General features: G+C 42.4%; 12 protein-coding genes across 18 annotated transcripts in view; 7 read left to right on the top strand and 5 right to left on the bottom strand.

The window, feature by feature from the left end:
* Positions 1 to 4,800, top strand: part of KCNMB1 (potassium calcium-activated channel subfamily M regulatory beta subunit 1) — a 6,464-nt gene extending 1,664 nt beyond the window's left edge. Inside the window, exons 2-4 of the mRNA XM_072348403.1 lie at positions 2,403 to 2,575; positions 3,631 to 3,826; positions 4,451 to 4,800. Of these exons, the coding sequence (XP_072204504.1) occupies positions 2,439 to 2,575; positions 3,631 to 3,826; positions 4,451 to 4,720 (603 nt within the window). The 5' untranslated portion in view covers positions 2,403 to 2,438 and the 3' untranslated portion in view covers positions 4,721 to 4,800. The remainder of the gene's footprint in view (positions 1 to 2,402; positions 2,576 to 3,630; positions 3,827 to 4,450) is intronic.
* A 38,400-nt stretch (positions 4,801 to 43,200) lies between these two features.
* On the top strand, positions 43,201 to 65,189 carry LCP2 (lymphocyte cytosolic protein 2). Its single transcript, XM_072348313.1, has 21 exons — positions 43,201 to 43,475; positions 45,424 to 45,486; positions 47,550 to 47,596; positions 52,512 to 52,577; positions 53,557 to 53,588; positions 54,417 to 54,451; positions 54,944 to 55,151; positions 55,879 to 55,979; positions 56,617 to 56,674; positions 56,874 to 56,957; positions 57,332 to 57,357; positions 57,441 to 57,460; positions 57,572 to 57,676; positions 58,577 to 58,607; positions 58,986 to 58,998; positions 59,933 to 60,053; positions 60,965 to 61,014; positions 61,561 to 61,664; positions 62,603 to 62,680; positions 63,059 to 63,214; positions 63,891 to 65,189. Exons 1-21 carry the CDS (start codon positions 43,398 to 43,400, stop codon positions 64,014 to 64,016), a joined length of 1,602 nt encoding a protein of 533 aa, XP_072204414.1. The 5' UTR covers positions 43,201 to 43,397; the 3' UTR covers positions 64,017 to 65,189.
* Positions 65,190 to 65,786: 597 nt separating this feature from the next.
* C13H5orf58 (chromosome 13 C5orf58 homolog) lies at positions 65,787 to 78,398 on the bottom strand. Of its 3 annotated transcripts, XM_072348203.1 has the most exons (7): positions 78,234 to 78,398; positions 70,317 to 70,399; positions 69,549 to 69,635; positions 68,366 to 68,476; positions 67,800 to 67,882; positions 67,023 to 67,116; positions 65,787 to 66,543 (listed from the first exon to the last, which is right to left on the bottom strand). In XM_072348203.1, exons 4-7 carry the CDS (start codon positions 68,418 to 68,420, stop codon positions 66,437 to 66,439), a joined length of 339 nt encoding a protein of 112 aa, XP_072204304.1. In that variant the 5' UTR covers positions 68,421 to 68,476; positions 69,549 to 69,635; positions 70,317 to 70,399; positions 78,234 to 78,398; the 3' UTR covers positions 65,787 to 66,436. The 3 variants fall into 3 exon arrangements, with proteins under 3 accessions (XP_072204304.1, XP_072204302.1, XP_072204303.1); XM_072348201.1 differs by lacking the exon at positions 69,549 to 69,635 and having other exon boundaries at positions 70,317 to 70,484; XM_072348202.1 differs by lacking the exon at positions 69,549 to 69,635.
* Positions 74,390 to 97,310, top strand: ITK (IL2 inducible T cell kinase). The gene is made up of 17 exons (XM_072348200.1): positions 74,390 to 74,560; positions 83,331 to 83,435; positions 84,972 to 85,053; positions 86,237 to 86,365; positions 86,969 to 87,009; positions 87,788 to 87,939; positions 88,478 to 88,543; positions 88,728 to 88,782; positions 90,798 to 90,877; positions 91,520 to 91,656; positions 92,354 to 92,428; positions 92,881 to 93,052; positions 93,644 to 93,860; positions 94,543 to 94,607; positions 94,688 to 94,806; positions 96,553 to 96,710; positions 97,239 to 97,310. The coding sequence occupies exons 1-17, from the start codon at positions 74,390 to 74,392 to the stop codon at positions 97,308 to 97,310; spliced, it is 1,896 nt and encodes a 631-aa protein (XP_072204301.1).
* A 2,921-nt stretch (positions 97,311 to 100,231) lies between these two features.
* On the top strand, positions 100,232 to 149,062 carry CYFIP2 (cytoplasmic FMR1 interacting protein 2). Of its 4 annotated transcripts, none has more exons than XM_072348681.1 (31): positions 100,232 to 100,463; positions 106,109 to 106,255; positions 108,411 to 108,500; positions 108,578 to 108,655; positions 110,343 to 110,444; positions 110,986 to 111,167; positions 111,474 to 111,570; positions 112,234 to 112,362; positions 112,854 to 112,958; positions 115,504 to 115,595; positions 118,346 to 118,463; positions 119,327 to 119,446; positions 119,983 to 120,108; positions 120,297 to 120,463; positions 120,755 to 120,902; positions 121,237 to 121,390; positions 121,692 to 121,848; positions 122,558 to 122,654; positions 123,132 to 123,208; positions 124,043 to 124,151; positions 124,421 to 124,540; positions 125,217 to 125,416; positions 125,782 to 125,869; positions 133,838 to 133,981; positions 135,250 to 135,340; positions 135,972 to 136,102; positions 139,063 to 139,135; positions 139,641 to 139,735; positions 143,583 to 143,821; positions 144,288 to 144,435; positions 144,997 to 149,062. In XM_072348681.1, the coding sequence occupies exons 2-31, from the start codon at positions 106,139 to 106,141 to the stop codon at positions 145,162 to 145,164; spliced, it is 3,762 nt and encodes a 1,253-aa protein (XP_072204782.1). In that variant the 5' UTR covers positions 100,232 to 100,463; positions 106,109 to 106,138; the 3' UTR covers positions 145,165 to 149,062. The 4 variants fall into 4 exon arrangements, with proteins under 4 accessions (XP_072204782.1, XP_072204785.1, XP_072204781.1 ...); XM_072348684.1 differs by lacking the exon at positions 100,232 to 100,463 and adding an exon at positions 100,744 to 100,898 and having other exon boundaries at positions 115,507 to 115,595; XM_072348680.1 differs by lacking the exon at positions 100,232 to 100,463 and adding an exon at positions 100,757 to 100,898.
* FNDC9 (fibronectin type III domain containing 9) lies at positions 125,903 to 129,056 on the bottom strand. The gene is made up of 2 exons (XM_072348656.1): positions 128,814 to 129,056; positions 125,903 to 127,357 (listed from the first exon to the last, which is right to left on the bottom strand). Exon 2 carries the CDS (start codon positions 127,348 to 127,350, stop codon positions 126,688 to 126,690), a length of 663 nt encoding a protein of 220 aa, XP_072204757.1. The 5' UTR covers positions 127,351 to 127,357; positions 128,814 to 129,056; the 3' UTR covers positions 125,903 to 126,687.
* A 2,986-nt stretch (positions 149,063 to 152,048) lies between the features above and the next one.
* NIPAL4 (NIPA like domain containing 4) lies at positions 152,049 to 159,221 on the top strand. Its single transcript, XM_072348274.1, has 6 exons — positions 152,049 to 152,161; positions 153,903 to 154,151; positions 156,336 to 156,392; positions 157,236 to 157,326; positions 158,350 to 158,510; positions 158,617 to 159,221. Exons 1-6 carry the CDS (start codon positions 152,119 to 152,121, stop codon positions 159,219 to 159,221), a joined length of 1,206 nt encoding a protein of 401 aa, XP_072204375.1. The 5' UTR covers positions 152,049 to 152,118.
* A 1,603-nt stretch (positions 159,222 to 160,824) lies between these two features.
* ADAM19 (ADAM metallopeptidase domain 19) lies at positions 160,825 to 188,527 on the bottom strand. Its single transcript, XM_072348111.1, has 23 exons — positions 188,371 to 188,527; positions 188,091 to 188,173; positions 185,288 to 185,358; positions 177,952 to 178,030; positions 177,083 to 177,159; positions 174,939 to 175,131; positions 174,712 to 174,777; positions 173,810 to 173,881; positions 172,802 to 172,968; positions 172,376 to 172,460; positions 171,978 to 172,117; positions 171,050 to 171,227; positions 170,280 to 170,369; positions 169,232 to 169,427; positions 168,843 to 168,951; positions 168,158 to 168,362; positions 167,860 to 167,940; positions 167,162 to 167,270; positions 166,926 to 167,061; positions 166,647 to 166,713; positions 165,876 to 166,088; positions 164,058 to 164,204; positions 160,825 to 163,246 (listed from the first exon to the last, which is right to left on the bottom strand). The coding sequence occupies exons 1-23, from the start codon at positions 188,429 to 188,431 to the stop codon at positions 163,172 to 163,174; spliced, it is 2,700 nt and encodes an 899-aa protein (XP_072204212.1). The 5' UTR covers positions 188,432 to 188,527; the 3' UTR covers positions 160,825 to 163,171.
* Positions 188,528 to 192,553: 4,026 nt separating this feature from the next.
* On the bottom strand, positions 192,554 to 198,325 carry SOX30 (SRY-box transcription factor 30). Its single transcript, XM_072348175.1, has 5 exons — positions 197,683 to 198,325; positions 196,296 to 196,535; positions 195,025 to 195,204; positions 193,813 to 194,302; positions 192,554 to 192,926 (listed from the first exon to the last, which is right to left on the bottom strand). Exons 1-5 carry the CDS (start codon positions 198,323 to 198,325, stop codon positions 192,554 to 192,556), a joined length of 1,926 nt encoding a protein of 641 aa, XP_072204276.1.
* An 87-nt stretch (positions 198,326 to 198,412) lies between these two features.
* On the top strand, positions 198,413 to 202,712 carry THG1L (tRNA-histidine guanylyltransferase 1 like). Of its 2 annotated transcripts, XM_072348176.1 has the most exons (6): positions 198,413 to 198,738; positions 199,079 to 199,255; positions 199,697 to 199,866; positions 200,539 to 200,627; positions 201,260 to 201,367; positions 201,957 to 202,712. In XM_072348176.1, the coding sequence occupies exons 1-6, from the start codon at positions 198,560 to 198,562 to the stop codon at positions 202,116 to 202,118; spliced, it is 885 nt and encodes a 294-aa protein (XP_072204277.1). In that variant the 5' UTR covers positions 198,413 to 198,559; the 3' UTR covers positions 202,119 to 202,712. The 2 variants fall into 2 exon arrangements, with proteins under 2 accessions (XP_072204277.1, XP_072204278.1); XM_072348177.1 differs by lacking the exon at positions 198,413 to 198,738 and having other exon boundaries at positions 199,128 to 199,255; positions 199,701 to 199,866.
* Positions 202,713 to 203,023: 311 nt separating this feature from the next.
* Positions 203,024 to 208,064, top strand: LSM11 (LSM11, U7 small nuclear RNA associated). Its single transcript, XM_072348562.1, has 4 exons — positions 203,024 to 203,453; positions 203,966 to 204,105; positions 204,820 to 204,903; positions 205,704 to 208,064. The coding sequence occupies exons 1-4, from the start codon at positions 203,045 to 203,047 to the stop codon at positions 206,106 to 206,108; spliced, it is 1,038 nt and encodes a 345-aa protein (XP_072204663.1). The 5' UTR covers positions 203,024 to 203,044; the 3' UTR covers positions 206,109 to 208,064.
* A 10,915-nt stretch (positions 208,065 to 218,979) lies between these two features.
* CLINT1 (clathrin interactor 1) lies at positions 218,980 to 260,222 on the bottom strand. The gene is made up of 12 exons (XM_072348541.1): positions 260,049 to 260,222; positions 239,990 to 240,094; positions 239,238 to 239,334; positions 237,679 to 237,787; positions 236,617 to 236,781; positions 233,293 to 233,467; positions 228,289 to 228,532; positions 227,756 to 227,828; positions 224,828 to 224,905; positions 222,183 to 222,478; positions 221,240 to 221,441; positions 218,980 to 220,753 (listed from the first exon to the last, which is right to left on the bottom strand). The coding sequence occupies exons 1-12, from the start codon at positions 260,087 to 260,089 to the stop codon at positions 220,392 to 220,394; spliced, it is 1,947 nt and encodes a 648-aa protein (XP_072204642.1). The 5' UTR covers positions 260,090 to 260,222; the 3' UTR covers positions 218,980 to 220,391.
* Positions 260,223 to 285,692: the final 25,470 nt, after the last annotated feature.

Raw genomic sequence — 285,692 nt, 5'->3', positions numbered from 1 at the left:
CATTATGAAAAGATTTGAAGCTTGTATTTCCCTAATAATTATGGAGGCACCCTGCAATCTTCAGTGCAGAAGACACATTTAGATTTGCTCTTGAAGGACAGACTAAAATCCCCATTATATACTCCAAACATCTTCCAATCCAAAGATGCTCAGAGACTTCCTGGGCCAATTGAGTCCTCAGCAGAGCTTCATTTTTCAGAGACTTAATGATTTTGTCAGAGGAAACACTTAACGAGCTCTTTCAACATTCCTCCTAACATGCATTGGTGGGGCTAGAAGATGGAAGAGAAGAACTTTTCAATCTGAAATATTAACCTTTTGAGCACTGTTGAAACTCCAAATGAAGTTTTTCTATATATATACACAAAGGAGTCTTAATAACAACAACAAAAAAGCCACAACCAAAACCAACTGAGCTTACAGCACAACATATGAATACCTATATACAAAGAGGTAAAAAAATTACTTATCCTACTGAGGTAGTCTGGCAGTTTAAAGCAATAAGGAAGGATAAAGCTTAATGGTACACCAGCCTGACATGCAAGCAGACCAGTGGGGTAATTAAGGGTCTTATTTCTTCTTTGGTTGATAGCCTTATATTTCTTATTGTCCATGTTAGGACGGGCAGACGATCCCACAACTTCCCAGTGTAACTGGGACAGCTTTGTAAATGCTGTAGCTCAAGTAAAACTTGGAGTATCATCACTAGAGACAGAGTTATCCTCAAGTCACACCGAGGGTACCAATTTTTCCACTCATTCAGTTTCCCACAGAACTCATTAAAGATTAATCATTCTTACTGCACGTAAGAATTGCTAACAAGGCAGCTCTCCAGTTGGCTGTCACCAGCTTCCCACTATGTTGGCATCTTGCTCCCAGACCAAGCAGCGCAACCTAACTTAAGAGTATTAGCTCACATGGCTGCATGGACTTCTTGTGTTAGAGTCCAGCTCCACTAGGCAGGTAACATGCATTTCCAAGTGAAGATTTCTCCCTCCTAGAACACCAGTGAGTTATACAGAATCATCAGAAAGAAAATGCCCTTAAAAATGCTGTAAGCCAAATCCTGAGCGGTCCTTGATGTTTTATTTAAAGGCAGGATTAACCACAACCCTGGACAAAATTCACTACTCCAACAATAATGACTCTTTTTCTTCCTAGTGACCCCTCAAAACATTTAGATATTATGCACTAATAACTCTAAAAATATACACTTAAATAAACATTAAGATCTCGAACTAGCTTTTAATGCTTTCATCAATGAAAGACACAATCAGAAGAGAGCAACACTCAAATTATACCCACACTCTTCCTGTTAAGAGCTGATGGTGCCTTTCTCTTGCCTTTCCCCAACTGTGCTGACCCAATCCCATGCCTGTCCCAGCCCAGCACTGCTGCAGTTTGCCTGCTCACAGGTAACACGAGCAGCCACTCACCAACTTGTGTCTGCCTTACACTTTATCTGAACTCACATCTTCTATTTGCTCCACAGATTAGCTGAGCACAGGTGGAATTAGGCGGGTACTGTGCCACACTGAACATCAGCTTGCAAATAAACACCAAATAGCTGCACACACCTAAAGCCAAAACCCTAAGAATGACTCAGCTACTGCATGAAGCTGTGTTTAAAAAAGCAAATACTCAAACCCTCTGTCAGTGGGACACAGATCCTGGAGATGGGTTGAACTCTTTGTGATTGTCATGGCTCACTTTGCTAGCAATAGCATCAATATTGCAATAACAATAGCTTAGCTCCCACTATGACACCAACATTGCAGGCTCATTCCTATCTACAAGCAGCAGCTACAGCCCTGTGCGTGTGGCAGAGCAGCTGCAGCCCTCCTTGCTGCCTTCTCCAATCCCATCCAATTGGGTTTGATGGCATCACACTCCTTGAGCCATGAAAATGCAGCTTTTCTGCCCCGTGTAGCTGGATAGCAGGCTTTAAATATCTTCAAATGGACAAGGTCATAAAACACATATTGGGAAATCAAAACCATATAACTCAAGTTTTACATTTAAAACTATTTCAGCTCTTCTGAAATAAAGACACATTTCAGAGTAAACCTGAAGGCAGAATATATATATATGGAAAAAGGACTCTTACTTCAGAAGGATTTTCCCTTCATGCAGCCTTTACCAATAGACAAAACAGAGCACCTCTTACTTCAGGCAAAAAGTAACATCAAATAGACCAAATTAAAGCTAAAGACAATCAAGCTGTTCAAACTCCCTCAGATCATAAAGACGGTTTCCAACCCCCACCCCCAGGCTTCCCTCCCTGCTTTCTTCACCCATCACTTTATTAAGCAGTACATGGTTTGTGCAACAAGATATTCCAGAAATCATTCAACTGCAGCACTGACAGCTAATTCTAATCATGACTGTCTGTCACAAAACAGGATTGCAGAGATTCCAGACCTCCGAACACCTGAATCATGTTGGCAAAAAAGCTGGTGACTGCGCAGAAGAGAGGAGAGACAAGGGCCCTGTGTCTGGGACTGGGGATGGTCGCATGCTCCATGATGATGTACTTCTTCATTGGCATTACAATTGTGCCATTCTACACTAAAAGGTAGTAGAATGTTTGGTTATGAATACAAAGCTTTTTCTTTGTTGCCATCCTCAAACACAATTATTAAGACAGAGTCAAAATATATGTTAGTACACTGAATAATGAATAAATACTATGTTCTTAAAGAGCTCATAAGAATGGAAGATAAAAGAGCAAGAAAAGAGTGAGCAACTAGTTGAGGCATTTACAGGTTAGCACACGAAAGAGGGCTCTGGCCATCCTCAGGGCTAGAACCAGAGCAGGCCAAAACATTTACTGCAGAAACTGTATAAAATAAAAACCAGTCATGCTTACCAAATCTTGAAAATGGAAAGTTAAGTCTTCAGTAAATATAGCAACAACAAAAAAGCAACCCCATACTTTTCAGTGGTAGAGGCTTATTAGAAAAGTAATGGCAAATTTGTTCGGTCAATCAGACGTATCTCGCCTCCAGGATCAACCATCATGAGGAACAGCTTCAGCAGCCCAATCTACCACAACAAATGCTGCAGAATATATTGAATGCTAATAAGGTTACAATTACTCACATTTTTATTTCATTTTGCAAGTTCTGCTTCTATATACAAAATCAATTTGGAGAAAACAAAGTGTACGAAACCCAAGAGGGCTCTGGCACTTTAGCACTCATTTTTCCATGATCGAATATTTTGACAGAAATACATCCACTATTTCATTCTTTGTAGCAGCACCTTCACACTCAGAAATCTCAAGGCTTACATATGGGTATATATCAGTGTTGTTTTTCATACCACAAAAACATAACAGCCAGAATTCAACACTACCTTACAACGACATCATAGCTGACAACATTCCATAATGGACTGAGAAAAGCTGTTTAAAGCCAAGCTCTGAGATTTGAGATACATTAGCAAAGGACACGTATTATTAGTTCCATAAGAGTGGGGCAGAGCTTGCTCCATTGGTGATGAGCAGCCCTGAGCTCTGCTTGTGCTATCCCACCACTGGCACCCAGAGATGCACCTCCAACACATAACACCTCATAACTGATGCCACAAAAACAATTAAAAGCAATACCTCTTGTTTTGATTTTGCAGTGTTTGGACAACAGAAACCATATGCAAGGTCCTCAAAGCCAACATCAAGGACAAAGCCCACTGCACAAACAACGAAGGCTCAGAGGATGAAGATATTTTTCACTACCCTTGCCTACAGGTGTGGGTTAATCTGACAGCCTCAGGACAAGAGGTCATGTTGTATCACACTGAAGATACTCTGGAAAGAAACCCAAAGGTATTTGGAGCATATTCCGTTCTCTCTGCTGCTATCCAACACCTCTGATTCAATGGGAGCAGTAAGAACAGGGGACACAGCTTTGCAGCCAAGCAACAGAGCACAAGTAAGAGTTGTTCAGCTCTTACATACCGATGCCCATGCTTAGACCAAGGAACACTTAAAATGTTTCAGGAGATACAAGGAGTTTTTAATATACTTTTTTAAACTTTACATTAAACATTAAGTTAATACTTACTAAGCAGTTGTACCAACTGATCATGAATATTTAACATATATGAATATTTAAACATACGCAAGTCTCCGAGTTGAAGACAAATGGTACTGCAATATAAAAGAAACAGTCCCAATAGCTGGAGTTTCATTCTGAGCATGTCAGTGGTTTCCAGCAACGTTACACCAACCTGTAAGTCTGCAAATTTGGGGCATACATGGGCCGGCAAACAGCAGGGAAACAGGGCAAGCATCTCATGGACAAAGGCAGACCAAACCAGTCTCAAGATGATAGCCAAACCACAGCAGCTCCTGTCAGCACTACCATGTTTGTTTTACTCAGTGCAAATTTACTACAAATCTTGCATTAGAACATCTGTTATAACAAGTCATTTCAATTTCTCCTTCCAGTGCTCATATGTCCCCGGCAACTCTGAGAACTCCAAAGAAGTGAAAGCACGAATAGAAACGATTGCAAACAATTTCCAAAAATATCAGACTTTCCCATGCTACTACGACCCAGGAGGAATGCAGACCAACGTCATTTTAAGCAGACTTTATCCCCCCAAAGGTCTCCTCTTCACTTTCCTTTGGCCCACACTCATGTTTACCGGTGGATGTCTGATTATCGTCCTGGTAAAGATCAGCCAGTATTTTTCTGTTCTTTCTGCTCGGCAGTAGGAAGTAAATATCTTGCAAAGACTGTTGCTACGTAATAAAGTGCCTTTGTTCTGTCTTGGCATCTTGTGACTTTTCAATACACCAGGAGTCAGTGTAAAGGCAAGGCTTCCTAGGCAAACTGGATGGTGCTCATAGCAGATGCACGCCTAACAAAGATGTTTTTATGTTGACGATATGTTTGTTTCTAGCATCAAGACTCCTAGTAACATTCTAAGGCATATACACGTAGATACATTGTCTGTTCTCTGAAAATAACCCTGAACCCATTTTCATGTTGCTACCAAACACAGGAAGACCATAAGTTGCATCCTGCAAGCTGTATTTGACTGGCACCTGGGACACAACTAACCCAAGTTTGTGCATCAGCAGACTGCTTTATGAACCACTCAGAAGTTGGCATTCACAAGAAAATTTCAGGGCACAGATAGAAATCTAAATTCATGGAACTGTAGCTGTGAAAAATTAATGTTGTACAATTCTCGGTTGTTATATATATATATATACACACACACACATATATAAAGGCTGATATGTTAAACCTTTATAGGCATTTTCCAGTATTACTAATGGAACGGCAACAGAGTTTGCTTTTCATTACCATCAGAAAATTGAAATCAGACCAGAGTAGTAAAAATTAGTTATTAACATCAGCAATGCTCATTTAACATGTAGAATCTTGATGGTTATCACAAACACCTACAGGGAAGGAAGTGAGAGAAGTGGAGGGGCTGTAAGAACATCTATTGTAAGAGGAAAAAATACTTCCACAAGAAGGACAGCATTTACATCTTCATACAGCACTTTGGTAAGATGCACCTGAAGCAGAGTGTGTTCAGTTCTGATCTTTCTCATTCAGGAAAGAGTAAGTGCAGCTGACACAGGTAGGGGGAACTGGATGACCCAAAGCATTTGTTGATGAGATGGGAAGGGATGAGAGCCTGACTTTTTGGTTTATTCAAAGCTAAGGCAAGAGTACAGTAACCACTTAAAAATATACAGCTATCTAAACAGGGATATACCTGCTGAAGAGAAGAACTGGGTACTAAAGAACTTAAAAGCTGTAACACAGCTGTGTTACAAGTGAAAATCATAGCCTACTATTTCTGAGATTCTTCCCACACCGACTGCTCTCTGGGCTGGCTATCACCACGTCTCAGGATGCATAAGACCATCTGCAGAGAACTCCTCAGCTCAAATCCTGTCTGTCTTCTTCTCCACGTGAACTTTATTACTGTACAATTATAGAATTCCATCAACAAGAAATATGAACACAGCTGAATAGACAAAAATAACAGCAGGGCATCTGTAATTCTTCACAGGGCAAAGAAGAGAAGCATCAGCTTGATGAACCATAGTTTAAGATAACATGCTCTTTTTAAAAGCATCTATGCAACTTGAATGTCCTTTAAAAATTTCATATTCACCCTTTTGTTTCTGGAGATGATCACAATGTCACACCTCTGGGACACAAGGTAAAACAGCAACTAGGTAGGAAAGTCCTGCTTCAAAATACAAGGAGATGCAGGGACACCAGACTGTCTATAGATGAGTCAAAACAGTAGGCATGTATTTTAGTTCATTAATAAAGTGCAGACACATACGTTTGTGCATGTATTTTTAACAGCGCTGTAACAATTTACTTAGCCTGTCATATATTTGTATATTTATACACACACATAAGCACAAGTTTAATTCTCCTTCTCTGGGAGTAATGCCCATTATCCTTTAAAGCCAAAGGAAGCAAAGGTTTTCATACCAAAAACAGCAACTATTTCCATAAGGAATATTATAGTTAAAAATCAAATACCAAAACCCAAGCTTTTCAATTACTCTTGGTGGACTGTCAGATCTAAGACAAATAAAGGAGTGTAAACAAATGAATGCTTCCCTACACCTCAAGAAGATCATTCACATTTCTTTATGGATAAGAAGAAAAATTGCTGATTGTTTGACACTTGCCCAAAGAATCCCATGCAAACAAATTAGACCAGAAGAATCAAGTCATCCTGGCAGAAATGAGTTCATGGATGTATACTGTTGTGCCATTGCCTTCGTACACAAAGTATTCTCAGCTTCCCAATATTGTAGCAGTGTACTTACAGGCTGATTACTTAACCATCCACCAGAGATGAGGAAAGGAAAGTAAGACTGTGATGTGAGCCATGTATGTTAGTGACCCAAGGCTGTGTTTCTGCATGCAGCTTTATGGGGTACCAGTTTAGGAAATGCCATCCTTCTCTCCCACAGCTCTCACAGTCCCCACTTATTAGAAGTAAAACCCTGACAATTAAGGAGCTCTTTCTAGGATATCTGATGCCCAACTGTTTTGGAACAAGATTAACAACAGACTTGTTCCATTAGTTTGCAATCTGAAAATCAGCACTCCTTAGGTCCCCAGAATTGACCTATATGGAAATGCAGCAAATCATCCATCTAGCTGATGTTCAAATGCTCTCTTACAGTGTCGAGACCCTGGATATTATACAGCCTTAAAATACAAAGACTTGATGCAAAGATTGCATTGAAAAAAAAAAACAAATTTATGACTCTCGTATCAATTCTGCAGTTGAAAGAAATGAAATTGTTTACAGGGTACCAGCAGCACCAGTGCTCTGTTCTGTGTATTTCCATGTAGCTGGAGATGCGATCAAAGCTGGCGCTCATTCAAGCTGCTACTGCAAAGCCACTGTGCTTCCTTCCAAGTCAAACCCATGGGTAACTCTGCCTTCACACCCCTTAGCAGAAAACATTAAACACAGTAGCTTCAAAACAAAAGCTCATTAATCAAGACACGCTGCAATTACTGTTCCCAGTATCCCTACCAGAGAAGTTTTGCTAACAAAAGCACAAGGGGTTTTTAGTTTTCAAGTTCTCTTCCCTCTGCACCATGTTATAAATACAAGAATTGCTTTCCCTCCATTTCCCTCATTCTCTGCCCATTCTCAAAAATACATTCTAATATATACACTCCTTCACAGTGGTTTTCTGCAGGCAATAAAACTCAGTCAAGCTTGATATATTTTTTTAAGCCATTGTTCCTATCTTGCTTCTCGTGCCAGCCCACTGTGTGAAGCAGTCACAATTAACTGGTTTCTGAAGGCTGAAGGAAGCCTTCCTTTAGCCATTACTTCAGCCCTGAGCTGCTCAGTGTTTATCATCCTTGTCTGCTGCTTCTCTCATCTCCAGCATATTTTTAGAATCTTTTATTGCCATCTCTTATTCCCTTGCTAGTTGTAATAACTCGTTTTGCACCTTGGCCTTTCCGATTTTATCCCTACACGCTTCCACTATTTCATCTGTATTAGACTCTCACAGCGCTTATCTTCCCGTACCATCAGGATCACTGCCTGCCCTTTCCAGCAGCAATCAGCTTTCTTCTATCTTCTTCCCAGGAGACTCTATAGATCAGCTTCCCAGACCTGCTAAAATCTCTTTCTGAAGCCCTCTGTTCCATCATGCTACTGCTCTCCTTTCTCCACGCACAGCTGTGATCCCTGTCACTTCACAAGTGCCATCAACTCAAACCTTTATTCCTCAGTTCACCCTGAAATTACGCAGTTCTGAACAAAGAAAAGACAATTATTTCAGTTTATCAATAAACCTTGAACTTTTCCTGTACCTGGGGCTATCCATCATGCCATAATACTTAATCTTCTACATAACTGACTGATATAACTATAAACAAGCTATTTACTGCCCTTAACCTTACAAACACCTACCGACATTTAATAACAGCTAAACAGGAGGGATTTTTTTTTTAGTAAAACAAACAAACACCTCATTTTTCCAGGAGATCAAAGGAGTCACAAATACTGAAACCCAGCAAAAGGAAGTCTGAGGGGTGAACAACACAACATTTAGCAATCTATTCTCATACTAAGAAAGAAATGAGCAGCCTGCTCAGCTGATGACACAGGACTGCTCTGCAGTCTAATCCAAGAACCTCAAGATTCAGCCAGTGCATAGCTGAGACTAGTTTTTGACTCTCTTGCATCTAAGTGTAGCAATAAATACAAGAAGTCTGTGTTTGAATATGGTAGAATAGTGTTTGAATATTGCCGATAGCAACTCTCCATCATAAAAACATATTTCCACAGATTACACACACCCACCTCCAAAACACCTCTGCATTTCTCATCATGAAGCTACAAGCAAGACAAACAGTGTTTGTACTGGAAGTCACAGAACTGCTGTAGCACAGATCTGATTTAAATACTAATTCACTCTCTAATACCATTAAAACTATAAAGATGGCCGAAACGATTACAAGAAGGAAGGCCAAGTTTTCATTAGAGACTGGAGAGCCTTGCCTGTATATCAATACTTCTTTTTAATCATGAAAGTGGGGGGATTTCTCTTTTCTGTTTGTTTGCTGCTTTAGCAGACAAATGAGAGTCTGGTCTTTCCTAGGCAGGGATGTAGCACTGGGGCTATCTATTTCTCAGCACTTATTTTCTTCTTTCTGCTCCAATTAATCTTTCTCTTCTGCAGGTTTCACTTTCGCAGTGATTTCTTGTTCCATTTTTCACTTACTGGAGACTTTTCTCATTGCAATGACTTCACTCCTGCATAACTTCTTTCATAAAGAAATCCCGCATTATAAACTCCACAGGAAAATATCTATAATGCCATTTAATAGCAGGCTGAAAGAAATACTTTAACAAAGCACATAGGCAGAAAAGAATGAAGATGTTTGTATTTCACATGGCCATTCTTTGCAAAACTTTACGGATACTTATCACTTACCAAGTCTACTCCAGTTTTGCCTCGTAAATCCATTATTTTTAATTAGAAACCATTCTTCATTACTTTGTTCAAAGAGACAGCGGTCTGAAGTCTAACTTGGAAAATATTATTTCAAAATCAAGTAACAAAGTAGTCCCTATGGCGTTGAATTCAGAGAATGAGAAATAAGAGACTGTTTTAATAGCTGCTAACCGCACAGCACTGCTTTAAGAAGACCTCCCATCCTTCAGGCACTTTTGAATACAGCCCCTATCAGCTTCCAGCGAAGAACTCCTCCCCTGGTGTGCTCAATAGGAAGAGGAGCCAACCCTGCACCAGACAACCAACACACCCTGCTGTCACACTATTCAAATCACTTCTTTGCAGCCCTGGTCATTTCCCTTGCTCCCTCCCCCCACAAAAGAATAAACACTGAACTACTGTACCTGCTCCACTGACATTAACCAACCCACCCAATTAAAACACACTTTCAGTTTAAGTAAGTCGTAATACTCATCATTAATCATAATCATTTCCACACTAAACCTCAACTTCCATCTCTAATTATTGTATTATTGCTGCAGTGTCATTTGAAACATGATATATGGATGGATTTACATCTTTAATGCAACTTATCTTCTGACAAACATTTACAGATCAAGATCACTGAAACCAAGAAAAATTCTACACAACACCATTAGGACAAAGAGGTAACATGCAACATAAAAAACCAGAAACTTCTACACCAACTCTGCTTTTCCACACAAATAGTTGATATACTTCATGTCTGGGTAAAAAGAAATATATAAATATTTTAAAAAATGATAAACCTCCTCCTCTGCAATAGAAACCATCAAATTTCTATTGTCTATTTTTACACCCCATTAAACTCTCAGATATCCTACCGGTACTCCACTCGAAAAATCAAAGCTGCTCTGAGAACAATCAACTGCTTCAACACTTGGCAACTTGTACCACTTAAACGCTGCTGATAGCTGCTGTTTGATTACATGCTACTGGGTGACCAACTGGGCTTGACCTGAGAGTCAGTTCTTACCTAACCCAAAGATGGGATTCAGTGCATGCACTAAAACCCCAGCAGGCTGCTGAGGACCTCAAGTGCTGAAACAATCCTGGGAAAGCTCAAGTATCTCAACAGCTTCAGAGTTACCTGCTGCAAAATACCTGCAGGATGGATCACTGGGGGGCTCTGATGGATGTGCTGGCATTGCAGCTAACCCAGCCTTTCCCTGAGCAGACAGATCTGTGTGTCACTGCTCCTCCTCTGTGAGCAACGTTCCCATAGATCCAGATGAGGCTCTCAGCTCGGCACTGGGAGCAGGCTCACAAAACAGCACTCTTTTCCTTACGGAGTGGATAAGGAAATGAATGGCTTGCTTTCAGCACAGATATTAAACATCTATTGCCCCTGAAAACCAGGTTCCTATTTTCCACAGTAGTCTGGGACTTCCTGCTTTCGGATGGAACACCACCTCTCATTCTTCTAAGGCAGGACAATTAGGGAAGCGAGGACCTGTTCATCCCTCCTTCCCAACACGCATACATTGCCAAAAGTTCTATTAGTTAAAATGAGCAGAAAACATAATTTATTATTAATTAACAGATTACTGGGGGGGGGGAAAGGTAATTTAATTGATCAAGCCCTGTAGAAGACTGGAGCAAAGGTTTCATTCAGCTGCGTTCACCAAAGGCTGCACTGAAGCAGAACTGTTATCTGTTAGATAAACACACTGAGCATTACAAAGCCCAGTAATAACAAGGCAGCCACCGGCCTCCATTTGTCAGACCAGCTCCTGCTGGCTGGCATCTTGCACAGTTTACTATTTAATTCATTCTGAAAAGCAGCATGTAATAAGCTATCCTGACATATATTTATTGGGTGCTCTTCACAGCACAAGTGCTGTTAAATTGTCTCCTGCACATCAAATTTGCACCATCAGTATTTTCAGATCGCACAGACTTGAGTGTTTTCAGCTCTAAAAGTGAATATCTGAGCCCTGGAGCTGCCAGGCTGTTAGAAAAGCAGGATCTTTGAATAAAACACACTGACAATATTCAGTTGGCCAGTAATGCTGCTTTCCCATACCCCCAGCAGGCATGATTATAGAAGCAGTAGATAGGTTTTCATTAGAATGGCTGAGGATATTAGGGTGTTTACAGAAGGCTTGCATTTACGACCTTTCATTTTGGATGAGTGAAGATGGTCTAAAAGATTATTTCCAAGTTAAATGAATTTGATAAAAACATCATTAACTCTTTTTTCCTTGATTTCATTAGTTGTTCAAATCTTCCTGCTGCAACAGAACCCCATGCAGAGACCAAGAGGTCCCCTATAGGAAAGATTAGCATAATATGCTTTAAAAAACAACAACAACAAAAAGTGAAACAAGAAAACAACCAACCAACAACCTACACTGAGCAAGGGATGTGTCACACTTAGCACAAACATTGGAAGTTCTGAACCCTCAATCTTCTCAGAATTATGACTCTGTTCAGTAACTACACAGACAGGTCTCAGGTCACAAAGACCAGCATGCTGCTCTACTCTTCTGCAGCCTCTAGAGAAGCATGCAGTGCTGCAGGTGGAAACCTCCAGTGCAGCAATCTGAAATGGCATTATTAACATTCTAAAGGCACTCTATTACATTGCTTTGGTCTTTCGGACTAAAAGTTACTTTGATCTGAAAAAGATAATAGGGTTATTATTATTAATAATAATAATGATACTGCATGCATTAATGGGAGAACCACAGAAGAATAAAACAAAACTGTAAAGTAGTTTGTGGAATGTAATTGTGAAAGCAGAACTCTAAAAGGTCTGACTCCGAAACTAGCTGACAGAGAGCACGGAGTCTTCCTTCAGTGCCAAGTCAGTTTGTCTCCTCATCTTATACTACAGCTTGGTGGGAGAAGGCTCCCACTGGGTGATCTGGGTAAATATGCTGCAGTCGGACATCCTGATCAAACCCATCTCTTCTTAGCTAAACTTCCTTCCATGAGCCATTCTGTGCTCCCCTACTTTGCGTGGCTCCAATGAGGGCAGCCTCAGATAGAGGGGGAGCAGGGTCAGAACTTGCACATCTCTTCCTTGGCAGATTTAAGATAAAGTCATTTACTGAACATTAAGAACCAAATTAAACCCAACTGATGCTCATTACAATTAAGCATTGTCTTCCCTGCCAAGATGCATGAGACAGGTTTTTCTGTACAGAATTCATTTAGTAAGAAGGCTTTATAGGAGTACAGTGGCACTAATACAAAACCATTAAAACGAATGTCTCCAGCAGACAGTTTTCTTGGCTTCCTCACATTATATTGAAATTCAACAAGAAGAGTAAAAAAATGAACAAACTAAGAAACTTAGGAAGAAAAAGAAAAAAGTACACAGGTTGATACAAAGTTTAAGTTCCAAATAAAAGATGAGGCTTTGCCATTTTATGCCCAAGCATGGAGAATAGCAAGCAAGTTCTTGTTCATGCTTTACCTAGCAAGGAGATGGCAACCAAGGCAATTCTGCATATTGGGAACTTGAAACAAAACATAAATTGCAGCCATTCTGGGTCATCTCCATTCAAGTGTAGACATCAGCACCTAAATTATCCATTTCCCTTCCCTCCTTCTTCAATATCTCCAAATCAAACTATCTGTTTTATGGTTTTAAGAAGATGAGCATCTCACACAACCATAACATTAGGAAAGAAAATGAAAAAAGTATACTTTGCAAGCTGAACAGAAATGCATTATTTCTAGCATGCTAACGCACTGCAGCAAACAAGGCAGCAAAAAAAGGCCAACAAAAAGTACCCTCTGCTTCTTGATTCCATCCCACCTTTTCAATGGGCTGGTATTGCTCTCCTTAGAAAAAAAGCCAACTTTAAATTCTGCACAGAAAACAGAAGCTGTCAGTCCAGGGCTTTCATGCAGAAAAGGAAGTCGGCTTAAGCTAAGAAACAGTTTTTACACAAATGAATTCAAAATTGGAAAGTAAAGGTAGCTTATGTTGATAGCTGTACAGTTCACTAGGGCTCCGAAATCAGCTGGAAGTAATTCTGATGGTTGTTGGCCTATAGTAACTGCATTCATCCCCTGAACGTGCATTGAACTTGTTTCCAGTAGATAAAAACCCTACTTAGAAGCTGCTGGCTTGAGCAGGTTTTTTATCACCTTTCTCCCTTCTCCTTCCAAGAAGTACCTAACGGTGATCTCTGTAATGCATTGCTTAATACTGGTGAAGCTATCTAGCAGAGAAACGATGCATATTAGTAAAGGTGCACCATGACAGCTGCTCACAAAGAATATTTCCTTGGCTTCTCTGTGCCTTTTCAAGCTCATGGACCTTCTTCCTTCTGTGTCACTTACACAACTTAATTCTTTAACTTCTGACCTTGAAGTCATTAAAGCATCCCCCATCAGTTATAGCACATCTGACTTAGACACTATATAGCCAGTTCTGATAGCTTTGTTCAAGCTACTGTTTTAAAGCACACCTAAGTAGGCTCAGAGTATGACATCTTCCCAACTTGTTTAACTGCTTAGATACGTCAATGAGACTTGCTCTAAGAAGTCTAAAGCTGATGACATAAGTCAATATTTGCAAAGAAGGGAGCATTATTTTACTGGGCTCCATTATGTTATTGCGGTAGAGGAATTCAATTTAGCTTAATTCTCTGAATTTAGAGCTCTGCATTAATGCCAACCGCTGTGAAAGAAAAGGGTTTTTAATGTCAGTTCACTTCTGAAAGGATGTTTTAGAGCCACATAAAGTTTTCCAATTCTTAAAATGTTTCATCCAGCAGTCAAATGAGCCACAAAGCCATGTATTTGTTCAGTTCTTTGTGCTTGTGATATCACTTTTGGAATTCAGGGCCAGAACCTGAAGGCGCAGACCACTGCTTTCTTTCATCCTCTTACACCAAACACTACTTCAAGTGAAATCTGATTTTGCTTCTTGGTTTAAACAACAAGGCATTCCTATGGCAACATTAACAAATTGAATTCCATCTAGAAAGTTTAACTCCTAAAGAGGAATGGATCAGCTTCCTAGCACATATTTGTGTACATGCACTCCTAGTTCTATTTGCTTAGAATTTATCTAACTGCCAACTACTCAGTACTTTATATATGCACTAATTCTATACTCAGGTATTTGCTGTCAAGAGGTTACTATCAACATTTGTCAGAGAAAGCATGCTAATGTAATATTTAACTTTCCTGAAGCATCTTTTTAGTAAGCAGGACTTTCTTAGTCAGTCAGATGTCCTGTATAGATGTGGGATGAAAGTAGAAACTACATCACAGCACTGCTGTGGCTTTGCAAAATGACCTCAGTGGGCTCTGCTAGGATTGCCACTGCAAGCGTGTATACAGCTAATAGTAAGAAAACTCACAGGTAACTTAATTTACACAGCACCAATGAAGGTATGTCAAAGTTGCAGATGTTGAAGTAGAGTTACAGTCCAATTTGACAGAAAAAAAAACCCTGAAGAACCAAGCTTAAAGACAGAACTAAACCAAACCTTTAACAGAACCAACTATAACAATGTCACACAGCCTCCTGAAATTCACTTCAACTCATCTTTCACTTCCCCGGTGCTCAGACTTTATGGGGCAAACAACAGTTTGACTCAAGAGGGGAGCTGAAGCTCCCCAGCAGTTCAGTCCACACATCATGCTTTATCCAGCTGTTCATAGCAAACAACTTGTGATGGAGAAATGCAGGAAGCACAGGAGACACTAAATTGTCTAAGAACAAGAGAAGTTCTGCCTTTTAAAGGGTGTTAGAAGTGAACTGGTTCTGGGTACTTGGTCCAGATGCTACTTGAAGTGCAACAGTTACTTTTCCCCTTCCCCTCCCCCCCAGAAAACAAAGGCTTTATTAAAAACCAACAAAACCCCACATATGAATTAACAAATATCTCACCCAGCAGGAATGCTGCTCTCTGCAGCTCCTCACTGGGCTTCTGGGACTATTTTTAGCTACTTTGTAACGTCTGAACTAATCCAAATGGTCACAAATTTACCACAAGAAAATCCCAGGAGTTTTATTATTATGAAGTGCAATAATTCAGCAGTTCATTTCATCTTAGGAAACACTGTACTTCAGACAGCAAAGCTCAACAACTGCAGTCAACATGTTTTATTGAAGAAAATAAACTCAAACTTAGCATGGTTTCAGTGATTACACTTCACCAGATTCATCGGGGGGTGTTAAGTACACAAATGATTTCCATATTACCATGCAAACAGTTGTTTTGCTTTTGGGTGTGTTGGTGCACACACTAGGAATTACTTTATCAACATACAAAAGGACAGAAGTTTCAGTCAAACAGAAGTTAGGCTACACCAGAGTCAGATTCATGGCAACCCTAGAAACTCAGAAGTGAGCACAAAGCAAGTACTTCTGGGTATTGGAAGAAGATAGCTTTCCACAAAACTGACTTTCTTCTGTTTTCAATTCCTTTCAAAGGGATGTACAATCCAGTGGGATATAGGCAGTCAATGTCAAAATATACAGCTCCTGAAATGGATGCTCTCAATTCATCTTTACTTTGTACGATGAGTGCATCAATTATTAACAAATGGAAAGCAGAAGAATAACATTTACTTAAAATTTTGCTCAATAGCAGCTGGTTCAGAGCATCACCTTTGCAAGTAAAGATTACTAGAAAAACCACAGGGTATTTCTTCATTTGCAGGTCTGATAAGCCCAGCTATCTGATGTGCTGTGGAAAAACAAAGCTTTGTCAGAAGACAAGCAGTTCATGCTGCCCCTGCTACATTGCAGATATCACATCTATAGTGGAATGCCTATAATAGCAATACTTGCTTGTGTACCAAAATGCTCTATAAGACCAGAGGCCCTGAATTTCTCTGACAAAAACAAACCAAAAAGCCCCACAAGACAGATAAAAGCTCAGCACCTCATACATCATCACTTTGCTATGCAGAATGACTCTCTCCACAACTACATCACATCCATGTCACCCTTTATGGTTTGCTTTGCTGCACTCCATCTCGAGTGACTCTTGGCTTCAATAACAGTTCCTTGCTCATGAACTTCACAACAGTTAGACAATAATATTTAGTAAGTATTTAAGCCTTAATTCTCCTCTTCCCCAACTTCCCAAAAATAGTGATGGATAGAAGTAATCTTTGCTATGTGTTTCCTTCTTTTGGCATTCATAAAGTTTATCTAACAACCTATAGTGTACACATAAGTCTCCCTCTTAGTGCCAGCTCTCTCTCAAAAAAGAATGCACATCCTGTCTATCAGAGCTGCCTTCACAAGACAGCCTCTGGCCTTCGTGCTTTTTCTTCCTATGAAATACTGCAGATGTGTTAGGCTTGTAATGGTGACACTGCAGAGGTAGTGTTCAGCCAGCAAATGTTTCTCGTTTTCCTATATTTATGAACAGATAGAAAACTCAAAATAAGTAGAATTGTATCCAGGATGAGCACAGGAGGCAGCATGAGTTATTAACCCATCAATTCAAATACCAGCCCTTGAAGCAAACCGCACATCTTTCTGCTTCTCAAGGAGCGATTAGCTTCCTGATGACTGCGTAAGTGAGGCTTTTTGCAGACTGAAAGGACTCTGGTTATCACAGCTCACCATGCCGCCAACAGCAATCACCGCAGCACCCGGAGTTAACACATCTGCAGTATGGATTACATTTACACAATGCTTTTATTTATTGAACCTCAAATTGCTTCGCACAAAACTGGATATAATATCCCTTTCAGAGCAACGTAAACGCACAGTTCATCCATCAGGGAGCTTGCAAACATTTTCAGAGCCAGGACCAAAACTCGCTGACAGTTATGAGTTTCCCCAAGAAACACAACCTAAGGAACTGCTGCTAACTGCGTACATAAGATGTTGTGGGTAGCAGACAAAAATCAATATATCACAGCAAACAGACTTTGAGCAGGAATTCAATAAGTCTATTTCGCTTTCCTTTTGTTAGCTTAAAGCTCACTTTAGTTTCCCCCAGTTTTATGTTTGGAAATGAGGATTTTTGTGCATTAGCCTCCCCTTAGGCTGAATGCAGATGGCTCTCACTCAGTTTTAACATCTCTAGCTGCCTTTTTACTGTTTAAGGATGATAAGAGAAAAGATATATTTTAGTGTGTTACACTAAGCATTTGGATGTAGAACACCTCAATATTAAATTCCACTAAAGCAACGTTGGTCTTCTCCTAAATGTAAATACTAAGATTGCTCGTGCTTTTTTATTATTATTATTATTTTAATTTTAAGAGCTCCATGCAATTGTTGGAATGCTGACGGGCCATCAGAAGCAGATGATGGAAACCATCGCTGGCTTTATCATGCAGCACTTCCACGCTTTTCCTTGGGTAGCCACCAGGAGCTTTGCCTTTCACATTTACAAAGCACAGACTGTGCTTTTCTAAGCGCTGCAATTTATCGTTTCACTCCTCTTTAGAAGACAGATTTATCACAGCTTATTATCACTAAATAAGATACCGAATATTTCACAAACACCAGTTAGCACCTTAAAGTGAGCATACTTCAACAGACAACCTATCCAAATGTCAAGATTTTAATCTTCTTTCTCCTACAGATCACCAAATTGGGATTAACAAACTTACGAGGTTCTCCCTACAACACCTGATACTACAAGCAGCATCACACAGCCCTCTGATCTGAGCCCCATTGGCAACACATATACACCATGAAAACTGCTCCCTACTTGTGAAATAGTGGGAAGCACAAAAACATTAAGAGCACTTACACTTGTTTGAGATTACCACCATCGTCCTCCGCCATTATTATCCTTCCATGAATTGGATTTATTTAAATTAATAACAAGGACTCAATTTTAAACTCTTTTAACTCTATCTTAGCCTCACAAGATGTGAGCAGAAGTCAAATGTTGTGAAAGAGTCATCACAAGGAATTAAATTAGAGGTTCTAACCAGCTGAGAAGCAAAAGTCAAATTATATATGCAAGCTACTGGTTTTTAGCGAAGCTGCACAAGTGTGGAAGAAGCTGGCCATGAATATTCATTCCCATTACCTCATGAGCTTAAATGCTGCCATAGTTAAAACATCTCCCTGCCCACTTTCAATTACATTACCATTCATGAGCTTTACTAATCACACCGAAGCAGCAAAAAACAAAGTTAGAAGAACAGGAACCCAACAAATACTGTAATAGAGAAAAGTCAGGAAAGAATTTTGTTTGCATCCCTAATAGTAGGACTCCTGCTCAGGTCCCATCGGTTTTACCAGGCACCCAGAACCGCCTAGAAATACCACTCGTGTCGGAACATCATCCAAAACAAAGAACTGAGTTGCAATTCATGGTTGGTTGGGAGCATAGAAAAGACTGGCAAGCTTTATTTTCACCATTCAGCACTGTAGTATTAGAGATTAGAACTTAAAGCGATAAAAGAGAATTTGTACTTAACATTAGCAATTAGCACATGCATTCAAAAGTCAGGATAACTTAACACATGTAGAGCAGGGGCACAAATTCCTTAGCCCTAGGTCATAAGAAAAGCCACCACCACCACAAACACACACACATTTGGATACCAAATTTCTGTAAATCATCTAAATGTTACAGAAATTAATTGCTTTCTTATCCCTAATTATATATACACACACAGACACATATATATATATATATATATGGAATCTGCAGGTCAAGTCATTAGTAACACATACAAAAAGAAAAGAAAAAAAGTACCCTAATTATAATGACATTGATGATAATGTTAGATGCCAAAACACACTCTAGTTTCCCTACACAGAGGATATTTAACTAGTCACAAGATTTAACAATATTCCTGGCTATCAAACACCGCAGATACATGCTTACTGCAAAGTACCATTACAAAACCTCCCTGGATGGTTTCCCAGAAGAAAAGAGCACGTTTTCTTGTTTTCTTAGTAAAAATAAAATAAAAATCAGATTTTTGGGGCTACTCTCTTGCAAATAATTTAGTTCTTATACTTCCAGCATATGTGCAGACATCAGTCACTACAGCCACAGGTTTGTATAAGTTTCCACTGTCTCTGGTTCTTAAAATCAGGCTTGGTTCAGGTGAGAGACAAATGGGAAAGGACTTAACAAAGCTCTGACAGTTTTATAAAGAAAGAATATGCATAAGAGCCTTCACAAGCAGAATTCAAGGGGTGAAGGCAGGGTAGGTTGGCTACACCGCAGCATGAGAATCAAGATGTCTTTTCACACGGGACACAGGTGCAGGATCCAGGATCACTGGCATCACTTGATGCAGTGAACTTTCCTATGCCTTTAGGGATCTAGCATCCTTGCCTCTGAAAGGCTGGAGTCACAAAGCCAAATGTAACGTCGCATCAGTATTATACTCCAAAGGAACCAGACTGAGCTCCACTGAGAGGAGACAGAGTCTACATATAACTGAGAGGGACTGTGCATATCCCTTACCATCTCGCAAAACATCTCTGAAGAACAGCTGTAATTTGGGTTCACAAAGAAATAGCAAAACAGACCACAGTGCAGTAAAACACTCTGAGTACTTTTCTTTCATGCTGGAGAAGGCTGTGGGGAGAGCAAGATGTTTGAAGACTTTATCATTGCACTGGAACAGATAATTAGGCAATTAAAACTATGTGAAGTGAACAAATTACCAGTTCCAGATGAATTGCTTTGCTGAACAGAAATAGGAGAAGCAAGAAAACAGAAAGGAGAGCCGCTGGCAAGCATTTTAATAGCACAAGTAAAAGAGGGGCAGCTCAGGAGCAAAGGTGAAAGGGTAGTTAATTCGCAGAAGCTGATTTGCTCCTCCAAAGGAACATCTTGAAGGGCCTGGCCCCTAAAATAATCCTATTTTTCACATGCTGATAATCAGAACACATTAACACAAACCCAAGAGGTCTCATTCCAGCTTCATTTTTTGGTCACCCCACAAGGCTCTCCTGCAGAGTGTTCTTAATGCCATCAGTATCTCCACACACACACAAGATGTGTTTAACCATTCTGCCCCATCAGAAACCTCAAGGAACTCATTCTGAGCACTTAGGTTTCTTGATCCCATGGCATTTACGATGAACCACCATTTCACATTCCACAGTAAGGACAGAAGAAGAGAACATATGAACCTCACAAGAAACCAGTTAATTGAGATAACTGCTGGTGCAGAGACATGAGGAGCCCACAGAGAGCAGCTAAGGATTGCCTCTTGTTGAACTGCAGAACAGAGAATTTCCCACTTCAAAATGCCTCAAGAAGGCGCAAGTATAAAAATGAATCCCGTGCTTTGCAAAGGATCTTCCCCATGAAATGTGTTTAAAAATAATCATATTAAACAATTAGACAGTATTCAGACAATGAAGCAGAAATGGGATGAAGAACATAGAACTTGTTAAAAAAAAAACAAAAACACAGAATACACAACAGTTTCTACTTCACTGCTTTACATCTCGAAGTTTAATACAGAACAATAACCACTAGGACTAAATATAAGCAAACATCAACTTAACCAACCTCCTGGTGGAGATTTCTGATTGTTTTCTTTCTAGGTAAAAGTTTTGTATCTAAAGGTATCAACATGTTCATCTTAATTAAAGGGCTCTAATACCTCTGATACAAACCCATTCACGTGAGTGAATCTACTCTTCCAGTACAAATAACAAACTGATCAGTATGAGGGGAAAAAAAAGTCTATGAGTTTTAAATCCTTTGAACCCAAGAAAACCACCCTTATCTAATCCAAACAGCTTGAAATGAGACATTACCATAGGAAAGACGTATGTTAAACTCTATGATTGCTTCGGCTGCCAAGGAGAAAGGCAATGACAGCACAATTCTGGCATCTTTCAGAATGGGGGAAATCCACATATGTTTACTTTGTGCTGTAATTTCTAGCTCACTCTTCAGTGCTATTCTGCTGTCAGACTCAAATGTTCACGTGTCCCATTGCCAAAGCATGACAAGCAGTAAAGAAACGAGGGCTGCTTGAGAATTCCTCATTAAGTGAACTGCACCATAAGCACACGTAGGGAAAAACAGATCCCCCCACCCTTTCCTGAAGGGGAGCTCAAGAAAACAGCACAGTTTTTATTGCCCATCATAGAGCAGGATACAACTTACATTCCACCCTCTCCTGAGAAAAGCACTAATGAAAATCAAGTACAACAAACACACCTCACTGACATACAAATGTCAATGGAAAGGATGAGGTCTCACAGGCTGCACTGCACCTCAACTCTCTTCTTCAGCCATAGCGATAAGATATTTATGAATCTCTCCCTTAAATATTCTGGCGTTAATCAGGAATTATCACCAACACCTGACAAGCTCCTTTTCTTTGACAGTCTTTTACAAGTTTCTAATCTTTAATCTGCTGGTGTTTGGCAAGCTGCAGATGACAAGAAAAAACGCGGAAAAGGAATAAGAAGATTAAATTTTAAACTGATGGAGGGCTCTCAAGAGCCAACCTGTCTGGTAGCCTTGATACCTTCCTGCTTTTACGTCATGACTGTGAAAGCATTATGAAAAAGAAATCAACATTTGTAACTAATTATGCACATGAGCAACTCTTCAGTCTTACACAAATCTCTTGGCCAAGTTCCTAAACACTGTCCGCACGTGAACAGGTCAGCAGCAATCAGACACAGCGCAGCTCTGCTATCGGGGATACCCAGCAGATCACCTCTGCTCATTTACCCACCTGCTGTAGGCGCTGCTCAGAAGCATCGCTGCAAAAGAAGGGAGCAACAAAAGGAGTGTGGTAACTTAGCGCACCGTGACCGGAATGCCTCGAATTACAAAGAAAAACAGACCATTTCTTTTGCTTATTGTTTGCGTTTAAGTAAGAAGACGGTGTGACCAAGCTTGGTGCTGCTCCACCTGCACATGATAAAGGTGCACGGGGTGTGGGTGAGCGGCAAACGGAGTTAAACCAGAGATACCCACACGCGCTGAGCAGTGACCTACATTTGCAAGCAAGGAATACACGCGCTTCAAGCAGCTCACAGAAACGCTGAAGCACGAACGAGACGCTGCAGAAGCACCGACCTGTCGGCAACCCTGAACTCTAACCTGCAGCTGCCCATCTCCTCCCTCCAGAAACACCTCCAGCAAGCTGCAACTGCCGGGTACAGACACACGGTACAACGAGCAGGCGACTACAGGTTACAAACCACAGCCATTGCAAGCAGTTACCAAAAGCCTTTACGGTACAGCTACAGTCCGCGCACAGGAACTTCTCCAGAGCAACCAACTCCCCCAGGTAACCTCTGAAGAGACAACAATGAACTCCACCACGAGCATCCTCAGCGCCTGCAAAACTCCTCCCGCGGAGCCCGGACCGAAGCGCTCTCTCTTACCTTTGCTGAGAGTGCCCGTGATAAGCTTGAAAATCGTCTGAGCAAATTTGACAATCCCGTGCTTGCATCTCTTAGAACAGCCGCTCATGGCTCAAACGCAGAGGAAGGTCTTCTCCTCGCACGGTCCAGAAATATCAAGACGGAGTTCTTTGCAAAGTTCAGTTTGTGCAACGCTCTGAACTCAGCTCTCACCCGCCGAGCCTCAGCACTGCAGCTTCTCTTCCCTCAAACGCACCAGGAAAGGTCTCAGAGCAGAGTCGTGCACCCGCTGGCCGTTACAGGTGCAGCTCTGCGCCTCAGCCCACAACGCTGCCCGGCTGCAAGTTGCAGAGCGCGGGGCGGGGAGGAGGAGGAGCCGCCTGCACGCTCCGTATCGCGCGGGGGGACCGCTGCAAACAGGAGCTGCTGCCCGAAGGCTCTTTGCTTGGCGTCCTTTCCCGGCTCACTTCAGCTGGATTGTCAGTGCTGCTCTCAACAGGCACATGGGAACCAGTAAATACTATCTGTCCTACTCCACCGGTGCTGTACTCACTCTTTGTACGTAGAAGACCGCTGAGTATTCCTTTACAAAACCCCGATAAAAACAGTCAAGCAGTACTGAGTCCTTTTCCACCTGGAAGCTCCGGGTTACCGGCTCAGCCTCGCTCACACACCAGCCACTTTCAGCGCGATGGTTGCCCGGTGCTCGCTGGCTCCGCTGGCTGCTGTTTGTCCCCTAGCAACAGCCGCATCTCGGGCTCCTCCGCTTCAGCCCATTGTTTCTGCGTGCCCGGAATACTTTCAATATAAAGAACTGATGTGTCCGTCAGCAAAGCGGAGATATCTCGGAACTCCTGCCCCCACCTGTCGTTAGGCGTCTTTACTTTACTAACACGGTCCTCCACCTCGGGGAGCAAACGATTTCCTTAGCTCAGGGCACGAGGCATTGCCTATCGGTGATGCCGGGAGGAGCCTCCAGGTCCCTCATCCTTGCTGCCCCTCCGCTGGCAGCAGCAGTCCGTACGGTTCGTGCCACCATCACTTGGCACCACCCAGAGACTTCATTTATACGTAGCAGCACCTCCTCTCCATATCACATCTGAGTGGGTCCCCATCCCCAGGCTGTGCATGGGGGGGACATAGGGGAAAATAGATTCCTTGAATGCTGTTAGAAACACGTGGCTGAATAGGGAGTACGGTGTAATCTTCTGCTGTAAAATAATATCTCTGTCTTCTACACTGCAGATTTCCAAACAGAAAGGTAAGCAGTACACAGGGACACGAGGGTGGCTATGGAGAAGAATTAAAAGTCAGCAGCAGGAAGGCCTCGGTGGAAAATGCTGAGAGATGCTTCTCTGGGCAAGTCACGGCTCAGCAACCTTGGCTGACTGCACAGAATGATGGGTGGAAAGGCAGGGCTAAGCCACTCCTTCACAGAGCTGGTCCTCGGGCTGCCCTTAATTCCCAAGGAACCATCTCAAAGCTGAAAATGCGATTCTCTGAAAGAAACAAGAAGGCAGTAAAGTGTCAGTTGGGAAAAATCAAGGAATCAGCAGGTTAATTATCTGTATCAGAAGGTTTGCATCGTGTTTAATTGCATATGAATATATATTGATATAAACTGGGAGAGGGAAATATATGACAATGAACACATTAGATGAAGGTATGGAAACTGAGTTGCATAGTGGGAGAGGCAACAGTACTGTAACCCAGACACCACCTTATGCCTCTCCAGCCCTCCCAGTTTCCCACTGACTTCATCTGTTAGTCTCTTCTGGCCCATACTATGCATGAAGATGGGCCAAAAGAAAAGAAGATGTGCAACAATAGGAGTGGGTTATCTTACCAACAGAGCATCATGAAAACTGAAGCAGGTTCAGTACAGTGGTAGAGCTTTGCAGCTCAGTAAAGCTGAGGCAGAGCTGGAGTAAACCAGGCAGGAATTTCAGTACCCAAAAGGCCCTCTCAAAGCGGTCCCAAGAGCTGATAATCCTAAGAACTACCCAAAGATATACTGGACACACTACTCAATACCACAGACAGAATGTGTGAATGGGAGTTCAGAGGCACAATTATGATCTGTTCAATGGTTAGTCCTTTTTGCTAAAGGAATCCAGTACTTTTAATAGCGATTCCTGAAGCCCCAGCATCCTACTGTGCTAAGTGCAGCACAAAGCTGAAATAAGGAGAGTTCTTATTCAAAAATATTAAAGATAAATGAGAAGGGAACAAGGACACAGACAGATAAACTACTCCTCATTGCCGCGGTTAGCACTGTCAGGAATACTGTAGGTAGAGTATTTTGGAATTCAACTGTCTAATTCACATACCAGCTTAATTTTCTGTACATAAAATCTGAGAGCAGTATATAATAAGTGAATTGTCATCCCAAAGGGATATAAAAATACATGCATTGTAGGACATTGTTCTTTCTTAATTTACCATTCAAAATCACCATGTGAGTGAGGGGTGAAAGTATTCCCTGAATATCTAAGGCTCCTAAGTTCAACCACGGGTTCAGTCAGTACAGTTCCCACTAAGATCAAAGGCAGTTAAACCTATTTACATAAGGAGAGAGTTAAACACATTAACTTGAAACCACACAGCAAATGCTTGAGAATAATCTCCAGGACAGGCATGAACAAACTGTGAACTCGGATGCACAGATTTTCTCTCCCACAGAAGAAACATCCCCATTTTTCTGTGGGTGCATTAGATTTGGAAAGAGCTATTCCACAGCTACCTGCTGCCAAGGGTGTCAGAGCATTCCATTCACATCACTCAGTTCATCCCACAGATACCCATCACACTGCAGAGCCTAAAAACACAGGAGGAATAATGGGTGGGATCCATCATAGATTCTCAGTAATGTCGGATCACTGTTACTTGTTTTTACACTCTTTCCCCAGGTTTCTGCTACTTGGCAGTATGGGAAACAGTTGCCAGCTGCTGGGGTATTTGGTCTGGCCCATATTTACAATGGCTCCCACTCTGAAAAAGCAAATCCATGTCTTTTGTCCTCTGGTTTATGGAAAGAGTTTAATTGCAGAAACAACCTCATTTCAAACTTCTCATGGTTTCTCTTCTCAAGGTTTTCCACATTGCTATGATGCACTATTACAATAATCTGGTATGAAAAATGTAGTACAATCTTTCATCCTGCACTGTTTGGTTCCAATGTGCAAATCAAAGCCAGAGGCTTGGCTGCGATATGTCCACGAACTCCTGCCCAGCCTGTGCAGCCTTCCAAGAAAAGAGGTACAAGAGCAGAATGTATGTACCAAGACTTGGATATATATATGGCTGGGTCTGCTCTATATCCAGAAACACTGATGCAGGCGTACACTACATCTCCTTCATTGCACTCCCAAAGGCACAGCTGTCTCAGGATAGACCATAAATAAGATTTTATTGATCTGTTTGGAAGCAAACAGGCAATTGTTGCTACTAGCTATATCCTCGATTACTTGAAATCTGGAGGTATTAGCAAAACAAGAATGGGAGTTTTACCAGCTCCTCTGACAAGATGTGTATCTTCAAGAAGCAGCTTTGAAAACTGTTCTACTTAAAATGAAGAAATGATGCTACTCATATGTGTGTAAGCCTGTGTGGGTACAGCTCTGAGCATGCCATACCCCATGTGTCATTGTTACTGGCTACGATACTAACAGTGAGTTTTCACATATAGAAATACAAATACACTGGATGCTCAAGAAGTTTGTACTAATATCTGTTTCTAGAATGTGGTAAACTGACATAAAACCAAATGAACTCACTTCCCCACCATTACCAAGAACAAAGTGGCAGCAAGATTAGAATCAACATCTCCTTTGTGTCAGTCTAACACTACATTAGCAACAGGCCAGCCCTTATATTAGTTTCTCCACCGTTCTCTATCATTGCTGCCAAGCAGATAATGGCCACACTACATTTTCATTCACTCTGTAATTCCAGTTAGTATTATCAATCAGGGCTTCAGGAACACTGCAGGGAGATTTCCTCATCATTACAGAACTTTATTTTTATGGCACAGCAGTTACAGCTCAACTCAAGCAGCTTTCTTCACTGGAGGGGGGTGTATAGATAGCTGTGCACCATTATTTTACACAAACTGTTCATTCAGTTGCATCATCTGTTTATTTAGCATCGCATTTGTCAAGACCGATTATATTTAAAACATTATGCATATTATATCAATATTTCTGCAGTCCTTAGATAAGTCTGTTTTGGCAAAGAAGGCAAAAAAAAAAACTCTAACAAAGCCATGCTTCCCTTCACTTCAGTGGCAATAGTTTGTCAAAGGTGTCTCCCAACCTGTAGACTGGGAGAATTTGTGCTTAATCAATAATTAGCATTATGGCTCGCAGCTCCAATGACGTGGAAGCATGCACACATTTTTAATTTATATCAAGAGAACGTGCATGGCAGCTTGAGCTGTCCCAGAGAGGAGGAGGAAGAAGGCAAACCTGTTAGCTGTGCTTCAGTGACTCAGCAGAATAGGTCAGAAAAAATGGAAGAAAGAACCTGAACTGTCAGTGCAAGTGCTGTAAGGAGAGCATGGCGCCCTCCTGAAAGACTGTCACAGCATTTCCAAATGGAATTTCCTCAACATTTCAATTTCAGCCCAAAATAAGAAATATACCCACATCCCACCCACCTCGTTCCTCACACACAACACATTCACTCAGCCTTGAGTTATATCACTGATGCATTCACTGGCCCAGCCCATTGCAGTAAATATCAGAGACAATTGATTGCAAATATGCTTTCCATTTCTTTTATCTCGTTATTAAACGGATCTAATAACATATATCTACCTCATACGTATCTTTGGCACGCCAAGAATCCATTTATCTCAAAATAAGCTTTAATGACTTGGCAAATGGTTATTTTATGACAAGCTGCCTCTAGCTTGGTGCAGACATTATGATGAAGCAAAGGCACCTCCAGTCAATCATCTGCTCTCTAAAGGCATTAGCCTCATTCTACTGTTTGCATCCTCTACATTCTTGAGGTGTAGGTAAATTAATTTATGCAGCTGAGCTTCTCAAAAAGCAGCAGGAGAGATTATGTACTTATTCCTTTTGAAAAGCTGTAATAAGTTGTTCTAATTCAGAGAGAAATCAGGTGAATGCAATAAGATGTACAGGAATGAAATCAGCTGGGACACGGAAGCACAGGTCATACTTCCTGACAGATCTTCTTTTGCTTTCAGTAGTTCTCTTTCCTTTGGGCACAAAATACGAGCTGAAACATTTGAACAAACGCTTGCAAAAGTTCACGCGTAAATCCAGAACCAACCTGAACACAGCTGTTGTAACTTAAGCTTTTGTTACTGCAGAACAAGTTGAATCTATCCTGTCAATTTTAGGAAATCATTTCCAAGTAAAAAACTGAAATGTTTCATTTCAGCTTCAAAAAATCCTGTATTTTATTTGAAAGCTGCAGTATCAGCCTGCTTTGTGAATAGGTTCACACCCACTTTCAGTTACGTTCTCAGCAGACAGCGGCATGCACATGCACAGTCATGTCTGTAAACAGCTTGATTCCGATAGAAACTAAATGATAAATGTAATAGATGGAAAGTCACAAGTGACTCTCCTGAAACTTAATATTAACAGACTGCCGTTTGAAGAAGCATCATAAAAGTTCTGCAAAGAGTTCGAGACTTAAGATACAGAGAACAAATTGATTATAACGTTGAGTTTTCACACACTCATGAGGTTTGTTTTTGCTGTTGGTTTTGTTGTTTGTTTTATAATTTGTCATGGTTAGATGAAATTTCCACTTAAAAGCATTCATATTTAAGATCAGTCAGCAGATCACAGCATTCTGGAATCAGCAGATTAACCGCGTGTGCAGCTGCAGTGCAACCAAAGCCTATAAAGTATCCCCAGGTGAAAGCTGCTCATTCAGGCAAAGCAGCAATGTTTACAAACATGGATCATAGAATCACAAGGTTGGAAAGGACCTATAAGATCATCTAGTCCAACCATCCTCCCTTTATCATACCTACAGAAAACTACTAAACCGTATCTCCTAGCTCCCTATCCTAAATCATTCTGAGAAAAGAACCAGTAACTAAAAGGGTAGATTCACCATAAAGATTATTTAAACTGCTTTATCCATGATCCTTTTGAAGTACATGCTCTTCTTAACCACACTCCTCTAGAACAACACATCAAGGAAAGAAAGCCTGTCTCAGCTAACTAAACTACAATGTGCTGCCTTGAATGAAGCTAGGGTTTTCTTTTTGATATTGAAACACTAAAATAGCAACTCTGCTGTTTTTCCACTTGATTGTTTTTTTTTTCTTTTTCTCCATACATGATACCAAAGGCACTACTTCAACCACTAAAAGCTTTCATTTATTGAAGAACCCCTTACTCTTTTGATTCAATTCATGGTAAATCCTTGCTAATATGTTTAAGCAATCTATTAACTTTTACTTTTCAAACACAAAGTCTGACCACTGAATTTCAGATTACCTTGGAAATGGTAAGGGCAAGTGCCAAAAGAAAATAGTGTTCTTTGCTATCTGACAGACACACAGTGTTGGTGCCATCAGGCTGCCTGAAATATCATTTTTTGCAGTAGCAAGTGACAGAATATACATCAGTGTGCTGCTCTATCTGCTAGATCTGGAAAGTGAAAAACAGCTGGTCAGGCACAAGGTACAGATGGCTGAGAAACCAGCACCCATTTCCACACAGCCCATTCAAGTCTTACACCAGTTGGATCATGGACTGATGATAGTTTTCCCCCACTTTTCTCTTTTACTTTGCCTTTCACGTGCACTTTCAGGTACTCCACAACAAAAAGGTACTTGGTGGGAGTTCAGAAGTCACCTGTTTGATCAGAAGGTTCATTTCCATGATCTGTGAAACAGTTCTCCACCTGTTCCAGCTTGCCCAGTTATAGCGGCCAGAGTTACGACCTTTGTTCCTTATCAACACCACAGACATCATATTAGGATATGGATAGGATATTCTGCCTCATAAAGCCAGAACATTTAACAGGCTAGATTCACTATGGGGCAAAAACAGAGTATAAATAAGGAACAAATGACTAGCAAGAAATACCAAGGGACACATCCAGCAGAACCAGAAATTTTATACACAGGGCAGCTACAGCAGTTGGCTCCCTCAGCTACCAGTCCAGTATTCTCTGCAAAAGGCCATCCTATCTTATGCACAGTAACATCTTTTCCAGCTCCACATTTATCTTGTTTGCAAGACTTTCTGAGGCTGGTAAATTTAATCTAAGCTCTAATGATTCTCCCAGTTAATCATCAGCCGAGAGGAAGTGATGGTCCCAGGTTACTCCTTAGCATGCCCAGAGCAGCTATTAGTGGAGCAATAAAGCATATCCTCTTGTGTCTCAGTGTTTTATTAAGAAGTACTGTGATTTACCTATACAATTAAAAGTTACATGACCAGCTTTCTTCTTGAGAGCTCCCCTCCCATTTAGACAAATGCACTCTTTCAGATGTGCTATTATCTGCTTCTCCCATTGCTTTATGCCATCAAATCCAATGTCCTGATGTGCCACTTCTTACTACGTGTGTACCATCCAGATGGTCCACACTAGAAAAAGGCAGCTGAAGCTCTGTACAATCAGAAACACCCTTCATTCAAGAAGTAAATTCTACTCAAATTGTAATTAACAACTTTAAATGTACTTCCTGAAAAACAAAAGCAAAGAATGCAGCCCCTTGCTAATTTCAGACCCACTTTGAAACATCTCCCTCTCGTTCTTCACCTACAAGTTTTTGTTTGTTTCCCCCCTCCACACACACACCCTTATAAAACTTCCATCTTGATACTGTGAGATGGAAATTAAGATAGATCAAGCCAAACAACAGCCCATCTAACAGCAAAAAGATCTGACCATACTCAACCATGGTTCTGCACCACCTCTGGTGAGGGACCCCCAGAATCTAGAAGGTTACGTGCCCTGATTTTTACAGACTAGAGTCACTCCAGCTGTTAAAGGAAAAAGAAATTATTTTTTTCTTCCAGACTTTACTAATTTTACCATATTTTACCACCAAGTCACACTTTATGGTTGAGTCACAAAATCTCTCACCCCTCAGTAAACTGCTCATGTTGCATAAGTGGGCTCCAACATAGAACTTACTGCTGGAACTACTTCTATCATCAGTTGTGCTGGCTGTTCTGGAAGTCAATTACAATATGCCATTCAGGAACAGCCATGGGTAATATGTTTGTCTTTATGCTATTTTTGTCACTTCTATTTTTAAAAATCAATTAAAGCTGTTGAGACTCAGAAGCAATAAAATGACACTGTCTAGCAGAAGGAGAAGACTGATAGAAAACCTATCGCTAGTGCAGCTGTGCAGTCAGCTCGAACATAGGCTAAAAGAACAGCCACAGAACAGATGAGCTAGGCAGAATGTCACTCATGCAATATGAAAAGAGCTCAGGAAGTTTTAGATGCTGATGAAATGGACAGGTTGAAGATAGAAAGCATGATTTTCTTGTTCTGCCATTGTTCCAAAACAAGCCTCAGCTGGCCACCTCCTTCCACTGCTATGCACAGATGCATTTCCAGAGAAGACCAATAGAAATAACCACAATATGCTCAAAAGATTTGCCCTTGGTCTTAGTAACTACACTAACCCTGAGGCATCACACTGTCAGGAGCATATCAAAACAATGCGTACACTTACTATAAATTATATATCAACTTTACTCTGATCTATGTTGAGTCAGACAGATGTCTGCTGTCCTTTTCTTAGGAGATATAGGAAATACATTAAGATGTCAATATTTCCTCTACAAAACCAAATTAGCTTGTAACCACAGAAATTTGCATTCATGGTCATCTTAATTCAATAAGAAAGCTTTCAAATCAGTTGAATTTCAGACTGAATTTCCACATAAGGTTACAGGTTGTCCAAGAGAGAGTTGGGAGAAGCCTGGTGTTCAGTTATAGCAAAGCAGTTGGCTGTTAACATAAAAACCGATGTCTGCACATTTGAGAAGTGCTTCTGGTAGACATCAGGCCATAAAAATATCCAGCAAGAGAAAGGGTAAGAAAGAGTGAAAACAGAGAAACTGCTTTTGTGTGATCCTGGCATATTTTAGAACAAGAGAGCTGGTCACAGAATGCTATTTCAATCTGACATGGAACAACCTTGTCCCCAAAATGAATGATTCTAAGCAGGCCTGCCACAAGACATGGTACAAATACTTGTAAGAAAGAATTATAAACCCTCCTCTGGCAAGTCACTCAGTAAGATATATATTTTTTCTTCATCAGTAAGTGTATTATTTGCCCAAATCCTAGTGTTAATAGCACTAGGAGCCAGGGAATGCTTTTTGTTTTAATCTTAGTGTTGAACACTGTTTCAATAACACCCAAACACAACATCCACTCTTCTATACAGGTGCATATTGAAACCCAGCAATACTTATCAGTTTCTGCCTCCACATCCTGGAGACCCCCCCTCTGTGTATCAACCCAAGGGCTGCAATTAACTGTAGCTGCCATAACTTCCAATTGGAAAACTCAAGTCAAGTGATTAAAAAAGTAAAATTGTTTTCAATAGAATCAAAAGCAAATTTCCAATTAACTTTAAGTGTTTAAGTCCTTAACTTCAGTTTTTCTACTTCAGTTACAACAATAATTACAGTGGCCTGGTCTGCTTGAGTTAAAACATTCTATCCCAAGAAAGCTGAGTATAGGTAAAGAAATTATTCCAATTATCACTCTTTGTTAAATAAGAATGTCATTACAAACTGGGTCGTTGCCACAGCCTCAACTTAATCTGGAACAAAAGTTTAGCAGCACAGCACAAAATAATTACGAATACATAAATATCAGCACAATTCTGCTCAGGGTATAACAGAAAAACACCGTCGTAGCCTTCTGCTTTAGGCAAGAAATGGGAAGAGAGAAAACACCAATACAGAAACACCGCTGTCACGCTAGTGAAAGCTGTGCTATTTCTTCAAAAATACCTATTGATTTCTAAAGTTCAGATTAAAAGGTTCCATCCAACATTAATCTCACAGGGAAGCCAAGAACAGTACGTTTTCTTGCAAGAGATCTTATCAAGATTTATTTTTAGAAGCTTTTGTCATTGCTAGACACTCCATTTGTGGCAACAGGCAGTTTTGTGTTTGAGGTCTCATTTCAGGGGCTGTGTTCTCCCTATGCTTTCTAACCACGATGAGGGGCTGCCTGAACCGTTCCAGTGCCTCTGCCTTCACCAACAATAAACAGTGGGAGATGCTGGCATCAAATCTAAAGGCCAAAGAAAAGAAAAAGCAGTGGCAATGGGAGAGTTAAAGAACCTTATTTTGGTTACTACTGCAGACCAAGAGTCCTTTAAAAAGGTGCAAAAACTATCAAATATCTTGGTCTGATTCATTCTTAGAGTCTATCTCAATAACCAGAAGTTTAAGTCTACCCACATTCTTTTGAATTTCAGAAGACCACTGGAAAATAGTGTTTACGAATGCACAGTATCACATAGGGATGCTGTATAAGAATCAGGATTCTTGTGTCTGATTCACTATAAAAGAATGCAGTAAATCTATGCTTCTCAGTCTTGCCGCAGACTTTCAAATATGGCATTCATAAGTACATGGGGATCTGCATAGAAAACAAAACTGTCCCTGCAACAAGGAGCCAAGAAGTTTAAATAGTACAGGCTGCAACAGGATGTTAGAAAAAGTATGAAAAGTCATCTGTTGTGAAAGGAATATATATTTCTTCCTATCTATTTCCTGATAACTGAGACCAGAAGCTCTAAATCCAGGTCTAACTGTGAGTTATGTTAAAACTATGACCATGTAGGTTAAACTTCAGAGGACAACAAATGATGCTCTTCTAGCAGGCATGCAGAAGTATTTAGAAAATTATTGAAAGCATCAGATTATTTTCATACTCATTAAGTGTTTCATAAACCTGACAGGAATGGCTGCTAGGACTCTGCTCTGTAAAATGACAAGGGCAGCTCCAAAACTAACACTTCCTATTATGTTGGCTCACACACCCACTGACATGCATCAACCCTTGCTGAATGCATATGGAGGTTGAATAGTGAATGGTAGCACAGTGAAACCTGGACTACATGGGCTGTGTAGGATCATAGCGGCTGTGGAACAGTGGGTCACCTCCACTGAAGCAGATTACTACAGGGGATGTATGCGGCTAAAAATGTACAGCTAATGGTGGTGACTATCTTGACAAATAGCGTTTTGTAGCTGTGAATTTGATTTATCAAAGAGTGTTACTCTGCTCTGATGTTTCCACAGAAACAAATAGGAAGCATTACTTTCAGAGCAACCAATATCATTGCAGATTTTCAACTGGCTTGAAAATAGAATCATACCTCCAATTAGAAGCAATTAAAATACTCACCTGTGATAACTGGCATCACTGCAGGCAATAGAAAACATTACACTGCATAGCACACATTTAGTAAAGCTAAGTAATTCCTGGAAAAAGAGCTGTGTTACATTTCAGCCTTACTTTTATTAAATGCAAGCAATGGCTTGGTTTCTTGACCTTTTCCTATTTCAACACCAGTACGATTTGGACAAACTTGCCCACCATTTCCAAGTGCCAAAATACACTTAATTTTGTCAGCAGTATTTGAATGAGCAAAAGGCTTATGCAGTTTACCATATGTTCTAAATAATATAAAGGATAAAAATCAGGTTACTAATAAAGGAGTAATGTATACAGGCTCAGTCCAACTCTGAATTAAATGTTCTAAGGATTTCCTACTGATTTTTGTAATGGCCAAGATGAGGACAGCATTGCCCATTATACAAAGTCATGCTGTACGACAGAGATTGATATTTTAATCAGCATTTTCAGTTTCAAAATAGCTGAAACTGAATTGAACATAGCGATAAGAAATGCTTGGAACACATACATTAGCAGTGTCACTAGCAGTAATCATGAAGCGCTCACAATCTGGCTATTGCAAGAGAATAATGGTGAGGAAAAAGAAAATGAACATGGTATGATTGCTTTAATCTCCATTCAGAATACTGGGAGCCCTTTTAACTAGATTCATTACAAGATAATTTTTCTCCTATTAATAGTTCCCGGAACCTCTTAATAACAAGAGGTCCTGAAGTTACAAAGCAGATGGAAGAAAGGGTGAAGAAAGATACTGTATATCCCATTGGTACATGCTTATTTGCATCTTCTTTTCAAGGAAATTCAGTATTCCAATCCAGGAAAACATATTGAAACATGAGGCAATGATTGTAAAGCCTTTAAACTGGGAGAGATACAAAGATAGATGCAAAATGGGGGAAGAAAAAACAGACAGGTGTGAAGACAGTCTCAACACGGGGAAATAGACTGTACCAGGTGACTCACGTCCATAAGACTGCCAAACAACTGAGGCACTACTGGCTTTACATTCTAGGAGGCAGAGGTAGAACTCCATTAAAGCTTCTGAAGAAAGTAAATTCTTTCCACTCCTCTCCTTTCCCAGAAATATAGAATGGTGATTTCCATTAGCTAAAACATACCTGCTGAGTCTAGCTTGTTATCGTCTTGCTGGGAATATGATTAGAAATGAGTCCATTTGACAAGGAAAGGCTTATTGCTTCTTATGCAAATTCATTTGAATTCATTATTTCACTTAAAAGTTTCCAGTGCGTTATTTTGTCTTGGTGACAACGGGCTGTAATAACAGAACGTATCCCATATCCATCACATCAGAATTTGATAAAGAACTCTTCAGTCTTTCAGAAACCTCAGGCTCCTAAAAGCAGGAAATAACATCCATTTTTCTTCTAATGGGGAAAGAATGTTGTTGTCAGGGCGGTCCTCCTTAGAGAATACCTACAGCAGGTCTGCTTGCAGTCTGCCATCATTATAAATACAACCTTGGTTGCAAGACATTTTCGGCTACCTACTGTTATCTTGCAAAAATATTAAGAAGATCACAGAAGGTCTTACTGTGTTGATGTATGTATGTGTAGAAATGAGCAAAGCCTCCAAGGAAGGCTGATTCTTTTACCACTGGCATCTCAAACCACAAGAAAACCAATTTCAAAACACCTCGTTGACAGATTCCTTTTTACATGTTTACAGTTTGGTAGCTGCAGTAATCAAACAGGTTCTCTGGCAGCAATCTTCAGGCTTTGTCTGAGATTATATTTGCTACAGTACACAATATAAGCCTAGAGAGGTTATTTCCTTTCCTACAAAAAGGTCAATATGCAAATAAAGTCAGCTATTAGCTACTCAACATGTTTTCCTCAGGCTACACAGGTAACAGACATTGTAATTACCTCCACTATTGACATAAAACGCATTAGTGATCTGAAGGATCAGCATATAAATCAAAAACCACTGTGAAATCACGCAGTCCCACTGAGTCCTAAAACACAATAAGCAGGACAGGCTTGGATAAATGCTTTGCCCATCTTTATTCGGAAAGCCAAAAGCTGCAAAGCTTCAGTTGCTTCCATTGGGAGAGATCTCTAAAAGCTGGCAGAAAATATATACCTTAGAAGTCAAGACTGGCTGGCACATTCACCTTTTCAGACTATACACTTGAAGGAGTAGCTGATTTTTTTTTTATGATATTGTTACTGCTGATAAATGTTTTAAATTCCTTTCGTGCTATCTGGCATTTGTAACAAAATATGGACCTTGCTTCACAGTTCAAGTGAAATTTGGCATTATCTCCTATTGTAAATCAAAAGCCCAAGAATTATTAGTCATCTCCCTATTGCCTTTCATCACTTTTTAGCTCACTTTCAATTGCATTGCATTTCGGATGACATGATAAACATCAGTTGTTCAATTCTACCAGTGGAATAACAGCAGAATTAGACTGAGCCTAGAAAAATGCCTAGAAAGACATGCCAACTATTAACAGTACACAGCCTCCAAGCTTCACAACTAGAGATACCTGATTTCAGATGAGGAGGAAATGTAGCTCACCACAATAGTTTTGTGAGTAGCTACAGATGGGGTAAATACATATTTGCATAACTTTGAGTGACATAATGCAGGGTTCACTCTGCAGAAAACTTTCAGTATTGTTCATAATTTGTTTCCACTGTTCTGAACATCTCCATTGAAGTTATTGCTATAATATGTTCCACAGCTCCTAATGGCTTCAGTTGAGATCCATCAATAAGAACGATACCTTAACTGAGAAATACACTGAACAGTTACATAGCATTTCCAGTGTTCTAAGCCTGAGGTTTTACACCTCAGAAGCAAAAGACTTTACTGTTCTAGACATGAAGCACTCTGTACTTGCATGCCAAATATAGATCATACACACCAGGACACACTTTTAGCTTTAAGTCTTAAGTCTACAACACAGTGGATCAGCATCATAAGATTCTAGTCCATCAAAAATACAAAAACTCATTTAACTTGCTGTAAGTAAATTCTAAGTGTGCGTTCAAGTTCTGTTCATAAGGAAGTCTCTAAAGGTGGCTAATGCAAAGCATTAACACTGCCTTCTTTTGAATATTCTAAAAAGCATAGTATCTAGTGGCATGAAACCAGTATCTAGAACTCAAACATGCTCCCTTACAAAGGGAATTGCATCCCAAAATGGATAGTAAACTAGCTTATTTGACTACACTTCCAAGGAGACTTAACCTTTACACAGAACAACTGGATGATGAACAACATTATTATGCTCATCGCAAAACTGACCATGTGTTATGCTAATAAGAAAAATGTTCAGCTGCATGAAAATAACCTCCTCCCTGAGATTATTCCATTAAAATTTAATGGTTGCTCTATGCCTTCTTTTGAATACAGATCATTTGTTTGCAACACCAGCAGCCTCAGAATCATCTGTTTTTCCCCTTTAATGTCAAGGCCTTGCTAACATTGCACTCCATCCTCATTACCAAGCTTACTGCATTAGGCTGCTGTTCATAAGCTTTCAACAGCAGAAAACCTAATTCAGTTTCTTCCTATCTTTTCCTTTTCAGGATAGTTATTTTGTGAAGGGTAAAGAGGAATTTAGATGAACTACGTGTCATTTGCAGCTCCTTTCAGACATGATCATCAGATGCTACTTATGAACAGGTTCGAAGTACTTCTGAAGGGGGTTTATTTTACTGCATTCAGCCTAACAAAAGGAGTTGGCTCAGAATCGTGTCAACTGACATTGAATTCACGCCCAAACAAGCAAACTCTCATTCACTAATCCCCCCAAAAAAAGACTAAAGCAGAAGGACTTGACTAGAGGAAAAGAGTCATATAATCATGGAATCATTAACGTAGAATAGACCAATAACATCACCCAGCCCAACCACCAGCCCATGCCTGTGACTATCCCAGGCCACTCAGCACAATGTTTTGGAGAAACCTCCAGGGGTGGAAACTCCACCAAGAATCATTCTGTCAAAGACAAACCTGTGCTCAGACCTGATTTAAGATTTATGAATAATTCTGGTACAATAAACACAGGGAAATGAAAGTACTGTGGCTAAGAACACAATTATAACTACTTGACTCAGAGAGCACTCTGCTTAAAGCATGAATTGAATTCTTTCCCAGCCCTACTCACAGCTTTAACTGGTTCATTGTTTCTCCATAAATAAAAATATACCTTAAAACACACGGTAACCAGGGTAAAGTAGCTCCCATAGGCCAAATTACAGGATTAACAACTGCCTGTTGGGATTCCTTTCCAGAAAAATTACAGATATCAATCTCATCATAAACAATCTACTCACCTAAAGCCTGCATACATTTCAAAGTTCCTTTGTACCTCTTTCAGCAAGTATTGCAGTGCAATGAATCACAGAAGCATAGATTGGCTTGAAAGAAACCTCAAGAATCATCAGGTCCTAATGCCTCTGCTACAAACAGGGTTGCCAGCTCTAGATCAAGTACTAGACCAGATTGCCCAGGGCCCTCCCCAACCTGGCCTTAAATACCTCCAAGGAACCAAATTCATACAGCTTCTTACCTATGCCCCCCCCCCTTCTTACCCCCAAAATGGCTCATTCAGCTCTCCAACACCATTAAACAGAGCAAATACTGGGAAAAGGAAAACATCTAATAATTCTACACAAATTTAATAATGGCATCATTGTAATGGTGGATAATATGAAAGATGGTAAATATTCAAAAGATAGAGGGGAAACTCACCGATATCGATGTCTTGGCTGGAAAAGCTGGGGCAATCTCCACCAGGGATCACTCTCCAAGAGATACTGCCTCAGTGGGAGTCAGCCCTTAAATGAGGTCTTAGAGCTACATTACTCTCACCTGTGCTCCCACAGCTGACCCAACACTTGCCTCAGCTGATTAATCAGAGGTTCAGGCTGTGATTACCAGTTTCCCATACAATCATGTAACTAACCTTCAATCTCAACATCTGGAGGCTATCATTACTGAGAAGAATCATCAGTTTTCAGGATCATTCTAAAGTTTTATAGCAACCTAAATAAGAACACCAAACAACTTATGCATTTAAATTAATATAATTAGAGCAATCCATATATTAATCAATACCACGTAAGCACTGCGTCAAGCCTCTGACCAGGTGCAATGCTGAATGATGAAATTTCAGCATGAAAACTGAAAGTTCTGAAAATCAAAAATTGCCTTACCTGAAGAGACCTCTCCATGCTCTTTGGACTCTTCAGTAACAAAACCTTCACAGAAGCCTGAGCTGAGTTTCAATACAGCCCCAAGGCACAGGCAGGGAATGTGTAGAGGTGCCAGGCGAAGCTGGTCAGTCCCATGAGGGGCTATTGGTTCTCTCAGAACAGGAGTGTAGGATATGGGCAAACATTCTTAAGTGATACAAGGATAAGCCTTTTGTATTGGCTACAAAGCTACTTCTGCAGACATAACAGGTTTTGTAGTCTCCTTTATATATATATATATATATATATATATATATATATATATATGTATATATATACACAAACACATAAACACTCTGCATACAATAGTATTATTACTGCAATAAATCAAGTTACTTTTGTTTGCTTGAACTTTCACAGCACTTCAGTACGTATTTGACTATTTCTGTTCCCTGAATAGAGTACAGCTGCACTCTAGTGGCCATGTTCCAGGATTTCAGGCATTTCTGAATTGCCTTAACTCTGTATTTCCACCTCCTCAAAGTAACACAACTCACAAGTAACGCTTCTTTATGTACATCACTGCTAAAGATTGAGTTCAGTAAAAGTCTATGTATCATTCTTGTGAAACTGGATTTGACACCAGTATCTCAGACATGGTTTTACTCAAACCATACAACCGAGATGCGAGCAAGTGGGTTAACACTCACCTTAAGGCTTCTCCATTAAGTGTCACATAAATAACCCAAGTATCAAATCTGTGCAGTGTCACCATTCGCTGTGCCAACTCTGCGCTGCTGAATCTGTTGCTACTCACTCTCATTTTGTGTTGGACTGTGATTTCGCCGCTAGGTGGAGAGGAAGCCTCGTAGCTCCAACCCTACAAATGAGCCTTTTTTAAGTCGGAAAGACTCATAGTGGATGTCAACACAGACACAGCAAGTTCCAGGTTAACACTTGACTCTAAGAATTAAGGAAATAATATATGAGGAGGTTTGAGGAGAAGCTGTGGCTCAGCGGTTCTTATAGGAAGCAAGCAGTGTATAACATTATGCTGGTGATTTTTGGGGGGTGTAAAAATGGAAGTGTTTTGCCAGTGTGTCGATAGACGGTTGTACAGCTTGTGAATATTGTTATGCAATGTAAAAAGAGCAAGTTTAGGCTTTAGAGGAAGAAAGTATCTGTGTCTTCTAAATATCAAGTTGGGCAGGACAAAAAAGAAATGTCAAAAAGGTCCACTTTGATCTGAGGTAAAAACATGAAGACTAAATTCATTGCAAATTGGAACTTTTTCTTTGCTTGGCACTAGAAGATTTGACAAGTGAACTGTTCTAGAAAAGGAAACCATTCTGAAAGCTGTTCAAAATAAGTCCCTGACTCCACTTAAAGGCTGTGGGACAAAATAACACCAGAAAGGGGTGAGAGAAAATGGAAAACATTGAGGCTCTTTGAAGGCAGCAGAATGTGGGCAGTGTGAATTTCCCCCCTGCACTGTCTGCAGTGATCAGACTCACACATTTTCAGATGTAAGTTACCAGACCACTGGGACATCTGAGAAGCTGAGAAAATGTTCCATTGGCAGCTCTTACGTGAAGAGACACATTTTTTAGTGCAGGTTGTGTCACTGAAGGCATCGAGTATTAAAGATACGCTTCTTTAAAAAGAAGGGAAAGAGGTCAAAACTGAAGGTAGCAGTTATAAGATCAGATATGCTCAGCATTTGAAAATCTAAGAGCTTAAAATCCATTTCATGTAATACTGCCATCTGAAGCATGTCATAAACTATATTATGGAACCAACATGTCTTGTGCTGCCCACTTACTGTGTCTTCATTTCTGTCCTCTCTTGCAATAAAAGGTTGAACAACTGTGAGCAGGCAGTGAGGACCACCACCTCTGAAACGGAGCTGTCAACCAAACTTCATTTCATACCCTGTAATACATTACATATTTCCCTGGGACCTCTTTTGCTGCTTTAGCTGTTGGTTGTAGTTCATTCAGCCACCCTTATGCTATCTCTGCAGTCATTCTGTCTTCCTCTGTACAAATGAGATGTGGTTGATTTCCTGACACCCTTGCTTACACTCCCACCCAAATGTGACTGAAGATTCTGGCATGTGTGCTTTTACAACTGTGAACATTCAAGTTTTTCATTCTTTTTCCTTGGCAGCCATCAGAGTTGCAACTGCCTCTCTCTGTGCAGAGAACACAGGAGGCAGTAGGGGCACTGGAGGAAGGTCCCAATTCTGGAGGTAACAAGAGTGACTGAAGAGAAAAAGAGCAATAAACGAACAAGTGAATAAATACTAAAAGTGCAAATACGGAAAGAAATGAGAAAACGAAGTGTTTATTTTTCCAGAATCGTGACTTCACTTTGTGAAATACAAGATTTGCCACGTTGCATTTTTGGGCCACTGAGAAAAACATTTAAAGGTATCATTTAAAATCAAAACTCTCAGGTAGTTTGGTTGGGATTGGGAACCATGACTCACCCATGTTTTTTTATGAATTGAGCCATGTTTTCCATTGAAATGCTCAAGCACCTTCCTGGGCTAAAAATGCAATCTGGCAACATGTCTGAAAATTCAAAATAGAGAAAATCCAAAGTTATGTTTCCTCAGCAAGGCTGATGTGGCCACCAAATCCTGCCTTTTTATCACATTGCAAAAGAAGCTAAAGACAAAGAGAAAGCTCAGTTATGTGTGCAGCTGGGTTATGCACCGGTAATGCACTTACAGTGAGATACAAGTGAGTCAAGCAGATAACAATGTTGAGATGGACGTGACTCTCTAAACTAGGAGTTTGACCTTAAAGGTGATTGATTTTCTCTTCCTTAGCATCAGAATAAATGATGTTGTGATTCTCCCGTAACAGAATCAATTAATAGTACATTAGTACAATTAGTACAAGTAAGAAATAATGCAATTGAAATTACGGCTGTTACACTGGATTTGGGATGGAAATTAGATTCCAGAAGCACATGGAGGGTAATGAATATCTGCAATGGAACAGTTAGGAATTACAGCATAATCTTCTTCCTGTCTCTGAGCTGGTAGAAACTTGTTTCTCTGTTAAAAGACATGCTGTGTGATGGGGAGTCAGATGTACATTGTTTAGTCTTACCTTTACCACTGCTAAGGATATAGCATCAGAACTGCTTCTCCTTTGGAGATCTGTTGTCACACATTAATTGAGTCCTATTTCTTCCTCAATTCTAGATCTAAGATGAAGGTGAACTTATTCTTTCTAACACAGAAAGTTCACAAAATACCATCTCTTGTCTACTTACTGGAGCAGATGGTAAAAATGACCACAAGTATTCATGTCTGCAAGGAAGCTCTGCATCCAGAAAAGAGTGAATGGGCAGGCTGGGCAACAAAAAACAGGCACAGTGGGAAATAATGAATGTAGTCTTACCAAAGGAACTTACTAAAGAGACAGTACATTAATTGGGTAAACAGGATTGATGCAGTACATCACATTTCTCCGTTGATGTTGTGGTTGTGTGGATTCTTTTCCAGATATAAATTCCTCATTGGAGCTACCTGAAATACAGAGCTGGAGAGAGAAATAATGACTAAATAACAAGTTTTCATCTTAGTTTGTCCATGCTTTACTTTCATCCTAAATTTAAGAGACTGAAAAAATGCTGACTGTGTGTTAATATGGAGATATTTATATGTGCAATTACAAACAAATAGGGTGTATGGGAGTTTATGACATGTAGCAGGCAAAACATTTTCAACACTTTGCTGCGCTTCCTGAATTACTTATTTATATTCACACAGAGGAAGTGGTAAGGCTGTCTAGCTGACAGTTTTTTTCTGAGAAGAGACCATTTTGTATTAGAGGAAGCAGTGTCTCTCTTGGATGCGCTGACAGCGTAGCTCTGAAATTGAAAGGAGTTAGAAAGATCTGGGTAAATTAGGCAAGGAGCTACTAGACTTGCTGAAGGAGGTCACAAACAGACAATATATGGCTGCTTCATCGATAGCATTGGAATGAACGTTCTCTAACTGCACAGGGGAGAAAAAATGGATTTGAGAAACATTCCCTATCGTTCAGAGGTGATTACGTGGAATCCAGATGACTTAGCAGAATATTTCAAGACGGTAAGTTTAACTGTGTTTCATCTTCATATAATGAAGGAACAAATTACTGTGACTTTGTGTTAAACTGACATATTTTTGGGTGGTTGTGTGTGGAGCCAGGAGATCATTGGACTCAATGATCCTTGAGAGTTGCGTCCAACTCTGGATATTCTATGACTCTATGATTCTGAGAATTGCTGTTATAACATCCATTAGGAGCAGTAGAAGGTATTAACAAGTGAAATTTACAAGTTTTCCAGCCAGGTCTTCAGTGATTTTCAGAAGTGAGATTTTTTTTCAAATTGCTCAGTGTTGGCAAATGAAACATGGAACATCTTTGCTTGTTAAAACTTCCATGAGAACCCATCCAGGAATATAACAGTTGCAGATACATGTACTCCTTATTTTTTCATGCTTTTGCCTTCTCTGCTCTAAAACTTCCCAGACAAAGCTCATGGCTCAAGATAAGTAGCCATGTCTTTTTTCCTCTCACTATGACTTTTCCTTAAGTTACTTTGTGTGACTGGCTAGAAACTACTGTTTCTCTTGATGTTTCTTTCACTGGTGACCATCTACAAACTTCATTTTACATTGTGAAGGACTTTCCACACCGAAGAAATAGTTTGAAAGACAACACACCATTTCACATATATCCTCTGCACAGCAATGCCGACACATCTGTGATTGAGCAAGAGTGTGTAACTGAGTCATTTTTACTGAAATTTCCATCTATTCTCTTTAAATTCCTCCTTTTTTCAGCTCATGAAAGACAGTGCCTGCTCCATCCATCAATTAACTATGTTCCTCCAAAAGACCAAAGCTGTCAGCCTAGAATCTCACATTCAGGTCATTCAAAGGGAACAATTTCAAGCAATTGGAAATAATGTTTGAAAAAATTCAGCAGAGGGAACATTTTCCAGCAATGCCAGCATAGCTGGTTCATTCAGCGAGTTGTCAGATTTCTTTTGTAAAACCAAACAGTCCGTGGCTTGCTTGTCAAATCATGCAAAATTAAATGTTTGTTTCAACAGCTTTCATTGAGTTTTCTTGGGGGATCTGAGGCACAGTTGAAACTAGAGTGCAAAAACAAATGAAAATGAACAGACCAGATGCAAAGTCTACAAAATCTCCAGAGAGCTGCCAGCTACCCGCAGATCTCCAATGCAGGGGTCAGCAGCACAGTAAAATGAAACAAAGAATTAGAGATGGAGCAGATGACATCGTTATCAACAGTCAGCTTCAGAAAATAAGAAAAATAAAAATGATGGCACTCCCTTGTGGTGGTTTGGAGAACCATATCCAAGAGCATGACAAAGGAAAAGGCTTCCTGAAAGAGCTGAGAATCATATCCCGACAGTGCTGAAAGGATTAGTTACAAGTTTTGCAGAGGGGTTGGATCTAGATGATCTTTAAAAGTCCCTTCCAACCCATGTCATTCTGTGATTCTAATTGTACCTGAATGGCCTTGGTAGATCAATTTTCGACTGTCTTCTCTCTACTGATCCAGATACTCCTTGCTTTTGTAGAGGTGAGTTAGGCAAAGGAAAGCTGCAGGAAGGAAAATTGTCTGGCAAGTCTGTATCAGATGATGATGTCTGCCCAGGTTCAACAGTTCTGGGCTACTGCCATAAGTGACCAGATTCTTCTCCGCAAACAACTCGCACAACTTCTCAATCACTGAAGGGCTATGCCTTAGGAGTGCTTTATTTTCAAATGACTAATATATACTGCATGTTGAAAATCCATGTTCAAGTCCAAGAGGAACAAGCACTTCCTCTGACTAATTGAGATAATTGAGAATTCATTGAGGATTCCTAGGACGGATCAGGTAATAGGTTTTAACATGCAATAGCGTAACTTGAAGCACCTACTCATAGCTAGCTGCAAGTATTTTAAGTATTTTTAAGTATTTTTGTTTCTTATAATTACAATGTAATAATAATCTTAATAATATTCTTTTTATTGACAGTTAAGGTATAAGGACTGTGAGAAAGTTGTGAGAAAGCACAGTATAAATGGACAGAGGTTTTTGGTAAGTAGAGTTGTAAAATTCCCTGAACCCAATGATTGTTTTGATTCTTCCTTTCTTTGAACTGACAGTCAGCTCATAGATTGTTACTTAAGTATGAGAAGTCTTAAAACTGCTCAGGTTAGAAAGATCATCAAGTCCAACCTCAACCTAACCATACTACCCTAACCCTAACAACCCACCACTAAATCATGTCCCTGAGCACCATAATCTCCTACTACTCAAAAAGGCATGGACACGATCAGAACAACTGGCTTTCTGCTGCTGTCACTATTTCGTGCCTCTATAGTCAAAATCAGGTTTCTTGTGTTGCAAAACATATATTCAGTGATCAATAATAACATAGAAACTAATATGGAACGTGTCATTGGTTATAAATCGGCATTAGCACAAGCTGTATCCAGAACTAGGCCTAATTTGACAAAAGTTGACAAATGCTATTTACACAACTATTATTTTCAGGTCTGCATGAAGATACATAAAAGCTTTTATCATTATTTCATTTTAGCTCTAGTTTGTTCCTACATATTGTTGGGTTTTTTTCCAAGAGTAGGCACTCTGATCACCGGTATTATTAGCCATAGTGAAGAAATCGAGGATCATCTTTTTTAATACCTTCTTGTTTTTTATTTACTTATCCAAATGTGTGAAAATTTCAAGTATTTCTTGAAAATACAATGTATGAGTTTTCAAACACCTGTTATAGGAACAGGATATAACACCTCCCTCCTAACTGTGTAGAGTCAGAATTATTCAGATGCATGGCATAGAGTTTATCCTGCTGCCCGCTAAGCGATCCTGCTTAGCACAGGCACTGAGGATTTGTGCCTGGAGGGAAACATTCTGAAATACTGTCATTTTGAGGGATAAATAACAAGAGCAATAACTGCAGTTTCTAAAGTGCTGGGCTTTATTATTATGATTATTATGTATTATTTCCAAAGCACTTCTGTAAACAAATGGTGTGGAGTGCAGAATGTTTTCAGAAACAAGCAGCTCCTCAGCTCTTCTAGGACGAATGTTTTTAAGCTTTTGACCTACTTGTTATATTTACAGCATAAAAAAGATTCATTTGTTAAAAACAAGTGGAATATTCTAGGCTGCAATGCTGTCATGTTGTTGTTTTTTCTCTCTCTATGGATGGCTTTTCTAAGAAACATCTTTTCATGTCTGAATTATTGGAAACTGCCAAATTACATTTCAACACAAGAAACTATTAATACTGAGGCTTTGGATCTACTGTCAGAGCTACTTGGTAAAACTGACTGCAGAAATAAGGCTATCTTATCCACTAGAATAACCTGCTAGATTCAAAGTCATGTTTCTGTATCTACTGGCTACTACAAAAACGTTCCAGTTGAGATGTAGTAGAAATAAAACCAGAGGGATTCCAAATAACTTCAATAAAATTCCCCAAGATTTAAAAGGGCAAAATTGCCATTTATGAGAGTTCTACCCCGTAACATTTGTCAGGTTTATTGCCACAATAGAGTTCCAGTGAGAAGCTTAAAAGGTCTTAAGAAAAAAATCAAGATGCTTCAGTAAATCCTGCAGGACGTTTCCATAAAAGGAATATATTTTTGCTGTACTTTACTCCTACGAATGTACTCAGAAGCACAACAGTGCTGGAAAACACGGCTAAGATTTGTTGTGTCTTTAAAAACATTGATGCCATTTTTAAAGCAATATGTGATTAGAAACTAATTACTGCTGGCAGTTAAGAAAGACAGACAGAACACAACTATCATCCAAGTTCCAAAGCAATGCTTTTAATTGACTAAACAAAACAATTCCTAAAAACTGTTAGCCCAGTGTATTTATCCATCTCATATCTGGAGTGGCACAACAGGGTGGAAGTACAGAGAGGCCATTGTTCTTTGCAGGAGCATCAGTAAAGCTGCCAGTGCTTAGCACATCTCAACTCAGATTGCACTCAACCTGCAATCAAATTGCTTTGCTTCAGTAGCACAGGGAACATTCTACTCTACCCCTAAGTTTTTAGAAATATATCTATGTTTTAACAAAAAGCATGTGTTTGTGATCTATACCGTATGTTTCCTTTGCAGAACATGTCTGAAAATGATATCCAGAAATTTCCCAAACTCCGAGTGCCGTAAGTAAATCCACACCACTTTACATTAAAAGTTATTTTAACTCATCGTCAGTGAGTTGAGGAGTTAAAGTATTTTTCATTGTGTGCTTTTTCACCAAGATAAAGATAAATCAGATCAGAAGGTTTGGATCAGCGTTAAATTGATTTTCTTTGCTCCTAATGATGAGAGACTTGGAGCTCTTCATGGTCTTCTAAACAAAGCAAGGGAAGAGGAGCTCAAGTCACTAAAAAAAGGCTATTTCTGTTTTGTTCACTTCCCAGTTCCAGGCTCTCTCCTTCTATGCATATCTCGATCTTGCTAAGAGACATAGTCTTCTTTAGTTTTTCTGATGCATCAGAGCATGTGTGTAAGATGTTTTGGTGATGCTAAAAATACTGCAGAAGTTTGAAAAGCTGTCTGGTCTGTCAAATCCATGTGATCACAGCTAAACTGGTTGCTAGATCTGAGGGCAGGAAGATACCTCTGTTCAGATCAGATATACAAATACTTGAACTTGAAAGTCTCCAACACGATGTGTTTTTTATGATCATATCTGTATTTTCACAGAAAAAGTTTCCCGATAGGAGGCTGTAGTGGTGTGTGAAGTGCTAGTAAGTGAGCCCAGATGTTATGGAAAAGAAGCCCAGGTGTCTTGGCATTTCTGAAGTTAGAGTCAACTAATAGCACCATTTAACCATAGTTATTGAGACTCTGAGGGGATCAGAGACTTCTTCACTTACCAACAGGGAAGCAATTCACTGGAATATTTTGATTGTAGATGGAAAAGGGATGGTAGGATGGGAAATCCTCCAGGAATGCCACTGTTTAAAACAAGAATTTAGAGCTTTAGTAGGAAAAAGAACTGATTGTCATTTAAGGAAAAAAACAACAACAAACAACAGCACAATAAATAAAACAGATTTTCTCTCTTACTTCCCTTAGCACCTGTGGAAATCTGCAGTAACAAAACTGCATCCCTGCACCAAAGCATGTAATTACATCTGACAGTTCAAACATGGCAGGTGTGCAGAGTTCTGAATGGGACCCATTCAGAACCTACAGATGTGGCACAGCCTGAAATTCATGCTGCTTTCTGCAGAGTAAAAGCTGCAGTCTTAAACAGTAAGAAATTTACATAATGTTCTTCTCTTTCAAAAAAGCAGAGGTGAATGTCAGCTTCTGACAGTGTTTCCCACAACATCCTCATAGGTAAGCTTAGCAAGCATGGGTCAGATGAGTGCACAATAAGGCAGATTGAAATCCATCTGCCTGACAGAGCTCAAAGGGTTGTGATTAGTGGCACAGTCTAGTTGGAGGCTTGTAACTAGAGGTGTTCTCCAGGACTTGGTACTAGCTCTGGTCTTTAACATGTTTATCAATGATCTGGATGAAGGCATAGAATCCACACTGAAAAAGCTGTTGATGATATGAAACTGGGAGGAGTGGCTGACACACCAGAAGACTGTGCTGTCATTCAGAGAGACCTGGACAGGATGTAGAGCTAAGTGGGGAAGAACCTTAAGAGGTTCAATGAGGGCAAATGTCAAGACCTACATCTGGGGAAGAATAAATGCACACATCAGTACAGGTTAGGGGCTGACCTGCTATAAAGGAGCTCTGCACAGAAGGACATATGTGTCCTGGTGGACAACAGGTTGAACACAAGCCAGCAATGTGCCCTTGTGGCCAAGAAGGTCAGCGTTATCCTGGAGTACATTAAAAGGAATATGACCAGCCAGTCAAAGCAGGTTCTCTTCCCCCTCTACTCTGCCCTAGCGAGGCCACATCTGGAGTATTCTATGCAGCTCTGGGCTCCTCAGTTCAAGAAAGACAGAGAACTTGTAGAGAGAGTCCAGCAGAAAGCTACAAAGAAGATCAGGGACTTGGAGCTTCTCTTATGAGGAAAGGCTGAGAAATTCGGGACTGTTCAGCTTGGAGAAAACCGAGAAGGGGTCTTATCAATATATATGAATATTTAAAGGCAAGAGTCAAGAGGATGGGGCCAGGTTTTTGGGCTTTTTTTCAGTGCTGTCCAGTGTCAGGGCAAGAAGAAACAGGCACAAACTGGATCCCAGAAAGTTCCATCTGAACATAAAGAAAATCTTTAATTTGAGGGTGACAGAGCACTGGAACAGGCTGCCCAGAAAGGTTATGGAGTTTAAAACTTAATTGATACTCAGTCTGTTTTGAAGGCAACATAATAATGTTACATCTACCCAACAGACATTATTCAAAGGCCACAACAAAGCCTCCATCACAAACCATGTCCTTGGCAGCATTCAAGCTATGTGACTTTCTGGTCTTAGAGCACTTCACCCTCTTTCTCTTTCACCTGTCCTAAGTTCTTTTTCCTAATACACGCAGAAAGGATTCTATTCATGACAGCAATATCTGTACTAACCAAACAAAAGTCATTTTAGGAGTACTGGTGTTTTTGTAGTTGTGTGGGTTTGTTTTTTTTTTAACTTCCTGCCAGTTTTAAGCTAAGTGCCTGGTGAAGGGGGCAGAAAGAGAAAGAGAAGTCTGAGTAACATTTTCTGCAAGAGCTGTTGCCTTATCCTGTCCTATCACACACTCCCACAACTCAGAAAGCAGTGTGGTTTTGGTACTTCCTTCCTCACATGGCTACAGACTCAGCTGCTCTTTGCACGTACCTTCTGTAATGAAGTTGCTTGTAAAGTTACCATTCTAAACCTGGCTTTCTTTTCTAAGCCATTGGTTTGAACCATTTAAAATAAACTCAAATACTGCACGCTAGGTTTTAAGCAGAAAATGATTAATTTGCAGAGTGAATTCAATGAACTACTTTTCTCTTTCAGTTTTCCCTCAAAACTGGCTGATGTAAATTGTCACAACAGCCAGCCCACATTCAGTCCAGAAAGCATGCAGACACTCAGATCACATTCACACCCGTGGGACTCTAAACTAACACAACTATTAACTTTAAAGCCTGTGGCCTTTTCTTTACTCCTTTAGCAGAAATTGAGCTCAATATTTTGAAAGACACTTCCTCAGCCTCTCCTGTGATGCTGAACCAGCCAAACACAAGTTTTGTAATCCACTTCTCTACAAAAGCACGTGTCTAAGCAGGGCACAGTTCTCACCAGAACATTTCCTGATGTTCCACTGGAGTCTTACTATTGACATAGCAACTTACGGATCACCTGCAGCACTAGATTTATTGTGCATGCAAGCATCAAATCCATAGGAAAAAAAAGAGAAGCTTGTAATCAGAAATTTTCTTCCCTCATAGAGTTTGCTTGGGTGTCAACATCAGATTGAGACAGCTGTAATTCTGTAATCATTCTTAGGTTGTTAACATTTGTGCACGTACTTATTTCAAAAGGGGCAAGTATAACATTTGCTTCAACTTGGAAAATTGCAAAGTAGTCCTAAAAAAGAATCCCCCCAGAACATTCTTCCTCTATTTTCATACTCTTCCTTGAGTCCACACCACTAACATAAAACCACCCATTTTATCACTTTTAGATATTTGTTATGAAATTACTTGTTATCTGATACTTGCTGGCAGCTCAATCTGCCTCTGTAGCACTTCCATAATCTAAATTGCAGTGAGGTACGTGCTGGGGAAGTAGCAAGGGCAAAACAGCAGGCATTTACTTGGCTTGGGATTACAAAAATAGTGATTTTTGATTGGCTTTTTGTTAAATGCTAGAGCTCTTGAAATCTTGCCTTACTGAGGTTCAGCCCAGAAAAGCAGTTAGACATGAAAGAGATGCCCAAATTAGATGATTAGGGGATCAGGGTTGGTAAGTAGCAGAAAAAAGATACAAAACAGGAAGGAAAACAAGAGACTGGTAACAGGCTGGCAATTCCTGGGCACATACAAGGATTTTATAATACAGATATAAAGTTTATTGCCAGATCTAAGATCTATGGAAAATAAATCTGCTCTTACAAACAAGAAAGCTTTTGCAGACTTTAGAATCTGACATAAGCAGACACGTTTGGTTCCTGATTTTTCTCCATAATACTTTTACTTCCACATTCTGCTAGACTTACCTAATATCAGCAAGAAGTCAATTTGGGTATTTTCAACCATATGTGTGTAACCCATTCGCTTTGGCTGCCACAGGACTTTCTGAGTGGACTTCCTATTAAAAGAAATGAGATTTAAGAATCAGAGTATGACTCAGAACATGTTTTCTTTGAAACAGAAGCTTTCTTTGAAATAACATCATTGTCGAGGTATGGATGTCAGCAATAAGTGCAGCTTAACTGCATGCTCCTGGCCTAAAGATCTTTGAGGACTGTATTTTACTGGTTGTTATTCACCCTAACACTGTACACAAACTATGCATGAGTGATGGCAAATCTCTCTAGACATAAAGCTCCACTCTTCTTACGTTTCATTAGTATTTCTGCTCTGCCCTAAATAAGTGTTATGACATAGAACTGATGGGAGGGACTCCTAATTGTGCATATAGTGACTGTGGAGAGAGGGGGACAAAAAGAAAAGTAGTCACAAGATGCATTTAATTTCAACTCTGTGACCATAGGCTTGAAAGAGGCTGCCTCCTGAAATAGCATCTGCTTTTCCCATGCAAAGTCATACAAACGCAAGATGATTATTTAAAGCACTGCTCTAGTGCCTGATGTCTACCACACCCTAAATTTCTAAGGCTTGCTGAGCTTAACATTGATATTTAAATTTGATCCAACAATACGGGTTCTTCTCCATGTAAAAAAAGTCCAACATTCAACTGCCAAGTTACAAGCCCTTCCTTTTTCTTTGTGCTATAGTGCAGCTTTGCAGTAAGAAGAGAAATTAGGTATTCTTACCACACAGCAAATGATAAATCCAAATAATAACATTTCATTTAATGGTGGTAAAATGGGATGAAAGCAGCTAAGAAAGTGACTGCCAGGTTTCAAGGAGTATTTTTAAAACACTTCTGTGGTTCTTTTGAACAGCATTCTGAGTAAACTAAGTCAAGATATAAACCGAAATGAAGGGAGGATCTCTTTCTTCTCAAAATGGTAAGTGAAAAACTCTGATTTCTTTTCCAAAGTTTTCAGCCAAATCTTTCCTGGACTGTTGTTGGTTTGATCCATAACACGTGTGTGTCAGAGGGATCACCTGTGGAGTATATAAGATAAAACTGTGTTGTTAATGCTGTCTGTTAAGAATAGGAGGGCTTGAGCTCATGAACAACCTGGATACTTCTGTCATGTCTGAAACCAATGAAGATATAAATTTCATGCAATTTTCCAACTGAGTAAATTACTCTTTTGGAATGCTATAAAATTTGGACACATATCATTACATTAACGAGTCAAAATTAATGCAATTTACAGACTTGTATGTCATTACACTTTAAAATGCATCACAATTTACTGACAAATATATTCTTGCAATAGGAAAAGAGCAAAAAAAAATGCAACTATGTTGACTTTCAGGGTGGAGAAGTCATGAGAAAACAGTTTAAATTCACATACTGTGAAAATTAAAGCATAGTCTACGTGACATGGTTTTAGACCACCTGAGGATGTGATTTCCTACCTTTGCATCAGCTAGAGTCCAAAACTAGAATTGAAAGCCATATAGATATTTATCATGTCCCACAAACATTTTGAACTTGACTTTCAGCAGCCCCAGTAGAATCATTTAAGTTTCTATTTTACGTTAATTTCTATTCCAAGAACTGATGTTCCTGGTAAATTTACTCACTCAGTTCCACATGATTTCAGACACTCCACCTCACTGACTTGACCTTGTTTTCAAGACAGTTGAGCTGACATTTGGTCTCCGTATGTGAAATACAACGTAGCATGTTTATGGCATTTTGTGTAAAGTGGAACTAATTAAGACAGATTTCATTTTACTTTACAATCTAAACATTAGCTTTGTTAGCAATTTAGTGTCCTAGGTTTAGTGCATTACATTTTAGTGTACATAAAACATTTAAAGATTGTTAAGATTGCAATTGGAAGGAATTTGTTTATATCTTTGTTACAGGGGCCAAACACAAAAGTGTCCTGAAAACTCAGGTAAGTGTGTACTGACAGTCTCTAAGCACAAACAGTGTGTAAAAACATTAAACCAGTAGGATCTTCTTAGTAGAGTACGATAAGTGAGACGAGGCAAAGCAAAAAAAGGCATAAAAGAAAAAGTGCAAGAAGTAGCAAAAAGTTGCACAGTGCAGCAACAATTGTAGTAATGAGAGAACAAGAAAGAAAATAGTTTTTTAATAGACAAACAATTGAAAGGAAAGGCAAGAGTAGAAAAATTTATATGACCATTCCTAAACTGCCCTTTGTTAGCCCCATATGCAGTATCAGTGTGTATACATATGTATTTTTGTTCCAACACTTCTGCTCTATGCTCCCACTCCTAGCAGCACCCTACAGCAGAAACACAAGCTTCCAGATGTCTGCCAGGCTCTAAATTTTTAACTGGTTTCCTAATAGGCAAAGAGCACTTAAACCTTTTGCATCAACCATGCTCCCCCAGTTCTACTGACATTAAAATAACTTTAGATTTGAATGCTATAGTTAAGTTTTAAGAGATAAAAAGGCTGTGCTCATTCTGAGAGCATTCTACTTCAAATGATATTTAAAGCATGAAGAACAGGACAAACTAGATGAGACAGTGTATAATCTCATATAAGGAAAGCTTTACACAAGAATGTTATTTGCAGTACCTTGCATGAGCTGCTTGCAGATGCCAGTCTGCCTGCCTTTGACAGGCCTACATTGTTCTTGCTATGGTAGGAACTGTGGTATTGTGGTTCAGAATGGATTTGGGATGGTTTTTTGTCCTTTTATTTCAAGTGATGTCATTTTCAAATTTTACTGTGCTTAAACTTCTTTATGCAGGATACAGTCAAGAAGATGATGGCTGGTCTTCATTTGTGAGTATGAGGATTAATATATCACACTGATTCAACAATAGACTGACTCAACTTTTCTGTAATCTCTATTATTTCTTGCATGACCTACTTTAGACAGTATGGATGGATCAGTCAGTAGCATGGAGTGTCAGGCTAAGGGAAAAGAGAAGCGTGAATGATTGGAGTAGCTGCATGCAAATTTCACTGCAGAATGGGCTTTTGCACAGTATTACCAGGCAGAGCTTTGCAGCAGCAGATTTGTACCACGGGTTCAAGTACAAGCTCACAAACTATGACCAGATAAAGTTCATATTCCTATTTCAAGCTCCTGAAAGCAATGGTTAGTAAAGAGAAGGTTGCTGTGTTATTCAAAGGCAAAATCCTGCTATTTTGTTCTCTATAAATCTTACTTTTTGAAAAATCCAATCAATTTCTCAAAGCCAGACAGACAGACTGCAAAGGATGCAAAAAAGTGACCCGTTGTAGCACTCATCTTTTATAAATGTTGGTCAGGATGATCAGGATGAAGATGACGACTATGAAAGCCCTGATGATGACCAGGAAAAGGAAGACGAGGCTGACTATGAATCACCAACGGAAGAAACTGAGGAAGCAGAACATGACAGTGACGGCTATGAGCCACCTCCATCCAATAATGATGAAGCACACCACAATGTCATATTTCCTGCCAAGTCACTTGCAAACAACACAGACTATATAGGTAATTACTAGGAAAAAATATCATAAGTAATGGTTTCACATTATTATCATTTACGTGGCTGCTAATGGGATATAGAAGGCTTTATCTCAGAGAGGCACAGACACTGCAAGTTGGTATCTTTGTACCTTTTAAAGCTAAATTTTCTACTTCAGACAAGCTCTGTTGGATTAAAGATAAGTTTCACATGACACGTGCACAATCTGGCTCGTGGTTTGGAGCCTGCATAAAGTTTAAGAAAAAATTACATACTACTTTAGCTTTAGCAGTTGTTCCTTGATCAGAATGAATCATCATAATAGCAGCAAAACATTAGTGAAAATTGGGAAGAGATCAGCTTTCTCAGCTTGTCATTTCTTTGTGTGTCTGATTTTTCAGTAGCCTGCGGTTTTGGGTCAAGCATGGGAGTACAAAACACTGCCAGTTAGACTGGCTGGTACTTCACACAAGCACTGTGCTGCAAGGAACAAAAAGAAACGTGAGAGCCAATAGACAGGAAGGTGCAATCCCACCATCAAGGGGACAGATGAGCCTCAAGCTCCCAAAGGGACACTAAACCATATACTAAGCATAAAGCAACAGGCCATTATGCAATAACAATGTCTGTATGACAGATCAGATTAGGTATGCAACATATTGCAAGGGCTCTTTTTTTCATCAAGATCTAATGAGAATAAAATAACAAAACTGTTTTCATACTTGCTGAGCTTGGGATTTTCCTTTTCTTTAGACAGGCCTCCAACAGCCAGATCATCACACCAGCCTCCAGTACCACCCCAGCGGCCTGGCCCAAACCCAGCACCAGCCTCATTTGGGGGAAGAAGTGCTTCTGTATGTTTCTCTCTTGATATTTCAGAGCAAATGAAATACTTCATCTATTTACTTTGCCGGTACCTAAGAGGAAATCCAAATGCAATAATACTGCTATACAATCAGTACATGTAGAGGAATAAGAAAGTTCTTTAGGTGTCAAAACAGTTGAATTTTTACAGGGTGGGTTTTTTTCCCCACGGAACAATTTGATGGGTCAGATATTAAACTCTTTCATGGTCCTTGTCTGTTTCTTATAAGTTCTCATAAGTGGTGTCCTAGATCGCTGCACTATTTGTTGGAGCAAGAAAGAACTCAAAGACATTTGTCTGAAGAAATCTCAATTTAGATGTCAAAACAGTCCCACCCTTTTTTTTTTGCTGCTTCTGATAACCCATTGTTTGACCCATCTCTCACAACAAGAAAGGACAGTCCTTCAGAACATCCCTGTAAAATATTCCCTATGAGGCAGATGGTTCTATGAGACAAAGAACCACACATGTAGGTCATTCTTCAGGAGGGTTAATGACTCCTACCCATCCTATAGCGAGCACAGACCAATTCTTTGTGCTTAACAAGACTGTCAGATATAGAGATGTGTACATTAAAATAAAAAGGTGAGGGCAGATTTTAACCACGTGTACAATGTTTGTTTTAGCTGCCAGCCTTCCCCCCTCTGCCAAGCAACAATGACAGAAACGTTAAGCCTTTGAAACGTAAGTCCAGTTGTTGTTTTCTTTGTCAATGGGCTACACAGCACTTCAATTTCACCTGTAACTCTTCAGCTTCATTTTCTGACTTTTTAGTCAGAAGACCTCTTTGTTATTCTCAGAAGCAAAACCAGTTAATGGCTTTGCAAAATAAAGTTATGTCAACCTGTACCAGCACAATGTCTTACATAGTTACTGTGTTTAGCCCCAGCTCCTTCCATAGACAGAAGCACAAAACCCCCACTGGATCGCCTTGCTCCACCATTTGAAAGAGAAAGCCCAGTATCAGGTCAGTATTTGCTCATCAGTAGCTTGAATATTAATACAAATGGCAATAATCAAAATTGTCAGGTCTAATAGAATTCATGCAAAAGATCAAGGCTCAACAAAATGAACATAACTGAATTAAAGTACAAGGTGATATGTTTTGGAATAAATAACGTGAGTAGTACTTACGTAGCAGATCAGGGCTGGTTGATCAGAAAGACATTAGGAGAATCTGTCACAAAGATGGAATAAAATAAGCTAAGTGAATGATCATAGGAAAAGTTAGCAGGTTAGAAGAAGGAACAACTTCACATACAAGGCTAATAAAAACCTCTATGTAGTATTATATGTAGTTTGTTACCCAGACTGAAAAAAAAATGCTTTTATTATTTTCAGGGAGGAAGCCAAGCCATCCTGAAAAGGTGAGGTCTTTAAGTTTGGTACCTATATGCTTTTAACCTGTTTTGATATCCTTAGCTCTTAACTATTCCTTGTTGTTTCACAGCTTCTGGCCCCACAGCTAAGGTAAGGAGTTTTGTTTCGCCTCTTGACATGAGACTCTTGATGCCAATATTAGTCACTTTTTTCACATTAATAAATTTTTGCCTTTATTTCATCATCTTGCTCCTGCTTTAGAGCCCTGGGAGAACAACTAGCAATGATGCCAAAACCTCCTGTACCACCAAGTGATAGATACGAAAGAGGAAATCCATCTCCTCTAAGGAAGCAAATCCCTGCGAAGTAAGAGCTCATTTAATTAAAATTTAATGAAAACACAAATGAAATTCAACACGGATGTGGATAAGAAATGTAGGATGATATAATTAAATGCTACTGAATTCCAGTACTATCTGCACACAAAGTTTTGTTTTAACAAGAATTATGTTCTATATTAACATTTATGGAACATGCTATTTGCTGTAGAAAAGAGAATGCGATAAGAGCTGCCTGTCAAGCCCTACCTCAAGTAGCCATTACACATCAGGGCTCCCCTCCTACTGGCATAAAGAAACATAGGATCCATATTTTAACCACCAGATCAAGGTCTTGCTCTAAGAAGCATTGTTTCATGAATTCCAAAGATATTTTGTATAGAATATTAGGAAGAAAAATGCTTGCTCTCCTATTATGAGCCTGCAAAACCCAGAGCAAATAGCATCCTATAGCAAAACACTGATGATTGTCTAGATAACATAGGCTGAATAGCATGATTGATTTTAAAACAAAATAAAGAAGTAACTGAGATCTGCTAAACAGAAAAGAATATCTGTCAAAGAAATGAAGGCTTGAAGGTTCATTGTGTGTTTCAGCCATCACTGAATCACAGAACAGCATGGGTTGGAAGGGATGTAAAAGAACATTTAATTCCACCTTCTCCGAGATGAGCAGTATTGCCACCCACTAGACCAGGCTGCCCAGGAGCCCATCCAGCCTGGCCTGGAACACCTTCCAATGGGGCATCCATAACTTCCCTGGGCAGCCTGAGCCAGTGCCTCAGCACCCAAATGTTGTGGAGTTCTATGGAACTATATAATTTAGTAGAAGTTTGTGTATTCATTGAAAATATAGCCTAATGCACATCAAGTGAATGGGGAATATTCCATCTTCAATTCATATTTTGTCTTCTCTGTTTCATTTCAGGCAGGGCTGGGCACAACAGAAAAGACCTGAAGTAAGTATAGTCCCAAAGCAAATGTGTAAAGATATTGGAACTACAATAAAATAAATTACCTGTAAAAACTAATAGTTCTGGAAAAAGTAAATATTTCTGTTTGATGGATCTTTCACAGCACTTTGTTTCTGGAATGAGGAAAGTTCACACTACACTGGGTCAACATCTTGTATGGTACTTGTACTTCACTGCTTATTTGTAAACAATAGCTGCACCTTAACAAAAGAACTTTTAAAGTTACTTGGCATTGTATGAAGACAGAAACTCCAGCATTTTAGATAGCTTAGATAACAATCAAAATGTATCAACTTACTGGTCTTTGCTTTGTAAAACAGCATGCTATGAGTTGCTAACATTTGTTTTCTCTTGGTTCCTCAGGAAGAAGACGACCGTAAGTATTTCTTCTCTAACTTCAAAGTTTCTACATTTCTTTCTTTAGAGCCATTTCAAAAAGTCAGTTGGTATCTTGACAGGTTGTAAAATGCTTACCTTGTACCTTGTGCAGATTTATATAGCAAAGCCACAGAACACAGAGGATCAATAGTTAATAGCTTCCTCTGGTCAGTCAGTTATGAGACAGCAGGATTTCTTACTTTGAAACACACCATATTTTAGAGACTTGTAATCTCCACACAGCATGAAACAGTGAAGCATGTTTTCAGCATTCATCAGAACGTTTGGTCAGACCCAGGTGGCACTGTGCTCTGTGTAATGGTACTTAGTCCAAAGAACAGAAGCAGAACCTGTTTCATGTAATTAGCATTCCATGCAAGTAGTAATTTCTTTGTAAGTTCCCATTACTCAGTTTGTAAAGCGGCTTCATAACAGAAGGAGAATATTCAGCCATATCTTTATAACTTACCCTTGTCTCTAAGACTCCATCAAGGACAGGGCCATAGGAGCTACAGTTGAGGCCTGAGGACGCTGCAAGAAAAATATCATTTTAGTATTATGTTCTTTATGATTATTTGGGAGAGATCTCACAAATGAAGTTCAAACATGCAACCTCAGATTCACCTTTCAGAAGCAGCGCAACAGAGAGAACACATTACCTGCAGCTGTACTGCAGTTGAAGTGTCCAAAAATGTAACTTACATAAATGTTCCAGTCTGCTCCATTTTATTTTTAATCTAATTTTTATCTCAGTTTCCTTAATATTGAGCTCCTAGTTGACCATATGAGGTTACAGTCCATAGCTAAAATATCAAGGACTTTTATGAAAAAAAATATCTATTAAGTTTATCTAACTAAACAGCAGAAACATGGTGGGATTTCTTCATTCTAACTAAGGCAAGTTTTACATTTTCTTCTCCTCTTCTCTACAGATACACCCCAAAGAGCAGTGCCACAGATATCTTTGCCCCCACACAGCTCCAATACATTCCCATCAAAATCTATCAAGCCTCTACCTAAGCCAGGATCCAACTGCATGCCTGGTGCTGAAAGGTTTGTTTCACCCATTGCCATCTCATTCCTTTTGAATTCTAATCTTTTATATACATGTATGTATGTATGTATATATATATATATATATATGCATATTTGTTTTTCAAGCTACACCCTTTCCTCTTATGTATGCCCATTTCTGTTCCTACCAAGGAGAATCTTTGATACAATTGAAGCTCTATACTCAGCTAAACAGTGTACATTAGGCAGAGAAGGTAAAATGCACATTCTCAATGCTGCGTCAAGAAATAGTCTAGGGCCTACGTGGTAAAATGCTCCCATTTGCAAGACATTATTCTTGCCGCCTGCATTACCCATAAACATGAGTTTTGAGAAGGAACCACCTTATTCTACAAAACTATGCAGCCTGTAGGTTATTCAGGTCCTGATAGTTTAACAGTTAATTCTGCTTTGAAATTGTGAACCTTGCTTGCTTGAAATATGACTTTTTCTAGCTTCAGATCCAGAGTTAACATTAACAAGAAGCTGAATTTTCCTCAGAACTGGTAAAATAAAAAACACAATGCATGTAGAACAACACCAATGGTAGAACCCTAAAGAAAGAGCTAGAAAGCTGTTACCTGTCCTTCCTGCTTTAGAGGAGTAATGTACACAGTGCCCCTGAGCTCTTAACAAGCTGAAATCGTTTCCTGCATCGACACTTAAGCATTACTGAATCCTTTATACCTGACACCCAGGTACTGAGCTCCAATTTATTGGTGGATCTACTTACATCAAAGGAAAGAATGAAAAATGAAGAGAAGACTGTTCTCAATCCTTCATAGGACTCGGGGAGATGCCATGTTCTGTAAAACAAGCTTACAGTCCAGATCAGTATTTAAAAGCATAGCAATGTTGCACAGCAATGACACAATGTACTGAGTAGCTTATTTTGTTTTGTTTTAAAACAGTGCTAGAAGCCTGTCTGCAAGTGGCTCACTACCACCTCGCTTTCCCCTAGGTTTGTATCCTATACTTCTGGATTTCATGCACAAACAGTGGCTCAAGGCTGCAAGGCAGTTTCAGTGCATTATTCTGAATCTAAGAAGATTTTCTTCTACACAAAGTCTGGACTTACAGACTTGTTAAACCTTGTTAAACTGCCAAAATTTCATACAAGTAATTTTTCCAATCACAGCACTGAAGGCTGAGCAATACTACCTGCAAATCACTGTGGCATGTGAATAGTCTCAACAAAGGAAAAAAGCACTTTTTCATGTGAAATATGTTGCATTTATTAATATTAATGCCACTTTTAGAGAAACTGGAGATACTTTCAGTGGATAAAAATTACCTGTGCATTAAGAATGAATTTATGCAATGAATGTCGTTTCTATACATTAGCCTAAATCTGATTTCAAATCAATTTGAAACGTATCAGCAGAGTGATACAAATTCATCATGCCTTGCAAAGTCAAGATTCATTACCATATATGAATGCACTCCCCAGATGAAATTACTTCCTGATTTAAACATTGTTTTCTATTCTTATGTTGCAATCCTAAAGGCAACAACAGCAGATCTCCTTCAAGAGGCACGGCTGATTTGAGACCTCCGCTGCCCATTCCTAGCAGGCAGACTGCTCACCAGCCAAACACAGATGAAGATGAGGTACAAAAGCATCACAAGTGTTAACTTCAATAACTAAACGCAGCAAATACGCTGATTTTGAGAGAACTGTTTTCAGAGCTTTTCTTTTTCTCAGTAGCAGACATTGTCAGGATGGTAGTTGGTACTTTCAGTTTCCTTTTCTGCATCAAGATTTAGTGCCTTATTTTGTCTCCACTGAGATAAAAAAGAAAACGAACAACAGAAAAAACAGCAGCAAAAAAAAAAAAACTTGTAGAACAAAGTGAGAGAATGACCTGCCTGCTGGATAACGTTTTGCACGATTGCTTTAAATTAGCACTACGTATTAATTACTTTCCACAAAACCACAGTGAGTAGAGAATTCATACCCATTAGGCGCATTTTGTTTCACACACTTTTAAATATGTCAAGGTTAGAGAAAACCATGAGAACGTGTATAGTTGCACTGTTATAAGCACAGGAAGTCTGTACAAGTATCTCAGATGATCGTTAAAAAGAGAGAGAAACAAAAGCAAAGGATGTTGCTGTCCCAGGCAGACAAAAGAGAAAATGCCATTTCTAGTGGAAGGTGACTCTGACCAGGGCTGGAGAGTTGGGATCTTTAAGGTTCCTTGCAACAATAAACATTCTAAGATTTAAAACTGAATTGTTATTGAAAATATCTCCGAATATTACTTTTCCTCCATTAGAAGGAAAACCTGAAGATGCAATAGAGTTAGGTCTGTAACACTTCCATATTTTTCAGAGTGATAAAACTAGTTTAAAATCTTTTGAAACCACTTACAATACACTAATATATGTTAGTATGATCACCAGAACTTATACTTCCAGATATCCAGCACATAAATCCAAATGATCCTCATTTTCAAGTTTCCCTCTACTTACGAGTATGTTGTCAACTTCATAAGCTAATTCACTGACAGACGTCTTCTCCTCTGTCCTCTCCCACACAAACACAGGATTCACTAAATGATGAATGGTACGTCGCTTATATTAGCCGGCCTGAAGCAGAGGCAGCTCTTCGAAAAATAAACAAGGTATTCTTTAAATTGTTGAGGATTCTCAGCATCTCTTTAATAGCCTACCTGTACATCCTTGGAGTCACATGGAAGAGGGAAGGTAAATTACATGATAAGGTAAGAGCTCCAATAAAGATAATGACAGTAGGGGGCTTCATCTTGCATATCTTTACCCAGACAAGAAATGGTTGAAATAGCAGATTAAAAGATGCAACATTTAAGAAATGATCTAAACGTTTTTCCTTATTAATAGTGCAGTCACTCTTATGGAAGAGAAAGAAAAAAAGCAGATTAAAAAGAAAAACTCAGTAGATCATGAGTGCTCTACTTAAGGTTGTTGCGCAGCTCAAAACCAGAAGTGGCATTTATGTCATCTTTCACTTTTTCATCTTTCAGGATGGAACTTTCTTAGTAAGAGACAGCTCAAGAAAAACTACCACTCATCCATACGTACTGATGGTGTTGTACAAGGATAAAGTGTACAATATCCAGATTCGTTACCAGGAGCATGATCAGACATATTTGTTAGGAACTGGCTTAAAAGGAAAAGAGGTACTATGTGTTGGTTTTTTATATGGCTTCCCTTCATCTTGAAGCACCTCCTGCTTTTTTTTTCTAACTGTCCAGCTATTTAACCTACCAGCTGTTTTACTCCTGGAATTCTGCTTATTGTCTTAGTGTTATTCCTACAGTTATGTTACAGCTGTAAGGAAAATCTGATTCTTCTGTTTGCACTCAAGGAGCAAATTGGTTAGGGAATGATTGCTCACAACTAAAATAACAGATAAAGGATATACACCCCTGAGAGCAAATCCATATCTGACAACTTCACTGCCTTGCTTTCAGACTGCTAGCTTATTCAATTCCAGCAATACTGCATTGGATTTGCTGGCATCAGACAGTCACTGCATGTACTGAATGAGTCCAAGCTGTCTGAACTTATGAGTCAAGTTACTGAACTTTCATCATGTCAGGCAGAATAACAACATTGTGTATTAAACACATAAAATCTGCACATAGTAGTTATAGGACGCATCTTTATACACACACACTACACAAACAGCTGCAGAGTTGCAAATTAGGGCAGGAGGAAAAACAGCTGTTCTGGTGATATCTACTGCACCTTATTAGACAGCAAAATATTTAGAGTGTAAATTAATAATTAGCTTTACTGATTACTAAGAATTCTGACACATTTCCATTGCCTTCTCATTTTTCCATCCCACAGGATTTTTCTTCTGTAGCACATATCATCGATTACTTCCAAAGAACGCCTCTTCTTCTGATTGATGGAAAAGACAGGGGTTCAAGAAACCAGTGCATGTTAAAATATGCTGCAGGAAATATTAAATGAGACCCAAATGAAGATGACATACTGGATTATAGTCCACCGAAATCTATAAACCTCAGGATACTTCATTTTTCAGTGAACTAAAATCATGAAGAAGTCATTAAAAATACTTTCAATTTTAACGAAAAAGGACCGTGCTTTCATTTTTAAGTCACGCCTGGAATGAAGTACTCGATAAATTGGGTTTTCCTACAGTGTATTTATTACTGTACACTAATCATAGAGTACCATGAGTATTCTTTATGTGAGGAATACTATCTTCTAACAAACACACATTATCCTAAAATGATTCCTGCACAATATCAGAGGACCCATGAAAGATATACCAATGCAGCTCACTACTTTCATAGGAGAAAAGAAAAAAGCAACCTATTTTTCAGATCAGAACTGCAGCAGTAAAAGGATTACACCTAAAGTGGCACACAAAAGAATCAAAACAAAGTTGAGCAGCAGACATTCTTTTTTCTGTTTCTGCAATCCACTTCCTAACACATTTAACTACGGAGATTTCTGAGCAAATATCAGGACCCCAACAAAGATCCTAAAGACATCACCTTTCAGCAACGCAAAAATATCCCCTGGATATTTAACTGCCTGTCAAGGTCTGTCTGTGTGACTCAGCTCTGAAGCTGCCTTTGTGCACAGTTCTCTAGATGAATAAAATAGCTACAGATATGATCTTTAACCTGCCATGCCACTGATGAGTCACTGATGGCACATTTTCACCCACTAATTGTAAGTGTGTATTCCCCAAGGCCTTCTAGCTTCACTCAGGAACGAGAACATCTTTGCCCACAAATGTGAAGCGCCTTCTATGTGATCCTCTAACCTCACACAGGAACAAGCTTTCCTCTGTTAGCACCAACTCCTCTTCATCTGCATCTCTAAGTCCAAAATAAGCCACCACTCTTCTATAGAAGACACATCAACAAGACAATCATCTCATGATTCTTAGTTGGAAGATCTCACCCAAATCTCTTAGAAAGCAGGAGGAGAAACTTGGTTCCTCTTATACAACTACTCACTGGGTTTCTTTTTTGTGCTTTTTTTCAAGAAGAAATAATCATCACTTTCTCAGTTCTCAAAGAAAAGCTGCAACTGAGGACTACTGAAGAACACTGTAGGAAAAGTTTTTTCCCCATCCCTTTGTAAAGCTGAATTCATCCAATTATTTTTGCCCAAGTTTTCTAGGAACTTAAGCCTTCTGACAAGGTCTTGGTTTAAGAATTGCCTTGGACTGGGTTACACATTTTCCCTATTGAAGTCAATTGTGTGTTGAACAACAACTCAAAGGAGGATACAGTCTTCCATGCAGTTTATATAAATTCTCAGAAGAAAACAACCAGCTTTCATATGGAGTTACAGTGTTAAGTATACATGCTTTGTAAACGTCATCTGCATTTCCAGTATATTTGGGAATTCAAAGTTAGAGAATTTCATTTCTGTGCAACTATGAGTAAAATATATATACACACATACACAAAAAACATCTCTTGTCTGGTCTTCTGAGAGAAAAGTCAGCCAAAAATGCTAAAGTTATCATCAGTTCCTCAGTATTGCCAATGACTGTATGAGCTGGAAGTTGTAGTTCTATTACATTGCCTTGAGAATTCTGATAACCCAGAAAGGCCTCCTATGGAATTGTTTCATTTGTTTTAAATCATCTCATTAGAGAAAGAGCTTTAAAAATTAAACCAACATAACAAATTGTAGTTCTGAATACTTTCCCCCTCCCCCCCCCCCCCCCCCCCCCCCATCAAAGTCAGTCTGGATTTGATTATTCAAATAAGCATGTTTTGTATGACCAAATACATACCTCAAAATTCAAACCTTTTCTCAAGTATAAGTTCTAATGAAATATATAAACATCCTGGCTATTCAAACTTTGGGCCAAGAAGAATTCAGGGTATTTAGTCTATCAATCTCTGCTTTCTTTTATAGCCACGTGCATTAGAGAGTCACTACAGAAACCTGGATCCAGGTTTTCCCACAGGTTTATGGCCTCTTTCCTCAGCAACATGTTTAGAATAAGGAAGGCAGATCAAACCAGGAGTTGCAGTTTCTTTTACAGATCGTTTCTTACCCCCTTTCACTGAGCACAACTGAGATAAGAGCAATGACTTGACTTGAAGTAATTTAAAATCTTTTAATACTCTTCCAGTAATTAAAAGGAGCGAACCACGTGTGAAAATCACCAGCTCAAGTTTCCTGACATTTTAAGTTAATTATGCCACTCTTTCCACACGTATTATGCTTAGTTTGAGAAAACTGGGTTTAACAATATGCTACATAGAACATTTTTCTATCCGAAGTTGCCAGATTAAAACAAAAGTATTCCGAGTGCAATAAACTGTGTTGTCATTTTACAGTTTAAACTGAATAACTATGAATAGAAGACAATGTGTGAAAACAAAGGGTGTCACTTAATCCATCAAACTCCAGGCTTTTTCTTCAGCCTCTCTTAAATCTTTGGCCTTCATGGGGTGGTTGAAATTCAGAATAAGGTCACAAAGCAGTAGCTGGCTTTCCACTGAAAGACAAAGGGAAATGTAGTATCACAGCACTGATTGGGGTTTCTAGCCCAAGAAAGATGTAGAGCTGTTGGAGAGGGTCCACAAAGATCAGAGGGCTGGAGCACTTCTCTGAAGAAAGGCTTAAGGAGCAAGGCTCATTCAGCCTGGAAAAGGCTCCACAGAGACTTCCTTGCAGCCTTCTAGATCCTGAAAGGAGCTTATAAACAGGAAGGAGACCAACTTTTTTATATGGTCTCATAGTGACAGGACAAAAGGGAATGGTTTTAGACTAGAAGAGGGGAGATTTAGATTAGATGACTGGAGGAAATTCTTTACTAAGAGAGTGGTGAGGTGCTGGCACTGCTGCCCAGTGAGGCTGTGAATGCCCCATCCCTGGAGCCAAATCCAATTGTATGATAGAGAAATCACAAGCCATTCTCAACCATGCTAAAAGAACGCTTTCAACCATACATCCAGATGATGAACTCAGAATTACCATTTAGTTTCTTCAGCTCGTTGGACATTTTGTCAACATTTTTAATTGCAGCTTCCAGGTTAAACTGCTGATCAGCTGCATCAGTTTTGAACATCTGTATGAAGAAGAAACATAACAGTGTGTATGTGATATGGTTCACACTCTTAAGCTAATAATAACTAGCCATCTAGATAGGGAAGGCGGTAAATAATACAAATATTAAACACTCAGGCATTATTTTTTCTTTCAAACAGCTTTTTAATTATTTTTTTTTAATGGCAACAAAAACGTGACATAAATTAATCATATCCAAAATTTCCTCTCCTGATCAATACTTGTTTTTCTTACAGTACTGAAATTCATCCTCAGGTGATATTTAGTCAACCACGAGATGGAGCTGTCGTGTAGTTAACATGCATGAAAGAAATTAGCACTGAATTAACACTGAAACTACTGAATATATTAATATGTGCATAGGAACATTTACATCTGTATGTGCAAATGCGTTATAATCAATATCTCAGTGCTTATTTTGGAGACCATGTTGCCTTTCTTCAACAATAATAAATAATAAATCAAAAGTCTAGAGAGTATAATTTCAGTTTTGAAATTTATACCATATTCTACAAATAGTTACATTCTTTTCTGGGATTTTTTAAGGAAAAATACTAAAGAAAATTTGATACTTTTTCCCCCCAGTTATCAGCTCTTTATAACTGGAAAACCTCTGGGTAATAAAGCTTGCTAAATAGAACATATCAACATATTAAGGAGTATGACAAAAAAAATGGAACATACGTTTGACACAGATTCTTTGTCCAAGTCTCTCTTCCCTTGCAACAGCGGCTTTGCATTGAGGTCATCAGCCTGTGCCAAGGATCCTAGAAAGACAAAACTCAAATTGTTATGGAGTTACATTCATATTATATAATATATAGTATATAGTAGTCTGTGTATAATATATGTCAAATATTAACAACTGACAACAATAAATGACTAGACTTTGTTTTCATTATTGTCATTTGAAAGTAGAGCCTAATTGGCCAAACAGACTTATTTCTTAATGAGGGAATCATCTTTTTAAGCTTGGATTTTACAAAGCTATGTTACTTTCAAGAATGATGCTTCAGATATTCGGAACCTAAGCACAGAGGTACAAGTAGTGAATGAGCGTATTCATAATAGTAATGAAGACTCCCACAAATGAAGTTCTATAATAATGTGATTGAAAACTTCATGAAAAGTCCAGCAGGACATTGCACCCAGCTTTCATTATGGATTTAAGGAAGATGACTCTAAGACACAAACACAAAAAGTTAGATGCTGAATATCTGCTTGTCAGTAACAGAGCTGAGATTAAATACCAGATCCCTGGGTGGATTCTTCCTCCATTCTCCCTGCTCTTCTCTTGTCAGACATTAGGAAACCCTCAGGCAAGCTGCAGTATATTACACCACAGGAAACCTGTTGGAACACTGATGGGGAAATAAAGAAGAAAAGAGTTTATTTCACCCTAGTACTGTGCGTGTTCAGAAAGTGTGATGAAAAGCACCCCCATCTTAGCTCAAATGGCAACAAGAACAATGCATCCCTTTTCTATGCAGTTGGGCCTTGAAGGTAAGCGGGGCAGCCCCTGAGGAAACCAGGCTGGCTGAGCCCAGGCACTGTGCAGGCAGATACCTGAAGGCAACTGGGTGCTGTGGTGTGCCCTGGGAGGTTGTGCTGCCTTGGGTGCTGCCAGAAGCTCCCGGCCTCAGCTAAGGCCCACACAGAAGGGAGCGCACAGCCCTGCCTACAGACAGCCCTCCTGCTTCCCCACTCAGCAAAAGCCCTGTGTCATCTTTCAACCAGCTCAGTGCTGATAGGTTGCCCTGTAGGAGTTGTGATTTTAGGAGCTGGAGGTAAAAGATGACCACAAGTGGTGCAAGAGCTGAAGAAACATGGAAGAAAGGACGAAGGTAGCGCTGTGGTAGTGGTGAACAGCAACCATCTCCTCTTGCCCTTTGCAGCCTATGGCTGAATGCTCCTACACGTTGCAGCAAAACATTGATCAGCAGTTTCTTTTTGTTAATTTTAATTCTGATGGACTAAGAATAATTTATGGTGAGTAAAGTTCAGATAATGAACCTAACTTTGTGGAAGACAAGAAAGACGCTCTGCTATAGCAAAAAAAACCTATCCTTCAAATAAAGCATTCAAAATACGTTTTTTAATGACTGCAGGTGCAGCTAAAATGAAATTCAGAAGCACTTTGTACTACAGAACAACTAAACTATGATTCAAAGGGAAATCATGATATGCTGCTTAGACTGTGGGGCTTTCTGCAGATGAGAAATACAGAGCAGGAAACACTTTGCACCTGTGCTAATTCCTGTATTGCAGTCTTTCAGCTTACAGCTTTTTACAGAGAACCCAATGCAAATAAGCTATACATCTCGCTATGTAAAAGTATGTATTTAAATATGTATACAAATAAATCGGGTGCCTAGCAAGTTCCTGGAAATATTTATGTTAGTATCAACAGCAGTTATTTTCTTCATAACCTACCAAGGATGATGCTTAAATAGCTGCCAGGAACAGATTAGCAGGTATAGATGTAATGAAGGTAAATAGGTGCTTGCTTCACTGTAGAAACTGCCAGGAAAAACCAGGATTATCAGAATAATAGCAAAAAACTCCCAGCAGAGGGCACTAAAGAAAATGATATTGTACAACTCATTCGTTTATGAAGAAACATGTAATCACAGGTATGTAGATGTGCAAAGGAGGAATTGTATAAAGGATGGACTAACAAGAAATTTGATGGAAACATTGGCAGGTGTACCTTATATTGAATCTCGTTTCCAAACAATTGCAATATGAAAGGAAGTAACAAATCCTTTGCATGTTGAACAAAAATTAGGATACATTATTTAGATGCTGATTGAGGTGTCTAAAAACAAGAGTAAGCACAAATACAAACCAGTCTGCTGCCAAGAAAACTATTGCTTTGGGGACTTTGACCCTTTCCAGCACTGAGAGTGGAAAAAGAAACTCTGGTCATTAAAATGACTGATTTTCCAAGGAAATAGTTACTAAAATGAGAAAGCAAGACATATTTCAAAGCAATCAATTCCAAAGTATCTGTACTACATTTGATATGTCTTAAAAATACATGACTACAGAAACTTCGCAAACACATAGGCATTCTTTCCAAATGAGATATGCTTCAATACAATTGAATTCAACAAACTCTTACCCAGACGAAGGTAACCAACAGAACCAAACAATGAAAATGCAATTAGGAGCTGAACTCTCACATCGGGCTTTTCTTACCTTATACTGAGGTTAGTACAGTCAGATCCAGCCTTCACAGCAGTGTTTGTTTCCAGATAAACATCCTCCAGATGACTTGAAGTCTATGGAAAATATAGTTGTCCTATTTTTATGGTACAATTTTTTTCCTCTCCTTATGATTTTTCACAGCTGCTTTTCATACAGTTCCTGTGCAGGTATTTGAAAGAAAGGACTGTATAATGGCTTAATTCTCTATGGGACTTATTTAATGAATTTGAGATTTGGGGGTTTACTCTGCAGAAGAATTAATGAGTATGTTAAACAAATCAAAGTGCTTCTCCAGTAGTTAAACACAACAGACACCAGAGGTACTGGCCCAGGGACATGAGCTCTGATCTTACTGAAGAGTTTAAGCTATTTTAATCTTTCTAAGCATTTTAGCTTTTGAATCAAGAGGGTGTAAGTAAAGTCAGTTAACCAGAAGTTAACCAGGATCCTGCAGACTCTTTTATTCTTGTAGACAAATAAATGATGGAGTCATGTAATCCTTGGCAAAGACACAATGCAGAAGCAATATTAGGCATTTTCTTTGCTCATTACTTTTAATCTACCTCACAGCTTGTTCCAGAGTACTCCCTTCTATACTTCACTTTTAGAATCACAGAAGGTTGGAAAAGACCTAGAAGATCACCCAGTCCCACCATCTACCTATCACCAATAGCTCCCACTAAACCATGTCTCTCAACACAACATCCAGTCATTCCTTGAACACCCCCAGGGTCAGCCCCTACATTATTAAACATGCCATCAGTGAAGAGTTACTTCTTGATAAAGTCCATCGAATCATTTAGGTTGGAAAAACCACCAAGCTCATGCAGTCCAACCATCAGCCTGTTACCACTCCAGACAGTGTTGCTCAATGTGACATCTAATCTTTTCTTGGACACCTCCAGGGACGGTAACTCCTCCACCTCCATAGGCAGCCTGTACCAGAACCTCACCACTCTTTCAGAGAAATTTCTTCTAATATCCAACCTGAACCTCCCCCTGGTGCAACTTAAGGCCATTACACTTGCAAAACAAACAGCAGCTCTCAGCAGGATCAACTTCAGCGACATTCAAATCTGTTTGTGTTTACTTGTTTCCTTCCTTTATTCCCTAACATCTTAGCTGACCCATCGTCAGCTGGAATTCACCATGGCTAATCTCACCTCCTGAATCCTGCAAATTCTAACAAATCTACCTGATCCTCTACCTCTCCCAGCCAAAGTTTATGACTTTATTTTTTTCTCTCCTCATGGCAATCTGTTTCTTTCTTCCTATATATCTGTATCAAATCCACAGCTTCTCTTCCACAGCTCAGCCTGTCCAGTTGTTCTGCATAGAGCCAATCCTCATCTGGGCCTCAACTCTCACTCAGTCCAATCCGCAGCATCGGGTGCCAGTTTCCCATCAAACCAATACATTGCATCACCCCACACCATATGAAATGCAATTGCCAAATCCTTCTATCTGAACATTTGATCAAATCACTCCCCCCTTTATAACCCCTCTGTGATCTCATTTCTTATCTCATGAAGAAATCAAGTTGCCACCAATGCATTCAAAGAATTACTCCCTCCACTACTTGCCAGCCCCACAGAATCTCTTCTCCCTCCACATCCTCCTGCCCTCATCCTGTTGCTCCCCTGAGGCCACCTTGTTGACTTCTCCACCTCTTTGGTATCCTGGAGGCCTCACTTGTGCAGAGCTGCAGAGTCACAGCCTTGACTCTGATTTGGACCCTGATTTATATCCACTGTTCTGAAAATACATGTAAATCTCCAACTGCAAACCCCTGAGGCACAAACTCTGAAGACTTCTCAGAAAGTCCTTGCCACATAGAAGTCATCACGACTAGCAAGAATGAAGCCCTACAGCATGTGAGGGCACCCTACAGACCATGTTCTTGTTCATTAGTTATGAGAACAGATCTCTGAGCATAGTTCCAACAAGCAAATTCTCATGGATAAGGAAATGGATGTGCACACAAAAATAGCCCCATACTTCAGATGTGCAAGCATCTAAACAAGATCTGCATGGCTGCTGTTTATATAGAGCGCAATTGTAGAAAACTCACAGCAGGCTGTTTTTTTTAATATATATATATTTGCATTATTTCCTAGAAGAGCTGGGAAATTGGGCCCTGGTATTAAACCTACTCTACAAATAGCTACAAAATCCCCTTTGGCAGCAGTGACATTTTTTTTGGGGAGATCACAGACTTGTGTCATCTTCCTTGTTCAACCAAAAGACTTCCTTGTAACTCAGTCACTGCCGGGAAACAAAACCGCTTCACTAGTTTTGTATGCAGTGTTTCAACCCATGCTGTGAGACCACCAGGGAATACGTATATGTAGGTGTGAGCCATGCAATAGCTACAGTTCCTCCCCCTTTCTATTCCATGGTGCAGCACGGCCAGGAGCAAGTCAGATCAGTGCATCAGATGCTATGTTTAATTGTATTTTTATGGTAAATAACATTTCTCAACTAGCATTTAAAAATACTTAAAAATACAAGGAACTTCGAGGATCTCTGGAACAATCTGCCTGAAGAAAGGCTCAATATAACATAAAATAGCAAGGAAGCAATAGGTTACCTGCTTGTTTTGGGGTCTGGCTGTTTCAGTTTGGTTTTTGAGAGGAATAACCAGAACATCGTATTCAGAAATACAGTTTCATGAGCTGCTTTATAAAATCTTAATTTAAACGGAGCCTGCAATCTGGATATTTAGTCAGTTTGTTGTTACTTTATTCCTCCACGAGCTACATGTTAAATAATGGAGTATCATCTCTGAATTTTGCAAAGAGCTCTACAAATACATCAGAGTTAGGAAGGTCTCTACTTATGCCCCAGTACTACACTAATGTCAAAAGTCAGCACAAGTAAATGATTTAGACCAGAAGGGTTTTCAAAAATACATAATTGATGAAAATACTTCCCTTGTAGATTCTTCACATCCCACCCAACCCCGCTGCTCCAGTCCTCAGTGGAATCAACATCACAATTATGCACCATTAACAAAAATATACAGAAGATATTAAATATGGAAGGGCCAAAGAAAATGAATTGCATTTCTTATAAAACGTATCAGTGTGGTTGTAGTGAGTACATCAGGTGCACATTATTATTAACTATTTGGTTTTTTTGTTTTTAAAGCAATTCTATATTTAGTTTGGTGTAGAGTGGCCTGAATGATGCCCTGAAGTCTTGAGGAAATCAGTTGTGTTGGCTTTGATGCTCGTGCTCTCTGCACTGCTGATTACAGTGATCTCAAAGCATTCACAGAGGGAACATTACACCTGTGCTTCCTGGAATACCCAGCCACCAGATAGAGCACCTGAAGCAGTCAACAAGCAGTGAATGGCAACCAACAATGATAAATTATTTTTCAGTTATTTTAACCATTTGTTTAAATGTCTGTTAACTGCAAATATTAAGCAATCCTTGTACAAGTAAATCCTGGTTATCATTTTTCACTTAGCTCGTATGTTCACCTGCTGCCTTTTGTCATTGCTTGTACAATATGAAGCTTCACTTCACATGGAAAATTTACTTAAAACACTTCTTATGACATCTCTCAGACACAATATAATGATTACACAGCCTAAATGGGGAGGCACTATTCCTTCAAAGAAGTAGTATGGATGCATGACCTACTTCTAAAAGGACCAGAGAGACATTCATCCTATATATCCATGCTCAGTGTGTGCATTTGTAACTGTATTTACTAAAAGGGACAGCTGCATCATCACATCACACCCTTCTAATACATCCCTAATCATTGCTTCACATTTATCGAATGTCCCTCAAGTGTTGTTTTTTCCATAACATTCACCCCAGAGTTTGCTTCAGCATGTGCTATTCGTTTTATGACTTCAGAGAGGATGTGGTTATGGTTTGGCAGAAAGGAAGCTTTGCTGTAGATGGAAAGATAAAGCTTAAAGCACCTACGCTGCCTCTTGAATGCTTTTTTTTTTTTTTTTTTCAGAAAAAAAGCAAAACTCTCAACTGTCTTCCTCCTTGTGTCTCTTTCTTGGACGGATGCTCAGCGTGTATAGGGCAGGCATCCCATGTCCTGGGAGAGGACCGTTCTTTGCCCAGTCATGAATAACTGTGTGCTCCTGGAAGAGCAGCTGATCAAAAAATCCCAGCAGAAGAGAAGGACTTCACCCTCCAACTTTAAAGTGCGCTTCTTTGTCTTAACCAAATCTAAGCTGGCTTACTATGAACATCGCCATGGGGTATGTCAGCCATTTTTTCCTCTAATAATAGAGTAATTAAGGGAAGGATGATTTCTCCCTTATATTTTAGTAACATTTCTGGTTTCTGTTACAGCACCACTTGCTGAAAATTGCAGAGTGGTCAGATGGGTTCTTCAGAACTTCTGGTCAGTGAGCATTTGGTGCAAGTGGAGGAATAAGAAAGACTATGCTGTGACTATAGAAGTGTCTAATTCTGTTGTATGTTGCTATTTTGAGACATTTTCATACCTAGTTTTCAGTGGTCTTGTCTTGATGGATTTGAGAAGGACTCAACATATATTCTGTGGAGATAACTTTGTAAACTCACACCAGCTGAGTGTTTGCATCTTTTGACATGTAGATCAGTTGGAAAATCTGATTCAAAAACTTTCAGCTGGGCATAGGTTTCATATGCTACAATTGCCTTGGGAAATTTTATCCCCTAGTTTTCCTAAAGGCCAATGAGGCAACTCAAGAACATCTTAAAATGCTGATGAAATAAACATATAATTGACTTTAAAAGGCATGTTGTTACATGACAAATGCAAAATCCGATTGTGTACCAAATTACAGCCAACATACTTCTGTGTATACATGTGTGTCTGTATACAGGCTGGGGAAAACGGTTTTAAACTAAGAGAATGAAGACTTAGGTTAGATATTAAGAAGAAAAATCTTTCCTCAGAGGGCAGAGAGGCCTCGCACTGCTGCCCAAAGAAGCTGTGGGTTCCCCATTCCTGAAATTGTTCATGGCCAGGTTGAACAGGGACCTGGGCAGCCTGAGTTGGTGGGAGTTGTCTACGCTCAAGGGAGGGAGGTTAGAACTGGATGGCCTTTAAGGTTCCTTCCAACTTAAACCATCCTGTGATACTACGATTCTGTGAATGACCATATGCATGTATGTAACTACAGAAATTATTTTCCATAAAACACTGCCTTTTTGCTGAAACAAATTGTCAAAAATCGGGTAATTACGTGAATAGAAGGACTTTGTATCAAATGCATAGAAATGACTTTGCCCTGAGAAGCAATCCTCAGCCTTTTCACCCAGAAATTACATCATCCTGGTCAGGCTTCCATATGGCGACGTCATGGCTGTTTGGGAGGCAAAGCTTAGGGCAGACTCTCCCAGCACCCTCTTGTCCCATGCTAAGAACAGACAAAGCTCCAGAGAGGATTTCATAGCCCATGAAGGGACAATTACAGTAACTGCCTGACACACGTATAACATCCATCCTGGTGGGTCAACCAGAACCAAGGAGCACACAAGAAAATGAATTGTCTGTAGTGCTAAATCCCTAGCGCAGGTTTGACTGTGCTCCACATGGACTCTCCAATAACTGGTGGGGATAAGACAGGCTGTGGACTATTGGAAAAGGGCAGTTTGCTTGTGGTCCCTTTGCTCTGGATGTTCAGATGGCAAAGCTTTATGGGTGCTAGCTTCTCTCTGCCTGCTTGCCATAGAGATTGAGAGCATCCTCAGACATGCAAGCTGCAATGGACAGATGGGACCAGCTTCTGCCTGGGCTTTTCAAGTACATATTTTTCCAGGGAAATCTCAGTGTATGTTTGCTGCCAGAGATCTCAAAGAGTTTCTTTAAGAACACTTTACTGTACTCAGAGTTCAGTACTACACTGTATCCACCTGTCCAGCCCCTGCTCCATCAGTGACAGCAGCCTATATATAAATTCAGGTCAAACAATTAGCAAGTTACTAAACAACTTGAGAAGTCCCAATGCTTTCAATGATGTGACTTAGAGTAAGGCATATCCTTACACATTAAGCATGTTTACACATTTTGTCTGTATTTAAAGGGCTTAACACCCTGTGCCTTTCTCTGGGTTCAGACATTGTGAATATAAAAAGATGTATAACTTACTGTAGCAGTCCAAAGAAAAGAAATAACCAGGTCAGGTTAAGAGGTACATAGATTTAGTAAATGATACCAAAAGCTGCCAAGACAACCAGCATAATGAAGGCAAATTTTTGCAATAGATGTAATGGCATTTTCTGTCACAGCAGCACACAGCTAAACAGAAGGCACTGTTTTCCTCAGAGCCACACATACAATCACTGTTAATGTTAATGAAAGATATTTACATGTCTCATTAGGAGAATGAGCCCCCAATAACTGACAACAATAAGAAGCTGTGTTTTCTGGAATTCGTTATCCAGAGCACAATGCAGGGCTGTCTTAACATAAAGCTAAGCCCTGATAACAGGCACATGTATTCAGCCCCCGTCTGCTAAAATACATCAGAAGTGCCTTTATTACAACATGCAAATCACTTACATGGGCAAAAATTATTCATTTCTGGGGACTGCTTTTACATCTACTGAGCATGCAAGTGAATGAGCACATAGGAGTTATGATTTTAACCATTTCAGTGGGTTTGATTCTCACCAGAGTAAATTATAACATATATGCAATGCTCTCAGGATCCCAGCAATACAGTGTATGGATTGGAGCTGCTTCTCTTGGGTTGGCTTGCTCATGTGGAGCGTGCCAACTAAACAGAATCTGCCCCTGTGCCACAGTTTTCCCTTGTTCCCTTTTTGTTGTTGCAATGCCTTCCTATTGCTGTACACTCTTTCGCCCTTCCTGACCAAATTTTATCCTTTAAGAATTACACATTTTTAATGAAAAACTGATGACTTTTAGTAGATATAATTTAGCTTCCTTCCACTACTGAACCCTTCATTCACTGCCATCCACTCTTCCCTTCTTCGCTAATCAAGATTAGCTTTGACAAAATCCATGCAATATTTAGCAATTAATCCATATGGTTTTCTATAACATAAAGGGCCTATTTCTGTTATACCAAAAAGCTGGTTTGAAAACCAATAATCTTTTTTTTTTTTCCCCTTCTCCATTTCCTTGACAGTAATATTGATTTTGTTGTCGATCTGTTTGCAACAATAGTAAGGACACATGCCTTGGTAATCATCTCAGACAGGACAGCAATACGACTGCTGCAAGTGGCTTTGGCTGGTACTGGAATTAAGTTTAGCGAAAACACTCGGACCTTCCAAATGGGGACCCAAAGAAAAATGATCTAACGTCTAAGCATGCTTTTCCATCCAACCATTGTATTTGAACCTTAAATCCACATAGCCCATGAAAAAGAGCACTTGTAGAAAAACTGTAGTTTTAATTTCCCCTCTGTGTTTCTTCTAGATTTAGGCTCATATAATTCCAGAAGACAGGCACCTTAGGAAGCCCAGACCATGGGACAGCAAAACACCAAGCTCCTAGCTGTGCATAATGCCTACAGGCCAGCCCTTCTGAGCTCTACTGACTTTTCTGCCTGTCATAAGAGGTTTTAAGATTTCTGTTTAAAATGATTTTATTGGAAATACCAATACCACATTTATCCTATAGGACTTAAAAAGAATGGGAAGAGTAATTTATCTGCAACTGTTAATCCAAGGGAAACTGAGAATTTATCCAAGTAACATGAAAACAAACTGAGATTGTCTGAGTGAAGCAGACTTTGGCTGTAAAGAGTTCTACTAGCTCTGTAAAAAAGATTTGATGCTGAAATTAGTTCTTGTGAGTGACAATGAGTGATGAGTGAGCTGATAGCATATAGCATACAAACAATGTGTACTAACAGCACAATCATTGAGCAGCACCATATCATCTCACTAGCAGATGAAATATTTACTTACTGATTTAAGAGCCAGCTTCCTCAGCAAGGTCTGTGCCCAAGTCCTGCACTCTAGGTGAGGCTGCAAACAAGTTGATCTTTGCAGGTTCCTGGAAGAGCAGCAAAACAGAAAGAAATTCCTAACAACAGCTGCTAAAGCTACATATAATAGCAATCAGGGAATACAAACAAGCAAAGCAAACACAGCCCTCTTATTCACTCTGCTTAAATACATGGAGGCATCTTAGGCAGCAGATGCAGTTAATTTCGTCATTAACATGATTTGATGCAGTCTGTACCCATGTTAAACCCTACATTAGAAGACCTTCCTATTCTTTAGATCTAAAAACAGCTGTGAAACAAAATGTGTTTATTTACTTATTGAAGTAGCAGGACAGAATAATTGTGATAGATACATGTGTTAAGCAGATACATTCAGGAACTGAAATGTTAAGTATAACAGAGTATCTTGAATTATTACAGCACAACACAACAGTCAGAGATCTACAGAAAATCCCAGTACTACCAATTGCCACCTCCTTCTGCTTTTCCTTTGAAGTACTTTCTATTGGCAGGCATTGTGAATTCCTTTACAACTTTCTTTTATCATCCAAATTGCCCGAATAAGTTTTCAAAATTCATTTTAAAATGGTTTAACTTCCCATAAAACTTCAGTCCAGTGGTGATCCTTTTAAGGATGAGAACTCAAAACATTGAACGGTGCCAGTGTTCAGGCAAGATTTCTATCAATCCAGCAATCAACAGTTCTTTATATCCTAGTTGTTAGTGATAAAAAGAACACACGCCCCAGTGTATAGATAAGAGATATGATAAGATAAAGGACAGAAATTAATTGTATCAGCACAGGTTTCAAGGAAGTTCAAGTTCAAGCACAAATCTTTTGGTCAGTGGAAAAATACAAGAGGAATACATTTATGAATCCATCTATTTTCATGGTATCTCATAAGTTCCCAGTTACTATTTTCTATGTTCTTCTCCACTGCCAACATGTGCCTATGAGAGAACTATTAGTTACTGAATAAGCTCGATACTCTGCAACAGCATAGGCATAAACAAAATCTGAGCATCTCAGCAAATCAAGAAATTACACTGTAAAAACTCAACAAGGCCTGAAGAGAATTAGAGCTGGAAAGCAGTAATTTGTCACTACTTAGAGAAGGAGATGTTCACCGGTCTTCAACAAACTGAGTTCTCCATCCCTAGGAGAGAAATCTTTCTCTATGGTTCTGCTTCACTTTGATGTAAATCTGCCTGCAAATAGAGGGCCAGGTTCAGTGAAGTGATCTGTACACTGACCCACTTATTTCCTACCAGTGGTTGAATTGTAATGGTGCATCTTGCCCTAAAAACCATGTGCTCGTATCTTCTATATAATGTGTGGCTATGGTGAATATTTTCTTGCAGTTAAGAGCAGAGAAAACAGAGCAAGCAAGGCATATATATGTTCCTGTATTATTCCTAGAGCTTACTTTAAGAACATGAGAATGTAAATGTGTGATCTTCTATCACAAGAGACCCATGAACCAAGAAGTCTCCAAGAGTGGTCAGTATCAGCTGCTCTGGGTAGAGCTATGAAGGCCTCGAATGTCTTACTGGAAGCTAAGAGAGCATATCTGGAAGGATCTGACCATGCAAACTCAGACATTATTTTGCCTTTTTGAGGTGAATCAGTCGTGTGAGAGAAAGACTCTTCAACTTTAAATAAGGCTTTTCAATCATTTTGAAATTTAAAAACAACAAAAAAAAAGTGCAAGTCATTGGCGGCCAAAGGAGAGCAACACAGATGCAATCTGAGCATTGTATTTCCACCTTTTGGAAGGTAAATTGATTGCCATGAAAAACCCGTACAGAAAAGGTACACACGAAGTTCTACCTTCATTCAGGTCCTGACCCAGCGCAGCTGCATTGCCTCCGCTCCCAGCAAACAGCCATGTTCTTTCGACTCATTTTGACCTATCCATCTTCTGAGGTTTTTTATCTTGCCTGTGTTTGGGGGACGGCATGTGCCATTCTAAAAAATTAATAATAATAAATATTGTTTTGTTTCACCACCACGTTCTCACAAAGTAAGAGATTACTCTTAGTCCTGCCTCTGTCCAGGCTACTCACTGAGCAGAGAGACTGGGGAGCTAGTGATATGGCACAAGTGGACATCACCAAGATGGTTAATTAACAATGGTTCGTTCTATTCAAGCTGACAAATGAAAGAAGGGAATATAAGTCAGCCCAGAGCCTCGCAAAGCTGGCACTGCAAAAAAGGCCATTAAATGCTTTTTCTGATGGAAATGTTTCTGCGGTTTTGCTTGCAGAGGACTGGAATTTCCTACCTCTCTCTTCTGCAGCTATGAGCTTCCTTCCCCTTTCCACCTACTGAGGGAAAGTGTCCAGCTGCAGCTGGGCCTTCAGTGGGGAGCAGTGGGTGAGCTCAGGTCCGTGGGCTGAGCTTGTGGTAGGGGAAGGTCTCATGTACATAGGGGCCCAGAGGTGCTGCAGGGAAACCTGCTCCTTTCAGAGGTTCCTGGACAGGCAGGGGGACCAGCAGGCATAGCTGAGGAAGGGATATTGCAGGCAATGGGGATGAAGTAGAGTGAGATGGGGAAAGGGGACAGCAAACACTAGAGCTGTGGGAAGTGAGCACTGATCAGGAGTTTGGGGTCAAATGAACCCTAATTCCTTGCTTCTTTTCCTTACACAAAGAAACATATTCTTACACGACTTGTGAACTCTGTCAGCTTTGTGAAACGTAGCATACTGCCTTTCTGCCTGCTCAAGGTTCTGCCCCCTCTCTCCTGAGCTCCTGGAGGTGAAGCTTTGCCCACCCCATCTCTCCCTACCATTTGACTCCATCCAGTCTTTCTGGTCTTGTGCTGTTGACAGCTCTTGCTGCCAATGCCTTTTGATAAATAAGGTGGGATTTAGCAAAAACTTTTAGCACCCACCAAGATTTGTGATTCTTTGGTTCCGCACATGTAATGAATCAGGACCACAAATAGCAACAGCAAAGCGTTAACCAGAAAGCAGCATTCTTCAGACTGTACGGCCCCATATCTCACAAAATCTGAGACATTTGTGATGCAACGAGTACAGAACCACAGTCAGGAAGCACACCCATGGAACAGCACTGGGTTCATTGCTGGCTCATTGCCCTCCAGTGGCCCAGCCTGTGGCCCTGCTTCTTCCTACGCTTGTCTGATGAAGGGCTGGCTGGAACCAGCAGGACATGAGCTGATGGGAAGGGATTAGTGGGCCACCCAGCCAAACTGTCATGGCTGGTTGAATTGCAGTTCTGGGGGCTGTGTAGGCTGAGGACGTGGTAAACACAAGGTGGCTCTTCCCCTAAGTGAGCACAGTGAGAGTCCTCCTTTGTGCTGCAGGGTTAGGGCTGTGCAGGTAGAAATTACTACAGAATAGTTCTAGTAGGGAAATTCCCACCTATTTCTTCCAAAGTTAGTACTACCAGTATCTAAGACAAATAGAAACCATTGCAGTCATTTCTAAAACTGCTGGAGCTGTGAGGCAAGAGGAGGTGAAATACCAGAGTTGAACACCATAACACACTGAGTTTGTGATACACTCATCTCCATTCTGTGCTGTTAGCTTCCCCTTCCCATATTGCAAATAATGGCTTGAAAGCAATAAAGCAAGACGTACTGATCTGCACACACTGTGCTTTTCCTCATGGGACAGCAGTGTGCCTTGGTTATCTTTCCACACACATTACACAGCAAGACAACTGATGTTTTTTCTGACCAACCAACTAAGCCATCTATTTAATTATACTCTGGGCAGACTGAAAACTACAAACGGAGATCGCTCAGCATGTTTAGTCTAGCCTTCTTAGAAACAAATCTCTGAGGTTTTGGAGACTGTTTTTAAGAGGCCTTTTCTCTTCCCTCCCTTCCAAATGTCTCAGTTGCTTTTGTTAGATTAAAGCAGTCAGGCATCACAAAAATAGGGGGATGGTTATTCCTTGGCTTGCTGCTGGGTAACGCCTGGTTTGTGAATGGTAATTCCTATAGTTTGTGCTGCTTCAGGACTATAATTGCTTTCTGTCAGCAAAGTCCCATCTGTGGAGGACCTGCTAAGCAATACAGCAACTGTTGCTCACAGCCTGATGCTGTGCTTTAACTTGAGGTGATGGGGGCTTTTTGCTGAAATTACGCAATTAGAAGGAGCTCAAGGAGGTGAAGAGAGTTGCAGGACAACTGCATAAAGCTCCTCAAGAAGGCTGGGCTCTGTCTTTCAAAATCCACTCTGCGGTGAAGGAGTAGAGACTGGGACTGGGACAGGCAGCATCAGCTCCAAAAGCCTCATGTGTGGTTAAGCACTGGGTCTTCACAGTAATCAGCTGAAAGAGAGCTCAGCGTTAACAAAATTGAAGGTTTCTGTAGGAAATAAATGGCTTCGTGTCTCATGGCAGAATGGCATTTCCAGGGGTAGAACAAATGATAGAGGAGGCTGTAGAGAAGAGACAGAGGAAGCCAAATTTGGAAGAAAGAACTGAACAGACAAGAATGAAAAACAAAATGAGGTGCAGGGAGGCTTGCTAAGATTTGGCACTACTCTTGCTAGCCGATTGATTCTTAAATTTAGAGCTGTCTTGCAGCCTGGGGTTCATTGATTAAGAAAATCCCATTCCTCCACACAGAGCTATATAGGCAAATGACAAATACAAGAGATGGACTTGGCAGCACACCCAGAGGTGCTGGCTGAACTGCCAGCACACATAAGAGACATATATAACAACAAAGTCCTGCAAGAGCTATGTGAGACTACGCTGTAGTAACTTTCCTCTCTTTCCAGGTATATTAGGGCAAAGTACGAAGCCCTTGCAAAAATAGTTTTGCAATGTTCTTTGGGTTGCAAAAAATATAAACCTGAATTTCAATCCAAAGTTTTGACTGGTTCTCTAAGAATCCATGTGCTGAGCTGAAATATATCTGTGTGCAGGTGTGTAAGTGCCACATACATAGAGGCGACATATATGAGAATAATTCCTTGTACTTTAGAAATCTCCAGTGGACATCTCAGTCTTGTCTCACTGTGTAGATAATCCACGATCACTAACTTTAACCAAGTGCTTCTATCTGTCTTTTAGAAGAAAAGGACTTTGAAGGGTTCTGTGGAACTTTCCAGGATTAAATGTGTGGAGATTGTGAAAAGCGACATCATCATCCCCTGTCAATATAAATATCCCTTCCAGGTAAGTCTGTCTGTTGGATATACTGATAAGCAATAGTACTTCTTTCTGTCTTTCACTAAAATTCTCCTGCACACTGAAATCCTTAATGAACCCAGAACTGAGATGAATATTATCAAACAAAGACAAAGCAGAGGGAAGTTTGAAATGAACTAGGGACTCAAAGACTGAGTAATCAGAATTTTATCACGTTGGAAACACTATTTTTCGTGATAATTATGGTGTATGAATTTCCATGAATACAGGACAATCTGTTCACAGATGACTTGAAACAATCTGAGTGTTACAGCCTCGTCTCTGGGCCTTTAGGAGCAACAGAAGATGCTGTCGTATGCTGCAAACAGCTGTCAATGAGCAGCCCAACAGGACAGCTCTTAGCCAGGGCTAAGTGGGATCTGCCTGGCTGGGGAAAGCTTGGTGGGGGAAGAAAAAAGAGTGGAATTATTTTTATTATTATTATTATTTTATTATTATTATTTATTTATTTATTTATTTTAAACAGAGGTTATAATTTATCTCTCTGTAGCCTACAAAGCAACTGAGTCACATAGCTGTCTGTGTGTGCCTGCAGGGGCATCAGGCCCAGAGATAGCAAATACTTCCTGTCATTTGAACGGTTATTAACATTGCCTCATCTACACTGCTTTAAGCTTTGAAAAAGCAGATCCTGTCTTTAAACAGAAAACTCTGTTTAAAGAAATTGGTTGAAGCTTTTTCAAAGTGATTGTGCATCAAAGAGATCAGGTCTCATTTGGGTTTAAGTTCTTGGATAAATATTGGAAAAGAAACATAGATTATGTGTTACATCACATTTTAGGCCCAAACATAGTCATCTGATTAAGTTTCTGAGTCATTTTTGTTCTTGTGATGATTTCACTCCCGAGTCTGAAACTTCACGAATGTTCTGTATTTCTCTTCCGTCATTTGTTCATCACTAAGGGCAAGTTTATGAAACCAGCATCCTGGCTGCTCACTGCTCATCTGCTCTAGTTTCTTATTTCCCCACCATAACCCTAGTGAAAGCTATCAAAAACTCTAGAGTGATAGTAGTACAGCAAATCCCCAGGGCATTTCTTGGGATTCATATTGACCAGAAAAGATAAATTTGGCTCCTATATTTTAAGTGAAGGTGATTTAAGAGAAAGTGCTGAGAAACTTAAGTAATTTCCCCATAGGTGCTTCAGAAGAACAGGCTATAGCCAGCATGCAGTGGGCTGGCTTCTGTGCAGACTGAAGTTGTAATGTTTCCATTGGTTTAACTGGCATTTCAACAAAAAATTGATTAAAGAAAAAAATATTTATATTCATCTAGAATTCTTCCTTTATCAGTTTTTTTACTCAGTTTTAGATAAGTAAAAGGCACTGAGGTTATGGGATAGCTCTGAACAGGCTCTATGTAACTTGTTCACAGCATCGTTTTGCATGGATTTACGTAGTTGACACGGGAGTTGCTGCCTGTTTCTTTCCAATGTTCCACCATGCTCAGTACACCCAGCACTGTTTCTAATGGCTGGCTCCCATCTTTATTCCCCTCTTCAGATTGTTCATGATAACTACATCCTCTACGTGTTCGCACCCAATCGTGAGAGCCGGCAGAGATGGGTCTTTACACTGAAGGAAGGTAACAGAACCCCTAAGCCTACTTAATTGTTGAAATTACTTATCCCAAGTCGTTTTTCTCCACAGCTAAAATGCCAAGAAAACATACAAGAGAAGTTGTTTTCTTACATCTAACCATGCAAAGTGGTCATTGAGAATGCAGCTATGGAGTCAAATACATTTGCAAATGTTGTGGGTGTGTTTTCAAAAGCTTTGGAAAACTTGGACATATAACGCTTAATATTTTCTGGGTAGAAGATTTCTCAGCACTGATTAATAGCTACTTTGTTTAGATGACAACCTTCTTAGAGAATCATGATTATTAAGAAACATTTCTGTGGGTAGCTTTCATTTCCTGTTCGCTTCTTGAATTGTTCTGTGGTTCATTACAATGATTCTGAAGTGAAGGTACAATAACTAACCGCTGCATGCAGGAGGAAAAGGTTGTTTAGTTACATGAAAATTGCACCCCTGATTCCCTCATAGCTTTCTCCTGCTTTGTAGCATGAGCTGCTGTTTAGTTCATTTTGAAAACATTGAGCCTGTTTGAGTTATTATTAAGCTCAGTCTTACAGTCAGTTATTCCCCTTCGAGGGTGCACCTGTTACAAGTTTCTGCTTTATCGCCTCCTCTCGTTCAGCATGTTGAGACAATCTGAGTGATCAACAACAATTTTATTTGATTTGATCGAGTAGAAACAGGCCAGGATCATTCTTTAATTTTTATTTATTTTTGTATTCTTTTCAAGAGAATTATTATGGCAAATAGTTTCAAACAGAAGGACCTTCGATTGCTCATACAGAGATTCACAGCTGGCATCTACATGTGCAAAAATATTTAGAGCTGGTGAATCCCAACTGGTCCATCTCCTTCTGATCACTGAGCCAAAGCAGCAGAGCCTGTGTCCTACGTTTATACATACTGCAGAGATGCAGTTTGCTATGAGAATCATCAGTACCTGGTGTACCTGGTTTTCTTTCTGTTTTTGAAACCTTCTTTCTGTGGTTTTGGTGTTTAACAGTTTGAAGAGAGAAATAGAGGAGGCTGATAATATTCACAAAGAATAATGGTTCAAAAAAAAAACCCAATGTAATAATAAGATCCTTTAGCGTAGATCATTTCTGTTCAGTTCTATGTGTCTTTCAGAGATTATGTCAGTACAAACAAATCCACTTTTTCCTCCTTTTTTCTCTAACACTTTCCAGAAACCAGAAGCAACAACAGTTTGGTCTCAAAGTACCATCCAGATTTCTGGATAGATGGCAAGTGGAGATGCTGTGCTCAGACAGAGAAGATGGCAGTTGGCTGTTTAGAGTATGACCCCACCAAAACTGGTATGAGATTTCGTTAAGAGAATCTTGACCCTGAAAGTATTTATTCCTAGAAAAAGTAAAAGATTAAATCTATCTTGAATGAAACATGAAAGTATACCTCGTCTCATTTTGATCAGGAGACATGCTGCTTCTATGGACATTCCTTGTTTTGGTTTATTTTTCACTACTCACGTCACTCTTTGTTTTGAATTATTTTCCTCTGTGGAATGCTTTGTTCCATCTAAGGAGTAAGACTGAAGCCTAAGAACTTGATCAGCTGTGGTCCTTCAACAAGCCATAGCAGCAACTTATTAAGATATTTGCATTCCTTCCCATGTGTCCTATTTTGTCCTTCCCGTATTTCCTCTGTAGTATAAACAGCAATGTAAGTGCTGGCAGATAGGGAAGTCAATCATTTTACACTGAAGACTTTTTCCCCCCTTGTATTTCTGCAATTCCTTATACAATCTGCACATCAGTTTTAAACCCGTGTTACGTTGCTGAGAGTCACCGTGCAGGTGCAGCTGTTGGCGCATCTTACTCTAAACAACCAAGGCTTGTTGTTCTCTTTCTGTAGGGTTTGTCTATATCTGATTCAAATTAGCATTCTTGATTTCATTTCAGCCTCAAAGAAGCCTCTTCCTCCCACTCCCGAAGATAACTGGGTGAGTGCAACAAGGCATGCAACGCTGTCCTTAGTGTCCTGTATGTTTAACTAGCAGAAGTGGAAATATGTTCAGTAATGTTCATCATGGAGCAGTGAGTGTCAACTGTGATAATATTCCCTGGGCTTTTATCTTCTCTTCCTTCCCTCCCCCCATATGTTGTAAATCAGCAGCAATCCACTGCACTGGGTTCAGTCCTTCAAAGATGGCTTGGTGTTACAAATAACTTTCCAATGGTGAGGGAAGCTTCAAAGGTGGTGTTTTGTTTTTTTTCATTCTTTAGAAAGGGAAACTGGGAAAAGGGGTGGATATGAGAAAAGCTTTCATGTTTGCAAAAGCTGCTGTGAAGAGGAGCAGAATAAGCAGCTTTCCAAACTCACTTGTGGGTGGAAAAAGTCACAATAAGAAGTGAGGAGCTGTGAGGTTGTTACGTCCATCTAAGAAGAGCAAGGAGATTTTATCACTGGCATCTTTTAATGGGAGTTTAGGAAACATCTGTGAATAAAGGTTAATTCTGCCCTATGCCTAAAAGAAGAACTAGACAACTGTGTTCTGTGCATGTGGAATTATGTATGAAAACCATTGCTTGATATTGCTAAAAATGCCACATTACCAGTGTACCTTCACAAGCTCCTGTGGTGCACTCCTTGCCTTGAGGTATTGAGCCCAGCAGGCTGTACAGAGCACACCAGTGTTGTCAGGGGAATATCATTTCAGAGAGAATGCCATTGATATGTATAAACATGAATATGATGAGCCTTTTTCCTAATTGGTATAGAAATCATTGCTAAACTCAAAGGAAACCTTAGTCATGGCCATATATGACTATGAAGCCCAGAATCCGCAGGAGCTGACATTACAATACAATGAGGAATATCATGTGATTGACAGCTCTGAGGAACATTGGTGGCTGATTCAAGATAAGAATGGGTAAGTGCTTTTTCAACATCAAATGAACAAATCCTTTCTAAGTCCAATTTGCTCATCTACTAGCATTTATTCTGCTCTCTAGTACAACTTTTGTGCAGTATCTTCTGATACGTACAAGAAAGAGAAACAGAAGGCTCCTTCACTTGGATGCTGCAAAAGAAAAAGGACCCCAAAGTTGAATTTTTGAAGAGCAATCCTTAGCTCAAACTGATACTTGCTGTCAAACTTTTGGGGATAAATTTGTGGAAACTGGAATGCGCTTCGTGGGGAAAACTAACACAAAAATTAAACTATAGGATCCTCAATATGAACAATGATGGAAGCCATGCATTATTTCTCCTCAGTTCTCCTTGTTTATCTGGGCTGGGGAGGATTTCAGTTGTTTCCATCACCCATGAACCCTACAAAACACGTAAAACCCAGCATTTCTATCATGCAAAGAACAAGGTTTCTGGCCAACAAATCTTTCAGGGCTGACTCCTATGGATGCAGAGAAATCCTGTCTCTAGCTCACACGTGCTGTGTCACATTTTCACAGGCATGAAGGCTATGTGCCAAGTAGCTACCTGGCTGAAAAGTCACCCGAGAACCTGCAAATATATGAGTAAGTTGTGCCTGTGTTTTTGTTATAACTCTACATGCTGGATTTGTTACAGAAGCTGCAAACCTCAAAGGTCCCCACCCCACACTGTGTTGTCACTTTTGCTGGAGACTCTCAGCGCAGAGGCTTTTCAGCAGGAACTTCAGTAACCCAGAAATGCTGACATGCAGTCTTTTGCTGTTTTCAGATGGTACAATAAGAACATCAGCAGAAGCAAAGCAGAAATGCTCCTCAGGGATGAGGTAAGCCAGTGTTTACGTACAGGTCAGATGGGCGATAATCATTAATTAATGAGAACAGAGGAGCAGCCCATGAGTGCTGCTTTGTGCAAGGGTGAACTGAGAGCCAGGTCCCTGCTGTGCTTCCATCCCTGAGCCATGCATGGCATGAGGCTGGTGGGGATCCAAGCACCAGCAGTCCCCAACATCATAGCAGCTGGAGGCGGGCAGCAAGCTGTGCCGCCCTCACCCAGGGCAATGAGATGATGGAAAATGCCTTTTCAGAGCAGTGTTGGCTGAAAACTCAGATTGGAGCTCATCACAGCTCTGCTGGAGGCCAGAGAATGCCGGTAGTTCTCTGAAAACTGAACTAATCTTGTGCTGTGGTATTTTGGGTGAAAGCCAAATGTATGGGTTGGGGTCATGCTTAGCTCTGTGTATGTGCATACACACATCTCTCATCTTTCAGCAGAGACTGGGTTTTCCAGTGAAGATTGTCATGCAAATAAAGAGAGTACACTTCTTGTTCACATTTTCCACACAAACACAATGTTAATTTTTACAGTGTCAGCTCTTACACTAACAGGAGACCCAAATAAAATGCTGAATGACAGGACTTAATGAAAATAGGAGCTTATTTTTGTGCGGTTTAAAATAATCTCTTATCTCCTACGAACTCCCACAGGATGTAACCATGCAGGATTGAGTGAACTTATTTTTCCTCCTGATCCTTCCATCGCAGCTTTTCTGTGGCTGTTACCCCTGTTTGGCTGCAGACACTTCTGGTTCAAAACCTCCCATACCTCACAGCTCCCACCAAGCATGCAGCCAAGCACTTGAATGGTCTCTGGCCAGTCTTGTTCCCACATGAGAGCGAAGGAAAGAATGGTACTGAAAGGAGCTCAGCAGGATGCTACCCCCAGCTCTCTTCTACCTGTGCCAGCAAGAGGCTGAGGCAGGCTGTGCTTGGTGGCTTAGCCTTGTGCCATGTGCTGCGGGTGGGATTTGTCTGGTAAAGCTGATAAAGCTCCTTCCAGCTTTGTCAGAGAAAAGACAGTCACAGGTTGCTGCATGTCAGCTGTCAACATTAGCAGTGTTGAAATGAAGGAAGCCTATTTTTTGTTTTTATATATAGAAAAGGAGAGAGAGTACATGTATGTGGAGGGATTCCATCAGGTAAAGCAAAGCAAAAATAATCAAGCATTTGAAGTGCCAAATATAAAAACATCTTTCTCTGCAAACATAAAAAAAATTACGTTTTTTACTATCAGTGTATAGTCAGCACAGCACATTGACTCCTAATTGTCGTGATAAATCTTCTCCTCTGCTATCTGATTCGTCAGGGTTTGGCCCTGCAGGCCTATGGAATGTTTTAGCATTCAGATGAGTAGAAAACAATTACAGTGAAAAATTGGAAAGGAAAATAGTTCTGTGAGTGCCTGAGAAGAGATAGCCTGCTTTCCTAAGCAGTTATATTTAGATATTGGTTGGCTGGTGTACTTGTGAGCACAAAGGATCTTGTCCAAGTTTTTCCTATTTCTGGTGCACTAGTGAATTATCTCTAACATGCTCTCATATGGATTCTTCGGTGTTGAATAAGTAACACCTTCATTCTGTAGCTGCTCTCTGTGGTGCCCATTTTTGTTGAACTTGTCTGAAACTAAGATCACCAGTGTTCTCTCAGATAAGGTTGAAAGCAGTCAACATTTCTTGAGGAGAAGCTTGGAGGAACAGAGACCTGCATTCATGTGTGCCTACACCCACACGCACTCAACATGATTGCATAAGTCCCATTTCCTCAGGAAATCAAGCTAAAAATACATGGCAGACAAAAGAGACCTGCTGGGTGTACCTGCAGTTCCTGAGCATACAGCAGGGCAGAGCATGGAGTGGCTGAGAGCTCCTTTTTGTCTGCCATCTTTAGCAAAACCTCGTGTCCGAGCTGTAGACAGGGCTGAAACGAGCAGAGCTTTGCCTCTGGCCTGCTTCTTTTTCTGTGATGTCTCTAACCAGTTTTCTCTCCTCTGATCTTATTACAGGGTAGAGAAGGTGCCTTCATGGTGAGAGATTCGAGGCAGCCTGGCATGTACACTGTCTCTGTTTTCACCAAAGCATTGAGGTACAGCTGAGCTCAGCAGCTTTTCACATCAATTACATCAATGAAATGGCTCCTATGAGAGAGTAATCTCTGTAGTTGATTTGGCATCATGAAGATATAGCAGAAGGCTCATTAAAACGATAGAGAAAAATGCTTCCAAAAAAGGCAGAAGAGTTAGCTGCCATTTGCGAAGCAAAGCATATTAAAGGCTTCACTTCACTCTGCATCAAAATAAGTGCCTATAAATAGTCCCTAAGACATCACCAGGCTTGTAATTTTGTTGAAATTTCCTTCCCAACTGAAGTGCCTGTAGGATCAACACAGGCTATGTGCTGGATTCATCTGAAGCGGATAATACAAGACCAGTAAAAGGGTTTCTGTCATGGGGCTATAAGTTTTGTTTCAGAACGAGGCAGAGGAATATAGAACTCAACCTGTTCTTATTGAGAAACCTCAGCCTTTCTAGAGTTGAGACTATTTATCAGTGAGAGGGAGAACATAGAAGTACAGTTTTCACTACCGATAGCAGCTCACTCCTCGCTCTTCACCCATTTATTATAAGGAAGGTTGTCCTGTTTCTTTGCCCTCTTCCATCTATACCCCAAATTCCTATCTTTGTTGCTGTAACCTAATTTTTCTCAAAGAAAACTTCATCTTTTTCAGCACGGATAACAATCCTGTTATAAAACATTACCACATCAATGAGACAACTGACTTTCCCAAGAGATATTATTTGGCAGAGAAACACGTCTTCGACTGCATCCCCGACCTCATCAACTACCACCAGCACAATGCAGGAGGTAAATGAATGCTAATGCCAGCTAGGGAAGTTGTTGTTTCACCATTAGCCAGGTGACTGTCCTCAAGGGAGGAAGGCTCTCAATCACTCCACTCTTACATTGAAATATTACCCTGGCACTGGAACATCTGTAAAACAGCCATCTTGGCTAAGCTTCCAACTTCTTCATTCTGGTGATCCTTCTGAATATGACTAATGCAAACGTCATACAGACAAACAATAGAGAGTCCTTTCATTCTCAAGGAGTGTGTCAGCAACTGCTGGACAAGCTGCTTGCTTGAGATAAACTGCAGTGCCTTCTTGACTTTGAGGTGGCATATCCCTGGGCCTTGATTTGGCACAAGTTTAGGGGCATGGCCAAGATCCACAGCCAAACATGGGAGTCATCAAAGGCTACAGCTCAGAGTACCAAGGGAAACCATTGGCTTCAAAAATATAAATGTATACTTTGGAATTTCATCAGTTAATACGGACTCATACTTGCTGACAGAGCAAGAGTGAAAAATAAGCTGAAAGTGATCAGAACTGGCTTCCTTTGAGCAGGCAGGAAATTACACTGAGCAGAGATTCAGCTGCCCTCAAGTGGAGCTGAGAACTCAGTACAGTAAAACCTGCTGACTCCCTTCTGGGGAGAAGAACAGCCACACTTCCCATAACTGTGACAATAACTGGAACCCATCTTTCCTTCTGTTATTCAGGTCTTGTTACTCGTTTGCGGTATGCAGTGTCTTCTTGGAAGAAAAAGGCCCCAATCACTGCAGGGCTGAGCTATGGTATGGAGTTATTCTTTTCACCATATGGGAATTACACACCTCCTTGGTTATCTGGGTGAAGCTGAACATCCCCACAGAGAATGAAGAATTCTCATGTGACCATCAGTATAATTGTTTTCTTCAGATCTTTACACTGCACCATTCCAAACATTCTTGGAAGCATCAAGAGAACTGAGAAACATGATGTGCATAGTAGTATACACATACACTAGAAACAATCTTCCCTGAAGAACTGGATAGACAAAAGAAATAGAGGAAAAAATGGGAATGCTGTTATTCTGGTACATGAACTGCAGCCTGGACTAGTGAAATGAGCCACCAAAAGTCACACAGATGATTTAAGTCAGAGTCAGAAACTCTCACTCAGAGTCCTGTCTTAATATTTAACCCACAAAAGCTTTTTCTTTGACATTTTGCTGCTAGATCCTTACTCTTTCTTTTGCAATCAACAGGAAAATTGGTCATTAATCCCTCTGAGCTCACCCGTGTGCAGGAAATAGGCAGTGGTCAGTTTGGGGTGGTTTACCTTGGCTACTGGCTGGAGAAGACAAAAGTTGCCATAAAGACCATTCGAGAAGGAGCGATGTCTGAAGAGGATTTCATCGAGGAGGCTAAGGTCTTGATGTAAGCAGTAGGTTCACCACAAAAATCAGACCCTGTATTCAGTAAAGTGAGCCACAGAGTTATGATAATCTTCAGGAATATGAATGGGGGATTTAATTTTGCATTATCTACTTTCCAGCTAAATAGTATAGAGAGATAGTATAGAGAGACATCGTTTTTATTAGAAATAATTAGATTACGATATCTCAAAATTTGAGGGAATTTGTATTTAAAAAGCTTGCCTGCTTTTTTGTTTGTTTCTATTAGCACAGCTGACAATATTTGCATCTGATGTTATTGCCTTTATTTCTACTTTTTACATCTCTCTCTCTTCAAAGAAACAATTTTTTTTTGTTATTTGATCTGATGATTAAGAATGCAGAAATGTCTTCTGGTGATCACTACCATTGAAATGAGATATACTTAATGCTAAGCAGCTTGAAGTTAGAGCTGGTCCACATATTTTCTCTTCTCTGTGTTCATAGTTGCTCTTTGCAGAGAGAAGAACACAGCAGGGTGACAAAACATTTTCTCTAAGCACAATGTCTGTAAGGACAGAAAGGACTGAGCAGACTTCAGCCTCTTTTTCCACCTCCTCTCCCTGTCCCACAGGAAGCTGTCTCACCCCAAACTAGTCCAGCTTTACGGAGTGTGCTTTGAGAACACTCCCATTTGCCTGGTGTTTGAGTTCATGGAGCACGGCTGCTTGTCTGACTACCTCAGGAGCCAGCGGGGCAGTTTTTCCAAAGAAACCCTCCTGGGAATGTGCCTGGATGTGTGTGAAGGAATGGCTTATCTGGAACAAAATTCTGTCATCCACAGAGACCTGGTACGTTGCCTCCATACAGACATCTCCACTCTGACTTGGCTTTCTCTCTTCATTAATTTCAGCTTTCACACTCCTCCTGCCCATCCACTGGCACAGGAACAATATCTCTTCTTTTTGCAGAAGCAGCACCAAAGCTTTAGAAAGAAAAAGCATCCTCTGGAACGCTGATAAATCTGTTTCTCTTTGTTGTTGAGAAGAAACAAGAACATAAATTTCATCTCTTTGTCTCAGTGGACTCTTTTACTTCCCACAGCTCACAGAATCTCATCGCCTTTCATCTCTAAAACAGCAAAGATACCAAAAAAAGCTATTCTTACATAGGCGTAAACAACATGCATTGATGATAAACTAGTTTTAATTGCAGTGGTCAGTAAGCTGCCTCATTTACTTCTGCCATTTTGCTGCAGGACTGTGGGCAGCTGTGGATATTTCAGTCTTTCTCTGCCCTTTCTGGGTAGCAAAGGCATGCATCAGACTGATGGCTGAATGGCTTTGCTGGCAAAAGAAGCACACTGGCTGTAAAATGTGCAGAAAGCATTAGGTTGAAGTTCTCACCTTCTGTGTATAGTAGGATACCATTCTGATTCTCCTATTTTGAAGCACTGTGTAAAACAGGATAAGAGCAACGAAGTGGCAGTGATGGTCTTTCGGGACTGACCTTCTGCCTTTTCTGTTTTTGTAGGCTGCTAGGAACTGCCTGGTGGGGGAATCTCACGTGGTCAAAGTGTCTGACTTCGGGATGTCAAGGTAATACCACAGTGGCTGCACATGGGGCTGTAGTGAGGTACCGGGGTTGCTCAGCATGCTCCCTTCTTCTCCTTTTCCAGGATTGTTCTTGATGATCAGTATACCAGCTCTACAGGGACCAAGTTTCCAGTTAAATGGTCTGCCCCAGAGGTTTTCTCCTACAGTAACTACAGCACCAAATCAGACGTGTGGTCATTTGGTAAGAAACTCTTATCAGAATGAAAGAAAAAAAAAGGAACAAAAAAAAAGAAGAAATATCAGCTAAATATCAGCTCAGAAGGATGTGGAGGCTTAGTGCTAAAGTAAAATGTTCTAAACACTACATCTTCGGGGTTCCAATGGTGTTTTGCTTGAATAATAGCTTGGAAAATCAAGCCTAAATCATCCAGGTGAAAGGAAGAAAGGAACAGTAAACTACCTACACGCACTGAAGCACTCCAGATATTGCCAATATAATAATGTACTGTACCCATACAATGCTATTTTATGATGCTACTGAATGAGTAACCAAGAAAATGTAGGAGAGTCAGAAGGTTCCTAAGAAAAAGGAAATAGGGACATTTAGGCATTTCATCTCTCTGACCACCACTCCAAAGCACTGAAGCTTCATTCAAAACCTCTGCCTGTGGGTTTGTTTTTGCTGACTCTGTTGGCTTTTTGTTGATCTGAAAAATATTATTTCAGTGCTGACCTTTTCTCACCTAATTTCTCACTCCCCAATGCATTGTTCTATGATTTGCATCTGTTCTTTGGTATCCTTTCTGGATCCTCATAGATAAGAAAGCTGCTGTATGTTTTTTTTCCCCACAGCCATTGCCACTGGCACACTGATATGCCTGGCCTACCTCCAGCTAACATGCAAATAGTGGCAGTGCAGAGTGAATCGGTACAGTGTGTAGAGCACAGCACACAGTCAATGGGGTGCCACTCAGCTCCGTGCCTCGCAGTAAATAATGCAGGGTTATACCCTTGGCTAGTCTGTGCTTGTGAGTTCTGTGCTTCCCTCTGCCCTTCCTAGGAGCTGTGTGTGGTTGATGCTGGGTGAAGTGATTCATCCCCGGGATGGGTTATAAGCAGCATCAGTCAGCCCTCCATAAGATCTGCAGGCACCAATGCAGTACATCTGTCAGACTCATTATCTGCCCCTCCAGTGGGGTTTGCATAAGAAGATTCTTCTGTCATCTCATGGTCTCATGGCTGTGAGAAGCTTTCTGCTCCTCTACTCTGCAGTGCATTCATCCCTTCTGCCAGGCCTGAAGTCCTGCTGTGACCATGAGAACAAAATGGGTGGAAGAAATTCCCAGTGCTGGGAATCTGCACATTAGGGCAGTACAACTGCTTGGTGTTCAGCAGAGCCAATATCAGCGGTGATGGGATGAAATCTCATTGCACATCCCTGTTTGAAGAATTAGAAGCCAGAAAGCAAGTATTCTTTAGTAAAGCTGACTGCAGTGTTACATAATTCTGTGTCAGATTAGTCTGTCTGTCTCTTCTTTCTTTACATTGTGAACAGTTTAACATCAGATGACCAAAGAAAGCAAGCCTAGTAGTAACACCAGAACTTGCATTCACTTTATCTGCAGTCCTTTTCTGATCTGATGGCCAACTCTGACCAATGTCCACCGTCGTTTTGTCTTTGCCTATCATTTACTACACTGGATAAGCACAAGTTTCTGTACTGCTCTGATCAGTAATCATAGGAAATTATATGAATGTTTAGGAAAAGCAAAAATACATGCTGCAATCCTTTGAAATTCCACCATGATTGCACTGTACAGCTGTGTTAGGCCCTGATTTTTCTGATGTGTGCTTCAAATCTGAGCAAGAATGCTTTTCCAAGTAACAGACACCAACACTGCGCTTCAAAGATGAGTGGGAAAGAAGCTGTGGGCCTGCTGAGAACGTGATTTGTGTCTTTGTAATTGTTCCCATTTGTTTGCTTTAGGAGTGCTGATGTGGGAGGTCTTCAGTGAAGGCAAAATGCCCTATGAGAATCGCACCAATGGAGAAGTGGTAGAAGAAATCAATGCAGGGTTTCGGCTCTACAAGCCCAAGTTGGCCTCCAAGGCTATTTATGAGGTGATGAGCCACTGCTGGAGCATGGTTAGTATTTCACTGGGAAAGCACTGCTTCCCAACAAGAGCTGTCTCCCCTTCGGCATTTAGGAGAGTTTGCACCTCACATGCTAATACAAGATACAGTGCTGGAGATGAGGCACTCTGTAGCTATCACTGTGTTAGTAAGATGAGTTAAACATTCAGGTCTTTGCCTTTTATTTAAGCTGCTGTCTCTATAGAATGCATTGACATCACCGAGAAGTCTATACAGTGCACAGAACTCAAGTTAGTTCAGCATTTTGCTTCCTAAGGTAGCTACAAATCAGTGGTGCTCAGTTTTAATGTGGATGGCAAAAAATGACAGCCTGCCCCTTACAAAGTACTCTGGGGAAAATTCACATTACTAGAGAAGAAACACGGTGCAGAAGGAACGTCATTCTTCCATTGGCATTCTCTCTATAAGAATGGATTTTGTTTCTGTTAAAACTCACCTTTCTCCACAAGGTTTTCCTTTCTAACCTCACCATACCTCCCACACTGACATTAATATTCTCTCTCTCTCTCCTTCACTCAGAGGAAAGAAGACCGTCCGTCCTTTTCTCTTCTGCTTTATCAGCTGAGTGAAATCTCTGAGTTTGATCTGTAATTATGGCACTGGCTGCTACATGAAGCTAAGAGAGTCCTGAGAGGGCAGATGGCTGGATTTTCCCCACACAAAGCAATAACATGAATCCTTCCACCACAGAAACTTAGTGCGTGCCTGAGGAGAAGCAAAGGGCAGAGGCCTGTACTTCCAGAAAGACGAGATATTCCCAGGTCTTCCAAAGCACAAGCAGACATGGGGTTTGGCTTGGCCAAGAATGTTGTTTGCATCTTCCAAGCAGAACCTGCAAATGAGCAGAGGTTCCTGCAGTATGTAACACAGCAAGTGTACTTCTCGTGAAGATGCAGCCTCAAAACTACGAGATTTGGCATTGATGTTCCAGTTCTTCAAACTCCCAAAGGTCTCCCCTGGGGAAAAACCCTGTCTTTGACTAAGGAGGAACACTTAGACATTTCCATGGCTCTCTAATTCAGAGTGGGCTGGACCTGAGAGCTCTGAACAGAAATAAGTCTGGGATACAGAGGAACAGACTGGATTTAGTGACTGCATTTCTGATGCTGACATTTTAAGGTGGTTTTGTTCTCCCTTTACACAACTTCCTATGAAAGTGTGGCTTAACAGACACAGGATTCTGATCCCCCAAAAGAGGTGTCTGCAGTTCGTGAGTAGGAAACAGGAAAAGCAAAGTGTTAAAGAGTCTTGAAATTCTCTCAAATTTCTACAGTGAGTGGGAAAATGGGGCTCTGATGCACATCTGGATGTTCTGGGGGTGGGAAGGGGGGGAAACATTCAGAGCGTGTGATCAGTGCACCAGTGCTAATGAGAAGTTTTACTTCAAACAGTAACTGAATCATCACAAGCAAAGACTCTTCCATCTCTTCTGCGAACAAACTGGTCAATCTTCTAGGGAATGATCAAAGAAAGAAAGTCTTATGCAAATAGACTGCCTCGGTGCTCCAGGAGCTCCAAATCCAGGAGCATGTGGTGAGAGCACAAGAAGGTATAAGCAATATCCATCTGTTGGTATTTCAGTTAATATCCACTTCTCCACTGCAGGACAGACACTGATTTGACATAACTGACCTCCAAACCAGAAATGTGGGTGTTAGTGTCCTGCAGCATTTGTAAATGGGATCAGGACTTTCTGCTAAGCATTAAGAAGGACTCGAGAAGTAAAAAAGGACTCACAGATGATATGTGCATATATACAAAATGTGTTTTTGATGTTTCTGTGTTTGGGCAAGCTAGGACACGGGTAAGCTTTGTGTGACAGCAGTTTACAGAAACTTTGAGGTTGAAACTTCTAGCAGCAATTCCTCGTGTTGTTACAGAAGTCATATTTGCCAACAAAAATGGAACAAGGAAATACTGTAATGCCATGATCTCATATATCCTGTGTCAAACTATTTCTTCATAGAAGGAGGTTGAATTTCTGGTGTTTTTCAGATCTGTGGCTCTAGAATACCTTTTAGGAGTCAGAATCCTTTCAGGTTTATAGATACAAGCAAGTCATAGTTCCTGCCATATACACCTTCCAACTTTGCTTTATTTCCACATTATTTACTGTATTTACTCCAACCAATACCATCCAGAGTGACTCTCCCAAGCAAGGTGAATCCTAACATTCAGACCAGAGAATGTCAATCCAAAGCACAGGGTCAGAGTGCCACCTTCAAGGACTTCCATTGAAATCTCTTAGCAGTCTGAACCAATATGTGGAAAATGAGCATCTATAAAACACCTTTGAATTCTTGCCGATGGTGAAACTAAGCTAAGTTTCTCTTTCTCGTCCTTTCAGTCCAAGTCAGCCTGTTGTCACATCCCCGTGGTGCTAAATTTGGCATTTGGGCAGTGAAGTTTCCAGCAGCCCTACACATGTTGAACTGCACGCTTACAGCTAAGTGTGAGGCCAGCTGGCTCTAACCCCATTCTCTCCCCTGCTCCACTCAGACAATCTGAACCCCCGCAGGGCACTCTGGAATGGCTTTTCCCTGAGCAGAGGCGCTCAGCCTGGGGCAGGGCTATCTGCATGCTCACAAAGCCAAGCTTCTGGCTCGTTGGGAGCAACCAGAGATCTGATGAGACTGAGGAAGCTGCTATTGGGCAGCAGCACTATTGCTCTTCTAGGAAACATTTATGGGATTATATTTATGTTTGATAAGATAAATGTAATATTTATTCGCTCAGGAGCACTGCACAAAATAACAATGTAATGTCATATGTTTGGTCTTCTTTAGCTGTATCTCTATGTACATAAAAATATGTATTTTTACAGACAATAAAATTACTTTGTCCCACCTGTGGTTTTCACTCTACATTAGCAGCAATACAAAAACCACTCGTGTGCTTTTATAATTGAACAGCCTGACCCTTCTCATCCTTCCCACCAAGAAGCAAGCCTGCTTTCTGAGGTACCTTCATTCCCCAGAGCTCTGGGGTTACATGACATGCTGGGTTCATGGGGTTAGGAAGTATTCATAATCACAACAAAATGCTGTTAACAGAATTTTCCAGGTGTGGGTCTGTCTATTAACACAAAAACTGTTTCTTTCTCCTTCTGCAGCTTGCAGACCCAGTACCCTCAGTCCGCTGCATCCATTCAGCTGACAGGGCAGACCTGGTGTCCAAGCTTCCCTGCAGAGCCAGTGAACACCCATTGGGAGCCTGAGTCCAGAGCAAACTCAGCCCCAGGAGGTGTTCCTGTGATCCAGGGGACAAGTGGCAGCCCACTGTGAGCAGAGAATGGTGCCCAAGAAAGGCACACTGCCAGGGGAGCTAAGGAAATTTATCTAGATATCGTATATTTACATTTCAAGACCTTTAATGGTCCTTGGGTACCCATCGATGTCTTTCTAGAGTCAGCAGCAGGAGCTGGGAGAGCTGCTGGAAAATGACCAACGACCTGCACAGGGCTTGCATCAATGACCACATGGAGCTGCTGCTCTGGAGGCTGTAAGAGATCCAGTTTGGATTTCACGCTGGATCTGAAGAGCTTTAGAGAGCAGAATGAGCAGAAGGTCAGGAAACTTGTCCGTGAAGAAATGCCAGATGCCCAAAATGCCGAAAGGAAGATATTTTGGATTCAGAGCTGACTCAGACAAGGCTCGAAGCTCCAAGCCAAGACACTGATTGCCTCCTGCTTTAGGTCCCTTCCACGCTCAGGTTTCTGCTACGCAGCAAGCTGTCAGGAACACGGTAGGTAAAATCTAACGGCGGTACAGCTCGGCGAGGGGCGGAGAGGCTGCAACCCGAACCCCCGCAGCAGCGCGAAGGCGAATCCCGGCCGGGCTCTGCCTTCCCGTGGCTCCCACCTCACTCCACGAGCACCGGGGCTCACGGGGGGGGCTGCGGTACCCTCCTGCCCCCTCTCTGGGCCATCCCCGGCGGAGGGGCGGAGATGCGGACCCACGCATCCCCCGGAGGAGGAGCGCACGGCTCCAGCCCTTCCCGCGGCGGGGGCCGGGGCTCTCCCCCCGCCGCCGCCGCCGCTGCCACCACCACCGCCGCCGCCGCGCGGAGGGGCCGGCGGAGAGCCGCGGAAGTGCACTTGCTGCAGCCATTTCCTGCTCTTTGTGCGGGCGGCGCGGAGCATCCGAGCATCGCCGCCCCGAACCCCGAACCCAGCGCCAGGTGAGCGGCGCGGGGGTGGGCGCTGCTGCGCGGGGGCTGCGCGAACTCAGCCCTTCGCGGCCCGGGGTTGCGCTCCCCGGTACAACCCCGGGGGAACAGCGGGGCCGGGGTGCCCTTATCGGGGCAGGTGCTGCCTCCCCGGGTAGGGCAGGGCGGGCGGCCCGGCGGGGCCGGGATGTGCTGGATGTATCCCATAATGCTCAGGGCTACCTGCAGCGTTTATTGCAAGGCTGTGGAGGAGGAGGGGATGGGAGGAAGGGGAGAATTGCAAAATAGCAAAAAATAAGAAAATAGCAAAAATAGGAAAATAGCGCAAATATCCTTCCCTCCTCTCTACCCCCCGCCCCCCATGCACCGCGGGAGGGGCATGAAGCCAAACCCCGGGCCCGGCGGGCGCTGCAGGCCCCGCTGCGAGCGGCAATGGCAGCCGGGGGGCGGCGATGCTCCGCGTGAGCAATGCGGCCGGAGGGATGGGGATGAGGGGGGGAGGGCAGACGGTCTCGGGGTGCGGGCTGAGGGGTCAGCGCCGGGCGTGGAGCGATGGCAGAATGGTGAGCAAAGCGGCCCTTCCCGTGCGCGGGGCCGCCTGCGAGCGAGATGCATCTCTTTCTATTGAACTTCGCGGCCGAGGATGCTGCTGGAAACACTGTGCCGATGCCATCCGCATCCTACCTGACAGGGAACGCGGCAGGAAATCTCCATGGGTTGCAGGGCTTGGAGGGGCATAGGGAGGAAAAGGGGCACGTGCTGGAACCCCACTGCTGCCTGATTTGGCGAGGGGGGTGGTTTGTGTGCCGTTAGGGACGCTGCCAGCAGCAGAGCTTGGCCTCTTCGCCATCTGCTGCTTTCGGTGGGGGTTCTGGCCTTGGCCTCAGATCACAGCCATTTCCTGCAATTAGGATGGGCTGCACCCCAGCATCCCTCCTGCCCCACAGCCCTCCTGCCCCACAGCCCTCCTGCCCCACAGCCCTCCTGCCCCTCAGCCATGCTTTGCACGATGGTAGTTGTTGTCAGAGGCTGGTCACTGCCAGCAGAGCCTGCCTGCTGTGATGGTGTCTGTCACTGCGTGTAATTCTGGGGCAGTTCCCTACAAAGGATAACTCCTCTCTCCTTTTCTCTGTACAGCTAATTGCTATTAATGAAGCACGAGGAATATGGAAAAGCCTTCCATTTTCTGACTCGGGTCTCGAGCAAAGCTCAATATCCTGATATCACAGTACTAATTTTATTAACAAACAATTATTGTCTTTGCACAGAAAGAGGAAGATCACTTTGGGGACATTACTGATTATCACACTACTAACAACACTGTTCTGTATGAGATTATCTCCCAAGAAGTGCTTTGACTGTCAGCAAAGGATCTCGCTCACAAACTTGCTCTGAATTTCTCAGCTATATTGGAAATGCAGTTTCCTATAGCAGCCTTCTTCCTTGGCCAGAAATAAATGAAGTTCTACAAGAAATAAATTCCAAATTAACGATGTTGCTGAGACAGAGATACACAGATGTCTGGAGCTCAGCCTTAGTGGGATGGCAGCAGATTTAGAGTGCAAATGCAGACAGCTTCAGGAGTGGTGCAGTTTGGCTTCCTATTTTTTTTGTCAGGAAGGGTAATTTCATGGTTATTAATGGCTGTGGCTGCGGAGGGCAGCAGCCCAGCTCTGTTCATCCTGGCTGTGTTGATTTGCTCATGCAAACAACCTCCTGACTGTGGTGGTTGCAATTCCAATGCAATCTTACAGTATGTGAGGAGGGTGTTGATGACATGCATTCTACAACAACAGCGCATGTTAATCCCGTGCTTCTGGGGCAAGAGTATAACAATCCTTTTGCACCCTGGAATTGCTCTACTTTACCCAAATCCATGGCTGGCCAGCAGCATGCACCCTTCTCTTGCCACAAGGCAATGGGCACCAGAAATGTTCTGCTATGTACCCAAGATGTCAGCCTGCTGGGATGCTTGCTGGGCCAGGATGGTTTCTGACCATGAGTAAAATGATTTTGTGGAGTAAGAGGGTGAAGCATTATCACAGGGCCCAATAAGTTAACATGGCTTTCCCAGGTTGTGCAGCTGAAGCAGAACACCAGATCCCTGAGAGGTGACCAGAATTTTTCCTCCTTTTCTTCCATGTTACCATCTCTCCACCAAAAGTCAATTTGCAGCAACCCACCCCAGGCTTGCAGGGCTTGGACCTCAAGTTACTTCCAAACTGCAGGGTAATTCCTGGTGCCTCTCCTGTGCTTGGCAGCTCCTGCAGCTCCAGCATGGACATCTGCTGTGGGAGTAGGAGTGCTGAGCACCTAAAGCATCCCACTTCCTCACAGCTCTCAGCTGTGCAGCTGCAAAGCCAAGCGCACATGAATGCAACATACTCATTATGGCCCCACTTTCAAAAGTCTTCCTTTGTTCCCCCAAGCTGCCCTAACAATGAAGTCTCCTTTGTTCCTCTTGCTGTGAAGATGATGATATTGCACAGATAGGGAAGTCAGGACCTAGCTGCAATGGAAGCTCAGCCATCTGGGATGTCCATGGTTGCCCCTTCCCAAAGTCTTCCTCCAGACTTAAATCCAGCCATCTGTTCTCACAACAGATTTACCTTCATTTCAGCTTTGGGATGGTGAACCTGGGATTGCAGTCCTTTGGGCAGGTGGGATGGGGAACACTGAACATCACAATGGCAGTGGGAGGTGGTTTCTGCAGAGGACAGGCAGAGTGTGGGCAGCAGAGTGCTCATCAGCATCAATGGCATCATCCTCGTGGCCCCAGGGTTTCCCCAGGATGAGGTTGGCTCTTGCAGGGTGTAGTTCTAACAAAATGCATCGAGTTGTCAGAGCTCCATTGGCAGGATATGCAGAACAAAATACTTTAGAGAGGCAGCTTCTAGCAGCCTGGGTGGTGGTGCTTCACTCCACTCAGGCAGGATATGTTTCCTGTGCAAGGAGGGAAGCCTCACCCCTCTGCACACATGCATGGGTAGTGAAAAAGCCCCATGTGGGGCACACTGTGCTCCACCCCGAGCAGTGATGTGTGCCTGCACAGGAAACTGCTGATACACCGCAGGCACCGCTCACAGCCTGCACCGTGCCCCTTTATCTGCTTTGGCTCTGCCATTCTGCTGAAGAAAGCATACCATTGAAATCGGGTTCCTGGGGATGTTGCAGTGAAGATTCATCTGTTAAACCCAGAACGTTTGTGCAGTTTTGTCACCTGGATCCTGTTTCTTGCATGGCCAAGCACGGGGAGGGCTTTGCTCATGGCTGTTTGCTCACTTTGCTCGATGCTTCCTTTTCTGTTCATTATTTCCACACTGCTGCCTCCTCCCTTCCGGGGTTTGAGTGCAAAACCTTTATGGCAGGGGTTGTTGTCTTCCTGCAGGTTTGTGCAGTACTCTGCACTGTGGGTCTGAGATGCTGAGCTGGGAACCAGATCTCCTGCTACAGCCCAAAAAGCTGCCCACTGCCTTGGGGAGGCATTTGTGGAGGTGACGTGTTTTACCAGACCCCTCCGTGCTCTCAGAGCTCCTGCTGCAGACAGCAGCAATGAGAGGCACAGCTTATCACTGCCCTCACCCAGCATGAAGCCACTCAGGTCTGCATGCATCCATCCCCTTGGGACATGTTCCTTACTGGGTGTGTGTATGCGCGTCTATCTATGGACATCCCAAAGCCATTGTCTTTCCATGCTCCCAGTGCTGGAAATGAAAAGCAGAGTTATAGTCTGGGAAGCAGTGACTCAATTAAAAAAACAAACAGCAAAAAGAAAAATGGACCTAAGGGAATTTGAGGCAGATAATCAGCTGAGCAAGAGCGCCTGTAGGACTGCTGCTGTGACCAAAGGACATGATGTGTTGGTGCACGAGAAGGGACTCTGTGCTGCTTTTGTGCCTGGTGTTTGTGCAGGCAGTGCTGGAGCACCGTGTCCTGCTATGTTGTCTGAACCTCACCAAAAAAAGCTGCAGAATTGGAAAATGGGATCAAGCTTAGGGAAAAGCCAAAGAGATGATTAAAGGATTGGGAGGTGAGCTCTGTAACAAGGCATTGAAGAGCTCAGGCCACTTGCCTGAGCTAACTCAAAGGTTGCAGGGTGTTCCTATTGAAACCCAGGAGTATCTTCATGAAAACTTTGTTAACAGAGCTCTACTGCCTTGCAGATTAAAGTGATAAATTCAGTTCACATTTGAAACTAATTGGGCCCAAATGGAAACAAACAAACAAACAAACAAAGAACAAAGAACAAAAAACACCACACTTTTTTGAAAGGGGAGTGATCTGCTAGTTGAGCAACATGTCAATATTTAAAGCCATTTCTTTCCCTGCAAATGTTTAAATGCAACTGAGTGTTTTCTAGGAGACACACTCCAGGTCAGCACAGCCATTGCACAGGGATTAGGCATTAACCAAGGAGAGCCTGGTGGCTGTGGTTATACAAGTGCTCAGCCTGGAGGACAGCAGGGTCTGTCCATGGTGAGGCATTCACTGCAAAGGTGAAGTGCAAAAGAGATCCGGGACATAGAGGTTTGTCCTGTGTTTCCTGCTGGCTTGGCCGAGTGCGGAGGTAAGCAGCAGCGAGCTCTTTCAGAAACATTTTCCTCTGGTTTTTGTGTCATGTGCAGCTGGCACCATCTCAGGACACAGCTGATGGCAGCTCCAGGGCAAGCAGGGTCTGAGCAGGGGAAGCACTGCACAGTAAAACCAAATAAATACAATTTTTAACAACCCCCTCTTTTTTTCACTACCTAAGCTGTCCAGAGCCTGATCCTTTCTGGTTCACCTGCAGAAACATGCTTTGTTGTTTACAGTTTCCAGTGCTTCCTCATGCAGGGAGGGTGCCATGTGAGTGTCAGCGCTGCTCATGCTTTTCTCATTGCACTGCTTTGAGAGATATTTTTGAAAGCACTGCTTTGCATCTCCCGCTTTCACTTCAGGCTGTTCGGGCTGCACCGCAGCACCCAGCTGTTGTGCACAGAGCTGAGCACAGAAGGAGCTGGGCGGGTGGTTGTGTTCCTCTGATTCTGCATTCCTGTTCTGTTATTGAATTGTGGAAAGGGAGATGACACAGAGATATAGGTTAAATACACAAGAAAAGGAAAACAAGATAAACTGGGATCGTGTCCCCTGCAGTGCAAGGCAGGCCTGGTTCCAGTTTTGTCCTTTGGTGCTTTTTCACTCGGTCTTCTGGCTGCTGTTTATCACCCTCTCTTTTCCTTTAGATCTAGCGTGGAAACAGAACAGCTGGCACCATGACGACCCACGTCACGCTGGAGGATGCCCTGTCCAATGTGGACCTGCTGGAGGAGCTGCCGCTGCCAGACCAGCAGCCATGCATCGAGCCACCTCCCTCCTCCATCATGTACCAGGTACTCACAGCTCCCAGCCCCACAGGGCACAGGGGCTGTTCTGCATAGCACAGGGGTACGTGGTGCTGGGAGAAGGAGCAGAAAGTGCTCCCGGTCAGCATGTTGGAGGAAATGTTCAGAACAGATCGAGCCACAGCTCTGCTGCCAGAGATTGGGAAAAGGGTTCTCTAATGCTGAGCAAGACATAGGGAAGTTAAAAATGAGGACCAGAGTGCATGAGCGAATAAGAAGCCAGAGATGAGATTTGTGATAACAACAGAAGGTTCTCAGCAGTGTTTTGTTCTGTATTTCTGTGTTCCCTTTAAATGCTAAGTGCATGTGTCTAAGTAGGTCAGAATCAGAGTTCAGCCTGAATTTGTGCATCCTGTGCTGTGCACACAGCTGGAACTGCAGGTTGGGGGAGGGCAGGCAGTGGGGTGGTGAGGCACTGGCACAGGTTGCCCTGAGAGGTGGGGGTTCCTCCTCCCTAGAGATACCCACAGTCAGGCTCTGAGCACTTGATGGAGTCTGTTTATTGCAGAGGATTTGGACCAGATGGGCTCTAACGGTCCCTTCTACCTCAAATAAGTCTATGATTCTTTGATAACCACTGCTCTGCCTCATGTGACCACAGATTCATCTGCAGCGGCACTGCCCGAGCCTGGCATAATCCCAAGTGAAGGCTCAAAGTGCTGCTTTTGGACCCACAGCGGGATGCCATGACTGTTTGGCCACCACGCCCTGTCCTATAGCACACTCCCAGGGTTAAATATAACATGGGGTTTACTTTCTCCATCCTGCCACTCCTGTCTGCGCGCCTTACCGTGGTCATGCATAAATGCAACCCAACCGTGATTGCTGTGCTGTGTGCGCAGGGTGCTGGAGTTACAGTATCTCTTTCAGATAGGTCAGGCTGCGGGCTTGTTTAGTAGCATTGGTATCACATTGGGTTATCAGACCCAAGGGCATTTCTGGGCTGTTCAGGTGTCAGCTCTCCCTGGAAAATCTTAGTAACATTTTAACATCTATCTTCACAAAGTAATTTTTACTCTTTGCTGGCCTGTGGCCCATGGGAGGCTCAGGGTCCTGCCCAGTGGCACAGCTTCACTTGTGCTTCATGGCCACAAGTGTGTGCTCTCAGCTTGGCCTGTAAACCTCATTGAAACAATGACAAAACTGGATCTGGAGGTATTGCCCAAACCTGGTTCCTCATCACACCTGCTTTGGGGTTAGCACTCTTCCTGCTACTCGAAAATACATTTGCAGCCTCAGGTTTGCTGCACATTAGGGTCATAGAGGCACAGAGAAAAGCAGCTCTATGGCTACAGCTCTGTGCTCCCGGCTCAGCTGCTCAGGAAGTCAGTTATTGAGGTGAACACAGTCACTGCAATGCTGATGACATTGCTCTGTGCACTTGGGACTTATGTGCGCTCTGCCGTGCAGCAGATAGCATCAATGTGCCTGCACAGAGGAAACTGCCCAGGCCTAAAGCATGTGAATGAGGCGGAGGAGCTGTGCTTTCACCCCCTGCCTTGCTTTGCGCTTTCTTACTGCCACGTCTACATGCAAAGCAGTAGCTCAGGTTTCACAACAACCGTTTCCCCCAAAGCATCAGCTTGCAATAGCAGCACTAGCACTAAGCACCAAGTGCTGACTCTCACATTTATGTTTCCCAGACATTTTTTTCCCTGCTCTTTCTATGTTTATCCTTTGCAATTCCTGCTGACAGGATGTGGCCTTCCCCAAGCAGCCAGGGCACAAATGGAAATTAATGAGGTTAAAAGACTAAAGTTCTTCGTATACTTGCTACAGTTTTGCTCACTGGTGTTGTTACAGTTCTGTATAACTGATCCCCATTGGCTTGGCTTGATTTTAGAAAGCTTTGTCACTCTCAATGGCCACATCTTCACATCCATCATCTGCAGGGTTCCCTCTAATGAACACGAGGGATTCCGATGCACTGCAGTATTAATCTACTTTATCCCTAGAGATGCAGTGATTTTCAGCACCTCCAATTCATTATGACCCCTGTGTCCCAAGATCCCTCCTGCTTCTCCCTGTGCCTGCTGGGGGTTTTCTTGCCTGTACTTCTGAAACAACTTGACAGCTCACAGCATTAGGTGAGTAAACATCTAGCTTGTGCGTATTTTAATCCTCATCTCCATTTCACCCATAGGCTAATTTTGACACAAACTTTGAAGACAGAAATGCCTTTGTGACCGGCATTGCCAGGTACATCGAGCAGGCAACGGTGCACTCCAGCATGGTGAGTCCCTGGGCACTGCCCAGCAATGCCACACTGCAGTGCGCGCCTTGCCCCAGCAACACCTCTCTGTGTTTCAGAATGAAATGTTGGAAGAAGGCCATGAGTATGCTGTCATGCTGTACACGTGGAGGAGCTGCTCAAGAGCCATCCCCCAGGTACGTTTGGTTTTGTCTTCAGTGGGTCACTCTGGGGTGGAGGCAGAAAAAAAGCAAAGACTGAAAAGGGCAGAGTGGATAGAATGGTTGAAAACAGAAACCATAGACTTAAAATTCCCTTCCTCTCCCCATCAAACTTTCAACCACTAATCCCTGCAGCAGGTAGCCACTCCAGAAGAAGCACATTCCTACTGCTGCCCTAGCAAAGGATTCTTCTCTGCACCCTCGTGCAGAGTAGCACCACCCCTGACATCTCTTAACAGCACCTCTCAGCTACCTTGCACGAAGCAGTGGACAGCTGGGACAGGTTTCCACATCCCCATCTGGTGCCTGGATGTGGGGGCCCTCTCTGCTCCAAAGGAAAACCCAGAAGGATTGATGTTGTGTGTGGGTGCATGAAGGAGCTCTTTGCCATATCGGAAGCATTTTTGGAGTGAATATCTGCTTCCTTGTCAGGTCTCAACCAAATGTTTTGCTGTTGGTGTACCTGAAGGTCCCAGGCTTAATCATTCTGCCCTTCTACTGCTAGTTCTGTTTCAAATGTTTTTCAGTCCTTCTCCAACCTGAATTTTGGTGGTTCTGTCCTTCAGACACCTACAGGCATGACTAAGGTTGCCCACATGGTCCATTGAGCTGTGATTCAGACTCCAACACAAAGCTTGTCTTCTGCCACATGAGAGCTCACTTCATCACTTCAGAAGTGCAGGCTGACAGCACTGCAGGCAGATGCAGCACACTTGCATTAACCCTACTGATAAAACAGTTTGCAGGGCTTCCATGGAGCTTGGATAAAATATTTCTGCATGGCTGGCACTGCCTGTGTTAGCAGTTCCCCAGGAAAGGTCAAATCTTAGTTCCCGCAGGTTATATTCTGCTGATGAGACGGGGAGACTGCTGATGCTGATTAGATTTTTGTTTATCTCCCTTTTCTATTTGCTGCTGTGCTGCTCTTGTCTATGCTGGTCGTGCTAGCAGAAGGCAGGCCATGGCTGAGCTGGTGGCAAAACAAGATGTGGGTTGTGCTCTTGGGCAGGGTTTGAGTACTATGGATCATCTTCTGTTTTGGAGTTTTAGTGTCCTCCCATCCCTAATTGCTCCCATGATATTCATGCCACAAGAAACACAACTTGTGGGGTCCCTACTCTCCTCAGTCCTTCGTTGCTGAACAGAGGCTAAGGGCAGTTTTGTAGCAACTTTGGCAGCTTCCCACATATAAAGCTCGCTGATTTGTTCCCCTCACACACTGTAGATCAACTGCTGGGCTGCTAATTTGTGCCAGAGCTGTGAGCCCCATCACAACCTTGTGTCAGCAACAACTATAAACAAAACACACCCTAGGAAGGCCCTTGGCATCCATCCCCTGACAAAGAATAACAGCAGAGGAATGCGTTTTGTTGGGCAGCTGGGGATTTTCCTGCAAGTTTGGTGATGACTCCAAGTCATCATTTAGAAATGAGGTGGGTGACAAGTGGATATGTCTTTCCTTAAATGTAGCTTCCTAGGACTGATAAAGGCAACTCACTTCATTGCTGCTAGCCACATCCAAGCCCAGGGATTTTTAATGGTCCTTCCATTGTCCTCAAATGGGGACAGCGTTCAGTGTGAAACAAACGGAACACAGTGGCTGTTGCAAGTCCACAGCTGTGTCAGAAGTATTAATGCTGACAATCGTTGCTTGTCTTTGCAGGTGAAATGTAATGAACAGCCAAACCGAGTGGAGATTTATGAGAAGACAGTAGAAGTTCTGGAGCCAGAAGTGACCAAGCTTATGAAGTTCATGTATTTTCAGGTATGTGGTCAAAGAAGATGACAAAAATAATGTCTTTGGTTTGAGATTCTTTAGCAGGGCCAGCATAGCTCACTTTGCTATGTCGCAGTGTCAAACACCAAAGCTAACAGATGCTATGTATGAGACACTTGAGAAAATAACATACTCAGATCCCAGCAGAGGAATGACCACATAGAAAAACAGAGCTGCTGTAGGCTCAAGGGAGCTCCCGACGTCACTGCTTGCATTTACAACTGGATGCAACTGGGTTTTACTACTGCCTTTGGGTTTCATGTCCCATGAGAACATAATGCTCCACCTAAAGAGCCAAAGCGTTATTTGGCAGACCACACTGCTATCCAGGCAGGCCGGGCAGAGGATTTAAGTGTTCTCCTCTCCTCCAGCATGGAGGACATTTGTTGCAGGGGTCTGTAATGCTGCCTTATTTCATGGCAATAACAGAGTGAGACCCTGGAGCTGCCATCCCACCAGAAGAAGGAAGGGGATGGTGGCTGTAGGGGTGGTGGTGTGCACATGCTGACCCTATCCCACTGCCTTCCAGCGCAAGGCTATTGAGAGGTTCTGCAGCGAGGTGAAGCGCCTGTGCCATGCAGAGCGGAGGAAGGACTTTGTCTCTGAGGCCTATCTCCTCACCCTGGGCAAGTTCATCAACATGTTTGCTGTCTTGGATGAGCTGAAGAACATGAAGTGCAGTGTCAAAAATGACCACTCGGCTTACAAAAGGTGAGGGGCAAGAAGCAGGGCTGAGCCTGCACCTGGTCTGGCAGAAGGCATTGCCTGCAATGGGATCTGGAAGATATAGGGAGGCTGGAGGGTGGTTATCTGTGCTCTTGTGGTCTCTTTGTGAGAAAAAGACTGAGATCCTGTGCGTTTCAGTTCCCTGTTTGTAAAATGAGGAAAGGAGAAAGCTCTGCTGCAGGCGAGCTCTGTGGCTGCTGCTCTGCAGCTGCAGGTGAAGTGAGGAGGATGGGTGGTGAGAGCCTGGCATTGGGTAACAGGTCACATTGATGGTGGATTTTTCCCATTCAGAGCTGCCCAGTTTCTGCGGAAGATGGCAGACCCACAGTCCATCCAGGAGTCCCAGAACCTCTCTATGTTCCTGGCAAATCACAACCGCATCACACAGGCAAGTCCATCTCTCTGAACCAGTTGACCCTTCCATGCTTCAGGGAGCTTCAGGCTGGACTGCAGCAACATCTGCCTTTTTTTGTTGGGTCATTTCTGATGATTGTTGGTGTCTGGGTCGGGCTGCATAACTCTCTCCATTGGGTTATCCTGGGTAGCTTTGGAGGTCTCTTTATGTCAAGACAAGGATAAAGCTCTAAAAGATGTAAGAAGAGCTCTCAGGAGGCTTTCTCCCATAAACCTTGCCCTTATTTTTTTCCAGAAATCCATCCAGTCTGTCTCTGTAGCTGCATAGGGACTGCAGATCAGACACAAGGGACCTCCACAATCTACGGGCTCTACAGATTCTGCTAATTAGATAAAATATTGCACAGAGACAGGAGACAGTCAGAAGATCTGCTTCTCTGCAGACAATTTTTCATCTCAATGTCTGACGCTTGGCTGCTGTCATCAATCTGAAAAGGAGAGCTCTCCTACAGAAGGTTCCTCTTTATAGGTGGTACCACGAGGTCAACCTTCTGTCTGTAACTCAAGAAAAGAGCAGACAGGGTTTTAGGAAACCTCATTATCTTCTTAATCTTTCAAGTATGTTTCCACCTCTGGAAAATATATTCCTGCTCTTCCTCTGCCCATGTGAATAAAGTGTCCCGTGTTGCTGTTTCAGTGTCTGCACCAACAACTAGAGGTTATCCCTGGCTACGAGGAATTGCTGGCTGATATTGTCAACATCTGTGTGGATTACTATGAAAACAAGATGTATCTCACACCCAGTGAGAAGCATATGCTTTTAAAGGTGAGGTTTGGCTGTACTTACAGAGATGGGCATTTTAGGTAGTTCCACTTTAGATTTAATGAAGTGAAATTCCTTTCCAAGACAATGTTTCTCTTCATATTCTTTGTTTTTTTCTCCTTTGGGTTTACATGCATACTTTCTCTGAAGAGCCGGTATCCTAATTGGCACACAGCTTGCTTAGTTAGTATGTTTGTCCTTATTGTAAGTCAGTTATTACAGTGATTACAGCCACTATTACCCTAAGAATGTCATTACCATGGTATGAGTCAGTTTAGATTCTTTGAAGGATAATGTGGGTAGGTTTAATATCTATAATGATTTGCACTGAATTAAAGGGAAAAAATCAATTCAAGAGAATATTTTAGATGTTTTCAATTTTCTGGGAGCAAATGCTCGCCTAGAATATGAGTGGAAAAGAATTTTGGATTGTCTTTGTGAGAGAGAGGAAACAATTGAGAGTTAATGAGACTTTCCCTTTCTGTCTTCTTCAGGTGATGGGGTTTGGCCTATATCTTATGGACGGCAATGTCAGCAACATCTACAAACTGGATGCCAAGAAGAGAATCAACCTTAGCAAAATAGACAAGTTCTTCAAGGTCAGTGACCTGTCTGGGCAAGACTGGAGACCAGTGAATTATCAACCTGTATCACTGCACATGCTGCCAACAAAAAGACACGGGAGTCATTTGAGGTTCCACAAAAACCCTAAAGGATCAAGGAATCATCTAGATAGAAGGATGATGAGTGGGATTGTCATGAATGTGCATAGGCACAGAGGCACAGCATGGGTGAGATGTGAGATGATGGCCCTCCTTCCAAGGGCTGAAGGATGGGAATGGCACATGGAATGTCTGTTATGTGGACAAGGGAAAAGTATACCAGGCTGACATCTAGCTTGGCACAGTTTTCAGGCTGGGCTGCAGTCTCCTGAAGAGCACCATGATTTTTGGGTGGGTTTGCCCTGTCTCAGCTCACTCCTGAGCTGGCATGTTGAGGGACAGGGGACAAAGCTGGCCAGCCAACATACCATTGGCAGTCTAACCTGGCGTATAAGCTGTTCCCTGTAAGAGACAAAAAAAAACTTCTTGGGGAGCTTGTACTGGTTGGAATTTGCAGGTGTTCAGGGGGTTCCTCAGGGGGCTGAGGTTTGATGATGGTTTGATGAATCCTTTTCGTTTTATCTGGTTTTGGGGAAAGGTCTGCAAGAGCTGTGTGCTTCCAGTGGCATGCTGGGAAGCAGCTGTGCAGCCTCCCTCTGCCCCTTTTCCATGTGCAGCTGGATTCAGCCCTGGGCTGCTCCCTGGGCTGTATGGAAGAAAGCATTGCCACCGGGCTGCTCAGCACAAGAAGTGTTTGGGATAACCCTGTCTGCTTCCTCCCCAAATGTGTGTATGCAAGCTGTCAGTGGCATATGGAGAGGAGGTCTGACTTTGCATTGTCTTTGTCTGATTACACATCTTGCTTGAGCTCAGCACAATACAAGCATCTCCTGAGCACTGGCAGGGTGAAATGATTCCTCCTGCCCTTTGGTTCTGTGCATGGCTTGAGTCTTGAAGACTTTCCAGGTTTGGAGCAGGTCGGCTCATGTTGGGGTCTGGCAAGGGACAAATGTGTTGGTGAGCTTGGATAGCTGGTTTCATGGAAGGCTGATGTACCTGCTGCATCCTCACCTCAAATGAGGACCTGTTTACCCATATTTGTGTCATCTCCCAGAAACAGCAAGGCTCAAAAAATTCCATAGGGAACTACAGACACTATAACCTCACAGATGGGGGAGATAATGAGGTGGCTGAATACTTCCCAGCCACCAGGTTGCTGGCTGAGGACTGCAGCTTTGTGAAAGAGATTTCTCATGCCATCTCTTGGAGTTTTCTGAGTTTTTTTTTCTGAGTTCACCTTTGCTAATTTGACTGAATCTTTGCCCCAGTTTAAACCAAATCTTCAGCGTAATTTGTAGTGGTTGGTCATCTTGCTGCACTCGAGCACATCTGTGGTTCATTGAAAAAGGTTGTGGTCCATCAGAGAATTGGACTGGTACAGTATCATCCACTGCATGGAATAACTTCTTCCTTTCCAGCTTTTTTCTGTGAGCACTTCTCCAACATCTGCTGTGGTCTCACCCAATCAGTTAAGTACCATTCCAGACTATCAGATCTCAATAAGAAAAGCCAACTGCTCCTCTTACTACATCTGCTTGCTGCCTTCTGATTAATTTTTTAATGGATTGACCGGGAATTTGAGTAGCGAAAAAGAACTACCCTTTCATTTAAACTGCTTAGGAAAGTGCTACTGGGAATTCCTGATGATAGCATTGTGCATCCTCCATGCAAGCTAGCCTCAGAAGAGAAGTGTGTGATATAATAGGACAGCGAATTTGCCACCATATTCCTTGAACTTTGGGGCGAAGCTTTTGTGGTCAGGTGAAGTTTTAGCATCATTTTTTATTGAAGAACCGCAAGAAGCTATTGGTTGAATTTTGCTTGCAGCTGAAACCTTAGTCCAGTGGAGGCCTCTGTGAGCTTGAGACATGTTCAGTGCACTTAGAATTTATTTCCCATCAAAATCTTCCTGAGATGTACAGAGAGAGCAGAGCCTTGTTGTAGTGCATGCAAAGACTGACTGGTCTTTTTCTTGTGGAGAAACTGTAGGATACATCACTAGCAACCACAGTGCCAAAGTAAAATCTGAGCTCCCTGGGGAAAGAGGCCACATCTCTGGCAATGCAACAGAGCAGCCTACACCTCCCCTCCCTGCTGTGCTGCCAGGATACCAACGTGCTGGGTTTTATCCCTCTGTTCTTCCTATGTATTATGGTGGGAGTCAGTAAGCCCCAGTGAGGAATATGCTTCTCTTTTTGGTGTAAAAAGACCCTTCTCTCTTACAGCTGATACTACTTACAGCATTCTGACAATAACCAAACCAGTACTGGCAAGCCCGCAGCTCCAAAGCACTTGCAGTGGGGGATCTTTCTTGCCCCTAAACCCTTTGTGATAGTTTTCAGCTGGTTCCTAAGTGTGAAAAGATCCCACATCCAGGTTTGAACAGCCTGTAGCTTCAGAGCTGCAGGATGCCACTTCCTCGTCCTTTGCATCAACTTAGGGACATTGCTGCTTTTCAACCATCTTTTGTTTTCTTTTCCAGCAGCTGCAGGTGGTTCCTTTATTCGGCGATATGCAGATAGAACTGGCCAGATACATTAAGACCAGTGCTCACTATGAGGAGAACAAATCCAAGTGAGTGCCTGCCATAATGTCTCTTGGCTTTTGTGTGTGTCCTGAAAGCTGTGGGAACTGCATCTCCCTCCTCGGCATGCATGAGGTCTGTGCACAGGTACCTGTGTGTGTCCTCGGGGGCTGCACACCCAACGTGCCTGACTCTGTGTGCAGGTGTGTACCTGTGTGTCCCTGCATGGGAAGACGTCTCCTCGCCAGCTCCATGGAGCCATTCCCGTGTGTGCAGGCGGGTGAGCAGCCATGGTGCACAGTTCTGGGATGGCTGCTGAGTGCTTGGGACGTGTGAGCCCGAAGCTGTGTGAGTGTGAGCAGCGTGTCCCTGCTCTGGAGAGATTTTAATCCACGTTTTTCATCCCAAGGACAAAATCCTTCAGAGCATGAACACTGCTGGGTCTATCTGTGCAGTAGCCAGGGCGTGTCTTCTAGCTCAGGCACTGCAAAAAGGCAGCAGGAATGAGGTCAAAAGTGTGGGTCAGATGCATTATAAATGAATGAATATTGCTGGGAAAAAAAGACAGAAATTGAGTCTTTCCAGGAGTACTCGGTCACTGTGGTGTGGGATCTGCAGCACTGCGTCACAGCACAGGTTCAGAGCCATCAGGAGGATTTCGGGTGTTGTTTCAATCTTGTGTCCAAGCCCCAGCTGAGTATGTAGCTTTGCACAGTGCTCAGTTATTGTTAGAAGAATCACCAGTGGGTTTGGACATCCTAAGAATAGCATTTACCACTGTACATAAGCAAAGCCCATCTGAGCTGTGTTTGCTGTAATCACTAATTGCAGACTGGCTTTCACCAAAGAGTGACCATTTACCCATGGGACCAGGTCATGACCAAGTCAGATTTCTCCACGGTCACTGAGCAGCAGTCTAGCTGAACAGCTGCTGGGACAGGATCTAGCCTGTTGTCTCATCTCTGCCTGTTCACTTTCCCCTCCTCTGCAAAGGGTCCTGCTTTCTGCCCACTGCCTGGCTGCCCCAGCAGCAACCTCCCTGCCCTTCTGAAGGCTGGTTGAAAAGTGCCAATCAACTTTGCACGAGAAAGATGAGAAGAATTTCTCAAGCAAAATGGCAATTGGAAATAAACAAACAAATAAATAAATAAATAAGAATGGCAATTGGAAAAAATAAATAAATAAATAAACAAACAAATAAGAAAATTCTATAAAATATGGATTTAAAAAACATTTTCAAAAACTTAAATTTGAAAAGGAACGACATCTAAAAATATACACCTTTTTATCTCAAACCGTTCAGCAAGCACATTTCAACACTGCGTGTCAGCTGCATTTCATTTTCTCATCTTAAAACTGAAGGAGCTCGTGGGCTGTTTACCTGTGCACAACTTGATGTTTGTCTCAAAATCTGTTTACCAGGTCTCTGTGCTGCACATTACTAACCAATGTTTCTTCACTCACTTCCTTTCTCAGCAATTTGCATGGGGCTTCCAGCATTAACTGCCAAGTTGATTCCATATATTCCCCATTTCTTACTAATATTGTTTTTGTCACTTTCTTTCCCTCCCTGTCTCCATGAAAATGGATTTAATTGGTGTTTTTCCTGCATGGCATTTTGTTTCTGCACTGTGGACTAAATTGTATGTAGCAGGAAGGGCTGGGGCAGCCCTGGCAATTCCTGCTAGCCTGCCAATTGTCCGGTGGGGAACACAGGACATTGAAAAGGGTAAGAATGGAGTGATGGGACTGTGGGAGGCTGGATTCACAAGGGGAGGCATAGTTCAGCACTTCCAGCACCTTCTAGCACCACGAAGATTGGCAGCAGGCTCCTCACAGTTAACTGTGGGAATATGTTTTTGTGTGTATGTCCATGTCAGAAACAGGTTTCTCACTTCCCTTTAGTATGGCCAGTCTATAATGGAGAAGAAGACTATCTATCTTAAGATAACCAGTTATTTATTGGGGGAAAAAAGCACCTTAAACCATTGTGATGATGGAAACAGATATTTGTTTGCACAAATCAGTTTAGTGGAGCCATTCTGTTTCTATGTCTGTAGCCAATAAAGATCTGGGAAAAATTAGATGTTAAATTAGACTTGATTCATGATTATTATAACCACTTCTTCATATGACTGTGCCACTGGAAGGGGAGAGCTGTCTTCCTTTTAAGAGCGCATTGCACTGTTACACAGCACATGTGGCTCAATGCAAATGAAAATCTCGTTCATTTGATCATATCCTGCTCATTGTTTACACTCAGGGTTGTTCAGTGAGCTGGCAATATGAGCCAGAATCAAATAGAGCAGAAGGGATATTTTGCTGCCGGTCCCTTGCAGGGTATTTCCTTGCAGCAGAGCCATGACCCAGCCTCAGACTTAGAAAGATGTCCTCTAAATGAATGATTATCCTTATATTTAGCAGAAAGGATGTAAATGATGATGGAGCTCTGCAGTTTGTCCTTCCCTGAGAGCTCACCTGATAGCAGCCAAGGAAGTAGTCTCCTCTGAGTGTGGGGGTTAGGGTAACCCATAATAGACAGCAACCTTCAGGGTGGATGAAGCAGAGATGTTCTAGCAGAAATGTGGAGCAAGCATCCCTATCATACCCCTGAGACCACCTCTGGAAGACATCACATGTCCTAAGGGTGAGAGAGAGGACACCAGCTGACATTTGCCCTGAAGGTGGTATGTCTTGGGCACGCTGAGGTGAAGAGAGCAGCTGAGTGCAAAGCTTTGTCCCTGGGGTGTCTGAGCTGAGCCCCATGTCCTGTTCTTGAAGCCATTGCTTTCTTGCTCAGGTGGACGTGCACTCAGAGCAGCATAAGTCCGCAGTACAACATCTGTGAGCAGATGGTCCAGATCCGAGACGACCACATTCGCTTCATCTCTGAGCTCGCTCGCTACAGCAACAGCGAGGTAAGCTCAGGGGCAGTCACTTTAATTGAGTTCATTAGACAGACAAGGCTGAGAGAGGACAAATATGGCATTATGATGGTCTGCCAAGACATACAGTAAGATGGGTAAAAGGACACAAGTGGAACAAACCGCTGCTCGATCCAACAATAAAAGAGAATGAGTTACGAAAGGTCTCTGTGGGTGCAAAATTGTGCACTGGGAGGCCTAGTCCAAAAGCTACTACTTTTTGCCCAGGGCTCAGTTGAAATAAGGAGCAGAAATATTCTTTGCAACTAATTGTTTATCATCAGCTGTGGGTGGCAGAACACCCATGTCTTGCAGATGGGTCTTTTTTTGTTGCACAGAACCTTCAGAGCTCCGAGAGAAATTCACTAGAGCATCTGTGTTCATTACTGAATGTCAGAGCCTTTTCTGATGCAATTCTGACTGTTTTTTTTGCAATTGCGTGATCCTCATTGATCTTTGAATTGTTAGCATTCTCAGCCCTTTTGTTTTGGCATTTGTATATGCTTATTTGAACTTTAAGTCAGTAAAGGCTTCTAGAGGAGTTCAGTGGCATCAGACTACCACAGAGAAATGGGAAAGTGGAATGAAAAGGTCAGTAATTTGCTTTGAGGTTACGGGTCAAACTCATTTTTTCTGTAGGAAATACAATGACCGCCTGGGTAGTAAAGAGTCCTGCCAAGTTACACTCCTTTTCTCAAGGGAGAATACATGCACAGCCCAGTTTTATCTTGATCATAAGGTCATGGGGAATTCATTTCAGCTGGGATTTGAGAGGGAGATCTGCTGCTGCTGTTTGGCTCAGCCGAAGCTGCAGCAAGTTGCTGACTCCAGCTTTGAAATGATGTGATCTCCTCCAGGTGGTCACTGGCTCAGGGCTGGACAGCCAGAAGTCTGATGAAGAGTACCGGGAGCTCTTTGATCTTGCTTTACGGGGACTGCAACTGCTGTCCAAGTGGAGTGCCCATGTCATGGAAGTGGTGAGTGCATCAGTGTGCAATGTCCTCCTCTTCTTAAGTGAGTGCCAACTTGTTAGCAGGCTGTGCGGTACACATGGTGAGGCTGTTTGCATGCCACCTTACTTTAAGCCTTTAACAGACATACTAAAATCAGGCAGCTGATCACCCTGAACTGCCTCTGTACCAAATAGAGAAAGAGAACTTGCTCATATCTCCCAAGAGCTGCACTGCCCTTCACAGGTTCTTGGGTGCCCACATTAAGTATTGAAGGGCACACAACAAGTCTGGGTCTTGGGCAAGTAAAACCAATTCAAGTGATGATGGAAAGCCCATAGATATCAAAAGCCCAATATAACTGGCAAAACATCAAATAAACAAAAACAATATTTAATACAGTAATGTTACAGCCAGGAAAAAGTGCACATTCTGGACGCAAAATTGTGTCAAGCAAGTGTACTGATGTCCAGGGAGTGTTTCCCTGGCATAGAGCTCTCTTTAGATTCCAGCCTTACTTCTCAGTCACTGCAATGTTGACAGTATCTGTTTCCATCTTCCAGTACTCGTGGAAGCTGGTTCATCCCACAGATAAGTTCTGCAACAAGGACTGTCCAGGAACAGCAGAAGAGTATGAACGAGCCACCCGGTACAACTACACCAGTGAAGAGAAGTTTGCCTTTGTGGAGGTAGGTGCCATCTACTGCCTTGCTCCTTAGTGCCATGGCAGAGAGTGGCCTGGAGATCAAGCCACCTATTTACTGTAACCTAATTTACTTGAATAGAATTTATTATCAGATTATCTTAACGTTGGATTTACGACCTCTCCACACAAAGGAAAAATAGGAAGTACATCTGTTTCTAATTTTTGTTTCAGGTAATTGCCATGATCAAAGGTCTACAAGTGCTGATGGGCCGGATGGAGAGTGTCTTTAACCAAGCCATCCGCAACACAATCTATGCAGCTCTGCAGGACTTTGCCCAGGTGACACTGCGAGAGCCACTCAGGCAGGCAGTAAGGAAGAAGAAGAACGTCTTGATCAGGTTGGTCTTTCTTGAATGTAATACAAAGCCAAAGCATTTATTTGTGTAGTATGTAGTACAGGTGTACTATGTAAACATGTAGTCCTCTACACAGCTTACTATTATACAGCCAGCCAACATACCGTGGCCTACAACTCTTTCCATAGTGACTTTTGGATGTGACTCCCCTACAAGCAGCAGTGTATATCCCCACTCCATATACTTCCCCTGCTGATGTTCATAGGTGTGAGTGTTTTTGCCTTACAGTAAAATCAAGTTAAGCACTAATTTCCCACTCCCTACCCATTCCAGTGTTCTTCAAGCAATCCGAAAGACAATCTGTGACTGGGAGGGAGGTCGAGAGCCACCAAATGATCCTTGCCTGAGAGGTGAAAAGGACCCCAAGGGTGGATTTGATATTAAAGTCCCACGACGAGCAGTAGGACCATCAAGTACACAGGTATGTAAATCTCTATTTCTATGGAATTAATGGCCTTACAGCCTTACAGAGTCTTCTGTCCTGTGGATTGGCAGCTCTTTCCATGGGCTCTCCAATAATGTCTTTACCCTCATGTTATGTCTTAAACACTGCTTTGATGCCTAGCTTGTTGCATAGTTCCCTGAGTCTCACTTGCTATGGGTGTGATTATTTCTAGCCCAGAATGATGGTGGCCCAAGGGGTGCAGAAAGTAGCGTAGAAGCCCACCAGAAGTGTTACTTCTTGCTGCAGAGCATCATGTTTGCGTGCAGTGGTATCTCACAGGAGAATAGTGACTGTTACCTTCCTTCCTAAGCTCTACATGGTGCGGACCATGCTGGAGTCCCTCATAGCAGACAAGAGTGGCTCCAAGAAGACGCTGAGGAGCAGTTTGGATGGACCAATAGTCTTGGCCATTGAGGAGTTCCACAAGCAGTCCTTCTTCTTCACCCACCTTCTCAACATCAGTGGTGAGTGAAACTATGGCAGGGGGAGGCTTGAATCTAACTCTCATATGCTTAGACAGGCAAAGGTATATATATAGTTTTACTCCTCATTGACGTGCACAGGAGATTTTCCTTGTTTTTTCTCAAATGTTCTACTTCTGGCTAACACAGGCGTGCTTCTGGGTAGTAATCATTATGAGAATAGAAATGAGTCAGCAATAGCAAAAGAGCCATTAGTGGTAGTTTGGTTTCTAGGAGTGGAGTTTTCTTTCCATCCTGGGATGACTTCTAAGTCCTCCCACTGGGGGATCTCTCTGTGTTGCAGAAGCGCTGCAGCAGTGCTGTGACCTGTCCCAGCTCTGGTTCCGGGAGTTCTTCCTGGAGCTGACCATGGGCCGCCGCATCCAGTTCCCCATTGAAATGTCCATGCCCTGGATCCTCACAGACCATATTCTGGAAACCAAAGAACCCTCCATGATGGAGTAAGAGATGATGGGCTGTGGTGGGCTGTGCTTTCAGAGGGGCTTGAAGTGGGTTGGGGATGAACTGTCTCTTTGACAAGGGTGAAGAAAACAACCGTGTTTTTTGACTTGCTGCGGCATGAGTGTGTAATGTATGAATAACTCATTAGCAGATACACGCTGGCTGCTTCCTGACACTGGAGCTTGCTCATCCATCATAAACCAGCAATTGGGAATTGCTGCATTGGGATATCCACTCAGCTTGGTGGTAGTGGTCTGCACACAGCAGTCAGACAGCATGTGCAACCAAAGGGACATGAACCCTGGATAAAGCACTTTAAGCACTTTTTTTGTATGTCTGATAAATGATCAGAGAAATTGCTGTAATGCAAGTGTAATTATATTTGTAATATCTTCCTCATTAAGGAAGCTTTGTTTTCCATTTTCTAACCATTGGCAAGGCACTCTGGAGGGAGGGCAAGATAAAACTTTTTATGAGGGCAGAGAAGGAGATGGCATTGATTGAATAAGACACAGCACACATCCAGATCTGTTCTTACTGCTTCCAGCAAATCAGACAGGGAGTGAGATGGGGGAACTTGAAGGTCTGGAGTGAGTGGAGGTGAAAGGAGTGAAAGACATAAAAAAGCCAGTTCTTGCACTGAGTTGCTCCTCTTTATGCTGATATGCTCCAAGGTTAATGGAAGATATGTTGTCTTCTTGCCCTCAGATACGTACTATACCCTTTGGACCTGTATAATGACAGTGCGTACTATGCCTTGACCAAGTTCAAAAAGCAGTTCCTGTACGATGAAATTGAAGCTGAAGTAAGTTCTCCTTTATTGTATGGAAAGAGCTCATGGGGGTCACACTGTTCTGTTTGACAGCCCAGCCCAGCAGTTCAGTGAATCAATAGTAGCTGTCCCCTGAAAAATATACTCCATCAGACTGAGAAACTTTCAGTAGATCAAAATATTCAGACAGCTTACACGCTCTGCTGATTAAGGGCTTCAGTTTAGCACTGCTGCCAGACCAGTGGAAGCCAAATGCTGTCAGACACTGTGAGCCTGGAAGAGTCTGTCTGATAGGCAGAGGGTTATGAGACATCAGAGGAAAAGGACAACCTGGAGATCTCTGAAAGCAAGGGATGACTGGGGTTGGGGTGACTGGGATCTGTCAGAACACGCAGAAACTGTAAGCTCTGTATTGAGTTATACCAATCTTGCAAGAGTAGGAAGGAGCTACTTTGCACTGGTGACACTTTTGTGATTTCTTTTTGTTGTTTTTTTTTTTCCGTCCCCCAGGTGAATTTATGCTTTGATCAGTTTGTGTACAAGCTGGCAGATCAGATCTTTGCCTACTATAAAGCAATGGCTGGCAGGTAGGAGAAACTGACTGCTGCTGCTGAGTGATGATATTGCTGTTAACCAAAAGGTGCCCCTCAGGGAGTAGCCACCTGCTGGTAGACAAAACAAGAGATTATCCTTGTCCCACCAAGCTTAGTATCCATGTCAGACCAGTGTAGATAGGGAAAATAAATAAATGGTGGCAAGTGGACATGGTGTACAGTGAAATACAAATAATTGATATCTTGTGTAGCTGTCTGAGTACCATTTGCTGGAGCAGCAGAATAGCAGATCAATCCTATTGAAGACATGTCCTTGCTTGACTTTTGATTGTGTACCAGGCAGATGATATTCACTTGTTCTCACTTTAGTAGAGCATCAAGACTTAAAATGGCCAAATTGATACACAGTCGTAGGTCATACCTCAGACTGTAGGACTTCTGCAGTTACTTGCTCCCTGTTGAGGAGATAAGCCCTTTGTGACACTTCCTTTTAACAATTTAAAGAGCACAGATAAACTCTTATCTTGTCTCATGTCTCCAAATGTGCACAAGCCTTTAGTCTAAGTCTGCAAGGTGTTTTGTTTCTAGATCACAGTTGGTCTTAGAAAAGGAGACCACCCCACTACTTGGTACAAGTGGTATCTTTCAGCACAGTCTTTTTAGCCATAAAAGCCAAGAATGGTAGCAGCATGGAAGTCACCAGGTGACAACTTCTGCTTTGTGACTTAGAAGTGAAAGCAAAACATTTGGACATTTGTTGGCATTCAGACCAAGATGTAGAAAAGGATGAAAAAAGCTCTGGAAGAGATCCAGAGAGAAGATGATTGTACGTGTTTCCTTTCTCCTGATGTTACTTGCCTTTTTCAGTGTTTTGCTGGACAAACGTTTCCGGGCTGAATGTAAGAATTATGGGGTGATCATTCCATACCCACCATCCAACCGCTATGAGACACTGCTCAAGCAAAGGCATGTCCAGGTACACTGCAAGCAAGTAGTATTCATAGCTCTTATTCTATTATCCTTTAGTTGGCAGCTGATATCCTAGTGCTGAGCTCAATTGAGACCACTGCTGGAATGGGAAGAGTTGAACCTCACTGCACTCAGGACATCGGGTTGAAGGGGATTAATGAGTTACACTCCATATTTCCAACCTTATCCCCACGTAGTGATAAACCCAATAGAGGGTTTACAACCAACTTTTCCCTATCTGAATGTAACATACACCTATCTATCTTCTTTTCACAGTTGCTGGGCAGGTCAATTGACCTCAACAGGCTCATAACCCAGCGTATCTCAGCAGCAATGTACAAATCATTAGACCAGGCCATTAGCCGCTTTGAGAGTGAGGACCTGACATCCATAGTGGTAAGAACTATTACCCAGAGTATGAACTGAAAGAATTATACACTGCTACTCATACAGAATCAGCTATCTTCTGCTAGTTGTCCCACCTACAGGAGGGTTCAGCCATCCATGTATTTTCCTTTATGACATTGTATCTCTACTGTTTCTATTTATGAAGCCTTAATTGCATTATTAGACTAATAACTATCTGTGTAAATCGTAAGATGACAGTCAGTCTTAAGATTTTGTGGAGCTCACAGAACAGAGTCCAGTGATCTTGGAGTGGGAAATCTTGACTGTAATTCCCTCTGTTGAATACAGGTAGCTGAGATCTTTTATGACTGTGCAGGATTTTCTGCCTTTGATACTTTACAGGAGTATCAGAGTCAAGTAGTGTAAAATTACCAGTTTCCACCTCTGAAGGTTTCTGATGTGAAAGCCAGCCAGCACTCAGTGGGGAACAAATTAATTTTGCTGCCTGCAGGTTTAGGAGACAGTGGACTGGGACCCCCTTGAGTAGAAGTGCAGTTGGCCTCAGTCACTGAGTGAAATAGTTGTCTTTAGCATTTGTTACATCCTCACCTGGGAAGTTCTCTGTGTGGGTGTGGATATAGTAGCATCCCTTGGCAATTGAACCAACAGTTTCTACTGTCATCTTGGTAACACATGTCATCTGTTGCTGCTTTGTGTGCTGCAGGAGCTGGAGTGGCTCTTGGAAATAAATCGCCTGACTCACAGGTTGCTGTGCAAGCACATGACTTTGGATAGCTTTGATGCCATGTTCCGGGAAGCCAACCACAATGTCTCCGCACCCTATGGGCGCATCACCCTCCATGTCTTTTGGGAGCTCAACTTTGACTTTCTACCCAACTACTGCTACAATGGATCCACCAACAGGTGAGGAGAAAAACCAGAGCACCCGGAGACCTTACGTTTCTTTCCAGAATTTCAAGCCTGCCACATAAAATTCACTTGCATTACAGGGAGGTTTTTATTCCCTATGATGTGCAGCACTGAGAGTTAAAATGAAGTTAAAGTCCACCAGCTCCCCTTGGTCTTGGAAGCTCTAGTAACACATTCAAAGTTGGACAGAGATTATGAACAACTGAGGTAGTTCAGTCTAGAGTGTTGTGACTTGTCAGCTGAGCTGTGGTCATTGCTCAGATGTGGGTTTCTTGCCTGCCTCCTAAAAAACCAAAACCCTTGTAATATGTTAAATTGATATTGACCAGTTCCCTTCCTATCTCCTGTGCCTGCTGCAGGTTTGTGAGGACAGCAATCCCCTTCACGCAGGAACCCCAACGAGACAAACCAGCCAATGTTCAGCCATATTACCTCTACGGGTCCAAGGTCAGTAAATAAGCCATAGCAGCCAGCAGGGGTGGATCTTGGAATCCTTTATTTGGGAAGAAACAAATGCAATATCTAGTTCAATAGCAGTGTGGTGAGTGTGAATCTAGAGCATCACATTGCCATGTGAAACAAAAAAGCCATGCAAGAAGCAGCTTCAGTGTGCTTTTTGCTATTGCTTTCCCATATTATTATCCATAACATGCCTGTGTGAGGGGGTGTCGACCTTTGCTTGCTGGTGGTGCTGAGACCAAGTCACATCCATCTAACCAAAGAGAGAGCAGAGCTAACTGGAGCTCCAATACGGTGCTGCTCCCCAAGGTAGGTGCTACTGCAGGAATCCCATTTGTAGTTCAAAATAGGAGCTACTAAAATGCTGGAGTGCAAATGTAAACTAGTTAACACTGACAAAAAGCTCTTTTGTCAGGCCATGATGACTGTTTATACAAGTGTTATGAGGGCTTGGGGTGTGATGCTAGTGGAGGATCACTCAGGCATGAAACTACTGGAGCAGAGTTTATTTCTTGTGCATGCTGGTTGATGACTGATATGAATCTACAGCACTGATGCAGATTAGATAGTAACACTACAGTCAGCCTAGCATGGCCATTCCCAGAAAGCTTACTTCGTTTCCATTTAAAAACCCCTCAGTAAATGAGAATATTTTTGTCACTTGAGAAAGATTTTCTCCCTGCAGCTAATGTTCCTACTTCATGTTCTATCCTGGGACAGACAGCCCCTGTGCATACACAAACTGGGAAGAGCTGGGAAAGAGCAGCATGAACCAGACTTCTAAGCAGGGCATCTTTATTTTTCTCTCACTGAAGGCTGTGCTGCGGCAAGATGGCGGTCTTATCATCGCTGTTCTTATAGGGGAAGAAGCAGCGTGGGGAACTATATGGACTCTCCCTCATGAAACTGGAGCTCCTCACGAGCACAGTGGTCATGGGCACTTCCAGAAGCTCTTCTTTCAGTCCATCGCTCAGAGGAGCATCCAGTGAGCTGCTGCTTTCACCCACATCTTTGGGACTGGCATCGGGTTGCTTTGGCCTGGAAGGCCCACAGCAATGTGCAGCCCAGAACTGCAGGCAGCCGTAGACCAAGAGAGCTATAAAGCAGAGCAGCAAGAGGCTGCTCACCATCCACATGGAGGTGGTGGTCTCGTGCTTAGAGCCGCTGAAAAGCAGGGGGCTTTGGTCCAGAGTGTGAAACGTGGTGCAGTGGTTGCTGGAGGGGTAGGTGTTCTTGCACGTGATGCAGAGGATGTAGATGGTGGAGGGCGTGAGGCGATGGAGGATGATGGAGCTGAGGGAGTGGGGAACTCGCTCCTCACGGTGGAAGTTTTGGCGCAAATAGCCAGCAAAGACACTGTTCCAGTTGGGGCGGTACATGACGTGGTAGTAGTTCTCCGGACAGGGGTTGGTGGTGGTCCAGGACACCGTGGCACTGGTGTAGGTGATGTTGTGCACTTCGATGTTCATCGTGTCCCTGAAACCAGAACCAGCGAGAGGCTGAGTTCCCCAATGCATGTGCAGTCCAAAAGGCCACTGACATCAGTGAAGGCTTTCCACTGGTATTACTGGCCCTTAGACTGGGCCTGTGTAAGCTTCAGGTGAACTCACTTTGCATTTTGGATAAGTCATGACTGTCCCTGCAATCTTTTTTAAGTGTTTGACAGTAAAAAATATTGCATTTTTCGAACTGCTAAGCACTCCAAGTGCTCTCTAGCAGACAGAAAACTCCATCACAACTGTCTTTAGGCTCTTCAGTAAACTTTCAGAAGCTGAGTAACTCAGCTTACTGCTTCAAAACCTGCCCATCTCACCATAGACTTCTAAGCTTAGGGGAGATTGTGGAAATGAAACTCAGCCTGTTGAGGCACCTGCTGCATTCAGTAGTTTCATTTTTAATATTGCTGCTTCCATGATTTCCACACTCATAGTTGTTACCATCTTTTCCCTCAGTCACCACAGCTTCACTTCCTTGAATGCAGAAAATGTCATATTCCCCTTTGCAGAGGCAAAAAGAAAGCAACTGTGGGAACTGAGTGGTGGCCCACAGCCTAGGAGGGAGCTCTTTCCACTGGCTGCAGAAAGGCTATGCCTGATGAGCTTAGATTAGATGCTCGACTTTAGGTGGTTAAAATTACCAAAGATGAAACCTGCCTGGTGCCCAGACTACTGTTTTCAGCCTGCTTCTTGAAAGAAAAAACAACCAAACATGTAGGGCATAGGCTGTACTTTACAGTCTAGTTAGATTCTGAAAAATCTCTTCTTTGTAACTGGTTGTCTATATAAGAAGCTTTTTTAGCTCTTGTACTTGACATTCCCATTGAAGGGAAAGGATACTGCAAGTCTGATTAACGTAAACAGATAATTAGACTTGCCTTGTAGAGTTTCCTATTGATTAATTTTTATACATAAACATCAAATGGAAAAGCTGCATAATGATTCAGTAGTTGTTTAAGCTGTTGCTGCATTTTCCATATCCAACATGTTGCTTAATAAAGTATTTATTTTACTACAGCGTATCACACCGTAATATTAGGATACTAACGGTGAGATCTGAAAACTGCTGAAATATAGTATTCGAGTTTTTATGGAATTACAAGTGTATGAATAACAAAGCTCTCCCCCTAATAAAAGACTTTACTCAGTAACACATCTCTGTTTAACAACAGCCACAAACTGGGATATCACTCTCTGAGCCTTGCTGCAGGGTTCTCTGCCCCCAACCACCTGAGCACTCCAAGCAAAAGCTGCATGCAATCGATCTCATTTCTTTTTTTTCCTTCTTTTCCTCCCCTCTCCCTTAACAGAACTAACTTTCCCCTAATTCTCTCAAGAAACAGCTCATCTTAACAACCATTGCAACCATTCCTACAGAGCAAAAAAGCACTTGGACGCATCACTAAGCCCTCCCAGAGCCACAGGATGCGGCTTACCTCCCCAGCAGCTCTGCAGCAGCCCCTCAGTGCAGGAGAGCAGCGCAGCTCCTTCCCCTCTTCTCACTGCTGTGTCCCTCCTGCTCTGCTAAATCCCTTCTCCGCGCGTTGCCTCGTATTATACCCATCTTGGGCTCCGTCATCTCTCACCATAGCAACCAGTAGGAAAGGATGGGCAGGCATCTTCAAATGATTTGGGAATGTTGTCCCTAAAAGCTTTCTGCCTGGGAGAAGTTTGTCTCCGAGGCAGAAAGAACAAGCTAGTTTTGTTTTGTTTCTGAGTTTGCTTTTGGGTTGTTGTTTTTTTCATCTCTATCTGCAGCCCTGCAGCAACACAGCTACCCTGCTCCAGAGCCAATGCCTCCAGCAGAGTCTGGAGTTAGAGCCATATTGGCACACGGTGTGAAATCCAGCATCCCGGCCTATTGATAGCTTAGCACTCTGGGGCTTTGTCTTTGTTGCTATGATTTCTTGCACATTTAAACTCCTGTTTAAAGCCAGTAAGCAGTAGATTTTCATCCCTGATACTGAGTCAATGTCCATTTGCTTTTTAATTTATCTCTAAGCTGTGTGATAGGAGCAGGAACTGGGTTTTCTCTGAATACCCAGGGCAGGAAGGAGAGGCAAAGCCGTTGAGAGAGCAGCCTGAGCTTGTAGCCAGGAGGTGACAAGAGGGGACAGATGTGGCAGTAGGACTTGTAAGGAGGAGCTCTGAAGAAGTGACTTGCTGCTCTCTGAAGCCAAAATGTATTCAAGAGAGGAACTTTCACAAAATAAATTTCAGTTCTGACTATGAAGTTATTAGTTCCACATTCTTGCTGGGAAGGTGCCTGCAGTGTTTCACAGGTCTTCAAAATGTCATTAATGAGGAGATGATGCAAACCAGATTAGGAGAGGCTGTTACAAGCCCAGGCAGTACGTGTGACTGTTGCTTTTGATCGACACTTTGCAGTTCTGTGTGTGTTTATCTTCCAAGTCCTGCTGTATTTCCTTCAGTTTCTGAGTGGGCTGCAGCTGCCAGGGAGCTGAAAATGGGGAGCAAAGATGAAAATAATGATAGGTAAAGGTGGAAATGAAAGCGCTCCCAGGCGGCCTCCAGCCTTTTACATCGCTCAGTCCTCCTTGCAGGAGCAGAGGAATGGAGAGCTCTTAGCTGCTCCCATGCTGTGAAGAAAGTACATCCTTGCCTGCAGGGAGGGAGCTGAAGTTACAAATCTGTGCTCATAAAGGTGGCATACACCACATCATATGATAATACTTCATGGGAGCACTGCTTTCCTTCTGCAGATGGGTTGTTGAGTTTATTGGTGTTCATAGTTGTTTCAAAATTAAATCTCAGTTGTTCGCACATAATGTGTTAACAGGAACAGAGGAAACCACAGAAAATAGGAATGGCTGGGTTAGGCCAGCAAAGGGTCCTGCTAACTCTTCTCCATACAGAGATCAATGCCACAAGCTCTAAAGGAACTGTACCAAAGTTTTCAGTGGTGTTGGCATTACCAAAGTCAAGTCAGCACCAGTTTATGCTGGTGATGAGCTAGAAATTCTCATGTTTGTGGACAGGAAACACCAAAACTGTGTCAGTGCTGGGCTGCTCCAGCACCTTTGTTCCCTTCTACCCAAATAACATCTGCCAGTGGCCCTGGCTGTCCCTGCCTGCCACTGTGCCCTCTGTGATGCAAACCATGAATGTGTTTGAGTGGTCAGCAGAAATTGAGCAATTCTGTCACTCAGCCACTTAGAAAATGCAGCAGGTTGCCAAGTTTCCTACAAAGGAGCTGTAAATCAACAACAACCCACTTCTTACTTCTTGCTAACCACTTCTTAGCTCTGCGAATGCTTTAGATTTGGTTTCATTTATGTACTTTCAAGAGTGTTTCTGTTTTCTCTTGGCACTGCTGGACCCAGGGTCACACCAGACTCACTGAAAATCACAGCTTCCCTCTCACAGCTGACTTTACCCACCCATTTTTAGCAAGCATGCAAGCAGATGTAACCTGGAGGGCAAGGCATGCTGCTGGCAGCCGTATAAATAGCCATGCCGTGTGAGTGGGATGGAGCCACTCTATTTTCTGCTACCACGTCTGCAGCAGCAGCATTGAGGTGTGAAGGGGCTGTGGATGCTGCAGGTGGTGTTGGCAGTGGGGGTTGTTGATCCATTGCAACAGGCTGTGGGGGCTGTGCTACCTCTCCTGCCACGGCTTATTATGCATTATAGCAGTGTATGTAGGTCTGTACGTATATGTGTGTGTGGGTATAAAACTACAGTCAGTATAGCAAGGCATTATGCAAAGGCATGGAACAAGCACAGATACGGTTTATATACAGTATATAAAAGCACCTATTGCTTGTATGATTTGTCACAGCTAGGGCATATGTATTTTAGTGAGGAACTGGAACAGATTGCCCCATCGTTGGAGATATGCAAGGTCAGGCTGATCTGGGCTCTGAGCACCTGACTGAGCTGTAGATGTTCCTGTTCAATGCAGCAGAATTGGACTACATAGCATTTAACAGACCCTTCCAACTCAAGTGACTCTTTGATTCTGTTTACTTTGCATGAAAGTCTTAGAGTTGTTCTGTACTTTCTTAGACACCATCTCAACTGTGGCACTGAAGTCAGGCTGGCTGACAGTCAGGACTAATCTTTGGCTGTGTCAGCACCACAGATCCCAACCTGCTTGCACACCCAGCCTCCAGGCCCCAAAACCTGCCCATCTGGCACCAAACCAAAGGCAGGGAAAACCTCTGCTATGTCTTCAGTGGCTGTTGCTCCTGTGAACACCAAAGTCTCCTGAGGATCTGCATGAGAGGGGCTTTGCTCCTGCTCCTGAGGGGTGGCAGCAGCCGTGCAGAGTGGGGGAGTGAGCGTGCCACACAGCCAGCTTGTGTGTTCAGCTGGTTTGTCTTAAAATACACCCTGGTGTCATTTTTTACATCCTACAGTCTTTAAACCAAGTTGTGTATCTCACCCTTAAATGGAGGTATATTTTAATTGCTCACAGGGTATTATTATTAGACGCAAGCCTGCTGCTAATGTGCTGTGCAGAAAGCTTGATGAGCCTACCTTATCTTGCAGACAGGCGAGGATGAATCACCCTCCTCATCTGCAGCCCATGCACAACCTAAAATGTATCTTCTCCTAATCAGGCTTATTGCTGGGACCCCCACTCCAAGGAAAAGATGGCTTCAAAGCTGCAGTCCATGCAGCAAAACGTCAGCCTGGTTCCAGGGAAAATACGACCAATTCTATCTCCCCAAAATTATTTTGCTCAGGCCTTTACTGTTCAGGGACCATTGCTTAGTTCTGATGGGAGGAGAAAGTTCATGCACGTTGTGAATGAATGCACTACAGTGACTACAAGGTTGGCTTTGTGTACATAACAGCATTGATGCATAGAAGAGTGGTGAAGGGTCTCTCTGTCTAACAGGAGCAAAAGCTGAAGTTTTAAGAGAAGCAGGGGAGTCTCCAACTTTTTTTCTGCCTGCTCTTTAGAGGAGTACCTAGCAATCATAGGAGGTAATACATTGCTGGACCAGGGCACTAGGCCTCTAGCAAAACAATTAATTCACTGATTAAAGCAACTGTCAAGTCCATGAGAGCTATCAGTACAGAAATTCTGTATCCGAGAGCAAAAGAAAACAACACTATTCTGGTTATTAGCAAATGACTTCACATCCTAACTTGTTAGGCTTGTGGAAGTAAGTCAGAAGGAGAGGATGAGTGAAGCCTTCGAACACAACTGGCTGCATTGCAACTGCTAGGAGCAGCAGGGGCTGAGGATCGATCCACCATTTTGTCCTCATCTGCCACTTCAGTGCTTGCTGCTTTTCATCTTAAGCTCTCCAGTGTGGTGGTCTCTCAGGTGCCTTGGCTAGAGTCTGTCCCTGGTGCTGGCATGGAAGGGAATCCCTGCAGAGCCGGGTCTGTGGTTGCTGTGGAAGGATGCAGCACACCTTGCACAGCACATTTAGACGTAACTTGTTTCATTAATCTTGTTTAAAATCTTTTAGCAACTCTGAGCCAGGGTTTTCATCTGTGTTTTGCTGGAAGAGGCACTAATGTGCCAAAGTCTTTCTAAGACTCAGTGCTGTGTACTAGAGCTGTGGTTGTCACAGATCTCCTGGGGGAGGCTGCAGCCCTTCTATGCTGGGGCTGAGTCATGGTGCCAACACTTTGCTTATAGATGCCAAGCTGAGCATATGGTGCCTCAGCTAAAATCAGTTTTCTTTTTGATTTTTGGTTTCTTTTGCCAGTCACACAAGTGAATTAATTCCCCTTCTTCTCTTCTTCTTACACCAAATGAATAAAAAAAAAAGTTCTAGTGCCAAAAAATTGCAGTAATTACCATATTTCCAACATTATATTGACAAAATATGTTCCTGGAAGTCGCCTTCTGTTTTCTGCTGCTAACAATTTCCTAATGGCTAGAGCCCCAGGTATGCTCCCTAGGCAAGGGTCAGGTTCTTTCCCTTGGACTCTGTCACATGTAAATATCTCAAGCACCTGCAGGGCTTTACAGGATGCAGAAAAGATCATTTCTGTGTCTCTTCCAACCAGTCTTAGGCTCAGATGCTTTAGTTCCTACTTTTCTTACTGTTCCTCTTTTGAAGCAGGTAGCAATAGGAAAAGTTCTACCCTGTTACTCATGTATAAAGCTTTCAGTTTTGGTGGAGAAGAACTCGGATTTGAAGAGGCTAAGGGCCAGTGAACTGAAATCCTTGACTGAGAATATGTAGGAGAGCAAATTATCTTGGAAATGAAAGTGGTGTTGGCTGTGGAGCAGGGTAATAAACCTTGTGACATGACAATTTTTTCAGAGTAGAATGCATTTGACTGCTCAGAAAGAAGAGCAATCTTTTTGTACCTCAAGAAGTATTATAAGAGATTTCTTACAGGAATTATTATTTTTCCTGCTTACCTTCAAAATGATTTCGAGTGATGGAACACAGTAGTACGATAAGAGAATTACTTACAAGTTCTGTAAATGTGCCTAACTGTCACTGTGCTTCTATTGCCTCAGCCTCTCAACATTGCCTACAGTCACATCTATAGCTCCTACCGCAATTTTGTGGGGCCGCCTCATTTCAAGACAATCTGCAGGCTGCTTGGCTATCAGGGGATCGCTGTGGTCATGGAAGAGCTGCTGAAGATCGTCAAGAGCCTGGTAATTCTGAGCCAGTAATGCTGATACTGGCAAATCTCGATGCTTTGAGAGGCATGAATTGGAGGGTCAGCCTGGCCTTCAGGTTTTGGTTTGGGTTGTTGAAATGTAGGCACCTCTGTGCTCCTTTATCCACACTGCAACACTCATATTCAGAGTCTAGTTTCGCTGTTACTAAGGTGGAAGACACAAAACTGATGAAGAAGTGTTTGCAAGGAAATTTCTGTCAGATGTGAGCTCTTAAGAATTCAAGCCATACGTCCCTTTCCATCACAGTGAAGCCAGTAGCTCCATCTGCTTTGTATTGCTCTCAAAAGAGAGATGTGATATCCACAGGGAAGTGCTCCCTAAGGGCACCAACAATACAGAACATTAACAAGGCAGGAGGGAGAGTGCAAAAATTTATCATTTTTCAGGTCACAATTTTCTACCCAAAACTGTTTTACCAAAGAGAAGACTTCAATTCATTATAAATATTTAAATTCTGTTTTGGCTGCAGTCATTTAACTTTGAACTTATCTAGCAAAGCAGTGCAGACCTGAATCTTAAGCACATAACCAGCTTCTCTGCTGTAAAGCACGGTAGCTATTGAAGATGTAATTTGTGTCACTCAGTTGAAAGCACTGTAGCTGTTGTGTGAGATCAGACAGCATTCAGTGAGAAGACAGAGAGATCTTGCATTTGGCTAAATTATGTTTATCACATAATCCCATGTAATATGTCGACAAGATGTATTTATATAACTCCAAATGACAGCGAGCATTTTTAACTAAGAAACACACTTTTCTCCATATTAATTCAAAACATCCAGTGTGCAGGAACTTGTTCCATGTGTATATGTTTTAAATTGTTTTAAACTCTCAGTGTCTAGAATCATTCCTCAGGTGGGAAGACCATTTCCTGTGCTGTGGAATGGCTCTTTTAGCAGCTCCAATCAAATGCTTTTTGGGTTAGGAACACAAGTCCAGCTGGATCTACGATGAAGCCTTGTTTGGATTTCAGTTGCAAATAATGCAAACACAATGAGCCATATTTTGAAGTAGAAAATCCATGCAACCATGATTTATTATTCAGCAGGAAGCTGCAAAACTCCTTGCACTTGGGCTGGACTTTATGTTTGGGTGAAATCCAAAGGAAGCAAGTTCTTCTTATACTCCAAATAAAGTTTCACCCTTTGTTGTCAGACAGGAGCCCGTCCACAGTCTGTTCTATTTAAAACCAAGGCCAGAAGAAGCCATCCTTCCAGTTTAATCCCTCTTTGTCTCTGACAGCTGCAAGGCACCATCCTGCAGTATGTGAAGACTCTGATAGAAGTCATGCCCAAGATATGCCGATTGCCAAGACACGAATATGGCTCTCCAGGTGGGTGCTACAGTGAGATGTGTCATGGTTTGAGTAAGAGTTCATCCAAATCTCCGCACAGCATTTACTCAATTAAACAAGGACAGGTACCCGCTGTGCTGGTGCACCATGCAGACTGGCCTCCCTGTGATACAACTTTCCTGCTACAAATTTCACTTTGAACACACAGATGATGGGTAAGGGTATGTCTGCTGGTTGTTTAGGTTTTGTTTTCAGGATTTTTAAGCTTTTGTTACAGTAGCTTCACTAGTACTTTTGAAAAAGCTCTACTTCTTTGATGGAAAGATTTTATTTTACCTTATGACTGCAGTCTGCAACTCAGCTGGATGTGAAAACTGACTGTTACAAATGGACCAGCACAAAGGCATCCATAGCAGCCTTGAATCTCTTTTTTCCTCTGATGGAGAAATCCAAAGACTTCACAGGAATTACACCCTATTTCTCACGGGTCAGTGAAGGCAGAATGACACACTGCCTGCTGGTTCTGCCCAGTGCCCATCCCTGTCTATCCACTCAGCAGTCCTTGCAGTTCATGATAAAGGAAACACCAGGCCCTGACTGCCTTTTAATCCACACTACTGAAGGATGCTTTTGCTCTCGCTTTTCTGACTGCCCTCCCTTGTCTTTTAAGGAATCCTGGAGTTTTTCCACCACCAACTGAAGGACATCATCGAGTATGCAGAGCTGAAGACTGATGTGTTCCAGAGCCTCAGAGAAGTGGGCAATGCGATTCTCTTCTGCCTCCTTATTGAGCAGGCTTTGGTAAGGCAACATACCCTGCACCAGCAGATTCCACTTAACACTGCCAGCTCAAGAGTATGAGAGGAAAAGGGTTCTCCAGCAGAAGAGCTGGGGAAATTTTCCAGCTTATCATGTACCCAGGGTCTCTCCAGGGCTCTGCTGTTGTGGTCTGTGGGGATGGTATACATTGGTGCTGGGTCACTGACATCTGGCATTGCTCAAGGAGAATCTGAATACTGGAAGATCCAGATTTAATTCTTGGACCCAAAGCTATCCCATGTTTGTCCATCTCAGAAATAAAAATCAGCTGGAGCTTATTTGTAGATTGTAAGCTCTTTGGGGCAGGGATTGTTACTTTTTCTAATACTCATACTGTAAGGAGTATATTCGAGCCCTTGGCTCTCTTTGGAGTGGTAGTGCAACGGAAAAACTGGTTGGTTCTAATGACAGTGAAGATAAAGCAATACGAAAGGAAGGAAATCTCAGAAGAGATTATATTTCCTATGACTTAATCTTCACCAAAAAATTAGCTGGAGTGATGACATGATATTAGCCCTTGCACAAGCATCTTGTGCATGCACAAGTCTCGCAGCCTCTTAGCTCATGTGATGCCAGTTCTAACCTGAGTGGGCTGGTATGGGGCAAAGGCTACCTATGGCTGAATGCAACATGTTACAGCCAACTGAGGAGTTGCAACAACAATCCAGTTTTGCATTAAGATGCATGTTTCATGTCATCATAGTTTTGACAGAGTCGTGTCAGATCTTTCGGAAGTTTTTTCATAAAACCTTCTTGAGCACACGTGGGATTTCCAAGCAAAGCCATAAAATTTTGTTCAGAGTAAAAACCAGAAGAAAGTTCAAAGATTCCAAGTTTACTAAACTACAGAACACAGGGAAAAATGAAAATCTCTGCAAATAACCCCAGTAGAGAGGCTTCTAGTTCCTAATGTGGTATATCAAACATATTTGGTGAGCAGTAGGTGCACAAGATTTAACAGAGATATATATCACCTAGCAGCTTGGCTTTATCTAACAGAATGACCAGACAGTATCCTGGCAGTTTATGTTTCTTTTGTGGCTTTGTCACTGCTCTCTGCTGTTCTGTGCTGAATTTTATGCTAGATGTACTGCATTTGCCTTTTATGTCCCATCTTTTAAATGGATGCATAAGGGACACATGGTGGTTTCTGTTAGAAATCCCCATTTGACTGCAAAAATGTTCCTCCTGTCTCTAGAGCTGTACGTTGGCAATATAATAACAACCTAGAATAGCAGAAAATAAAGGAGACAGTGAGACATCAGGGTTCTTTCTAGAAAGACTGCCTGTCCAAGTCCACATCTGCCCACCTTCCATGCTAACCAAAGTTCTCAGTTTTTCTACACAGAAACTGATTCAGAATATAAAGCAGTTTTGCATGTAGCAGCCACTGGTTCTTGCTTTCTGGAAGGCTGTCATATACTTAAAGCCATTGCATAACAAGATTTTCCCTCTCTGTGCAGAAGGAGCAATTACTTTTATGGCACAGTTATCTTCATAGCTGTCAGCCTAATCTAAGGCCAGTGGTATTAGTTGGCAGAGGCTGCTCTAGTGAAGATTAGAAGTCTGCTCTAGTCTGCCCCCCTTTTTATTGTTTAAATTTGAGGAATGAAGTGTTGCTTGGGACTAAATTTCTAAGAGTTCTTACTCTCGGGTAATGGGCCTTGGGGAGAAAGAAATTTTGAAAGAGATACCAGGTGTATGCAGCCTGCAAATGCAGAAAGTACTCTCTTTATCAGAGGGAAAGGGTGGTGAAACAATATTGATCCAGGAAGAGTCCTTTGCAAACAGAATAACAAAGATGACATGCACACTCTGGTAGCATCAGCATTATGCCCGTGGAGGGGCATGGGCTGTTCCTGTCCCTTCAGCACTGTGTCACAAACTGCACTCCTACAAACTCGCTCTCATGCCAGCATCCATGGCACCAGTGCAGCCTCCTGCAGCTCCATGCTACTCCGTCCTCTGCCTTGGGGCTGGGAGGAGGGGTACCCAACCATGCACCCCAACCAGACCCAGCTGAGTCATTCCATCTGGCCCTGAAAATCTTTTGCTGCTCTGTCATGACCTCCTCTCAAGTTTGTCTAAATCTCTCTGGTAAGCTCACAACTTCAAGCATGTCCTACAACAAGAGTTTTGCAGGAGCAAACTACTGCCGTGTTGTTACGCAATGCCTCTGTGTTGAACAGCTTTAGTTTTCCTCGCTGCTGTTTCCCATTGCAGACTCGTATATGATGTATTGTCAGCCATCGCTCCTCAGTCTCCACCTTCCTATTTCTAGGTTTCTCCTTGTGCATCTATGTTTGGGATTATTTTTTCTCTAGTGCATTGGCATGCATCCTCTCAGGTGGCATCTCATGATGTTATTACTCTCGGCACTTCTGTATTATTCTCCCTGGTGACTGCACCACTGGGATTCTGGTCTGATAGCACTGGCCGTGAGCACCATACAGACAACCAAATGATTCAGGCCAACGTATTACGTATCTAGTTACAACAGTATATTTAACATGTATACATCCCAGAAAAACTAAGCCAAAGGGTAACTTCCACCTGGGCACACTCAGTGAAAACAAACAGCAGGAAGTCATCAGGGTAAGACAGAACTGAAATTTCCGTGGCCTTTATCCCCTTTTACTCACAGCATTAATAAGTGGGCGAGGAAGAAAAAAAACAAAAAACATATGAAGCTCTGGCCTTGTGTAGGCATGAGGTAAATTATTTGGGTTATAGAAACTTCCTGGCTTAAGCTGAGAGCTGTTTCTTCCAGTTCTAGTCCATTTAGATACAAACTATTGGATTTATTACTGAGCTGGGTTAGGTTTGACCAGGTGCTGTAGATGTGATTGGGTTGTCGTAGGGTCGCACAGACCCCTGAGCCAAACAGTCACGCCCTATAGATATTTTTTAACTTACTTTATCTTTCTTTCTTCCTGCCTCAGTCCCAGGAAGAAGTTTGTGATTTGCTGCATGCTGCTCCTTTCCAAAATATTTTGCCCAGGGTCTACATCAAAGGTAAGAAGCTCAGAGGGCAGCAGTGAACAGACTCAGAGGTCACTTCCAAGAGCCGTTTCTCTCCCATTTCAAATGAGGATTAGTTCTGGCCCTGATTCCCCCTCTAAATAGATAAGTGCATACAGCCAAAAGTAAGGTGAAAACAGATGCCAGCAGAGTGTCTTTTGTAGCCTAGTTGGCTGGAGCCTTAGCCTGGGGGTTCCCTTAAGTCTTTAAAGGCATTTTGCAACCTCTTTGGAGAATGACAGCATGAAATGTCCATCTCAACAGGAGTGATCAGGAACAGGGACATGCTTCTGGACATGTGTGGTTAAGCTGCTGCTGAGACTGCAATTGCACATCCCACCCTTCTCCGCATCACCGGTCCCCTCATTTGCTGTCGGTTTGGCTCTCTGATCCAAAGGCTCATTGGATGGTTGCTGGGGGGCAGCTCTGAGCAAACTCAGCGGAAATTGCGGGTCTCCACTTCCTCCTCTCATTTCACTGTTTGCTGCTCGCTTGACAGAAGGAGAACGCTTGGAGGTGCGCATGAAGCGTCTCGAAGCCAAGTATGCCCCACTTCACCTGGTTCCCCTAATAGAGAGGCTGGGCACTCCGCAGGTAAGGATTTCATTGAAAGGGATGGCTGTTGAAAATTCATAGCAGTCCCCAGTTGCCCTGTTCGGCCCTGGGAAGGTGATCCTTTATTTTTTATTTATTTTTTTCTAAAATGCCAATCAGACAAAAAGAAAAAGAAGTCAGAATCCTTGCCTTAGCGGACACATCGAAAGGAAATTTATGAGTGGGTCCAGAGCGTGTTGCTGCCTCCAGTCTGGAGAGCTGGCAGGGAGCTGTAGCATAAGCCAGCTCTGAACACAAACAGCCTTGAAAATCTCTTTCCTGTCCATTAAAATAAATAAATAAATAAACAAAATGGAGAATTGTCGGGGTGGTTCCAGGGGAAACATTGTAGGGCTGTCCCTGGCTTATTCCATTGCTATCAGTTTTGGGGATCCCATTTTAGGACTGCCTGGTGGTATATTTTTTAAGCTCATCCCTGTCAAGGAATACATCTGAGAATGGTTTCCCTCCTAGCACACGCTTAGAGCTTCAGCACATGCTTAAGATTACAGCTCCATTTAAGTGTCTTATTGAGGTGGGGTCTCAGCTTGAAAAAATATATATTCTATTTTCTGCAGAAATTGAGTACTGCTAAAAATATATCTCAGATTTAATCATTGTAATTGGCAGAAGTGAGTTCTATTGAAACCAGTAGCCAAATGTCTGCTATCTGTTTAGTGGAGTTAATAGGATAAAAAATCATTGAAAGTGTTAAAGAAATCAACACCCTTTTTTCTGTAACCTACTGCTGAGGGAATGGAACAAATACTCAGTTGTATGAGGTGACAGATCTATGGCAGGCAGAAAGTTATACATCTTTTTTCCATGTTTTTTTTGATGGATCAAGGATTTGGAACTTTGCTTCACTGGAAATCATATGAAACAAAGAAACTGGCTTGAAAACTGAGAGCTTTGTCTGACTTTATAGACACTTCTCTCACTTCCCATTGGCTTCCTTTCAAAGGAGACACTCGAGAAAAAGAATTCACCTCTGTGTTTTTGTGTCTTTGTGTTGGTCTTTCTATCTCTCCTTCTTTCCATGCAAAACCATCATTGAAATCTGCTATAAGAGTCCACTTGTTGCTTATCCTTGCTGTAGTTACAAAGATGAAAACAAAAGTTATTTTATGTCTGAATTATCTTTACTGTAAACTGTTCCCACATTCACCACCCAGGTACAGTTGAGTGCCAGATCTTTTTTGAGCTCAGGTATAAATGAACACAAAAACGACTTGCAATAAATGCCTCCATAGCTTCTAGCTTGCTCCTGGAAATGCAGTTTTGGACACAGGCCATGTTGGGTTTTTCCTGCAGAACACAGAAGTACCTTAGAGCAATTGTCCAGAATTGGAGCAGAAGTTGGCTGCTGGTTGCCTCTCCCAAAAGGTGGCCCTATGCAGTTCCTATAACCACTTGCTGTAAAGGGTCTGAGCCACAGCTGCTGAAGTTAGTGGGAATTACTTCCCAGCAGTCTTCAGGTGTGGTTCTTGCAAGTTCTCTCATTAATAGACTGTGAAAGAGGTTTGGCATAACTGAGTGCAGTGACAGGAAAACTGTCAGGGAGGGCATATTGTACATTGGAAATCCACAGACAGCTTTTTGACGGGTGATTGATGCAGAACCAGGGAGTCACAGCAGATTGTTAAAGGAATCTTCCTGCTTTTAATGCCGAGTAGATATTTAGGAAAGGACTTTCAAACGTCCTTTGAGAATGCTTTTCTTTTTTTTCCTTTGAAAATAATAGGAGCTTTTTTCTTTTGAGGACAGAGGGAATAGTTGAGGGAGCACAGTGCCTTCCCTTGGCAATCTATCCTCAGTCACCCATCCTCTCATCATAGAAGTCAGTAGGACCTCAGACTGTTAGGCAGCTTTGGCCATAGGACTAATAGCTGTGCAGCTGCCTTCGCCATGTTAAATACCAGCCAAGTGGTAGTCATGCTCTGTCTTACGGGGATGAATTTTAAAACCAACTTCTGTCTGTGAAGGTGAGTGGAAAACAGATGCATCCCTTTCTAGATTAGGATTTCTTCACACTAAGATCAGGGAATTAGTTTTGTCAAAAATACCTGTTCTATCGCTACTTCTTAGCAAACAGTAACGCTAACACTTAATTTACACATGAAGAAGCTTTACTCTTGCTGTGTCTCTATTTTGCCATCATAAGACTTCTGTGTGCAGACACTAATCTTTACCCATAAAAGTCTGATGCAGATGAAGAGACAGAAGTTGTACCCACTGCCTTTAGCTATAAAAAAACACACTGGATAAATTAAACCCTGACTTGCTAAGCAAATATGTGCAAGTGTGCGCTGTGATACTTGGGTGACATCATTCCTGAACTTAACAAATCTAGGGATCCCAGCCCTGATCTGGCCTCTGGGCAGCAATACACTGTTCCATTGATATTTGCTGTTAGTTGAACATTAATTGCTCTGATGTTCCCAAACTGTCCTTGGAATTGTGTTGAAAGCAGGAGTTGTAATGTTTCCATTTCAGTAGCTCCCAAACTAAAAAGGCTTTTAAAAGGCCAGTGCCGATGTAAACCAGTAGTCAGGAAAGGGGATGTATATGTGCATTCAGATTTGTATTTTTTTAGTGCAGAATAAAGAATACCCAAATGAACTGAGTGAAATTCATGTCCTTAAAGTCTGGCCAGGACATATGCAGGTGCTTTGTAGCAGAGGCTCTGAGCCTCTGTTGTTATTCTGGTCAGGATGACATTTTTTCTCATAGGCATTATGTGGACAGCTGGAAATGGAGCAAATACTTTAAAATGACCAAGAGTTCCAGGAAGTCCTCTAGGAAAGGCAGAAGGTTGGTAAGTGCCACTGCTGAAGTGGTGAGGTGGTAAAAGGCTCTGCCTGTGGGGACAGCAGGATGTGGCCATCACCCACATAATGGGGTGAGCCTTCTATCTCCATGGCCTCCAGCACAACTCTGACAGCAGTTGGCCCCTGTTATTTTTGGCAGCACTTCAAGAAGGCAGTAATACTGCTGGAAATGGCAAGGAGTGGGGCAGACAGGATCCATGCCAGCTCAGAGGGTGCAGGCAGGAAGCTCACTGGAGTCTCTGTGCAGGGGGAAGGACCCATTTGCTTAAGTTCCCTTGTTGGTTTTTTTCCTCTGGAGCAGCAGTGGAGCTGAAATTAAGTCAGTTCTCTCTTCAACTTCCTCTGGTGTAAAAACCAAATCAATTCCATCCAGTGGAGCCACTCCCTCCCGATTTGTTCATGTAAATTTGAGAGGGGATGTCATAGAAATTCTCTGCACGTGGAAAGTTTCTCAGCTGGAAAATGTATTACTTGACTTTCTTAGAAACCACAGATTTTCCAGTATTAAGGTTCCAATGGCTTCTCATCTATCTCAGAGCTTTTTAACCACTACACAGGAAATGAAGAAGTTCGTAGCCCATCTATGTTTTAAAGAGATGATGGTAATGCCCTGGGAAGCAAAATGCCTGTTTTCTCTCCTGTTTCATTTTCATAATCTGCCCAAATGATGAAATTAAGCCTGGCAATGCTTAGTAGTGCTCGTGTAACAGAATAGCATGCTAGCAGAATTAAGGATCAGTATTTCTGGTCAGAACTTTTGCCTTCAGCTTTCGTTTTCTGACGCATATAGTTATTTCAAAAGGTACTCAGTTTGGTGAAATGTAATTGAGCACAATATTAAGTCTTCTGCTTGAGGGTTGAGCATTCTCTGGTGGGGAGTGCCATGGGAGCAGCCATCAGAGGTAAGGTTGGACCTTTCACAGGATATGCCAGGGAGACCAGGAATTGTGAAGTCCAACCAGAGGGTACGTCTGTATTACATTGTCACTTGTTTCTTTGGTTCTCCTCCTCTTCAGCAAATAGCCATTGCCCGAGAAGGTGACTTGCTAACCAAGGAGCGGCTGTGCTGCGGCTTGTCCATGTTTGAGGTCATCCTGACACGAATTCGGAGCTACCTGCAGGACCCAATCTGGCGTGGACCACCCCCAACAAATGGGGTGATGCACGTGGACGAGTGTGTGGAGTTCCACCGGCTCTGGAGTGCCATGCAGTTTGTGTACTGCATCCCTGTGGGCACCAACGAGTTCACTGCAGAGTGAGTGTCCAGTAGCCAGCTGTGCCATTAACTCACAAGCCCTTAGCTGCAGCAATAGCCACAGCCAGCACAGAGGTAGAGAGAGAACACGGGTACCTGAGGACAGGACTTTGTTGGATGTAGACCTAAAGAGATGCCCCCAGAGCTTTCCATCTGAACAACTGGGAAAAGGGGAGAAGGGAAAGAGGAATACAAAGACATATCCAAGAAGCTCTGCAGAAAGAAATGAGTAGATGAGCCTAGAGTCCAAGCTGGATGCAAAGTCCTCATCCATCATTCCCTGTGGTGCACCATGCATAGCCTGGTCCCATTCTAAGCTCATTTTTTTTCCTCTAACTACATACCCACTTGTCATCAATAGGACCAATTTCCCCCACCAAGGAAAGTTTCTGGTGTCATGATAGGACAGCATTTATCTAACTCCATCCTGTTATCTCTCCATCCCATCAACCTGTCCCCATCCTAGGCAGTGCTTTGGAGACGGTCTGAATTGGGCAGGTTGTTCTATCATTGTTCTCCTTGGACAACAACGACGCTTTGACCTATTTGACTTCTGCTACCACCTGCTGAAGGTGCAGAGGCAGGACGGGAAGGATGAAATCATTAAAAACGTGGTAAGTTGAAGGGTAAGGCTCTGAAAGACCTAAACTAGCACACGTCTCTGTTTTTGGACTTGCCTTGTTCAAACTCATAACTCACAAACTTTCCAGGCATTGACCTTATTCAAGCTGGATATGCTTGCTGAGAGATTTCCACCTGCAGTCTCAGCAGAGAGGCCAGGATTTTAATTGGCTTGACAATTAAATCTTTCTTGTCCCAAAGCTTTTCCTTTCTTCCTGGGGTTGGGAAGCTGGAGCAGAGAAGCTGGTATTTCCATCAACCATTATCTGGTCTCTGTGGCTTTATCAATAAGCAGCTGGGAGTCCAGACTCTAGATCGATTAACATAGAACCACACACTGACCTTGTTAATTCTGTCCTGAGTCATCAAACCCTATAACGAAGTGAGTCACCAGTCTCATGGTAGCTGCTAAGTGGAACTATAACACGTGCTATAGCTGCTTTGTATTAGTAGAGGTTTCTCAGCAGCAGGGCAGATGTACTGATGCTTTCTGGCTGGTCAAATGACATAAGACTCTCTTCACCTACTGTTTTTCCTTCTCACCATCCCTCCAGCCCTTGAAAAAGATGGCTGACAGGATAAGGAAGTATCAGATCCTGAACAATGAGATTTTTGCCATCCTGAACAAGTACATGAAGTCGGTGGAAACAGACAGTTCCACAGTGGAGCACGTGCGCTGCTTCCAGCCTCCCATCCACCAGTCACTGGCCACCACCTGCTAGTGTGACACTAACCCTGTGTGCTTTGGGAAGGGAGAAGAGACTGAGCCCAGGATGACTGGTTGGATTAACTTGATGGCGTGAGACCTGGCAACAAAGTAAGACTGGGTATGCTCACTACAAGGACTTATCTTCCCATCTGGCCCTGTTGAGTGCATGTTCTTCTGTTCCATCCCTGTGACCAATTTTACTTGTAACTTTTGGACTTGGGAGTGGGTGGGGGTGGGAGGTTGAAATGTGCTTTTCTTCCGTGAAATCTGGTTTTCCCTGTGATTCATCCAGCCAAACACAAAAATCTGAAGCCATACTGCAGCCCCATAGGTGGGGGATCCTTTCAGAAAAGTTGCGTGTTTCTACTGTGCTGGGAGCCCAATATCACTGCAGAAGCAATGGGGAGAAATCAACCCCACTCATGACACGTGCCACCAGGGCTGAAGACAGACCCTGACTTCTTTTTGGGAAGGGGTGGATGAAGGCAGGACTCCACCTACGGCAGCAGCCTCAGGAAGGAGCAGTGCAGACGAGCCATGCCAGACTGGTTGTGGATGTCTTCCTGCTCTCTGCCAAGTCATCGGCCTTCCTAGCATCTGGCACCTGGGTTTCAGAATAGCAATGATGTAGCTGCCAAATAACTCTTCAGCACTTCAGAGAGCTGGAGGAATCAAAAAAGGCCTGTTTTGGTTTTTTTTTTTTCCCCTGCTATAGGGATGTCCACTTATTTTATTTCAAAGGGTTCTCCCTCGAAGATGCATCTTCCATGAAGTAAATGAAATTTCTTATGGACCATAGAAGAGGTTGCATTGGATTCGTGTGAATATGCTTTTGCACATACTAACTTGGGTGGAAACAGACACCAATCCTGACAGGAGGCAGTTGTATTTACCTTGACCATATGTGATCTTTGAAATTCGGCCAAGGATGAGAGCTGGGATGTGCAATTTTTGTATGTTCTGGCATGCTGTTTTCCCTTGTTTTAAACAAATTTCTAGTCACAGCAACTACTTTTTAAGAGAATGGTGTCTATCAGGAAGGCTTAGTAAACTTCCTAGCACACAGAAATGATGTGATTCTTTAGAAAAGGTAAATCATAGGATAAGCATAATGAAAACAGCATTTTCCAGGCTCAAAAGCATTGTGAGGGAATGCTGGAGTCCGCTTCCTGTTCCTACTCAGCTCATCTAATACATCTGGATATATTAGATACTGAGAACAAACTCAGTAGGGACTTGAAGGAGATATTAAAAACTTGTGGTTTTCCCTGCTTCCCCTTGGTGCTGGCACTGCAGTGACACAAAACCTTATGCCTGAATCTAAAGAAGATCAAACCACATGCTCCAAACTATGCTAATGTCACCACTGGTGATATTTTTATTTCTCAGCTTTAGCCAGGATACAGCAGATAATCACCATTCAAATAGACAGATTTGGTAATATGTGTTCTTTTCATGCATTCCATCATGCCTTGTAACCTGCATGCTACTACAGATGTTGAAATGGCAGAGCCTGAGTCCTTATTCTCTCAAAGAAAATACATAATTAGCAGAAACGTCCCAGGTGGAATGCACTGTCTTAGAAAACAACAGCCAGCACTGTACTAGTGCTAAAGGAGATCTTGCTGTGTGGGATGCATTTGTTCTCCCAAACATGCACTCCCTCATAATCAACAAAGAACCCACACATGCAAGTGCTAGATATCTTTACACCTCAAATCTCCATTAATTGCTGAGACAAATGCTTGAATCCCTGGGAGGAAACAGTGCAGCACAGTAATGTCATAGTCAAATGGTATCTCAGGAGATCAGGCTGAACCCCTTGGGTGCCAGGGAAGGATCCAACCTCTGGAGGCAAGTTGTTTTCCTCACATTGTGAAGAAGAGCACCAGAAGACTGCCCAAGACCCAACAGTACCAAAGGACTCCTGCTCTCTATTTACTTTCTCCACTATGGATGCCAGTTCTGGTTTTCCATCACGTTCCAACACTTCACACTGCTGAAACTACTGGAATGAGGGAGCTTACAGATATATATTTTTAAAAGGAAGAGGAGAATTGAGCACTTTATTTTTTGTGGAAAACAAGATATGAGGAATATAGATCCAACCAAGATCCTATTTTCCTGACCTAAATAGCAAGTGCTTGTTATTTTGGTATGAAAGTGTTGCTGATGAAGCAGCACAGATCCCTGACTGGCTCTCAGAGCCGTCTCTGAGCACAGCACAAATTGAATGTTCTATGATGTCTTGATACGTTATAGGATGTTGGAGCCTTGGCAGAAACCAGCAGGAGCAAGAACACAAAAGGATGAGCTATGCCACACAGCCCAGTCACAGCTAGCGGGACAGAACAGGATATCCTAAGCTGAATATAAGTGTCTGTTTAGGTTTGCAGTGAGACAGGAGATTTTTACCTAAACATGACCCTGACTGTATTCTTTTGCTGTAGCTTTGGCTTAATTCTCTAAAACAACCACAAACCCTGCAAAACGCAGTTGGGTGTATTTGAATGAAAAGGTAGAGGAAATCTCCCTTTTTTTTGTCCTCAGATTTGCTGTCAGAAACAAACTCCTTCTGAGTCTGAGGGATGAAACATTATGAGCAAAACGTCCAAAGTGCATGAACAAAATGTAAAGTGTTTTTGACTGTAGATGTTTTTGCCTTGTTGCTCAAGTAGTATGAGATGAGCTAGGAATAACCGTATGGTCTTCACTTCTGAGATTTGGTGTTATTGTCCTTACGTTATCGACTTGATTCAAATAGTCTTTAGCTTTGGTTTTCTAACCCCTCCCCTTGACTCTATAAAAGAAAAGTTCAGGCTTATGTCTTCATACAACTCAGTGAAGCAAAGTTTCTTCTATCCTTTTCTTTTTAATGTCATAATTATTAGTGAAAATAGGGAGCAAATTTGTAACAGTAGAGCTAAACAACAGATTGCCAAGGGGTCGGGCATATCCTCCACACTTGAAACCTTTCTGCCAATTTTGGATGTCTTCCTTGCAGATATGCTCTAATTCAATCTGCAGAGTCTGTATCATTTTTTCTTAGGGAAACACGAACCCCTGTATGGATAATTTAAATCAACTAACTATGGGCTTACCTTTTTTTTAACCTACATTTTCCTAATTACTCTGAAGTAGCTGCAACTCCTCGGGGATTACCAACCACCGCTTGGAATGCCTACTTCATAGACAAATTGCTGACTTGAAACAGAAGTTAGAGGGAAAAGGATGGTCTGTGTAACGAGTGAAGTCAGACTAGATGATTGTAATGTTCCCTCCAGCTTTAATATTGTGAAATGTGACTATTAGCAGTGCAGATGCCTTTCTTGGATGACGCTACTCTTGATTCTCGGTAGAAAGGGGAAGCAAGCTTGTTCAAACTTAGCACTTGTGCGGTTTTCCTTTTAAACTCCAGCAGCACTTATTAGCACTGAACAACATTAGCCTTTTTTTTCTCCTGCATTACTCCAGTCCAATAAGTTCATGTGTGTTTGAGAACAAAAGAAAGAACTAAAGGTGTAGAAAAAAAAGTATTCTTAAAAGCTCTTGTCAGATGTACCATATTTGTATGAAAAGCTGCTTGAGTTATTTTGTACGATGAGTTTTATTTATGGTGAGGTATATTTACGCTCGTGGTCTGATAACAGTGTTAAATTTTTGATCCATATTTGCTATGCAGCTGAAGATGATATTTTGGTTTTGTATTATTATTTTTTGCTGTTGTTCTAAAATTCAGCTAACAGAAGCTTCCATCTCCATTAGAAAATGCTTCTGCAAGAGTAAAGCATCTGGTACATGGTGATATGTCCCGTAACACAGCAACCAACAGTGTGTGCAACAAATGTGGGATGACTTTTGTGATGAAGTAAAATAAAAATTGGGCTCATTCACAAGATGGGCAAACTTTATCTCTTGGTTTCATTGTCATTTTTGGTAACTGTTGTTTGAGAAGAGACTCTGGTCACACCTGGCAAAAGGAGAGCACCTAATAGGGATGACGGCAGCATTTTGTTGCTAAATGAGGAGCTCATCTCTCACTACCACAGCCCTACCGGCTCCACAGGGACTTTTTATCCCAGGGGACAGCCCTTGCTATTTTCTTTCAGATTGCCATTTGCAGCCCCACCTGGAACCACCCCTTGTACTGAGCATCCAGCTCCAAGAGTCTGAATGTTGGATAACCAACCCTAAGGATCATTTCCAAAACCACAGACTTACATCTTCCTTCTTTCTCATGTACGTATCTTTATGTCCTCAGATTAATGGCCTTCTGCCACTGAGAAGAACAGTTTATGAATGATTGCTTCATGATTTCAGCTGTAGCAGAGACCCTTGCTGTAATTCCTGCAAGCCAGCAGCACCTTTTGAGTCTAGTTTTGCTTCATATAAAGCTCTGATGCAAACATCTAGCAGTTAAAAACTCTATAAATAAACACTGATGCCTGCACATCACCTCACAGCACGTGCTGCTGATCTGAAGCTTTAGGGCTTCCATTGCCCACAGAACATCCACCTATCCATCACCAACCCACCTCTCCTGTTCTGCCATTATCTGTAGTTTGTGGGGCCTCAGGGACCCAGATCATTATACTGATCTGGACAGAGAAAATAACCCAGGTGAAGCAACGTGTGCTTACTTTTGCCTTATGAACCCACACAGCTCATCTACTCTACTGCAGAACCACAGATATTCACTCAGGCACAGGGAGGGAAGCACAAGCGTGGGAACCCATTCTGGCTATGACAGACTGGGAACTTCAAGCTGGTGTCATCTGAACTCCTGCAGCATGTAATGACAGCCCCAGCCACTGCAGGCAGGGTTACCTGGAGGGATAACTTGAACTAAAAGCTGTCCGCTCAGCCACATCCAGTTCTACAAGCTTTTATGTCGCTGCGCTGCCATCACCTGAACACCAGGCATTTCCTTTTGCCCCTACACCACCAGGTCACTATCAGAAAGAGGATTTATCTCTCTTCAAAGCAGTAGATCTCAAACTACACAGAGCCACGGCTGAATATTGCAGTCCTGTTCTCAAAGTTCCCCTCAAGAACCATTCCTAGCAGACACCCAAGGGCAGAAGCATCCATCAGCTGCCAACAGGATGCTTCCACCATTATAACAATACACAGAATGGGCAACAACTATTTTTCCACCATTTTTTTCTAGTCCAATAAAGGAGAAGAGGAGAGGAAAGAAAAGCCTTTTGATGTTGTTAAAGATATCATTTGCATGCAAAGCTGTCTTGCTTTATCCTCTGGATTCCAGTCAAGCTTTTTGGTTTGGGGAACCAGTATTTCAGGAGGAACCACATTGATACAAGATGAGCCACTATGGCAGACTCCCTGATTTCTAATGAGCTTGACCTTATTTTTAAGGAAGCACTTGATGTATCAACCACTGAGCTCACAGCTTGGAGCCGAATTCCCCTAATTACAGCCTTACTATTAAAACAAGGATATGAACCAATAACAGAGGCACTGGTTGCACCCCTGCTTTATCTTTATCAGTCTGAACTTGCCCTTGACTAAGTGTTGCAGGCAATTCTCTGCCAAGCCTTCCTGGCTTTTAACTCTCATATTGCCATGTGCAGAGCCTTGCTAAATCCATCAGATGCAGCACCAATGACTTAGTGATTTTGTATACAACACCCCCACAGCCCCTACACCAGAAAGATGTGACACGCACACACCGCAGCCGATTGCAACATCTAAGTGAAACTTCTCCGACGATGGTGACAACTCCACGTGCTCCCTCCTCATGTCTAACACTGAGTTTGCAGTGCCACATTCTCTCCTTCTGGGACCTCACCCCCTCCACATCTCTCCCTGGAATTCAGGAGAGCTTCTCTTGGAGATCTTGCCCCTTCCCAAACCTGGCAAAATTGGCCCAAGGAGATAAATACATTTGGGAGCAAAGATGCCAAATGCGGTCATTCTTCATTTAGGGAGTCAGACTGCCAAAGGAAGGTAAAGCTGTGACCCAAAGTACCTTTTGCTTTCCACCATGCCATCACCTCTGCTTTGGCAGCAGTTATCACTGATAAATCACCATCCTTTTCATTTCCTACACCAGAAACCACTGCCACACCATTTGGATGCTATCAGACGTTCCTGCAAAGGAGGGCAGGACGTGATCCAGCCAGTACAGCCTTTCCCAGCCACTGAGTGCAGCTAATGAACTGACCCAATTAAAGTCAAGATGACTCACAAAACACTCAAACATGACTTTTGCTGGAGAGCAGGGCTGCACAGAGATATGATCAGGTGCTGACTGAAAGATAGCACTGCTGCAGCTTGATGGCATAAGGGCAAATTCTGAAGCAGTGTACCGACAGAGTATTTCATGGTGAAAGAAATAAAAAAGCAAAATTTCAAGCATTAAATCCTGCAGATCTTACATTTTAGTTATTTTATTTACTGTCTGGAGGCAGCAAAGTCTTAAACTGCAGCTGCAGGTGAAATCATGCCCTGCACCTCTGTAGCACAGCACATGTCCTCTGGTCACCCATCCTCGTCCTCTGCAGGTATTTGCTTTCTGCTTGTGCTGGAGCCCAGCCTCTCTCTCTTTGGCTCAAAGACCAGAAGACCGATTAGGGAATTCTGTCCTGACCTTCTACAAGGAACGTGCCTCTGTGCAACAAGTAGACGAAGAGGAAGTCCCTGCTCCCACCCGAAATACCCGGCGAGATATATCAACCTTCCTTATGCTACAACGCATTCCTCAACCCCACGATTTGCCCTCTACATCTGCACACAGCCTAAGCAAGGAACAACAGACACCAACGCTCACTTTTGAGGGGGACTCCTTCTGAACCACTTCCATGTTACACCACAGGGAGCAGCCTCAACCCCCAAGGCAGAGCGAGGTGTGCAGCGCTGCGACGGAGGAGGAGGAGCAGCCGTCCGGGCAGGTGTGCCCGCAGCCGGCACCGGGACACTGAGAGCCCCGCGGAGGACAGAAACGATGATGATGGAGCCGCTGGCGGCCAACGGCAGCTGCAGCAACGGTGGGTGCAGCCCGGGCTGGGGGGAGTGGGGCTCCCAGCAGTGGGGGGAGGGGGTGCCCTAAAACTGGGGCTGCTCTCTGTCACTGGTTGGTTTCACAGGTGGTTGTTACACGGTAGGTAACTGCCTCACCCCGCTGCCTTCTGCTTGCTCCCTGGAGAGCTGGAGATGCCCACCTTGCCTAGGTAAAAGAGCTCAGCCTTTCAGTGTGGGGCTGTAAGAAGGAAGGGGACAGACTCGAGCAGGGTCTGAAGACAAATGGAAATGGCTTCAAACTAAAAGAGAGGAGATATAGATTGCATTTAAGGAAGAAGTTCTTTTACAATAAGGGTGAGGCACTGGCACAGATTGCCCAAAGAGGTGGTGGGTAATCTGTCCCTGCAGATAGCCAAGGTCAGGCTGGGGGGGCTCTGAGCACCTGGTGGAGCTGTGGGTGTCCCTGTTCAGTGCAGTGAAACCAGAACAGATGGCCTTTAAAGGTTCCTTATTACTCAAACAATTTTATGACTATGAAAACATCCCCCAGTACCCTGGAAAACAGTTCCACAATGAAGGTTATTTTTCCATTAGAGGGAAAAAAAAAATCTCTTATGGAATCTTTAGAAAAGTCATTGGATTTTTGTTTTCCTCCATTAGAAAAAGTAAAAGATGGATCTAATTTGGATCCAAACCTTCAGCTGCATGTGCAGGGGATGGGCAGAGGCTGCAGAAGATTTAAGACAGTTTTCCTGGAGGAAAAATAAGGTGTGACCCAACTCTTGGAGAGCCATAAGCCAAAGCACATCTGCCTGCAGACGGACACTTGTTCCTTCCATATTTCCAACATGATTTGGGCAGAAAGTTTGTCATTTACTGGAGATATTTTTACATGACACTCCTGCTGGGTGCTTTATTCCAGCAGAGCACAGTCACACTGTCCATGCTACACTCCCAGCTCTGATTGCAATAGGGAGATGTGCTGGGTGGGGTAGCTCAGCAATTTTCCCACCCACACAACTACACACCCCAAGCGGGAGACTCCAGGGTTCAATGCTTTTTGTGTGGGCAGCAGAGAGACAGGCCTGTGTTCAGCCCTTCCACACCAGCAGGATTTGATGCCAGCACTCTCAGATATACAGTCTGATTTTTAGGTGGTCCTCTGCAAAGCCAGGAGTTGGACATGATCTTTCTGGGTGCCTTCCAGCTTGGGATATTCTGTGACTCATGAGCACACAACTGTCCATAAATAGGGGGAATAAAACCAGTACAGAGAGGGAATTTTAATCTGGGATGAACCTGTTGTCCTCTTACAAGCAATCACATGGCCTCACTCAGTACACAGAGCTGGGACAGATTCACAGTCACAAAACACTGGCACTGCTCCACATTAAACTCAAAGCAGAGAGCTGCAGGCAACAGGCAGATGCCAGGATTAGGTGGCTGCAAAGCACCAAAGCCTTTGGCACTGGCCAGGTATAGCTCAACCTCCCAATACTGGAGTTTGGTGCAGAGACTGTAGAATAGATATTCTGAAATTCAGATTAATTATAGTGGTCCTTGTGGTCTTCCAGTTCACAGCAAAGGACTCCGCAGGCACAGCATGTCAACAAGCTGCTTGAGCTGCATCCCGTAAACTAGTCACCAAACATCCTCCTGCTTCTTTGAGAGTGCAGATATGTCCTGAGTTATGAGAGACTGATTACAGCACTGAATGGCACTCTTGATAGCCACATCAGTAATTGTTGTATCTCCATGTTCTCACAGGGTCTCTGCTCTCCATTTCATGCCTTTCCCATCAGGTTGTGTGCCAGGTGGTCAGAAGTGCTGATCTGGCTGACCCTGGCCATGACAATGGGACTGAGGATACCTCCTGGATAACACGGCTGGAAAGTAACTATGGATTCTACATCGGTCTGGGCTTGGCTGTCTTCTCCAGCTTCCTCATCGGCAGCAGCGTCATCCTCAAGAAGAAGGGGCTGCTCCGGCTGGTGGAGAAGGGAGGCACCAGGGCAGGTAAGGTTTTGTGAGGGGCAGGAACCACACCACTACCCAAAGCCCAGCAATTGCAGGGCAACAGCTCGGTGTACACGTGCCAGCCTTTTATCAGCAGGGAAAGTAAGACCTTTTGTGAAACGGTGAAATGGGCCCCATTGCATAAAGGAGAAATTCATTCCATGTCACAGCCTGGAGCGAGATAACACAATTTCATGCCTTCCCCCCTGCTCTCATTGGTACATCAGGCAGTTTTGCCACCAAGTCACTGAAACACAGATGCATCCCCACATGCTTTAATTGCATTAGCAAAAGCCATTTATTCATGCATACCTGCACCCCTGCAATTTATATGAACCCTGCTGCAGTTTTCAGAAGCCACACATCCAAAGCATGTTGCTCAACAACATGTTGGCTGATAACTGTCTTCTAGCACTGAGGTGTGTGTTTATGGATGGGGATGGTGGAGGAATGTGCCTGAGCTAAGTTGCATCGTGCAATTGGGCACAGCCCATCAACACTGCAAATATTTGCTCCAGCAGCAGCCTAAGTCCTACCTGGCGGGTGACCTACTTACATAACTTCTGACAGAATGATGATGATTAAAACACTACTGCTTCCTAGATCTGGTCTAGGAAGTGTTCTTAAGTCATTTTACAAAGGAATTCAATATCCCCATCTCCATGCAGGGACACAAAGGCATGAAAAGGCAAGGTGACTGTTAAACAGCAGGTGAGCAAAGCCGACGATATGTCTCCCACCCCTAGCCCATATATTAAGCTGTCCCCTTTGCAAGGGTGAACTCACATAGGCATGATCTTCAGCATTGCATTTGCACCATGAAATATCAGTGTCATTTCAGTTGTGGAACTCCCAACATCATCTTACATTTCAGAGCCAATCTAGTTAAACAAGAGCAAACTCCTTCCTACTTGAGGATACTTTACTGGGAACTGATGACAAAAACTCACAGCTAACAAGAAAAGTTCTCCAGGAAAAAAACCACAGCCAAACAAACCAGCAATTTCACAATTTCCAAAGAACACCAAAGCATAACATTTAAACTTCATCACTTGTTAAGGAACCAGAAGTTGGATTATAGCAGAAAAAAATTCTGTACCTCCTAAACTCTTCTTGTTCACATCTTCATTGCTTCTCTTCTCCTGCCTCTCCCCTTACTCTCACTCCCCATATTTCAGCCTTGCTATGCGTACACATCAACTTTCTCCAACATAGCTCTAGCAGTGCATAGACTGTTACCATCAGCTCCTGCCATCAGTCTCTCCAATCCAATACCCTCACAAAGTCACCAGGCCAGAGCTTCTGCCATAGAACAGCTTGTGGTTAAAGACCAGAGCTTAGTTAGCACCTGGCACAATGCAACCATGCTTCCTTGTTTTTATTCACACTTTCCTTTATTGAGCTTCAATACCAGGAATCATTTGTCATCAGAAACAGCCACTAAATAACAACTTTACACATAAAGGCAACATTAGGATTTATAGAGGTTCAGGCTGTGACCCTAAGGCACAGAGCAACACGCAAAGCAGCAGATAACATATGGATAACTCCAGGACACCTAAGGGTCTTCACCACAATACAGCAACACCAACTAATAAACCACAGGATCATACAATGCAACCAACCAGTCCTCTTCCTCCATAGCCATAAAAAAAACCATTGTCCTACCTTAGTGCCGACACGTGGCTCTCCATAGCAATCCAATGGGGTATGCAAGGTCCAGCACAGCAGCTCCATGGAAACAGTCTTTGGGTGAGGGCATCCAAGAAGGCACAGCCTGCAGCATCCTCAGACCCAGAGTCACCTGGGGAGGGACATCCAAGCCAAAACACATCCAGCCCCCAGGACTTCAGCACAAGCATCCACTGATGGCTTTGGAGGCACAATCACCACGATGAACCAGTGAGGATCACCACTATAGTCACTGCAGCCCATCCCAATAATCTGCTGCTTTGGGGCAGTGGGTGCCATTGCCATGTTAGATTAAGCAGCTGTTTTTGTTGCATTTACTTTGTCGACCATTAGCTGTCACTTTCTGTTCATGCCTTGGCCCAACACAACTGATACATCTGCACTTTCTGTCCTTCCAAGGCATTTTCTTTGCCACGCTCTTCCCGTTGTGGCCTACTCCTCACCGGAGGGCTGTTTGACTCTTGTTAACTCCTGCCTGCTTTGCTTTCCTAGGAGACGGAGGCCATGGCTACCTGAAGGACTGGCTCTGGTGGGCTGGCTTGTTAACGAGTAAGTAGAAGTTATCCCCTGGGTTTGCAGCATTCCCAGGGTCTGCCCACTTGAAGCAGGTATGAACAAATCCAGCATCAGTAGCTCAAAACCTCGTTTAGTTCCCTGCTCCTCTCAAGGCCTGAGGAGGCAGCAAGCTGTACACCTCCCCCACCACCCTGCTGCAGCTCTCCTGCAGGGCTGGTAGTACTCAGCAGCTCCATTTTGCTTGAACAAAAAGCACACAAAGACAAAATCAAATAGGGCAATCACCTGCACCAGGCACAGGGCAAACAGCCTCCCGTGTGTGCCTCAGGAGATCAGGAAAGGTCACTGCTGCTGCAAGGGAGATAACAAGGTGTTGGTAGTAGCTCCTTTGTTAAAGGAAATGTTTCTTTCCCCTTAGAACAAGCCTCCAAACCTTCTTCATAAGCTCCAACAGTACAGCACCTTCCCAAACCAGAGTTTGAGCAGAAAGATGCAGATTCCACAAGCAAGACCTCCAGAGATGTCCTTCCCAACTCTCCCCACAGCACTGGGGACTGAGGCAATTTATAGCTGAGGAGCAGCCCATGCCCTCCCAGCACTCCGGGGCTCCAACCACACAGTAATGACCCAGGTGCACTGCAGCTGTGTGCCTGGACTGGTGATTAAATGAGCTGATTGGAGTCAGCTGTGGCCTAGCCTGGGCACCTTCAGCTTCTTAGCCTGCCTAAGTTTGCACTATGGGGACATTTTCCCATTTTCAGAAGCAGCATGAAGCTCCTTTAGTATAAACCCAATCTCTAGTTTGTAAGCCTGCAATAGAAAGCACAAAAAGCATATTGTAATTCACCAGTGTTTGTTTTTCCTGTGTTTATTCAGTGGGTGGAGGGGAAGCTGCCAACTTTGCGGCCTATGCCTTTGCTCCTGCGACCATTGTCACACCTCTGGGGGCCCTCAGCGTGCTCATAAGGTGATGTACCATGCCTGGGGTTTGCAGCGGGGCTGTTCTGTTCACCTGTTTGTCCCTGAGGCAGGAATACTTGGAGTAATGCGAATGTGAGGAAAGAATATCTTCTGAAAACACCCAAACTGTTGCTGTATTTTGGGGAGATCACTCAGAAAACATTGAATTAAGTGCCATGCCCTTTGAAATGCTGCACGTGGATGTGAATGGCAGCTGCATACAATTGATGTTAAATCACTGCCATTAGCAGTGTGACTTCTTCCATTGCCTTCAGTCTTCAGCCAGTAAAAGGATATTTTTTCTTTTATTAGTAAAACAGCACTAAAAAAAATCTAAAATTATCAGAAATACTACATTTGTTTTTTAACTTTATCTCTGTGTTTGCATTGTGTTTACTGAGCTTTCAGGGTGTTCTCATGCACTGTTTCCAGGGGTGCTAAAAAGGCTCCAGGCTCTGAAGGTTCCATGGAAGTCCTGTTCCTAGGAAATGCATAAGCAAATGGAGATCGCTGTGCTGTCTTGGGTTGTTTCAGTGTCATGGAAAACAACTCTTATGTTTTTTTACAGCCCCATTTTTACATCCCCATTATGTTCAGATTCCTCTGGGGCTTCATATTTCTGATAATTAAGTTAAAACTAATGCAGTAGTTTTATGTTTGGTTGTTGGGCTGGCATTTTTGTCCTCTCTATTGCAATGGCCCTTGAATTCAATTCTTCGGGCACTGAAGGTTTCGTAATGCCCAACAGCTCACATGTGAATTAGAAAACCTTGGAAATGTCTCCCAGGACATGCTGACACATTCAGCATGTTTTGACCCTGCTGATACATGAGCTGTGGTTTTCAGGGCTGCAACTCTGCAAGTTCAGCTGTCAGCAAAAGCAACGTGAATGTGTAATAACATGCAGGAATCCTACAAAGATATTCCAAATTGGTGTCCTGGTATCATGTGTTATACATCATTTTAGATGCTGTTTCATCTTTAAAGGAATTTAAAGTACCAGCAGCTGTTGTTTTTCTGTCTCGTGCAGTGCCATCCTGTCTTCATACTTACTGGGAGAGCGGCTCAACCTGTTGGGAAAGCTGGGCTGCTTGCTGAGCCTCGTGGGTAGCACGGTGATGGTGATACATGCCCCAGAGGAAGAGGAGGTCACCACTCTGGATGAAATGTTGTTTAAGCTGAAAGAGCCAGGTACACAGGAGGTCTTGTTTCCTCCCTTGGGGTTGGGCGGTTGTACTGCTCTGGTCGCTGTGCCAGCTTATGTTTGAATTGTTTCTTTGTTTCTTTCCCCTTCCAGGTTTTCTTGCTTATGCTGCAGTTCTTTTGGCTGTCTGCTTCCTCCTCATCTTGTACTTTGCACCTCGCTATGGCCGGAGCAACATCCTCATCTACCTCACCATCTGCTCTGTTATCGGGGCCTTCTCCGTGTCCTCAGTCAAGGGTCTGGGTATTGCCATCAAGGGCTTCTTTGCTGGCCAGCCTGTGCTGCAGCACCCACTGACATGGATCCTGGTCATCACGCTGGTGGCATCCATCACTACACAAATTAACTACCTCAATAAGTCTCTAGACATTTTTAACACCTCTTTGGTGTTTCCCATCTACTACGTGCTGTTCACCACCATCGTCATCACAACTTCCATCATTCTCTTTAAAGAATGGGTGGCTATGACTGTAGTGGACATCATTGGGACAGTTTGCGGCTTCCTCACCATCATTTTGGGAGTGTTTTTACTGCACGCCTTCAAAGACATGGATGTCAATTTAGGGAATCTGCCACAGGTTCTCCAGAGTGAACAGGAGGCACCGGTCCCCCGAGATGACAAGAACATCCTGATAGAAGTGGACAACTCCAGCATTGCTCCGGAGGATAAACCCAAAGTATTCATGATCTATACTTAGCATGTTACGTTTGAGGGTTTGTAGGTGGGGCATAAAACTAATCTGAGTAGGTTGTTGCCAGAATTCCAAATGCTGTTGAGCAAGTTAAAGAAAGACAAAAAATTTAAACCAACAGTGTCTTATTCAAATCTTGGCAGAGTTAAGTCAGGTCTTTCACTGGGCTTGCACTGGATCTTTGGCATAGGGTGGCAGCAAGGAGCGTGTCAAATTGTCACTGGGCTTTAATGTATCATGTCTCTGAAAATCCTCTTGAAATGAGATACTCCTGGGACAAAGCCCCTTTGATGCCCCTTGCCATAATGTTGGCAGGGCTAGTGTTTACTCTGTACTCCTTCTCCTGGGTAGAGATATCACTGATGTTTTTATTTCTAAACCTTGACTGATTCATTGATCACTGGTTTTATGTTTCCTTTCTAGGCACTTGCATGAACTCTAAAATACACAACAGTATCTCAAACGAAGACAAAAAATGAGGACTGAATGGTGTGCTCCTGCTCTTCACATTCTGCTTCTCCACGTTTAGTTGTTCTCCAAGTTTGGATGAAGAATATTGGTAAAATACAGTCAATTTTGGAATAAGTGTCAGGACCCGAGCCATAAAGTGTTTATATGGGACTGTGGCAGATAAATCATTTTACACTTTTGTTTGTGAGGTACAGGAGCTTCCCAGCAGATCCGTGTTAATTAGTTTTGTGCAGCTTTTTTTTTCTCTCTCCATTAGAAACTGCAGTACCCAGGCTGCAGCGTTGTTGTTAGTGAAGCCACTGTGCCTGATCCAGACCTCACCCAAGCAAGCAAAGGGCAGCCCCTACTCAGGCTGGAAAGCTTTAGCAGGGTAAACCCCCATCAGGAGAACTAACAACTTCTCTAACACTTCTTGGTGATTGATGAAAAATGCTCTCAGCCTGAAGGACCAAGCAGGTGAATGTTTTAAAGATGTTTTTCTTAGCAGGTATTGTGACCTCGCAGCTCACCTTCAAAATTCCCTTGTATTTGGATCACGGGTGGGGATACAAGGATGGGAGCCCATATGGGCACAGCAAAGTCTGACCCAGCTGTGCAAAGCTTACTCAGTCCAAAGTTACTTACCCTGGACCATGGAACGTAACCTCTTTGGTTACCCTGGACCATGGAACGTAACGTAACCCAGTTTTAGATTGTTGGGATATCATTGAATAAACGTGGCTTGAGGTTGGGGCAGGGAAGATGATGCAGTCTCTTATTTTAATAACATTTCAGTACCTTTTGTTTTGTTTTGTTTTTTAAATGTGGAACAGGAAATAAAGGCATTTTCTAAAAACCCTTGAAGGTGGAGCTGGAAGATTTTAATGACTTTACTGATTTTGCAGAAGAAAATGAGCGCCCTCGTTTGGTTTTGCAGGAAATAATCCCAGTAATTCACTCGCTTTAATTTTGGCATCCATCCTAGTTGGGATAAGGCTTTACACATTTCATTCAATAAATAGATTGCAAATAGGTCTCATCCTTCCCCGAGCCTCAGACTACATTGATTCCTCCAGAAATCCTGCCCTCTCTGCACAAAAGGCACATTCAGAAAGACTGACCTGATGTAGTGAAATATCACAGCGACAGGACATTTGTTAACGACAAACCTGGCCAATTTATTAAAAACTAGGCAAAAGGCACAACGAGTGGCATTCTTCAAGTATTTGCATAGATGCACAGAGATGCTGTAAACCTTTAGTACATGGACACAGAAGAAAGTGAGATGTATTTTTGTATGTGTTCTTCCAAGTAAATTGCCTTTTAAAAAATACCATATTTTAGCAGCTTTTACTCCTCCTGCAGTTCCCAATATCATGCTCTCATCTTGTATACACGTGAAAATTTAGAAGGATTTAAACATACCTTATGGAGATTTTATGATATTCCAGTAACAAAGGATTGATTCCATTAGGACTTCCATTAACTCTGTGGGTCTGGGGAGATTTAGTAAAGCTTGAACCCACATGAAGTGCACTGAAAACATTCCTTTTGGTGGTCATTTGATAAAGACCATGGGCTGCTTATGCAGACATAAGACAGAATTCTTGTGTTTGAACCTGTACTACAGAAAGAATCATATGTACCCAGGTTACTGCAAATCAGGTGTCCTGTGAGCAGGAAAATAACACATTTGAAGGGTTGTTTATATGCAAAATACCCCATCTATAGAAAAAGAATATGCATATATTGACATTAGAAAGGCAATGTCTTACGCTCGCCATCCCTTATTTCAGAGAGGAGTAATTTAGTTTGTTTTGTTTTCCAGGCATACAGAAGGTAAGAAAAGGACCAAAATGATCAAGATAATGAATAATTAACCAGTAATTCAAGGCAGACCCTGTATACTTCTTCCTTGTGAAGAAAGAGGTAGTAAAGTTGCAAAAACTGATGTGTTTTCAATCATCCTATAGCTACACTGCTGTGTATAGCTTAATGAGCGCTCAGGCTTTGGCTGCTGTTGGTTTTGTTTTTCCTAAATGGAAGTACTTAGGGAAAACACAACCAGCAGAACAAGAATGGTTTTCTTTAAGCCAATGGTACAATTCTTTTCACACGTGCAGCACCAATTACACTGCTTGAGGAGCTGACCATGAAATATCAGACACAACACAGTGTTATTGTGACCGTAGCTCCAGAATTCCCTGTGTTCTCCCAGGAGGAAATAATCAAAGGAAATAATAATTATTATTTAAAAAAATTAAAAAAAAAAAAAAAAAAGTCTTATTTTAAGTAAAAAGATATATATATATATATATATGTATATATATATATATATGTAAGAAAGTCAAACCATTAGGAGAAAAAAAAAAGCAACAAATTCACAAGGGAGGGTCCTGAGGGTCAGAGCTATCAATCAGCTGCTTAAAGTGCACACAGACAGCTCCCTCCATCCAAGTCCTTGAGGGAAAAAAACAAAACCTGGAGTAAGCAAAGCTGCCCTACAAAAGCACCGTGTGTCATTATTATTTCTGCTGTATTACCACCTGGTCAACATTAGAACAGGTTTCTTACTGGTGTGAGGAGTAGTCGGCTTGTGTTGAATTACTGTTCAACACAGACCAAAAGCCTGAGGGGATGCACACAAAAGTGCCTGTTGATTTCCTATGGTACCATGTGGTTTGGAGGAGTTTTCAGCACTGGCTGTTGCTAAGTTTCCTTCTGGCCATTGGCTCCATTTCTTGGGGGGACAGTGTCCCTGTCGTACCTTGGCTGTGTCCCAGTGACACAGGTGAGAACACACAGACAGTGCTGGGGATGCTGTCAGGATCTACAGCACAAAGACAAGTAGTGCTGTAGATCCTGACAGGTTGCAGAGCACTTGCTGCAGAATGTTTTATGGAGAAAATAATTAACATGTTCTATTAAAATTAACCAAAATCCAGAGTGACTTTAACCAGGAATATTTCCATGGTTTGCTCTCTGTTGTGGCCCATCTTGCTGGCCGCTGTAAACTGTGATTGAGGAAAATTATCAGCAGCTGCCTCCTGGTCTCCCAAGAGACAGCTGTTTCTCTATAGCACCACTGATTGCTCCTGCAGCTGCCTGGATGGGCTGAGGAAGCCAATAGGGCTAGTTCATTGATGAAAGCCTATCAAGGCCATCACCTGCACTGCCTGGAGACACTTAAATAACTTCTAAAAAAACACATGAAGCCCACATTTCCCCATCCCTGCACTGAATATTGCACAATAATATATAAATACCACATAAACAAATTGTCCCTAGAAGGAAAAGGCTATTAGCAGAGAGAGGAGGTTTCAGCGTGGTATGTACCGGCTTGCTTCCTGGGTGCACTCCTACCAAGCCTGCCTGCAGCCTCTTGAGTCACATAGGAAACAAATAAGGCTAAGGAGAAAACAACCCATGGCTGATGAAAGTTTTTCTGAGTGACGAAGACCATCCAGTCCCTCATGAGGGTCAGAGCCAGAAGGGTATAGAACAACTCATGGGTGTGCACTGGAACTGGGCTGTCCTCTTCTCAATGTGTTTGCTGCTCCAGCTGTCCTAACACCAGTGTTCTGAATGAGATGGAAAACAGGGAAGAGAGAAAGGAGTGAGCATAGATGAAAGAGAAAATCCTGCTCAGTACCTTTTCTAATGCTACAGCAGGCCAGGGGAAGGCTGTTCTCACTCACTGCACATTCCACCCTGAAGGGTCACAGAGGAAAGTGCTACCATCTGCCCATAACATGATGATGGTCATGCAGGATTTGCACTTATACATCTAGCTTCAAGTATGTTCCAGGCTGCAGGCAACACCTGTGGTGTGTGGAGGTACTTTTTGCTAATGAGTTCAGTTTGCAGGGAGCTGAACTCAGCTGCTCAAAGTCGCTTATTTGTTGTCCTTATTTTGGGAAATGTTCCACAGGGAAAGCATATCAGAAAGGTTGGAGAAGGTTCCTGATCCTCTCTGGGGTCCTCAAGCCTTGTCTGGACCTTCCTGGGTTGCTGCTCTTCACTCACCTTTCTGTGTCACTTTCTCTGCCCCACTCACACAAACACTTAATCTAAGGAAGTGCCCAGGGACGTGGAGAAGTGAGTTGGTTGCTCCAGAACATGGCATGGCTGTTTACAGCAGCTGCACTGAGCAGCCTGATTCCATTGAGGGTTAGTCAGTTTTGCTGCAGAATTAGGACCAAGTGTACTGTTTGACACAGTAAAGAGAGAACAGGTGAAAACAGAGCCCTCTGCAGCAAAGCCCACCAACCCAACAGCCCTTCCATTGCCATCCACCACAGCTGCACAGGATTACTCCCCAAATAGCTTCACTACTCCCCAAATAGCTTCACTGCTCCCCAAATAGCTTCACTGCTCCCCATCAGTGCCCACCTCTGCTGCAGGCTGGACTTGTCCTGGGATCCTGGGCCGAGCAGGAGGCAATGGGATGGCAGGGCTGGCCCCAGGCTGTGCTCTGGACCTGCTTGGGACTGGATTGGCTGGCAAAGCTCTTTGGGGTGGCCGGGGCCTTGAAATGTCCTGCACAAGAAAAAATAAAACAAAATAGTTTTGAGTTGTCAGACTGGGAGACACTGTCATACAGTGACTGTAAACCATATGTGCATGCACATGTGTGCCCATACACAAACATGCAGCCGCCTACATTGTTATTATTTTGTTTGTGCACACAGCTGTCCCTAATAGGATACTCTAAGCATTATATTTTCCATTTGTCTAATGAATTTCAGCATAAAGTATGCCCTGGGGAGAAGTTACCCACATAAGAGCTGTCTGCCTGTTTTTGCATAGTTTCTATGCTAAGTCCCTGGCTTACAGGTGTTGATTTAATAAACACAGCTGCACTCACAACTTGGAGGGCACCCAACAACCTTGCATTCTCCTCAGACAGTGTATAAACATGATGCTCGATGGCTGGGGATCCACTGCTCTCCAAGGACTGCAGGAGGGATGAGGCAGGCCAAAACTCCACAGAGCACAAGATCCAAAGAGCTTTTATAGGGGTGGTAAGTGAGTGAGCCTGGTAGACACTGTAAATGTCCAGCAAGAGCACTGACACCAGCAAACAGTGAAATTAATGACATCCTGTCTACCTTTTGGATCTCTTGGCTCTTCTCCAACCTAAGAATGACAAGGTTGCTTTTCAAAACCCTAAAAGAAGTGTCCCATTGAGTAGTTCTGATAGCAAGAGACTGGATGCTTTGGAGAAGGAACACAATGGAGACGGTGAGGAACTTGTCAACAAACAGCTGGGAAGGATATCTATTCCTTATTGATTAGAGTCAGCTTCCTGCTTTTGTTTTAGTTTTCTTTCCTCTCAAAGTGCTGGCTGCTCATAGGAACAATGGAGCTAGAAACAAATCTCATTCACTAAAATAATTTTGGCTTTATTTTCTTCTGTATCCTTTAGAGAGGCTGCCTGGGAAACTGAAGCCCTTCTCTGCAGGCCCTGACCTAATAAAACTAGCAGGGCAATCTTTTGTTAAGATGGGTTTAAGTCAGTCTGTGTGATTTGCAATTTTTTAGACAATATTGTGGAACCTTTATTAATATTAGAATAAAACTTCCACCAAGAAAATAAATCAATACCCTGTTGCCTTAGAAACCTCAGTGTAACCTTGTGGCTGGGATACTCACATAAGACAGGGTCAGACCACAACAACCCTAAATTTGTTCCATGCCACAGAGTTTATGCTGACTTGAGATGGAACATCTTCTATCAGCCCAAAGCTCCCAAGGCTTTAGTCCAGGAGTGGCCAAATGCAATATACCCTGGGGGTTATCCAAAGGAAGAGAGAGATCCTGTACTGGGTACTGAGCCTCAGAGTTATCACTGTTTGGTCATCTCCACAGGGCTTCTTTTCCAGGCAATAAAATGCATGCAAATGGTAAACGGAGCTATGCTATGCTAGCTTAATGAAAAACCTGCACAGCTCTTTTGCTTTCTGACCTGGTAAGATGAATACCACCTTATGATGCAAACTACCTGACTCCAGGTGTGGGTCCGAAAGAGAAATGAACAACAAGCAATTGTGTGTGCTAAGCATCCAGTGCAGTCACGGTTAGCTCCACGACAAAGCAAGAAGAACCACTGATAACCACGTCCCACCAACACCATCTGGTTAAAAACACTTCACTCAGTCCAAGCCTTCCACCAAACCACACCTGCAGAACAGCAGCACAACTTCATACCTGAGAGCCGGGGGACTTGGGAGCTGGAGGTGCTGGCCTGCTTGGGGGTGTCCGCCGGGGCACATCCTTTGCCAGTGCTGGATGCACCGGTCCTGCGGGACTCCCCGTACCATAGCTGTAGCTGGTGAAGGCAGACTGCTGCTGGATGTTAATTCGGAGGCAGGGAGCTGGCTGGGGAGGAGGTTTTGATGGGATGTCAGGGAAGCTGATCACCTGTGCAGAAGACCCACAAATCCCAGGAATTAGGTCATGTCTGCTTCAAACAACCCCTTCGCTCTCTGCTATGCTTTTCAGGGCCTGCATTAGATCTTCGAGCCTCAGAGCAAAAAATCCTGACTGCAACAGCTGTATGTTATGTATGTCCTGTAGGTGCTGATTACACGTACTGGGGCAACTTAGGGTTGTGAAGCAGAAAGAGGAATCAAGAGAATAGAGTAACAGAGGCATTAGCACTGTAGGTAATGCTTGCAAATCACTCCACGGCTTGCAATTTGTGCAGTTTTGAAAGAGGGGATGTGACAGGAAAAGATCCACCAGGACAGACATGCAGCCACAGGGCTGGCTGGGTCCCACCTCTCTCCCTATAGGAAATGGTTGGAAATACGTGCTATGCTCAGCTCCCTCTGACTTTCAGCTGTGGTGCACATCTGTCTGATTTCCTCATCCTTTGGAAAAAACCACCCCTCAAACTGCAGTGTGAGAGGGAACCACATCCCACATTGCAGGGCAGCTGCAACTCTCCTGGGAAGCTGGAAGTGACATTGCCACTACCTTCCTCTGCTGTTGGGGGGTTCTCATCTTGAAGGCAGGGTTTGCGTGGCCGTTTCCAGAGGCGTCACTGAAAATGAGATAATGCAAAGAATAGAGTTATTTACTGGATGTGTTTTCTCCTTTTTTCTTCACTGTATTTAACTATGTTTTAATCAAAGTTAAAAGATAAGGAACAAATACTGGCTACACCAAAATGACACAGTTATATTCTTCGCTACCACTGTGATTCCTACTCTGTGGGTGGGTAAAAGCAGACAAGGCACAGCACTGGCTATTTACCTGATCTGCGGAGCCTTCTTTAGAGAACAGATGACAAATTTGTTCCAGCACTTCAGATAATAGAACAAAAGTATGATTCCAATGAGAAGAAGAATGGAAGCCAGGATGGCCAGAGTTATCACTACTGCTGAAGAGCCTGAAGGGCAAGAACATACAGTTAATTAAATGGGAAATCCTCTGCTCCCAGTCTATCCCAAGTCTTTCTGAATTGCCACCACAGTGTTAGTCCCACTCACCTTCTGGTGATGGAGGACCACTGTCCAAGCTTCCTCCCTTCCCCTGCTTGTTGCAAAATGGGGGGGCCCATCCCGGATTGCAATGGCAGTTCTTGTTGTTGTTGCAGACCTGGAGCAGGAACACTCAGAGACTTAGTGCAATGTTTAAACTGATTCTGTACAACAACTGCTGTTTGCTTCCTATAACCTTGAGGACCATATAAGAGGGAGCAGACTGGGTGTGGTGGTGGGGTGAGTCCCGCTCTTTGTCAGGCACATCCTGGGGCCTCCTGAGCTACTCGAGGCACACACTGCTGTATCCTTATTGCTCCCTTGCCTAAATGGACCAATGGGATGGAGATGTGATGATGTTTTGTTCTGTAAACACTAGCAAAAGCTCTAAAATATTCTCATTAGCCTTTTCTTTCTTGGAGGAATAGCAGAGCAAAGTTTATTCCAAACTGTTCCAAATAAGACTTTTGACTGTGCTTTTTCCTAAGCCTAAATTTATTATTATTTTTTTAATTAAATCTAAACGGAACCCTGAAGATTAGACCAGAAAATGCAATCATGAACTGTAGGTATGAACTAATAATTGAGGAGCAAAAGGCCAGATGGAACCTAGGGATGATACCAGAACTAAGCCAAACAACCATTCATGGATGAATGGCAGCCCATCCTACTCGAGGCTGGAACAGAGACAAAAAGGAGGCACCTACCCCATTGCCATTGCACTTCTCACTACAGCTTTCAGCCTCAAAGATGATGGATGTGTTCTGACAGCGTCCGTCAAAGCAAACCTGCAGAGAAAGAGTCCCCAAACCCAATATAAGCTCATCAAGTTACATACCAAATGACTGCCTAAGCACACTTTTAACCACTACACCATAACCCAGCTAACACATATCAGAGAGAGCTGTAGGAGCTCAGAAGCCAATAGAATCAAAAAGCACTTTCCACACAGGAAATTGACACCGTGAAATGCCCCAAACCATTACAAGCAGGAACTGTACCTACATGATGGCTCCCACATTTTGTTCCTGTCAACACCAAGGCAGGATCCAGCATCTCCTTTTCTTCATTCTCAAATCTGTACACGTGGGTCCCTCGGCATTTCACCTGCGTCCTCTGCAGGGAGATAGTTGTGTCTATGGGCACGGCATTGGGCAGCACAGGTTTGGAAGCAGAGCTCTGGCACTGGATCTTCCCACATTTAGCATCTCTGATTTCAAAGGAAAGGCTAAGTGATTATTTCTGGCTAGATGAATGTTTTGCAGGCTTCAGCTTTGGATGTGAATTAAAGCATCAGTGTGAGGGATTGCTCAGTGGCAAAAAAAGCAAGCGCTTCCCAAAAGCCAGCCCAAGCACTATTGTTTGATGGGTGATGATGGGATCTGCCTGCTGCCTCTGGAGGTAGGCCAGCCTCAGCAAAATCACAGAGCATGCTAGAATGCTACATTTCAGCTTAAAGAATTGAAAATCCCATCTTCCTGTGTCTTGAAGAAGCATCAGCTAGCTTTTTTTAAATGCAAAAAGTAGGGAAAAATGCTCAAGTTAACGCCTCCAGTCCATCCCACTAGGAAGCAGCTGGTTTCCCAGGTGTGAGAGGGGGATGAAAACCAAAGTATGGCTCATTTCAGTCTACTGTCTCATAATTCTGTAACACATACAAACATCTTCTCCAGACAGCCATGCTTTCTACCTTTTCTCACACTTCCTGTAGTTGCCGTAGACGTCCTTCCCACAGTTCCCGTAGACATCTCCAGCTGCATTGACTTTCTCAAAGCAAGTGTCTGGTGCTGGCCGTGCTCCTGCATGAGAGAGACTCATGTGGCTGATTCCTGTGGGACCTGGCAGTCACATCATCCTATGCCAGCCTCTCACTTGTCATTAATCTGGCACGGTTTGAGCACAGGAAATTTGTGCTTCCTCCTCCAAGTGAGTAAGGCAAGAGAAAAAGCTCCTCATGCTTTGTCACTGGGAATACACATGTAAAGTACTATTGCCATACACAGAGTGAATAACAGCAGGATATCGTATATTATTGTATGTTCCAAGAACAATACAATACACTGCAAATCTTGTCCTTACCTGGACCCCACAGCTGCGAGCACTGGTCTTTGTATGTGAGACACATGCCATTATAGCAATATGCCTTTCCTCCTTCGCAGGAAGCCCCATCAATTTGGTAGGAGTTAGAGGGGCAGAATGGTGACTGCCCAGTGCAGTACTCTGGGAGGTCACACAGTCCTGACTTTTCCCTGCAGAGAGTTCCTGGAGACATCAGCTGAAATGATACAAAGGGAAAAAAAAACAATGGAATTATGGCTTGGCTTATTGATGGTTCCATGTCTGCACAATGTCTCTCTGTAGATTAAAAAAACAAACTCCCACCATATTCATCCCTTCATCCACCTTGTGTTAGGCTTTCTGAGGTCAGCAGTGATCCAAAATAACTCTAACTTCATTAACTCAGGAGCTGTGTACAATTAAATTAGTGACCATCTCCCTTTCCCAGGTAAGGATGAGAGCACGTAGAGAAAATGAGGATGTCAGATCTCAAGAGGATGTTGATCCACCTCCCTCTACACAGGGTTAGAATCTGATTCACCTAAACCATTCCTGACATGTTTGTGTAATCTATCCCAAAAATCCTCCATTTGGGAAGCGTGTTTCAGTGTCTGTCATCACTGCTGGAGACATTTTCCTCACATGCAACTTCTGCCTCCAGCTGCTGTGAGTTTACCACGGACACAGATGGAAGGACATACACAGTTCCATCGAGGAGGTTTATTTAAGTCTCTTGTGTAAGGAATGAGAATCCAAATGGATTCCTGGAAAAACTTTTTTCACCTGCTTAGGGTAGGTCACTAAAAGCATGCAATCCATATGCAAACATTAAATAAACCAAAGAGAAATATTTGCCTATGTTCAATCTAGAGAATCTGAGGTCAAACCTAAAGGTCTTTGGCTCCTAAATCAGAAACTGTTTTTCACAAGCTCCAGTGATACAGAGGCACTGTACGATCCCTATGTCTGCCCTGTCCTGCACATTTACAGCCTTGGGACCACTGATCATATCCACACACAGCACTGTGCAAATGCATGCAAAGATTTTAGGGAAATTCAACAAGCCCACCTTGCACTCGTGACAGCAGCTGCCGTGGGCACACTCAGCACCCACCTTCAGGGAGCAGTTGTTGGCGTTGCAGCAGGGATTATTGCATTCCTGGAAAAAAAAAGCAGGATGCAGCGTGGTTTGTTTACAAGGCAAGTTCAGGACAAGAATTCATCAGAGCGTGATGGTGACACTAAGCTGTTCTCACACAAGATGAATTATAATGGGAGGATCGGCCTTCCTTTCACGATACATCCTTGAAACTCAGCATTTGCTGGATTATACTAGTGCATATTAATGTCCTCTGCTGCATGGATTGGTAATAAAGGCTAAGCTCATTAACCTCTGCTGAGTCCGGGTTGCTGGTTTCAGCTCCCCTTTGACTTACTGGTCAAAGTATGGATATGGAGAAACAAGCTGCAATTCCATGAGAAGAGAGAAGCCCCATCCTTACAGAGAATGGAGCTGCAGGTGAAGAGCACTTTACCTACATGCATGAAAATGGGATGTGTAAGGCCACCTTTTTCTTTTAAATGAACTTTCCATCACCTCTGTTTTATCATGGATTGTACCACCCCTGAGTCCTGGGATACATCATGCTGCACAATATAAGTTTAGTTACTTTACTGTCTTGATTTATATTGCATATACATTTACATACAGGGCAGAAAAGCTTATCTCCTGCACAAACAAAAGCTGTTTACATATCACATAATTGTATTTGCAAAGGACATAATAAAATCATTGTGTCCCAACTAAAAGCCAAACAGCTCAATGAGAACAACTGTTACCTCCACCTCTCCACAGTCACACTCCTCTCCTTCTTCCAAGTAGCCATTTCCACATTTCCTCCCTCCATACATTCTCTTGGTATCTGGCATGTTGGAAAGGCACATCCCTCCACCTGAGTGCAGATACTTTTCCAGCTCTCTCCTGTTGCACTGGTTGAACACCCTGGGGAATGGGTGCCTGAATACAAACACAGTGCAGGAAAACATCATGATAGATCCAGACAATGGTTCAGAGCACCAAAAGTGATCACATACCAGTCCTAACAGCACCAGAGAACACCATTCCTTCCCTTAAGTCTATGAAACTGTATAAAAATGGATTGCAATTTTGTGTGCCTGTTCAAAGTGAGATCTACTTTGGAAATGAGGTGAGATTGCACTGCAAGACAGTCTCATAATGCAATGACCTTTAAAAACCAACTTTCCTGAAAAAAAATGTGTTGATTAAACTTTTACATGGATTATGAATTTTCTTTGCAACTACACTTGAATCCATGCACTCTATTCATGACCATGCATGTATGCATATGTGCTGCACTGAATAGCTGGCAGTGTGTTTGCAATGTTCATCCTAATATTTTCCCATATTTGGAGGAAATAGCTCACATAAAAGAAGGTATCTGAGACAATTCTGTTTAAATCTGACAAAGAGGAAGACTTGGGGGAACAAGGAACATGGCTCAAAGTGAATGGCTTTGGCTAGCATTTTTACGTGACTGAAATACAGAAGCTGTTGTGGTTCCTCATCCAGAATGGGCTCTGGAATTCCTGTGGGTTTCCAGAATCACCCACTTCCCTTTTCTCCAAAGATGATCTATTCCTTTCCTTTCAATGGCTTCCCATGGCTCACTGAAACCAAGCCTTATGCTGAAGACAACAAGCAATGGATCTGTTTTTGTGTATCTCCCAGCAAGGCCGTAGGACTCACCCAGTGGCAGAAGCCATGATGCAGCCTCCTTCCTCTGCACGGGTGGTACAGCAGCCAGATGAGTCGTGATTCATGCCAAAATTGTGACCCATCTCATGGGCAATGGTAGCAGCAACACCAATGGCATTATCAGAGTGATCCTGTGCAAGATCAAAGAGGCAGGTTGGCATGTCACCTGTGCCTGTCCTGTGCACCTCTGGATCAATGGGGTGAGATGGGGTGAGTGGCACTTCTCATTGTTACGTATAGTAAACATCTACCGAAGGTATTGCTGCCTATAAGCAAGCAAGCTAAAGGTCCTTCAGAGGAAATAAATTTTTCCTGGATTTTAGGAGGCATCTACAGTTTGTATTCACTGCTGACAAGAAACATCACATCAGGAATTAGCAATAACTTACCATGTTTACTCCTCCTGACTGGAAATCTGAGCACATGGACATCACAGGAGCCAAACCTACTGTGGTACCTTGGAAGGGCACACCCCTAAAATCAACCAGGAAAAAACACAAAATAGCACCAAGGCACTTGAAGGAAAGATAGGGGAGAAGAAAAAAGCATCCTGCTGTCCCAAGCTTTGTACAATGTACATGTCAGTTGAATATATTTTCTTTAGGACCATCTTCAAGCACAGGACATTACAATAGGGCTACAAAGCCTTAAGACCTAATTTTCTTGGACTGATACTTTGCTTTATGGACCAACTAGCCAGTCATCTGTGTAAATCTTCCATTCTGAATCTCAGATAAAGAATAACCTCAAATATTGATTTCCCACCCATTCCACACACTTTCAGAAACAGCTTATTTCAGGTGAAATAAACCTACGTGATTAGTTGGGCATTATCGTGTTTTCTGTACACCCTCTCCTTGCTGCTCCAGGCCAGGAAGGACTTCAGGGTGGAGTAAGGATTCTCAGTGCAATCACATTTGTTCCCATTACTCCAGATCTCCAGCCCCACCAAGGCAATCCGGATATTCAGGGACCTGTAAAACTGACAGGTATAGGAGGGAAAAGAGAAAACAAAATGAGCACTACTGATTTATTTTGTTGCATTTTAAACCTTGTGTGTAAGCGCTGATAAATGCTACTAGAGAAACACATGTCCAGAGATGATGGAAATGCATCACAACTTAGCACCATGGCTCTGCAAAGAGAAAAGTGCACCACCCACTAGACTAAACTGGATTGGAGTAGAGATGCTGAACATTCATGTTTTAATGAATGACAGAGATGTAATCTAGAAAAACACAAAGCTTGGAGACCGACATCGTGTTCATCTTGAGATATGTCAAAATCCCTGAAAAAAGGAAGGAAATAATCTGCTGTGCACATCAAGTACAAATAGGACAAGTCTTCCTGGGCAGGGTAGGAAGGGGGAGGAGGAAGGAGTTGAAGGGAGCACAAAGGGAGCAGATCTGAAAAGCTGTGATGTTTACTTCAACAACACTGGGTACCACTGCAAGGATGAGCTCTGGAGGCTCCTTCCTGCTCTATTTGTGAGGCTTTCAACAATTCAAAGAGAGCTGAAGAGAAAAGAAGGGACCTCAGCTCCTTCTCAACAGCTGTATTTAGATAACACAGTTAATACAGAGTTGCATTAAAACACAGAGATGCTCATGCTGACTCCATAGTAAGGAATGGAGATCTCCTCACCCCACCCCTGGTGTCCAACAAGAGAACTGCTTGGAAAATGATCTCTCCCTGAGTCACTGGGGAGCGCTGCCAAAGCATTATTCTCTCTCCCAAGAAGACAGTATTCCCCCTCACAATTAATTCTCATAATGCATAATATGGGCTTTGATTTCCCCAAGTTCATGCACAGCGGATCTCACCTTATCCACGTAATTAGCAGCCTCCACTAATTTAAGCCTTAGTGCTTCGATGTTGAAACGATGCTTCTGAACCTGAACAAGACAAACATGTCAGGCAGCACAATGATGACTAAAAAGAGTAATTCTCTCCTAGCAAGGGAAGCGGTGAAGTAAAGGCAGTTAACAGCTACACTGCGAGGGTGTTTACTGCAGCTCATCTAATGAAATGGTGAACAACATATGGCAAATCCTGGATGTAACATATTCTCTCGGTTTCCCTATCATCCTGTTGCCTAATAGAGGGGACCAAAACAGATTTTGTCTCTGTTTTTGTTCAGAATAAATTATAGCCCAGAGCACTATGTGGCTTTCACTGCTGGAGCTTCAAGCTGTAAATTATGAATAGGATCAGCCTGAGTCCAGTCTGTGCTGGAGATTAAATGTCCAATCTTCCTTTGTGAGGTTTGTACTGTCAGTAAGTACGTCTGGCATGCAATCCACTCAGGAGACAGGGAGGGACTGCTGAATGCAATGGGCCTCTTCCAAACCTATTCCATCATCCGAAGCCCTGAAAACATCATTATTATTTATTTACATATATGCCAAGATCTCAAAGCAAAGGATAATCTTAGTTATCTACCCTAGAGATGAAATACAGATGTACATCCCTCCTGGAAATCCCCAGGTGACCCTAGGCTGAAGGCCATCCCTCCTATCCTCAATGAGGGGTTGCAAAGGAGTTCCCAGTGTCCACAGAGATGTGGGATCTTTCTGCTCTGGATCTTTGGTACCCTAGGAGACAAGAACTGTCCCAATCCTACTCCTTCATCCCTGTCACAGCCTGTATCTCTGTGCAGGTCAAGGCTGGCCAATGGAGGCAGCAGAGGGGATAGAAGTGATGGGCACAGGAATCCCTTCCTCACCTCTGCATAGTCAGCCACAAGCAGCAGCTCCACGTACTTCGTACCCTGAAGAGCTTCCCGTCTCACCTGCAGCAGCAACACAGGTTATTTCCCCAACATTCCCCAAGGAACTCTTATAAAACATACTTAAGAGGCCATTTTTTCACCAGCCATTCACCCCACCCCATCACACACAGGGCCCTCAAGGTGTGACTGAGTTACAGCAGTGAGCTCGAAGCCCTCCTCACCCTGTGGTTGGGGAATTTCACCCCAGCTGCAAAGTCCCCAAGCCAATTCCTGGCTGTGACCACGGAGTCCTGGTGGCCACAGAATCCTGCTGGCATCCTCAGATCATCCAGCCTGTAGATCCGGTGCTGGCCTGGGCTGTCAGGAAGCGGCTCCAGGACATAGCTGCAATTGCTTCTCAGTACGATGAGGCCTCTGTTGGAATGGAAGCAGTGAGGAGGAAACCCAGTTACTACTGCAGCAAATAGAGTCAAATCCTGCTGCTGCATTCCTGGCTGGCGCTGGTGAGTCACTTCTCCATGCCAGGCTGGTCACTTATTCAGAAGGATGGACATATTTTGATTTCAGAAGGTTGGGATCCATTGGTTTTCATATAATCTGTTCAAATGGGCTTTCAAAATCAGTTAAAGGGTTATTGGTGCACATGCAGCAATGAGAACTGATTTTTGTATTATTATTTTTTAAGCATAGCTTTTCCTTCAGTGTCAGTTTTTCAGTGGATCAAAAAGACTGTCTGCAACAGAACTGGCCTAAAAAACATGAAGAGCTTTTTTTGTCAATAGAAAAAACAGCATTTTTGTCTCCATTTTGCAGCTTTTCTTCTTGTCTCCCTTTCGTTTCCCTCTCTGTTTTATTGTATAAGAAAAATAAAACCAAAAAGCACTGATGTGGACAAGTAACGGGTGCCACCATAACACAGATATCTTCCCATTTTATTCCATCTAACAATTCATAATCTAGTTTTGTTTTTTCCCTCACAGCAAATGCCACTTTCAGGCACCAGCAGCATCTGTCCCCCAAGCAACCCAAGTCCTCACACAGCCCTGCCCTCTCCAGCTGCCTGCCCCATCCTGTGCCACCACCACACACAGCATCCCTTTGCAAAGAAAGTCTGCTTCACACTCAAAGGAGCGAGTGCCTGACAAAAGGAGTTAGAAAAGGAGCAATAAATAATACATGCGACCTTGCAAAGCGCTTTCCTTGTGAGCCGGGATCATATTCAAAGTGCTTTCCCATGGGCACAGCTCATATGCCTGTTTTTTTCCATCCCACGGCTACTTACAGGAGCAAGTGCAGCCACGTGGCTTCAAGGAAAGCAGGGAGCTCTTGTTATCCTTCAGCCCAGTTGCTCCCATTTTTCCTCCAGTTGCTCCCAAAAAGCCTAAGCCACAAATCAACTCAGAGCCCCTCTGAAATCAAATATGCATTCATAATAACCCCTCGTGCTGGGATGCTGTCATGTCTCCTGCACAGGCACAGATTCTGTGCTGGATCTGGGGGAGCATCAGAGCATCTAATGCTCCCGGATAGTGGCCTGAGGGGTGCAGAAAGCTGTACATGCACTCAGACAGCTGTGCTCCTTGATCTAGGAGGGGAGAGCTGGGGAACATGCAGGCTGGCAGAAGAACACACCTGCGACTGATTTCAGATTACTTATTGCAGACCACAGGTGGCCGCACTGCCTTGTTTATCTCCACGGGCTCTCTGGCTTGCTGTAAATCCACTTAAGATTTCTGGGGTTTGCTTTGGCAAGGGCTATTTCCTGGCTGGGCCAAGTCCCACAGCTCTCGAGGGCAGATGACCACTAATATCAATAAAGTGCACGTGGTATTTAGGAAACAGACCCCAAGCTGGTGTAAATGAACACATACAGACTGCCTTTTTCTGCCAGAGACTCCATTACTACCACATCCAAGGCTTTAGAGGCATAACACACAACCCTGCACCACCCAGGGAGAAAGCAGGGAGCGAGGAGAGGAAGTAGAGCTGACGGGAGAAAACTCAGATCTGAAGGCTGTCCCAAAGCACATGAAAACCATCCAGCTGGGAGAAGGAGCTGGTTTCTGCAGCAGTGCAAGAGCATTGGGCTGGGACATGGTGAGCCCTGTCTGGGCTTCCATTAGGAACACAGCCCTGCATCACTTAAAGGAAGGGGTCTCCCATGTTGGAGTCATTTGATGCATGGGTTGATGCTGCCAGCACAGAAGGGGAAGCAATCTAGGAGCTGTATAGGAAGCTGTGGTCATCAGTGCTCCCCAGATTTCAGCTTTTCCCCTGATACCCAGGACTCCTGGTGGGTTGGAATTTAAGAATAAGCCCATCTGCCCAGAAAGACCCTGGGGAGCAGATCTGCCCCAGCACTTACCGCAGCCCTTGGCATGAGCTGAGCGTCACACTGGAGTGTTCCCTGCCCCGCACCACCCCCTGGTAAAAGCAGTGCTCCTGCAAGGCAGAGGAGTGAAGGGTTGGCAATCCAATTCACAGTTAACATGCATTACATTTAGATGTCAATAGGCCCCAGCTGAGTACAGCCAATACTCCTGCAATTGCTTTCTTTCTGTTGCATGTGGCATCTATCAATGAAATCCCCAAGGATGTACCTCAGATGGCTGCAGCATGAAGCCTGACCTAGAGCTACCTGCTGGTGCAGCTTGCCCTGGGTCAGGCTTTCAAAGATGTGTCCCATAGAGTGACAGCATGGACAGCAGCAAGTCCTCATCTGTGGGACAAAAGCAGCCTCCAGTAGGGACAAGGAAGCTTTGGGGCAAGAATGCCAATGTATCTGCCATGGCTCTCCCCCTTGCCTTGGGGCAGCAGCAACAAAGATGATCTCATGGGGATTCTGTCCTTTATTCTTTATGTCGCAACCAATGCACAGCTTTGTGCCACTGAGTGCTCGCTGCTGGTCAATCAGCCAAAGGCAGCGTGAGAGCAGGAATTCATGGGGTTGTTATTCAAGTGGAGCCAACTTACTCGGGCTGGGTTCTTCCCAGCATGAAGCTCCTAGTGGGAGAATTAAAAGCAAGAGGATGAGCAGCAGGAGGAATGAATTAAACCCCAACACCCAGAGAGGGAAGCAATCCTGGGGGCTGACTTTGGCTCTCACATCAAAGTACAGGCAATATACTAAGGTGTTTTTACCAATTTTTGATGATGGAGATGCTTTCTTGCTGGAACACCCCAGGTCAGAAAGCCAGACCGCCCTCCCCTTCAGCTGCAGGTGTCAGCACTCACAGTGTGGGCCAGTGGGATGGTCTGTGCTTGTCCTGTCTGGCTGTAGTGAGTCTCGGTGTAGCCTGGTGCAAACAGGTCTCTGCAGTTACAGGGGGAAAAGGAGAAAAGAAAATCCCTTAATGATACGAGGCACTGTGTGGTTTCCTTTTTGCTGCTAAGTTATGCCCACATATAATGGAATTAGGCTGAGCACACCAAAGGCCAGCTCAGGACACATCTGGGCATTGGCGTGTCTCAGACTCTGACTCTCCAGTGCCCAAATCTGAACACAATTATAAACCAATCTGCTTCTGTGTTGCAACTTCTGCCCAGAAGCCAATTCACATCTTTGTCCTAGGAAACTGCTGATTCCCCCATTTAAATCTGATCATGTCATCCTTGTACAGACAATATTGTCCCTGTCTTCAGCCCAAGATCAAGCCAAAAGCCTATAAAAGGCGCTCCTGTGCACTGAATAGGAAGTATTTTGACTTGATTCCAGAGGAAACAGCCTTCCCTCTTTTTTTAAACATCTGCATTTTCTAAACAGTGATGTAAAAAAGTACAGTAAGTCAAAATCTGGGCCAAAGCAAGAAGGTCACATCCTGTGTCTATCTCAGCAGCAATATAACACAGCTTTAAGACTTTTTCCTCTCTTTCAAACAATAGCCTAATTTCCAACAAAACTGAAGAGGAACCCGTGCCTCATCTATCCTGCACACTTGCTCAGCAGCCTTGTGTCAGACAGATCCGTATGTCACCATTTTGTGTTGAGAGCTCAACAGCTTTTACCCCCACTTTCAAAGGTCTCCGTAGCCCAGGAAGGCTCATTCTGTTTCTTTCTGATGTGCTAATTCCCATCACTAGATCTTGTCAGCGATCCAGAGTGCTGGATTGCTGCTTTCCGTCTATCTCGATCTGTAAACTGAAGATAAGCCCAAGAAGTGGCATCCCACAAAAAAAAAAGAACTCCCTTCATCTCCCTGACTGCAGTAGCTTGCTCAGCATGAGGCTGCACAAAACAAATGTTTAATCAACAGATTGCATTAACTGGCAGGAAATTGCCTTGAGCAATGAGCTCTGGCAGGTATCTGGTCTGTGTAAGAGACTGTCATCTCGAGAGCAGACATGAAACCGATGTGAATCTGCTTTGTGCTGCTACAGCCAGAATTAGACACCAGCCTGTAGATTTCCAGTAGCTGGGGCTTGCACAGCCTACTTGTTTAAATCCCAAACAAGCACGCCTGTGTTTGCCTCCTGCTCCTTTATTCTTGGAAAGCATGCACTATGAATAGCCAGTTTTTCTTTTCTCCAGCACCATAAAATTCCTCCATGCTTTGAATCTTGGTGGCCACAACTTATTTATCCCTCCACTTCCCGCTCAGCACCAGGCTTTTTGGGTGTGGAATAAAGGTACACAGCACACACTGTGTGCACATCTCTTCCTACCTTCAGTTTCAGAAGCATGGGGGGGAGGGATGCCTGCATTTTTAGAGGTATTTATCTGCTGGGCTGGAAGCATGGCTCCTCCAGCTGACCAGTGCCATCCAATGTTCTGAAGGCCTTTCCCTGCTGTAACACAGGGGAGCCCTGAGGCTCCAGGACAGCAGAGAGCTGTTGCTGAGCATTGCAGGGGGGAGGGTGATGAGGAAAGAGGAAAGACAACAGGACATCTTGCAATACCCTCAGGGGTCGAACAAACCTCACAGCCTGTGTAAGTCCACTCCCAGCCCTGCTCACTTCCTCAAGAGAGCATCACATTTACCATCAAAGCATAAACAAATAGAAAAGAACCCTTCACATCTCAGAGCACACCAGTCCGGCTCATTCCTCTTATTCATGTGTACAAATTGGGTAAGCAGGAGAGATCTGTGAGATGTCATCACACCCAAACCTTAGCAATGGCATTTAACTGCCATCATTTTGGGACAGCCACTGCCAGGTTTCCAGGGAAGCTCAGCCCTACAAATGCTGACAGACCCAACTCACTGCTTCCATAGGAGCACAGAGCTTAGATCCTTGATGGAGGGGAAAGTACAGAAAAATACAGCATGATTAGATATTTCTTTCTTCTTACACAGCCCACCTCTGCAACGGCTGCAGATAAAACTGAATGCCTGTAAAGCTTGGATGTGAAAATAACATCAGGTAAAGGCCTCAGAGATGTTCACACAGCTGGCAGACCACTAGCACACATCATAAAAGCATAGAGTTGGTCATTAAAGGGGTTATCAGCGTGAGGAATTGATGAACTCAGAGGAGAAGAGGATTCTGGAAAGCAGACAGGGCAGAGCTGTCATAGCAGCTGCAGCCACACCAACTGCTGGAGCTCTCAGGGTGCCCCAGAGCAGCCCTTGCACCTCCCCATCATGATCAACCTTCGGCAACATCAGTCACTGCCCCGGATCCAGCTCGGCATGCAGCACGCTGGGTGGAAGGCCCTGTGCTCTTGGCAGGATCTGCTCCACAGAATGCCCTGGGATACAGTTCCAATCCAAGCAGGGAAGCCAAACCAAGCACGAGTGGCTTGCTGCCATAATGTACAGATGGCTCGAGACTTTCTGCTGATGACTGGTGTGGAGCAGCATTGGCCTCACTCCCAGCTGTCAATGATATCATTGTTTGAAACAAAACCCTGCTCTGCGCATGGCCGTGCACAGCTGATGTTCTGGAACAGGGCATCTCCCTTTCACCACACCAATACACAGCACCAGAGAGGCCGTGCACCTCACATATGAGGCAGTGGCAGAGAGTTTGGTTGGGGCAGAACCCAATCACTTCAGCAGGCAGCACCCCAGTGCTCTCCAAAACAGTACATGGGGGATGTAAAACAAAAAGGATGAATAGTCCAGGAATTTCTTGTAAGAAACATCAGTTCTTCTGATATTTTTTTCTCTGTCCATTTCCTCAAATCACCATAAATCTGTCCAGTCTGGCTGCCAGCATCTGGAGCTGGAGGGAATTGATTCTCCCAAGAAAGCTGAGACATCAGATTTCCATCTATGATTTGTGGTCCCACTCCATTGCCTTTCAGCAGGATCCAAGTAGGGTAAGAGGGGGAATTAGATTCCTCACTTCCCAGCCCTTCAAACGTTCCCTTTAGTCAGGATTTATTGTGAGAACCTGAGAGTGACCCCATTACAAACACCTCCAAAACGTCACCCCTGACAATGCAAAGAGCCTGCTGTCTGTATCCATCACTAGTGGGAAACCAGAGACTTCACCTCCCTGGAATTCTTTAGCCAAAACCTGGCACTGTAAAACCACCAAACTCCAAGGTTTTCTCTTTGTATCAGGAAGTCTCACCCAGAAAGAGCATAGAGCTCTTAAGCTCCCTCCCTCAGGAACTGTGCTGATATCTCTGAGATCACGTTTATTGTGCAAACAGCAGCAGCTTGGAAGGAATAAGTAGAATCCCAGCTCTTGAAGTAGAACTAAACTACCTATTTGCAAGGTCACCATAGGCTACGAAGCACTTTCCATTCCCTTTTGTCATCTGCATCATCTGACACTCGCTGTGTAAATCATGTTACAGGACCTAAGCAAAACATGCCATCTAACCCCATATAGGAACTATAAAACTTGCCTGGAGAGGAAAAAGGAAATAAAATAAATAGAAAATAAGCTGATAATGAATCAGAGAGAAAAGCTGAAGGGTTCGGCTTCCTCTTCCTCCATGCCCTGCTCAGAAATCACTGAATATCCCAGGAGAATCAGAAGGCTGAAAAGCAGCGATGGCTTCCCACGTCCCACCACTCTTTTTCTGATGACTCCAAGAGAAAGCTGGGCAGGATAAACTCTATTTCCCCCTCTCTTATAACCCTTAACCTCCCATGCAGGAAGCCTATTAGACACTGACAGTGTGTAGCCCATCAGTGGAATAATCTCAGATATCCTTCCTGCTTGGGGATGGGCAGCAGGCTCCCTCACTCAGCTGAGAAGGGAGGTCCTGGAAATGAGAACAAGCAGGAAACAGTGACACACAAATGACATACAGAGCCATTACCAGACTGCTGAGGGCACCAAGCAGGGTTGGAGCAAGCATCAGCTACTTGGATGGGGCCAGAAGAGCTTGGAAGTGATACAGCTCCTTATCAGATCCAGCAAACAACCATCTGGATTGCTTCATAGCCCTGATCAGATGCGCTCTGGGCTTTCTATGCTCTGTCCTCATGCAAACTCTACACCGGCCCCACACAGGTTCTGCCCCCCCCAGCCACGGATGCTGTGGGAGAAGAGCAGCCAACACGCAGCTGTGTTCCATATTTCTATGGTATTTAGGTGAGAAAAAAAAAACACACACACAAGTTTCTGCTGCACAAATATCAGCTCACCCCTTGGCCAGGAAGAAAAGGCTCACACCAGGCAGCTTCACCACACACTCAAGACTCTCAGCATCCCCTCCACGCTTGACTCAAAGCTGCTTTTTATTAAAAAAATGCCTTTAAATCACTTCTCATCCAATGTTTGCAACTCAGATTCTTTTACTCCCAATCCCCAGCCAACTTTAAAGCCATTTCATAGGCATCTTTCCATATATTTGTTGTTTGTGCAGCTTTGAGCTTTCCAGTCCTGCAGCTGCAGGACGTGGCTTTGGGTCACTTCAGAGAAGCACGAGTCGTTCAGGGGATATACTTTTGTTGTTCCTCAGAAACATGACATGGTTCTGTGACCTCTACTTGGAACTGCGGTACGGTTCCTCCTTTGTATTAAGTGCTCGAGCAGGAAATAATGCAACATTATGTTAACTGCTAATGCAATGATTGTATTCTTAGATACACGAAGCCCAGACCCAGATGGCGTGGTGGTCTTTCAAAAGACAGTTTTGTGCTCAGTTTTGAAGAAGTGTATGCAATAATTTCTGTGTTTCACCTCTGCAGATGAACACTATGTTCTCCTTACATTGAATCACAGACTTAGCGTAACTGTTTCTTCCACATACGAAGTGAAACAGCCTGTATCACTGAAAGCTACTGTGTCCCTACAACAGACTAACAGAAAAAGGAATTATCTGTATGGCTTTTTCCCTCACTTTCCCAAGGCAAGCTCACTTTCATCACCTTCATCTCTCCATAAGGACTGGTTAATAAGTAAGCATGTAACAAGGTTACCTAACCCACCAGCCTTCCAAAGCCCCTCTGCAGGGGTGAGTGAAATGACCCAGACCTCTGGGGGTCTTTTTAACTCACAAAGCCCCAAGTACCTTCCTTGCAGTTGTTACACTCACTATCAAGGGAACACAAAACCAGAGCAGCCAGGTTCCAAACTGCTCCAAAGGGATGGACCCCAGTAGAGAATGGCAGCTTCTCTTGCACTGCCTGGGTGCTTGACAGACCCCTGTTCTGTCATCACTCATCCCAGTGTGAGCTCTGGGTGCTGGGAGCAGCTCCATGCTGGACCCCACGCACTGCAGTGAGGAGAGACATTCCTCCACTTCCCATATAAGTACTCTACAGATGCTAACGATGACAGCATCCACGGGGCTCCCATGCACTTTGTGCTCTTCTGGCTGCCTCACCATTTCTCTTTCAGACTGAGTGTCTCTGAACTACTTCTGCACCTCTTCAAGTCTGGGAAGCGGTGGCTCTCAGAGCCTTTCCTAATCATGCTCACAGACCTTCATTTTGGGATGGTGCCATCACATCTCCTGAACAAGGACTTGAGAACTGGAAAGCCTCCCAGCTGAAGGGCTGCTAACCATGAATCATTGGTATTCTCCACAGAATATAAGAGCTCCAAGCCACTTGCCCTGTTTCTGCAAGTCCTTGTAAAGGGATTGATCCTGCAGTGGAAGTGTGTGTGCACTTCAGTTTGTGTATACACATCTGAATGAATGAAAATACATCTCAGGAAATAAACACAATGGAAGCCCTTTTTTCTTATCATTGTGTTTACCAACACCAGCAACGAGTTTGCCTGCACTGGAAATAGCCTGGCCCTGCTCCCACCAGGCACCTGGAGGTTATGTCACCAGCACAGTGACATCATTCTGGAAGGAACCCCATTTCTGCCATGCCAGAAGGGAATTCACCCCTGCATCATTAGTGCCAAATGTTAAGACCAACAGCCTCCCACCAGGAGGGAACCCCAGCAGGCTCCTTGCCTCCAGGTTCAGCTCACTGCTGAAATTGTCACCTACAACAGCTATTTTGCTTGCTTTACACAGGACCAAGCTGGCAGTGCTTACGCTGCCTGCTCTTTAATTGCTTCTGTTTTCCCAGCTGAGAGATGCCAAAATACAAAGAACTAATGGCTTGTTCTGTTTAGTCCTACGCAGGTGTACAACTGAATGGGAAACACATCCAGGTTTTGCAGTTCTGAAATTCCCAGTAGCTTCTATGCCAAAAGCTTCTATTACCAAAAGCACCTGATAGGATACACACTCGTTGCATCAGCCATCAGTCTGTGATGCACAGTGCCAAGAAAAATCTGGTTTTCCTCTAAGACACCCCAAATATAATTTAAGTTCATGTACTGCCATCAGAGCTAATAAGATCCTCTGATATTCCACTCTTTCAGGAGGAAAGCTGAGCCCCTGAGCTCTGTGGCTGGGATGCCCATGCAATACATTTAAAATACAGGAAGGATTATTATTTGAAGGTTAATATTCCCTCTACTAGTGCTGGTAGACGTACACTGGGTTGTGTTTCTGTAGATAACTCTTCAGATCAATTTAAAATTAAAACACTAACAGTACAAGTGGGCTGCTTAACAAAACAGGCTTATGGCAGCTAAATATCCAGCTGCTGTTCAACCAATGGAAACTAATGCAGAGGCACAAGGCAAAGCCTCTAGGCAAGGGTCCTTCAGCTTACCTCCCTCTCCTGTGGTTTCAGCTGGATTCCATACACATCATGATCTACACTTTCACCTGGTTGCTGGATCATGCCCAAGAGGAGGCTGCATTTCAGTTAATACAAAAGCATATTTCCAGTGTACTTTAGCACAAAGGGCACTAATGGAATTAAAACTATCAGATCATTTGTCCTAGGAAAGAAAAAGCAGCATCTCTTCTTATCACAGCATTAGAGGCACAGTGAGTCATTTGGTAAATAGTGCACTCTGCATCAGCAACATCTTCTGGTTAATGTAAGGACTATGACACAAATGTAAGTTTCCAGACTGCAGACCAGGTCACAGTCTGCTTTTTACTGACAGCTTTCTTGCAGTGAACACATCTGATTAACGCCAGTGAGGACTCAGACCTGGGATAACCTTGACATCCAAAAAAGTACTTCCTCATCCTGCCTTTATAAAAACCCATTCAGTCAGTGGAGGTTTTCCTGTTGACTTCACTGTAATCCTTATTCATTGCTTTAATGAGCACAAGTCAGACTGCAAAGCAAAGCACACTTACCCATTTTTCTCTAAGTCCAAGATGAGCTCCTGGCCTTCTGCCTGTATCCTAACTTCAGCTCGGAGTGGATGCTGCGTGCAAGAGAGACAGCGCCTGTTACTCATGAATCATCACCACTACGAACACATCCAGAAAAACAAATTGTTCCCCTAGATATTGCAGCTGACCTTAAAGCACTCCTTCCCTTCTTCCACAGGGGAAAGCTGTAACCTTCATTGCTGGAGAGAAGTTATGGCTTGAGATGCACTGCTGCATCCACACAGCACAGCCACACTAACACAGAACGGGAAAGCAGCAGGGCTGTGCTGCTAAGGTGCTGCACCTGAGCCAGTGTCCCTGATCTGCTATGGAGAGGGATGGGCTCAGATGTGGCAGTGAGTCCCAGTGCTGGAGTGCTTGCTGTGCACTGAGCCCATTTGCGAGCACACCATGGTCAGGACTGTGTCATGGGACATCCCAGTTTGCCCCTGAGATTTACCCATAGAACAGAGGAGAAAGTTAACCAAAGCTTCCTTTGTCGTCCCAGCTGAAAAAGGCTTTTTTTTAGAAGCCTATTTCAGGACAAGAGGAATCATGCCTCTTTCAGAGATTTACACAAAATTCCTTTCACCCTAGAAATGCCAGTAAATGCAGGCAACAGGATCTCTTAGATGTCTTTGGACTCCTAATGGTCTGGGGGACATTATTTCACAGCTGCTCTTGTATCAGTCCCAGGCTTCAAAAACCATGGCAGCAGCTTTCCTGTGAGCTCAAGCACAGCAGCCCCAGCCTGCAATCCACAAACAGCCCAAAGCACATCCCTGAGCTAGGATGCAGCACAGCTGGATGAGTTAACACCATTACTAGGGCTGATAGAAAGAAGCAATGCAGACACCAAGAGTAATGTTAAAAACATTAATTAAATAATTCAAGGATAGAATATGTTTTCCAGAGGCCCAACGTGGAGGTCTCTGGAGGTCTTTATGGTTTACCTCCCTGTCAAAGCAAGGCTAGCTGAAAGTCAGGTTACTGAATGAGCGTTTCCTCTCAAAGGAAATGGATGAATAAGCCATGTGATAAGAACAGACTTCTCAATTCACCTAAACTGTGTGCCAAAAAACAATGAAAAAAAGCTATGAAAACCAGTGAGAGGTGGCCAACCTATGATTTTCCTTACTGAGTGTCAGAGGGGATTTTGCAGAACAGATCAACTGAAAGCAACATAAAGTGAAGCTGAGTAGGATGCTCTGTTAAAAGGTTGTCAGCCCTGAGGTACGTTTGGGCATCTGTCAGCTCCAGGTTACAAGTTTCTCCTTTCATCAGCCTTGCTCATACTCCAGGTTCTGTTCTTCCCTTCAACTTCCAGGACATTCCATCAGGTGATACAAAACAAGTAAATACCTTCATGTATACAACAAAGGGGCTGAGTTTTAGTTCTCTAAATTACACGCTCAGTCCACCACAGGGTGGGTCTGCTGCTTTGCTGACTTGTAAGCAGTTGCAGGAGACATTTCCTTGCCCATCACTAAGGGATTTAAGGGTCTCTATGACTGTACAGTCATTTCACATAAGTTGTGCAAACATCTTTATTACTAATAATGCTTTCCTTCCCCCTCTAACAATCACTGCTACAAAGTCCATTGGATACCATGCAACAGAACTATCCCAGCTGCACATGAGCTTTGCTAACACGGGTTTGGGAGCCAACAGGAATCTGCTCGAAACAAAGCAAGTAAGACCCCTGAGACACAGCAACTTCATGTAAAGGCAAATGCTGTCCAGATGAGTTTGCATCACTATCAATAACAGAGAGAAACAAAACTTCCAGCCTATGTTGCAAGAACATTTTTTTAGAGAATTAAGAGCATGAGAAAGTCATTGCAGCTTTTATTCCCTCATGCAGCACAATGGAGTTATAGAAATTCCTATCATATGGAAAGGACATTAAGCCCAGAATAACAGCAATGGGGAGCTGCCATCATTTTCTTTACAATAATGCTGTAGCTTCCATTTTTCTGGTTCACAGTTTAAGTAACAACATCAGGATTCTCCCCTTTCATTATTTGATAACTTCATATCAGCAACACAGATACTAGGAAACCGAGCTGCAGATTGTGGTTGACATTCAAGACTGAGATCCCAGAAGTTCTCAGAACAGCTGCAGACAGACAAGACTTAGAGCATAAGAGAAGTGGAGACAGGTCTGTACTCACACATGGCACAAGACACAGGTGGTCTGAAAGAGCTGTGGATGCCCCATCCCTGTGAGTGCTCAGCCTGCATGGAGCTTTGAGCAGCCTGGTCTGCTGGGTTGGAGCGAGGTGAGCTTGAAAGATCCCTTCTAACCCCAAACATTTTGTCACTACAATCTGCACCTGAGCTCTTGGGTGATTTGTTTGCTTGTTTGATGTTGTTGTTGGGTTTTGTTTATTTCTGTGGAGCTTATTTATTTATTTTTAAGGGAAACACCCTCACAGCTGTGATCCATCTCAGTACAGTGAAAGCAAAGCTTTAAAGTAGGTCAGAGAGACACGATGGGAAACCTCAGTGCAGGGCAGTGAGGACGCACGTGTAAAGGAGCAGCCTGCCGAGAGCAGCCAGCCTGCTCGCTCCGCGTTCCCCTGCCTTCGGGAGGGATGCAACGGCTCCGACTGCAGCCAGACTGTCAGCCTCATTGCAGAGCTCAGCGTGGAGCACACAGCGCGCACCGCGGGGGCTCACATGAACCGCAGCCTCATCCCCCCACCTGGCAGCGCTCCGCAGTTCGGATCTCAGTGCAGAACGGGGCGCTCAGCCCAGCCCAGCAGCACCACACCCGACCCACCTGCTCTCCGCCGGGGCTCCGCAGCGCGTCCCATCTCGGCACCAGCACGGCGGGCTGCGGTTCGGTGCCACCAGCCTCTGCGCCTGGGAATAGGGAGCAGGAGGCGATCGGCTCAGCACCAAGACAGAGAACGAGAAGCTGGGAGGAGGGGGAGCAGGAGGAGATAACCCCACATCCCAAGCCCCGTGCCATCCCAAACCCATCCACCCTGTGGCTCAAGCAGCAGAACGCGCTCATACCCCTCCACCCGCCGTCCCCATCCCGATGTCCCCGCACTCACTGCGTGGCAGCTGCAACAGCAGCGAGAGGGCAATGCCGCAGAGCAGCCCCCAGCCCCGCATGGCTCCAGGCTGGACTCGGCTCGCTGCTGCACCACCTCGTATATAGAAGCTCACGGCCCGGCTTTCTCCTCCCACCGCAACACGCCCTACAGCTTCTGTCTGCTTCTTCCTCTCTCCACTCTAGCTCCGAGTGCTCGGTGGGAGCCTGGGCTTCATCCATGCAAAGACTCTCCTGTCCCTCCCTCCTCCCCTCCTTTGTTAGTACAGAAAGCCGTCGCAAAGCCAGCAAGAAAGGAGGACGTGCTGGAAGGAAGCAGGCGCATCGTCTTCAAGCAGCTCCCAAAGGAGCGGTGCTATAGCATTGTTTATTGTCATTATATAACCCAACCAAACTCTTCGTGGCTGAACCCACACTGCCAAAGGCATCCTAAATCCCTCATCTCTCTGGAAATTCGTTGTCCATGGGCAGCTGGGGGGACAGGCTGTGATTTATGCTGGTTATTTAAGCAGGCAGAACGGTGCTGGAGGCTCCCAAATCCCTGCCCTAAGGCAGAGCACGTGCTAACGGCACAGCCACCGCCATCTCAAGGTGCAGTTACACCAGCAAGGCTGTGAGGGAGGATGAGTGCTTTTTTAATGGGCTTGGTTCTGAGCAGCAAGAAAAAGCATTGCCTGTTGGTCAGACACATCAGCCGTTGGTTTGCATGAACCACAAAACCCTTTCCATTCATCTCTGTACTTAATGTGCCTGTGTCAGTGAACCAGCAGGAAGGAAAACCAGCATAATGAACAGGGAGAGTCTGCACCTGGCCACACTGCAGAGCAAACTGAAGGACTGTCACACATCTTCCCAGTGTGACAAATCTTCACTGGGCAGCTCCACCTATTTCTCAAAGAGATCAGCTGGAAAAAAGCATAAAATGAAATAAAAGGAACGTATTTGAAAATTGCTGTAATAGTTGGGCCAGTAACTGCTGCTCAACTGCTTGTGACTGTGGTCATAATTCAAAGGTCATAAAAATAAGATCTATGCAGCATTTGCATTTGCTATATAATGACATTTTTATCTTTGGATTTAGTAAGATGAGAACTGATATCTTAATTTATAATCAGCCATAAGTCCCTCTATAAAAGTATAACCACATACCGTGCAATCGTTATAAATAGTTTAATCTATATTTATATGATATATCGCTTACACTGCTCAGGCATTGCTGCATGGGAAGCTGCAGGGTATCCCAGCCTTATTAGCTGTGCTCTGATGCTGTAATGTTACCTGCCTCTGGCACAGCATGACTCAGATCCTGCCCTGGACCCACTTCTTCAAAAAGCCCTTAATGGGATGTTTGCTTGATTCACAGAGCAAGATCAAGCTTTCTGTTATCTGGGAATCACACAGACTCATTTCCCCCACAGTCCTGATTGCCTGGTTAAAAGTATCAGCTGGGAATGTGCTAATCTATTCTCCGGTGCCTTACCTATCTGTGGCATCTCCTGTGACCAAGGCAAGGATATACCTATTAGCAGCAGCTCCTATGCAGCACACAGGGCCAGGGGTGCAGTCATTCCTTGGGTTTGGAAATTAGGTGTTTCCATTTCCCTCGGGCAGAGCTGCTGAGCACTCTTTTCCAGTGGGGTTTCTGCAGTAGCTTTGCACTATAGGAGGTGGTTTAACTCTTCAGGTTGGCTGCAGGGCAAAAGGTGATGGTTCTCCCATTCCACTCACTGTAATTTAGGAATATGTTAGGAGTTAAAAATCCATAGAAAGATGGAGAGAAGCCTGTTAGAGAAATAGACTTACACAGGGAAAGATTCAGGTGTGTGTATCAAACTGAAAGCTCTGTAAAATTTCAGTTGAACTCTATTCAGAAATAAGAAAGGCTGATAATGAACCGCCATTGAAAGCCTCCTGAAAACTGGAGAAAGAGGTACCAGAATCTCAGTAAGTGTGACGCGAAATCTTCCATTTATCAGAACATTTTTCCTCTTTCAGATCACTTGAAGTGATCAAAGGAGGAAAGCTGTGAAGGAAGGTGAAGGGAACTGGAGATGTAACAAAAAAGTTCGTTATTTCAGGCCTTAAGAGTCGAGCTCTGGCTGAGGAAGGATCTTCTGATTAGCTTTGTTTTTCCACAATCCAAGCAGGATAGCAGGAATACTTGGGAGAGCCTTCGAGCAGCTGCCCTGCCAAAGAGGGACGAGCGCTGTAAGATGATCAGGTACCACACAAGGGCGTGTTCCAATGTGCCCTTACTGAAATACTATATAAATGCTCTTTTTTGTTGTTGTTTCTTTTTCTTTTAAGGGTGGGACCCTGCTGCTCATTTTGTATATTTTTGTACAATTTTGTAGATTTGTATTTAACTATTTGTATGTTTAAAGCACTGCAGTTTTCTCCACGCTGACTACAAACTTCTCCAATAGTATTTGTACCAAAGTAGTATATTCTCATAAGAAGGTGAACAGGTTTAATGACGTAGGGGCTTCTAATGACCCCAGCCCATAAACACATCCAGTAACTCTGGAGAAGAAAGTAATCTCTGCACCAGCATAGCCACAGGCAGTGACCATGGTGAGAAGCACACAACTAAATGTTGCTGGGTTATACCAGCAGCAAGAGGAAAACAAACTTTAGCGTCATAGATTAGTTTGGGTTGGAAGGGACCTTTAAGACCGTGTAACCCCCTGCTATAGGAAGGGACACCTCCTGCTGTACCAGGTTGCTCACAGCCCCAGATATCTTTAGAATATCTTCATCTGATGTTTTTCAAACTGTGAAGCACGGCCAGGCTTGGATTTATTTTGGATTAAGGTAAACAGCAGAGAGAACTGGCTCTAATGCTGTATCTGCAGACACGGATCCTAATAAGTCTAATACAGGACTTCAACTCTAACAGGAAGGGCAGGTAAAATCAGTCCTCCATTTTGTTTCCAATTAATAAATCCAGGATATATTAAGCTTCACTCTTCTTATGGTCTTTATGGTATTAAGCAGAGGAGATTTCCACTGAGGAAATGATACTGTGTTCTCTTAAATGAACAACGAGTTCTCATTAGTAGGTGGGCCCAGCACAGCAGATGCTGAACCCCCCCCAGCCCACTGAAGTTCACACACATTTCTGGCTTCGCAGTAAAACACAGGATACAACCAACACTGAAATCAATTCAATGTTCATGGCTTAAAATGAAGAAGTAGGGGAACATTATTCAGGTGAGTTTATTCAAATATAACAACAGATAGATAACAGAATTCCCGGACAGAAATGATCCTCCCTTTTGCAATACAGAAACATTAACGTTTGTAACATTATTTACATATTCGGGCCAAAGCTTTTGGAATGTCCTCGCTCTGAGTTCAGCACAGACACCCTCTATTAAAAGCCTTTGATATTCCTCAGAGAATCTGGAATTCTCTGGAGAATTCTTTAGAGTAATAGCTACACTCAGAGATCAAATCACAGTCCACTAATGTAAGTCACTGGACTCGATCCCATCCATTTCCCTCTCACTAGGTTCTACCACACATCCACCTACCTTCTGGGCAATCCGTTTTCATTAATGGAACTGGTTACAGACTAAGATATTACTCAAACTGATCTACACTGTCAGTGCATTGTATGTTTGTACTACAAATGCACAGTGCAGTAAAAATTAACCAAATTGAACTTAAAACTGTCTCATCAAAGTAACAATATAAAGCGCTGCAGAACCATTCTTGGCTTCACTTTCCAGGCCTCGGAATATTTTACTGCAGCCAGAATTATTGCTAAAATTCCTAAAGTAACACCTAAAAAATTATGGGAAATACTATCATAACATCTGTAAACAATAAAAGGCACTATTCGAATTCAGAGGAGCAATAAAGAGATGTGCTTAAATATATCTCTCCTCAGGAAAATACACTGTCAAATGTTTTGAGTTCCTGTTTAAACGCTTTCCTAAGCCAGAGTCCAAGCAACGCCCTGATGCACCAGGTGAAACTTCAGCAAGCTTTCAGACATTCCCAGACCTGCATGTAACCTCTCAAAACATCAACTGTTCATCGGAGTCCTCATACTGACATGCACAGGCTGCTCAGGCTACATGGGTTTCCCAGTGAACACATTCTCTGAAGATGGTAGCGAGGAAAATGTTTATTTCCTCTTCTATAACAATTTCTTGGATTATCAATTGGTTTAAAAATTACAGCTCTTGCAACACCTTCTTTTCTTCTTCGTCCTCACTGTCAGTCACATTGACTAGCTGGATGCTGGAAGGAGTAGGTGGGGTGGCTGGCAAATCATTCTCAAGTGCTCCAGCATCTAGCTGTGATATGGGGCTTATATAGCCCTCCTCACTGTGGCTGCTGTGAGAGGTCACTTCTTCGAGGTGTGTGAAGACACGAGAGTCTTCACGTATGATTCCCCCTGGGTGTCCCCTGAAAGAGCAATCTCTGTCCAGGGGTGAAAACTTCATCTCCTGCTTTTGGTAGCCATCTCCATAGAAGCCAAGGCATTCAGGCACTGAGCTGGAGAAATTCCCACAGCCAAACGGGGGACGGCTGAATGGGCACGTGCTGCAATGAAAGAGATTGACAGTAGTTCTTCAGAAACACGGATAGCCTGGACTTCCACCCAACTAAGAGAATCAGAATGTTAGTCCAACTTAGTTTAGATGAAATAATCAAAGTACGTTAGAACCGTGTCTAATTTAAACACTGGTTTCATAAGAAGAGTCCTACACAAACTCTGTATTAGCAAGGATTGCATATATATCCCTTCATAGTAGATACAGACATGACATTACTTTAAAAACAATCGCTTTAAAGTACTAAATAATGTCATGGATAAAGCAGAATCAAGACTGCAGTATGCTAATGTACATACTGAGAACAGTATAAGAAATACTCATAGGATATTACATGTGTTAGACTGTAAATACTTTGATTAGGTGAGCTTCTCTGATTAACTACCCAGAGGCTGCAGAGGGTAAACTAGTAATTACTGCTGATGTAATAATTCTGAAGACATTTCCCACAGGACCAGATTTCAGAAATATTGGACAGCTACAATCATAGTAAGTAGCTGGGAGACACCTCCCACACCTGCTTAATGGCATCTGGTCATTCTGAAAATATATTTACCTAATACTTTTCCATGGGGATCAGATGTAGTGCATCTAACTGCACTGAGGTGCACAAAGCAGAGAGGATACTTCTATTTACTGTGGGTTTAGAAGTGCCAGTTACTAAAATCGTACCACAGAGCCTTCAATAACTGCATATGTAACAAGCAGCCTCAAGAAAGCAGGTCCCACCACACAGAAGTCATGGGAAGAGAAGAGCACCCTTCCTTTCTGGCACTGTGTTCCTGTCTCAAGAATTGAACGCGCCATCTGCTTTCTGAAAGTTAAAGCCTTTTAGCACTTAATCTAAATGGTATTGACATGGAGGGTTGCATTACCTTGAGGGGAAATAGTGAGGTCCAGGAACAAAGTAGGGGTGATAAAATGAAAACTGAGGAGGTACTCCATACAGACTGGCTGCTTGCCCAATGGGAGGACTTTCACAGAGATGCGAATGAGGAAGAGGGGTAACCTGGGGAAGAAGTACACCTCTAGGATAAGCAGAAATCCCTGAGTACTCCTTTGGGAATTCGCTAGTAGGGACAGAAAATCTGTCTGTGTTTGTTGAGTTGCTTGAGCTTCTACTGGAGAGATCGACAACAACTGGTGTTGATCTCTTCAGAAAGCAATAGGATCCAGATGATACATCACGAGCTTCCCTCTGAGTAGGATCAGCAAAGTGCTGTGATGCAATTATAGGGCGCAGAGGCAGGGTTGGAGCTGGAACTGCCACTGGAGTGGTGCTTGCAGAAGCAGGTCGGAAAAGATTAATTGGACTTGGACGTTGAATAGAAGAAGCCGGCAGCCGGGTGGCAGAAGGAGCTTCACCTTTAGGAAAGAAAGCAATTATTTATCAGACACAGGAGAGGAAGAGATTTCATGAATAGCAAACCACATCTGGAGCCAGAACCATTTCATCCAAAACACATTATAGCATTGCTTCCCTGCAACTCACAGTCACATGCCAATTGGCCTATGCACGTCTGACATGGTTTTGGAGTCCATACGCTTAACCTTCCTTCAACAAAACAAAGCAAGACAAAAAACAAGGGTGCACTGCAGACAATTCTGCCTCTTTGTGTGCAGCATACGTTGCTGAGCCCTAGAATAGTGGTGCAAAGAACACTAACACTGGAGTGGGGGTAATAAGCTAATAAACTTTTCCAGGCTTAATAGATCAGGTTTGAATGCTGAGTGCAGTGAGATCTGGTGTGGAAAGATATGGGTGAGGGAAACAGAACAGGGAAATGAAATGATTATAGCATTTCAGGAGGCGAGTGTTGAATAACAGACATCCAGAGAGACCCAGGAGGCACTAGGAACTGCAAAGGCAATAGGAGCATCTGTGGAGGAGGAAGAGGGGGGCAGAATTAAAGAGCAGCTAAGTGTGAGGAAGCAGTAGGTAGAGACTAGGAGGCAGAGGTGCAGTGCAGAGGAGGACTGAAAGAAATAGCAGTGTCGTTTGTTAAATATATCTACATTAGTGGATGTATCACTGCTGCTATGAGGTAAATTCATGATTTTTAAAACCATTCACTACAGCAACTCACAGACTGGATGTCCAATATTTTTCTGAATGCTGTGCATGGCAGCAGGGAATGCAGGCGATGGGAAGGGATAAACAGCAACTGGATTTGTAGTGATGATATTCTGGGTGGTGCTGGAAAATACAGCAGAGACAGCCAGTGGATAACGCTTCCTCTTGCCTGGTCGTGGCTGATAAACCCAACCTGTCAGAGATGAAAAAAATGTAGATATATCATTTATAGGATGGTCCCTCTGTTACTTTCTCTCTCTCTCTTTCTCTCTCTCTTTTTAACCTATGGCAACTTCAATTCTGAAATACCTTCAGAAAAAATAAGAAAAAAAGTCAACGAGTTCTCAAAATGCTCCAATGGCAAAACTGCATTTCTGTCAGTGAGGCAGTAAATGGGGTGTTTTATCAGGGACGGAAAGAAAATGGACACGTATGGACACTGTGTTTGCGTTACTGAACTGTAACTGTTAGACAAAGAAACACAGAAGGGTAGGGAGTGACACGGCACAGCTACAGAAAGCACGTTTAGGAGAACATGACACTGTATTGTGGGCTTTCCAGTCATGAAGGAAATCATGACTGTATTCAAAATATGGGTCTTTTCTGATTTCTTCAACCCCTTAAATTTCTTATGTATCTGCAGGCTACAAGAGACAATGGAAAATACGATCCAATAGGAATCCCATATAGATGTTGGCAATAAAAAGTATGTTTGCCTCTGACATACACCATTAACTAAACACTAGCAGACTTTAAATAAACTGTGAATTTACACTGAGCAGCCCAGGATAGAGAGAGAGAGCACTGCTGTTATGACATGTTAGTCAAGCCTGGTCTAGCCATTGTGAGTTAGCAGGATTATGGCATCACAAAGGATTGTGACACCTGATAACTTAACAGCTTTCAGAAAGAGCTTATGCTCTGTTTTCTTAGTATCCTATTAACTGAACTGCAGCATTGTGGATAAACAGACTTGTTAAGGGTTTTGGAGTGATGTTCACAACAACCTCTACACGTGGCCAGAAAAGCTGTGCTGGTCTGAGAATGTAGGAACACAATTAAGAGGCTGTAAAGGATGCATATAATTTTTGGATGCTAAATAATGAATATGTTTTCACAAGCACTGGAAGGCTGATAGAAGGACTGAGTGCTTGAAATTTATGTCGTGTTTTCTATTTGTTCTATTGAAATAATTCCTTTTTGTGTTTTTTTTTGTTTGTTTGTTTGTTTCCTCCTGTAAATTGTGCACTAATAGAACATTGAGGTAAATCAATACGTGTTTACCAGGAAATTCCTCTCTGTGCCTTTGTTTTATTTTCCGAGCTTCATCGTAATAGGGCTGTTTCTGCTCTTCGGTCAATTTGCTCCACTCCAGCCCCAGCTGAACACTGATTTCAGCATTATTGGCATTGGGGTTGGCTTTAGCCAGGGCAGGTCGGTGAATCCTAGCCCACACCATAAACGCATTCATTGGACGCTTTACATGGCCAGTTTTGTCCTTGCTGAATGGAGTATCTGGCATACCTGTGCAACAGAGTGCAGAAAGATCATCTTCCAGGCAATACATGTAGCACAGATTATTACATCAAAAGGCTTTTCAGAAGAATCACTAGAGCTTCAGAACACACAAAACTCATTGCACGTGTAGACAGCAATGCCTAGAAATATAATTAAGGCTCTACTAACCTCCACCGAACCCCTGTATAAAGGGATCACGCATGGCTTTTGTTGTTTATTCTCTTTTTAAAAATATGAAACACACGTGACTGCTGAGACAGTTTGGATTTCACTCGGCTAGACCATTTCCTGTAACTTGTTTATGAATTGAACTCGGTATGGCATAGACCATATCACTGTAGGCTTGTCATCTCCCCCAGAACTATGTATCCCAAAGCCCTAATGATAACACTGCTATAGCACTTTGGTCCCTCTACTGTGCAGTCTCTGGCTTCTCTGCTGAGGTTGTTGCTGTGCTAGGGTTCTTAGATGGGTTTTTTCCCCCCTCAGATATGGGCACTCATTTGCTGGAAGGATCCGTTTTACCAACTGACTGTTACATGACACCCAGCTTTACATCTTTGTAAACACAGACTGCATTTGGATTGAACCGGTGACATAATGAACAGCCAGAACCCTCACAGCTGATCCCTCAGCAAAAGGCTAAGAAGTGAACCGCTCCATGTTATCAATAAAGGGAGCTTTTCTTATCTTTAGAACTTGGTTTTAAGTCACGCATTTTTAAAAGCCTAAAACCCATAAATTTTAAAAGCCTTTTTCTTTCCAGAACAAGCAAGCTTCTAACCCAGCTACTACAAAATGTTTATTGCTTAACATGTCCCAAGTTGTCCTGGAGAGGTGTATGAATGCTCCATTTTAAAGTCAAGCAGACCCCTAAACTGCAACCTGCAATCAAAATTCAGCGTGATTCCAAACGTTTATAAAGGGGTTCAGTAGAGGCAGGGAGCAAACAGACAAAACTGTATTGATCCCAATAAACCAAAAGAGAACTCTGCGCTCCTGTAGCTTACACATTACCCTGAATTAGATGGTTTTACAGACTAGCGTATCCAGAGAGATGGTTCTCTAATGCTGCCTTTGCATTCCTCCTTATAACCTGCCGGCTGTGTGCACCTTACCACAACCCTGCCTACATGGCTTCTTAACATAATACCTGAATCGGAGGGCAGTACTGTGAGGGGAACGTTTTTAGTTTCAATTTTTACAGAAGGCTCCAGCAGGGATTGCATTTTAAGAGGCACTTGGCTCACAGGTCCCTTAGACACCTGGATCAGCTTTGGCAGCAGAGGGCCTTGCACTTGTATACGGGCACCGGGCGGCAAAGGGCGAAGCACCAGGGGGATCTTCAGGTCTTCAGGGAGGACCCCCAGCCCCTCGCCGGGCTGTGCCATGCCGCCATCACTGCTGACGTGTGCGGGCCCGTGCGAGGCCCTGCCTGCAGCACCGTCTTCATCTCCATCCACCTTCACTCCTGGACACGGCTCCTTCATGCCGCCCCTGATCTCCACCACCATCACATCTTCCTGCTCTTCTCCGCCGCACTTTTCTCCATCCTCTTTTGCACACAGGGACTTCTCTTTCCCCCCCCATCGAGCTGGGGAACACCTGAAGTCCCCTCCCGCTTCCTTGCTGCCCTCGGGACAGGCGGTGAAGCCTCCATCCTGCTGCTGGAGCTCCTTGGCTTTAACTCGAGCCTCTTGGAGGGGCTCTTGGGCCTCCTCACCGCCTGAGGGCCCCTGGGAGCACAGATCGAGGTCAGAATCCGGGCCATGGCCGCCGCCCCCGCCCCGCTCCATGACGCCACTGCCGTTTGCCGCCTGCGGTTGGTCCCCAACGCTCGCAGCGCCCTCGCGCCGCCGTCACCTACGAGAGCGCAACGCTCCCTTCGGCTCCACCCACCACCGCACAATGCGGTCGCCATGGAGACCAACCGCCGAGATCCATAGAGAAGTCCTCCTAGGCGCCTAGAAGGGCTCGCTGCCGCGCCCTCTCTGCGGCGGGGGCGCTCTACTTCCGCCTCCGCTCCGGCCATGCTGTGCTGCCTGCGGGCGGCCGTTGCCATCTCGGCGGGACAGGGTCTGGGCTGTGTGCGAGGTCGGGTCTCCATGGCGAAGAGCAAGTTCGAGTACGTGCGGGACTTTGAGGCGGACGACACTTGTCTGCCCAACTGCTGGATTGTGGTCCGGCTGGACGGCCGCAATTTCCACAGGTGAACGCCGGGCGGGCAGCCAATGGGGGGGCAGCTTGTTGCCGGGTGGTTGCTATAGCAACGCGGCGGTGGGGGGGGCGCGGCCTTGTCCTAGGCCTAAGCCTGGTATGGGGTGAGATCTGCTGTTAGATTATGGACCAACATAGGAGGCATTACTTTAGGATCAGCTCTCATGTAAAACCAGGTTTTTGTTACCATTTTTCATACCTGTAAGGAATTCTCTGTTAGTGTTGGCTGGATACTGTAAATATTTTCAAAACTAAACACAAGGAAAATGAATCCGTTCACTTCTCTGAGTTACCTTATAAAGGATTCTTATTCTGCCTTTTTTGCTTTGAAGGTTTGCTGAGCAACATGAGTTCAAAAAGCCAAATGATGACCGTGCTCTTCATCTGATGAACAAGTGTGCCCAGACAGTGATGCAGGAGTTGGAGGATATTGCTATCGCTTATGGACAGAGCGATGAATACAGTTTTGTTTTCAAAAAGAAGAGTAAATGGTTTAAAAGAAGAGCAAGGTAACACCTGCTTTGGTATGAAAGTGAACTTGTTTCTAATAGCTGGCTCGAAACCTGTGCCTCGGCCCTCATCTTTAGGTTTGCCTTTATCTGAACACAGAGGCTACAGGCTGGGCTGTATTAGAAATACACACTATTCTATACAACTATACAACTAGTTCTAGTTCTTAATGTGAATCCTGCAAGCGGTGTTTCTGTAGCATTCAGTGATATGGAGCTCCAGGTAGTTTTGGTAAAACAGGGCTTCCTTTAACAAAGTGTTTTGCTTTCCAAACTCGTGTCTTTGATTTATAAAAGATTTTGCCATTGCTGAACTGTTGGACCGTTATATAAGAAATAACGCTGTCCACCAGAATTATTGCTATTGATACACCGTGGTTATAGGTGAATATAGTCATATTCATGTATGCCTTTCTTTTCCCTTTGTTTTGTGTTTACAAGTAAGTTCATGACTCACGTGGTCTCCCAGTTTGCCTCAAGTTACGTTTTCTATTGGAAGGATTACTTTAAGGACCAACAACTTCTGTACCCACCAGGATTTGATGGACGAATCGTGCTGTATCCCAGCAACCAAAACTTAAAGGACTACCTCAGCTGGAGACAAGCAGATTGTAAGCATCTCTAGAAAATGGGGACTTGTGCAGTTGAGTTCTCATCCTCTCTGAATAGAAATGTCTTTATTGCTATTGTGTTTGTATGTGGAACTTGTCAGTTGAAGAACAGCAGGTAGGGTGGTATTTTTTAAATAGAAAGTGTTTGGATGCATAAGTGTCAGCTAGAAGCCTGAATATTTAGATTACGACTGAATCTGCTGCTTGCTGGGTGTGAATTCAGTACAGGAACTGTTAATAGAATTTGGTTGTATTTGTTTGTTTCATATTCTTGAGTTTTTTTTAACCTTAAATGAAAATCTTCTGAAATGTAGGAAAGTGATAGAGGTTAAAAGGGCTGCATATACCGTGCTGAAACAGACTGTTGGGTTTCATTTCTAGGTCTCCATTCACATGTAGCCCTTGTTCAAACTGAGATACGGTCATACAAAAACTCCTTCTCCCTCTGCTCTTTGTTTTCAGATGTAAAATTAATCTGTCTTCTAGTTATTAGCAATTTGCAGTGCATTTAAAAATGAATCATAAAGACTGGATCTTCTCTGCCAAATGGTATTATTTATTCTTAGGAGGTTTTTGTTATGACTCTGGGATTTAAGTTGCTGTTTATTTTTTTTGAGTATTCAGTTGGATTTGGTAAATACTCTTTTTTTCTTCTTCTTTATTTTTCCATAGGCCATATCAATAACCTTTATAATACGGTGTTTTGGATGCTTGTACAGCGGAGTGGTTTGACACCAGTGCAAGCACAGGATAGACTCCAGGTAAGAGTCTCTCAAGTTACGTTCTAGGTACAAAGAAAATCATCTGGTTTGCTAAGGTGTGCCTTGCCTTCTCAGCAGCCCTGGCTGGCTTTTCTGTTCCTAATATAGTAATTTTGTGCATGCATATTCAACAACTTCTTGAATTGTAAAGATGATAACATGATTAGCAAATAATACATTTTAACTGGAATTTTACCAGGATTTTAATTTCTTAATTAGTGAGTTGAGAAATCTTGAAAACATCACGTAAACATTGGTGTCTGTAGGCAAGAAATAAAATGAGAGGATTCGATTAGTACGCATTCCCAATTCCTCTTGTGTTATTGTCTCACTGTGCAGATTTCAGGAGATTGTTTCTGTTTTTCTCTTGGTTTCTGTTGACTTTCTATTTATCTTCAAAATGTAAGACTTGATAAAACCCTGTTTTTAATATCCTCATTTGGCAGTTGAAAACAACTCCTCTGCTGGGGAAAAGCAATTACACCTTGTAGTTTAAAGATGAAAAACCTCTTTCAGTGCCATTATTACTTCCCTTATTTACCCATCTTCTGCAGATTCAGTTTGCTTGTAACCTTATGGGTTTGTTTCTGTCTTTGTCTATAAGAGTACCGGTTGTTTGCATTTTCTTGTAGGGAACTTTGGCTGGAGATAAGAATGAAATTTTATTTTCTGAATTCAACATCAACTACAACAACGAGCCTTTGATGTATAGGAAAGGAACTGTCTTAATATGGCGGAAGGTAAAAACTTTATTACCACTTGCTTCGTGTTCTTGTTTTATGTAGCTACATTGTGGCCAGAAAGCTACTCTGAGAGATCAGCAAAGGAGTTGCAGTCATTCAATGACATAGCTCAGCTGGTGCTATGTTTATATATATATATTTAGTGCCCTTTTCATATGTAAAGGAACGTGCTACAGATTGCAGCTCTTGATGGGGAATTCCTTTTAAGGCTAACTCAGAAATGTTCAGCATTCTGCATAATGGATGCAGAGTTAGTGTAAGAAATACCAGTTCTGTATGAGGTCAGTGGCAGGAAACCATGAATGTTTATGGCCTCGGATCTTCCTACTGCAGAGGGATATGTGTCATTAGTGATGTGCATGTTTCATGTGATCAGAACCCAGTCGGTCCATTTGTTCGGTCTTTTGACTCCTCAAAAGACTCACGTGTCAGTTGTCAAACAGAATAGACTTCTAAGTTTCTATGTTCAAGTCATATAGTACGCTGTAGGGTTGATGGTCACTTTCACTATAGCTTTTATTCTTGTCCATTTGTGAATCCCCTCTGAAGTCTTATACAGCTGCTAATATATCGACTGTATTTTCAGGTGAACGAGGTAATGACTAAGAAAATTAAACTGCCAAAGGAATCAGAAGAAAAGGAAGTCGAAGTGACCCGGACTAGGACTAAAGTTGTTCCCCTGCATTGTGACATTATTGGAGAACAGTTTTGGGAGGAATATCCCGAGATTCTGGCTGAGGAGAGCTGATATCTCTGATGGGTGTAACTGGTAGTAGTTTGTTTTGCTCTGTTCTGAGTTGTTGGCAACTGGGAAAGTATGGATTGTCATGGGCAGATTGTGAAAGGTCTTCAACATTTCCATTGCTTTTAGCAGTGTAAAGTTGCCTGGAAATGAGACACTGCTACATTGTCTGGGATACAAAGATAGATCCACATGGAAAGCCTTAAGTCGTACTATATCTAAACTATTAAGAACTCGTCATAAATTGACTGATGCTTGTACATACATACAGGAAATGTGTATAGAAATGTATTTCTACAGCATGTAAATCATGGGATGTTTTACTGAACTGAACAACCTACAGAAAAAACTTTTATATTAAATAGTTAAAAGCAGAGGAAAAAGTCCTTCTGTTCTTCTTTCAGTTCAGACACAGGTCAGTATTTAATGTCACAAGGGGCCTTGAAATTTGTGGGGAAAACTCTTCAATTCCCTAATGACTGATCCTTGCAGAGCAGAAATGAGGTACCCCAGCAGATCCCCGTGACTGATTTTAAATGCTTTTGTCAAATGTACAGGACTTTTATACTTCTTAATATATTAAAAACCCAGCTATTTCTTTCTGCTGTATTTATTCTTTGGACTTTCTCATTGCTGGGACTTTTAGTAACAATTTAGTGAAGGCTTCATATAGTCTGAGAGTAACGAAGCTGTGGGTTTTTTTGATGTGTACTTTTAAAATCACAAACGCGATTTGCTTCAATCTGATGTGCCGCCCCGTTCCTGCCTGGTACCTGACTTACAGAGCAGCCGCTCCAGATCCGGCTCTGCACAGTCCGGCTAAGCGATGCCCGCCCGTGGGCGGCTCCGTGCGCTGCTCCTCCCCGCCGGGCTCTGCGGACGGCGCTGCAGCGCTCCCTATCGGCGGGCGGTGCCGCTACCCGCAGCCCAGCATGGAGGAGGACGAGGGGGCTGCGGGCGGCGCGGAGCAGCGGCAGCCCCGCCGGCGGCCCGGAGCCGAGCGCTCCCCCAGCCCCAGCCGGTTGGACGTGAGCTCCAGCCGCTTCGACCCTCTGCTGGCGCTGTACTCCGCCGACACCCCGCTGCCCTTCCCCGCCGCGCCCTGCTTCAACAACCTGGCCGAGTACGAGAGCTTCCAGCGCGGCCTGCTCCGCCCGCGCGGCCTCCGGGGCCCCTCCGTCCGCCGCGGTACCTCCGTCGGGCGCAGCGCACGCCGCGGTCCTCCTGCCGCAGACCCCGAGCGCATCCAGCGCCTCCGCAGCCTCATGGTGAACGCGGGCACCGAGCAGGGCACGGCACGGCGCAGGAGGGCACCGCGCAACGTGCTCACCAGGATGCCGTGTAAGGAGCCGAGCGGCCGGGCAGGGATGTGCGGGGCCGGAGGGTGGTGTGCGATGTAGCGATGGCCCAGCAAACAGCTCGCGTCTGCATTAAGGATGCGTGTTTTATATTCATGCATGTGATGAGACAGCACTCGCTAAGACACAGCGCTCGGTTCTTTGTAAGTGTCCTCGGAAAAGGAAACGCAGGAGGCTGAAATAACTAAAAGGATCCTGCGAGTTCTTGGGGTGTGTGGTTAAAAGCGTCGCTCTGATGGAGTGAGTGTGTCACCTGTGCTTCGGTTTGTTGTCACTTGGGTTGGAGGAAGTCTCTGCTTGACCTCACTTCAAAGCTAGGAGTTGAGGAAGCAGCTCGTGTTGGTTCACACCAGCTTTCTTCAGCAGCAGATATGGAAAGAAGGCATTGGATCTGAACATCATAACAAAAAGTGATTTAGGTCGATAATATTTTCCCCATACATCTCTTATGGATGTGTTCTGTTGAAGACCAACGCTGTTCTCTTTCTGTTTTAGTGCACGAAGGCAGCCCGCTGGGGGAGCTCCACCGCTGTGTCCGAGATGGGGTCAAAATCAACGTCCACATCCGCACTTTCAAGGGGCTCCGCGGGGTCTGCACGGGCTTCTTGGTTGCATTTGACAAGTTCTGGAACATGGTAATTAGCTTCATTTATAGCTGCAACGCTGAAAGCTTGACATTTGTGACAGGTTTAAGCAAATGGTGTTTATAGAAGTCTGATGTGATGTTGTGGGCCCTAAATCTTGCATGCTTTGGCACTCAGTGCTGGGTTTCAGCCTCAGTGGCGCGTGGTGTCGGGTTGGCGTGTCTGGCTGCCCCCAGCTGCTTGATGGGTGTTAGGTGGGGATGGAGGGATGCTGAAGAGTACCCAAGAACCTAAAAGGTTTTATATAAGAACCCAGGAAGGTGGGATATGAGGAATACCAGGAGCTTCTGAAGATTCCTCTGATGTCTTTTGCTGATAAGTTGCTTTTGCATGTCAGTGAAGAAGCTTCCCCTTCCGTTCTACCACGTGTACCTCTTCGAGATGGTGGCTGTGAAAGGAACCATTACAAATTTGTGAGCCTAGGGCTGTGAAAAGCTTGGAAATAGGAAAAAACCAGAAGGATTTTGCAAGCAGGGCTCAGAAAGAGTTTGTAAGTAACGCAGGATAAGCGCTGGGCTTTGCTGGTACTTTTATACCTTGGTAGAACTCAGATGACACAAAGCCATCTCCAAAGCACATCTTGCTCCTAGGGTGGATTTTCTCTTCATTAGAACATCATTTCATAATGCTGTGAGACAAAGTTGGCCTGGACTCTCTGTGTCTTCTTTTGATTTTGTACTTTCCATGTCTTTAATGTTCTTCCAGGCCCTGACGGATGTGGATGAGACATACAGGAAGCCAGTACTGGGCAAAGCTTTCTATGCAGAACCTCAGCTCTCGCTGACCCGGGTGGGTAACCTCTGCCATTCTAATGTCTTGAGTTTCTCATTTTGCAGTGTAGTGGGAGAGGAATGCTGACTGGAAAACTGTGCTTACAGTTGTTTTACCTCCTCTTACTACAGAGGGCTCTAAAATGGCTTGAACTGAAAAATAAGGTTTTCTGTCCTTCTGGAAGTACTTTGGCCATAGTTCAGTGTTACTGATGTTCTGCTTTAGAAATTCCAATACCAGATCATAATTGCTGTCACTGCTTGGTACAATATGCTGATCGTCACTAAGCTCAGTGCCTGGTTCTTGACTGGTTTGTTCTGTGCTGTCTGGCTTTACACTACCACGTTTTCTACCCTCTGACAGCCAGTGTGAATCCAGCATAAATCTGGCATTTTATGCCCTACCTAGTTTGGTACAAAAGCACTTTCTGCACTCGTGATTTGAGTGCACAAGGATGGAAACCTCTCTATTTGGCAGCATTACGAGAGGTTACAAGTGAGCTAACAGAGTAACTTAGTAGCTTTCTGTTGTACCTGACTGTAGTTAAATGCTACTGCATGTCAGTATTGCTCCCCACATTCCTGGATTACTGTGTAAATATGCTTATGTACCTACAGGAGATCTATTTACCTGATGTCTCACCATGATTTTGGCAACAAAGCATGCTATCATAGTATTTATTTCTGGTAAAGATTCTTCATTCGTTGAATATTATGAGAACCGTTTGGGGACCGTGTACTCAAATACCACACAGAAGTGCAGAACGAAAGGTTTTCCTTGTTTGATGAGTGGTCACGTACAGAAATGTTCCTTTACAGCTGTTTGACAGACTCAAGCTTCAAGATGCCTCCGGGAAGAAGGGAGCTGACTCAAAGACTGTATCAGGGGAGCTAGCCCTGACAAATGACTCTCAGACACCTGGATGGAAAGTTGGATCAGGACGAGGGAGAGAAGAAGATGAACGTGAGAAGCAGAAACGCTTGGGCAGAGGTGGAGAAAAGAAGGTGCCAGGAGACAGTTTGCATCTGGCTGTCAGAGGTGAAGCTGATGTGGGCAGCGGGACTGCTCACACAGCGGGTGCTGCTGCTGGTGGTACCCGCACAAGAAGCCAGGCACGGAGGAAAAGGAGGCCCAAAGTGGATTATCAACAGGTGTTCACACGTCACATAAACCAGATTTTTATTCGAGGAGAGAACGTCTTGCTTGTCCATTTAGCTCACTGACCTGGCTGAGCCTTCGTCAGTGTATTTATTTGATAGCATGAATTACTGTGGTAGCCCTCGTTGCCATTTAGCATTCTTGTGGATATGGTACTGTGACAGGTTTCCCACTGCCGTAACAAGGTAGGGGAAGTAATTCTAACAGGAGCATCCTGAGCTTACTGCCAAAGCAGCTTCCTCTGCTGGGGGTCGCAGGGTGAGGTCAGCAGCACAGTTTTACTCTGTGAGATGAGGGAGATGAGCACAGAGCCCTGTAACGCTCTGTGGGATAGAAAACCTCTCAGTTGAAGACTGTTCTTCTCCTGTTAATGATTGCAAGGATGTAATCTGTTTTCAGTGTCAAAGCTTATATGCTTCTATTTGTAGTGCCATGCTTTCGCCATGCGTCACCAGCAAGCAGCTGATGGAGGGACCTCCACGCTTGGAGAATCTCTCTGAATGCTGTGGATGCCCATGGAAAACTGCACTTCTCTCTTTCACCCATTTGCTTCCTGTCGCAATAGCAATATCTGCAAAGTTGTGCTTTTCCTTCTCAGATACAAGTGTTCGTGCTGAGCACTTCATGCTGTATCTAAGCGCCTTTAAGTTCCCTCTGTTGAAACTAGAGGTGCTCTGCCTCCAGCTGTTCTCATGGAGCAGAAATTGTCATGGCCCTTCCCTATCTGTGTAAAAGTTAAGCTCGGTTCATGACAGATCAGGCCAGGCTTCTGTGTATATAAACTGCTTCCCGAGAGCTATGTACAAAAGTTTGAGGTAAATAATGCTGTTAAATTACTTAGTCTGTTCTCTTGGATGGCAGAGGATGCTAGATTTCAGGCTGCTATTCCAGTTTTCATACCAAATACTTTATGCTTCCCAGCAGCTCTGGTGTGAAGATATGAAATTGCCAGGACAACAGATAGAACAGCTTTCTAGTGCTTTATAACAGGTCTTGTATTGCATACTGAGGTCACAAGTCCTCAGGCTGAGTGAGTGTCCTCTTGAATGATGTATTTCTATTGCACCAAATGCAGCATGTTGCTTGCTTGTCATTAGGAGTACATCTGGTGCTGGGGTGAATGGCAGAAGTTACGTAGCAGGAGCTCCTGGACATGCAGAGCAGCTGTACGCCTCTGGGGGAGCCTGAACCTTTTATGTCAGCATTTCAGATGAGGTGGGGTTGGATGGTTGATCAGCGCAGCCACTGAGAAGCAAATCTGAGTTCAGACTGGGACAAAAGTACCTCAGATTAAGAAGTACAGGGGAGGCAAAAAACAGTTTCATGGAGTTAAGAAAAAAAAGAACATTTCCTATTTTTTACTACACGTAACTTCATTGCTGTGATTCCTTCCTATTATGAACTCAGCACTGAGCAGATTCCTCCCTTGGAGGTTCCCACCTCCTCTTGTGCTGTCGTTTGTGTTGATGCGGTTCGCTGTTCCCTCACATGCAGTTTCCTTCTCCTTTCAGTAGTTTCTCTCCCCAGGATGTTCCTTTCTAACGTTGGTTTTGGATCGTTGCTCATCTCCTTCCCCCTGCTGGCTCTTTCAGAACCTTCCCTGGTTGCCTTTTCTTGTACTTGCCAGCTGAACAGGATCCCCACAAATGATTGCAAGCTCATGAAGCTTAGAAACAAGGAACTTCTTTCTGCTCCTGACGTCTCAGCAACTTTCATTACAAATTGCTGTTTTTCTTCACTTTGTTTTCAGTTGTGTTTCTTTCTCCTCCAGCTTCTAACTAGTTTATTTCATCTGCATGGGCCGTCTCTGCCTCTTCCATTCATGTATTCCAAAGGCTGCTGGTTTGACACCTCTCCCTTTTCTCTCATACTTGACCAAAGGTTGTTGTATCTCCACTCAGGCCTATGTGTCAGATATCCCATTTAGTTCTTGTGGATTATTTTTCTAACCTCATATCCATATTTGTCTGCCTATTTCATCCTTTCTTACACATTAAATAAGATACATCTGCTTTGAGTGTTCGTTCAGCTTTCTTGCCCTCTTTCCTTGCCACTGACTTCATCACTTTCTATATCAAGTCTCAGTGTTTCCTTTCATAAAAGGTTTGTTCTACAGTCTCACAAGTGTTTATTGCTTCACATCTGGACGTTTCTGTTTGTAGGTTCTCTGACAAATACCGGTGCTCACACTTGCGTTGGTGCCTTGATTTTTATAGAGCCAACCTGTTCTTCCACAGTCATCAGCTCAGGTCTCAAACCTGGTTAAGAACTATATCATGTTATTTTTTTTCCCCCCTCTACCTCATTATTGAACTGTTCTTCCTCTTTTCTCATTGCTTTCTTATCCCTGAACTTGATTAAATTTCTCTTACGCTTCAGCTGTAATGATTTCTGTGGTGGTTCTTCCTCTATTTCCCAGTTCTTACCCACTTCTCATTATTTCCAAGCTGCTTCTTAAATACAGCCTCTTCCATTCAGATCTCCTGGTCAGCATAGTTCAGTAGGGAATGAAGTCTGGTGGTAACTTTAAGAAGGGTTGATGTATGATGTTACTGGAGTAGGCAGCACACAGCAGTTTCTGTCTGCTTTTCCCCTTCACCTACTGGGTTGCTTGTTTCTGATGCAGCTTTTCCCTGGGCACTGTTTGGTAGCAGGTCTCAGCAGCTGGAATTGCCCACGAATTGCAGCGGGTGAAGAAGTGTTCAGGAAAAAAAGGCAGCAGGTATAAAAGGTGCCTGATCGTTGTTGGATTTGATGTTGTGTCCAACATGCTGCCCGCAGTGCCCTTGCTGTTGCCCAGTGACTGAAACGAAACGGGTACAAAGAGTGATTTCATCCCGTCTTGAAAGCAAACAGGAAAGCAGGTGGGTTAGCAAATGAAGTGTCTGAAGATGTAGAATTGCAGCTAAACTTTCAGTCTTTAATTAGAGCAGAATTGTAAGCAGCGGCTTAAACTGAAGGCAGCGTGGCTGGATACAATGGCAAGGCAGCAGCAGTAGCAGTGCTGCAGTGATTCCTTCAACCAGGCACACGCTTTGCTGAGAAGCTGTACAGTAATACAGTTGTGGCTGCCTCAAAGCATAACTGCAAAGTACCCTGAGTTGATACCAAGCTGTTTTCTGCCTGCATCACGGAGCGTAAAGCAGAAATGCTGGACTGTGCATCTTCTGCAGCCCGGAACTGTTCATGCTTTCACCTCTTGGCACTGGCTTAAAAACTGGAAGCTTGTACTATAGCAGTTGTAAGACTGCCTTGCTAATGCTTACTAGAAATGCTAATTAGAAATGAAGGGATGACAGGATGTATGAAATTAGGTGATTCTGACTGATAACAGAGACTGAAGGTCATGTTGTTGTGGTTAAGGTATTACAAACCAAAAACCTTTTCTCTGAAGGATATTATGAAGATGCACAAATGGAAATGCAATGTCTGTACGGTGGTTCCTCGAGGTTTGCTGTCCCGTGTTGCCTTGTGCTTTACAGAGCAGTGAGTGTGCAGAGACGATTCTGTAGTGCAGCCTCCATTCGTTGAACTGTGCCCCAAGGGTCTCTGCCAGGCTCCATCCCTTATAACTGATACGTTTGATCCTGCCTGGAAAAATATGCAGAGGAAACCCAGTGGGAGAAGAAACAAGTGAGCAGATTTCCTCTTTTGAGGCAGGGCTGGCGGGAGGTTTGGTTCTCCTTGTTAGCTTTCTGGGGGTGCGGGAGGAAGGACTGCGGCAGCGGGGGAATATCAGAGCTGGCTCGTCTCATGATGTTTACACGTCCTTTCAGATGTCACTGTAAGTGCTCCTGCTCTTAGCTGGGAGAAGTGAAGGCCTGTCAGGGAAGGAAAATGGCTTCTGATGTTCCTGGGTGACTGTTTTATTAGCTGCTACCTTCACGGTGTACACTTGGATGACTTAGCTGAAGAAAATTAGTACACCTGAGACTTTCAGTCAGTCTTGCATTTGTTTAGAATGAAAAGTAGTTTGATCAGTTTGTGTAAAAACATATCCATCTTTTTTGCCTCTCTAAAGATCCGCGCTCTCTCTCTCAGGCAAGAAATGAAAGCTGCTCCTGCTCCTTTAGCGATGGCTTCTGATTTGTGCTGCTTCAGAGCAGAGTGCAGCTGTGTCATTGTACCTTCTGCCTGACAGATCATCCCGAGATGAGAAAGTGAGAGAAGCGCTCCGTTTCTTTAGCACTAAAATGGGCATTATGAGAGGAGCAGTTGTATTGACCTCTTTCCAAACGGTGCATACATCCAGTACAGCTGCATGGACTGGGACTTGCTAACCAATTAGTCAGTCCTAAAGCTTCCCCAGCGGAACACAAAGGGGCAGCACGACCTACCAGACCCATACGGGGTTGGAAGTCAGATGCTGACAAATTCCAGCCTCACTACTGCCACTCACTCACTGAATGGCCTTGGCATGTCACTTTCCTGTATGCTCCACTGCTGTCATCCAGCTGAGAGCAGTCCTTGCCTGTCTCACCGCTATCCAGGGGAGCAGCGAGCGCTACACAAGTGCTAAGTATTGCTATTAAAACTACAACATGTCAGGTAATGCAGATACATAGATCATCTGCCCTCTCCAGGCACTCGACTGTTAGCCTTGTGTCTCGGTCCATGGGAAGTGTGCCAGACATCAGGTGTAACGATGCACTCCAGTTCTGGAATTACTTGTGTCTTTAAGGTCAGATTGGTGACTTCAATGTCTGTTTCACACACACTGCAGCACCATCTTGGGGTCAAACTGATAAATAAGGGTGTAACTCGTTTGTAATTCCTTCTCTGTCTTCCTTTTTTGTTTCTTAGGAAGCCGATGCTGCTATGAACATATTGAATAATACCAAATTTGCAATATTCTGCTTTCCAGATATAAATGTTTATATTTAAAAGTGCATAAGACTACACTGCAATAAACAATATCCATGGAACAGTTGGCTTCAAAGCTTGCTTTCTGTGCTCTGTATGCTCATGACAGTGGTTAGGACAGGCACGTGGATGTGGGAGCCACAAGTTCCAACTGCAAGTGCTGCTACCCAGTGTGCTGGGATCACAGGTGCTGACTGTATGGGTGCGAGTTGCTAGAGGTGATAACAAACCTGTTGTGTTTTCAGGTGTTTTCAGAAGGAATCAACCTGTTGGCTGCTTAAGGACTATAAAATCTGCAGTTTAAAGCTACGGGTGGCAGGAGGGAGATGCATGTAATGAGAAGGATCAGGCAGCAAATTCACAGAGGTCTGTACCCATTGACTTTCATTTGCATTTTACAGTGTATCTTTGCACTGGGAGCGCGCCCTTTGTGCCACGTGTCTGATATCTCTCTGATGTCCTTGCAGTCAGAGTGGCAGTGGATTCTTGCTCTTTTAGCTCTGGGTAATTGACAAGTGCAAAGGACACGAGTTGTTTGGTGTTCCCGTAGGTTCTGAAGCAGGTGCTCCAATACCTCCCTGCGGGCACAGCAGTTGGTTTGAGTGCAGCAGTTGTACTGAGCTGCCACAGAAAACTGGAGCTTTTTACATTGTTCTATTGCTCTTCGCTATTAAAGCCTAAACTCTGTAGCTTTGCCAGTGTAAAAAGGCCTGCTGAAGCGTGGTGCTGTGTGTGCATTGGAAACCAATCCCGTAAGCTGGCTCAGACATGCGAGGTGTGGGGTGTAATTGCTTGCAGGTGATGCATCTGAGAGTACTTGTTGTGCAGACGTTATATCCAATGAGACCATCGCTCAGATTAAGGGAAATGATGGCTGGAGTCGGAAGGCACAGTTAGAAATTCCAGTCCTGAGTTTAGCTGCTGTCCAGGTATTCTATATAGAGCATTTATCTCCAGTTCTGACGTCAGTTTGTCTCTGTTTTGGAAACCTGTGAGCAGGTGGGGGCTTCTCTGGTGATACTGAGGCTGCTGGAGGTTGGGACCACATCTCACCTGCTGCCCCATCTCACTGCTGAAGCCCTGCTGCTGCCTGCTCCGTGCAGCTCTGCCCCATTGCAGGACAGCGGGTATAAGGTTGGGGCAGGAGCAGCTCCTCCAGCGGCCCCATCTGCGGTGGAAGCTCGGAGCTCTTGCTGTGAACTGATGGCTGTAGGGCGCTGTTGCTGCCCGCCGCTCCCCGCCCGCTGCAGCCGCGAGGTGGCAGCAGGGGAAGGGGAATCCCGAGGCCGCCACGATCCCGGGGGGTGGGAGGATGAGGAGGGGGCTGCGATCGCACTGAGCGCTGAGATTTAGATTGGGTGGTGAGGCAGTGGCACAGGACGCTCAGGGAGGTGGTGGTGCCCCATCACTGCAGACAGCCAAGGTCAGGCTGGAGGGGCTCTGAGCACTGATGGAGCTGTGGGTGTCAGTGTTCAGTGCAGAGGAGTTGGAACACAATCCTTTAAGGTCCCTTCCAATTCAATCGATTCTGTGCTGATTTACAGGCTGGAATCCTATATTGCAAAATACAGCGGTCGGAAGGGAGCTCTGGAGCTCCCCCAGTCCAGCCCCCCGCACTATAAGCAGGTTCCTGCAGTGTGGTACTCAGGTAAGCATCTCGTGGGGTTTGAATATCTGTGGGTAAGGAGAGCACACCACATCTTTGGGCAGTTCGTGTGGAAGTGACATAGAAAACACTGAACACTGAGAGCCCACCATTCTTTGGGCCTGTGGGTGCTGTCATGGTGTGGTCACACACAGCTGCAGCAGAGGCTTGAAGAAAGGAACCAGCTCAAGCACAAGGAGTTTGTCTCATCAGGCGGTGAAACAGGCGTGCAGACAGGCTGATCAGGAAAAGGATGTGGGGCTTTGAGTGGAAAATCTGATGCTATCGGACTGATGTAGCAGCAGGGAGGATGGCAAACAGGACATCGCACTGCAATGGGCGGAAAGAGCAGATTAGAGACTCTAAATTCAGCCAAATAGTGCAAATGGGCACAAACCACAGCCTTCTCCAGCACCCTGTTGCACCCCAGCTTGGTGTTTATGTTGCACTGATGTCTGCCTGTTTGCTAAACCACCTCCATCAGGCAGTGACAGCTTTATACCTGTAAGATAGCAGGTAGTAATTAGTTTTAGAAGCAGCTGTGTTCTTGTTGTTCCTCCTTGGGCCAGGATGCTCTGAAGCCACTTCAGAGCTGTCTTAATTAAAAACACAGACCCTTAAAAAGCAGGTTGTACCATCTCCAACCTCTTGAGATACAGTAAACATGTGAAGCACTTGCTGAGAGCCATCCTCAGCCTCGTGTCTATTTTGCAGCGTAAACTTATGAACAAAGAGCTGCTATATACGATAAGGGCTTTCAGGGAGTGCTGTGGGCTGACAGGGAGATACTGCAAGAGGCTGCAGACCCCGGACCTCAAATAACAGCTTCAAAGGCACCTCCTGCAAAAGTTTTGCAACACCAAAAAGGAATTCTGCTGGTAATGGAGCAGACAGTGCACTTCAATAGCTTAGACTACATCAAGGCTTCTGCTGACTTGGTGGAAATGACGTTGTTTTGCAGGGAAATGCTATTCTGTGAGGTCTGCTTTTCAGCAGAGGAAGAGGAGCTGTGCCTTACACCATGATATCAGCTCACACCAGCCGTGTGTCTGCAGGGAATGTGCATGGGAAGGAACCCTTATCTTCTGTGAGGGGCTGAGACTCAGCTCCCAGAATCATAGAATGAAAAGATGGCCTGGCCTGTATCAAAGGAAAAGGTGGGAAATCAGAGACTGATTCAGTGAGCATCTTTCTGTCCATATAGCACTGCCTGCTCCCCCCTCATCCTCCTCCTCACCTCCAGGACCTTCTGGTCCTCCACCCAGAAGGGTGAGAGACAACAACAAGGTGAACAGAGGCTGCTGCAGAGAGACCTGTGAAGGAACCCAGTTTCCTGTCCTTTAGGAACTTAACCCTTAACATTCCCTCACCCTGGGTTTGTTTGCAAGTCAGAAATGGGGGAAAAGATTTGGGTAATTTCAGTATTACCAACAGTTTGTTAAAAGACTAATTGCCAAGTAGCTTATGCATGTGGGACCATTAGTAATTCTGTAGCTATGCAAATTAAAACAGTGATGTATGATTTATAGCTTTAATAATGTTCTGAAGGCTCTTAAATTTTAATCACTTGCAACATCCTTTTTAATATTCAATTACTTTATTAACTAATTAGGTCACTTGCTGAAAAAGCACATAAGGCTGGTGCTATTTTAATATCAGCTGAATATCACAAAATACCTTTGAAATGGCGTAAATGGTTTATTTATTTTAAATAGATCATTCAGATGCTACAATTAATAAATCAATTACAGAGAAGGGGGAAAAAAAAGAAGACAAGGAATTGATAGATGGCAACCCCACAACAGCAGCTTCTGCACTTACTTACTAAGTGTTCACGGGGATGCTGAACTTGGGCAGTGCACCTTCCTAGGTAATTTGCATGCAGCTGAAGGGATAAGGTTTGAGATATGCTTGGTTCATTATGGATGCTTTTTGGTAGGAATTTAGCTTTCTGATTGATAAAAGCTTCGCAATGACCTTGAAAAGTAAAAGTATTTAAAAGGACGGCCCTCCGTTACGGTTTGCTCTTTTGTGCATCTCGGGAAGATAAAACCATAACATCCTATTGCTGCTAATTCTGGGGTGAAAGGCAGAGCTGCTGGGGGAGGGAAGGTGTGCCGCTAATCAGTGACCCACCTGCTGTACTCCTAATGGATGAGGGGCCCAATCCTCAGGAGAGCCAGAGCTTTGCTGGTTGGATTCGCTTCTTTGCTGGAGCAAGGAGTACATTTGGACAAGGTGTTTGGGAAAGAACTCTTTCATCTGTGGGAAAGAAGAAAAACCAACAGAACCGAACCCTGGACTAGACTAACCTGCCTAGAGATGCTGTCAATCTAGCACTAGTTCTCAGTGACCTCCAAAGGAGCATCCATCAGCTGCCAAACTCCCTGCCCACGTGCAGCAGGACGGGTGGTGCAGATGAGAAGTGGAAGATGGGATGTGGATGCATGGAGAATTATTGCCTTTATATCCTGCTACACAACCTGGGCAAAACCAGCCCAAACTTGGTGGCTGCTGCTGCTCTGCGTGATCATCCATTGGAAAAAAGGTATCTGAGCAGCCTGGGCTGGATTAGACACCTATGAATGAAGGATTTGGATGCTTAAAATAATGCTAAATCCACATTTTTATGGGAGGAAACGCCACAGGAAATGATGAATCCAAAGTAAGAAATGCTGCTACAGGTTGGGACAACACACGATGCTGCACATCTTGGAACAAGTACAGATAAAATCCCTAAGAGCTTGGACATCCACACAGTCAAACAGGGTCACTGTCATTGTTTGCAGGAGTGTCTATTTCACCTACTGCAATCCCGTTGTACAACACAGCTCCTGGGCTGTCCTCAGTCCCCCTTACAATACCCGGTTCTCAAATAGGTGTATTTTTATCACATCCCTGCACTTTCTCCCCAGCCATTTCTTCACACGCATGGATTTCCTCACATACCGAATCAATTGGGTAGGAAAAAACCACCCACATCCTCCTCTGTGAAACCGAATGCTAGCTGGACTTGTCTATCAAAGGTCAGCATTGCCTCAGAATCAACTGCTACCAGGAGAAAGGAGGATGCAAAAGGCAGCAGAAAGCAGCAACAAAGCACTGAGGTTGCAGCCCTCCCCCCTTGCAGCAGGACGCAGTGCCATACAGTGACTGTTAACCTCCCCAGCTCGATTCAGCGTGACAGTGACACTTCACAGCACATTGCATCCAATCTCATCTGAAGCTGACAAAGATTGTTTCTGTTTTATATCTATTGGTTTATTAATGGACTACAGCCTCTTAAGCAGATGCATATTCATTAGATAGCCAGCTGTTAGGAGGTTCCCAGATGTCGAAAGTAGCTCTGTCTTGGAATGCATTCTTTTCCTTCCCATGAAACAAAGTAATTGTAGCTCTATTAAAGAACCAGTTAATTACTGAACCAGCACCGTATGGCACACGATTTAAAAAGGAAAAAAAAACAACCTGTAAATCTGAGAAGAGTGAAAACAGTTTTGAAAGGCAGGGCTGAGCTGCACTGTACACACAGAGCACTGAAGGCACACAGAGCTGGGTGATGCCATGTAAAGAAATCCCAGCTGCAGACATACAGGGATACACTGAGTTTTGCTCCCTGCTTCATTTGCCACACTCGGCAGATTTCTTTTCCCTGCTTATCCTTGTGTGTCTGACTGGTGGACTTAAGAACCACAGCAAAAAAGAAAATAAGACAATTCAGCTTTTAAAGGCTGTTGGACCTGATGAAAACCAAACTTCTGTAGCATCCCCGCTAGGTAAAGTCATAACCAGCCCAAGCCACATAGACTCAGCTACAAATTCCACAGGCCCCTGTTTTGTATCACAGTACTTGCTGAGCTCACCGTGTTGTCTTTACAACTCGTGTTTTGCCTTTCTTTCCCTGAAGCTCTATGAGCAGCTTCCATACGGCACGTCTTACAAGTGTAGCTATAACAAAAGCCATCCTCTTCCCCAGCAGCCCAGGAGCTCCCCCACAGAGCCATCTACAACGTTGAGGTCAGCTCCAAATCCAAGTGCTTTGGCTTTGAATACCTGGAAGGTGGGGGGAGAAAAATTACATCTCCAGGAAAAGCTTTAATTGGAACCAAGCGAAGATACTATAAAATGTCACATGCTATGAAAGTGTTTACAGCCACGCGCAGAGGAACACAGAGGCAATTTTGTAGAGTGACTCCTGGAGCAAAGGCCTCGGAGAATAAAAGTGTCTTTAGATATTTGTTACCCTGTTAGAGTTGGCATCACCTTGAGTATACAATGCCTGCCTGCATTATGTAAACACTGCATTGATAAATCCCTCCCCCACCTCCCTTAAGCAGTGTCAGACTGTTCTCAGCTGACAGATAGAGCTGCAACAGATGCTGCTGTAAATACCCTTGTTTAGCTGTTTGGAATATAATTCCTTTTGTAGAACACAGTGGATGCTCCAGTTATCCCTGAACCTGAGCTGCGCTTTACTGCTCCTTTGCATGAATCAAGGTTTGTTTTTTAAGGAAGGATTCAAAAAACAAGCACAGGGAAATGGCTCCCAATTCAACAACTTTTCACTGATTTTGACTACAACTTTTCTATGTTTACCACCTCTGCACTCTGTAGCTTCTAAAACTCACCTCTTACTACAGAATACGGTCTGTCCCCTCCTTGTGTAGGCTCCAAACTCTCCAGCCATAGGTTTCAAGCTGCTTTTCAGCTTGGCGTGCAAAGGCCACGCAGCTACACTGCCAGCAGCCACAGGACTTTCAAGACTGCCTGCAGTTTGTCCTTCAAACACATGATTTGTGACTGGTCTGGGGGAAGAGCAAGGATGTCAGATATGGCCAATGGCCAGCACAGCAAAGCTAAACCCATGCTAATATGGCAGCACACCATGTTAGCTGCATGCTGCATACACGCTAGGCTTCTGGACAGTTTGCAGCTATAGCTGGACCTGGCTTTAATGAGTTGAACATAAGAGCGTGACTTAGATTAATCATAGTGGGGAGGAGCTGATGAATGCTCAAACCGTCACCATTCACACAGCAACTCATTTGTGTTTCATACCTGAAAAGACAATTTGTTTTCAATTCTTAATATGCTATTTTCCCTCATACCTGAAATATTGATCTTTTATGACACCCATCTTAAACATACTCAATATTTTCTGCCTAACACTCATAATCCATTTAATATTCCAACACTATGGATGTAAGCCATATTCTGCTAAGCACAATTACCTATACTCTATGTCCTTTAAGTAAAGGAGAGAATGGGATGAAACTCCATGAAAAAGGCACTCATCACGGCAGGCAGAAGTTGCAGTGGGACTCCTATGACCTGTGTTAATAATAAGATCGTTATTAAGATCGTACCACATTTTCTTTTCTGATGTTTATTTTGGTTTATCTACCTGCAGAAACCAGCGACCGATGAAGGAACTTCTCACACTCCATACAGCCCTGTTCACAATTAGAACATCAACCCACACAAAGAATGATGTATGGTTTGGGCAGTGAATCAGTTCAGTGCTGCAGCTGGTCCATAAGCCCACATAGCACTGATTTACGGTATCTTTGACAAACCCCAAGATCCACTCTGGACTGACCGAGCCTTTTCCACCAGAGTGACTTTAATCCTTGAGAAATGCTTAGTTATAATTCATCACTCGATTAGAAGCTAAATCGCCAGTTCCTCAAAGAGATCTGAGCAATGTAAACAACAACATGATCTTTAAACTCAAGGGCAACTATTTAACCAGCTAAACTTACCTGAAGAGGACGGTGTAATGAACAGGTTTACCCAAGTCACCAGAAAGCCTTCTGTAGACAGCCATCACCAACTACAGGCTTAGTTTTTCCTTGCCCCCCATCTACCTCCAAACCAGCTTTCTTCCCACCACAGTTTTGCATATATTGAACCTGTTTGAATCTTCCCATCTGTCATCATGAGGTTTTGAGGACAGTTCTTCCAAAGAAGTTTAAAGGTTTCAGAACAGGAACCAGAGCGCTCTCTCCTACTCAGCCGTTAAAGCCTGCCTTGATTACTTTGATGTAACAACACTTGAAAGCTCCTATTCTTTGAAACTAATTTAAACACATTGAATTGTTGAAAGATTAAAAACCGCAGTCAGCTAATTACACTCACTCTCATCTCTTATTCAGCAAATGAATCACTTTTCATTACCACTTAGCTGAAGTACATGAATTTCTGCCTAATTAGAAATGTTGTAGATGGAGCATTAGCAAGGCTGGAGCGGGTCAGGATATCTTGCCTGCTTCATTTTTAATTCCTAACAGTAGAGCCAGATAGGAAAGGCTTCAGATAAGAAGTCATTAAACAATTTTAAATTATTTATAAAAATTACTTTGCCCAAATTAAAATTATTTTTTTTTTTCCCAAATGCTCTCATAAATGTCAAATGGAATGAAAAGAAAAGCAGCCCAACATTGATTTTAATGAACATTTTAATGTTATGTATAACAGAACATTATGAATACAATGGAAACAAAGTTTTATCAACTTAATAATAAAAAAGAAATTCAACGTAAGAAAAGGGAGGAAATAAATTTCATACCTATAGTATAGTGCTTATTCTTACCAATATTCCCAGCTTGTGAATATAACGATATCTTTATATTCCACATTCTAGAATCATGATTTATGTGAACTTAGATGCAGAATTACAGAAGGAAAAAAAAACCACCCCAACCCATAATTCATTCTTTTGTTTTCAGTAAGTCAGTAAAATCTTTGACTGCTACAGGTTTCCTTTATTAATATATATATTTTATTCTTCTATTGGCTTCCACAGTTGCTAATGCCATATTTACACAAAAGAATCACTAGATGTGATTTATAGGAAAGCTAAGATCAAATGCTGTTGGATTAGGTAGGGTTATAGATTTACTTAACGGTATAATTCATATAATTCGTTATTTGTTGTAATGATGCAAAAAAAATTAACATTTTTGCCTTTTGACTGCTGCTGACACTGTAAACCAGCGGCTCCATCGGGATACTGGTAGTATAAACGATGCTAACTTCCACTGTAAAAGAACTGCAGAAAGTGCATCTTCTGGAGTTATATAAAAGGAAACCTTCCAGCAGTCTCAGTCAAATCTTCTCCCAGGCTTGCAATGGATATCAGTTATAACGATAGTGGCACGTAATGCCCCAAAAATCGTGTGATCACCAAATTGCTGAGAGACGGTTTTTACAATAAAAATTTGAGTAATACAGCAGTGCGGCTGGAACATTAGCAAAAGTATATATACATTCCAGGTCCCTTTGAATTAGCCATAATCACATATGTAGGCCATTTTTTTTGGACAAAAATATATATTCTTATAAAAAACTGATTATTGTACTTGAGTGACTTCAATTGTGGACTTAGAGTGGTAGTAAAAGGAATGATCCAATTATGACAAAGTGATCAGGGGAAGGGGGGAAAAGAAAGTCAAGCTCTTCAAGAAAAAGAAAAGTATAAAATTAGATTCAATCATTTTTACTCAGCCCCCATTCCAGTCTTCCATCAAGTCCCATGGTTAAAATTGGTTCTTCTACCTAGGAAAGGCTTTGATGGTCTCAATACAAATCATTTTGCAAAATCATTTAATACATTCCTTAGAAGAACCTTTCATCTCTCCAGAATTTGAACACTAGTCATTTCAACATTTAGAAAATAGCTTTTGGTTCTTTATGTAGATACTTGAACTGATAAAGAAGAAAAAAAAAAAGAAAGATGTATTGATCGGTGTTTTCCATCCCTTCCCAGCTATATTTGTACAGCTAAAAATCCTTCATTCAGCCTACCCATTTATTTTTATTTTATTTATTTTTACAATCTTTATTTGCTAAAATTGGCAAAATTTGCAAAGGCATCTTGCTTGGGTTGTACAGTCCCAGGAGTCATAGAGGTCATAGAGATGTTGGTTATTCCCATTCCTATTGTGCCCGTCAAACCCATTCCTGTAGCTGGCACTCCCATGTTCATGTTCATTCCCATCGTTCCCTGGTTCAACATGGGCATGGGTCCCATGGAGGTCATCCCCATCGTACCTGGCATCACACTGGGCATTCCCATCCCCACAGGAATGGAGCCTCCCATCAGTGGGCTTGTCTGGGGTCGAACGGGCATCATGTTAGGTTGAGGATTGAGGTTCACGGCTGCAAAGTTTTGAGTCATGACATTCATAGGTTGTTGCATATCTGCAAAAAGAGGAAAGGATGCAAAAATAATCAGAATCCGTTTGAAGGTGCTTATGTATTTTAAGTAACTTCTGTGAAAACAAAGATGTGGTGCATTGTCAACAAAGATACAATAGCCAAAACGTAGTTACTACACTCATTTCCACATTCTCTATGTGGTGACTCAGAAAACACTCATAAATAAGTTTTAAGTAGCATGCACTGCTATAAAATGCTGCTCTGTGCATTTTAGAGAAGTTCAAGCAGTTCAGGAAGCCTGAAATCATGATACGGCAACAGTGCAAAATTTACTTTAAAGATATGCGGTTACTTGTCAATTTCTGTTCAGCTAATACCACCTGTGTCAGAAGCATTACAGAAGTTTAAGAAGACAATTATGGCTAACCATAGGAAAATAGTAATTGGCAAAATACTTCACCTCAAGGACAGTTTACTAAACACCCAGAGAAAACGTGAAAGCAAGACAGAGCATCAACAATAACTCACTTTGTTGCTGCATCATGGTATTAAGTGATGGCTGCTGGGGTTTGGAAGGCTGCATCCCAGGTACTAAATTGTCCAAACTGATATTTACACTAGGATCTGACCAAGTTGCAGGTAGAGTTTTGCTTGCACTCTTCTGCACCTCCGTGCTTGCATTATAAAGAGAATTAGGCTTCGGCATCATAGTGTTCACGCTCTGCAGGGGCTAGGAAAAAAAACATATTGTTTCCAGTGTATGCCAACAAATAACTAATAGGCTTCAGGACTAAACAGCAAGTGTTTATATTTCTACAGAACACAAGAAAAAGCCAGTGAGATTATTCTATGAACCTCAGCTCTTTCAAAGCAGTGCTGCTGTTTGCTGTTCTGTCATTAGAATAGGTTAAAATAGTATCAAGATCAGGTAACTCTATGCAGTATTACAGTGAACATCTATAGTCGAGTTTTGAACTCAGACATACTGGTTTTTAACTCACAATATCAAACTGAGCTGTTACGGTTTCCAAAAAATATATATATATATAAAAAAATAACAATCAGTGACTCTGCACATAAGCAGGCAGCTCTGGGTTCTGGGAAAACAGACTAGTTGTCACCTCCACATACCTGAGGATGGAAACCCGTAACATCCAGTGGATGATGGCTTTAAGTTTAAAATGTCATCAACCTCTTCTTCCCCAACAAAGCAGCAACACTTCATAGTACAATGGAGATCATCTAAGGGAAGACTGGCTTATAAAAAGAGGCCTTTCAAGGACTTCCAGCACCTTTTATTTTCAGGACACTGTCATTTTCTGACAAAATATTCTGCTGCAATGCTGGTCACAATATCTGAGTGACTAGGTACGGATTTCAAGAGCGGAATGGATCCAGTTTCAACATTGTGATTAAGGAGAGGCAAAAGACTGAGAAATCTCATTTAGAAACTGTACAAAAGGCAGCATACCTGTGACCTCGACATGGGTAAACCGATGCCCACAGCATTGGAGCTCATCATAGAGAAATTCATACTTTGTGAAGAGGTCATGGTTGTCTGAGAGGGTCCCATTAAATCAAAAAGATCTGTAGAATTTGAAGCAGCTGGAGGCTGTCCAGAAGCCGGCTGTGAGACACTGAAGAGCTCTATAGCTGGCTGCTGTGCTGAGCTGCTGAAGAGCTCACCAGATGAAGCACTGGGACAAGGAGAAGCTTGGTTGAAGGCACTCCAGTCTCCAAAGTCTCCATTTCCACTTGTTGTTGTACCTGAGGGGAAGGGAACAGTGCAAGTGAAAGACTGAAGGAGGAAAGGTAGAAAGAAGGCTTAAAGGATGGCACTAAACAACTGCCATATTCCATGAACTGAAACAAATGAGAGCTGATCTGTGTCCGTCCAGATTAACATCTGCAGGTAGAACCTCCATCTGGACATCATTCTCTCTCATGAATATTCCAACAATTTTAACAAGGTAGTAAAGAAAATAAGAAACATCCATGCACAGAAAGAGGGATGTTTGATAACATGTCACCTGTGGATACAAGACAAACAGGGACAGACTATCTTTAGCTGAAATACAAAGATAACTCAGGGGTAGATTGGAGTCACTAGTAAAAACAACACCTAGAACTTGATTTTTTAGCTCAGCTCTTTTGCTGAGAGAACTTGTTGCCAGGATTGAGCCACTTGAAAGAAACTCTGTCACAATAGAACACAAAACCAGCTACTTCAAAATTCACATGTATACAATCAGTCACCCTTTGTATAAGAAATGCTGAGAGGAATATATACAAAAAACCCTTTATAAACAGGTTACTAGAGACTAATTATTTAAGGTGATAAGGAATGATTTCTTCCTATCCCATGAGGTGCTCATGTAAAACATACCAACTTTTCCAGAGTTCCCTTGGCATGAACCAGAAATTCATTCTTGGATCTTAATATATCCTTCAGCAGAAGTTTTGCTGAACTCACAGGTCATCACTAAAAGTTTGCTTCATTTCAATATAGCAGGGTTTTTGCAGACAAGAAGCATTTAAATCAAAACACAGCAATTAGCAGCAAGACAAAGAGCTGTAAAATGCCTTACAAGCTGTTTATACACAACTGCAAGGGTATCTATTTCAGAATCACAATGCCATTTAAGCTGCTTTCATTACTACATCATGAATCTTGCTCCATGTTTGGGCCATCGTACAGGTCAGCTTTTTGATTATATCACTGATACAGTTGTGGTATTTGAGCAAAAAAGACAAGCAATGTCACTGCCACGTGAAGTGAACCAAGTTCTAATGAACAGTTAAATCATCCTTTGAATTTCTTCAGACGAGCTAATGAAGATTCAGACACATAAAAGCTGGGGCTGATGAATCTAGTGACAGTTTCAGCTTCCAAACTACAAGATGTCCAGTTCAGTAATAGACATGTACAGCAATTTTCTTTAACTGTATTCTACTGTTAGAAATCTAACAGCACGGACATTTACATGGAATGCAATTGATTATCAACATACACTCTCAGCCTTCAATTATTTTTATATTTACCAACAAATTAAAGAATATTAGGAATGTAAATCTGTTCACAAAATCCAAGCACTGCCAACAACATTAGTCCATTTCATGCACTGATGTTCATTAGCTCAGGGCCTTCTTAGAACATTTGCTTTGATCTCCCTCACAAACAGGGGCTATATTAGAATATTTCAATTAGTATTACATATTAAAAATTAAAACCTACTTTAAATATTCTTGATAGAAGAAGCACACTCAGCATTTACTTATCTCTGTTCAGACCTGTGCACTGAGCTCCAATAATGGAAACGGGGGTAAAATGGATAAGGTTTTGCCCCCTCGGTCGGGCTTCAAAGATGATTAATCAAGAAGGAAAGGATTTCTAGAGGGGCTTACGCTGTTCAGGAATGATTAATCATTTTACAGGACTCCTTGTCCCTTGCATAATGGTGATTGGAATAGATTAATCACGTTAATGCAGATAAAGGATTGTATCAATTTAGGCTGTATTAACACACAAATTATTTGCATAGTAGGAGATCTTTGTGTTTGCAACACAGCTTCGTTTTGATTGAGAAAGCTTGCTGAAAAAATTAGAGCAGATCTTTCCTTTATCATAGGTAGATCGGCCGATCACTCCATGTTCTGGACTTACTCCTACATCCTTACTCAGCTACAAGCATCACTGCTGCCCAAGTTAACTTGACAAAAAACAGCAAGTCCTTTCTTTCCCTCTGTGCTCATTTGCAGCATTGCTCTGCCTGGATAGCACTTGTTTGTTTCGGGTTTTACTAAATCACTTTCAGTTGGTTTCAAAATTAGATTTGGAGTTAAATTCTAAGTTTCAAGCATATGTTTTAAAATGAAAAGGAATATATTTGGAACCAACATTTCCCTGAAATAAAGTTTATAGAAGTTTCAGGTCCACGAGACAAGAGCTGTGCTAGACAATGGATCTCTCCCTTCCACGATACCAACACTTGTGGTCCAGCTCAATAAACAACATTTGCCTTGAAATGGAAATGACTTTGAATGAGAGATGCCACATGGCATCTCTTGCACTCTTTCTCCACTTTAACAGCATTTCAATCTGTAAATTAATCCTACCTTGTGATGATGGGAAACTTGCTGAAGCAGCAGCTGAACTAAAATCAGCAAATCCTCCAAACGGGTCAGTTGATGCATCTAGAAACAGAAGGGAGACAAGTGCTGTTACAGGATCGTGCAAAGATCCATTGCAATAATTGCATGCAGAATTTATGAAAAGCCATTCTGCATTTGGCAAGATGAATTTATTGATTGTGCTACATAAGTGTTTTCCCTTTTCATCACCATACTATATTTAAACAAGCCTGAGCAACAGCAAACTCGATTATTTCTAACTGCAATGCAGATTTTGCAGTTGTTTTCTTAGGGTCCAATCTTTTACTACTACTACAAAATAAATTTAGACAGAATAAAAACATCAGAAAGTATTCAGCAAGTGAGGGGTGTTGCCAGCTTAGCAGCTTGTGAAATTAAAACTAGATTTTATTTTATTTTATATAAAAGCCAGATATTCTCACTATAAAGAAGTTAATTTATTATGCTTACTATGAAAAATTAAATATCTTGTACTTAGTTTTTGTGTTACTTTAAGCATGAATGATTTTGTAGCAATCTTGAATTGAAATTCCAAGGACAGGGGTTTGCATTTGTGTGGTTTTTCTTGCTTTTTTTGTTTGCTCCCTTTCTGCAGCATGAACATCAAGATTTCCAAGTAGACATTTAAATTATTAACTTCTGAATGTGCCATAGTAACAATTTTTCACTGAAAAAAAAGAATACAGGCAAGGTATAGAAGAGACTTTATTCTTAAACCTTCTGTTTTGATATCAAAGAAAGCTTTTTTTTTTTCCCTTTAAATTAACCAGAAACAGTTTAAAACAAATCTGTCACTTACCCTTGCTACTGTTAGCCATTCCACTGACCTGAGAAAGCTAAGAGACTGACCTTTTTTGTTTGTCCTCAAAGATTTCACCTCTAAACAGTCCCGCCCTTAGAAGGAGCTGCAGCAGTTCAATTATGTTGCTTTTAGTGTTATGCGTACATTATATAGGTTACATCACAGCTGCTTAGCCTGCAGTGCTTAGAAACTAGCCAGGTGGGACTGGAACATCTGTGCTGCACTCTAACACCACCAGGGACAGCTTCCAACATCTGGTGCCATTTCTGAATTGTCTTATCGCTGCAAGACATTCTGCCCCATCTGCTGCTCTCAACTGGGTTAATTAAACTAGAACCATCTCCTTTTTAATAAATGGCTAGCAGTAATAAAAGGAACAATTCACTTTCTAATACATGCGTACTTGTATTTCTTTTTAATGTTACTTCACTGTAGACATTGCTAAGAAAGCAACTGTTCTTCAAGGGGAAATATCTTTTCTTGCAGGGTGTGTAACATATGGTAGAAAACATGAGAACCACAGAAGGTACTGCAAGGATGGTCTCTGATTTTTAAGAAATACAGCACTATTAAAACCATTTTACTACCATTTCAAAAGGGAAAAGATTTCACTAAGATAAAAAATCCTTCACCACAAACTCGGAAGTGACATAATAAGCATTCTATACTCAGAAGTGTTTTGATGTTTACTCTGTCTACTGCAATGCACATCCTCAATTCCTTCTTCCTCACCACATTCTGAACTCTCTAAGAGGGACACAGACGAATGGTTTGAAGGTTTATAAGCAGAATGAGTAATGATATGATACTCAAAATTCTTCCAGATTACATCCTAAAACAGAAAAACAAGTTCTCACACGTGATCCTTTCTCTGTCTCTTGCTTAACACTGGGAATGTTCCCACACCCTGTGCTGCAAGGAGCAGTGGTCATAACAAGTGACCTGCTCACGAAGGACAGTGCTAATCTTCTCAACATGAGCTATCCTTAAAGATTCCCATGCGAGATCTGTCATTACAAATGAACCTTTTCCATCTGCCTTTCCAGGTCCAGCTGGTAATACACTTCTTCTCAATACTATTTCTAAATGCTGCTTTGGAGAAAATAACAAAAACAATAGAGAGAGGAGAGGGGAGGGGTGGAAGAAGGGTTTGCTGCAGTGAAGAACCAAACTGATGAAGGATTCAAATACACTGTAAAATAAAAGCACTTTATGTCTATTTGAAATATAGGAAAGCTCAAATTGCCCTGAACATTTTAATTCTTAACATAGATGTGTATATAATTAAGAATACACACAAATAAAGGCATAAAAACTAAAAAGTAAAAGCAAAAAGGCTTCAATCTTTTTCCAGTCAAGAGGACACAGGCTATAATAACCAAGTACTGAAGCTTCAAGTATTGATTAGGCGTAGCGGTTGGAATCCAGGATATTAAAATTCCAGAGCTGTGGTAAAAGCTTTGTACATGAACACCTATGCATATGAAGTTAACTAACTAAAGAGAATAATGCAAAATAAGTCATTCCTGATGCTAAGATGTAGATTGCCCATGACAGTTTCCCTCCTCTCCTACAGAATTTTGATATATATTCTATTAAATTCCTACAGAGGTATCATTTTGGTATCCTAGTGATGAAAGGAATTGAGTTGCGTAGGGTGCTCGTAATACTGCCTTTGCTCAGACATAATAATACCTAGTGTGACATATCACATGGGTTCCCACTAGAGTGTACCCAGAAGTGACACAATTCAAGATAGAACTGAACAGAAGTAGTCTTCACATGTGTGAATGCATCAAATTGCCACACATGGGGCTCCAGACACTGGACTGCCATTTTTGGAACAAAAAACCAACAAAAACTCTGTAAACACAGGGTTGGGGTTGACTGATCTGGTGGGTTGTCTCTGTGCTACTTTTATTAACCCCACACAAACAATACCTTCCTGCAAAAGATTCTAGGCAGCTCAAAGTTTGAGTTTTAATTTCTCAGTTTATCTACTTCTCTCTATCTCTGGAACATCCAACAAGTTTATCCTCAGAATTGGTTCTTCAGAATATGCATTAAGATGATTAAACAATCGCACTAACCTGTTGCGACTGGCTGGCTTGCTCCATCAAACAACAGATCAACCAGGTCATTAGATGATTTGCTGCCAGAAGCCTGAAGAAGAAATACAAGTAATCCTTTGTGTCACTTTTAAAGCAGAACTGGACAGATGCATCATAACATTTAAAGTGTTATATTGCCTATCAGTAACTTACAGAAGAGCCTAAAAGCTGTTTAATTTGTTATGTGTGAAATATGGTTTAGCTGTCTGTCTATACCAAAACCAACCAAAATCACCAAAACGAAGAAAACAACTTGAAGTCATTTAAGATGAGAGCTTTCTAGAAATGGCAGGTTTGTCTTTGAAGACAACTGCTGTGATCTAGCCACATTTCAGACCAAATACTGAACAGCCAGTTTCACTGCCTCTGAAAAATCACTCATACTCATTTTTAATAGAACAGTTCCCCTGAATGCCATATAATAAAAACTCTTTCCCTAAAGTAGAAATTGCATCAAACTTTAGAGAAAGTTTTCCAAATTCATATTCTACTGTGCTCTTCTATTGTCTCACCTTTGCTGCAGGCTGCCCAGCATGAGATGCAGCATTCTGTTCTGGGCTTGCTTTATCACCTGTATAATGCGCTGCTGCTCCTAAGTCAATGGTTTTTGAAGGATTTGCTGAACGTTTGTGTCTGCTGGTGATAATTTCTGTAGCCTGCGTAATATGAATATGTTTGGTTGTCACCGTCTCCTCTTCATTTTTAAATTCAGCTTTGGGAGATTTACTTCTTCTTGATTTTTCCTCATCACTGTCACTGGAAGAATAAAATTGATAAATATCATTCATGATGGACTCCCCAGTTTAAGCAGACATCTGGCTTAGGCCACAACAGTTTTGAATACTGCAGTTCCTTGTAGCAATGGTTCATAATGAAATACTGCTACTTCCTACATTTGAGAAAGATAGTATTTAGCCCTAAGTAACACATCATAAGTACAGCATCACACCTATTGTACACAAGAGATGAAGAGAAGCATGTTAACCTGTTAACTGCAAGTGCAATACAGAGATTAATAGGAAATCAGTGCTTAAATCCAGTGCAGTTAATCACCTTCTGGTGGGAACTCCTCCACACTTCACATAACAAGTCAGCAACAAAAAATTTAGCCGGCAACTTTGCTCGTCCCTTACACCAAGAGCCAGCAAACAGTGAACAAGATACAAGTACTAACTTTCAGATTTCAAAAGCACCATTCCTATTTCAATTCATTTCCCTCTCTAGACAAACAGGCTTTTATTTTCCTCAGGATGTTTGTGGAAAAACTTTTTTAGAGAAGTATACAGCGCAGTGATACCATTCATTTGCCACAGGAAAACACATCTATTCTCAAAGAGTAAAAGAATAAAAGCATCAGCATTGAGTGAACACTTTTTAGATGTCACTGTGCAATACTCTTTTATTCTTAGATTTTCTGCTCTTACATTTTAAGCCTTTCACAAGCAAACTAATTTCACCTCCACTAATAGGCATGTTGCCTGTTATCATCAAAGCAAGATTTGTACATAACACTGAAAATTACTGTAGAAAAAGCTTAAATATAGTGAAAAGTATTTTGAAATAGTAATTCCCTTAGCAAGTTATTTAAAAGTGGAAAGGTTTTATATTTTAATAATGCATTAGAATAGTAAAACTGTAAAATTTAAGAAATGACATCCCTTTGGCAGTAGGAATATGACAGTAACTGAAATATACTCTGGAGGGTAGCCTTTGTTCTCTGTTAACAATAACAGGCTTTTTGGAACACATTGCATGCGTTTCATTTCCACTACACATACTACCTACACACCACTAGGGATGATGGCTCAATTCATTATCATTACTGAGTGCAAATGCTCAGTGTACTTTTTTTCTTTAAGAGAAATAAGTTCTTGAAATCACAGCTACAGGCCCAGTGACTGCATTTGCTTGAGTCAACCTTAAATAACTGAGATCTAACATCGTCACCTAAATTTATACTTCCAACTTTAACACTGACTTGGAATAACAGACTACTGTTCCAGTATGTGATTCCTGCACATATGCCAACTATGTACAAAATAAACACAATGGGACCGCTAACCACATTCTCATTTATGGCATCAAGATTTAATACAAGCACACAAAGAAGACTGATGTTCATGTTAGCACGCTACATCATACACACCCCACCAAGGCCTTTAAGATGAATGTTTCTTTTTAAGTGTGTTGAAATATCTAAGGTCAGGACAATCACAATTAAGCCTCTTAAAGCCAGCTGCAATGCAATTCTTGTCTTCACTATAGAGCCTGCCTAGTCCATGCATACATTATGGGTTGAGGAAGTGACTGATAAAGTCCAGTCATTATAAGAATAAGAAAGAGCGAGTCTTTAGTGATCCACAGCAAAGTATAAATGCCTAAAAGCTTCTGAAAAAAGAAATTAAACATGCATGCCAGAATGCAGGACAAACATTACAATACCCAATTTTCTGTGACAACCTGTACCATTTCAGAACTGTCTCAGGAGATCTGGTTTAAATTTTTCCTTAACCATCACATTAACAGCAATCAAACATTACAGATTAATGTTCCCTTAAAGTGTATTTATCGTGCTCAGAATAGTAAAGTAACAGTGTTTCAACTGAGAATTGCAGAATTAACTTAAAAAACAGAAGTTACAGCTTGCACTGTACTAAATAACTAAGAGATCTAGAAAGGAAGTACGTGGCAACAACTTCCAGAAACTAAACTATGGATACATGTTCTCTTTGCCTTGAGATCTGTATATGTTTCTGCTTTCTTTGAACAATGTTCCTTAAAGCAACAGAAATAATTACCAACATCTTGAGACCATCCGAATAGTAATCTACAAATGTTAACAAAAGTCACCTTTAAGCATCACTGTTGCATGCTTTCATAGCAGCACTGATGTTTTGCTTCCCTTCTAATCTGCTACCTGCAGCAACATTTGTGAACAACGGAGAAACAAGGATAGATAAGAGTGCATGAATTCTTATGAAAAAAACCTAATGGACCTTCTGTAACAATGTGGATCTGCAGGTAACTTAGGAAAACAAAGCGCCCACAAGGCTGGAATCAGGGCAGTAATTCATTAGTTCTTTGGTCTTAGGTGAATAAATCAAAACTAAGAGAGAAGCAGAGTTTTTCCTACTCCCGTGGGATATTGTTTATGGTCTTCTCTAATTCCAAAGGCATATATTTATGGGGAAAAAAACCAAACAACACAAGACTTCCACAACAGTACATAAAAATGCAGAGTAGGTTTCTCCGTACTTAGTTGTGTGAACAGCTATTTCAGCGTTATCTACTACAAACTCAAGCCAGATATATCACAAGTTCTTGGACACTTCAAGCATTTTTTTTTCCTTCCATGGAAAATACCAGCTTTGCAAGCAGTCAGAAAGCCAGAAGTTAGGCCAAGTACTTCTGGTGTGTAGACTGGAGGCAAAGACTGTGTCATCTGACTTGCATTAAACATTCTAAAGATGCGTAAGTCAGATTTATTCTCTGTGCTTCAAGACCTTTATTGGCTTTACAGTGCTAAAGAAAGTGATTTATAAAGCTATTAAACTCGAAACAACAGAACACTTAACAGCAGATATGCCAGATGAGCAACTATCAACATTTAGTCACCCTTCCTAGTGAAATGGCACCTTAATTCCATGCTATTATTTGTAGCCTGCTACTGTATAAGCTAGAAAGTCTTTCTGGAAGCTCTTTCTTTAATAATTTGTTGAAAGGAAAAAAACAAGTATATGGATTTCATGAAGCCTTTCCAGTAGAATGCTGTGTTGTTGAGAGTTAAGTCACATGATTATTAAAATTTCATGTTTTTATTAAGCTTAATTATTTAACTTCATACAAATACAGCATTCACTTAGCATAAAATGTATTCCAAAGTTCGTATTTATAATACCACCAAGTACAGACATGTTATTACCCGTAAGTTCAATCTCCTTAGAACTTTTGATGCTTTCTGTAGGAAGAACTTGCTTCATTTTGGCACACTGATAAAATTCCATAACTTTCATGTTGTCTAATTACTGTGTCAAGAGAAGCTGAGAGAACACTTCAGGCAATGTTTCAGAAGCCACACTGCTGCAGCATAAGTTCCCGCTTACCACAAGGAAGTCTGCAACTACCAAAATCTTTCTTGCTCATCTAGGCCCCAAAAATTCCTCTTTTATTTCAAATCTTCAGTTTACTATTGGAGTATTAACAGTAGTAACAGTATTAACCAAAGGAAAAGATTATCATAATTTGTGATAGAGATGCAGTACAAGCACGTCACCAAACTAAGCTGCCTTTTTAAGATCAGACTGTATGAACAACCTTGAGATACTGGAAGGTGCAAGACTTTGTATCAGCACAAGTAAGAGTTCAGGAGCCATTCAGAAATAAAGCAGAAGATAAAACTATTTATTGCACATTTTCCACATGAACTATGGACAGTGAGCTGCACAGACATCAGGACACATTGCTTTTGAAAGCACACAGCAATGTATCATTGTTAAGTTTGGAATTGTTTACTTTTCTTCTGATCCCATTTTCTTTGTAGTCTATCGACAGCAAGTTCTAAGAGAAAACTCAGATGCGTGCAACGAATACCAGTTGAATGATTTATTCATGTCCTAGCAAGGAAGGCCATGCTGCCTTTGTCTTGGAAATGCTACCATTATTTTCTTTTTCCTATGAAATTGCTCCAGTTTCGTAGCTTTTATAACATATACACATGCATACACAAATGTACATCTATGTGTATAAACTATACTAAATGTCTATGTGCGTGTGTGTGGATGTCTTTGAGCATCTTCCTCTAAGAAATGCTCATCAGATCTCAGTGCAAATTTCAATTTTAAGCTGTTTCCCAAAAAGGTAGGATTTCAATATACTTAAACATTCCTCTTCAGCAATTTCAAACTCTTAAGTATGAATTTGATCTCCGGATAATTAAATTGGATGCACGTGTTAAAAAGTGATGTTTTTAAAGATCCTTCTACAAGGCAAAGCAGAATGAGGTTTTCTTCCTTACTTCAAAATAAGCAGTTGTCAAACAAAATACAAGTTTCTTGAGAAGGTTCAATATAATTTTTTTAATGCACAGAAGTCCTGTACTACATTCTTCCTCAGATGAGCACAGTGAAGCTGCATGGTGTCAATACAGACTAAAGTTATTTTGTATCTCCCTCTTCATTTGGTGTAACTGTAGCATTAAACAGCAGCTCCAGGTACACTGGGCACAAAGACCACTGAAATGCTGAGACAAGCAAAAGCTCAGGAACTCCAGCCAAAATCCCTGCACTGCCAGCAGCCATCTAAGCTAGGGGCTATAGTGGACGGCAGCCAAAGGCATTTAACTATGAACAGAGTTACATTATTCCCCGAGGCTAAGCTGCATAAGGGAAGCAGGTATTGACCCTAAACACATTTCCACACAAAGAATGGCAGCAGATTGCAACTAATAATCAGTGGTGTCAGAGAGCTTTGTAACAGCAATTTCACAGAATAAATCCATGTTAAAATAGCTCTAGTACCTGCATCGTTCTGGAGAGTCCTCTCTGTCTTTCCTTCGGAACTTGCTGATGGTGTCATCGATTGTGCTTCCAATTTTGTCGCTTAGCTCACCTAACTTATCACTGAATGGGAAAGACGACTTTTTATCCCAATCTTCATCCCACTTTGACTTGGGCTCAGGATCGTATCTTTCACCTGTGTGAGGCATTAAGACAAAAAATACTAAAGATAACAGCAAATGAATGCCTGTGGTCTCTTTCAAATTGTTCTCAAGTTTCTCCCCCCTGCGTACATAAACCTTACACGTTTTCAAAGCAAACTGAAAGCTCCTGTAATGCTGAATTAGCACTTCTACAGCAAGGCACAGCATGCAGTACACATCATTAAGTGGCAGAAATGCAGAATCAAAGACTTTTGTTTATGACATCCACATAGTCTTAACATACTACGTGGCACATCAGGATACTATTGGATTCTGCTGGAGAACCCCAAGTGGTACAACCAACCCCGTCTGCATAAGCAGCTTATTGGAAATGGGACATGCTAGTTCTATAGCAGTCACTTAATGCAAGAGATTTCATCCCGAGCCAACCTGTGTGTTCACAGAGGTAAATCAAAGGTTTTGATACGCTGAAATTCAAGAACAGATAAAAGCACTGTACCGAAATATTGAAAGACAAGTGTGAAATGCACAGTAACTTTGTTCTTTCTTTTCTATGCTGATCATTTAAATAAAATCTCCTTTCAAAAAGATGAAAAAGAGGCTGTAAAGCAACTCAGCTTTTCTTCAGCCATGGAGTACCCTGGTCTTTACAGAACACTTAGAAAATTTGTCTCTTTCTATTCAAGTAATTGAGACCCCCATAGTGAGAGCTTAAAGATAGCTGACAGTTTTACCCGATATCAGTTCATCTGATTAAGAAAATTTTGCACCTAAGCCTAGACTTAAACACACCTGGATAAACCGAGTTTAAATTACAAGAAAAAAGAACACTTAAAGTGTAACAAAGACTTAACCTATCAGAACCACAGCATGCTTTGCTAGCTAGTGTATATGGAACAACCCAGTATTGCTCAGTTTCTAGACAAAACTTTTAAACATAAGCATTTTTTCTTTGGAACCATCACACATGAAAAAAGGGTTGATTTTTTTATACTATTGAAAAACATGAATTTCACCGCTACAGCTGAGTAAGACTGAAGAGAAGAAAGGAAGAATGGTGAAAAATTCATTACTTCAGGTTAACATACAAATTAAATTGTAGCTCGGGTAATGTTCAAGACGTATTCAATTAAGCCATTTTTAATAAAAAGAAAATGATGGATTTCAGCTCTACAAGGTGTAGAATTTGAGATCCATCTGTCCAATAACCTGATATACCAGGGAATACATTTTTCTCACTAAGGAAATAAATGAACATCTCCAATCATATTTTGCTTAGATCCACAGAGGACAGACAAATTTGTTCCAAGTTGAGAGCCTGATAGAAATCAAACCAGATACTCGGTGGGATCTCTACCACCAGAGAAGGAAAAATTGTAAGAAACAGCAGTACTACGGTTAAATTTTGCAGGAGAGTAAAAAGGCCTTATTGCAGCTTATGTCAGGCTCCCAAGCATTTTAAAGTAGGTCCCATTAAAAGATTTCTTTCTGCAATAGGAATTTTAAAATAAAGATAAAAGAACTTAGAACTCAGCATTTTCAGGACAAAAAGAACAAGAACCGTGAAAATACAAGCATTTTCTGTTTAGGTAACTAGATCTTTTTTAGGTTAAAAGTCTGACCTGGGAAAGAATTGTACAGCTAGGAAGATTAAGGACTTTACTCAACAAATGAGAGTAAAATTAAAAATCCTTGACCATAAAAATGGAATACATGACAAAAGGAGATAGTCCTTTAAACTCAAAAACTTGAATGATATCTAAAGAATATATGGGGGGTGGGGGGGGAAAATAGTCTTCTCCCCAGCATACTTAGATGGATCACGACTCTGTTCAGAGCAAGTCAAAAGAAAAGCACAAGGAGAATAGACAGAGGAGCACGTACTTGAAGTACAGATGCAGTGACTCATAAGTATTTCTTAAAGAGAGAACCAGCAAAGTTCCAAGCTAGTAGCAACAGCCTGTAAGAATATAATAAAGACATTCTGCCACAGAGTTTTCCATCTACTCTGCATATGAGGAAAAGGGAGAACAGAGGAACACAGGGAAGTAACCTGTCAAAAATAGCTGAGCACAAGTGAAGAAGAGGGAAAAAAATTGCAAAGCATTATAGAGCAGCAGTTGAAGTATAGGTCATGTACAGCTCCTACTCATATCATATGCAAACCCTTCTCTCAAAGAAGTCACTGAGTTTAGCTAACCAAAGGCTTGCATCATTGTGACATGGGGACTCATCCCTTAATAAAAGAACCCAAGAATCTATCCATGCCAAAGAAAATAAGATAAACATTTTAAGACTGACAGCTAAATAATGGATGACATGCTGGAACACATCATACATAAAAACCAAGTTCATGCTCAGATCCCTGCTATGCATTATGGCAGGGAATAGGGAGCAAGAAGGAAGCTGCACACGTGGACTAGGTATGAAAACACAGTGTACCAGTTGTGCACCTCTATCTGATTGAGGTTGTCAGCAGAAGAGTGTACTCTCTGAACAAAAACAAGTTGATAGTATTTCATCATCTACAGCCAAAATCCTATATAAGCTTAATAGGTCTACATAAAGCAATTTGTGTCTTACCTGTGGGAGTCTTCCCCTGAAAAGCACATGGGGCCAACACTACTAATCAAACAACGTTTCAAAAACACAGAGACAGGGACTTGATAAACTCCTAATGTATGAGCTTTACAGTATACATGATGCACTGTCCTGAAAGCCCTAATTCCAGTTAAACAATGGTTCTAAGGCAGGTTGGCAGAAAGTAAGTAAAACTTCTCCTACGGGAGACAGAAAGTATCACTTTTTTTTCCTTAATTATAGTAGGAGTAAGAAACTCTGATTTCCCTACTGCTACAGCAGCACTCATTTCTCACTGAGACTCCACTATAGCTAAGTTTTGGCTAAGTCAGTGCATCAGTGCCACTTATAAGTTTTCTGTTAACTTATTTACATGAAAACTCACAAAAAAACCTGAAGAATCTGCTAATGAAAAATAGGCTTTTAAAGTAATTAATTTAGATTATGTGTGAGGGAAAGAATTACAAAAAAAATTAAAAACATCTAAAAGAGCATCTTTGAAGTTCCTTAGTAATTATCTGGGATTTTTCCCTGCATATCTAAGGCAAGTTAAAAGTCTAGATCATCAAATCTTGACCAGCAAAGCCTCATCAGTACTTACTATATCGGAACCCTCCTACACTGTCCGAAGAAACACCAATGTATTTGTCTTTGTTCTTCTTCGCTTTCTTCCTTTCTTCCCGAAGTCGATCATCATCTTGTGCAAATTCAACCATTTCTTTTACCTTCTGGCGTATATTAATACCCTGGTCCTTGCCATTTTCATCTATGTAGGTAATGCAGGAAAGGGAGTGTGAAAGAAAAGGGGGAGGAATGAGAAAAGAAAATAAATCAGAGGCAGTAAAAGTGAACTTCACAAAATAACAAGAAAATTTAAATTATGAATAAAGTAATTGAAGTGAAAGATCTTATGGATACCAAGGTCTGCTGCTTGTGTTTTAAGGGGAACAAATATCACTTCAACACAAATGTTCAGCCTTACATAAATGACAGTTCACTGAACAGTGTGTTTAGAAAATGTTTAACTGCTACCAAAACACTGAAAAGATCAGTAATGTTAAATAGAAGTTATATTTTCCACAGAATATTTTAACCCTCCAGAACATAAGCCTTTTTGCTCATTCTTTTTGGTACACTTCTTGCAACTTTAATTGCAAGAACTCACTCTTATTGCAAAACTCAATTTTTGAACAAGTGCTTTCAGTTGGGATGTACTACAAGCTAAATATGCTCCTTTCCCAGCCTTTTTCACATTCAAAACACACACTGGCCTTGCTGCCTTTGCACTGTAAATATTATTTGGTGGGAGGAAAAAGCCCTAGCTTCAAACAGATGTGTGTGTTTTGGAGCTCTAACCTTTTCTTCCCATATGATTAAAGCTATTCCTTTACGGACACCACAGGGGACCAGTCTCTAGTGCATATTTTAATAAAAACCCGAACACTCATGTTGTGTTGGTTCTGTTGTTATTAGCCAGTCTTTTCTGCAAGTTCTTGTCTTCACTAATTAATACTCTAGGGTCCCACGTCTTGGATACTGCACTCTTCACACAACTGGCAACAGTCACATTCTAATTAGACTGGGGAAGCTTCTAAGCTGGTTCAGGTGACTGACAACTCCAACTACTGTTTTAATTTGCTTATAAGATTTTTCTATTGCTCACCTACAAAGTGGTAATTTTCCAGGGATCGCAAATCATAAATGTGTTCTCTGGCACTTGTAACAACACGCTCTGATCCATTCCTTATGAGGTAAGCTAGGAGCAGCAAAGACTATAAAAATACAAAGCACCTTATGATTGCATGAACAAAAGCTCATTCTTAAAAAAAAACCAAAACAAAACAGAATTGAAATCCAAACCTGCCCCCACCAAAACTATAAAGTAATAAGATTTTTCCCTTTTATATAACTGCTTATCATATAGGCGAACCTACGGAGAAAAAACAAAAGCAAAAAGCCAAGGTCCATCTTTTCCACAGCCCTTCCCCCCAAAACACACCTTTCGCTCTTCAAGTTATCAAAACTGCATCAGTTAAACTATAACTTATTGTCACTAAATCACCAGTAATTACCTTCACCAGTGACTGCTTTGTTTAAAATATACAAAGAAATTTAAGAGAAAAAAGTAACCCTGCAAAATGAAACAGTTTTTTTTTGCTCCTCAGTCACAGCTTCCAATAGTTTTCATTGAAAAGTAACTCCTACAGAAATGTAAGAAGCCTTATGCTGGATGCAAGGGGTATTCAAAACTGCATTTCAGGGCAAATTTGAGCAAGTTGTGAAATAAATGAAGTTTATGAATTACTTTAATTGCAGTTTTGTAAGTTTAGGATTTCTATCTGGGGGAAAAAAAACCAACACCTTGAAGTAGTGCCTTTAACAGCTAAAAACTATCATCATATTTCAGCCTATATCCAAACTTGATAAGCAATTCCAAGCAGTCTTTATAACATTAAGTAGTTATGTGTGATAGCATTAAATATTAATTTATATTGTACTTCAGGGAAAACAATTACTATGAATACAAAACATCAAGCACCTGTGAAAAGCACAAACCATGCCTTAGAATTAATTGTCTTGTTCCAACCCAGGCATCAACAAAATATAAGCTAGTTTAATACATCAGTTCTAAAAAATGAGGTTATATTTGCATAATTCAGTGAACACTGAACACCACTTTAAGTGCAGCATGATATTCTTAAGCAGAAAGTTTCCATACCATACTAATTAGCCAAAGACAAGAAAAATGCAAATGATTTTCAGTTCTGTTTCCAAAATGCAAGTAGGGCATACCCTGATACAACAAGATCTGTAACAAAATTTCCTCCACTCAAAGCAAAACCACAATTTACAGCTATTTCTTAATTCCTTTAAGAACACTGTCTTGATAGCATAATAATTTATCATCTGCTTCTCTTGTAGCACAGTAACAATTTCTTTGGTTAGATTAAAAATGTGAACACTACTCCAATACTTGAACATCAAAATGTAATTACGATATTACACTTATTAAGTAGCTTTTCTTAAAGCAGATATTTACTTTTTCTTTGAAAGACATCTTTGATTGCAATAATAGAATTATTAAACAGAGTTAGTAAAGAAATTATAGGTTGCTAGCAGAGTAAGTGATATCTAAACAAGACACTAAATCACAATGTTACACATATATCCTTTGTAAAGCAAAGAAAATCCTGCATACTTCTAGCTCATGTTAGTACACACCTTATAAACTCTCCTCCAGTTCTTTTTATTGTCTTTCAGCATGCGAGTCCAAAGCATGTTCATAAGTTCTGGAAACTGTTCATACATAAACGTTGCCCTAAAAAATTAGACAAAAGGAGCAAAGAAATTTTATTCTCAGTGGCTTGCAATAATAGCTTGTTAAATCTCAGCACTGACAGTAGATGGCAGGCTTGATCTAAACCCATCTGAGTTTGACAGCATTACAAGGGAAAAAGCTATCACTGTTTCTTAGTCATACAGAAGTAATTTACATTGTAGGACTACAAAAGAAAAAATAAATCTACAAATCTAAGGCAGTAGAAAAATGCATTTCATAAAGAAAAAAATACCCTAATAACCACTGCGACAAGTCAAACATGTAACTTCCAAAGTGATTTTGGCAGAAAACAGTTCAAAAAGAATTTGACCAGTTCTGTTCTATTTAGAAAGTCACAGAAAATCACTTTGAAAATAGACACTCCAAAAAAGTCAGACCCACTAAACACATTCTGAGGTTATATATGTAAAACCAAGAGTTTCAGAAATCATTTGTCTGTTTTCTGCCTGACCGTTTCCAATACATTGTAAGATTACGCAATTTAAAAAGATTCTGTGTTTAAAAAAAGAGGGATTTCTTTACATCATCCCTTTAGCACTATCAGTCAGCACACCACAGAGTTGATTTAACAGCAGATTTCACATTCTGCTATAAAACGCACCTTTCTTCATCACTGACTCAAATTATCACTTACTTGGCAATCTCTCCCATGAGTTGCCCTGAAGGTCCCCATGGATCATCATTGGTTGCTTCTCGAACCTTAGACTCTATTTCTGAATAATTCATAACCACATTGGTGCTGTAAAGGAAAAAAAAAAAAGAAAAATTAACACACACAAAGATTACCATTGAAACTGAGAAACACATGAAAACTTAATAATGATACCAGCGGGTACCTTAATGAGATACCTCTACAGGGTGGGGAAAAAACATCCTCAGTGCAGGAGTTATCCTGAGGACACCATACAACACATTTATGTTGTCTTTAAGGTTTTACTATTCCATTAGTCTTCAAGAATATAGATGAGAAACTACGGATTACATTAGAGCTGGATACAGCCCAGTAAAAATGGCTTTTTGGTCAAATTAAAATCCAAACTGAACCACTACAGTCAAAGGTGATAGCTTCCCGGACTAGATATGATTTGCTCAGAGCTTTGTGCTATGTGTTTATACACAAGAAGCTTTACAACTCAATCAGCAGCAGGTTTTATGAATGATGAGTGCTATGAGAAACTCGCGAATATCAACACCAAACAGGTGCTGGTAAACAAAAATCCAAGAACCAAACCCCAAAACAACACTCCAATGGAAGACCACAGTAGGGATGAGATTCATTAGAGGGTTTGTTTTCCACCTAAAATTTATTCAAGGGAAAACAAAGAGAAGAAAAGCTGTTTTTACTATTAAAGCAATGCAAGGATTACAAGGAATTCAAGCAACCTCTATGAGAGTTCATAGAAAAATGTAACTTGGAAGAAAAACCTATTTTTCCCTGTACCAGCTATACTAAAATTGTCGACAGCTGCTTTCCAAAAGGAAACCTAATGGCCTGTTGTCCTTGTATTCTTTGCAGCACATCCAAAATAACTCACAAGTTACACTGTACACAAATTGGAGAGAAGGTTGAAAATGTAGTTAAAGCACATCCATTGTGCAGTTGGTTTCAGAAGCCAGTCCTGCAAGATGACTCCAACACGCACATCATCCAGTAACTCCAATTAGCTGAGTTGTAAAAGGGATTAAGTGATACTATAATGCAATGTTGAGGTGGGGTTCATTACTTAACACCCCACCACCAAACTTGAAAGGAGCGGGAGAAAAATCAAGACGCTTAGTAGTTATCCTACTACCCATGTAGGAGTTAGAACATTGAGTTTTACTTGGCATAAAGATAGCAAAAATCTTGGGACAGGGAGTAGAAATAAGAATGAGATCCCCTTGAGTCCAAAAGGGCACACAGAAGGTAACTGTTAAAACAGAATAAGATTCCTGGACTTAAGCTTGGATTCTCAGCATGAGAGTTCCTGCTGTCATATTCTGATGGGTGATTTTATTCAACTTTGCGTCTAAAGAGAACGTAAGTTATATGACTGAATAAATAATCAGCAAGCTCACAGAATCCATCTATATTAAAAAACAAGCATGCAGGAACACAGCAGTAGGAATGAACAGCAATTAAGGTTGTACAAATTCATTTCCATTTACAATGCACCTCGAGCTCCTGTTTTTGGGCATTTTTCTTTGCCATACATACAAACGCAAACTAATACAACTTCTATTTCCCAGATGCACAGAACTTAAAAGAAAAACAAACCCAAAACAAACAAGAAAGCCACAAGGCAGAGCTAGGGGCTCCAGAGCTGGGCTGCTTTCAGCACACTAGCTCCCTTGTCCTGAGCAAGGCAAGCCAGGGAGCCGAATGGAAAGGTTCTGCTTGTTTTTATAACCCTCCTTAAGCACTTGTTTGAGATGTGATGAGGAGATGGGGGTGGGTGGGAGAGCATAAAGTTAAGCATTTCCTTCATTTGTTAGAGAAAAACACTCAAGATTGGAAAAAAATGCATGAAAAGATGCAAACTAACTGTAAAGGAATGGCAGCATAAGGTGTGGAAGAGCACCCAGGGTGAATAAAAGAGAACCAGGGGAACCTAGATAACAATAAAAAAGAATGCACTTAAAACTGACTAAACTGGGGGGAAAGCTCTATTTCTAGAACAGCCCTGCAGTGAAGCTCTTGTTCAGAGCAACAAGGAGAAATCTCATTGATAAATGTCAAGAGGAGATGTAATGGCACAAAGCGTCCCAAAACAAAGCATCTTTAAGCCACATTTAATTCGGCAACAAATGTAAACTTCAAAAATAATAATAAAAAGTTGTGTAGTTTGGCATGGTTCCAGGTCACTTAAAAATAACCACTTCTAAAAAGGTGGAAATATAGTTTTATTCTTCCTTTCCCATGTTTTCTATGGCCCTCGTTCCATGCCCTACCCATGATTCCTGTGACCTCTGCAACAACAACAAAAATAATTTACATCCAGATGTGAAGGGAAAAAGTGACTCGCTTGATTGCCAAGACTTCCTGTGATTGATATAAATTTAATATCCGAGGCCGCTCTCCGACACCAGGGGGGGCTCTCTGATTAGTTTATACTGGGCGGCTTCCAGGGAAGTCGTGCTGGATCCCACGGACAGAGTCTGCTCTGCAAACAAATGGATGTCCATCGATCCGGGCTGACAGAGCATCGCAGGGCAGCCGGTGTTTAACGCACCCTGCAGGAGCACATTTGGATTTACACACAGGTGTTAATTGAAGCCCCGTGCAACTGGAATCCTGTAACAAGCACCTTTACAGGAACTTTTAACATTGACAACAACATCGGATATATTAAACGTATTCCAGAAGTTACATAAATATATACACCAATAGATGGGTTGACATCAACACTACAAGCCGTTGCATTCCTTTCTGGTTGTGTGCTACAGTTCCATGCATCTTGCAGGCTGCATCTTAACACACTCAAACTGAACAGATGTACCACTGATAAAACATCCCAAAAATACGTTGCCCGAGTTTTTGCCTGCAGTATCTCTCAACGTTTCAGAATTCCAGGTGCCACGTGAACCTTGCACATTATATTCAATGCTCAGGTAGCATTAGTCCTTAACACACTGCAATCTTTAAATAGTATTTGCATAGGAAACTTGTAATAGAGAAAACAACAAGTGCTATAAGAAAAGAAGGTACTTATATAATTCTTTCACTACACTTGGTATATACCACCATTTAGCATGAAACTTGCTTTAATACATGTTAAGAAATCGCAAAGACTAACAGATCTCAAACTTAAAAGCTCTGACTATGCCCTGGGGCACGAGTCAGACTGCTCCATTAAAGCGCCATTAGGATTAGAGTTGCTACTGATGTGGGTGGTGTCACTGAGGACACAAGCACCATTCTGGACTTAAGATCCACAGAAGATTTGTGAAATGCCATGTCTAATCTTGTGAAAACTAAAATAAACAGAAGTCACAGAGAGGGTATATTACAACAGTTCCTTTATAGTGATGATAAAGGTATTGGATTGGACAGGGTGAGCCTAATTAGAAACACTTCTCAAACCTCTGGGAAGCTGCCCACTGTGCTGAGGGAGCCAGCAGCAGGAATGAAAAACCTGGTTACATAGTTAAATTCTTTTTTCCCAATGTATATTTCAAACCAATTACAATATCACGTATACACGGAACTCCTGTGTGCATAATATTATGCCTTTAACTATTACTCCAAGGACATCACTGGATTATGCACCTTCTGTTTTCCTTTTTTTAATTTTACAGCTGGGAACACTAAAATACTAAAAGCTGAGATGAGAAACTTTCTACGTTTTACCACCATTTACAGTTTCCAATGAGACTATTCTGAAAATATCTGTTTAAAGACAAAATGTGAGGGGGAAAAAGGAATGTATTACACACATGACTGTCATACATAGAGTTGAAACATTACTGCTATGCAAACAAATAGCAATACTAAAGGAAGTATGTCTTCTAAAGAAAATGCCTCTCATAGGGAAGGATCTGCATGAATACAAGGCAGCATAAGCTGGTATTGTACAGTACTGTACTACATCGTACAGTAACAAAATCCAAAAACCTTGTGTTATTCCAATAGCAAAACAAACATCACATAATTTTATCTTCTAAGTAACTAGGTGTTTAGCAGCATTATCTTTATAATTGGCAATCTCGTACAATAGCACTTTAATCTCATTATTTCTGTAATTTTGTTAGCAGCAGCTTTATTTTTAGGAAGCCTTCTGCACATCTCCAGTAATTTATACAGCAAGTAAAAGCACAGCAAACTTCAAATTGCTCCATGACAAAACAGCTGTCGCTGACTCAGAATAAAATCTCATCACCTCACTTGGTGACATGGAAAAGGAGGAATTTTTATTCACAGTAATGATTTTGGAAGTCCACGTCCCAAAATTCAATAAGATCACATTTTATCAGCTCTGTGGATTTAAAAAAATGACTGCATTGTCCAACCAAAAAAAGGATGGCATCTGAAAAATATAGTGAAGAAATCCTTAGATTACAATATGGAAAGTCTGCTTTGAATCTGATTTAAAAAAGAACATGCACAGCTGGTCATTTAGTCATTGTGCTTCTCTGTCTCAACATTGCAATGGTTTTTCTGGTGAAGTGTGCAAAACAAGAGATGGTTTGCTTCCAGCATCGTGGCAATCTCAACAAAAAACCTCTGGACAAAGGCAGGAGCAACTTAAATCTGGAGGCTGCGCTGACACACAGCTCCTGCAGCTCAAGTGCCAGTTTTGTGTTCAGTAGCTTATTTCCTCCTAACCTGCCAGCCTGTCTGTTCCATTTGCAGCTGTAAAACTAGCAGTCTTCCACAAGTCTAGATAAGCACCCATGAGCAATTCATTTGACCTCTGGTGTTTGTTTTGGGGATACTAACCAAAGAGATTTTCAAACGTTTTCACAAAAGAGCAGGACAGAGGCTGAAAACATGTTTGAGATGGTAGCATCCTCGTTTGTTTTCCCATAAAAGAATGAATGGATGCACTATAAAATAGATGAGTGAACACTGAACATTTGGAGAAGTGATAAGGCAGACACCAGTGATGTTTTCCCCATAATTTGTTATCTAGAAGATCCCCATCCACAGAGGCAAGGCATTACGAGACAGCCCCTGGAGGGAACTTTCTTATTCCCACCACTCATCCTCTCTGAGTCATCCATCTGAACTATTTTTAGTATTTAGATTAAAAGGTTCCTGTGCAGCAGGAGTAGAAAGAGATGAAAAGCCTTGAGAATGTTGAAAAGTTACCTTCCTATTCAATGTGCTTGTCTTAACATGTGTTAGGAAGTGAACCTCAGCTACTGAGAGTTCACAGTAACACAAAGAGCTACGCAGCTCCTCAGAGTACAGGTTGCCTTCCCCATGCCCAGATGCTAGAATCTTGCCATTGATCATTAGTTTCCAGATGCATTTTTATTTCTCAGTTTTAAATATATATATATATATATCATTGAATTTATCCATCTGAGCATGAAATACTTTCAGAGGAACATTTGAATTGATCATATTCAAAAAGGATGGCGATCCTCACAGCACTGCCTCCCAAACCATGCAGGGAACAGCCCAGGAAAGGGCAAGCTCTGCTCATGCAGTTCTGCTGGCACCTATTCCTTTAGTCTCTGAGGGATTACATTGGACTGCTGGCCCAAACATGAGTTTCAAGTAACTCCCGAGTTCCTTTAATATAACAGTCATTCTGGAATTCATGCACCTAGTACTGCTAACAGTTATTCAGGAAAAAGACACTACACACTCTTGGAATAAAAATGGTGTGATCTTGGATATTAGATCTGATCTGGGATCTCCGTCTTTGCTTGGCAAAGACAAACGAAAAAGCATGCAATGAACTTAATGCATTTTCATTTTGCTCCTGTCAGTAATGTCACTTTTGTTATAAAACATGCAGCTTAGATTTAGAGCCTTGCAGATGAAACATATGGATCTCAAAGACGAAGCCAGAAGTCCACATTCAATGAAGAAACAGATGGGTACCCATCTGCTGAAAAGCCTGGTGGAATGCCTCAGGTTACACAAAGGTAACAGCTCAACACAAAATGATACTTGACCATTTAAGTTCCTTATTTTTAAACCACTCCTTGGAAGCATTACAAATATGACACCAAACAATTTGTTATATGAATACTGGATTTTATTACAGATTTTCCATGCAAGCAGCAATTATGTTCTTTTCGACCAACACCACCATCTTCATTATAGTAGGAGCTGAAATACACTTCCAGCTTTTCAAGTTAAGTTTCATAATTTATGTGGCAGATGTGCAAGGCAAACTGCACAGAAAGAGATAAGCCAAGAAAAACATCCTGATGGCCACAAATGAATTACGACTTGAGGGAGGAAGGAACTATAAAGCTATTTCCTGTGCCTTACAACTGCTAATCACAGAAGACTACCAAGTAAACAAGATAACCTCAAATCCACCACACAAACACCCTTTCAAAAAGGACAGTGACATAAGAATCAAACTGAATCCTGCTAGAGTGCTTGGAAGCTTTATTATTTACAGAAACAACCATAACACGCTGAAGCCTGCTGTAGAAGTTACCAATTGCAGCTTGCTATGTTCTTAGTGCTTTATGTAATTGCTATGCTATTGCTGGAGTAACTTTTACAGATGTTGGGAACGTGAAGCAACCAATTACATGGTAGTCTTAAAGCACACTTTGCAAGGAACGAACATTTCCGCCCCTTCATTTAAGGCTGATTTCATCTCTCCTATTATGGATTCCCTGCAGGGATGCATCAACACTTCTGCATTTTCCTATGAAAGCACCCCTTTGTGGTTTACACCAACAGATACACAGCTGCTTTAAATACTGTAATTTGTCAACAACTACAGAGCGGCTGTATCTCTTGTTCCTCCAATAGGTGAAGATTCTGATGCGATAATACCAACTGTGGTCTTGTACCACCTCTACACACAGCATCTTTTCATCTACAGACCAGCTCTATTCCAGTATTTCTCCATTCTTCAGAGTTTCAGTTCCAAACACCCACCCCATCACACTCTCCAGTTTGCATCCCATCTTCAATGAGACATCTTCATTTCAAGTGCACATTTCTGCAGTTACATTTTAAAATGCTCGGTGTTTTCATTTTAAATACTACCCCATTCAAATGCCTTCTTTATTAAAAAGTGCAAATTACTCAAAACACTTCCATTAACCTTACAGTGGAAATAATATCACAGTGCTTTTTAAAGCGTTCTTCAGTATTAGTATTCGGCTCAAATCTTAGTTGAAATTAGAGTAAAATTACATCTACACCATTCCTGTGACGAATGAGATCCACCTTCAGCATGAAAACCAGTTTCACAAACAAGTGAGAAGAGCTGCCTTTTAGGCAACATTTGACACTCTGGTAGGAGAGTTCCTTGCTAACACAAACACTTTTTCATTCAGACAAGCAACACATCCTAAGCAAGTTTTATGAGCTTCCTGTCTCCTTGCACTCCTCTGAGCACACACCTGGCTTATCAGATTTAAGCCTGCTTCATAGGCTCTATTGCCATGGATTTCCAAAGTTCAGTACACTATACTTAAATAATAGCAACCATAGAGTTAAAATATATATATATATAAAAAAATGAAAGAACTTGAATAAGTTTGTGTAAGTGCAGACTTAAAGATATTTCCATATGCAATTCATAACTGAGTAGCTACAGTCATTTTCGCTCACTTACACATCTACTCTGCTTCCTACGCTTCAGATTTTTCTCCTGCAACACAAGCAATCTACAACAGTCATCAAAATACTTTAAAGTCAACTGCATTTCTTTACAGAATCCAGTCAGATCAGCCTTCCTCCTTCGAGACACAGCAAAAATCACAACCCATTTCCAGTCAGGTGCTCCATCTTCCATTTTTTCCATAGGAGTGATCCAACCAGCCAAGATGGCTTGTGAAAATGTTTCACAGAGCAGAACAAAGAGCAAGAGAAATGTTTATGATTGATTTCTGCAGTCAGTGCTCCTCATGTGAGAAAAAGAGCAACAAAAAAGTAAACCCCAATAAACATGGCTAGATTCAATTACAACGCAAAACTAAAAAGCCACTATTTTCCACAACAGAATAAAACAATCAGACTTCAACCTAATTTACACCTTTCAATCCATGGTGTTTTCTTGTACTTGCATTCATACAACTTCAAGAGAAACTTCCCTTGAAAACTGAGAGCTCCTTTCAGGTGTTTGTAACACACTGCATAAGACTCCTCCTGAGAACGATATCTAACACTACTGCCCTCTTTGTAAGCATGAAGCATTAAGATAACATTTCCAAGCTCACAGCTCAGTTGTTTTAGCGTGCACAGAAATCCTTGGCAGACACAGAGCCTCCAAAGTACAGCCAGTGAGCTTTAATGACTGTTGCATAAAGTGTTACTGTTGTGAGGGCAGCATCTCCAAGAGCAGCCAGGTCTTACCCAGAAATAAAAGGGGGCAGGAGTCCTCCAACAATGAGCAAGTTGTAATTGCATTCAAGAGTCAACTCAAACTATGCAACTTTAGCACATTTGTAACTCAGACTTCTTGACCCTAACAAGCTTCAGAGTGGTCTTCAGATGGAAAAGGAGGACAGGGAACAAAAGTTAAAACTATACCATTTGGTATTGCCATTTACACCAACTAACAAATAATTCAAGATTTTTTTAGTTCAAAGAATTAAGTCTGATTTGAATGCACCAATTGGCAGAATACTTGGTGTGGACAGAGCAATAGATGCTCAATAATACACACTTCAGTAGTGTCAAAACCCAGCCCTCCTCGATGGGACCATGCTTAATGATCCTTGCAGTTTCAGCTATCCCCTTCATTGCAGGCTGTGCACCATTAAAAGCTTGCTCTAATTCCAAGCATTACTCTAAACACAAGCTAGCTGTTCCACTAGGGAGCAATGATTAAAATTTAAACAATGACATTGAAGCTTTTATTACAGACTGATCATTCACTGCTACTATATAATCACTCTGGCACTGCAATACCACACGTACTCCTGGACTTCACAACATGAACCTTCATCTGCAAGCATTCTGAATGGGATAAACCCAACTCCTAGTAACTCCTCCAAACCAACAGTGAGCACCTGTTAAAAGCTTTTCTCAGAGCAGGCCCAGATTAGGCTTGTAACTCCCTTCTACCTTCAGCTACAGAGCTGACTGAGTACAGCTTTGCACTTCATCTGCAATGTAGCTAGCTATCAGGCATATTACCTATGAAAGCCTGAGAAATGCATCTCAGAACCTGCAGCAGGTGAAGCAACTAAACAAAACACCTGCAACAGCTGTTTTGGCATAGCCTTGTATCCTAGAAAATGTCTTAAGAGAGGGATAGAAGCTGCACTGCACTTTCTGCAGTGGGATAAGAGGAGGAGGTGGCAATAGTTTACACAAAGTTATCCAATTACACGGTCATTATTCACATGCCTTTCAGAGGAACTTGCTATGCAGGAGATATTCAGTAACAGAGAGACAACTGAAACCAACATCTTTGTTTTTCTAAGATGAATCACATTCTAATTTACTGATCTTATTTGTAAACAGTCTAGAATTAATTTCACAGTTGCTGATGTTCAGAAAAAAAACAAAACTCTCAATATCTCATTTCAGTCTTTTTTTTTTTTTTAATGAAAATGCAATAAAACTAAAAACTCAATGCTGATGTCACTACAGAAAAGTTGATCAGCTTCTCAAAATTGGGTCCTTACAGCCCACTGCTTACTCACTGCTTCATGCTGAAAGCAAGAATTTTGCCACGGAGCCCTGCAGTAACTGCTACACTCAACAGCTCTAATGCATTTGTAGTGTTTCTTATCCAATACTGAAATCCAATCCACAACAGACCGCCTTATTTATCAGACAATTTAAGGGTGATGTCATCCTTAAATAGAATCCAGACATATTCCATGCAGTCTCAGAACTTTTTTCTTGACTCCATTACACCGAACTATGAACAGAAATGTAATCAAAGCCACTGAAACACAAGTTTCAGTCTCTCCAATACCATCTCCCTTTTGCTAAGAAAGAAAGTTACAAACCAAAGCCTTTCCCTGCAGGTCACCTTACTAACACTTAAAAATAAGAAATTCAATATCTTAAAAATTAAGATAAACAAATTCACTACTTTTGTCTTCCTGACTAGTTGGTTGATTAAACTAAATCACTAATCATCTAAATACACAAAGTTCCCAGTATAACACATGCTTTAACACGTATCCAACCTACATATCACTCTTTGCTATCACATTTCCTGTACACATTGCCTCTCCAACACCCACACTTGGTGGGTGAACATAAAGCAATACAGCCCTCTTCCTATTCTTGCTCTGACCTCACTCCTTCAGCCCTGAGTTCCAGTTTCACAGGTATTTGGACTGGTTGACTCAGTTTGATAATATGGTCTGAAAAAGCTTCCCTCAGCACAGTGCTCATTCATTCAGCCCTTCTTGTGTTATTTGGTGCTCAGCATACAGCTTTGCTATCCATCCAGTTTTAAAATGGGACACTGGCAAGAGACTTACCCAAAAACTTCCGGAAGAAAAAGAGTCAAGGTTCACCACTATATGCATCTCTCTTGTAATGAGTTCAGAAGACTGAAACCATTCATATCACACGTACATCTCTTACCACAGACCCATAAAGAAGTATTTTTCTCTTCATCAGCTTGAGATTCTTGTAAGCCTGTTGGCACCTCCTGTTGTTTTTAGTGTAATAAGAAAGTTTTGCTGACATCTGGTTCAAGCAATCAGCAGCTGCCCCAGTATTCCTGATCCATTCAGTATTCAGCCACCCTCACACTAAAAAAGTGTTTTCTCATGTATAGGAATTGAATATGCATGTTAGTCCGTGCTCACTAGCTCTGATTCTGTCAGGTTTTACTCTCAGCTGCACCAGAGTTATTACTGCAAAGGAAAAGAAGAATGCACCAGGAAAGCAGGCATCAACGCTTCAAAAACACACTGGTAAAAAATAAATACATTTGCAAAAAGCTTAAATTTAAATGGTGTCCCTACATACGGCAGAACAATTCAGATTAGCTTTCAGTTTACTATACTGCAGCCACTTGTTAAAAATCTCATATTTTCCTGCTTCGGATTGCCTATGAATGTGAATGACCATAATCCTTCCCCACAGTAAGCCTATCAAGAATAAAAAACAGTCATCTCAATCCTAAATAGATTAAATTAGCTTAGCAGTTATTTTCTTTTGCCATTCAGTTTCCCATGAAGGCAGGTAACAACCCAGAAATCCCTATGTTATCGTATTAAGCATCTGGACAAATAACCTATAAGGAAACAGTGATTAATAATTAACAGCTAATTGCCCTTCTACAGCTATTCACAGCAGAATATCCAAAATGAAATGGGCACAAGCAATAAGAAAACACCATTCGGAGTAAGTGAAGTATTAAGATATATATAGATAGATATAGATGAAGATATACAGATAGATATCAGAATTACAATATTAACATTCATTGTATTTCTCAAATTGCTATCTCCCATTACATAAAAAGGGCAGCTTGGCAAACTGAGATCCCACAGGTTCACCAACAGGCATTTTTAGATAAACCAAGAGGTTTTTTTTTGGAATGAGTCTGGCAGATTACATACAATTTAACTTTCAAAATGTCGAGCCATGTTTATTTGGGGGTATAATGCTGCTTCCTCTCCTTTCATAGGTATCATTTGTTAAACTGGTTCCTCCAGGAGATCAAGTAACTCCTATGTCCTAAAAAGGTAACGTGAGCTGTTTCACGTGCCTTGGAGCCCCAGTTTTCTGTTCCTGTCCACATACGAGTGATAATTTCAAATTAAACAAAGCACTTAGAACAAACCAGTGTCACTGTGGTTCCATTGCAGAGCAATTCATTCAACTCACTAATAATAAGATTACCAGAAATTTATGATCTCATGTAGGCAGTTGCAAAAGTAGATTACAGTTGGTAGTTAACAAAAAACCTGACACTGGCAGTTTAAAGGCTAAGGGAATCTACTTTCTAATTGGTAATCTATTAGCGCTAAGTTTTCAAGCTGTCCCAAGGAACACAAACATCTATTTGGCAAAAAGAGACTGCTGTGATAACTCACTTATACAGTAAATAGTTTTGAAGGGAGGGCTTCTTTCCATCTCTCTTAAAATGAAGGAATAGATACACTAAGTAATCACCAAAGGAGGAACAATTAAAAGTGACAGTAATCACCAAGATACCAGCTCTATTCACAGATATATATGTTAACAAGAATTTATTTTCCAGAAGTAGGCATCTATCTAGAGCAACTCCTATGAAATCAAATGTCATCAAAAGTCTTTTCACATTCAAAATGGATCTAAAGAAATCTTCAAGTGAATAGTGCCATTGAGTGCTAAGTCCCTCCCAAGAATCACAAAGGGATGCAGTTCTACACTAAACAAAGTTTTGTCTTTAGGGAATACTGAATAGGCTGTATGTATAGAGACTGCTTCTATACCACGTGAGGGATTGGTGATCAACCAACAAGAAAAACAGTTATTGTTACAAGTCAGGACCAAGCAAGCAAAAACCGTGCTCCTTAATTCCCACCGGGTCTCATTATTATTACAATAGATTCAGAAAATGTAGGTCCATCTCATTACACAGGCTGAATACAACTAATATTTCTAATTGTATCCCAAATGTACCAGGTAATATCTATTAGGTGTGCAGGTGGTATTTAAACATTTAGGATAGGATATTATCTGGAGGAAGGGAGGGAAGAGTATCCAACATCAGTGTGGTAGTTATCCTAAAACACACAAATACACACTAAAGATGCTGCTTTTGTTACACTTGTCTGATTTTAAAAGACAAACCAAACATATTTAAAATAGACTGCATCTTTTGGAAAACAAAGAATACCTCTCTTACCACTCTGTAATAACATGCCACCAGTACTTCTAATATAATTAGCTACACTTTTAACTTGAAAAGAAAGCATCTTTCTCACACAGAGATCTGCATAGCTGTCACATCCCAAGAGCACTTCCAGCTGGAATCATTCAAACTAGGACCACACAAGACAGCTGTCTATTTCAATTTACATCCTCTCTTACTAATTTGGGACCTGAAAGCAAAACCCAGCCTGGTAATTCACATCCCCCTGCACAACAGTGACACAAATACAGGAAGGTTAGGTCAGGAGACTGAAGTAGTGATATCCAAGAAAGAGCAGCAACCTTAATAAGTCTCAACCAAGAACTTCAATTTCTCATCTTTTAGAGAAGCTTTGCAAGCAACAAACCACGAACAGAGCAGTTTCCAAAATGAGTTAAGTGCATTATTAAAAAGAAGTCCCACCCTATCTTTCTGTCCTTTCCCCTATCAACACAAGGGCTTACAGTGCCATAAGCAGCTGCTTTTGCAGCACTCTGCCAACTTGAATGTTAACCACAAAAGGCAGTGGTTGGTTTCTGTTTGTTTTTAAGCCATATCAGCAAGCTAGCACACGCAAATACTGAACTAACTAAGGCAACATGAAGGAATGCACAGACTACAAATGGCCAGGTATAAGAGTGGGGTGTTGTCCTTCAGTAGAAGTTATCACCAAGAGCTCCTCAAACTGCCTGTGAAGTTGCTCCCTAACAGCACAGGTCAAGTACTTAAACTTGTACTCTTCCCCACCCTTCGTCCCCAGTCACTCTTACCAAAATTCACCCCTTTATGCCAGCGTGAACATTTGTGCAACCATGGAATTAACTATACCAGGGAACAGAGCCAGCGGGGAATTAAATTGGCAAAAACAACTGGTTAGCCTGAGAGATACTCTCTGATCAAGCAGAAAGTACGCTAGTGCCAGCAGCCTGTGGCAGACAGAAGGCTGTGAAACCTCAGCCCACATTTACTCTGACAGTGAAACTACAACCTAAGATTTCCGTGGCTTCGACTGTTTCCATAATTTGCTGCAGTGCTGATAGTGTGAGATTTCAGAGCAATGACAGGAGGAGACTCAACCACATTTCCACACTTTTAGGCTCTAAACTACCAACCTACAAAGTGATGCTTCACTCATGCTTCAACATCTCATCCGCATTTTCAATATGCTTTGAAAGTAATCACACCCTGATTAAGAAATATACAAATAATCAAAATACTAGCACAGAACTGAGCTGAGCACGTTGATCCATTTGACTTGGTGGCAGAGACGTAGGTCAGATAAGCTTTGACTAGTTTCATTTACTTATCAAGAAAGCATAGGCCTAGTTTTAGTTCTGGCAAGGCAATGCAAAACTATCTTTTAAAACTACTTCAAGTAGATACAAGTTCTTGAACACACATACACACACACCATTTCAATTCCCTGAAAATACATAAGGCCATCACCTTCGCTAGTATAGAACACAATGTTGTTACCTTCGTTGGGGCACAGAAGGGTAACAATCCATTTGAATGAGCACTAACAAAAGCATCACTTTAAGGAGTACGTTGATGAAATGTGCACTTGGTTGTAATTACCTTACACTAACTCTTAACATAAACTACAGCTTGTAGTATTTGCTTACTTTTGATTACCCCACTAGCTGAATATTCAAACAGGAGAATGACATATCTATGTACATGAGATAACAGAGCATGATACTCTCAGAGATGCTTATCACCAATACTAAATTACACGCCCCAAAGACTACAACTATTTTTATTGCTGAATTAAAAAAGAAAAATCACAGTAATGCTTTTTCTTAGTTTCTAAAGGAAGGAGGAAAGCCCTAGGAACCAAGTGCTATGACAACAGCTTGGCAGGCATGGCCACACTGCTGCAGAGCCAGATAATGTGAAAATACAGTTTTCCTCTGCATTCTCAAGACTACTCTCACACACATCTTCTGCTAACTGGGCAGAGGACAAGTCCTTGCAGGACTGGAGATAATAATCATCACCTTGCTTGTAATAATGACACTAAATGCTGTTCTTAAAGCAGTTATCAGCAGGACATCTCTTAAGCAGCAATAGGAGGACAACTCATGCAGCGAGGGTTAACTGTCCCTTACATAAAACAATGAAAATGTTCATTGCTCTGAAGATCTTGCTTATGCAAACCAAAATAAATCTTAAATATAGAGAAAATTAAATGATCCTGGAACCAGAGCAAGGGAGTTTACAGGAAGGTCAGATACCAATGGACTAGCGTTAGACAGTTATTTACCCTTTCACTGGATATATCAGATGACAGATCATTTACCATCATAATAATACTAAATAATACTAAACTAGCAAGGAACCACTTCTTTACAGAAAAGCTCAACAGTCTAGATGGATGAATCCACATACCCCAAGAAAATGACCAGTAAACAAGAACAATTACAGGCACACTGAAAAATAAAGTAGTTGGTGAGAAGATTTAAATCCTCCTCAGCTTAGTAACAAGTAGGATCCTACTTATATTTCAGTCAAACTTGAGCATACTATAGGCAATAAGCAACTGACAGTTAACTGTAAGACTGTAATTATAGTGTAAGTTACTGATATGTATTTACCATATCAGTAAGTATAATGCAGACATTACATGAGCTAGCAGACAACAAATAAAGACTGAGAGTCAGCAAAACTAGAGCTGTAACCATTACCAACCCATTGCAAGTTAGTTTCACACTACTATACTTGCAGTTTTCCTTATTTGTGAAGCAGGATTAATCCAAAAGCCTCTACTCCTCAGCTGAAGCACAACGTCTTATTTGCATGCACTGCTTTAGGCTACAAGAGCTAGAAACTGCAATGAATATCGAAGCAATCATTCACCCTATTTTACCAAGATTTTACCATTCTCTTTACAGCTTGTACAATTAGAAGCACTAAGGAAAACATGCTGTTCATTAACTCGAAGTTCTCCCCTAGCCAGCTGTACTGGAGCTGATGACAGCAGCTCCTCCAGCTCTTCCTTTTCCACTTACAACCATTCAAGGAGGAAGGGTTTCTAAAGTAAAATCAGAACAAATTATAGAGGATCCTAATGCATAACTCCACAAACAAATTCTCAGGGGTTTAATCGCTTTGAGCATTTAGCATTTGTGCAAACATTACTATCAGTTCTAAAAGTTCCGAGCAAGACTGTTTGCTCTCCGCTTAAAACTATGATTATACTTGGGCAATTGGTCAAGCTTGCAAAATGTATGAAAGTATGGCTTTGTAACACTTCCACTCCACAACGTGAGGGAGTGCCAATACATTCCTGCACAGTCATAACAAGGCGTGGCTAAGAGAAGTAGCAGCAAAGCAGTTAGGACTTGGTTATGGGGACAAACAACTGAACTAGAAGAGGGAGATGCAAAGGAAAATAATAATAATAATAAGGAGGATGGCAGCTGTCACATTCATAATGCTGACAAGAAATTCACAGGCTCTTCTCTTCCATATACATCCAAGTTGCTCAGAAACAGTGACAATATTCTCATCCACCTCAAATTCAAGTGAGCATTTGGATTACACAGTCCTATCCTCTTAATCCTGTTACTATTTAGATGGTTTCTCACCCTTCCATGCGTGGAAGGTGCTTAAAATGAGCTCTCACATTCTAAGATCACATGTTTAACAGATCACAAAAGCTAAGAAAGGTAATAGTTTGCAACAAAGTTGTTACAAAATCGTCACATTTTAACACAAACAATCTAAACTCACTGTGACCTACATGTCTGCGATAGAAACCAGCTGGCAAAAACATTAAGTTACAATCACACCTCGTACTTAGAGAGGAATTACTTTTATAAGACAACCAACTATCTTAGCTAACTGTAAATGCTTTAATACTGTCGTCTGCCTTAAGTAAAAGAATTTTGTGCTACGTTAGCAGAGTACAGTGACCTTTCAGGAAAATAAGAATCAGGAAATCCTGCTGTAGGAAAAGGGAATTTAAAAAGCTAAAGAAAGATACGATGGCCAGTTTTTCACCTGGCTACAAGACCAAGCTAATCTTCCTGCTCCAGCCTACTTAATAATCACTTTGAAAAGCTTTCTGAATATTCCTTGTTTTCTATTGAACTCTATGGAGTTTTTTTCTCATTAAAACTCCCCTAGAAATTTTACAAGGAATGCAAAGTACAAAACATACTTGTCTAACAAGATTAAAAAAAGGAAGTTGCCAAGTTGCGTAATACTCTAGATTTCAATATCCAGAACTCCAGAAGTAGAATTGCAACTCCTTTTGCCCATGCAGCTGTTTACAGACAGTATAGAGACACTTGGTTGAGCCTTTCCTGGTTTGATTTTCAAAATACTGATGCATTTACACCAATGGAAATTGGACAACTCAAGTGTAATTTGCTTGCAGATCCTAAGCCTCATGCAGCTTACAAGCAGTTCCTATGTAATGTTTACATCCAAGCTGCATCACAACCACAGTTATTCAAAGCAGGAATTGAGTAAAGTGAACTCGCTGCTAGAAGAGCTGCAGAACATCCAGGATTGCCGTTATCAGTCATTCAGAGACTAAGCTGCAAAACCCATCATGCAACAGAGCCCTGGCACAGCAGGTGACCAGCATACTTCTCAGCTGCAGAATGTTCTTAGAGCTCACACTCCTACCAGCTATGTGAAGTATGTGAGCTTCTGCACTCTGTCATATTAAAATGTTGGTATGCAGCCCACGAGGTCAGAAAAATCGGCTGCCTTTCGCATATAATGCTTGGCCTGCGATGGCTGCATATTTCTTCTGCAAACGTAACCTAAGTCTATGACAACACGGAATTCAACACAAAGCCTATCACATTACTTCAGCAGTGACTCAGAAATGCCAGCTCACTCACTAATTTTACATCAAGCACCACCCTGGACTTTTACCGAGCCACCAGAAACGTGTCATCTGAACCAAGTTTACAGCTGCAGAGGGAACAAGCTGATCGTGGAGGGCTGCATTTGTACAGATTACTTTCCAATTTAGCTTTGACCTACTCAGAAAAAAGAACTCATACAAGCAAACATTTCAAGAAAAGAGAAAGGCAGCCTCTTAAAGTTAACTTATTCACATAATAATGTGATACTAAAGGTGTGGAGTTAAATTAGAAACTAAGAACAGCAACGTTAGCCAATGTGAACAAAACAAAGCATTTTGTCACATCACAGGCCAATTTCATAGCTTATGTACCATTTTAGGCTGTCAGAATTAATAGCAGGTTAACTACGTATCATGGTTTACTGAACTTCTAAACCCTGAAAAACATTTAATACAGATCCTTTACCACAACATCTCCTTGATCCAGGAGAGCACTCAGCCACCTAGGGCCCAAATAAAGCTAAAAGACAGATAAGTAAATTGAAACACTAAGACGATAAGCATCAGCTGAATGCAGAACCAAATATGTAAAGGTAATAGGAACCACAAAGAGATTAAAGTTTGAAGCAGCAACATTTTAGTCTTTTTGTATGTTTTCAAGAACCCAACGAATCATACTGTTTTTAAAGAAAGAGATATTCTAGTTCAAGTCCAGTCCAGTCCTGATGCAGGATCAGCAGTTATTTATGAATCACAGAATGACCCAGGTTGGAAGGGACCTCAAGGATCATGCAGCTCCAAACCCCTGCCTGGCAGGGCCACCAAACTTCTATGTTTACTAGATCAGGTTGCTCAGGGCCCCATCCAACCTGGCCTTGAACACCTCCAGGGACAGCGCATCCACAACATCCCTGGGCAGCCTGTTCCAGGACCTCACCACACTCCTAGTAAAGAAAGGCAGATAACATCCCTTAATCTCCTCTGTAGAGAATTTTGTAAGTTGTGGCCTTAAGACCAAAGACATTATGGCAAATCTGAACCACGCACAATGAGACTATTGATTCTGATGTCTCTAAATACTGCTCACTCTTCAGGCACTGCACTTTATCCCCACGTTTTCTAAATACACAGTTTTCTTTATTTGGACAGTGTTACTCCCTGAAATGGAGGTTTACTCAACAAACATTTTGATAATCTGAAATATTCATTTCTTGCACTTAGTTTGGAAATCCAGTGCGTTTTCCAGCAAAGACTGTGACGCTGAGGTATGTGTGCAAAACTCAATGCTCCCTGAAGTTTTTCAGTCCTAGAACTTAAGATGGGTACCTATGGGTTATTCCATATAACAGAAGACAGTTAAGAACTGTTTAGATGGTTTTTGAAGCCCCAAAATGTACCCTGATTTGGAAAGATATGTTGTTTGACCTGTAAGCCCAGACACAGATATTAGAGCACACAGGCTCATCCAGTGTGTAATCATCTCCAGAACTTCAGCAAACTACTCCTATAAGAAGTTAATACTTCATGGAAAAGCACTCCTAGTTTCCCCTTAAAGACATATTATTTAAGGAGGCAAAATGTGATCTTCATTATGCTCTACCACATCGCTTTTTCCTTCCCCGTGGAACAGAAGAGTGACTGCAAAACACAGCGATAACGTCACAGCAACATCATGAGCGCAATAACCACAAGGAAGTAAACCTGCAAATATCTGAATTACTAAAAAAAAATGTAAGGGTGGGGATAGTGCATTTCACTCCTCCAGGAGTCACACCTCCTAAAGGCCCAGGGGTGGTGGTGAGTCAATGGTAACTGCAGCAGGGCTCGGGCCTCAGCAAGGAGGAAAAGGACTGAGTGAACGTGGCAGCTTTGGAAGCACTCCGGTGGTTCCCAGCCATACAGGTGGTTTCTCACACCCCTTCCTCCTCCTGCAGTGACATGTCTGATCCCTCCCCACGTCCAGGGCAGCACACCGACATGGAGGGCTCACAGATCGAAAGAAGCACACACAGCCCCGAGACCTCAGCAGATAAGGGGGGCACCCAAAGGGGAAACACAGCTCGCCGGGAGCGTGAAAGGCCCTGAGGAGCCCAGCAGGGCCGGGAAGGCAGCCTGCCATCATGGGAAGGCCACACGCTGCCTAGAAGCTGCCGCTGCCCAGCAGTGGGGCCAGAAAGCGGCAGGAGGCAGGCAGGCGGCACCTGGCCCGCACCGGGAGCGGGGAAAAAGAGCAGCGAGGGCAGGGGTCGGCCGGGCACGGAATGGGCGAGAGGCAGCCACCTCAGCAGGGGGAGGGGCAGCGGCCATGTTGCGAGGGGAGGCGGGTTGGGGGGGGTGGGGGGTGAGCAGGCTCGGCTGAGGGGACGCGACCGAGCCACACCGGCCCCCCGCCCCATCCGCCCAGCCCCCGCCGTACTCACGCCTTGTCCACCAGCTCCCGCACTTTCCACATGTTAAGCATGGCGCCGATCGTCCGGAGACCTCCTCGGTCTCACCGCCCTCTGCCGTCGGCCCCAGGAGGCTCCGCACGCCGCGCTCCGGGCAGCCGCCGCCGCGCCGCCGAGCCAGGCCCGCTCCGGGCAGCCGCCGCCTCCGCCAACCGAGGGACGCGGCGCCGCTCCCGGAAATGGAGGGTCCCGGAGCGCAATGCCTGCTGGGAGATGTAGTCTGCCCGCCCGCGGGGCAGGATCGGGAGGCCGAGCGGCTTCGCGGAGCATGCTGGGAGCCGCGCGCCGTCTGGGCGCGGAGCGACGTCCCTGCGCGCAAGGGCTGCCGGGAGTCGTAGTGAGCCGCTCTTCCCATGGGAGCGTGGCGGCGTCGCTTCACCTCGCGTTACCTCACGCCTTCCCTCAGCCAGTCCCCGGGACTGCAGGAAACACAGCAACACAGTGCGGTGGAACCGAGTTTTTGTTCCCCTTTTGACTTGGGGAGCAGCCGCAGCCCTGCCCAGCCCTCACACCGCCACAGCTCCACACCTGTGGGTAGCGCTCGCTTTACTGCCAAGTGAAGCACGAGCGTAGGAAAGGCCTGTACGAATTGCTGTTAAATCTCCTAACGCGGGCATAAAAGTTGTGCCTGACTGGACATAAGGAGCTCAGCACAAAGCAGCATTCTGCATTCTCCACTGTTTCTTTACCCATCACTGCCTTGCCTGAGTTATAGCTGAACTTGCTGGGGTCAAGGCCTGCAAGAGGACTTCCACAGGAGAGCAGACAGAAGGGTGAGGCACATACATTGGGTGAAGCAGCACAGCCCGTCTGAGCACAGCATGCACAGGAAGCTGGGATGCTCTGACCCAGAAAGACCAGAAACTGACAGAAACCATGGGAGAATCTTGTACATTGACACTACCGTAGGCATATGAACTAATGTAACATAGCGCCCTGGTTTCACCTGGGGCAGAGTTTTCACCAAGCACTGAAGACCATCTTTAAATATTGCCTTTGTGGGGCAGTGAACAGCCATTGCAGCTCCTTGGATGAAAGAAGTGAAGTCAGTTAAGTGACATTGTGACCAGGATGCTGAGATGATTCCTTTACATAAACTTGCATTCTCTATCAACTTGTTTTCAATGTGAGTTTTGAATGAACACATATAAGGGAGGACTTTCTTCTCAAGAGAAGTGGAAATTTGTTGGCTACTTCTGTTGGCAAGTCACAGGACAAAGCAGAGTGCCTCGGTATCACGGTTAGTCCGTAAATTATTCTTGATATCCTTGATATCTATTTCTTCTTTGTGTGTTTTGTCTAACTGCTGTATTTATTTATAAATTTTATCTAAGAGCAGCATGTAATCATAAACGTTTGCCTTCTGGTTTAACTGCTTAAAGTGACCTGAAAAAGCATGAGAAAGATGGGTTGTAGCTTACAGGTCAAGTAATAGCTGCCTCTTTTGATAGTTGGTAGCTCTTTGAATTGATCAAGAAAGCTGAACAGCTGATCACCTGCTCATTTTCTGACATCCCTCTGACTTTTTCCATAGGTACTTTCACACCTTCTGTCTTCTGAACATCTCAGTGAATGCTGTGGGAAATCGAATTGAACAAAAGAACATCTTGAATGAATTATCCAATGTAGCATCCTCTCACTAACAGTAAGTACTGTATGTTTATGTGAATAATGCAAGAACAGGTGAATGTGAATGAATTAGTCCCGAAATACATCTTTCTCATTTTCAGTTTTCTGTGATTTGGTGGCTTGATTCTGGATTACTGGTCTTAGAACTTTTGTTTAGGAGTCCTGGAAGGACTTTGCTTTTATAAATTTACCTGGTTGCTTTTTGAATCCTTTTAGCCTGGCTTACACAACATACCTTGTGGTGATGTACTCTACATTGAACTATTGTGTGTTGTGCTGAAAAACACTTATTTTGGGGTGCTTTAAATTGTCTGCTTTAAAGTATTACTAGTACAAACGTCAAGGGAAATAGTGTATAATAATTCCCTGTTACTCCTTTCCTTCTCAGCTCTGAATTTTGATCTCTTTGGATTTCTTACCACACTATGCCAAAGACTTTGCAGTCTACATATTTTCTCATTGCCCAGAAATTGTGCCATAGCTTTTCAGTTCTGCATAATCTTTTCTTAAATGGAAGAAGAGAAACCAGCACTGTATATAGTATTGAACGTGCTAAGCAGCCAAGTTTTCGTTTATGTCTTTTTCCTTTTTCTTGTTTTGCTTTGTAACAGTTCTAAACACAATCTGATTTTCTGAGCACTGCTGAGCACTGAGCTGATACTGTAATCTGCAGCACATCCATCATTTGTCCATGGTTGTTGTCTATCTGAACACAGCACCAGTTTTGCTGTCCCTGCTGCTATGCTCTCTTCCATCACAGACTGGGAGGGGACATACCCTTGGTTTCATATTATAACACCAGGAAAAGCAAGCTGGGTGAGGACTCTTGTTCTTTGTTATCTGCCCTTCATTGTTTCTATAAATAAAGTGAGGATGTTGATCTCCAGGATTATGAAAATAAATTTATAATCTCAGTTTAAAGAAGAGATGAAGTGTTACAACTGGAGCTTGCAAAAGCACAATGTTTCTGATTTTCTAGAAATGTTATTTTTAAATTTGGCTTCATTCCATGTTGGATCAAACCCAAATTTCTAAGTGTATTTTTGATGATCTGCAAGTTCTCAGGTTCTGCAGTGGTGCAGTTAAATTGATGTCATCTTTCAGCACAGTGTTTTCCTTGAGCGGATATTAGGAGATCACAGAGTTCTAAGTGGACAGACCTGCTGATTTATTAAGGGCTGCAAGAGGCAGTTATCAGGTCCAGACTCTAGCCACACCTGAAGGTTCACGTCCCCAGATCATACTGTCCCTTCTTCCTTTTTTTCCCATCACAACTGACATTTGGACTGAAACAGTTATGAGTCAGTGAGCCACCAGGATATGGTATATTTGTGTGTTTGTGTTTTATAAATCTTTGTTTCCATGAGAAAAAAATTACAACCTGCTCTAATCGTATACTTCAGGAAAAAACAACAACAAAAGCATTTTAGTTGCAGGTAGGAGAATAACAGTGCATGCAGAAGAAAGAGAGATTAAGCTAGAATTTAAAAGCAGTTAAGATGAAGGTGCGGATCTTTTAAGCATTACAAGCTATGTCTGGATGTAGTAATGGGGCAAGGAGAGACGACTGGCATTTATTGTCAATTTTAGGGTATAGTAAAAAGCAGGTCTTTATGTAAGATTGAATGCAACATGACTGACAGTAATTTTGCCATCCCCATTCTGTCAGCTGCTGACAAAGTGCATGAGCATATGTATAATTTCTGAATGATGTGAAGACACTTTCTGGTGCATAAGTAGTTCCTTTAAAAGAAAGATCTGATTGGTATAGATAGAGGGTAATGCAGTTTCAAAGCAATGCAATATTCAGTATAACAGGTAGCACTTGTAACATATATCATGTGAAGGAAATGTACTTTATTATAATTTGAGCCATCAATTATAGGAGAAGCAGTTAAAGAAATTGAAATAATTTGAACACTGCAATAGAGGTTTGCACCTGGCTATTCCAAAAGTTAATATGGGCCATTTGGTGCACAAAAAGTCTTGCACGTTCCAAATGCCTGTGGAGCAATACTGTTGTTAATTTCAACCGTATTAATGCATAGCAGAGATATGACCGAGTCAGTGATAAATTTACTATTAAAATGAGGGGGGAAATAAAGGAATGTTTAAAAAGTAAAATAAAATGTTGGGGCAAGGAAGGGAGGCAATGGAAGAGAAAAACTTCTCATTTAAAGCAGTATTTATTTTCGTGATTTCATAAAGATCGAATTTTTACCCACTTACACATCTGAACTCTGAATTCCGTATAGTAAGTTTGTTTCAAGAATTAGCCAATCGGGCAGAAGGAACGCTGAAATAGCATTCTGTGTTTGTAGGCTGGTTACTGTAACAGGCTTCTCTGAACAACTGCAGCTTCTCTGAATCCATTTTTGTCCTTGTGTAACACATCCCATAGCCAAAAACACACCGTGTTACAAACAGAAGGTCACTAGGTGAGCTGTTACAGTGTTTCTTCCTCTGGTGAAAAATGGCAAAATCCTCCAGTCACTGCCATGGTTGTGGAAAAAAAAATCGCCTGTGAAGCTTCCATCACTCAGTGCCTGAGCACGTATCACACTCAAGTGAAATTAAGAGTCTCAGTGTGCAGGTGGAAATGGGACACTGGCAGTGATTTCCCCCTGCGGAAAGTGTGGCAAGATTAAAAAGGAGAATGTGGTGCTTATATGTGCTATTCCAACTGTATTCCTTCTAAAATTGTCCTCCTTCGGCTTCCTTTTTTGATTTTTTGATTGTTTTTTGATTTCTCATTTTTTTCTCAGATCAGCAATTCCAAATCAGGAAGAAAATGTGGGGTTTGGGGATTGAGAACTGATGGCTGATAGTAGATGTTCTGAGCTGTCCTTCCTGGTGATGATGTGGCATTATCTGTTATATTTCTTGGGGAGGCTTTGGAGCCTTATTTTTGAAAATATGTTCCCACTATTGGAAGGATGATTTATGGGGAATCTGACCAATGTCCTGATGTTACAGATGCCCCTAAAAACCTCCTTCAGTTGGCCATGGTACTTTCCAATGGCAATTTAGGAATTTGAGAACTGGTCCTATGATGGTTCTCTTCCATCAGGGGAATCACAGAAGACCTTTTATTTTTTTACAGAAACTTTTCATCAGATTCCTCAGTCTTTTGTCTCCAGTATATGTATCTTACCCTGGATTATTGCTGGGTTTTGCTGTTATACAGCTGTTCCAGTAAGTTCTTTTTGTCCACTGACAACAATCCAGCTCATTCTGGCATTTAAACTATACAGAAGGAGGAGGAAAGGACAGGCTACCATCTGCTTTTTGTAACAGTCAGCCCTTGACAGATTTGTCTTGGTTAGCATTCTGCATTTCAAGTTCCAAAATTCCTGTGACAGTGACCAGAGTTAGAAAACTGGTAGTAGAACAGGGCTGAACCAGAAGCACATGCCAGGCTGGTGAGGTCAGAATTCTTGGGTATGGCTGCAGCCAGTAAATGTTCCCATTTGTTATGTTGTCAGTTTGACCATAGTCCAAGGCACTCAGCTTTCTGCCAGATCCCAAGCCAGAGAGGTTTTGTTTGCCTGATTTCCTAAGAATACAAAGCTTATGAGATCTTGCTGTCTGTGTATTTGTGTACCTCAGTTCCTCTGCAGTTACTGTGGGTCTCAACAACCAATCTCAAAGAAATTAGATAGAGGGGTGTCAGACTTAAGGATATAAAGTTATATGTTTTGTAAAAATGCACAGCTGTGTTGAGAGATATCATATAAATGCTCCTGTTTTGGGTAAGGCTGCAGTAGGAATTCAATTAGATAGCTGGGAATCCCCTTGGAAAGCACTGTGACTGATTTTCCTGCTTCTGAGTGAATTCGTTCATTCTTAAACTCACAAGAATCACAAGCTTCTTTTTCATGACTGTTTGGTCCTGGCTGCCATCAGGTAAAAGGCTATGAATTAAATGCATCAATCACTTCCAGTTCCGAAGTTCTTGATAGTTCATTCAATATTGAATTCACTGTGACTGGATCCTTCAGTACTTAGATCCTGAAAAAGAAAGTGAGAGCTACCATCTACTTATTCTCTGATCTTGAAGATAGTTTTGGGAATGAAGGGGCATTCATTTCCAACTGCTTGTCTCCTCTTGGAATAATTGCCAGATGGATCTGAAATCTTGCCTTGCATGTAGTGCCACCCAGTAAAATAAGTGTGTTACACAAGATCATAATGCAGTGGCCTGGCTAACTGTGCACCACTTCTACTGCTTTCTTCATTTGCAATAGTTTCAATTCCTCTCTTGTTTGCCTCAGTGTGGCTTTATTTATAGGCTTTCCCAGTGTTATGAACTTAATTCCTTTTTTTTTGGATGGAGGCTGAAGGCTGAGTTCAGAGGGAAAATATTAGAAGCCCTTCAGCTTTGAGGTTTTTGTTCACTAGATTTCACCAGTTTGGGAACTGTTTGCTAGTTTCTAAGACAGGCACAGAGAAAAAAAGAGTATGAATGCTGCTAGCTCAAGTAAAAGGCTCCGTTATTGGGAAGAGGGGAAAAAACACCCACAAAATAAACACACAACAAAAACAGAGGTAAGAGCTCCAGAGAGGCAGGGGTTGTCAAAAAGCCTTCCCCATCAAACAGACTTCAGAGAACCATAGCAGACGGATTTTCAGTACCAGTCAAATGTAAGAGTGTAGAAAGTTGACATGCTGTCCCTTGGAGAGCTGAGGTATTGACAAAAGACATGCAAACTTGAAAAATGTACATTTGTGGAAAAATCCATCCTGACAAGTGACTGCACTTAAGTCACCAAATGGACTTCACCCATGAGATGGAACTCAATTACTGTTGCACATCCAATGAATCCAACCATGGAGAAAGCACATGGCCAATGAAAGGGAAGTGTTCGGTAATCAGATCTTTCAAAAACTATTTAGCTTTTTGTCATTGAGTACCTCCTATAAGTGACGTGTACTTCCCTGCAAACCTGCTTGGTTCCTCAACTAGGTGGTTAGAAATTCTGAGCCACTCAGCTGTTCTGGAGCACAGACACATCCAACAAAAGCCATTCAAGAGAATTTCTCAAACCTTTCTGAGGAAAATCTGACCTGAGCTTTTCAATTGCAATTTGTATTTGGTAAAAATGAAGAATGTTGTTGTATTTGGTGATATTTTTATGATACTTCCAACGGGAGCTATTTAATGCTAGAAAGATCGTGTAAAATGATATAGTTCTTGGATTCCCAGTCGAAACTGCATTAAGCAAGAAGCTTGCGAACTCTAAGTCATTAAGACAGTCTTCCATTTTAAGTGAGGAGGTACCTGGAGCACAGATGCTGATCAGAGTGTATCTTTCATTGCCAGTATTTTCTAGGTGCCTTCCCTTTCCTTTTGAGATTATTTTATCCTTTGCACAATCTGTTCCTTTTATTTTCCATCCTTTTGATTTCAAAACTGCCACAGTTATGACAATAAGTAAATCCTTCTTAGTGAAAGATCCATTTTGGGTCATTTTTATTTTTCTGTTTTAAAAATGAAGTTCAGTCTCACTAATGGTATCTAAGCAATTGGTTGTAGAATGCACCTGCATGCATTGTTTCTATGGCCAAATTTGAAGCCTTTGCGGCTTTTATCAGCCAGCTGGTTTTGTATTGTATCTGCCTGTTTTCATAGATCTGCCAAGCTGCTTTTAGATATCTTTTTCTAGAATAAACTGAATATCTAAATATCTACTTTTCCAGAATCCAGAATGCATTTTCCCTCAGGTACATGGAGATCCAGTTCCACCACTGTGTACACATACACACTCTAGGTGGATGTGCACATGCAGACATCTGCTCTTCCACCCATCATTAAAAAGAAAAATCTCATGGGGACTAAACTGTTCCATTTTTTTCCCTTCCCTTTTCACTTCCACTGTTTCAACCAAGATTTTTATATATATATATATAATCTGTCTGTCTTTCTCTTTGCAAGCTGGTGATTTGGGCTTGGAGGATTCCCTGGGCTGCCAAGCAACCGACTTCTTATTCGAATTTTTAAGGGAAAATGTAGAGCAGCCATTTATACTGTCACCCTGACAAGTCTGAGCCTAATCTCAAGATGAGAGTTATCAGGCAGTATCAGTCAAGCAACAGCCATCAAGAATCAGGCATCAACAACCAAGTCTGAACCATCCCAGCCTCAGAACAGAGAGCTGGAGAAAAGTGCTTTTAGCATCATTTTGTTTGTATTTTGTGAGTGGATATGAGCAGGGTGCTGGATTTCACTCCTATATCCAAAACATGACTGTTCAGAAACATCACACAAAGGTGCTTTGATCTCAATCTACATCTAGAAGTGCAAATGGAAAATGTGGTGGGGCCTGACGAGATGAAGTCCATACTCAAGACTGTTCTTCAATTGTTGATGTAATTAGAGCCAAAGAACATTTAGCATTTACAGCAATTGTATCAGCAATACTATCTCAACAAAATAGAAAGTCCACATTCTTGAAGAATCCATCTGGGGAGCTGAAAATCCCACCTTTGACTTGTAAATCTTCTTCATAAAAACACTCCATATTTTCTTCGTGTTGATGATGAATCTTCCGCACTCTTAAATCTGTCTAGAAACATTGTTTCTCTGTGTGACACTTTGTAGCATTTGCCTTTCTGGACAGGATGATTCAGCATGACAGGAACATAGCGTGCAAGTCTGTCATGAAGCAAATATTTTTCATTGTTTGCAGAATCCCTAGAATTCAACAGAGGAACAGACTGCTATTTGAGCCAAGAAACATCTGAATGTCATGTAAAGTTCAGTTAATTGTGTTCTGAATAGTCACCAGCACTACTCTAGCTTTTAATTGGGTTCGACTGGTGCTGTTGTTACACAGCTGTTTCCCAGTGAAGGTGGAGGTTTGCTTTCACTTTGCTCTGCTTACTTCCACCTTGGTGAAGCCATTTCAGTAAGGAATGCATTCTCAGAGACCTAGAAAAACCATGGCTGTGGTCTTCTAAAAACTGCAGCAAGGTTATTCTAGGGAATCAGCTTAGTCTGATTAGAGCTCTGCACAGATTCCATGTACACTTCACCTAGAAGCACATATAACTGCTCTGGCCACATCAAAACTCACATCAGCTTCAGCTTCATTATAATCTCCTCTGTCTATGTTTATGGCAGCATAAAATAAAGAGGAAGAACTTTTGAGTGTTTTGGTTCAACGCTGCAAGCCGTGAGCTTTCTGGCTCTCTGGTGGGCTCCAGCAGCACTCGGGGGGTGGGCAGCTGATTCCAACAGTTGCTCCAGCAGGAACGAGTCAGCACTACTGAGCAACTTCTGAACACACATCCTCATACCTACTGTTCTACCTTCAGAATGTCCACAGGTAGCTAAGAATCTCTGAATTAGTAGTTTCCTACTCTAAGTCTTGAGATCCACAAAACAAGACAGAATAACTGACTTCATTCTGTTACCTGAGCTGCCATCCCAGAACCCTGAAACATGGCCTAAGGAGCACAGGAACACATTATTGCCTTGGTTTACAAAGGTATTTAAGCATACAAGGATGCAGACAGACACCTAATAGGATTTATGAAAGTACCTAAGGGAGTTTGGGACCTAATTCCCATTGGCTGTCAATGGGAATTAGATGTGTAATCTACTTAGGCAATTTGAAAATCCCACTGGCTGCATCTTTTCATGGCTAAGAACCATTACAAGCCTTAGCTCTAATGAATAGAATTATTATTATACTTGGTTTCATTTCCTAAAACTCTGATCTTGGTATGAAGACTCAGAGGCAACTTCACTGGGAAAACTGCTCGACTCCAAGCCCAGATGGGTGCTTTGAATATGAAGTGTCAGGAAGGAGTAACTTCACCATTGCTGCTGTACCTGCAGTTAGCTTGGAGAGCTGCCAGGGCGGTTGTGAACTAGTCAGTTTGGCTTCATTGTGTGTCATGTAGAGAACACAAGTGACTTGACAAAGGCAAATTTGGCTCACTCACTGCAAAGTAATAAAGAAAACAAAATCATAAGTGCCTAGAGGCTGTGACTAGCTAGTTGAAAGGGCTGAAGTTTTCTTGCAAAGAACAGTGTTGGATTATTTTCAGCACTCCATGAGTTGAATTAAGTCCCATCTGGTACTGGAATCCACAGCTTTGGGTGGTACAAGGGCTCTTTGGTTCCCCTCTTTAGCTCAGGCAGCTGAGGCACGGGCTACAGTGCAGAGTTTAGCTAAACTGTCTGTCTGTTCCTTTCTCTTTTTCTTGTTGGGCATAGACTCAAACAATAACCAAAATTCATCTATGCATCCAACTGTTCAGAAGCTATGAAAAGCTTTTTCCCCCCCAGAAGTAGTTTTCATTAAATCAAACTTGAACCCCTACTAATTGTTTGTCCACTTAGCTTTAACATACATAGAGCTGTATGGTGAAAGTCTTGACAGCATACAAAAGAGTCTGAAAGAATAAATGGGGTAGGAGATAGCTGGGGAAGGTTGCTACATTGTCTGAAGCTGCAAGAAGATACTAATTATTTATAGGGCTTCCATAAATGTGTGTGAGCATAAGAAGGCATTTACAGTGCTTTTTGATCTTATCAGGGTTTAAAAATACTGTTTGCTGATAAAAACATTATGTTTATTTTTTAAAAAAATGTGATAATAATTTAAAAAAATTAAAATTCTGCATGTATTTCCAGGTGAAAATCTTGGTCTGAGTCAGCAGAGTCCTTAATCTGAGGGATAACATACCATATAGACACATGGAAAGGATACTGCATACAGGGACATAAGTTAAACATAAATCTGGCCCAAGTCTTTATGAACTTTTTATTATGTCTCACTGAGTGCATGGAGTGGATAGAAATCCAAGGGCTGTGAGGATACATTTAACAGGGCATTTAACAACAGTTTTGCAAATGCTGCTTTTTACCATGTCACTGTTCGTATTACTTGTAACAAGTTAATATATGACTGTACGCCAGCCTGGTACTTAGAAAGTATGAGTTTTTCCGTTTGCAAGCCAGAGAACATGTCCCACAGCAGGATTTCAGCATCTCCTGACCAGAACCCTTATTTACCATTTCAGCATCTACATATATACTCAGAGCCAAACTACTGTACAGGCTGTTGTTACTTGAACTTCAGTATAGCTGTTTATTGAAATCAGAAAGAAAAGAGTATACACTGAACATGACTGCAGTGCCCACTTACATACCTCAAAGCAAAGGAAGTGAATGTCCAGTGACAGCAGGCAAGTGCCTGGTGCAGCCAGGCTCCTGTCACCAGGAGCCCACAGAGGGCTTGGCTGTGGCCAGCTGAATTCAGTTTTACTGCATAATACAACTGCCTGCTAAAATCATGCCACAGCTAGAATTTCTTCCCAGCACACCCATTGCTGAGCAACAATGCTTGTGTGTCTTTTCCAGAGAATGGGATCAACTCAGTCTGGCTCTTAAGAAACACACCAGCTGCAGTTGAGAGGGTGATAGGATGAATTTTAGTTATAGGAGCTTTGCAGACCCAGCTGACTGTTAGGTTTTCATAGCTAAAGGCAATCTATCAATATAGTCCCCTGTGTGGAAGAAACACCCTTGCTGGAGGCAATGGCGTTTAGGTACAAGTGAGATAGGGGATGCACCATAACAAGGACAGGAGGGGATATGGACATACAGAAGCCAATTGTTCTGTAGGAAAGACATCAAGCTGTTTTGTTGGGTTTTTTTGTTTGTTTTTTTTTTTTCTTTTTTTCATTTCTTCTTTTTTTCTTTTTTTCTTTTTTTTCTTTTTTTCTTTTTTCTTTCTCATCTTTCTAAATCTATTTGATGCTAATAAACTGGATGAGTATTAAGACTAGCTGCTTCCCGGCATGGAGCACAGACATTGTGCAAGATTCCTTTCAGCTCAGCTTTGCTGACATGCTTGGTTCTGACCTCAATGATCTCAAGTTTTTCCAGTTCTGGGTTCCTCTATGAGCGAAAAGGCCTATGTCAGTGAAACTGTGCCAAGATACCTGGGGAGCTGGGCAAACTGGAAAGACGAGGTTGTTCATCCTATGATCTCAAGAAGGGGGGCCAGTTGCAGTGCAGCTCTGGGAGGTCAGTCTCCAGGAGGGAGAAAGAGGCATCAGGTGAGATATCAAGGGTTAGTTTGAGTGGGCTGGGTGAGCAGCACTGACTGCTAGCAGGCAGATGGTATGGTTCTTTTTTATTATTATTTTCCCAGTGGAAAATATTTCAATAACTTTTTTTTTTTTTTCTTTTCAACAACATTTTCCTTTGATCTCTCATCATTTTCTGAATAAAAGGAAGTAATCCTTGACAAAATAACGAGTGAACACTGCCATGAAAAAGCCAGTTCCCACTAAATGTCTCCTGCTCTTTTAGTAGGCATTTTCAAACAAACTCTAACAAAGGCTCTGGAATTTCAGTTGTCCTTGAGTGTGCTCCAGATGTGCTTTAATTGGGGTGGTTAATATTCCTTCCAGTCTCTGTTCTTTTTTACTTTTAGTCTGATTGAACATCCCTTGAAAACAATGAACATCTTTTTGGTGACTCCATCAAGAGAGCTTGAACAATCTTCACAACACTGGGTAGGCACCAGTACCAGGGGCTCTGCATCTCTTCTCTTCCTAGTAGTGGACACAGTAATTCTCACTTTACCTGGATTTAACCTGTCTTGATTGGCCTGCTATGGAACCAAATCCTCTTCCTCAGAAAGGATTTATAACCCTCCATCTGAATATACCTCGTAAATATCAAACTTGGGTCATTTCGTAAATTCTTTTCATTTCTTTTCATCTGCTCCCTCCTTCTGTTAGTGAGGAAGTTGGCTGACAGCTGGGAAAACCTGCCCAGGTAGTTCTATTTCCCTGTGTTTTCTCTGTATTGAGTTTTAGTTCATTATTTTATTTGGAAAACATCCTTGAAAATGAGCTCATTTCTCCTTTCCAGTCCCAGAGCAGAATCTGTGTCAATGTATATGAATGCAGTCACATTTCTTGCTTTCTTAAGTCATGAAACAACCTGTGTGTCCAGGGCTGGTTACAGCAGAAGTGATGAACATGTCTCTCAGTGTCTATGAATGCTGTACACAGTGCTTAGCCCTCATCTCAACCATGAAGTACTATGGAATTACAAATCCTGGAAATAAGAAAAGCTCATATCATGAGTGAAAGGATCTAACCAAAGGTCAGAGGGTGGAAACCATCCAGAATTAGAAGTGATTGTTCCATTCTTGACAGTTGCTCTATTTGGATTGCTACAGCACTGGAGCCATCCTCCAAAACACATAAAGTGATGGTTTCTTTTCAAAGAATCGGGATGGTGAGGGATTAGCCAGTACTCACAGCAAACATACCATGATGCAGAAGAGAGGAAAGAATTGTCCAGGCTTTGAAGCAGCTAGAAATTGGCATCAGTAACCAAAAATCCTTTAACTGATGGGCAAACATGGAAAGCAAATGTTTTTGCTCTGCTGAGCAGAGACAAATACGTCTAGATAAACTAAATGAAAGATTTCACTTTTACCTAATCTTCATGGCATTTCCAGCCCACAGATTTCTGGGAATCTAATGGAGGCCAAATCACATGACATTTCAACAGATTTGCTGACCAAGGCCTTTGGGATCAGTTCTGAACTTTGGACGATTAGTTAAAATGAAATGCTCTGGGCTTAGCTGTTAACAGTGTCTGGAGCTCTGTACTGTGAGATCTGAGCACCAATCAGCTAAGTGCAAAGCCAGTAACCCTGAGTGATTCATATCAGCCTTGCCTGCATCTCTGGTACACCCAGCCTATAGTGTCAGACGTGGGTGTCTGCTCTGGATTTTATCCAACCCTCCTGGGGTAAAGTGGTTTAGCAAAAGAAGCCACTGTATATATGGTATCCTGAAACAGTGCTATAGTGCTACCTGTTGACACTTGCTCCTCACCTCTGGATTTACCAACTTCTTCCTCAACTTTTCTTCCTTCTCCCACCCTCAAAACTGCTCCTTGTTCCTCTCTTCCCCCATTTCCAGTCCTGAGATGAGAAAGCTGAAGCTTCATTTTGTCTTCTTCCAAATTCAGGACTGCAGCTCTTGCTTCTAGCTCCAGGGCCACCACTGAGCCTGGGCACGGTCCAGACTGCTGCTGTCCAAAGCCACTCCCCAGCTCCTGTTCTAGGCTTCCCATCACCGCAGGCAGCAATCATACAGCACAGTTCCACCCTGCCTGGACCCGCAGGAGCTGGCTCATGCCTGTCAGGCCTTCAGCATGTTGGGCAAATGCAGCTGTAGTGCTGGAGCCCAGCTGTTCAGAAAAGTGCTGAAGCCACATTTTATCAAATACCTGTGGTTCAGGTTATACACAATAATCTTCCTCGGGACATCTTGGAGTCAGCTGTGCTGCTTTGAGTGCCTGCAACAGATACTCAGATTGGCTCTTGGTGGAAGTTGCCAGAGTGAGAATGATTCAGGCGTGCGATCTTCAGACTGCCTGAGCACACTTGGCATGAGGTCAAGGCTCTTAAACCAGCTGTGCCCCTTTGCTAATGGCTTGACAAATAGAAGCATTTTTTGCATTTGTCACTGAATCCCCAGGCCTGTCGCTTTCATGTTTCTCAGGGCTTTAATTCTGTGCCAGTATATTGGGCTGGTGGGGGAGAGAGAGAAGCAGTGCTCCACAGATGGCTGAGGCTGGGATATCCTGGGAAGAATTTATCCTCTGAAGGCACAAATTCCTTGAAGAGAGAGAGATTTAAAAAATGTGCCACATTTCTGCAAACACTTTAAGCTGGCATAAGGCAGCTCTGCAACAACCTCCTTCAGAGTGAAACCCACCATTCCCATTCCTCTGCCTCCTCTTTTCTGGCCCAGGGCCGCTCCTTTCCCTATGCTGGCACCAGCACATACATGGCTGTGCAGTGAACCAGGCCAGGGAACTCTGCCAGGTTTAAACTAAACAATTTCCTTTTCCCCAGGTTAGTTTTAACCTGAATGAGTTCCCTGATCTGGTTCACTGCGGGGCCACTCATGTTGGCACAGGGCAGAGAGTAGTAGAGAGAGTAAGGAGGAGTGTGGGATGGGGTTGAGAGGAAGGAAGGGCTGTTTCCTTTAGTAGCAGTGCTGGTTTATGCTGGCATATAGACTTGGTGTGTGTGTGGTATTAATTGCTGAAAATGATGTGCTCAAATCCATGTGTCACTGCTGAGAGATTTTCAGGAATAAAGGCCTCTCTCATCTTCAACATGGGATCTTACTGTTTGATTCTTAGGAGATTACAGTTTGGAGGGTCAGAGACAAACCTGAGTTCCCAGTCCTATTACACCAATTAAGTGACAGTCTTCCTAGGCAATATAAAAAGGGAGATGAAGGCAGTGGGCAGGGAAAGCCTGGTTCTAAAATTATACAGCAAATATTGAGCATAGCCACATGAGCTGAGGTTTCTCCTTGCAGCTTGGTCTTCACCAGCTTCCTTGTCTCCATATGGCAAGTCAAACATTTGCTACACTGCCCTCAGTTTCCTAGTGTGCTGATGGTGAATACTTATTAGGTATTTATTTAAATATCAAGGAGAATTAATCTTCTGAGTAGCAGCTTGGTAGATGATTTGTCAGCAGTCAGCTCATTTACTCCAGTAAAATGTGGATTAATTCCATTTAACTGAGTGGTGCTCTGTTTGGATTTACAGTGGTGTATCTGAAAGTAGGATCGGGCCCAATTTATTACTCTGTAGCAGTACTAGCAAGTATTCTGCTACCCATGTCATACTGCTGGTGTTCTGCTGCATTCATTTGAGGCCTCCACTAAACTCCGAGGCACAAACTCTGTCCCTATAACTGCAGCCAACTGGTAGATAGTAGAATCTGAGCTGTTAATGGAGAAACAGACATTAACAAAGGTTTCTCTCTCTCTCTACTTTAAAAATTTTGTTTAGAAATTTGATATGTGAGGGGAAAAAAATGGCTTAACTCTTCAAATAGTGATTATATGGTGTGTCATTGGCATCTCCTGTTTCAAACAACTATCAGTAATGAGTATGAAAACAGCCCAGATGTTTGCAGTGGAGAAATTATTGTGATAAGAGAAGTCTGAAGGATTAAGAAACTAAGAGTTTGTAGAGGTTTTCTGAGGAAAGGCCATAAAATCCCACAAACCACCTTTTCCGTAGTCCTTGTTACCAGTGGAGGTGACAAAATGATTAAGATGATCCAAAAAAGAGAAATGAAGGTAATTTTAAAATGCCGTGTGATAATTTATCTGAAGCGTCTCATCATTCCAGATTCATTTCCTATGCACTGTAATAGTGTTGGTCCTTATAACTGTCTTTGGTATTCAGACAGATATAGCAGCCGATATCTGTAAGTGCTGTTTTACATTTTAGTGTAAGTTATTGGAAACTATAAATAAGATCCCGCTCTGACTGTAATCCTTCATTGATACATAAAATAATCATCTGAAAAAAAAATCAGTTTCATTATGGCATCAAATAAGATTAATTAACAACAATACTGTTTTGTTTTAATATTAGACAAAATCTCTATACTTCATGACAGGGTGAAGGCCAGGTGTGTTAGTTATTATTATGGCCAGTGCATGTTAATTATTATTCCTTATTTATGCCAGTACAGGTGAGATTCAAACCTAATTCTGATTCCTGAAAGGCTTTCTGTACATTATATTGCATCATCTCATAGAAATAGTTCAGTGGAAAAAAAGGATACCTTTTCAGACCTTTGCTTTGGATGATTTGAAAGGATTATTTTTATTTCTTATAAATCCTCACAATTATTCTTTTTTATTTTTTTTCCCATGAATTAATAACAAAAATATGCTTAAAGGAATATGGTTTTTTTGCAGTAAATTTTGCCAGTGCTGAAGGATTCTGAAGGTTCATCTGAGCAGTTTGGTGCAAAGTTTCTTGTCTCTTTCAACAAGTCAGTGCCTCGAACCCTGTTGTGTAATGACACAAATGCCAACTATTTTGTAAAATAAACCACCAAGTTGGGCTCCTGTTAAGCAATCAACTTTAGTCATCTGGAGAGAGCGTGAGCAGTTTTGTTCCTCTTCCTTGTCATGTGGGTTAACCGCCTTCATTTCTTTGTTTATAACCAGTTTGTTTTGTAGATAACGCCTTTGTTGTGCTAGGAGCTTTGCTTGGTTGCAAGGTTCTGCCTTGTTCTCATTGCTATTGGGTTGTGTGTCTGTATAGCTCTTGAACCAAATATCACTGATCTTCATGATGGATTCTGGAAGCCGCAGAAAAGCTGTTAGTTACACATAGGGAGTGGTTCCACAGTTGTCTTGAACTGACCTAAACCTGTGTGATGCAAGAGGGCTGGTCTTACCCTCCTAGCACTGGAGACAGGTTTGTTGGAAAAGTAAGGATCTCTTGGGGCAAGGTTTCACAATAGCCTGAGCTGGTCTGTGCTGAGACTTGCACAGCCTCTACTTGTGTGTTCCCCCACACTTGCTGTTGTCTCAGAGATGAACTTAGCAGAAGCTAATGACTCTTCTCTTTATACAGTGTTAATTTTCTGCTGTTTTCATGAGCTGAATAGGCTTGTGCAGGTGGGAGGCCAGTGGGCAACTCTTGTGCCAAGATAGAAATGGGAATATGCAGAACACTTTTATATTTATTATTATCCTATTATTACCTTGACAAAGACCTTCAGCAAGTGAAATATGTCTGACTCAGTTGTCCACCTTATGATTTTTCTATTGTGATTACCCCCTATATTTGCAAACACATTTGCATTTGTTTTCTTTCTCTTGTCTGGGATGCTTCTGCTCCCCGCTCTGGCAGCTGACAATCCATTTCCTTCTGCTGAAAGTCATCACAGTCTCCCCAGGGCTACCAGTACACAAAGAGGGTTGCTAGAGGCTCTTTCACACTTACTAATGGAAGAAGCATCAAAACTGATCACAAGGGGACATGATTCTTGGAAGTTAAAAGTTAAAAACATGGCAGGTTCTTCCTGGCACTAAATGCAGCCCATGAGAAGTGGCTGCTGCAGGGAAGAGGGTGTCCCTTTATAGGAATATTCCTGCCTTTTAAGCACTACATCTCTTCTTGCTTCTGTCTTATGAGAGTATACAAAAGATGACAAATATCTTTTACAAGAACTGCAGCTGTTTACAACGGTATTTGTAGAAGAAAGTAATAGAGCCTTTCTGTTTCTCCTCTGAAACTGGGACTTTGAAGCCGTTGCCTCATCAAGAGAATAAGGCCCTTGCTGAAAAACTCACTCTCTCACATAGGAGTCACAGACAGAACTTGGGTAAAGGGCTGGTACCCATCAACATATTTCTGATGTCCCTGTGCTGTTCCTCTCTGTCTGAGCTGACAGTCAATGCCAGGACTTGGTCACATCTCCCCTGCACTGCAAGGAGTTTTGATGTCAGTTGTGGGAGATGGAGGAAGCCTGGACACCCAGACACGAGCAAGAGAAGCAGCTGAGAGCTGACCCTTGGCTCTGCGGTGTGAAATGCCATTGCTCATCCGACCTTTTGAATTCAAAGCATTTGCCAGAAATCCAGAGAAAAGCAAACTGATCCCAAACTGTATGTATGTATCTGGGATGAAATGACGAGTGGGGTCCGTTCCCCACCTGGGGGTCTGATACACAACACAGCACTTCTAGTGTGTGACAGGCCCCAGGCTGCTCTGTGTGCCAGGTTGCAGGCTGTTCTGTGCAGCAGAGCGCAGAGGCTGAACAAACAGTCCTTACTTCATCACAAGTGTGTGTTTTCTCCAGGAGCATTTTCTCCCTCCTCTTTTAGATCTGCAGAGCTGAACCCTCAGTAACCTCACAGGTAACACATGGTCACCTTCCAGGCTCACTTTTAACCCTGCTTTCTTCCACTAAGCCAATTAAGCACACAAATCTCTACAGATTAAGGAAGGCAGGACAGCTCACAGGAAGGCCCCCTGCTTCCTTGCCTTTCCCCAGCAGCATGCAGAACGCTTTGCAGTCCGAGCAGCCGCGCAACGCCGCGGCGATGAAGTCGCTGAGCAGGAGTTGCTCAGGACTGGCTGGTCGGGCAGCTGTGGCTTGTCTAATCGCTCCGTGCTCGGCCCTGACATCTAGTGGGACAATTGCACTACAGCACGGAAGAAGCGGAGCAGATGAGATCAGGGTTTGCTTTGCAAGGCTCAGCGGAGCAATCGTTTCCTCAGAATGCTGGTTTATTTTATTGTACCTAATGCTGCCAAGGAATTTGCTGTGGGAGAAAGGAGGAGGCCCCAACATAACCCCCCTAATGGTTAGTCGGTTTTTTTTCCCTCTTCCTCTGAATATGAATTCCTTTTGCTGTCAGGTGAATGGTCTAGCTGCAGCAGTGACAAACATCAGTTTCACAGTCACTTCTTGATTAACACCATTAAATGAAAACCAACTGTGATATAATCCCAGGAGACCATAGGGTAAAACTGTTGGAGAGCTCATAATAAACGCTGTGAAAAATGCAAAATTGCTACAGGCTAAATTTTCCACCCGGCTTCTCAGAACACAGCTGTGTCACTTGTAAGTACAACTGCTTGCACATGCAATCCCTGCTCTGTTTTCACAGGTGAGAAAGGAGCTCCTCAGTGCGGGGAAACATTTTGTGTATATAAAGTGGATTTTTCAATTGCTCTGCTGGAAGTGATGCACATAATTGTCTTTCATAAGGACATGCATAAATAGCTCTTCTCAGCTGAGAGAACAAACGTGCAGTTTTATTCTCTTGGAAGGTTGTTTGTTGAATGTTTGCAGTGCCCTTTGTGTGGGAGCTGAGAGTGTTGGGACAGTGACAGGACAGAGGATCTGCTGTTGAATTACAGTAGGAATCCCTATTTGTAAAGTTTAGAGACTGTGCATTTGTGGTACTTGATCATCAACACAGGGTGGCCATATGAGTGTTCTTCACAAAGACCAAAGCCATCCCTTCATCTCCTGCTTTACCTGGGTCTGCAGATCACAGAGTCATAGAATCGTAGAATCATAGAACTGCTCTGGTAGGAAAAAACCTTCAAAATCATCAAGTCCAACCACAACCTGACCATACTGCCCTAACTAACAACCCTCTGCTAAATCATGTCCCTGAGCACCGCATCCAAATGGTTTTAAAACACACCCAGGACAGTGATTCAACCACCTCCCTGGGGAGCCTATTCCAGTGCTTAACAACCCTTTCTGTAAAGAAGTTTTTCCTGATGTCCAACCTGAACTTACCCTGATTCAGCTTAAGGCCATTTCCCCTTGTCCTGTCACCAGTGAGAAGAGAACAACCCCACTCTTGCTGTAAGCACCTTTCAGATATTGGCAGAGAGCAGTAAGATCTCCAGTCTCCTCTCAGCCTCTCAGACTAAACAGCCCCAGTTCCTTCAGTCACTCCTCACAGGGCATATTTTCCAAGCCCTTCACAAGTCTTGCTGCCCTTCTTCGGATGAGAACGTTCCTCACATTCCCTGCTTGCGGGAAACCAGGGAATCCCTTAAATTGTCCCAGGAGTTTCCAGTCCAGAGCTGGAAGATTCCTCAGAGATATGTTTCACAGCACATGGTCAGGCTGCCTACTGTGTGCCTCTGTTTGTGTGGCACATCTTCATCAGCGATGCCAACAGTGTTGATTACTCTGTTTCTGCTGATGGCTGGCAACTTACAAAACTGCTTTTGGCAATGTATCTACCCAGCGAGTCTGATCTGAGGCAGCTGAAGTGAAATCAGAGCCAAAGCTTTTGTAGTCTTTGAGCCTTTGCTACTTGATTCCCCATCAAATGAAGCAGTGACATTCAGTGCCAGGGGACGTGCCATTGCGTAGGGGAGGAGGCAGTGTCACAGAGCTCCCACAGAACAGTGGCATCTCTGCCGCTAATGTGTTGGGCAGTGCTGCTGTCTCAGGGCCATGGCTTCTCCTGGTGGGTTTATTTAGGTTTGGCACAGTTTGATCACTGCACAAGTCTTAAACAAGCAATTAATTGAGATTTTAATAAATGGTCACTGCATGCTAATTGAATACCCGCTTGATTATTTAAAAATATTATGTGAAGTTTGTGTAATTGGTTACATTGGTATTAAATTAGCATATAAAATCTCCTGCAACTCTTGTATGATTTAATGAGGCTGTTATCGTGCGTGAATAAAAAGGTGATTGATGAGTGAAAGCCTCTTTTCTGAGCACGGAGATTCTTTAATAAGGTCAGGAATATTTCTGACACGTACTGAGTTACTCATGTTATGCAGGTCACTTTTTGACGACAGACTGACCCATGTGTATAATGAGGGCTTCAGGACTGAAATGGATTCCTAACTAACCCAGCGTGTGACTGGATTTGGACCTGCAGTCACACAGCAGCCTGTGAAAAAAAAGAGAGGTCACCACTCTGTCCTGGCTGAACTCCTCTCTGTAATTGTCAGCCCCTGAAAGGGACTGAGCTGTAATTCAGGGAGCAAAAGAACAGAAAGTATAAAAGGCAAATCAGTAAACTGGAAAAGGAGGATTTGAAGCTCTTCCTCCCATTACTCCAATCCCAGTGCCACTTCTGTCTGGCAGGTCAGAGCCATTTCATGTGTGGTCTGCCTTGGGTGTGCTTAAAACCCTGTACCAGCCTAGGGACAGCCCAGTTAATCCTCCTCTACCCTGGCTGTAACTCCTGTCTCCTACTGTCCTGGCAGGAGAAAGCTCTTAAGAGGCTCTTTGTTGGCCATTACAGAAATTGGCCTTGTGGTGTGTTCAGCTGATTCAAGGCCAACAAGTATGGATAAAATGGAAGAAGTAGTTCAAACCACAGCCTCTCTTGCTGTGTATTTGGGGCAAGGGACATTAATCTGCAATGAACTGCCTTGCTAGAAGGGATTATGGGATACGAAGTTATTTCTACTCCACTCTTTATAAGCCATCCTGACCACAGAGTAGTCACCCACATAAGGTTAAAATATGGATGCCAGAATTTGCAGCAACTTAGCTCTGCTCTCCCTGTGTGGAAAGCATATGTTCTCAGGCTTCCAGGTACTGAGAAGTGCTGTGTCAAGATCACAGTAGGGCTTGCCACTTAGTTTGAATATAGCCAGTTTTCTCATCTCCTGGGCACGCTCCCAAGCAAGCGTGCAATGCCTGATGCAAGGAACACAAACATCTGTCAAGATTGATGTAGGAAGTTCTACTCTTGCCTTGGGGCAGGCAGATAGCCCAGGTGATCTCCTGAGGTCCCTTCCAGCCCTCCTCTGAGACTGATTTCCTGAGGAAATGCTCCTTGTACAGCCATTCTGTTTGTCTGTGCTTCTGTCTTCAGCAGTATTTGAGACAGTTGGCCAATATCAAGTGTATTTAAGCTGGGAGATACTAAATTCCTAAAGCTTCCTGAAAATCAGCAGCTGGGTAGAGGAGAAAGACTCAAGATAGTGCCCCCACTGGGACCTGCAGTTGTAGCTCATCTTATTCATTCAGAAAAGCAGCAGTGAGCTGGATGATCTTCGCATGTAACAGCCTACCTCTGGGTACAAGCAAAGCTGTGTGACACCCATGGCTCATGCTGTCTCTCGCTTGGGTAGCTGGAACAGAGTCGGCAACTGCTAGTGTTACTTCATGGGATGGGAGGCAAGAGGGGAGATGAGAGCTCATGGGAGGGGCTGAGGAGATGTGTAACATAAAGGCGGAGAAAACTAAACTTTTTTAGCTGCTCTGCTCCTCTGACAAGTTGTTTATGACTTCATGGTTGTCTTGCCCACCCTCTATGCTGTCTGTTACTGATCCTGTTCTTTAGTTGCTTGGCAGAAGATGTAACTTAAGAGAGATCAAGCAGCAGCAACATATTGTCCAAAGTTGTTCGACTTCCTCCATATGGTGATTTCTGGTCTAGTGCTGTGCTCACTCTGAATTAGGAAACATTGTTGTGATGGCATCCAGGAGTGTATGAGCATGTAGCGGGGATAATTGCTATGTGAGAGTGAGGTTAAGAGTGCAGGAGAGAGAGCCTGTGCCTAAGGATGTGTGACTGTGCACGTACATGATTCTTGAGAATCATTTTGTTTTGTGTTCACTGTGGTAAAGCAGCAGATTTACCTAGGTTGGTATTTTTATTGCCACACTTCCCTGTTTCTCCTTCCAGGCTCAGCAGTTCTATGAATATGGAGGTTCCTGGTGTCTGTGAACAGACTGCCCAGGATTTCAGCTGGGGTACAGATATGGGGACAAATTTTGGAAAGTTTCATAGCGTTCCTTCTAGTATCCTGATTCCTTATCTCTTTCCCTCCTGCCTACTGGCTTGATTTTGCATGCTTATCTGTTACATCCTTTTCCTGCCCAATAAAAAAACCCATTTTTGTAGCCGGATGTGCATATATGCCTGACTGCTGGCTTCCACAAACCTTTCTAAATATCCCTAGCTGTGTGCAGTCAGTTAGCTGACTATTGTTTGAGCTCATGTTTATTTGCACTTATGGCAGAACCCTGCTACTTGGCAGACTGAATGAACTTGGATATCACAAATGATGGGGTTGCCATTTTGCTTCTGCTTGGGGTGTGAGTGTGGGGCAGTGCAGCTCACACTTCCCTGCACAGCAGAGCAAGTTCTTGTCTGTGACTTGTCCTCATACCTGCAGTGGTCAAAACGCACATCATCCCCAGCAAAACTCAGAGTGAAGCCAAGTCAAGCACTATGACCAAGGTCTAACTAAACGATTGAAACATCAGTTTCTGCAAAGAGTGAAAACAGAAGGGAAGAAATAAGATAGAGTTCTTCAAAGTGATGAAGTGGCTTGCTCTGGGTCACACAACAGGATAATGAGAAAAGTAGAACCAAGCTTTCTTGATGCCTAGTTTAGTGTTATTTCAGCTCAGCTGCCTGACTTCTGGGATGTTGTGACTGCAGAGCCTACAGTCACTTACGTCTATTATTATTTGTACTTCTGTTAAAGTAGGTTTCTGGATTTCACCCATGCTGGTCTATCCTCCTGGGAAGTCAAATGGAAATGCTATCGTCTATAACGATCTCATTCCCCTGGCAATGCACTGGAATCACAAGCGTTTACGTTAGCTAAATATAGCAAAGAGGGACCTGTGGTTGATCAGTATTTCTCCCATTAGTGCTGTAGGTGGAACTGCACTTAATCGGAATTACACTAAATGGATATAGGAGACATGGGGATAATTGACCAAACTTGTCTTAAATGTGTTTGTGGAGAGAAAGAAGCCGCAAAATGACAGGCATTTTCCCCATTAGCCTCTATAAAGAAGTTAGCAGGCACTGTGGGCCGGATTCTCAGCTAGAAGGACTTGCCATTGCTTTTTTGTTTTCTCTGGAATCAAGCTGGTTTACCCCAGATGCAAACAAAAAATTGGTGTCACCTGAAATATTCAGTGTCTTTGGCTCATGGAAAAGTAAGGAAAAGAAATAACTGCTACAACTGCAAGTTTACTGTGAAGAGTTTGAGTCTTTTAGATAGGAATAACTAAGCCTGCTGAATAGTAGAATTAAGGCTAATGTGTCTACAGGTAAAGGAGCATGTCACTGTATAGCCAGCAATAGAATTCTGAATATTGTGCCAAAAGCCAATTTAACCCTGAATATAGTATTTACTTAATATACAATGTATGTAAACCAAACGGCTCATTTTCCAGAAGGTATTTTCTAGTACCAGTATACCTGCAACTGCAAAATAGATGTGCTTTTTCAGTCTTTCCTCCCTGTGAACACAAAGCTGTTCATTTAAATGGAAGGGAACTTAATGCACCATTTACAGCAGTGCATTTTACGCTGGTATTTGCATTCAACACTGATTCCTTTTAATTTCAAAGGAGGTACTGACAGGATTTGTAAATTATTCCCAGCCACTATCCACATCAGTCTAAACATGAGAGGTCGTGGTTTTTTTCCCTATCACCACTGGGGATTGCGCTAAACAGTAACCTCCATGTAATGGTCCTGGTCTCTGACCCCACCTCCAGGGAAGTCTTCTACAAACATCTCTTTATACCGCAGCATTCATCTTCTGATGATGTGTATGGCTCGGGTCTCGGGAAGATCTTCCTTTGAGGGGGGATTACACTGCAGTCACTTGACATAACACTTTGTATCTCTAATTCAGAAAAATAAAAGACCTTGAAGTTAAACATGCTCTCAAGACTGAGCAAAAGAGCTTTATTTTTACAAAACTTGCTAGCTGCTGTACTGATAGGGACGGGGAATAATAACATCTAGTTATGCTTTTTTTATTTTTCCCCTAAATGTCACTCCAGTCTAACGATTCTAGGACCTGAGTCATGGTTTTGGAATGCTTCATTGACTCCACTGGAAATTAAGCACTTCAGGTTGAAGTGCTTGTATAAGTCTTGTCTTGAGTAAGATTAGATTTATACTTGTGCTTAAGTGCTTTGCTGAACTAGGGCCCAATTAAGTTAAATATGATTATTTTGTTTCCAGAGACAATCTCCTTTCACAAGTCTGCAGCAAGCAGCTTCTGCCAAAGCACTCATCCTTAGGAATGAACACAAATGCCTTTACCAAGACCCAAATAAAAATGTATCAGTTTATTTTAAAGAGAAGCTGGATTTTCATATTTTCTAATAAAAATAGGAAACCTGATTAAACTCTTTACACTAATAAGTGCTCTACTTTCAAATCAGACCTGACACTAAGTAGGTTAGTGGGAGGGGAGATTTAACAAATTTCCTGTAACAGAACTTGATGTGATCCTCTGACCTGAATTTTCAGACTTAATCTGCTTTAAAGAACATGCTTGAGCCTAAAACGGCAGTAAAATTCACTTAAGATCTAAGCTAATTTACAACAACAACAACACAACAGTGAACCCCCACCTCAAACAAACAGAACAGCCTGGTATGATATGATGTGTGCACGAATGTGCTTGTATATATGAAGAAAGAAAAAAAAAAAAATTAAAAAAAAAAAGGATGAAAAGTTACTATTGAAAGTGTAAAGCAAACCTGGGACTAAGCCCAATGCTACTGAAAGGGGCTTTTGATGATACATCTCCTGAAAAACTACAGCCCTCCCATAAGTCATCAGATATGGTATTGCGAAGGCATTTAAATGTGAGGTCCTGTCAAGTTATGTGAAAGC

The sequence above is a fragment of the Excalfactoria chinensis genome, chromosome 13 (genome assembly GCF_039878825.1).
Source record: "Excalfactoria chinensis isolate bCotChi1 chromosome 13, bCotChi1.hap2, whole genome shotgun sequence".
NCBI lineage: Eukaryota > Metazoa > Chordata > Aves > Galliformes > Phasianidae > Excalfactoria > Excalfactoria chinensis.
The sequence above is the reverse complement of the archived record's forward strand: the minus strand, read 5'-3'. Positions and strand labels throughout refer to the sequence as shown.

What these genes read in the sequence shown, in the direction of transcription:
- LCP2 (XM_072348313.1), top strand. Translation starts at nt 43,398, where the DNA reads ATGGATTTGAGAAACATTCCCTATCGTTCAGAGGTGATTACGTGGAAT. An exon ending in AAACGTTAAGCCTTTGAAAC is followed by an intron (nt 56,675 to 56,873) that starts GTAAGTCCAGTT and finishes TACTGTGTTTAG; the next exon opens with CCCCAGCTCCTTCCATAGAC. An exon ending in AGCCAAGCCATCCTGAAAAG is followed by an intron (nt 57,358 to 57,440) that starts GTGAGGTCTTTA and finishes GTTGTTTCACAG; the next exon opens with CTTCTGGCCCCACAGCTAAG.
- C13H5orf58 (XM_072348201.1), bottom strand. Translation starts at nt 68,420, where the DNA reads ATGTCTGACAAGAGAAGAGCAGGGAGAATGGAGGAAGAATCCACCCAG. An exon ending in AGAATCCACCCAGGGATCTG is followed by an intron (nt 67,883 to 68,365) that starts GTATTTAATCTC and finishes TTGTCTTTCTAG; the next exon opens with GATCCTTGGCACAGGCTGAT. An exon ending in ACAAAGAATCTGTGTCAAAC is followed by an intron (nt 67,117 to 67,799) that starts GTATGTTCCATT and finishes TTCTTCATACAG; the next exon opens with ATGTTCAAAACTGATGCAGC.
- ITK (XM_072348200.1), top strand. Translation starts at nt 74,390, where the DNA reads ATGTCCTGGGAGAGGACCGTTCTTTGCCCAGTCATGAATAACTGTGTG. An exon ending in GAGGAGGCTAAGGTCTTGAT is followed by an intron (nt 93,053 to 93,643) that starts GTAAGCAGTAGG and finishes CCTGTCCCACAG; the next exon opens with GAAGCTGTCTCACCCCAAAC. An exon ending in TGAGCCACTGCTGGAGCATG is followed by an intron (nt 96,711 to 97,238) that starts GTTAGTATTTCA and finishes TCCTTCACTCAG; the next exon opens with AGGAAAGAAGACCGTCCGTC.
- CYFIP2 (XM_072348681.1), top strand. Translation starts at nt 106,139, where the DNA reads ATGACGACCCACGTCACGCTGGAGGATGCCCTGTCCAATGTGGACCTG. An exon ending in AAAGAACCCTCCATGATGGA is followed by an intron (nt 121,849 to 122,557) that starts GTAAGAGATGAT and finishes TCTTGCCCTCAG; the next exon opens with ATACGTACTATACCCTTTGG. An exon ending in ATGAAATCATTAAAAACGTG is followed by an intron (nt 144,436 to 144,996) that starts GTAAGTTGAAGG and finishes CCATCCCTCCAG; the next exon opens with CCCTTGAAAAAGATGGCTGA.
- FNDC9 (XM_072348656.1), bottom strand. Translation starts at nt 127,350, where the DNA reads ATGAACATCGAAGTGCACAACATCACCTACACCAGTGCCACGGTGTCC.
- NIPAL4 (XM_072348274.1), top strand. Translation starts at nt 152,119, where the DNA reads ATGATGATGGAGCCGCTGGCGGCCAACGGCAGCTGCAGCAACG. An exon ending in GTGGGCTGGCTTGTTAACGA is followed by an intron (nt 156,393 to 157,235) that starts GTAAGTAGAAGT and finishes GTGTTTATTCAG; the next exon opens with TGGGTGGAGGGGAAGCTGCC. An exon ending in GTTTAAGCTGAAAGAGCCAG is followed by an intron (nt 158,511 to 158,616) that starts GTACACAGGAGG and finishes TTCCCCTTCCAG; the next exon opens with GTTTTCTTGCTTATGCTGCA.
- ADAM19 (XM_072348111.1), bottom strand. Translation starts at nt 188,431, where the DNA reads ATGCGGGGCTGGGGGCTGCTCTGCGGCATTGCCCTCTCGCTGCTGTTG. An exon ending in CTCGCAGCTGTGGGGTCCAG is followed by an intron (nt 168,952 to 169,231) that starts GTAAGGACAAGA and finishes TCTCTCATGCAG; the next exon opens with GAGCACGGCCAGCACCAGAC. An exon ending in CCAAGTCCCCCGGCTCTCAG is followed by an intron (nt 164,205 to 165,875) that starts GTATGAAGTTGT and finishes TTTCTTGTGCAG; the next exon opens with GACATTTCAAGGCCCCGGCC.
- SOX30 (XM_072348175.1), bottom strand. Translation starts at nt 198,325, where the DNA reads ATGGAGCGGGGCGGGGGCGGCGGCCATGGCCCGGATTCTGACCTCGAT. An exon ending in GCACAGAGAGGAATTTCCTG is followed by an intron (nt 195,205 to 196,295) that starts GTAAACACGTAT and finishes CATCTCTGACAG; the next exon opens with GTTGGGTTTATCAGCCACGA. An exon ending in AAATATTGGACATCCAGTCT is followed by an intron (nt 194,303 to 195,024) that starts GTGAGTTGCTGT and finishes TCTTTCCTAAAG; the next exon opens with GTGAAGCTCCTTCTGCCACC.
- THG1L (XM_072348176.1), top strand. Translation starts at nt 198,560, where the DNA reads ATGCTGTGCTGCCTGCGGGCGGCCGTTGCCATCTCGGCGGGACAGGGT. An exon ending in GACGGCCGCAATTTCCACAG is followed by an intron (nt 198,739 to 199,078) that starts GTGAACGCCGGG and finishes TTTGCTTTGAAG; the next exon opens with GTTTGCTGAGCAACATGAGT. An exon ending in AAGCACAGGATAGACTCCAG is followed by an intron (nt 200,628 to 201,259) that starts GTAAGAGTCTCT and finishes ATTTTCTTGTAG; the next exon opens with GGAACTTTGGCTGGAGATAA.
- LSM11 (XM_072348562.1), top strand. Translation starts at nt 203,045, where the DNA reads ATGGAGGAGGACGAGGGGGCTGCGGGCGGCGCGGAGCAGCGGCAGCCC. An exon ending in TTGACAAGTTCTGGAACATG is followed by an intron (nt 204,106 to 204,819) that starts GTAATTAGCTTC and finishes ATGTTCTTCCAG; the next exon opens with GCCCTGACGGATGTGGATGA. An exon ending in CTCAGCTCTCGCTGACCCGG is followed by an intron (nt 204,904 to 205,703) that starts GTGGGTAACCTC and finishes GTTCCTTTACAG; the next exon opens with CTGTTTGACAGACTCAAGCT.
- CLINT1 (XM_072348541.1), bottom strand. Translation starts at nt 260,089, where the DNA reads ATGCTTAACATGTGGAAAGTGCGGGAGCTGGTGGACAAGGC. An exon ending in CTGGGCAGCCTGCAGCAAAG is followed by an intron (nt 227,829 to 228,288) that starts GTGAGACAATAG and finishes TTTCTTCTTCAG; the next exon opens with GCTTCTGGCAGCAAATCATC. An exon ending in AAGCCAGCCAGTCGCAACAG is followed by an intron (nt 224,906 to 227,755) that starts GTTAGTGCGATT and finishes TTCTGTTTCTAG; the next exon opens with ATGCATCAACTGACCCGTTT.